This window comes from Arctopsyche grandis, chromosome 12 (assembly GCF_051622035.1).
Source record: "Arctopsyche grandis isolate Sample6627 chromosome 12, ASM5162203v2, whole genome shotgun sequence".
In the NCBI taxonomy this organism is placed as follows: domain Eukaryota; kingdom Metazoa; phylum Arthropoda; class Insecta; order Trichoptera; family Hydropsychidae; genus Arctopsyche; species Arctopsyche grandis.
The window spans coordinates 2677732-2921524 of record NC_135366.1 but is presented as its reverse complement, the minus strand read 5'-3'; the positions used below and the strand labels follow the sequence as shown (position 1 = coordinate 2921524).

The following is a 243793-nucleotide window of genomic DNA, read 5'->3' as shown; positions in this document are numbered from 1 at the left end:
TTACCGAGTGCACAATAATGTGCACACTGGCCACTAGTAATTGTCGCCACTTGCCCAATGTAAAGAGCAAGCATAATAATTTTATAGAAGAAAATTACTTTCATATTTTATCCAGGAAAATTTCCCGCAACAACTAATACATTTGTTAAAAAACATTGTGATTGTGAAAAAATATCTAACTATTGATTCCAATACTCACTCCTTGGCATAGCAATACTATGTATGTAGATTGGTAAGCGGATTATTGCGCAAATTGTGATCACGCGCACGACAATTGTTGCCACAAAAATCGTTGCCACGCGATTACGGAATATCTGGCACTCGAGTTCTCGCTAGTACAACATTTCGATTGATGGAGTTTTTGGGTACCAGATGTTCTGTGATCGAGATCGCTTTTTGGGAATAATCACCGAACCTGCTAGGTTTTGGATTTAAGACTGCAAAAGCCAAAAATCTGTAAAAATTGCCCATATTTTTAAACGATCATATATTTTAAACGAGAGCAAGCAAAAAAAAAAAAACCCCTGACATATTCGAATTCAGCGGGTCAAACTTAGTAAAGATTGATTAGTCTCTGCTCCGGTATTATTTTGTTGTTGCTCAGTGTTACATGCCATTATTATTGTAGAAGGTGAACACATTTTTATATTGCAAATGTACATAATATGTTAATTATGTATGCATTTTCTTTGTTTACTAAAAATTATATTTATAAAGATAATAAATTAATTAGATAAAAATGCAAAGGAAAATATAATAAAAATAAACTCATTAAAGAAAAGTTTAACAGATAAATAAAGAAATATCACAAACAGTATGCATATAGGTTTTTCATTCCAAATTGACCCTTTTTCATTTCAAATTGTCCCTTGTTCATCTCAAATTGACCCTTTTTCATTTCAAATTTCAATGGTCAATTCGAAATGAAAAGGGTCAATTTGTAATGAAAAATCTGTGTGTATCAGTTTTGTAAAGAAATTTAGTATATGTATGTATAATCAGGGTGACCATGAAAAAGTCGAAAATATTCGTTTATCATGCATACATATGAAAAACGGTTAGTATATATATCAGTGGCGTGCGGTAAAACTCTCTCCCCCCGTCGTACATCCTCTCTTAATTTGCGCGAGCAGGATACAACAGTAACAAGAGGAACAGACTTTTCCTCCCGTATCCTGCGCGCGCACATTAAACAAGGCTGTGTGACAAAAATAGAGATAATTTCACCGCATGCCACCGATATATATTATATATACATAGTACTGTTTACCATGCACCCTTTTTTTTTGATCTTTCGATTTTCAATCTTTGCCTTCCGATATTTGCCTTTTCAACCTTTTCACTTTCAGTCCCGTGGGGTAGACCTGTATAATCAAATTAATCATTAAAAAGAATTATTTTTGAGAAAAGCTTGATAATCATTGCAAATTAGAAAAGTTTCCCAACAACCTTGCAAGTAATAATAAATCATAAAGATATTGTATCAAGGGAATTGTAGTTCAAGTGGACGAGCCATTGGCAGTGAATCAGCGGCATAATATTCGATTTTTATCAACCTTCTTCACTAAGCTACGCAATTCTTAAAAAAAATCACATATAAAATGGATAACGAAAACGCTATACTTATTGTAAAGCACATCTGGTCTATAAATAAAATTTCTGAAAAAACTATATGTTATCTATGGCAGCGGCTCCCAATCTTTTTTCAAGCCTCGCGTTCATTTCCAAAACTTGCACCAATTAGAATTTTTTTCTAATGTAATGAGACTCATAGCGCTCCATCCCAAACTGTGCTTAACCCTTTGGCTGCTACGAGGTTTTTCAATGTCCAAGCGAAAAATGCTAACATTTGTAATTATTTTGAAAAAAAATAAATATAATATTTTTTTTTACATACTTACTTCGCCGAACACTCGTAATTTTTATAAAACTTTATATACATTTTTAAGAAGCAGTCGTGGACTCGTGCTCTCTCTTTCTGTCTTGCTTTTACATGCGTGCGTGCGAAAGAGATACCTACATATATACACTAAATAAGTTTTGACTATTTGAAATAATCTATTTTTAGATATCGATGTATCCTTACAACATGCGATATATTCGAAACAGGTAGCGGTCTTTCTCTCTTTCTTTCTTGGTTTTAATTGTGTACGTGTGAGCGAGACACACAAGGATGCGAAGTTTCTAATAATCAAATAATTTTTCAACATGTATCATAAACATTTTGTATGCATTTCAGTTGCATTTGATTGATTGCATGAATTCGTGACGTCTCGTGACCTATATAATTGAAAGCGGATTTCTATTGTTTTTTGCCATTTATTTTAACTCTGCAAAATGATATCGGACAGTGAAAGTGATGAAAGCGAAATAATAGCTCCTCGCCGAGGAACTCGACAAATCAGCAGCTCTACTGATTCTGAAAATGAATTTATCGACAATAATCAATTCCCAAGTAATAACTCCTTATATGACATTGACAACGAACCCGAAATTTACTTTGATGATGAACCCGAAATTGAAGAGCTTTTATTTAAAAAATTGATAAATATTTATAAAGCTTGATTGAAAAATAAATATAAATACGTATATAAAAAAAAAGTTTCGTGCCACTGATGCGCTGGTGGCTCAAAGAAAGTATTGAAATACGACAATTAATGACGTCAACAACGATCGTCGTAGCAATCTTCGCCGATTTCAAAACAACGATTTATCGTTGTTGTAGCAGTCAAAGGGTTAAGAGGGCTGGACACCAGCGCCATGTCCATACAAACGTATTAGACTTCTCCCTTCCTCAATTATGGCACTAGAGAAATTATTTTTTAATATGCTATGGATATCCACCATTGGGATGCATCTATCGTTTTATTTTTTTGATTTGTTATTTTTTATATGAGCTAGGAGCCGCCAAACATCAATAAAATAGCCTCTTTTTTACACCCACGAAAAGAGTCCAGCGTGCTTATTTAACGGTCGATTTAAAAAAAAATACGCGCATAGTTGCACAGAAAATATATTTCTCATACCGATGATGAATTTTTTTTAAAATTGGTCCAGTTTCGGAGGAGAAAATAGGAGAATACGAAACCTCGATTTTGTCAATTTAAAATACGTTTTATCTGGTCGAAGCGCAACTGCCGCATTCACTCAATATATATATTGATATATATATTGTCGCATTCACTCAATATATGTATATACCGAAGAAAGGAACGGCAACAAAATTAAGGTTTCGGATGTACAGCCCTCTTAAGAGCTTGAACATGTTTGGATCTTTGCTACACATACAGCCAGCAGTTTGGCTTAGTGGTAGCGTATATATTTAGCACCACTGAGGTCAAAGGTTCGAGTCCTCGCCATCTGCTGGTTAGATTTGGGTTATGTGACTCCAAATCGATCGTTTCTCTATCAGAGTTTGTCAATTTTATCTGATCATTGCTGAAACGGTTCCTGAAAATTGGTATTAAAAAATCTAATCCTGTTGTCACAAAAATCTGCCTGTGTATAATTTGTATTAATTATACACAGTAATCTGAAATCCATAGATGTCACTATGATTATTATTTCTGATTAATTGTTATATTCTATATATTCTGATTGTATATGTATGTATTACTGTATTTCTGATTTCTGATTGTTTATGTATTCTGTATTTCGTTAACGTACACCCGTCGCATTGGAGCAAATCTGTAATGGCGAGTGTATATTGATTTGTAACAATAAAATAAAATAAAATACCTAATAGACAAATCTGCAGTCGCTTTTTGTAAGTTATACACGGGTATTGCTGATGTGTGGAATTCCTCAGGAATGTGACTATTCACTTTCGATTATGCAAATGCTATTTACATGTCAGTTAGCAACGCACATATGTACATACATACACACGCTTGTGCATTTATCTTGCTAATTCAATATAAAACCCACATGAATGAATATCGGTACAACTGAAAATTATGTAATAATAAAAAAAAAAATACCAACGATAACGGGTTATTATTCAGTGTTTCACTAAGGCCACAATTATTGAGATGGATCACCGATAACCGATAACAATACCAGTCGATTTTAATGCGTTTTTAATATACGCAGTATATGGAAATGGTCCACTTCCCCCTGTAGATTTTTTTCATGGAGTATTAAGTGCCGTTGTGTTTCGCATAATTCTGTTTTATATTTATTTCACACAAATAAAATTTATCGCACTCGGTATATTATTATACTGAACTAGCATGCATGTTAAGTCACTTATCAAACTGTGGAGAAATATGAGTTACTGCCTTGTTCCGACTCAATTGCGATAATGCTCAACGAGATAACTCTGCTGTAATTTTAACATATTATTCAACGGTTCGTTCACAACTTCTCGAATTATCCGTTTATGCCTAAACGAAGACGGCGTGAAAACTTAACCGAATGCATTAAACATGAAGTGGCACCTGCTACATTTGGCATTGCGGTCACATACATATGCAAGAGCTAATAGAATTTGGAAGTGGTCCGAATAAAAGGTAGATTGAGGTAAACGGTTGACCAAATAAAACGTTGACTTAAAATTTCATATTCAATTCATTTTTTGATAGCTTTGCGTATGTATTCAGATAATTCTGAATTAAAGAATGATATTGTAACATGGGAACATGAGAGAGAGTATCCACTTACTAAGCGCATTCGTGGGTGAATAATAGAGACCCTGGATTTGGCTATCGGGACTCTAAGTGCCCGGACAAACGATACGCTGGAGATACATTGTTCTCACTGAAAATAATGACTCGCCAGGGTAAGCCGAGACAATAGACACATAAATGGATAGAGGAAGCTGCGCTGGGCAACTTGTCCTTTATAAGGAGGTACACACGGTAGATCAGATCATTCTGGAGTGAGTGGGGGTTACGTGTGGACCTCCTGAATCGTTGAATAAATGCTGTGAAGCGACTTTGGCCTTTCATTTGGATCCTGAACCCACCCTTAGTCTTTTTTTTTTTAAGTTATTTGGTTCTCAAAACTTAATTGACGATGAATATTGCTTCTTGAATGGACGACAGACTTAAATATAGCAGAGTTTCGAATGCAAAATATTTTTTTAACCAAGTTGAACCTTTCTTGGAGTACCATTCAACCAAGACCATTGTTTAACCCTTTGGGTGCTGACGTCTTTTCTGTTGAAAGTCCACCAGGCTGAAAATTTCACCAACTTTTCCAACTAGAATTATTTAGAAATCCAATAGTAAGCAGGTACAAATATTTTAGCTAATCCAAACAAACCCTACATAACTACCGCTGAGGATTTCCAGTTTTGTAAAGGTGTGTTTGGACTCTCTATATGTTGCAACAATATAAAACAAACAAAAGAAGTCTATTAATGAATGTATTTTTCCAAAACCAGTTCCATCTTCTTCATTGTTGTTAAAATGTAATGCTCACAATCTAAATGCCAAGCTACAATCTAAAATACTCATCGAGAAATTCTGCTATGGTTATAAATTCAGAGATTCCGGTGTAAACCAGTCTTTATAAACATTGACACGGATTACACGACCCATGTTCAATGCATTTTTTTTTCAATGCTACCTGGAAAGGCTTAGCGGGTAGTATTCTTGTTTACTTTGTACATGCTCAATATACAACGCTTATCGGCGTTTTGCAGGTCCATCGAGTTGGCAAAACGCCAAACAAAGGGTTAAACTAAAGAAAATTGAAAAATACAAGTTGAAATCAATGAAGAATGCTCGTAGAAAAAAGAGTAATTGTGCGATGACCATCCAGGATTCAAATTTACGTCGAACAGAAATTTCAATGTAAAAAAATGTAGCATTATCTTATCACACAGTACACGCAAACGAGCAAAGGTTGTTCAAAAACACTGAAAATGAGAAATTTCGATAGCGTTGAATATGTTATGTTCGATAAACAATAAAAATTCTGCATCGCATGTAGTTTCACTCGGCCATAATTTAGATCTACCGATTGAATATGTACATATTTAAAACTAGTACACGTCGCATCATAATTATAAATGACAATATAATATACATAACACATGCTGGCGCAATATTAGATATACAAATGTAGATTTTCCTTTTAATGGTATGTATGGTAATAGCATTCAGTGATGCAACGAGCTTCCTATGCATGCAAGTCAAATCAATATATCAATTTTAAATCATATCGGGCCGGATAAATGAAAATGCATTTGTGCTTAATTGATTAAATACATATTTATTTAGAATCTGCTACAAAAAACCACCGCTACACGCCATTAATTCCAATACGGCATATGATTATCGAAAAAGGATGTACGATACATGTGAATAAATATTTGACATTTAACCACCATGAACAGATATACATTTTTACATGTGTGCATATATGTATGTAAATATTAAATTAAAAATAAAAATCATCATTTATTTATATAATCCTGGATAAATAAAAAAAATTGATAGCGTTCCATTGCAATATACCGAGATATACCATATTAAGCGTTTGCCCGCGGCTTCTATGGAAGCTTTGCGCGACAAGTCTGTAGCGCGGCTGTCTTCCATAGAATTTCTGAACTTTGCACGGGATTTTGAGTCTTATATACGCCTATTTCAACTGTTTTAAGGTTCAAAATAGGTTGAATATATTACTGAGAGTTGAATGCCATATATTCAATTTCCTTAAAATTAATATATACCAGTCAAAATTAGTTTTTTGTGGAACCATACTGAAACCTCGTTTATGTGACGTCACGTCTGTTGAACAATGGCGACGATACGTCTCAATTGTATGAAGAATGTCATACAATTGAGACGTAATTTGTCAATTAATCCAAAACTACGAGATATATTATGTATTTTATTTTTTAAATTAATACTTTGTGTTAATTAACATATCTGGTTACTTGAGCAAATATTAAAATCTGTATTTAAGGTCGAAAACTCGATTGCCAAATTTGCGAAAAAGGGCTTGTGCGCTATATTTATTGCCGCGGGCAAAGGGTTAAAATATGAACCAGGAAGTCAGAGTAACATAACCTCTAAATACATAGACATTTATAATAAAAAAATGCATTACTCATAAGCACCCATCATATTATAAATTATTAGATTAAAAAAAATCATTAAACGATTCCGGCTGCCGTCAAATCGAAGATCATCATCAGAAATATAATAAAATACACTGTTAAACCGAAACACGGAGAAATTTAATGTACTTTTCATTTTACTTGACATATATAAATGAGATTGTTTAATATCTGAGAGTAATTTTCAAACATATTTAACAGATTCAATTGATTTTGTATTTCACCAAAACCACACAAATGAAACATTAGTAAATAGTCACTAGAAATTACAAACAAAATCATACATATAAATACATGTATGTATATATTTTCCTACAACATAAAAAAAAGAAGATTGGAAGAGTACCACAAAAATTTACACACTTAAAAATACGGCACACTCCATCAGGTTTATTTTCAAAAATAAATAATAGTATTAAGTGTACACAAACACACGTCGAGTTTGCCGTATTTTGCTTCACCGTAAATTTATTTGCTTTAGACGTACGTAAATATGGAGCGACGGTGCAAATAATTATCTATTTAATAACTACTTTGGACATTTGAAAAAATTGTAGAGTCGATTTATTATGATGTGTCGACGTCGCCCGCGTCTACGATTTCAAAGTCTTTTCCCGTCGAAGATCTCTGACTGCTTTCTGATTCACTCTCGGTGTTGTCTTGGAGCGCCGCCGATTGTAGATCGAGTTTCTCCCCCCTAACGAACAAACGTAATCGATGTAAAAATATTCAAAATGCAAAAACAAAAAATACTAATCGATGTTAACTCACTTGTCGCTTTCTCCTTGAGAATCTTTAGAGATTAATTTTGATTTCTCGTCGGCCGGTTCAGCTTCATCATCGGAACACTTTTCTTTCTTTTTTTTCTTTTTTCCCTTTTCTGATTTACTAGGCGGACAATAGTCTTTGCCTCTATATTCGTACTGTAAGAATTGTAATCATTTTTGTAAATATATTTGGGTACGATTGTACATTGAGAAAAATACTTTGTATCTAAAAAAAATTTTGTGCATTAAAAATTTGCATTATTTTCGGTGCATTAAACCATCTCGTATTGTGCATCGAATAAAATATTTTGGCATTAGAATAGATACAAAAAGTGGAAACGTTGCAGTCTTCCGCTATTGACAACTGTCAACTGTCAGGTCGTAGAGTCGAAGCCAAGGTGGTAGGTCGCAAGCCGAAAAATAAAAAAAAATGAATCCAGTAGAGAGAAGCGTTGGTCGTTGTTGGTTCGTATTTTGGTCATTGTAATACACATTTAAGTAGCAAACATCCGCTTTTTAGTAGTAGCAGATATTTTTATCAATGATCAAAGCAAAGTTTCTAATGCAATATGTATCCGTCATTTAGAAATGCATACAAATTTTTTTTTGTAATGTATAGAAACTTTTTTTTATGTACAATTTTTTTTTTAAATGCACATTTATTTTATAAAATGGGCGTTGAAATTGTTCCCAATATATTTTATATATTATATTAAAGTAATAATTTTTATTAGATATCTTCGAACAAGTTACGAAATAATCGGATGCTGCTTAATTGTTGATACAGATCCAATAAATCATGGTTTATCGCAAATTTGAATCATTATCATCTCGAGTTTGTTGGATCTTATAAAATGCTACCTACATAACGCATTTCTCGCAAATTTTATCAAATTTTTTTTTTGATTTTCCATAGATGTCTCTATTGAATTCTATTGTCTATGTTTGAAAATTGTTAGTAATTTTGTACAATAATAATCTAACTATATGTATCGCTTGGGATGACTCCTGCCATGGCACATGTATGTATAGGTTCCGCGACAAATCACTCACGGACTTTACACTCAACGGCGGTATGCGCACGAAATTGCTAGGATAGTGTGTTAATCCGTCACGATACGTTTAATTGAGTTTTAGAGTAATTATTGTGTAGAAAATAACGTTTTTGTACGCAATTTTAATAATTCCATAAGCGTAATGTCGTGTGAGTGATTTATCTGTGAGTGTAATGGCCGTGAGCCCGTTGTCGCGTGAGTGAAATTTCGTGCGCGTAACGCCGTTAAGTGTAAGGTCCGTGAGTGATTTGTCTTGGCACCGTATGTATGTAATAAAAATGAAATGTAAATACATGAATACTAACTTGATATAGTGGCCAGAATGATGCGAAGAATCCGACATCCTCAGTCAAATTGGGAAGCAGCCACAGATGATGTCTGGAAAGGGTGAGTATCCAAACTAGACAGAACACGATGACGCGTAATGTCGTCAGTGCGATTATCAAAATCAGGAAACAGGCTGCCGCTACGCTCAAATAATACACTCCCTTTCTGCCAAATGAAATAAAACACACATGAAAAGCCACATGAGAGGTACTCCGAAAGTCTAACCGGACTAGTTTTATTGTGTGATTACATTAATAGTCTTGCTCATTTGGCGCAAGGAGTTTCGGGATTTTACTTCATTAATAAGAGTCACTTATTGTCTAGAGTTTCAAATAGTATCAAATCCAGCTCCACAATATGAGCCATTGGCATCCAACGTGGCCAAAATTCGCAAGACTACGTATGTATTTGGGTGGAACACATCAGCCATGTGTGAAGCTGGCATGAGTCAGAGTTCATCGGCAATATCAGCTCTAGTCCTATATGGAAACATAGTAAACACATTCAAACTTATAGTTGATTGTAGTGTAATATTCAGAGTTGTTCATAGCATGTCTCTAATGCGCTTGCATTAAACATCGCTTGATTCAGACACGATATTGGCAACCACTTGGTGTAATTTAGCATGTTTTTAAAACAGCTCTAGAAGCAAGTCTATACTAGTATGAAATGTGATTGAGAGAGAGATTCTTTCTCTAGTCTTTTATGACAAACATTTTGTCATTTCATTCGAAAAGCGATGAAGCATTGCCATTTGTTTTTGGAACAGTTGAAATTCCTGGTTGAATTGAGTGAAGCAGCAGCAATATTGAGGCGCACTGCAGACAACTCTTTAGTTTTGCTCGATTAATTGGGAAGTAGAACATCTACATATGACAGAGCTGCTACAGCAGCTTCCGCAATGGAAGAGTTGAGTGGCAGGAGTTGTTGTACAGTGTTTTCAACGGATGTTGTATGTATAATCTTTATTTGTGTACAAAATTTTGATCATAGATGTCGCCTTGGGCAACCTGTAGTAGCATCTATGGTCGGAGTTAATATAAAATGGATATATAAATAAAGATAAAAATATATTGAAACTTAATGGGTATGAAAAAAATATTGAAATTCTGTATGCTTGTTTTGTTAAAACTTTTAATAAATAAGACTTTATATTTCGGGTATTGCTGAAATAGTATGTATTATTCATAAAAAATGTCTCCGAAATCCAACTCTTATTATTGAATGTTCTCATGTATTACATGTTCACAAAGAAATTTTTCTTTTCTTTAACCCTTTGAATGCTGACGTCTTTCCTGTTGAAAGCCCGTCATGCTGAAAATTTCGCCAACATTTCCAACTAGAATTATTTAGAAATCCAATAGAAAGCAGGTATAAAAATTGTAGCTAATCCAAACAAACCCTAGATAACTACCGCCGAGGATTTCGAGTTTTGTAAAGGTATGTTTAGACTTTAATATATCTTGCAACAATATAAAATAAACAAAAGATGTGTATTAATGAATGTATTTTTCCAAAACTAGTTCCATCGTCTTCATCGTTGTTAAAATGGGTTCCGCGACAACTGGCTCACGGACCTTTCACTCAACGGCGTTACACGCACGAAATTTCACTCACGCGACAACTGGCTCACAACAGTTATTTTAACAAATCTGCCTTTTTTCAAAAGTATTTATTTAGTTTGTAGTACCGGTGGTTCCAAAGGCTTGTTTTCGGTCAAATACTGATACCACCAGTATCGGTACTTTCGGTAATGCCCGTGTCGCGTGAGAGAAATTTCGTGTGCATAACGCCGTTGACTGAAAGGTCCGTGAGCCAGTTGTCGTGACACCCTTAAAATGCAATGCTCATAATCTAAATGCCAAAGCACAATCTAAAATACTCAGCAGTTAGGGATTTCCATCGAGAACATCTGCTATGGTTACAAATTCAGAAATTCCCGTGTAATCCAGTCTTTATAAACATTGACACGGATTATGTTCAATGCATTTTTTCTTCAATACTACCTGGAAAGGCTTAACAGTTATTATTTTTGTTTATTTTTTATTACATACTCAAAAAACAACACTTGTTGGCGTATTTGAGGCTCATGGCCTTGTTGGCAAAACGCCGATCGGCGTTGGTCAGCATTCAAAGGGTTAATTACTGCTGATTTTCGTTTCACATCATATTATGCAGTATTATACGCAAATTAGCATTGTTGTCGTCGACTCTAAGCAAATTAACACACACGTCAAGGTTGAAGTCGTTAATACGCAAGTTAAGGGGGGTATTCTAGTCTAGAAATTTGAAGAAATCGATTTTTTTTCTTTCATATTTTCAAAGCTTAAACCTTTGATAATATGTCCTTAAGAGGATTTTTCAAAATTCAAATTATTTTCGGAGATATAGCTGCTTTAGTGACGTGGCATCTGACCGGCACGTAAGTTAACCCGAAACCTTAAACGCGTTTTTCTCGAAACTACTTTTTTCGAGACGGTTGACATGATATCTCAAGTTCTACCGAACCAATTTACTTGAAATTTGGTGTGAGCCTTCTCTATATATTCCTTTATCGCACGAACTAGAACTATGACAAAATTCCAATTTTTACTATTTTTAAAAAATTCAGAAATGTCAAAAAAACTGGTAAAAAATAGACTTTTTATTTCAAACAGCCGCTATTCTGCGAAAAAAATTTTGTTTGACATTTCCGTAGTTCATGCCATGGCAGCATTTGTTTGGATTAAGAATTAATTTGCTCTTTTGATTTTGGAATACTAGGAGGGTTGGAACGCACCATTTTTTCGAGACCCCTCACTTCATCAGCCCGTAACTTTATGAATTTTGAATTTTTTTTCTATGTATTCTTCAAACATTAACAAACATTTGGTAAAATAATTTCTGCTAAAATTATTTTTTTTTATTGTACTAAAATTTTATTATACCTAAAATTCATTCCTCTAGACTAGAAAACAATAAAAAAAAACAAAAACAAAACAAAACGAAAAAAAAAACACAATAATGACCCTTAAAACAAACAAACATCAAAAACATCAAAACTGAAAACAAACTGAATCCAAATTGTGAAGAAGATTGAAAAATAAAATAGAAATACCTAACACCGGGAGGCCAAAGTGGAAACATGCATATGCCTATGGCTGCGAGAACTAGCAGTGCTCCGAATAGCCAATAATATAGGGGAATAGGGTCGTAAATCCACACATACGCTTCCGGTCCGTCTATAAATACTTGATCTAAATGCATGTCCAGTCGAATTTTACGTTTTCTTTTTTCAGGTTCTTTCGTTTCACTCTTTCCTTCCTGAAATAGAAACACTATAAAATATGTGCATATACAAAAGGCATTTCCATTTCATCTATATGTATACCTTTCCTTCCGCTTGACTATCGGCTACAGCATCATCCTTTTTTTTATCGTCTTGCTTTTCAGTATCTCTCTTTTTACTTCTTCCTTTCAGTTCTTGTTCACTAACTGTTACCTATCAGATAAAAAAAAAAAAAAAAAAATTAAATCAAAACATCAAACTCGATACACACCCAATCATATTTTAAACATCAGTACTTTAACGGCTCTGTGGAAGAACCGGTGGACAAGCATCTCGTGCAGAAAACTGGTGACGTCGGTGCGTTCTGTGAACAGAGGAACGTCTCCAGTGCCCCATTCTGATTTCAGTAAAGCGTCGATCGCCTTAGATCCTGCACCGTAAAATATCATAAGCGCATAGCAATATAAAGTGTACATATTACATATAAGGCGGAGGCATTTTAACAAACCGGTGAAATATTCAACGTGATGATTTAAAAATTTGGTTTTTTTTGTAGGCACATTAGCGCGTAGCCATTTGGCGACGGCATACTCTTCTTTTGAAGGTTTATCATTCTTTTCTTTAGCACCAGGAGCCGCAAATTCCTGCAAATTTATAAACAGTCACATGAAAAGTAATAGATTAATATTATTATAAATTTCCATTATCGTGAGATCTCTGTCTAGCTATGGAAGCTTTGGGCGACAAGTCTGTAGCGCGGCTGTCTTCCATAGAATTTCTGAACTTTGCACGGGATTTTGAGCCTTATATGCGCCTATTTCAACTGTTTTAAGGTTCAAAATTGATTGAATATATTACTGAGTTGAATGCCATCTATTCAATTTGCTTAAAATGAATATACATATACCAGTCAAAATTAGTTTTTTGTGGAACCATACTGAAACCTCGCTCATGTGACGTCACGTCTTCATACAATTATGAAGAATGATTATTTGACAATTAATCCAAAACTACGAGATATATTATGTATTTTATTGTTTAAAATAACACTTTATGTGCTAATTAACATATCTGGTTACTTGAGTAAATATTAAAATCTGTATTTAAGGTCGAAAACTTGATAACCAAATTCACGAAAAAGGTGCTTGTTCAGGGCTTGTTCGCTATAGTTATTGCCGCGGGCAAAGGGTTAATAGAGACAAAATTGAGCATTGATTATAAATATACTAGATAACATATGTATATATAAAAATAAAGATTTATAAATTTTTCAGTGCATTTTCTATCGTAACTTCTTTTCAAATTATATTATTCTTTCTGTAAATATACTAACAATAGAAGAACCTAGATTATCCGGATTAGTTGGGGATAAAGGTAGTCCGGATAAACGAAAAAATCACAATTGACAGGGAAAGATGTGTACATTCAGTATTTTTGATTTTTAAATGTTTTTTATTATTGGTTGTGGCTATTTGCAGGTACTATATATGCGAATTATTGGCTATTTGCAGGTACTATATCTGCGACAGGCGCAAAGCCTTCTGCGCATGCGCGTGGACTGTCACTGTCACCGTGTTTACTGTTAAAATTTTGTTTTAAACCTCTTAAAATTTAGTTCGAACCCGTAAAGTGACGTAGAGTAAAAAATATAATCCAAATTAGTTAATATTATTAATTGTTAGAAAATTATTATCATATACAACGTATAATACCTACATATGTACAAGTACAAGCCGCGAACTAGCTAAATGATATAAATCTATTATAATAACGTGCAAAATTTATTTGCCTCATGTGTAATGAACGAATGATTAAACAAGTCTAAAAAATTAAATGTAAGCAATTATAATCGGATTATAAGTATGCGTTCATGCGCAGAAGGCTTTGCACCTGTCGCAGATATAGTACCTGCAAATAGCCAATAATTCGCAGATATAGTACCTGCAAATAGCCAATAATTCGCAGATGAAGTACCTGCAAATAGCCACAACCTTTATTATTACGAAATTATGTTCACAATACATCTTACATCTATTTTAATAGCTACTGATCTACTGATCATTTTCAATTTTAATTTAATTTTGTTAGTAATCATAGAATTATATTATTCTAATGTTAATGTACAGCATAATAGGAAAAAGATCTCAAAAACCCATTTACATTCAGTATGAATAATATTTACTTGTCTACATTTACATGTATAATAACATGAAGATCAATATTAAATTGTTCTATATTAAGAAATTCAATTACGATGTTTTGCTTAAAGTTATCTGTTCTTTTTGAAGCTGCCAAATCGCGAATACTTTTCATACAATAATGGACCAGATATTGGCTGTCCAGACGATCGTCTTTGAATGAATCACATAATCATATCCTGATTTTTTCATAATCTTACGCTCCGAGCTTCTATCATCTGACATTAAACAATCGGTAAATTTCATATCCGGGATCTTTGACGTTCCAAAACCATATTTACATGACAAAAAACGTCCTAAAACACCACTTTTTAAAGCATTGATTATCTAATTTGTCTTTTAATGACAATACAACACGTTTTCTTTCCCATATTAGTAATATTAAAAATAAATATTTAAATCGCGATCAAATTTCCACGAAACAAACGTCCTTTGAGTATTGAATTTTGAAGACAACTGACTCATTTCTCCGTCTTATTTTCGAATTTTTATGTTATGTATTTCAAAGCAGCAAAAAAGATTGTTTTTAACAATCCGGATACTCGAGACTGTACTGTATTTAATTAAGTTCCTTTTGGGTGGAAACCAGTCGTTACAGTTATACAGTCGTATGACAACGAATTACTAACACTGGCGTATTTACCCTATTTTGTATACCTGCGCCGTTGTAAGTAACATTTTGGGTTAGTTTTTTTCGTAGACCATTCATTGTATCCTATTCTATGTACTTACAGAAGAATAAGATTAGTAGTGTTTATACAAATATTTTAAAAACCGTACAAGTGCAGATAGACAGTTTGGCTTTGAAATTCGTTTGGTGTAGATGTGTGCTTTCAGTGGGAGAAAAGTTCGTTTTGAAGAGATTTTTGCTTTCCTGTATATTATCGATATCATTGAAGTAAGTTAAAGTGTTTAAATTTTTTAAATGTGACTTAATTATTTGTTTAAATTGCTTGTGAAACAACCCCCTTTCCTTTTTAGATGGGAAGAAATAAAGATTTATCCGTGGAGAAAATCGCCAATATTTCCACATTATTAAATACTCGGAAGTATTCCATAAGATATATTGCTCAAGATCAGGGGGTTAGCGTTTTCAGTGTGCATAAAATTAGCGCCCAACTATAAAGAGGTGAAAATCCTACGGTCACCAATCGTAAGAATTGTCGTGGCACTCGTAAATACAGTCCTCTAGTCTATCGAAATATTGTAAATATTGTTGAGAAGGATCGGTTTGCCACAAAATGTCTGGCATATCCTTAAAATGAAATTAAATAAGCTCCAATGTACCAATAAAAATATCCTAAAACGAAACATAATTTCTGTGTGGCAGGGAGATCCTGACATAAAGTCAAACATTGCGTCTTGTATCGAGAGTATGCCCAAAAGAATAGCATTGTGTCTCCAAAATAAGGGTGGACATACAAAATATTAATAATATATATATTTGTTGTATTAATATTGTAAATAAACTATGTATAATCATTATAAACACATATTTGTTTTAATTTACGAACCTACTCTTCAATATATAGCTCTAAACATAGAATTTGCAAAATCTGCACGGTGTTAGTAATTCGCCGTCATGGGACTGTATATGTATGTATGTACCAAATTTTCTTCATAATCGTACAAAATAAAGAATTTCAAAGAAAATACATACGGTGACCTTAAAATATGTCAATTGTGACCTTTTCGATAAAATATGACCTGAGAAGTTTGTTGCCAAGGTTGTAAGAGGTTATTTTCCTATATGCAAAAAAATTAAATAAAATTTATAAAATTCTCATGCAATTCAATATGGTGCAAAATAAAAGTTGAGATATTGATAAAAAAAATAGCCAAAAGGAAAAAATAATAAAATAAGTGTTCAAGGAAAGCGCTTTTCATAATCGGGTTGTTTAACCCGTAAAACACAAAGGAAATTTATGAATGAACATAGACTGGGAGTAATGAATGAATAGCAGTGGAGTGATGAATGAATAGCGTGTGCCAAATTGACGGATGATTGAGGAGTAGCGCGTCGACGTGTGGTGACGTTGAACGCGCTGACGCGTCACAAGACGTGATCAGGGTTTCGGGGTCGAGGTGCGAACACGAGGAACTGCTGTCGGAGCAAATGAGGGTCGGGAAGTTCATTCAAATTCAAGACTCACCTCCTTCCGTTTCTTGGCTCTCTTCTTTTCAGCCATCGCGACAGATGAGGAGCCCCCCGCGAGCGCTGTCACTCACTTCTGCCACCGCCAGCGTACCACCAACAACGCACTTCTCGGTTCTTGGTTCTAGCAACTTTTATTTCGGCCATTTGTACTCGTGTATTTCAACATTTTATGATGCGATTTATAAATCAAATGCAGACTCAACAATATTTTTTATATTTTTTTCTATTTGATTTACACTTAAATCTCTCACTCTGTCAGTTTTTATGATATGAGCTTTGATTTTCTCTTTCCGCTTTTAGGTCTGTTCATACCTAGTCAGCACGTACCGACTTCAGCAGGTATCCGGCCGTACGAAAAGTATTCTTTGGTACATTTTGTATGGGTATATTCATATCAACCGTCACGTTTACGCCACGGCAGGCTTGCAGCAGTACCCGACATTTCCTTTTCATACTTTACAGCAACATCCGTCAACGTATCGTATCCGTTTTTTTGGCCATCGTGGAAATATACACGCGAATTACGTGCCATGAGTCTGCCGCTTTGCTGTTTTGGACCAATTATCGATGGTGATAGTTGACAGCTGTTCAATCTTTCGACATGGTTTTGGCGCAAATATTTAAAAAAAAATTGTCCATCATCCACAAGCTCCTTATACAGTGTCCAAAACTCTCCTTCGGTTTTTCTATTTTTTAACATGGGATGCACATCAAAATGCCTCCGTGCTTTTTTATTGCCTTCTTGAGCTTCTTCTTCCAACAACAACGCGATTATACATACATCATTTTTCGTTCGATAAACGCCGAAACATTTTTGCTGACTTGTATTCTGACGCGTAGCTACGAATGCACGTGTATGCATATTGCAAGTACTCGACAATACGACGTAAGCAATATTGCGCCGTATCGTCATGGCCTCTAATGTATAAGTAAGCCGATTTTGCCTTGCACTCGGCCAAATTGCTGTAAGCGTGACGTGACCGCGACGTGTAGGTAGATATGAATAGAAATGTAATAAAATGACATATTTGAAACGGAGTCGTGCAGTGCTGAAGCCGTGCAGTGCTGTTAAATATGAACAGACCTTTTGGCTTTGATATGAAAGTGACTCTTCTGATACGGTTACCTGACAACTCGTTCACAGATTTTCCGTAAACATAGGATGCTCTCCAGGCATTACGTATACGGCCATCTCTTTCTCAGCCCGTCTGTTCACCAAGATCTCGATTACTATGCCATTGCGTATGTAGCCATGAGCCATCTCTTTCACAGACCGTCTGTTATCGGTGAACAGAAGGTTTGTGAAAGAGATGATCTGTGAAAGTAATGGCATAGTAAACGAGATCTTGGTGAACAGAAGGGGTGAGAAAGAGATGGCCGTATACGTAATGCCTGGAGCGCATCCTCGGTTTACGGAAAATCTATGAACGAGTTGTCGTGTCACCTTCTGATACATTGCTACGACCATAGTAACTATTTTATTTGTATTTTTAAAGCTTGTAATTACATTTATTCACTCAGGCCCACGCCTACCTTATATATGTACAAATTTATGCAACGCACACACACAGATTACCTAAACACAATCTGCTTTAGGTCATCGACTTTAGGGAGTCTTATGATTACTAACCAAATTAAATTAAATTGTAAAATAGAAAATGATCAGTAGGTCAGTAGCTATTAAAATATATATAAGATGTATTGTGAACATAATTTCGTAATAATAAAAAGCATTTAAAAATCAAATGCAACGCACACAGGCGGCCGAAAGAAATGACAGTTGAAAAAATTGTATTCCTTAATTATGCGATTTATAAATCAATTGTAGACTTAACAATATTTTTAATATTTTTTTCTATTTGATTTACACTTAAATCTTTCACTCTGTCAATTTTTTATGATATGAGCTTTGATTTTCTCTTTCCGCTTTTGGCTTTGATATGAAAGTGACTCTTCTGATACATCGCTTCGACCATAGTAACAATTTTATTTTTATTTTTAAAGCTTGTAATTACATTTATACACTCTGGGCCGCGCCTACCATATGAACAAATGTATGCAACGCATACAGGCGGTCGAAAGAAATGAGAGTCGAAAAAATTGTATTCTTTAAAAAATACGAAACAAGTCATCGTACTTTTTAAAATGCATTTAAGTTGTCTTGTTGTATTCTTGTGGATTGCTGTGAAGTTACAAATTGTAACACACCCAAACTATAATTCGAGGAAATAAATACTATACAAAGCAGATATAGCTTCGGTCCGCATAGAGATAGGTCTTTTATGTTGTATTGTTTTTGCGACTGCTAGATGTATGTATTTCTTCAAGGATGTTTAGTATTGCTTGGTCATGGAAAAATCAATAGCATTTTTCAAAAATACCTTTTTGACAAATTGAATTGAGCAACAAAAAATCATATTTTTTACTTACCAGAGCGGAGACATGAGAAGGAGATCTTTATTAAGTTTGACCACTGAATTCGAATATACAGAAAAAATGTGTAAAAATTAGTATATCTTTGAGTTTTAAAATTCGCTAAATAATTAATAATATTAATATAAGCAATAAAAAAATCACAATCAATAGAAAAAAACATCTGGATATTTATTTATTTATTTATTTAAAGTTTGGACCGTTGTAGCATTACAGGAATTCCTAATGCGCCACAATGGTCAAAAATATAACAGAAAAGACAAGAAACAAAATAATAAATTAGACATAACAAAAACAAAACATATATATACACAAACAACTAAAAATAATAATTATTATTATTATATATCAAAGAGTTTCAAAATTTGTCATCCGGACTGACCGAAACCAATCACGACAAGATATTGATTCCTATCCTTACTTTTGCACAGCAATATTAGATTTTCAGTTAAATACTGCAAAAGCCTAAAATCTGTTAAAATTTCGAATTTTTTAAACGCTCAAATCTCAAAAAGAGAAGAAAGCAAGAAAATCATTGTCATATTAAAACACAATGGAGTAAATTTAGTAAAGATTGATTAGTCCCCGCTCCGATAATTTTTTTTTGTTGCTTAGTGTTATTATAGTTTTTCTATAGTATATCAATTCAATAATCACAAAAAATCGTTATTTTATTAAATGCATCACATTTTCGAGAAGCTCCATATATTATGAATACAATAAATCTCATTATACCATAAAATATTAGTTTATGAATATTGTTTACAATTGAATTATTTATCAAATATAAAATACAACCGTTGTATCGTTACGTACATATATGTACATACATAAGTGTAAAAATTCAACTAAGGTCAAAAATATAAAAAACTTTATCTCTAAAATTGTTATATAAAGTTGCGTGTACATTTGTAGATATTAATCTTATTTTTATAAAAGTATTAAGCATGTATAAATAAAATGTATTTACAACTGATATTTTTGACAACGAATACTAAGAGATCAATAAATTAATCTGACCTTATAAAATACTAACATGGCTTATGTCAGTTTCAGTTAGTTGAATGTGTTTTGGGTCAGGCGTAGAGTACTACGATTCTATGTCTTCGCAGTCTTAGTAGTAAATAATTTATTATTTATTACTGATTATTATTAGTCATATTAGTGATTATTATTAGTCAAAAGAGATAGAAACTACAATATCGTAATGTAAACAGTAAAAAACTAAAATTTGTGGACACATATATGTATCTACATATAATGGTTCGCTTTTATCAATCGAAAGAAGTAGATATGTAACTATGATAATTTATTGTAAAATTTCAAAAAAATGGTCAAAAATATTAAGCACAAACTAAATTGTTTATAAGAGAAAAACTATTGAACCGAATATTTTGACTTCAATACATTTATTTATTTACAAGAGGTTGTGCACCTCTGATTTTGATTATACAATTGGCCGTCTGATTTTGATTACACAATTGGCCAACAATCTGTCAGTATCAACAATAAATTTGGTGATTACACAAGTGTTTACTGGAAAACGCGCTGGACGAAGCAAAATGCTTACTTTGGTGATTTTTTTTATTTTGACGGTAACCATATATCTGTATATTACATGGAATAATAATTATTGGGCTAAAAAGAAAGTGCCTTTTGATGAACCGACCTTTTTCTTGGGGAGTATCAAGGAAACCTTAAATGGTTCGAAACACTTTGGCGTGCTATACATGGATTTATACAAGTATGATATGTATTTTAAAATATTTACACAACTAACAAGCAACGATTGAGACCAGTTTTTTTTGTTTAATTTTAGCAAATTCAAAAATGTCCCTTACTTTGGATATTTTAAACTTCGTGATCCAGCTCTGATAGTTCGAGATCCGGAATTGATTAAAGATATATTAATTAAGGACTACGCATCATTCTCCAGTAATGACTTTCAAGTATGTATATATGTACATAAATATATGCATTGTACAAACTATATATGTATATTGTTACGTACACCGCCGAGTAGTTGCAATCGGATTAGGCCGAGTAGTATCCCAGAGACTGTGTGACCGTTATAATTGGTTTCAAGGATTATCTCTAGACTCAAAGTGCATGTAGGCTAAACAATGGCCACCGAAGTGGCCGCGATTGGTCCCTTCGCAGAAGTGACCGATACCGTGGGACTGGGTGTCGTGGGAATATACATATATCCGGGTACATGCCTAAACAATAGGGAAGTAACCGGATGCCTTGAGCGACTGACCCGTTATAAGGCGGTACTTAGGCGATATTAAGACATTCTGGACGGAGCACTGCCAGTGTGTGTATCTCCTTAATCATCCATAAATGCTGTGACACGACTTTGGCCTTTTCTATCTATTTTGCAGTACTTGGATCCTCCACCCACCCCTATGCAACAATATGTATACATATATTATACATGTTTTTTCATAATTTAGTAATCTTTCATAGGTAGATCCAGAAATAGATCCAATTTGGGGAGCCAACATTTTCTCTCAGGTTGGTGATACTTGGAAGAAAAATCGCAGCGCTTGGTCAGCCGCTCTGACGGCCACTAAAATTAAAGCAATGTATGATGTCTTGAATACTAAATCTGATATAATGATCGATTATATCAGAAAGCAAACCAAAAATCATCCCGATGTCCCGATAGAAACGAGAGAGGTTGGTTCAATTGTTCAAAATACAAAATCAAAATATCGATGGCTTAGTGCACAGATATTGTATGTCAATTTTTTATATTTGTATCGAATTTTAAGTTTGTAGATGCTGAAATAATTCAGGTTTTTCCTTTCAAGGTAATTTATGTATATTTGAATGATTCCAGCTACAAACTTAAAATTCGATACAAATTCAGAAATGGACATACAATATCTGTGCACCAAGCCATCGATATGTATTATTATAGTATTATTGATACGGCTTTTATATATCATACTAAAAGTCATTGAAATAAAAATTTTATTTAATTTTCAACATTATAGCAATAGGGCGGATCGTTATTAGGGTAATCCCAAATAACAATACAATAGTGAAAGAGCAAAAAAAAAAATGATATGCCACGAGTTAACTATAGCTATAACGCCCCAAAAACATTTTGCCATAATGAGTATCCATTCCTTAATTATAACTAAATAATAAACATATTGTTACGTACACCGCCGAGTAAGTGCAATCGGTTTAGGCCGAGTAGCATCCCAGAGACAGTGTGACCGTTATAATTGGTTTCAAGGATTATCTCCAGGCTTAAGTGCAAGTCGGCTATTATTGATACGGCTTTTATATATCATACTAAAATTCATTGAAATAAAAATTTTATTTAACTTTCAACATTATAGCAATAGGGCGGAATTGTTATTAGGGTAATCACAAATAACAATACAATATTGAAAGAGCAAAAAAAAATGATATATAAAATTGTATAATAAAATTATTGTTTTTTTCAGTTGGTATCAAAGTTTTTCGTTGACTCTATATTATCATCTATAGTTGGTTTGGAATTTAATTCTTTCACGGCGACAAACAATCCTTACAGAAAAGTAACTCAAGAACTTTTTGTTTCTACGTATTGGGATTCAATGGTAACTTTCTCCTTCATGTTTTTTCCTGGACTGGCCAAAATTTTCGGGCTTAGGTAAAATTATGTTTATAAACTCACGTGCACAACAAGTACACTCTTGATATTAGCCATCAGCATAGCTCGTTGGTTGCTTAAATTCTAACCACCAAGATTTTCCCGGGTTCAAGCCCTGGGTTGACCTCATTGAAGAGAATTTATCCGGAGTGTTTCTGCAGTGCTGCTGGTCAGATTTGGATATTTGTGACTCCAAGTCGATCGTTTCCGATCAGAGTTTGCCAATTCATCTGATTTCATTGTTGAAACGGTTCCTCATCAAATTGGCAAAACTATCCAACCTAATATGGTTTTAAATTTATAATCTATAAATTTATAAATATACGTTTGATATCATAGGTGTCAAACCCATAATTACATCATGGTAAAATATAAATTTTATTAATAAAAAGACATATGCATTATGACTTATAGTTACATAAACATATTAACAAATATGCAAATTTTTCAGATTTGTGCCGAAGCGTATCCAAAATGACTTATTAGTGATGGCACAGGAAATCATTGCAAACCGGCAAAAGCATGGTTACCAAAAATTAAACCCTTTCGATGCAATTTTAACGCACAGTGAATACGTCAGTAGGGGAGGAGGTAAGTTTTAAAAATTTAATAACTACGTCAAATAATTATTACGGGAACTTGTGATGAGCGGGAAAACAGTTTTGTACCTAAGTGTATATCTACGAATGAATATGTATGTAAAGAGTTTTGGTAAAACAAGCAAAATGAGACATTTAAACTGAAAATTCTATCCACACTAAGCGTTTGTCGTGTCGTGTCATGATGTACGTAGAATACAATGTATTCGTAGCGTACATGAAAACTTAGAAAATAGATTTAGTCGATAAATGTTTTGAATCTGCATGATATAATAAATGCGTTTCTTTGCAGTATCTGAAATGGAAGTTGCCGGTATTCTGTTCAGTTTCTTATTGGATGGCACAGAGACATCTGCAGGAGTTTTAGCATATTTATTATACGAGGTAAATACATATGTATGATTGTAAAAGTATTAGATGTTACATTTTATAATGATTTTCAATACTAATGTCTAAATTTTCAGCTGGGAAAAAATTTAGACATACAAAAAAGATTGAGAAAAGAAATAGACGAAGCATTCGAATCTGATAACGGAAATATTACCTTTGAGAAACTGAACAATTTGCCGTACATAAATATGGTGCTTTCTGGTAATTTCATGATTATTTAATGTAGATATAGTATACAATTTACTAAAAATATGTGTTAACACTTTTGATTATTCGGTTGAGTAGCCTACTGGCAGATTACTTGAATTGTGTAAATTATTTTTTTTAATAGAAACAATGCGTTTGTATCCACCGGCCCTGTCAATGCAACGTCTTTGCACGAAACCCTACAGTCTTGCTCCAATTGAAAAAAATGATGATCCCATCAAGATTCCACTGGGTATGCCAGTTATAATTCCGATATATGCCCTCCATATGGACCCTAAGTATTATCCTGAGCCGAAAAACTTTAACCCAGAACGTTTCAGCGAGGAGAACAAAGGAAACATTCCCAAGTATTCCTATCTACCATTCGGCGAAGGTCCTAGGATTTGCATAGGTATTATGGGTTTGGTGCAAACGATCGACAAGCGCCAGACAGAGTGAACCACAGATTAACTGGATGGCTGCTTTAAACGCAATTCTCGACTTCACGAATGATAGATTGCACATCAGATGACGAGTAGACTTTCAATGTGCACAGATGCAATTTTTAAAATGGTAATTATTAAAATTGAGTTGGATCTTTCTGGCGAGTTTAATAAGGCAAAATTCGGAACTAAAGTATCAGAAGCACAGAACGTATACAGGGTAGGTATGTCGGGACTTCGGGTAGATTTCGCTCAGTGTAAGTGCGAGCAGTGCGCACGCATAAGGTACACGCGTCATTAATCTGTGGTTCAGTCTGTCTGACGTTTGTCGATCGTTTGCACCGCATCGAGGTATTATATGTATATTACATTTTATACACGCCGATCTCGGAAATCTTACTACACGTCTTAGCTACAATATCAAGATATGTATATAAAATATTCCATGTGAAGACTTCGTAAATGCTATTTTTTTAGGATTTCGTTTGGCGTTAAATCAGACAAAGATTGGATTATTTCACTTATTGAGAAACTTCGAAATCAGGCTGGCTCCACAAATGCAAGGCAAAGAGTTAAGCATCGATCCTAACATATTTGTGATGAAGGCTATCGGTGATCTGTGGGTCAACTTCTACGAGAGGACAGACAAAAAATGATGCCATTTCTGAAATTATTAAAACTGTTATATATGTATGTATATTTTGAATTACAAATAAACCACTATTAAATTTTATATTTTATTTTTTGTTTGATACATATGGGTACATTAAAAATGTACCCATATGGGTACATCTGAAAAATCGGACACAAACCAATAATTGATTGAAATTCATGTTTAATTTATACTAGTGGTTTTACCCGGCTTCGCCCGGTATTTGTTATGTAAACCGATTAAACATGACTAATCTAATATTACAAATTTATTTGTTTTTTTATTAAAATTATCTCAATTGTAAAATTAAAATATTTAACGACATTCAGAAATTGCATAAACACAATGAATAGTTGTTTTTATATATATAACGGAACCGGAACTGAAAAAATAGTCTTGATCCGGAACTGAAAAAAGAATCTGGATCCGGAACTGAAACAGGAATTCAGAACCGGAAATGAAAAAGGAATCGGGGTACGGAACTGAAACAGGAATTCGGAACAGAAACTGAAAAAGGAATCTAAATCGAAAACGAAATCGATATCGATATAGTCGTCATAGAAAATTAGATTTTTTGATAACGTCACGGATTCTAGCACCCATATCTTACATACATTAGATGCGATGAAATTTCACTTCATTAAGGGTAATGACATAATTTCAAAGTGGGATTGATCACATTGTGACTAAAAAGAGTTTTCAAGGACGTGTTTCTGTGATCAGTTTCGTGAAATCATTTCAGGGTTTAAATGATAATGAAAAAATAAGATATCTCAATTGAAACGGTAGTGATACAGATTCGCCATTTCAATTGATTGTAATCATACATACGGCTCGGTATCCTGGTCAACATAACAGTCAAGCACAAGACATCAAGTGGATATAAAGGTCACAGAGAACATGTGGATCTTTGTGTCGATTATTGTAATTTTATTGCTAACTCTATACGTCTTTATAACTCGGAACAATAACTACTGGAAAGAGAGAAAGGTGCCTTATGAGCAACCCAAATTTTTCTTTGGAAACTTCAAAGATGTTTTCAATGGATCTAAACACTTTGGTATGCTATACGTTGATTTGTATAAGTAAGTTCACTCTTTTTTTATGTTTTCATAAACAAAGTAATCAAATAGTTTGCCGATATTATCTAGATTTTGTTTATTAGACAATTCAAGAACGCTGCTTATGTGGGTTTGTACAAGCTATGGACGCCAGCTATCATGATTAGAGATCCAGATCTAATTAGAACGGTTCTTGTAAAAGATTTCCAAAATTTTGCCAGTAATGATTTTCAAGTTAGTTTAGTGTTTGAATTACTACGCGATTAAGTACTTTTATCTGATGGATCAAATATACATCAATTATTTTTTTTATCTTAAAATTGATATGATTATAATTTAGATGAATCCGGACGTTGACCCTATAATGTCAAAAAACATATTCAATCAAACTGGAGAAGAATGGAAAAAGAACAGAAGTGCTTGGACGGCCAGTATGACTTCGAACAAGATCAAGAATGCATTCGAAAAAACTGATGATAAATGCAAAATAATGATTGAGCATATTAAAAATCACATCAAAGAAAATCCAAATGAACCACTAGAGTCTAGAGAGGTATGAATGTATTATGTAGAATTCTAGTAGCAAACTATACATAGAGCAGGAGTTCTTAGCTTAAATTGTCGCGGTCCGAAATATGGTTGATTTGCATTTTTGTCGTATATTTTGGGTAGCATATTTTCAGATATTTTTTCTTAAGTAAACAACTTAAATACACACATTTATTTGCCAAGAGATGACCTAAATTGTTGTCTGTCTAAAATAGCGACAAAATTTGATGATCTTTTAATACTTATACAAATCCAAGATTCACATTTAATATAAACCCTGACAGTGGTGGCTCATGAGTAGTTTTCGGCGGTGGAGTTTCCATATTCCAAGAAGAAGTGTTAGCTATTGTCAATTACTATTGTCCTACAAAGCTAGAGAGCAAAAAAAAGGTTGCCAATTGAAATTGACAACAGTGAACCCTTTTTTTTTGGGCAAAAGCATCATGAAAGCCTTTCCTTACTCATGAGTAGACACCGGACCGTCAATTGTTCAATTGTTGTAAATGCTTTGTTAAAGGTTCGCCGAACTTTTTTTTTGCACTCTAGCTTTGTAAATAGAGATAAACCGCCCCGAATCCTGGAAAAAGCACGGTCTGTATCCGTAGTCTACTCATGAGAGTTCACAGTGGGGGGGGGGCTACAGAGATGAATCGGGCTATAGTAGCCCGTTGACCATATTGGTGACCAAATGCAAACAAAAATAGCATGCATATGTACTATACAGGGAGGCTGCAGCCCCCCAGCCTATATGGATGACAAAAATAGTACTATACTGGGAGGGCTGCAGCCCTGCAGCCCATATGGACGAGCCGCCATTCTAAGCCGCTAATTTCTTAATAATAAGATTCAATGTTGTCACCAATATGTGTAATGCATATTGTGTTATTATAATTCATTTAATTGTTGATATTTCTTTTTAAATCTTTTTTGGGTCGCGAAACCCAACTTAAGAATGATATTTTTAATAAACAGCCTACATGAAAACATGCACGTGCTCTATAGTATTCAAGTAATAATTATTGTTAAACTGATAGAATTGTCAATTTTATGTGATAGTTATCATCGAAATTCTTTACTGATGCTTTGGTATCGTCTGTATTTGGCTTGGAGATGAACTCTTTCGTAGAAAAAGACAATCGATATAGAAATATAATTACATCGTTCTTTCAACCAAATTTTTGGGAAAGTTTCCTGCTGTTGGTAATTACAATTGCGCCTGTCTTTGGAAAGATACTTAGACTCAGGTAAATATTTAATTTTACATAATAATAAAAAAAAAACAGTGGCTTCTGATCTTTTAAAATTTTATAACTATAGAATAGTGCCAAAACGCGTTGAAAATTCCCTGATTCGGATTGCTAAAGAAGTATTTGATAGTCGGAAATTATCTGGCTTTCAAAAGACCAACTCTTTTGATTCTATACTTCTGCATGGTGGTACTAAAGACAATGCATGTAAGTCCAAACAAACCATTATTAGGCTACTTTAGATGAAGAAAAAACGTTATCAATCTTAGTCGAATTATGATTACAATCTTTATTTTTCAGCTTTAACTGATCTAGATATTGGGGCTTTAGTATTTGGATTTTTATTGGATGGTACAGAAACATCAGCTGGAGTTTCCGGATTTATGTTGTATTCAGTTAATAACAAACAAATTTAGATTGTACATTGTGGTACTTGTTTAATCCTAAAGTATATATTGTTGCTTTCGCATTATATGTAGATAGCAGCAAATCCTCACATCCAAAAGAAATTGCGAAATGAAATAGATCAAGCTGCTGAAGCAAATGATGGAAGATTGGATTATGAAACAATTCATAAACTATCATATTTAGATTTGATAATGAGCGGTAAGCCGATACAATAATTATCTCAAGATTGTATTCTGTATATGTACATATATCTGCGATCTTTACCTGTCAAATTTTATTTCAGAGACGCTAAGAATGTATCCCCCCGGATTGTCAATACAAAGGCTTTGTACAAAATCATATGTACTACCTCCTGCTGTTTCGAATGGTGAGCCTTATGAAGTTCAGGTTGGAACATCTGTCGTAGTTCCAATATATGCTTTGCATATGGATCCAAAAAATTTTCCGGAACCGGAAAAGTTTGATCCGGAAAGATTCAACGATGAAAATAAAAATAATATAAAAAAATTCACTTACATACCGTTTGGAGAGGGCCCCAGAGTTTGTATAGGTATAGAAAAAATATTTTTACAATATATGTACATATGTATGTAATTGTATAAACAAGTAATGCAACAACTGACATTTTATATTTTTTGTAGGTGCACGTCTTGCTTACAATCAAACAAAAATTGGTATAGCAAATATCATAAAAAACTTTGAGATTCGATTATCTCCCCAAATGGAAGGAAAGCCTATACTAATTGATCCAAACGTATTCATTTTGAGGGCAGTTGGAGATTTGTGGTTAACATTCCACAATAGAGCTGATGCTTAATATACAATTTCAAAAATTTCAGAGTTCTTTGTATTTGTAGAGTATTATTTTATATACTACAAATTAATGTAAATTATATAATATATGTCATATAAATGTGTATACATATTCTTTATATTTTATCAAACATTATTAAAAGAAATGAAATAAATAAATGAGAAAAATCTGATAATTCACATTCATTTTAAAAGATCAAAATATAAGTGCTGCGGTAGGAATACAATACAGCTTGTACGAGTTTTCAGCAAAGCCAAAACAATCATCTTTTCTTGAGTTGATTGATTGGTTCAAAACTTGAGTTCAAGGGAACAACCGAAATAGCAAAAATCCTATTACCCCATAAAACACAAGGCATGCGACTACACAAAGGATACCCTTGCGCCTGGAAGAATATTCGAGAACGAGGTAATATCACCTCACCCATATCCAGACCACCGATAAAAGCGATTCGACTCGCTCCAGATAAACAATCATCAAGCAACCTTGAGGCACAGCCACACAAAGGATACCCTTGAGCCTAGAAGAATCTTTGAGAACGAGATGACATCTCCTCACCCATATCCAGACCACCGATAAAGGCGATTCGACTTGCTCCAGATGAATACCCATCAAGCAACCTTGTGGCACACCCACACAATGGAAACCCTTGAACCCGGAGGAATCCCCGAGAACAAGATGACATCACCGTGCCCATATATAAACCAGTACAGCAGCCACAGACGGCAGTTCAGTTAGGCTTTTCCCTGAAGCAGGCAACTAGCCCACTTCCCCGTGAATTTTCTGTACTGACAATAAACTTATATACTGAAGAAAATAAATTTCCTCTGTTATCTACAACGAGTTTCCATAGGCCGGGTTACGGTCACAATATAACCTCCTGTCCTATAATGCTTTAAATATAAATGTTATATTAAATGAGGTCGTGTCCATTCAATGGTCGACTTCTTAGTTGCTACGACAACTGCCAACGCGTGTTTGACAGTTGATGTTCAGCCTCGTGTTTTTGTGATGACTACGCCTGATGATAAGCCGGCTGTTATGGACGAGTTTTCTTATTTAGAAACTGGCGGATTCTCATCAGAACGTTTCAAAATAGAAGTGAATAACCTTCCAAAGTTCTACGGAATCAGCGTGAGTGATATAAACAAATAAACAACATAACCTAAAAAATAAGTTTCGATCATACAGACCTAGAAATTAGTGGCCTTTCATCCTCAGTACTTCTCCATTATTAGAATCGATGAGATTTAACATTATTTGTGTAAAATTTCAGGAATTTAGGAAACTTTTGACTTCAAAATTGAAGTTAAATCCAGTGAAAGTAAAACCTCCACATAAAAAAAGTAAATACCTATTCGTCTGCTTTCCGAACGAAGACGAAAAAACCAAAGCAATATCCCTCCTCGATGGTTATCAATGGAAAGGCAGTAAACTCGTCTGCAAGGTAAAAATAATCTTAATAGACTGGATTACGATGATGACCACATTTGTTTGATTAATATTTTTATTTTGAAGACTGCTCTTCCGACGCCAGATCCTCTGGTAAAGAAGAGAAAATCAGAAGCGGCAGATAGTGAAAATTCTGCTAAGAAAATTGACACCAGATCGCAAGAAGAAAAATTGAAAGATAGTTCAATTCCTTATTGGAATATAAAATACGACAAGCAGGTTAATATCAATTAATCTACCGAATCATAATAATAACTAGTACTAATTATATGTATGTAATTCAATTTTAGGTGGAAATGAAACAAAAATCGATGAGAGATGTTCTTCTTAAATTAGGCAACGAGCTTTGGATTATGAATAAAGATCTTAGAGATTTGATTTCAAAAAAAAGGAAAATACACGACGGCCTTATATGCGAGTTCGGACCAATTAAGACTGCTCCAAAAATAGAAGAGTATAGAAATAAGTGTGAATTTACAATCGGATTTGATATTGAAACCAATTTACCAACTGTCGGCTTTAGATTAGGAAGTTATGTGAGCGGATTCACCGGCGTTGCTCCCGTAGATAATTTGTGCCATATTCCCAAAGAGATGAAAAAAGCTGTTTTGGTAATTACGTGCGAGTTTATTTGTATTTTGTATATGAAATTCAATTCCTTGTTTTAATTTATGTAAAAGTTGTTTCAAGAATTCGTCCGTTCGAGTGAATTGAAAGCTTATTCACCAGAAGATCACAGTGGATTTTGGAAGCAGCTCACCGTCAGACAATCGGTGCATAATAACGATTTAATGTTGATCATATCGTTATGTTCCCAAGTTAGCATCTTTATGTAATGTTGAATGTATAGAATACAATATTGCGATACGGCTGTTCTAATGAAGTGTGTTTTAGGATCTTTCTGAAGAAGTTATAAGCGATTTGAATAAATCGTTAGTGGAATACCTAACCAATGATAATGTCAAAGAACACGGCATAAAATCCATATACTTTTTGAGACTACCAAAACGGTATAATACATAAACATATTTAATATAGAAATCAATACTTAACCGTTTGCCTGCGGCCGTCTTCTATGGAAGCTTTGGGCGACAAGTCTGTAGCGCGGCTGTCTTCCATAGAATTTCTGAACTTTGCACGGGATTTTGAGCCTTATATGCGCCTATTTCAACTGTTTTAAGGTTCAAAATTGGTTGAATATATTACTGAGAGTTGAATGCCATCTATTCAATTTGCTTAAAATGAATATATACCAGTCAAAAAATTAGTTTTTGTGGAACCATACTGAAACCTCGTTTATGTGACGTCACGTCTTCATACAATTATAAAGAATGATTATTTGACGATTAATCCAAAACTACGAGATATATTATGTATTTTATTGTTTAAAATAATACTTTATGTGTTAATTAACATAACTGGTTACTTGAGTAAATATTAAAATCTGTATTTAAGGTCGAAAACTCGATTGCCAAATTTGCGAAAAAGGTGCCGCGTACAGGGCTTGTTCGCTATATTTATTGCCGCGGGCAAAGGGTTAACTTATCTGTAATTGTATTTAAATTTTGTTCTCGATTTGTAGTAACCGAGATCACTGTTGTTATAAAAAATTAATAAATGATTAACTATCATCTTTCAGTACGGGATTTGGTGTGCCAACTCCCAACGTAGAACATCTTTTTGGTGAGACGCATATCTTCGACTATATACACGGACTTAAGTTTAGAATATCGCCACAGTCTTTCTTCCAGGTATTTGCATCGCATTGTATATTTTATTTATTTTACATAGACACAGTATCGTTCGTGTCGTGATCGTGTACAGACGTTGATTACGTGTGTGGCGATTTGGACAACGAAATTGTAACAATTAAAAAATTAAAAATAAATTTGTAATATATAATTATGTGTACGTTCTAAGTGTATAATAATGGCATCAGAACGCATAAGTGAAGTAATAACAATTGAAAAAAAAATTATGGACATTTTGACCACAAAAACTAACAGTATATCAAATGACAATAAGACATTTTTAATTACATCAGTAAAAAAATTAGTTGAATATATTTGTGAAAATGAAAATAATGATAAGGAACAATTTTTGGATGTAATATGTGAATTAAGAAGTGAATTTAAAAATTTGAAAAACAATATACAAAAAGACATAAATATAATAAAAACCAACAGTGAATTAAACATTTTAAAAAGTGTAAATAAGAGTGAAAATAGTTATGCAAATGCACTTAAGAAGAATAATAAAGACATAACAATAATTGTTCCGAAAAAAATCCAAGAAACGGACAAAACAAAGGAGGAATGCAAAAGTTTAATAAAACCAAAGGAACTAAAAATAGGAATACAAGGGGTTAAAAAAATCGGTAAAGGGGGCATTGCTGTAACGTGTAACAGTGCACAGGATAGTATTAAATTAATAAAAGAAGTAGAAAATAAATTAGGGGAGAATTATAATGTTAAAAGAGGGGAATTAAAAAATCCCAAAATTAAAATTGTAGATATGTCGGAGGAACTTACAAGTGAACAGTTGGCTGAGTGTTTGATGAATCAAAATCAAGAAGTTATAAATGATGGTGAACTGAAGGTGTTAAAAATATGGAAAAGTAGAAAAAATAATAAATATAATGCGATAGTGGAAGTAGATTGCAATACATTTAAAAGATTTATTGAAGATGGAAAAGTAAATATAAATTGGGATAGATGTAGGGTTTTTGAAGAAATTAATATTCTAAGATGTCTAAATTGTTACGGATTTAATCACAAAGCGGTGGATTGTAGAAACAAGGTGACATGTGCGAAATGTGGAGAAGAAGGGCACAAAAGCGAGGGATGTAACAATAAAATAATAAAATGTAATAATTGCTTTAAAAGTAATAATAAATTAAAATTAAATTTGAACACAAATCACGGACCGTTGGACACTAAGTGCAGTGTATATAAAAGAAATATAGAATTAATGAGAAATAGAATTAAGTATAATAATATATAGCAACCACCAAAAGGTATCAGTATAAATGTACAAAGTTTTTTTGCTCACAAGGATGAGGTTTGGAGTTTAACTGTAAGTCAAAAACCATTATTTATAGGTTTAAGTGAAACGCATGTAACTAGTGATTTTGAAGATTTTGAGCTGAATATAGATGGATATTGTGTTTTGAGATGTGACTCTAATTCTAGACATACGGGTGGGGTACTATTGTATTTAAGGGATGATTTAAGTTACGGTAATGTAATAGTTAATAAGGTTGATGGTGAGTTTTGGACAATTGGTGTGGATCTGCTTGTGAATGGAGTTACTGTGTTTTTGCTAGTAATTTACCGCTCTCCGAATGGTAGAAGTGGAAGATTTCTTAAATTTTTAGAAGAATTGAGTGAAAGAAGTATAGATGTGAGTAAAAATATAATTATGTTTGGGGACTGGAATTTTAATTGGTTACAGACAGAAGAATTTTATGTAAAAAAGTTGAGAAATTGGGTAAATGAATTGGGTTTTAAACAAAAAGTGACGGAAGCAACGAGAGTGAATAATTTATCAAGCTCTCTCATTGATTTGGTTATAACAAATATAATGGATCTGCGGTGTGAGGTGAAAGATGTACCGAGAATAGGAGACCATTCTATTGTCAACATGTTTTTGGGACAGCGGTTTAGTAACGGAGGACTTAAAAATATGCAGGTGACTGAAAGAGAAAACATTGATTATCAATTGATGAATGAATTGTTAAAGGAGTGTGTATGGAGAAAGGATGGTGATAGTGTGAATGAAATGTGGGAGATAATGTATCGTAATATAACATATTCTAAAAGTAAATGCGTAAAAACCACAAGAATCATGCATAAGCATAAGCTGAAACCTTGGTTTACCAAGGAAGTAAAGGAAAGCTTAGTTGATAAGAATGTTAGTTATAAAAGATATAAAATTATTAAGGCTATGGATGGAATCCAATTAGAAAAGGCTTGGTTAGAGTATAAAAGAAAGAGGAATAAATGTGTGAATGTTTTACGTAATGCGAAGAGGGATTGGCATGAAAGAAATATTGATGGTGCAAAAAAAGATCCCACAAAAATGTGGCGAATAATTAAAACTTTGATTTCCGGGGGAAAAAATGTTTCTTTGAATGAATTAGAAGTCGAGGGAGTAGTATATAATGATAAAGAGGATATGGTTGAAAGATTGAATGAGTTTTACATCAATAGTGTGAATGATATAGTTAATTCAATACAAACAAGGCATAATAGTGTGAATGATGATATTAATTTGGGTTTAAATAAGTTTGAAAGGTTTAAATTAGTGGAAATGGAGGGATTAAATGGTGTATTGAAGGGCATGAAATCAGTTTCTAGTATGGATGGATTGACTCTAGATATTTTAATCAACACTTGGGACATGGTTGGACCTCAGTTACTGAAATTAATAAATGAATCGTTAGAAGTGGGATCCGTCCCGGATGCATGGAAGGTGTCTACTATTGTACCGGTACCAAAGGTTACGGGCACACATAAAGCCAGTGAAATGAGGCCCATCAATATGTTACCAATTGTTGAGAAGATGCTGGAGGAAATCGTTATGATTCAATTGAAAGAGTTCATTAGTATAAATGATTGTTTGGTTGTGGAACAGTCTGGATTTAGAGTGAAACATTCAACAGAAACTGCTATCCAATTGGTGGTTTCTGATTGGATGGAGACGATGGATGAATCTAGCATGGTTGTTGGAGCAGTTTTTCTAGATTTTAAGCGAGCGTTCGAGACAGTAGATAGGAATATTTTATTACAAAAATTATATAAGTTAGGAATAAATGGTATAGTATTAAAGTGGCTTCAATCATACTTAAATAATAGAAGGCAAAGAGTAAAAATTGATAAGGTGTTATCCTCTGAATTTGTAACACCTCATGGAGTGCCGCAAGGGTCCAAATTGGGACCCTTATTATTTATATTATATATAAACGATATTGTTAAGGTAATTAAGATGTGTAAAATACATTTGTTTGCAGATGATACATTGATATATATAATTGGAAAGAATGTTGATGTAATGTCTGAGATTTTAAATATAGAATTAAATTATGTGAATGACTGGTTGTGTGAAAATAAATTAAAGTTGAATGTGAATAAAACAAAAATGATGTGGTTGAATGGTAAAAATAAAAATATATTGAATGAAATTAGAATTGATGATAAGTTAATTGAAAAAGTTGAAAATATAAAATACTTAGGTGTATACATAGATTCAGGACTAAATTTTAAAATGCACGCTGACTATATAATAAAAAAAATGGCTAGAAAAGTTGGTGTATTATGTAGATTAAGAAATATTTTAAGTAAAAAAAGTAAAATTTTAGTGTTTAATTCAATTGTCTTGCCACATGTGGTTTATTGTGCCACTGTGCTTAATTTGTTTAGTGGCCAAGATTTAGAAAAAATGCAAAAAATACAGAATAAAGCTATGAGAGCTATTTTGAATGTGAGTAGATTTAAGAGTATTGGAAGTATGTTAGATGAATTAGGATGGATGAGTATTAGAATTAGTCTAAATATTAGTACATTGTCTTTTGTTTATAAGTTAGATCATAAGTTATTACCTAAGTATTTTGATGATTATATAATAAGGAATAGAGATAAACATAGTTTTTATACTAGAAATAAGGACAAACTAGTTGTAAGTAGAGTAAGAAAGAATAAGACGGCTGGGGGTGTTTTTCACAGGGGTGTGCTCATGTATAATGCCCTCCCTGAGTGCGTCAGGTCTGCTAAAAACATGGATGCATTCCTGCGAGGTGCGAAGAGACACCTCTGTGAGGGACAGTACATATAAGTTAATTATAAATTTTAGAGTTAAGTATAATAATTAAGATGTATTTTTTTTTAAATTAGCTTGATAGCTAAAATATATATAAATAAATAAAATAAATATACTAGAAAGGCCTAACAGGTAGACTCCAATGCGCCTTCCTAGACAATTAATTACATACATTGCAGCATTTTTATTACATAAATCACTGTATTTCGATAGACTGAAGAACACGAAATTAACAGTTAATTAATTAATGAATCCATAGAGACTTTTACATAAATTTTTACCTATTATACATAAATCAAATTCAGATATTTGTGACAGCGCGTAGGATGATTTTTGCTAATTTTATGGAGGAACCGTTTCAACAATGAAATCAGATAAATTGACAAACTCTGATAAGAAACGATCGTCTTGGAGTCACAAATATCCAAGTCTGACTAGTAGTATTAAAGGTTAGTATGGAATCGAACCTGGTAACTGCTCGGTCCTAAACATAAACGCAACCACCGAGCCATACTGCTGGTTAATATAATATATATATATATATATATATATATATATATATATATATTATATTAACCAGCTGGTTAATATATATATATATATATATATATATATATATATATATATATATATATATATATATATATATTTATTAGTATATATTTACTTTATCTATGTACGTAGTAACAATAGATGAAGTTTTGTGATCATGTGAAAATTCGAACTCGAGATTTTGACTGATTCGAACTCAGAACCGATCACTGATCATGTTTTCATGATCTAGAAAAATGTGTGTCTGCGTATTTTGGGGATTTTTTGAACACCATTATTCCTATCGAACTGAAATATAGTATCGGTTACTGAAATTCTTATCGACACGCCGTAAATTTTTTTCAAATTTTTAAGTTGCCCGGAAATGGTACCTCCCCTTATAGGTGTCCTCTTTATTTTAAGTTTTTGAATTCAATTATCCCCCAAACCACTAACTGAATCGGACTGAAATTTTTTCACATGTAATAGAAATAATAATTTTTATAACTTTATATTTTTTAAATATTTTTATCTGAACCGGAAGTAGTACTTTTACTCTAGAGAATCGAGGTTTTTGATGTTTTTCTCAGAAACCTTTTGATTTATTGAACTGAAATTTCATATTTAGAAATTTAAGCGTAATACCAAGTTATGTAGAAAATTTGGTAAGCATCCGTCAACCGGAAGTGGCAGTTTAATCTTGTTCAATTTTTTATACCCCTTAAACACGTGTGATCTTCACGAAAAAGTATAATTCTTGTATCAATGTGATGAAAATAAAAAAAAAATCACTTAATTTAATAAACCGGAAGTGGGATTTTTTCCTCTTAGAAGAGTCAAAAATGTTGTGACCACGATTCTATCCACACCCCTGAACATATCAAGCCGAAAATTTATATTTGTATTCTTTATGTACTAACTTAGAGCTGATAAGGTTTTGGTCAAAATTCACAAACCGAAAGTAGCATTTTTTTTTAAACAATATTTAATTATTTTATTTTGAACTTTTAAATTATTTTGATTTTCTTTATATTTAATGTGTATAATAATTATAGTGATTTTAAGTATTAAAATAATTTCGAACAAAATCCTACAACCGGAAGTAGAACTTTTTTCCTGTGAAAGTTTCCCTACATTTGCGCTCAATTTGCATCGAAAATGCTCTCATAACCAGAATGTGTATGCTTAATTATCGAATTTTGTTTGTGACCTTATATTCCTCAAATACATAGATAAAGTCCACATTAGCATTTTTTATTTCGTTTCGATTTTCAAATAATACAAAATAAATTCTTTGTATCATTCAGGTAAATACAGGAGCAGCGGAAATTTTATACCAAAGTGCCATTGATTTATCAGATTCCCAAAACAATTCTACCGTCATTGATATATGTTGTGGAACCGGTACTATTGGACTGTGTTTTTCCAAGGTGACTATTTTTATTTAACGCTCAAACAATGTTCAGAATGTATTTTTAATTGATTTATATATATCGTTGCAGCATTGCGATCAAGTATTAGGATTGGAGATGGTTTCAGAAGCCGTAGACGACGCTAGATCGAATGCCACATTCAACGAGTGCAAGAATGCTGAGTTTTTCTGCGGCAAAGCTGAAGATATTCTGTCTTCGGTTGTTGCTAGAGCGAAAAACGAAGATGTTATCGCCATAGTAGATCCACCCAGATCAGGCTTGCGTCAGTATTATACAAATATTTTCATCAATCAATCAATTCCGTACACAAGGAAACATTTGAATCATTATGTATGTAATAAATATTCATTTTTTATTTAAAGATATGCGTGCCGTGGTGCAATTACGTCGCATACAAAATATCAAAAGGGTTGTGTATATATCGTGCAATCCAGCAGCAGCGATGAAGAACTTTGTCGACTTGGGTAGGGCCAGCTCTAAGACAATGCACGGTGATCCGTTCTTTCTCACGAAAGCGATAGCCGTCGACATGTTTCCCTTTACAAAGCATACCGAAATGGTTCTATTGTTTGAAAGACTCGAGGCAAATATATATTTCGCACTTGTACTATACTGTTTATTGTAAGATTTTGATTATAAATTTACATTACAGGAGGACGAGCCGACGGTCACACCCTCTGAGAGTTCGTCGATTACGACTGAAAATGTCGACGTCGAGCCTAAAAATGTACCTTCAAATTGTGAATAACAAAGAATATACGTGTATAACTATATGCTTCTTCTTTATTTTTTATTATTAAGCTATATAAAATGTAATATCGATATAAATCATATAAAATACAATATCTACAAAATTCTAAGAATAAATATTATACTCTAATACTGTTAATTACAAATTAATAGCAGCCATCTAAAGATTTACAGTTTTATGCATAAATTATTCTTTGACTTGTTATAGGAAAAGGATTATTCCCACTAATCAAAAGTGGCATCTTAGGGTATCGTTTCTACTATTGGACTTTTTATACCAGGGCTGTGGAGTCGGTTCAAAATTTACCGACTCCTTCGATCTTTTTTGCCAACGAATAAAATTATAAGTAATAGAAATAAAAGCGATATTCAAAATATAATAAATTAAAGGAATGTAAAAAATCACTAAAAATATCTTGAATTATTGGTAATGAAATAGATATCAATATAAAGTTAGTACATTCATAGTGTATGAGTATGAATTTATTAAAAAAACAAATAAATTTAATAATATAAAATAAAAGAACAAGGAAACAATCGGTTTTGGCCACAAGATATCAAAATACGTAAAATTCAACGATTTTATTTATAATGTAATTTAAATTCATGATTTTTATAAACGAATTTATTAGTGGATTTATTTCAATAAAATTGGAGACTGGTTGACTGGTTATCATAATAAAGAAATTAATAATAAAAGAGTCGGAGTCAGTTGATCTTTTACGACTAAGACTCCACAGCCCCGGTTAATACATAATACACACCCATTCTTCATTTATGTTTCTATCACATTTTGGTACATATATGTATATAAAGACCAAAACATTATAAAATATATAAACACAGCGACTTAAACATAAGCACATAAATAATATAATAAATTAAATTTGAATCAGATTATTTGGAAAATATCTGAAGAAGCATCACAAGCGACAGGAGAGTTATGCTGATTGTGGCGTATGATGCAGAACTTTTGCAGGTTGATTTGTACGAGGGATTGTTTTCGCAATTGAGAACTTCGGACGCCTCTCTCATCATTTGTATAACGCTGTTGTATAATGATTTTCCGTCTTTGGAACATTCGTTATTGCACAACGAGTCGATGCAGCTGTGAAACTCATCCTTAGCGCTGCAAAAGGAGTACATATCATAGTTAATATAAACGAATGTTTGTTCAATAAGCGCCATATATACTTTTAGTATCATATAATTCTACCAGCAAATTTCATTGATGGTTTTATTCACGGCGGGATCTTTTTGCGTGTCCGCAACTGTCATTGCATAAGTATTTTGGCATTTCTTCCATTGATCTGCTATCTTTTCAAATGTTTCCTTCTCGTTCAGATAATCTAAAATGTAATTAAATGCACATTTGAGAAATGTTCTCTATTCAACTATGGAATCATTCAGACATTGCTCAATACAGATCAAATTAGAAGCACGTGAAAAATTATGTGAACATTACTCGCAGGAAGAGGTACAGACAATTTTTTTGCAGTAGGCGTATGATTTGAGTGAACATAATACTCTTTATTAAAACAGATGTTTGTAATGTAAGTAATGGGCGTATATGAATTGATAAATTGTACCAAAAATTTATACAAATAGATATTTATATGACAAGTTAGAAATTATTTGATAAATGAATGCAAAGGTGTCAATTCCGGACCCTATAGGTCACTTTTATTTTAAATGGCTAGTATGTATCGTTCAGTATAAGGTTTCGCGACAAATCGCTCACGGACCTAACAATCAACTACATAATGCGCACGACATATAGCTCACGGACATTACACTCACAGATAATAGGTGTATTCCGGTTTTCATATTTTATCAGTGCGATTTAGTAACTTTTCACATTAACCCTTTGAATGCTGATAGCCGATCGGCTTTGTGCCAACAAGTTCATGAGTTTGAAATACGCCGATAGGCGTTGTTTTTGGAATATGTAAAAAATAAACAAGAATACTACCCGCTATGCCTTTTACAGGTAGCATTGAACATGTCATCCGTGTCAATGTTTATAAAGACTGGTTTATACCGAAATTTCTGAATTTATAACCATAGCAGAATTTGCCGATGTAAATCTCTAACTGCTGAGTATTTTAGATTGTGAGCATTACATTTTGTATGGAACTAGTTTTGGAAAAATGCATTCATTAATAGGCTTTTATTTATTTTATAATGTTGCAAGATGTATTAGAGAGTCTAAACACACCTTTAAAAAACTTCGGCGGTACTGATCTAGGGTTTTTTTGGATTAGCTACAATTTTTATACCGACTTTCTATTGTATTTTTAAATAAGTCTAGTTCTAAATTTTTCAGTGGCGGGCTTCAGCACTCAAAGGGTTAACATTGTTTAACTTCAATTGACATGTGAATGGATAAAACACCGATAATAAATGAAATTTAAAGGAACACAATGATTTAAAGATAATTAACTGGGATGAATTATGGGGTTCAGTGATTATTGGTCACAAAGCGCTCGCCCAAAAGTCACTAAAATCTCTATAACGGAACATCTGGCAGCCGAAAAGTCCATCATACTAACGATAACTATCATGCTAACCAGATCTTGAGTGCCAAATATTCCGTAGTCGCGATTTACATGACAAAAATTGTCTTTTGGGCGGTCGCAATGTGCGTGATAATTCAATTATCGAATTATGGAAATATTGAGTCTGTCCGGTTTATTACATTGAACAATTAGGTATTGTGGAGGTTGTGCTCAAGGATACGGAATGTAACTATTGGAGCCTTTGGTAGTGTGGATGTACATATGTTGTCACAAAGATTACTCATCTATTGAAACACCCAAATCACGGACTTCCGAAGCTGTATATTAAAATTACAGTCATTATGCATTCTACTAATGACTCCAAAGGTTGGAAAATCTCTAATCTATACATATTATACACATATATTTAGAACTTGTGTACTAACCATTTTTAAATGTATCGTTTGTGCACAACGTTTTCAAAAATTTCATTGACTTATCCGTCAGCACGTCAAACTGTATTCGTTCAATTCCAGAAATACACCGATCTGCCCACGAAACTACGCACTTATTATATTCGTGGTACTCTCTGAAAAGAAAAAAAAAGACAAACACAAAATTTAACAATTAACATTGCCCTTTATGATCAAAATATCAAAATACAGACCTGCAAAACTCTGAAATTTTATCTTCGGAGACGGGAAAAGTTTCCACTTGGGGTGGACGTGTGATGCAGTCATCATGCTGTGTGCATGTTAAAACTGATGCTAAACAAGATAAACCGATAAGAACATTAAAATCATACATAATATATATTACGGCATGGCAGTGTAATAAATTACGTAGATAAATTATACTAACTTGCTAATACAATCACTATGACAAATTGAAAAATCATCACTCTGTCGCCTTGAAAATAACAAAAAAATTAGATAAAAGATGTTGAAAAGACCACAATGACATGCACAACGGTGTAAATTGAAATTTGCCTTCATGCAAATACGTAGTTACACAAGTGTTCAATGGAATATATTGCTGATGTTTTTCAATTGCAAAATCTTATTTTAGAAATATATTTACATGTATATACCGATGTACATATGTAATATGAGGCATTGTAATGTGTGAGCAGAAGCATTTTGATTGCTTTAAATTTTGGGGCATAGCTAATTGTTTTCAAAATATACAGAAGATTACAGTAATGTAGTAATAGACTTACTACAGTAATTCTAATAAGATCTCAATTGGATTTTCAAGCTAAAAGTGAAATCGTATACGCCCTGCTGACTAATAGCATTCATTAGGAACATACTAGTATTTTGTCAACGTAATTTTTCAATTCTAAAATCCAAATACTTAAGAGGGCTGTACACCAGCGCTTTGTCCATACAAACGTATTACACTTCTCTCTTCCTCAATAATGGCACTAAAGAAATTATTTTTTAATATGCTATGGATATCCACAATTGGCATGTTTCTGTGGTTTTATTTTTTTGATTAGTTATTTTTTATAGGAGTTACGAGCCGCCAAACATCTATAAAATCACCTCTTTTTTACACCCACGAAAAGAGTCCGGCGTGCTTATTTAACGGTTGATTTAAAAAAAAATACGACCACACAAACATAGGAAATATCTTTCTCATACCGATGATGAAATTTTTTTTTAAATTGGTCCACTTTCCGAGGAGAAAACTGGAGAATACGAAACCTCGATTTTGTCGATTTAAAATACGTATTATCTGGTCGAGGCGCAACTGTCGCACTCACTCAATATATATTGATATATATTGTTGCATTCACTCAATATTTATACCGAAGAAAGGAACTGCAACAAAATTAAGGTTTCGGGTATCCAGCCAGAGAAATTTTATATTAATAGAAGTGGCTTTAGACGTTATATTGTTGTCAAGTGACGATTGTCCACAGACAATCCTAAATAATTTTAGCATCAGTCGTATTTGATGCTTGGTGCTCGACATATTTCCGATAAAACCTTATCTGTTTGTTTATATTACTCGTAAGATGGGCAAACATCGGTAAAAATTGCACAGTGCATTCAAAAACACATATTAAACTACATGGGATATATTTTTATAAGTATATTGATCCGATTGTGTTCTGTGCGTTGTAGCGTATTTATAGAGACGTACCGCGTAATATTGACAACAATTATTTATTCGTAAGGGCCCTTCTATTATTATTACATTTCTCTGTATCCAGCCCACTTAAGACTAGAACTATTAGTTTTGCTTATCTGTTTGTTTGGCTGATTTTCGGTATAAAACTTCATACATTATAGATAATGTATAATATACCTACATATGTGATTATATTGACTTAAATAGCACGAATTATGTATTCATTTAAAATTTCCATTTACACCTGTATGTATGTATGTAAGTATTGGAAGTACATACATATGTAGGAAATAAAAAAACTACTACACTACATATATTTACATTAAACTTTTACATTATTTAACTATATAATATAATTTATATGGTAATTAGATTATTACGCACATTGCGATCGCCCGAGACAATTTTTGCCACGAAAATCGCGAATACGGAATATTTGGCACTTGATTTACGGAATATTTGGCACGTTTGTATGACAGACTTTTCGGCTGCCAGATGTTCCTTTATATGTACATACATATATGTAGATTTTGGTGACTTTTGGGCGAGAGCTTTGTGGGCAATAATCACCGAACCAATCATACAGTTATTAACAACATTGAAACAGGCAGTGATATATCAATTATTTGAATTTAAAATATCTATAATCTAGACATAAATATGTACATATACCTATTTACAATTTGAAATACTCTTTATAATTGGAAATGAAAATTTATAGGAAATTTATATCGAGGTTAGAAAATGCGCGCGTTCATAATTCTAATCATCTTTGATTGGTCAATTGGATATTGCATTAACCAATCACAGCAAAGGTTCTTAGCAACGATGCAATATTATGAAAATAATTATCAACAACGCACTACTTACTTTAATGGTGATAATTTGACTAACTGCTTGGCGCAAGTGTGATCGTCATAGCAGACATAATATAAAAATAAAATCCACAGGGCTGTGGAATCGGAGTCGCAGAGTCGTGGCATTTCAAGCGGAGTCGGAGTCGTACAAATTATTATTTTGAATAAAAATACCAATAATTTTATTTTACTACCGCCATCTACATATGTATAAAACTAAAGACTACATAGACGACACCCAGATTTCAAATTTGCAAGCTTCAAACGCTTCTTAAACGATATTTTATCTCTATCGTAATGGCGGAGGATGTATTTACTTATATTGATGACCAAAATGAGCAATATGGCAAAGTATGAAAACGATCGGATGAGAGGCAAATTTTTTCCTGAATTGTAATCGTAAGTGAAGCGTAAAGGAGGTTTGTAAAAATCAATCAATCGAATTTTTTATTATTTAACTAGCTGAATCCCGGCATGCGTTGCAATGCCATAATAACGCATGCAATTCCCGTTCCCGTTCCCATTGCCGTTCTCGTTCCCGTTCCCATTTGTCGGAAAAACGCAGGTAGCGAACACATTTGAAATTATTGCGTTGCAATGACACTCATTCCCGTTCCCGTTTTTTTTTTCACAGTAATCTTCCCGGAAATGCACACAACAAATCCTGAAAGTTTCATCGTAATCGGTTCAGTGGTTTAGCAGCCTATTCGAGACACACACACACACACACACACACACACACACACACACACACACAGACATTCATTTTTATTTATATATATAGATTTAATTAATAGTATTAAGATCAAATATAGTCGATTCGATATAGCGTGAGACTTACGAGAACCAAGCATGCTGTCGCATTCGTGCAATGTGTTGTAAAATTGAAAGGACCTAAAATAATTATTTTTATTAAATTATTTCTTATTTAACTATATAATATTATTACAATATAATTCAATGCAAGGTCCTTAATAATATTACTGTAAGTTTTGCTGTCCATAGCATGACGTTGACAATTACTTTTATAGTCTAAAGAATATAAATATCCATTAATATAAAATATATAGGTACGTATTCCACAAATAAATTAATAATATCAACAACTTACGTATGTTATATTAAAATTTTATTTATTTACATATTTTAAAACACGAAATACGAACTCAAAATCTACAAAAAAAAAAGTCAAATTCTACCGACAGCTATACGCACGAACAATGTTGTATTTCTTGACCAAACTGCAATGCGAAACTGAAACGAAATCTAATTGGCCATCGTGGGCCGAGTGGGGGGTGAATGCGATAGCATGTACATTTTACGAAAGTTTTGTGCTAGATCCACTAGTAAATTGAAATCTAATAATTTCACTATAAAATCTTGAATTTAAATTACATTACAAATAAAAGGCTTGTATTTTACTAGTAATTATTTTTGTCAGTATTTATATTAAATGGCCAGTATCTATCGTTCAGTATACGATTCCGCGACAAATCGCTCACGGACCTTGCACTCAACGACATAACGCGCACGATATATCGCTCATGCGACAAATCGCTCACGGACATTACACTCACAGATAAATCCTTAATGGAATTATTCGTACGTATAAAAACGTTATTTTTTTACACAAGAATTATTCCAAAACTGAATTAAGCGTATCGTGACGAATTAGCACACTATCCTACCACAGATAAATAAATAAAATATATACAACCCAGTTTAATCTCAATTTATTCACAAAGTACAGTTTATTATAATTTTTATTAATTCTTCGTACCACTAGGGATTTTCGTTCAGTGACAATTATTTTTTTAAATGTATTAATTATAAATTCTTTTGCGAACATGAAAAATTTTAATGCTTGAATAAATGCTCCGCAATTGAATCAAATATCGAGACAGGTATTTTCAACTGACTTTGAAATATTTGTAGGCGTAATATCGCGTGAGCGATATGTCGTGCGCATTATGTAGTTGATTGTTAGGTCCGTGAGCGATGTGTCGCGGAACCGTATTCTGAACGATAGATACTGGTTATTTAATATAAAAAATGACCTATAGGGTCCGGAAGAGCGTGTGATGAAAGGAAATGTGACGTCCGGTGATCGTTCTATTCTCTATCGATTTTATTTACATTTTTGAAATATGTAAATAGAATACAATAAAATCTATGTTTTTTCAACATATGTTTATATAATTAACAACGGTTAATTAAGTATTATGCACTCGAAAAAAAAATGGTTGACATTAGAAATTGACAATAGTAAACCATTTTATTTTGGCCGTAGAGCAACCTGACCGCCGTCCCTTACACATAACACTATGAATGTACATACCTACGTTTTGTTTATACCTATTTCATTACCAATAATTTAATAAATTGGGTTACATGTTGATTTTTAGTGATTTTTTTTTTGTATTTTGAAAATTGATTTCATACGTTGGCAAGTTGAGTCGATTTTACTAAAATCGTGGAGTCGGTAATTTTGAAGCGACTGCACAGCCCTGAATTTTTGGTAATATGTATGTATGTATGTGCAATGGGAGGCCTTTCGCCCCTACTACTGTGTTTCGCGAACCGTGAAAATTATAATGCGAAGCCATTCAATTAAAGTTTTTTTTGTGTAAAAAAAAGTCCAAAATTTCAATGTCAGTTCCTTCACCTACATAAATAGGAAATGCTATATATTGCTGAGCATTTTCAATTCAATTTATTGGCGACAAAATAATATTGCTATCAGTTAAAGGAGCACTTGAACATACATTTAACCAGCAGCGTGATTAAATTTAGTGGTGAATGTTGAATTATTTCGTACTTGATGTTACGAGTTCGAATTCCCGCTAAGTCTCGCTGTTAGCCAGACCTTGATTTGTCTAGGTCGATCGTTTCTTATCAGAATTTGCCAATTTTTCTGATTTTCATTGAAACGATTCCTGTAAAATTGGCGTTTCCTTCCTAATTTTCTGTTGCGAACCTTTAGTTATTTCTATATCTTAGGTTTCGCCATATTGCTCACCATAGATGTCTCTGTGGTTGTTTATCGAATATAAAATTCGTATTGTTACATGAAAGTTATTCATCGTTATTTATCGTATTAATACGATGTTTGTAATATATGTATACTGACCATAGATGTCAGATATTTAGATTTACATGTATCTATGTAATAATTATGTGGAACAGGAAGGTGCATTTGGGGCCTACCTGTTAAGCCTTCCTGGTATATTTGTATATATGCATATGTGAAAATATGTATGTAAAATAAAAAAACTTCATGAATATCAACAAGCATAATTCTTATCTTTTAATTTTAAAAATCTAAGGTAGCCAACGAGTGAATTCAGGCCAAAAAATTTACATACATAATACAATATCAGTAGCAGTAGCGTCGCTAGGTCAGTGCGGGGAGTGCGGTCTGCACCGGGTGACACCAAATTATTCAAATTGAAAAACGCTTATTCGACATATTATTTGTATGACGGTCCTCGAGCGGCTACACGCCTCGTTGCAATTTATGTATATATACAGTTTTCTGTATTTATACAGCTACTGCGAAATCCGTCTGGTGCAGCTATATATAGCATCAAATATAGTAACGTCATTTTGGGGGGGGGTGTAGGCAGCCCCCCCCCCCCTAGATATGAACGAAACTATTCATGTTGTTTAATATATTATTATGAATTTTAATTAAAATACTAAACCAACAAAAATAGAATACTGAAATTATTTAGAACACTGTTAGGTATATGTACATAAAAACGACGATTTTTACCAGAAAAATAATGTTAACTTCCACATATATTTTGTAAAACTCGTTTATCCTTTAAAATTATTTTACTGTTAATTTTATTGATAAAAATATATAAATAAAAATAATGAAAGAAATAGTTAAAATTCATATATGGACACTCATTTTATAATATAATATATCCCCTAGAAAGTCATTCGTAACTGATCAAAAATTTTGCCCCCTCTGGGAAAAGCTGAAATGACGCCCCTGATCAAATATGAGCCATAATTGGCTTTTTTTTAGAATTCCTGAGAAATCAGTGTACGTACCTAAAGGTAAGAAGATTAAGGGCGAAAACACACAGTAAGGAACTTGGAACATGGTTTTTTTGTGGCATACCCAGCATATATAAATGGCACGCCCAGCACACACCGTCCCAAAATCATCCCCTGGAGTGTTTTCGGTAAAATTGTATCCTTGCTTGACAGTGGTGGATAACTGTGTATCCCATATTTGAAGAAATGTAGGCGAACCCCCACAGCGGGGAGCCAAGCACACGACGTGTCGTTCTTTCCTGTGTGATTTCGCCCTAACTGATTCAGTCAGACGGAGATGCAATCCAGAAACAACTTGTGAACTTAGCTTCTCTTTTGGCGCTTCTCTCTCGTTAATCATAAAAATTAACAAATATTAATAAATAATAAAAAATATTCTTTTTATGCGACACCACCCCTAGCGACGCCACTGATGTATGAACACACATATGATGATATGAGCTAAGTGCTTGTATAATCTAAGTGACTGTAAAATACTGGCAAATACCTAAAACAGAGTTTCCCAAAGCGATATTATTTTACATTTTAAAGAATAATTGTGACAAATGAGTTGGTTACATTAAAAGTATGTACGTATAAGAAATTGTTGTTACCTTTAATACCGACGCTAATATTTACGCTCAGAATATGATCACTCAGTAGGGTAAGCGCTACATTCATTGGCCATTTGTATTAAATAAATAGATGCTGCCAAGACAAATATCCAAAAAACCAGTACTGTACTGTACTGGTAAAACCAGTACGAATATTATACATCGCACGGCAGTGCCGATGTATAATATTTCTTTCCGGCCATGTTGCATTTTTTATTATGTGATAGTATCCTATATCAGTTTGACATCAGACGCCTTTTAAACAAGTCGATTTATACGTAAGAGAAAATTTTCAAAATGGATAATGTAAAGAAATATTTACGGCATATTATTTATTTTATTTATTGTTATAATAAACTATTTTTGTACCCGACGAAATATCAACGCATGGGTGTTATGGCAAATTAGGTTATTAAATAAATAAAAATTAAAAGAAAAGTGTCGGTCCTGTGTTCAATCCGCATGCGGTCGAAGTTTTTTCAAATACCTTTTAAATATATTTAATTTAATATTTACATTTAGTTATTCAATATGAAAAAAATGGTGAAAAATATTTACCTACCAACATATAAACAATATAAAAATAGATGGCGGTAAATGCTCAGAGACATAGCGCCGTCTATTAGAATAAAGCAGTGGTTCTTAACCTGGGTTCGATCGAACCCCAGGGTGAGTCAGTCTAAGGGGTTCGGCGGAGTTCAAGACCAATGGCAATTCAGGTGCCAATTAAGAAGGATTCCAATTAAAAATGGTTCGGTGAATGCGCATATGAAACTGGTGGGGGTCAGTACCTCCAAAAAGGCTAAGAACCACTGGAATAGAGGAAACATTGGTAGCAAGCAGTACATATAGAAGTTTTTTTCTATATGTACTGTTTATAAAAATTTATATTTAATAGTTTAATATGGAAAAAACCGGTAAAATATACCTACCTACTTACATATAAACAGTATAAAACACTAATATAAAAATAAATAAATTAATTAATTAAATACATTTTCAATAGATGGCCCTAAATGACTCAGAGACTAATTTGCCTAGAGGAAACATTGGTAGCAAACAGTATATGTATATAGGAGTTTTTTGTTGGTCTATTATTATATTCGTGCGTTTTGTTGGCAGTGTTTTAACTGTGACGTACATATGTCGAAGTGCCGCCTATTTGTCTAGAGGAAACATTGGTAGCAAACAGTATATATATAGAAGTTTTTTTTCTTTTTTTATTATCGACATTTTTTTGGCATTGTTTTAGCTGTGACGTACATATCGATGTCGAAAAATAACGAATAATATAGTACGGCGAGCGTTATCTGACACACACACACACAGAATAGCGGTAACAATAACAAACAAATAACAATAACAAATCAATGACCAATGTGATCTGACAGGTTGTCCCAATGCATCACACCAGTCTTACAAAAAAAAAGAAGAACAATAACAAATAAGCAATCATTCAAATAGACTCGTGTTGAATCTCATGAAGCTGACCAGTTCATCAACATGACAATCAAACAGTTCCAAATTATAATATGTTATACGAGTTTAGGAAAAGAACAAGTGTAGGAACTGCATAAAAAAGCATTAAGGACGTTTATTTGGAACGTGCTTTTGCTCTCCAGACAGTTGAGAAGTGGTTCGGAAAATTTCGAAACGGTAGATTGAACAGACCTCTGCCATTGATGATGACATTGTGAGTTTTTAAGTCGAAAATTCCAATAAAAAAGGATTACAACCGAGAAAATTCATTCGAGGACGAACTTTTATATTTCGTCAACGTCCATGGCCAACATCTTTTTTATCCTCCACTGCGTAGTAAGTGGTTATAAACAAGTAAAAAAAATATGTTAATGCGGGAAAAGTTAGATACAGTGCATATGTATTGATATATGATCTTATATGGGTTTGGTGCAAACGATCGAAAAGCGCCAGACAGATTGAACCACAGATTAACTGGATGGCTGCTTTAAACGCAATTCTCGACTTCACGAATGAAAAATTGCACATCAGATGACGAGTTACCTTTCGATGTGCACAGATGCAATTATTAAAATAGTAATTATTAAAATTGAGTTGGCGAGTTTTTAATAATTTAATAAGAAAAAATTCGGAACTAAAATATCAGAAGCACAGAACATATACAGGGTAGGTATGTCGGGACTTCGGGTAGATTTCGCTTAGTGTAAGTGCGAGCAGTGCGCACGCATAAGGTACACGTACAGTTAATCTGTGGTTCAGTCTGTCTGGCGCTTTTCGATCGTTTGCACCGCATCGGATCTTATATACCTAGGTATTATATATTGACTTATTGATATTTTATTTATTTATAGATATATACATGTAGGGATGATTTTTAAACGAGCCGAGATAGAGTGTGTGTGGTATGCATGGGAGAGACCGGATGCGTGTTGTTATGGTCACTTGTTGGAGAACGAGCCCGAAGACATGTTATAATAAATAGTTCTGACTTAATCTGTGCGTTTCGCTTGGAATCCTTCACATCCGGATCCTATATACATATATCAGGAAGGCCTAATACTCAATGCGCCTTCCTAGACAATGAATTACAAACATTGCAGCATTTTTTATTACATAAATCGCTGTATTTCGAGAGGCTGAAGAACACGAAATCAAAAATTAATTAATTAACTATGACTTAATTAATTATCTATGAAATTAATTAATTAAAGAGACAACTATGGATTTAGACTTGTACATAATTTTTTACATATTGTGACATAGCAGGTAGGATGATTTTTGCCAATTTGATGGAAAAACTGTTTAAACCAGAGAAATGTTATAATAATAGAAGTGGCTTTAGGCGTCATATTGTTGTCAAGTGAGGAATGTCCACAGACCTTTTCAAATAATCGTATTTGATGCTTGGTGCTCGACGTATGTCCGATAAAAACTTCTCTGTTTGTTTATATTACTCGCAAGATGGGCAAGTGCATCGTTAAAAATTGCACAATGCATTCAAAAACACACAGTAAACAACATGGGATACATTTTCATAAGTAAATTGATCATTTAAGTAACATATTATTCAATTAACATCGTAGTTTGACAGTTGTGTCATGGCGATCGTGCCCGCTTTCTACATAAAATTTCAGGGGTGGCACCAGAGAAATGTAAAAATATATTTTTAAATAAATGTAAAAACATTTCTCTTAGTGGCGCCGAATACTCAATTATATTAATAACCAATTATTTATGTTTAATTAATATAAACATCGTTCATTTTATATTATACATATTTTTGTTGAAACTATACATTACACGTTAATTTAAGAGTTCCCAAGGACAGACAAATACAAAAAAGTGACAAAAGAAACGGATTGGCCACCAACGCCCAACACCACCATATACTCAAATTGTAAATAAATCTATATCAAAATAATACTTTAATTTCTGTAGTGAATATGTGACGGCCCTGATTATATTCCGTGCGTTGTAGCCTAGTTATGGAGACGTACCGCGTATTATTGACACAATTTTTTTATTCGTAAAGGCACTTCTATTTATATAACATTTCTCTGGTTTCAACAATGAAATCAGATAAATTGGCAAACTCCGATAGGAAACGATCGACTTAGAGTCACAAATATCCAAGTCTAACCAGCAGCATTAAAGATTAGCACGGGATCGAATCCGGTAACCTCTCGCTGCTAAGCATAAACTCAACCAGCGAGTCACACTGCTGGCTAATGATCATTTTTTCCAATCAAATAAAAAGTTTGAAAAATAAATAAAAAATTTAGACGCATTTCGATTTGAACTTTGTAACATTATATCAAATGACACATTCGAATTGGTGAACAAGTGTTTAATGAATAATGAATTGAATATTGGAATATGACAGATTTGCGTTATTTTATTCATTGGAAAATGCAATTAAAAACATTTCAAAGCGGATTCATTCGGTTCCAATGAATCCATAAGTTATCAGCAGTTCGATCACTGATAATAAAATATTTAAAACACGAGTCATATCCAACGCTCGAACAAAAATAGTCGTTATGTTGTTTGGTTTGTTATCGAACTAATGGCATTACAGATATTATATAGGGCTACCAATATTTGCGTACATTGAATGAGTACGATAGAAAGTCATAAAATATTGCACACTTGTGGAAAAGGCCTTCGAAACAACATTCATGAATATGATCAAAACTGTATTTGTATTACTTTATTTCTATACTACCAGTGGCGTGCCGTGAAAATCTCCCTGTTTTTTTTTATCACAGCCTTATTTTACGTAAGCGCGATGAATGTCTGTCTGTCTGTCAGTTTGTCTCGAATAGGCTACTAAACCACTGAACTGATTACGGTGGAACTTTGGGAAGATAACTGTGAAAAAACCTCTTAAAAATAATATTCGTAATAACGATTTTACTGGCGCGAAAGTAAAGCTATCCTCCCGCCTTCAACGCATCACGCCGCGAGTGTGTCAATAATCGCGCCGCGCCTACCTCGCACTTGAAAGTGCTCGGGAATTGCCCACGTTATTGTAGCATTGCAATGCATGCCGGTTTCACCTAGTTTTACATAAAAAATAAATTTAATTCAAAAATTGAAAATGATAAAAATATTAAAAGCAAAAAACAATAAAAAAGCGGATAGATTATCTGGTGAAATATCAATATGATTGTTGAACAAATTCAAACAACGTAAGACTCGAGCAATTGGTGAAAAAGTAAGAACATTAGTCCTAGCTTTTACTTTTTTCACCTTATTTTTTTTTCAAAAATACGATACATATTTGATTTTTAATTTGCTCCATGGCATAGGAAATTCTGCTTTAAATTCCGTTTAAATTTTGTTTGAATATAGTTTTCTTTAATAAAAAGCTTGATGAGAAATGGTTTCGGCGATTAACAAAAATAATTGTATATAATATGTACCTATGCGTATAAAAAACAGTTATAGTCGACAAAACAAATTTAAAAGTCGAGAAAACGAATGTCAAGCTACTTCAAGTCGATAGAACGAAGTAGACTTTTTTGTATAGGATGTGTTAGAAGAGTTTTTTTCCTCGTGTCAGACAGAAAGACTGCTTCGGAAAATGCATAGCTGTTGAATGGTTCCCGGAAAGATGCACTAAACTGCACTGAATAGTAGCGCAGTGTCGAGGAGTCATAATTAGAGGTAGGACCGGAAGCGCGCCGTCTATTGTTCCATTATTGTAAATGATTTGTAAAAAAGGTTCGGAAAACCTTTAACAATGCATTTACAACATGTGAACACGCTCTGGGTCCGCTTTTTAGTCATAATTTTCATAGGCACTCAAAAAGAACTTACGCAATAGAATTTTATGGTGACACAGCACATTTAAAGCGGCTAATCTTTATATAAATAAAGTATGACATGTAGCAATCATCCCACAGTGAATAACAGGAAACTGGATCATAAGTTTATAAATCATTTGTACGTAGTTATTTTCATAGAATGTCAAAAATTTTACCAAAATTGTACATTTATTTAACTTTCTTTAAAGTATTTTCGTTCGACTTTCATTTTAGCAAAATCCTGCCGCAGGACATCAAACTATAGTTTGATGTCCTGCGGCAGGATTTATGAATTTATGCATGAAAAAGGCACGCCACTGCTTTTTAATACTCACTCAATGCAATCAATAATATTGATAACGGCGTAGAATTGATAACATTCCACTGCTTTTAAATGCAATGCAAAAACTCGATTTGGCAGAAGCTAGTGCAACTGTTAGTAATTTTGTATATAATAAAAAATAATAGCAAATAGTGTTTTGAAAATAATTATAAAAATGAAAATTTTTATGAAAAATTGAAAAATAAAACATTATTGATTACTGTGAGTCACAATGATTGAATACTAATATATACATACAATTGATGATTAATAATAAATTTATAGTAAAATGTGATATGTACTAAGTTGCTATACTAATACGAACAATTAACTTTCATTAACTATCTAATGACGTTTATAGTCAACTATTGTTTTGATTTGAATGTAGAACTAATTAGTAAAATTCTAACAAGTAAAATATAAAAAACACATTTGAAGTTTTTTACAATTATATAAAATACTATTCTGTGCTTTATTCTTCCACTAACTTTCCTTTCATTTCTCGTTTTTGAAACGACTTACATAAACCGCTGAAATTAAGTCAGGTTCTCTTAATTTCATAATTGATCGATAAAGAGAAATATATTTACTGACCCACTTCAGAAGATGCTCGATAATTTAATAGCAGCATACATATAAACAATGAATGAGAATTTAAACAAAATTTCCCCAAATTGGAGAACAATTCAAAAAATAAATCAATATTTTATCCTTGTATATTTAAACTGATTTCATCAAAGGGCATACAAACGCGCCTTTTAAAATGAATCACACTTCCTGGCAAACAAAAATCATTGTTGACTATCTCCAAAACAATTCAAGTGACAGACACATACAAGGGAAATGTCCTCGTGTGTAATTTGATATTTAAGAATATGATTACACTCATATTTTTCACTTGATCCTTTTATAAAGTTCAAACACAATTATTCAAAAAATTCTAGGGCACAAAAAATCCTTTAACACATGCACAAAATTATTTAAATTCAAAACCCTACAATAAAAAGGGGAATCATTATAACATTCAGGGTGAACGGACCGTCACCCTACCGAGCACAAGTGCCAATATCTAACATAATCATTCTGAAGATATAGCAATACACGATACACAGATCAATAATACAAACTTACATATGTATATACTAGCAGTATTACATATACACTAGCGGTCTTTAACAAAGGTAAACAGCGCGAAAGTAGGTGAATATGTACTGAACTATGAATGAGAACATAGTGGTCCCCTTAACGAGGCCAATTACTGCAACAAAAAAGCTAACAAAGGCCATTGTACACATTTACCAAATAAATATACTATCATACTTCATTAGGATGAAGAACTTCTTTATATGTACATATCTAGCACGTTTCGTATATCTACGTAGTATAAGTTGTATATGAATACAATAACGTGAAATAATGAAATATCAAAGTACGTACATATACTCGATCTCTGAACAGGTGTATAAATATATATTAGTGCTGATCGAAATGGGGCCAGACCATTCAAAACATTCTCGGTACCGGCAGCTCATATGCCAACACCGGCAATATATTCTACTGTTACAATATAATTATACTGTTACGTAGCACGACGTGAGCTGCATGCACGTCCGATACGGAGGATGTATCAAGCGTACTATATGCATATACATTTATGTTTAGTATTCGGCAAACAGAGGCCTTAAACCAGGCATGAAACTAATTTGTAAATAATGTCGATTTCATTGACGATCTCGTAGGATTGTGACTAGTATTATTGGCATTCTTATATCTGATGTAAGAGATTTTAATAGAAAAATGAGTCGAAAGCGATTTTTTTTCGGAGAGGAAAGCTTAAAAGAGAAACATCACAGTCGTCAACAAATCAATTGGTCAGAATTTAAATCACCTTTTGGTCAGAATAAAATTCGAATCTTGGTCCGAATTATATTATTCATGGTCAGAATTACATTATTTTTGGTTAGAATAATAAAAATGTTAAGTGGTTAGAATAAAAACGATCGACAAGCGCCAGACAGACTGAAGCACAGATTAACGACACGTGTACCTTATGGTGACACGACAACTCGTTCACAGATTTTCCGTAAACCGATGATGCGCTCCAGGCATTACGTATACGGCCATCTCTTTCTCATCCCGTCTGTTCACCATGATCTCGTTTACTCTGCCATTACGTATGCAGCCATCTCTTTCACAGACCGTCTGTTATCGCTGAAAAAATGGATGGCCGTATACGTAATGCCTGGAGCGCATCATCGGTTTACGGAAAATCTGTGAACGAGTTGTCAGGTAACCGTACCTTATGTGTGCGCACTGCTCTTACTCTACTTTGTATGCTCAAAATGTTGTGCTCGGCATATTCTATTCATTGAGTGAAGGCGCATTCACTTTGTATTATATTTCTATTATGCCTCTCCAAAAAATAGTTTCACATTTCCGAAGCGTGTTTGTGTCTTCCTTTTTTGTTTTTGAATTCAATTCAATTAACTAATATTTTTACCTCGACCGGAAATAGTACTTTTATTCTAGAGAATTGAGGCTTTTTTTATGTTTTTCTCAGAAACCTTTTATTTTAATGAACTAAACGTAATACCAAATTATGTGTAAAATTTGGTGAGCATCCGTTAACCGGAAGTGGCAGTTTACTCTTGTTCGATTTTTCTCCCACTATTTTTTTCGACTCCTTAAACATTTGTGCTCTTCACGAGAAAATTCAAGACTAATCCTTCTATCGATGTGATGAAAAAAAAAAATTAATAAAACCGGAAGTGGGTTTTTTTTCTCTTAGAAAAGTCAAAAATGTTGTGACACACCCTAAAACTGGTCACACCCTAAAACTGGTCTTGATCTTGAAACTTTAAAATGTTTATTTATCATAACTAAATAAAGTTTTAACCAGTCTTGTGTAGAATTTTATAAGAGCATTCGAGAAAATGATTTGTTTTTGAAATTGTGCTTCCATGATTATACAATGTTTCTTTTTTAATAATAAAAACATATATAAGTAGAAATATTTTTTTAATATCCTCGTTTTGGTTTTGAATTTGAAAATAGTGGTTTTGAATTTGAAAATAGTCAACTAGTTTTCTCGTTACCGATTTTAGGGAAAACCAGTTTTGGGGTGTGACCGTTCACAGTCCTGTGACTGGTTCACATATGACTAGTAGTCCGTTAACCCATTATTTTACAATATCTATGTTTATGTGTTGTTACAGCGGTTATGTAGAACTTGAGCAGAGGTCAAAGGAATACCAAAGGAGTTCATAATTAAAATTAATTTTGCTCTAGTAGGTATCTGTATACAAGTTAAACCCATATTGTAAAAAAAAAATTTGATAGTTTTGCTATGGTCGTAAATGTTGAACTTTGGGTATGTGAGAGACGTCATAGTGACGTTTACAATTGTCATCTGAATTTGCTACTGTAAAAATGAATCCAGATATAGACAATTGTTTGATTAAAAAGAAAATTTTACATCCTGGATCGTCTTTCAAACCATTAAAAGATGGTTGCAAGGTGAGTGAATTTTAATTATTGATTCATTGTAAAATATATAACAGTTCTAGAACAATCTAACCCAAGTCAAGCTAAATTTTTGATTTGAATTTCTTTTTATGAATTTTAAACTTTCTTGTGACAAATTTCAGGTCCACTTCCACTTCCAGACTAGGAAAACGGATGCAGATAACACTCTTATCGACGACAGCCGTCAAATAGGTAAAAAAGAACCGATGGTTTTAGTACTCGGAAAAAAGTTCAAACTCGAAACATGGGAACTTTTGGTCAAAAAGATGGCCATCAACGAAGTTGCAAAGTTTACCGTCGATAAAAGTGTACGCATTCCTCACCATTCTATTCATGCCACACATTACAATAAATATAATTTTGTCTTTAATATTACAATTTAGTTGGTCGTGGAATATCCTTTCATATCTAAAACTATGAGAGATCTCGATAAAGATGTTAGTGAACGTCGGACACATTTTTGCGCCGTTACATTACAAAACGAGGGAATTGGATATAAAGATCTGAACGCGCTAATAGCAAAGCCGTGCGATCTAGAATTTATCATTGGTATTACATTCCTTTTTTTTTAAATAAATTTATTAAATGATTATTTGAAATTATATAAAGAATTATGTTTATAGAGCTTTTAAAAGTTGAATTTCCTGAGGATTACTGCAAAGACTCTTGGCAATTGAGCGACGATGAGAAGCTAACGGCGATACCTGTACTTAAAGAAAAAGGAAATAATTTATTCAAAGATAAGCTTTATTCAGAAGCTGCTGATGCTTATTCCGAGGCGATTTGCTTTTGTGAACAATTAATGCTTAAGTGTGCTAATTTTTGATTAACCTTGTATAAATTCAATCGTACAAATAGTATTAGATATATTTGGTTTGGTGTTTCAGAGAAAAACCGCACGACGTAGATTGGAAAAATATAAACAATTTAAAACTACCATTATTATTGAATTACTCTCAATGTAAACTCGCTCAGGGCGATTTTTATGCAGTCATTGAACATTGTACTACAGTACTAGAAACTGAACCAGGTTTGTTAAAGCATATTCTCTTAATTTTTGATATATTTTTTTGATTTTTACTAAGATTTTTGTCTATAGATAATGTAAAAGCGTTGTATAAAAGAGCTAAAGCTCACATGGGTGCTTGGAGTCCAGCCGCAGCAATAAAAGACTTTCAAAGATTGAAAGAATTGGATTCCTCGTTGAACACGGCAATAAACAAATCGCTCAAAGAACTTGAAGCTATGCAAAAAGAACAAGATGACAAAGATCGGGTGAAATTAAAGAATATGTTTACATGAATTTAAGAAGAGCAATATATTTTAGTACAAATATACATTAAATAAGTATTCACAATCATTCAAGCTTTAAAATGTGTAATAATAATAATAAAAATACATCTAAGAACAAATAGTGAATTATTGTTTAGATTTTTATGTGTTCACTTTAATCTATTAATGCATAAAATTAGAGTGTATGTTTGTGTGTTTGGCTGAGGTTTAATCTGTATTACCTCATTTTTAGTTCAACATACTATGTATGTATATATTAATGGATGCGTCACAGTGTCAGTAAAGTTATTAAATATAATATAATATATATGCAAGAACTTTTCGATTTTTAAAATTTAATTATTATGAGGATTTCATCGCTCAAATATACTAATGAATTTATCTTGATCAGTGAAACGGCTTTAATGCATGAATTGGACTTGTCCAGACCAAATTAATTTTCCTGTATCGGACTATATATGTATGTATAGTACAATTGCTTATACATAAATGTACATATGCATAAGTATATTGTATATCTACTCGAAAAGTTCTTGTTAATTGCACCCATATTATACGAGTATTATGTAAAAGTATTGTAAATAAAATGGAGATTTAATTAACATATTTTGTATTTTTTTATATGTATATGTATATCATTCTTTATACTAGAAATATCATCTTTATTTAATTCAAATTTCATAAATGTAATATAATATAGTACATACACATAATGTAGGTACATTAATTTTTACACAATAATAATTATTGTTCACACAACAGCTCAAGAAAATATTTATACAGATCATTATAGTATTTTACATTCATCAATACAATAGGTATTGATGTTAAAAGAATTTCTTTCTTAATATTGTTTAAATCACAACACACAAATGAAACAATTTACATGATTTAATTTGATAAACAAGCAAGATAATATAGTGGCTTATTTAACTGATGGACATTGCCTTGTATTTATCGTCGGCAATCTAGTCAAAACAATATATTTCTCAGACGGATCCCACTTTCCAGGGAATCGTTCTCCGCTTGAAGTATTGCATTCCATAGCGATCGATTGGTTGTCGAATAAGAGCGTCAACGTGTCCACCATCAACGGACTCCAGCTCGGAATCGCTCCATACTTCTCTCTCATCGTCATATTGTCCGGAAAGTCAGCTCGGTGTGAAAATGTAGAGTCGAAGCTCGGCATCGCCATCGGAAATGTAAGTTTCAATGTACGAGTATGATTATTTAGCAATGATTGTCAATATTCATAATTACAATCACTTTTCTTTCAGGTCCATCACCGAGACACCAACGTCGTCAAACGAGTAAATTTATATATTGTTTCTGTATTATTATCGATTCTTGGATATCTATTAATAATCTCAATCGCTTATAAATTTCAGCTCAGATTGTGATTCCGAAACAAAAAGTGAAAGCTCGATCACATACGCAACGTAAGTTGTAACTGCTTATATCTATTATACGGGTCTATGTGACGAGACAGAATGTTAAACGACAAAAAACGCAAATATCGGAAGGCAAAGATCGAAAATCGAAAGATCTTAAGTCGAAAGATCAAAAAAAAAATGGTGCATGGTAAACGGTACATACTCACGTACATACTCACTTAATTTGCGCGAGCAGGATACAACAGGAACAAGAGGAACATGCTTTTCCTCCCGTATTCTGCGCGCGCACATTAATACGGGAGGAAAAGTCTGTTCCTCTTGTTCCTGTTGTATCCTGCTCGCGCAAATTAAGTGAGTATGTACCGTTTACCATGCACCATTTTTTTTTTGATCTTTCGACTTAAGATCTTTCGATTTTCGATATTTGCGTTTTCTGTCGTTTAACATTCTGTCTCATCACGGAGACCACTATTATACGTATGATTATTTATAGTAAATCACATATATTGTTATTAATCGAATTATTTTAAATTTCAGCTCTGATACGGTTCTGAAAACAAAAATCGGGGCTGGGCCATGCTATCTGAAATCTAAGTAGTAACTGCTAATATTATTTATCGATGGTAGACAATTACAATAACAATTACAACCACTTTACTTTCAGGTCCAATGGAGAGGCTGCGTCCTCAATAACTGAGTAAGTCACACCGATTAATATACACATATTAATCGGTGTGACTATATATATATGTGTATATATATATATATATATATATATATATATATATATATATATATATATATATATTATTCCCATAATATTAGCGATTCTCGGATATGCGAATAATCGCTGTAATTTGAGTTTCAGCTCGGATAGCTGGATAAATGGACAAATTGATTTCATCGTATGCTGATCTAACAAATTCAAATTGGATTGTTTCCAAGTCGATAAACGTTTTTGATCTTTGCAGGTTTCTTTCCTGTTCCTTTCATTTAAATATATAGATATACAATAACTACCAGATATGTTAGCGTCAGTTATACGTTTTTGAAAGGACTATCATTACTTTTATCTATCATAACTTTTACGATTCATCTCAATCCGTTGAGTGACTTATGAGACGATTGAATCCAAAAACTTAAGAAAAGACCTCAAATTTAATACACATTATTTAAAATTATTTCGTGTTTATAAACGAAAATAAAATGAATTAGCATCGGAGCAATGCATTTAGTATATAATATAATATTATAGATAAGAGTTAAAACCAGTGTCAACAATCCTTCTTCTATTTTCAGTAGTCGGTTGTTTTTTTGTGCGGTTTTTCCACTATCATTGAAATTACATATCTTGAAGAAAATACATTTTTCGGTTATTCATCAATTCTTATTAATTGATTACTTTAAATTTTATTCCTTTTAAGTCCAAAATATGCATGGCGGATTTGAGTAGTTTGTCGAGTTCTATAATAGATGATCTTATTTTTAATTTATAAATGTGTTTTATCTGTGAGAAGACGATTATTTTAATATTATTGTTATTGAGTGGTTATTTCCATGCGGTTTTTTATTATTATTGTAAAAACATGTTTGTCTGTAGTATAATGCCACATCCGCGTAAATAATCAAACGCTAACCTTTTACCTGTAAGTTCGTTTCAAAAAACTCGAAAAACTGTTTTTATTCCTGCAAAATATGTGAATATCGCTTTTAAAATTTAATCATTGAAATTTCATAAATCAAAATCCAAATACCAATCCAGACACAACATCTTTGTTCAAATTATTCATTTTAGCCATCACTATTAAAAAATTTTGTTTATTTAAAGATAACGTTTATTACAAAATTGAGAGGGAATAAAAATAAATTCATTCTTTTCAATGATTATGAATAAATAAATAAAATAACTTAACGTTACTTTGCTTATTTTAACCTTATTTAATTTACCTTATTAATAAAATAGTTGACTAGCACGTATTTGATGTACTTAAATATTTATTTACCAATAATTCGATAAATTGGGTAACATGGTAATTTTTAAAAAATCATCACATACGTACATATATTATCACATGCGGCCCAAACCTCTTAGTAATATATTTAATTACATTAGTTTAAGCCGGGATCATAATTTTCATTGAAAACTCTTTGATTGAAATATTAATCTTGAAATCTCACATATTTGTACATTTGTAGTTTCAATATTGTTTAAATTGCCTTTTTATTTTATTTATATTTTAGTACATTATTTTATTACTACAGTTTTAGTAAATACATTTATTTTTTTACTACAGTTTTTTTTTACTTGAGTTTTTTTTTATTTTATAATTTTTAGTGATTTTTTTGTAATTCCTTTAATTTTTTTTATATTTTAAATATCGCAATTATTTTCATTTTTAACAATTTTATAAGATGGCAAGAAAAGTCGATCATACTATAATATATTCGAGTCTGAGTCGAATCATAGCAAAACGTCGGATTCGGTAAATACTGATCCGACTCCACAGCCCTAATCTAAACTAAAGTTCAATTATATATTCCCTGTATGTTGGTCACCTGTCATGGCACTATGGCATTTATGAGAAATAATTAACTTCAGTAAATAATTAATATACGTTTCAATGCAACGAAAGGGTTGAGATATCCTTATCTATCGAGATAAAACCGCAGAACGACAGAGCTCCACATCATTCGCTGCTAATCTTTCCAATTGGTAAGTCGAACTTTATAATGCTCAGCACTTATAGTTATATTGTCTTTTTATATAAATTTCAACTTTGTTTTTCAGGAGAAATCTAAGAGAAAATCAGAAACAAGATGTTAATAGTGAAGGCGAGTTCCAATTTTGCTGCAAAACGGGTGGAGTATTTGTATGAGGCCATGCAACAAGATAAGAAATGCGATACCGCTTTTACTGTTCGAGGCCGAATGTATCCTAATTCGAATCCAAAAGTATTTGAAATCCAAATCGTTTCGTCAGTTTAATTATCCTATTAAATAATTGCAGGTTCCCCGCACACTTGATCATTCTAATGGCGTGTAGCGAATTCTTTGGGACACACGAAGGTCTAGTGGAGGGGATTATGTCACAATTTGACTACGAAGTTATCGATGCAATCCTAAAGTATTGTTACACTGGAGAAATAAGTACGAGTTCATAAATATCTAAAATAATCAATTTCAAATACGAGATTTCGTCATTAAATGCAATCATTTAAATATAATTTTAGACATAGGAGACAAACACCGCAAGAAATTAGTGGAGCTAGCCAATCTACTCGAAGTGAAAATTCCACCACAGTTTAAAACAGTAAATAAATCTAATTGTCTGAACGTTTTGAAATCAACGGGAGATTCCGAATTATTAAAAAAGGCAATGTATTTGACTCTGGAAAACTTCGAAACGGTGAGTGTGGATTATTTTGACCATTGTGGCGCTTTAGGAATTCCTGTTATGCCACAATGGTCTGTTTAGAATAAAATAAATAAATAAATATAAAAAAATATGTCACTTAAATATTTTTCAATTCCACTTCTGTTTCAGCTGCACAAAACTCAAGGTTTTCTCAAACTGCCGGTCTCCAACGTGATCGAAATCTTGAAATCGAATTATTTGAACGTACCTTCCGAAGAAAGCGTATTCAATGCTGTGAAATTGTGGGTAAATCATGATAATGCTAACCGTAAAAGTAACTTGGCACAGCTGATGAGATCCGTGAGGTTATCCTTGCTGTCGGTGGAGGTATTTGAAATTAAATGAATGTTACAGTTTAGTGATGAAAATCATTCGAATAATGTGTTATATTTTCAGTTTATCATCAACGTAGTAATGACGTTCTGTCATTCGTGTGCAGAGTGTATGACCACTATTAGACAAGAAATTATAAACAAGAATGATAAATCTTTCGTCCCAAGAGAGACCCCTCGTAGCAAAATACAAAAAATGGCACTGGTTGGGGGATGGGGTATTCATGTGAGTTTTGTATCACAAGTATAATATTTTGATTGTATTGTAAATTAATTATTTTATTGCATAACGTGTTTTCAGGTGGCAAACACCATCGACATATTTGACGGACTAAATAACAGTTGGACTCTATCCAAAAACATTGGAATAAATAAACATTCTTTTGCGTCTGTCCTCGTGGGAGATTGGATCGTTATCATCGGCGGATATAATTCTTCAAATGAATCAGTGACTTCAGTAACGTTTTCCGGTGTCACGAAGTACCTGCTTAGAGAAATCGGAATATAACCAATTTATTTGTTTTCAGGTGGAATACATCGATTTGAAAAGCGGTCAGAAACAGCCATTGAAGCCGTTAAATCAAGCTCGTTATGACTTATCAGCAGTGACACTTCGGCGCGATTCGTCCACGGATGTTTACGCCATTGGTGGTTATGATAATGGCTTTTTATCTTCAGTGGAAAGGTGATTAAATTGCAATCATTTCATCAGATCGATTGAAAGAGAAGTTGACGATTCGATTATTGATTTCGATTAGGTGGAATACCAACACTAGGGATTGGAAGATCATCGCTCCATTGTTGGTGGCAGTTCGTGATCAGAGTGCTTCTGTCATCGCCGATAAAATATACATAACAGGCGGGCGTACAAATGAAAACAGAAAAAGGATATCCACGAATAAAGTGCAGATGTATTCAGTGGCGACCAATTCTTGGACTTACCGCGCTCAGATGATTCAGAGAAGACATAATCATTCGGTGAACATCAATTAATTTTATTCACAACTATCGCAAATAATATACAACTCTCCAAAATAAAATTAACTAAATTTTGATTTCACCATTTTAGTGCATCGCATTCAAAGGGAAACTTTACGTCGCTGGTGGATATGATTTGCAAACTTCTTCTAATTTAGACAGTGTGGAGCATTACGATCCGAATGCAAATGTGTGGACTGCATTCACCAAACTACCGATATCTATATACGGAGTCACTCTCTGCTGGTTCCTAAATAAACTGTTTAGCATGGGTGAGTTTTTTTAGCAACTTAAGTTGAATTTATGGGTCTTGAATGTAGAATTAATTTATTGTTTTGATTTTCAGGTGGAAACAATAAAAGTGATGTTTGGGAATACGACGAGACGAACAAATCTTGGAAAACTTCAACAAGTCTGAGCAGAACGAGAGAATTTGCGGTTGCACATGTCATCCCATATGATTCGATTATTTGATCGACTGCAGTTTTTTTGTATTATTTAAATAAAGTGTAACATGAATTAATCATTAAATGTACTTTTTGAATGTATCCAAATGTTTGAATAAATACATAATATGCAACAACTTCTCAAAATATATTTTATTTTTCTGTGAATATTTAATGTTTATTTACATGAATAATTAATATTATCTAAATGAACTGAAAAATCAGAGAATTGCCAAAATCAAAAACATATACATACATACATATTTTAAACATAAAAATGAATTCAATTCAATTCAATCCAGAAATGTTATATTTCATTTCTTATAATTTTTCTTGTTTAAATAATAAAACTTTAAATTCCTAAAATTAAATTAAAAGTGACTTAAATTGAAAATAAATTTTGTATATTTCTTTAAATTTATTTCAAACAGTCAAACTGTCAAATATTCTCAACATTTCCGTTATTTTCCATTATTCATTGAGTGATTCTCAAACTTTTCATAATTATAACTTTTATTTAAAAATGAAGATGAATTTCATATATGTTTTTGCAATTTGCTACATTCCAACGGCTCTCAAATGATTATACGAAGGTACTTTTCCATTTTTATTCTGTTATATCGTGGTTTTTATCGAATTGTGAAATTTTCTAGTATTGTTAACTTTTATGAGAATTAATCAATATGTTAATGTCAGTGGCTCTGAAACTTTTTTTTTATTAATATGTTTTTATCCTAAAGTTAATTTCCAAATAATGTGACTTGAAAAAATTCAAATGATTTCACAGATTTCCGTCCACTTATTAAATTCCAGTTGTTCTTAAATGGTTTGTAGAATTGTTTTTCACGCTCTCTTCGGCGAAGAAAACCTTTTTTTTTTCTTGTCAATAAACAATTTTCAAATACTACCAGAGTCTCCGATAAAAATTTTTGATAAATACATATTTTTGTGTTTTCAATGATTTTCGACTGATTTTAAGGTGTTTTTTCACACTTTTAATAAGTTTAATAGTATTTTTATGGGATAATTTTATTCATCTATGTTTTCAGTAATTGTCAACAATTTCAAGAAACGTTTCTCAATTATTTAATTTATTTTTATTTTTTTATTTTCTTAATTATTTATTCAAAGTAGTCAAAATATTTCTTTAATATTATGAATTTCTGGAATTTTCTTTATACCAGCGCTTCTGAAATGTAATATTTCTTTATATATATTTTTTCACATACAAATTTGAATTATTTGGATTTACTTAAAGAATCGGTATTTCTTTTGATTAATCTTTTTTTTTCATTTTTGATAGTTCCACTCTTTTTACGCACGGTAGAGTGAATTGGTTTTATACGGCTAAACCTGTCATGACATTTTGAACGAAACTGGAGTGAGATGTCTACGGGTTTGTTTTTCGCAATTCCTGGCATTTCTGAGGCTGTTTTGTGTTCTCACAATCCTTTGGTGAGAAGTATCATGGAGTACGCATCTAAGATATTACTATTTTTTTTATCAAAACTAAGTTTGATAAAAAACTACGCGCGTGTGTGTGTGTGTGTGTGTGTGTGTGTGTGTGTGTGTGTGTGTGTGTGTGTGTGTGTGTCCTAACTCTCGCCGAACATAATGAATGAATCGATAAAAAACGATAAATTAATTTTTCGTCGAGTCGACTTTGCCGCGACTCGAACCAATCATCTAAATTAGCCTGAATATAGGTCTAAATTGAGCTAATGGTCACGAACATCACGCCAAATCCAATTCTTCATTTCGTCTTTTTTTTTTTAAACATTAATTGAAATTATAGGGGATGAACGAATGAGACGACTGGCATGTTAATGCACGTGTTTATTATATGACAGCTGAAGACGGAGTGGGTAGCAGCTCTCCGAACCCAGCCGGGTTGGTCCCCACTCGCAGGAAGGCAACCAAACTCGACCATGTCGTATAAGCGAGCCGCCACAAAATATTCCTTCTCACCATATAAAAATACGTAATTTTAATAATTTCATTTAGCGAGGTTTTGAACCATTTTTTTATATATTTATTTTTAATTAAATTTAAATTATTTATATTTTGACTGGTTCCGGATTTTTTTTTAGTTTTATACGAGTATATAATAATTTTATACCCATGCGATGATATATCATCGGGATATTCACTAGTACTCTAATATTACGTCATAATGTTGATTGTGTAAAGCATTTAAAATTGACAATTTGGAAAATCGTTATAACTGACAATTTATGACAATTTAGAAAATAGTAATTCCTTTAATTTTCATCTTTTGAGAATCACTATTATTTTTATTACTGTCATAGTCGTAGTCGATAAATTTTAAAACGACTGTCCTGGCTTTATCTTATAGTAAACTAGCTGTATTACCCGGCTTCGCTCAGTGTTTATAATATAAACCGCTTAAACATGACTAAGCTAATTTAATTAAAAAAAAAAAAAAAATTAAAAAATTTAAAAAAAAAATAAAAAAAAAAATAAAAAAAAAAATAAAAAAAAAATCAAAAAAAAAAAAAATCAAAAAAAAAAATTTAAAAAAATCAAAAAAAAAAAATCAAAATTTTTTTTTGCCTTCTAGGGCTTCGCCCTCGGCACCCCCCTGAGCCTTTGCCTTCTAGGGCTTCGCCCCTCCACGCCCCATGAGCAATTGCCGTTTAGGGCTTCGCCCCCATGATCAGTTGCCTTTTAGGGCTTCGCCCCTCCGCGCCCCCATGATTCAAAGCCGTCTAGGGCTTCGCCCCCCTTAGTAAATGCCTTTTAGGGCTTCGCCCCCCGCGCCCCCAAGATTAATTGCCGTTTCGGGCTTCGCCCCCCTTAGTTAATGCCTTTTAGGGCTTCGCCCCTCCGCACCCCCATGATTAAATGCCGTCTAGGGCTTCGCCCCCCCTAGTTAATGCCTTTTAGGGCTTCGCCCCCCGCGCCCCCAAGATTAATTGCCGTTTAGGGCTTCGCCCCCCTTAGTTAATGCCTTTTAGGGCTTCGCCCCTCCGCGCCCCCATGATTAAATGCCGTCTAAGGCTTCGCCCCCATGATCAGTTGCCTTTTAGGGCTTCGCCCCTCCGCGCCCCCATGATTAATTGCCGTCTAGGGCTTCGCCCCCCTTAGTTAATGCCTATTAGGGCTTGCGCCCCATGAGGCTGGGCCCCCCGGGCCCCCTTCGGGGCCCCACGGGGCTGCGCCCCTTGTGGCGCCCCCTTTTGAGCCCCATGGGGCTGCGCCCCATGAGGCTGGGCCCCTTGTGGCGCCCCCTTTTGAGCCCCATGGGGCTGCGCCCCATGAGGCTGGGCCCCCCGGGCCCCCTTCGGGGCCCCACGGGGCTGCGCCCCATGTGGCGCCCCCTTTTGAGCCCCATGGGGCTGCGCCCCATGAGGCTGGGCCCCCCCGGGGCCCCACGGGGCTGCGCCCCTTGTGGCGCCCCCTTTTGAGCCCCATGGGGCTGCGCCCCATGAGGCTGGGCCCCCCGGGCCCCCTTCGGGGCCCCACGGGGCTGCGTCCCTTGTGGCGCCCCCTTTTGAGCCCCATGGGGCTGCGCCCCATGAGGCTGGGCCCCCCGGGCCCCCTTCGGGGCCCCACGGGGCTGCGCCCCTTGTGGCGCCCCCTTTTGAGCCCCATGGGGCTGCGCCCCATGAGGCTGGGGCCCCACGGGGCTGCGCCCCTTGTGGCGCCCCTGGCGGGGCCCCATGAAGCTACTCGCCTTGCGCCCCCGCGGGGGTGAATCCATTGAAACGAAAAAAACAAATCGGCGCCCATGGATCGAAAAAAAAAAAATCGAATCACGTGTTCGATGACGTCACCGATCTACGGACGACGACGACGACGACGAAAACGACGAAAACGACGACCAAGGATACATACAAAGTCTCTTTCCAAATTATAGATTAGAAAGAAGAAAGAAGAAGAAGAAGATAGACTAGCTGTATTACCCGGCTTCGCTCAGTATAATATATATAAAAACGGACTGTCGCTAAATATATTTGTATATTTATTTGTATATTTGTATATTTGTATATTTGTATATTTGTATATATGTATATATGTGACGGACGATCAACCGTCAACCAGTATGGGGAACAAAAATTTTTTTTTTTCATTTTTTCAGTTTTTTCATTTTTTCATATTTTTCAGTTTTTTCATATTTTTCAGTTTTTTTCAGGTTTTTTCAGTTTTTTTCATTTTTTTCATAATTTTCATTTTTTTCATAATTTTCATTTTTTTCATAATTTTCATTTTTTTCATTTTTTCAGTTTTTTCATTTTTTTCATTTTTTCAGTTTTTTCATTTTTTTCATTTTTTCAGTTTTTTCATTTTTTTCATTTTTTCAGTTTTTTCATTTTTTTCAGTTTTTTCATTTTTTCAGTTTTTTCATTTTTTCAGTTTTTTCATTTTTTTCATTTTTTTCATTTTTTCAGTTTTTTCATTTTTTCAGTTTTTTCATTTTTTTCATTTTTTCAGTTTTTTCATTTCCGGGGGCGCTGGCGGCGCCGAAGGCGTCAGCGGCGCTGGGGGCGAAGCCCCCGGGGTGCCGAAGGCATCGGGGCGCTGGGGGCGCCGGAGGCGTCGCCGGCGCTGGGGGCGAAGCCCCCGGGATGCCGAAGGCATCGGGGACGCTGGGGGCGAAGCCCCCGGGGTGCCGAAGGCATCGGGGACGCTGGGGGCGAAGCTCCCGGGGTGCCGAAGGCATCGAGGGTGCTGGGGGCGAAGCCCCCGGGGTGCCGAAGGCATCGGGGGGGCTGGGGGCGCCGGAGGCGTCGGCGGCGCTGGGGGCGAAGCCCCCGGGGTGCCGAAGGCATCGGGGGTGCTGGGGGCGCCGGAGGCGTCGGCGGCGCTGGGGGCGAAGCCCCCGGGGTGCCGAAGGCGTCGGGGGCGCCGGAGGCGTCGGCGGCGCTGGGGGCGAAGCCCCCGGGGTGCCGAAGGCATCGGGGGTGCTGGGGGCGCCGGAGGCGTCGGCGGCGCTGGGGGCGAAGCCCCCGGGGTGCCGAAGGCGTCGGGGGCGCCGGAGGCGTCGGCGGCGCTGGGGGCGAAGCCCCCGGGGTGCCGAAGGCGTCGGGGGCGCCGGAGGCGTCGGCGGCGCTGGGGGCGAAGCCCCCGGGGTGCCGAAGGCATCGGGGGTGCTGGGGGCGCCGGAGGCGTCGGCGGCGCTGGGGGGCGAAGCCCCCGGGGTGCCGAAGGCGTCGGGGGCGCCGGCGGCGCTGGGGCCGAAGGCCCCGGAGCGACGGAGGCATCGGGGGCAAAGGCGTCAGGAGGTCGGCGATGCACAAAACGTAGTTCGTAATTCGTAATCACTTCGTAATTCGTGCATCAATTTCTTTCCGAAACCAGTCGATTCAATATCTTTAACTTTATTTTTATTCGAGTTTCAATTCCTTTTCGAAACCACCCGTTGAAATCAACGGGTCCAACACTAGTTTATAATATAAACAGCTTAAACATGACTAATCTAAAATTTTGAATTTTTTTGTTTTTTTATTTTATTTCCTTCTAGGGCTTCGCCCTCGGCGCCCCCCTGAGACTTTGCCTTCTAAGGCTTCGCCCTCGGCGCCCTTCTGAGCCCTTCTTGCCGTTTAGGGCTTCGCCCGAAAAATCGAATCGGCGTCTATGAATCGAAAAAAAAAAAATCGGATCATTTGTTCGATGACGTCACCGATCTACGGACGACGAACATACCAACGAACGAACAAACCAAGGATACATACATACATACAAAGTCTCTTTCCAAATTATATATTAGATTACTAGTATTACATTACTTTTTTTTTTAAATAAATTTATTTAATGATTATTTGAAATTATATAAAGTATTATGTTTATAGAACTTTTAAAAGTTGAATTTCCTGAGGATTACTGCAAAGACTCTTGGCAATTGAGCGACGATGAGAAGCTAACGGCGATACCTGTACTTAAAGAAAAAGGAAATAATTTATTCAAAGATAAGCTTTATTCAGAAGCTGCTGATGCTTATTCCGAGGCGATTTGCTTTTGTGAACAATTAATGCTTAAGTGTGCTAATTTTTGATTAACCTTGTATAAATTCAATCGTACAAATAGTATTAGATATATTTGGTTTGGTGTTTCAGAGAAAAACCGCACGACGTAGATTGGAAAAATATAAACAATTTAAAACTACCATTATTATTGAATTACTCTCAATGTAAACTCGCTCAGGGCGATTTTTATGCAGTCATTGAACATTGTACTACAGTACTAGAAACTGAACCAGGTTTGTTAAAGCATATTCTCTTAATTTTTGATATATTTTTTTGATTTTTCTTAAGATTTTTGTCCATAGATAATGTAAAAGCGTTGTATAAAAGAGCTAAAGCTCACATGGGTGCTTGGAGTCCAGCCGCAGCAATAAAAGACTTTCAAAGATTGAAAGAATTGGATTCCTCGTTGAACACGGCAATAAACAAATCGCTCAAAGAACTTGAAGCTATGCAAAAAGAACAAGATGACAAAGATCGGGTGAAATTAAAGAATATGTTTACATGAATTTAAGAAGAGCAATATATTTTAGTACAAATATACATTAAATAAGTATTCACAATCATTCAAGCTTTAAAATGTGTAATAATAATAATAAAAATACATCTAAGAACAAATAGTGAATTATTGTTTAGATTTTTATGTGTTCACTTTAATCTATTAATGCATAAAATTAGTGTGTATGTTTGTGTGTTTGGCTGAGGTTTAATCTGTATTACCTCATTTTAAGTTCAACATACTATGTATGTATATATTAATGGATGCGTCACAGTGTCAGTAAAGTTATTAAATATAATATAATATATATGCAAGAACTTTTCGATTTTTAAAATTTAATTATTATGAGGATTTCATTGCTCGATAGTTAATTTGTTTATTATTAACCAGTAGATATGTGCATATGTATTACAGATTTGAATTTAGAATTTTACTAGTTATATTCAAAAACCTTTTATCAAGCCACTACATTGTATGATAAAATATACTAATGAATTTATCTTGATCAGGGAAACGGCTTTAATGCATGAATTGGACTTGTCCAGACCAAATTAATTTTCCTGTATCGGACTATATATGTATGTATAGTACAATTGCTTATACATAAATGTACATATGCATAAGTATATTGTATATCTACTCGAAAAGTTCTTGTTAATTGCACCCATATTATACGAGTATTATGTAAAAGTATTGTAAATAAAATGGAGATTTAATTAACATATTTTGTATTTTTTTATCAACAAGAATACATATATGTATATATGTATATGTATATCATTCTTTATACTAGAAATATCATCTTTATTTAATTCAAATTTCATAAATGTAATATAATATAGTACATACACATAATGTAGGTACATTAATTTTTACACAATAATAATTATTGTTCACACAACAGCTCAAGAAAATATTTATACAGATCATTATAGTATTTTACATTCATCAATACAATAGGTATTGATGTTAAAAGAATTTCTTTCTTAATATTGTTTAAATCACAACACACAAATGAAACAATTTACATGATTTAATTTGATTAACAAGCAAGATAATATAGTGGCTTATTTAACTGATGGACATTGCCTTGTATTTATCGTCGGCAATCTAGTCAAAACAATATCTTTCTCAGACGGATCCCACTTTCCAGGGAATCGTTCTCCGCTTGAAGTATTGCATTGCATAGCGATCGATTGGTTGTCGAATAAGAGCGTCAACGTGTCCACCATCAACGGACTCCAGCTCGGAATCGCTCCATACTTCTCTCTCATCGTCATATTGTCGTTAATTGTCACACCATTTTCACTAAGAAACAAAAATAAAAATAAAAATAAAAAACACTCATACTGCATCATCATCAAAAAAATAAAAATCAACATACTTAGTCTCAAAATCGAAGAAATTCTTCAGAGCTTCAGTACTGACGGAACTCTTGCAAACTTCCAAAGTAGTAGCGGGATAATAGTGAATATAGTTGACGCACATTTCGTCTTGTATCGAATGTCCCCCAAACGTAATGTTCGGTCTGTCCATGGTCTTGTAATTGCACGAGGTGACGAGATGATCACCCTTCAATCACATACATACCCATGACTCAATACGTACCGATCGAAATATGCATACATTCATGTGTATAATAATGTATGTTATATTACCGGCTTTATGTGTACGAATCTTTTCAAGATGCGAATCTCTTGAAAGTGAGTGCTGTAGTGTTTGTCTTGATTTAACATCGGCAGCTCTTTCCCGTCTCTATAATGGCGAGTCTCGACTGCCGTTCCCGTCAAGTGAGTGTGCAATTGAGATCCAAATACTATGATTCCACCTTCTGGAAGACCCTTTAAATTTATATACCAAATATATTAAATTTATATACAAAATATATCAGGGGCGTCATTTCAGCTTTTCTCAGCGTGGGGGGCAAATTTTTTGACCACTAAGGAATGACTTTCTAGGGTGCGGGGGGGTATATTATATGAAAAAAATTCGGGTGTGACCAACCCATGACTTTATCTATGTATTTGATGAATATAAGAAGGTTACAAAACAAAATTCGATATTGAACTGATGACTATGATAGCGATACAAATTGAGCGCAAATGTATGGAAACTTGCACAAAACAAAATATCTACTTCCGGTTATCAGATTTTGTTCAAATTTTTTTTATTACTAAAAATCACTAACAATAAATATCAAGAAAATAAAAATAATTTTAAAGGTCAAAATAAAATAATGAAATATTGTTTTAAAAAAAAATACTACTTCCGGTTTACAAATTCTGACCAAAACCCTACCAGCTCTAAGTTAGTACACAAAGAATAGAAATATAAATTTTCAGCTTAATACGTTCAGGGGTGCGGACAGAGTAGTGGGCACAACATTTTTGACCTTTCCACGAGGAAAAAATCCCACTTCCGGTTGATTAAATTAAGTAATTTTTTTTTTATTTTAACTTAAAATCACTATTTTTATTATACACATTAAATATCAAGAAGCTTAAAACAATTTTAAAGGTCAAAATAAAATAATGAAATATTGTTTTAAAAAAAAATACTACTTCCGGCTTACGAATTCTGACCAAAACCCTACCAGCTCTAAGTTAGTACACAAAGGATAGAAATATAAATTTTCAGCTTAATACGTTCAGGGGTGCGAACAGAGTAGTGGGCACAACATTTTTGAACTTTCCACGAGGAAAAAAATCCCACTTCCGGTTCATTAAATTAAGTAATTTTTTTTTTATTTTTACTTAAAATCACTATTTTTATTATACACATTAAATATCAAGAAGCTTAAAACAATTAAAAAGGTCAAAATAAAATAATAAAAAAATAATGAAATATTGTTTTTAAAAAAAATACTACTTCCGGTTTACGAATTCTGACCAAAACCCTACCAGCTCTAAGTAAGTACACAAAGGATAGAAATATAAATTTTCAGCTTAATACGTTCAGGGGTGCGGACAGAGTAGTGGGCACAACATTTTCAACCATTCCACGAGGAAAAAAATCCCACTTCCGGTTTATAAATTTTAATAATTTTTTTTTATTTTCATCACACTGCTACAAGAATTATACGGTGTCCTCTTTTTTTTAAGTTTTTGAATTCAATTATCTCCCAAACCACTAACTGAATCAGACTGAATTTTTTTTAAATATGATAGAAATAATAATTTTTATAACCTTATATTTTTTAAATATTTCTACCTGAACCGGAAGTAGTACTTTTACTCTAGAGAATCGAGGTTTTTTATGTTTTTCTCAGAAACCTTTTGGTTTGTTGAACTGAAATTTCATATCTAAAAGTTTAAGCTTAATAGCAACTTATATATAAAATTTAGTAAGTATCTGTCAACCGGAAGTGGCATTTTACTCTTGTTCGATTTTTCTTCCACTATTTTGTTCGACCCCTTAAACATGTGTGATCGTCACAAAAAAATTCAAGTATAATTCTTGTATCAATGAGATGAAAATAAAAACAAATTATTAAATTTTATAAACCAGAAGTGAGATTTTTTTCTCTTAGAAAGGAAAGGTCGAAAATGTTGTGCCCACTACTCTGTCCACATCCCTGAACGTATTAAGCTGAAAATTTATATTTCTATCCTTTATGTACTAACTTAGACCTGGTAGGGTTTTGGTCAGAATTCGTAAACCGGAAGTTCGTAAACCAGAATTCGTAAACCGGAAAAAATATATATTTTTGACTTTTAAAATTCGCTAGAAAACTAATTATACGTATTTTAAAACAATAAAAAATTACAATCATTAGAAAAAACATCTGACTATTGATTACAATACTTACTTTGAGCACAGCAATACTAGATTTTGAATTAAAGACAGCAAAAGCCAAAAAACTGTAAAAATTGCGCATTTTTTTAAACCCTCATATCTTGTAAAGGAGGCCCAAACAACAAAAATCATTATCATATTCGAATTCAGTGTGTCAAACTCAGTAAAGATTGGTTAGTCTGCGCTCTGGTAATTTTTTTTGTTGTTCAGTGTTATAGTACGGCGAACGTCATCTTAATCAGACACCCAGAATATCGGATATATGTATGATATGATATTTGTTTGATACTTTACATCTGCAAATTCAGTCAATCTCTAACGTCAATCAGTATCAGTAACGAGCATTTGAAACAACCCCCCAATCGTGAAACAGTTCTAATATATGAAAAAAATATGATCACGGGAATACGAACTGTATTAGTACAAGCTGAAGTGCAATATCCTGAAAGTTGAAACGACTGCTGCATCGGAGGTATCATCATCTTGTCCGTATATTCAAGGCCCAATTCCATTATTGATGCTTCGTACTTTCTTAACTTTGACGTGACCAATAGACGAATTCCAGAACTGTCGACCCAATCTATACATTTAAGATCAGTATAATTATCCTTTTTTTTTAATATGTTTATGTACAAATATGTATTATATCACAAATCAAACCGTCTTTCATATCTGGATTGTTGTAATGGACTTCTATCATAACCGAAGGATTGGAATCAGGTCCGCCGATGGACAATCCAGCTTCTATCGGATAGTGGAACGGTGTGGCTCCCATAGCCCAAGCCGCTCGGACCTTTGAGCACACCATGGCACTCTGTGGCTTCTGATCGCAAGGTCCCTCATAACTTTCGACCACATGATCATTGGGTGCGTCACAGTAGAATATCTCCATGTGATGGACGAGACCCTCGTTTCCCGGCGTCACCAGCGACTCGTACTGAAAGTATCAAGTTTGTTTCGATTCGTTTTTGATATTTGATACGGCGAGTGTGGAAGATACCCACCATGATGATTTGATGTTGTTTTTCTAGCAACCAGTCGGGTAGCTTGAAGGTGGAGCAGTAGTAGGTCGTATCTGTGCCGGGTACCTTTACATCTTCAACGCCGAAGACCAGCGGACGACTGTCCATGCTTGATATCTGGTTTGTTTCAGCGGTGGCATTGTTCTTCAGCAGTTGTACTCTCACCATTCCTTTGTGGGTAGCTTGCGAATCTGGTTGCGGTCCACACAGTCCCTTTCCTTCAGCCCACAAGATGTGAGTGGTGCCTTCCTGAAATTACATCGAATACATTTATAAAGCAGTTGAAACCACTATTTCGATTGACTACTGCTATAAATTCTCACTTCAATGATATAATCTTCATCGTCGCAAGTATCGAAGTGTCTAGAGAACTGCATGTAGTTCTGATTTTGGTTCCAAATTGGGTTCAGACAATCTTGATGCTTGTCCAGTGTCACATGACCGTCACCATCGGCGATATAATCCTTGAAACATTTTTAATTCACTACATGCTATAGATCTGCCATCATGTCTTGAGAATGATAAAGAATTTATTTGTGTTGGTAAACACTTCTATACCTGTATAACGCCAACGTCATCAAGGTGTCTCATGATGCAATAATCGGCGTTCTTCGTATCTCCATAATCGGAAAATCCCACAGCGAACCAGTCGAAGTCCTCGTCAGGGCTCAAATCCACCCTTATGGTAACCAATTGTGTGGCATAGTCCAACCACCAGCTCAGTTGTACATCTCCCTTTGGAGAAAGTGCCGCTTTATATATGTCGTGCCGTGGCACAATCCCTAAAATCGAATGTTATATTTTAAGTTAATTTTGGTTTTAAAAACGCAAAAGTAATGGTACATATAAATTGATTATTGCAGCAACCATATGGAGGTAGAACTGTTTCCAAATGCATTCGGTGCTCCGGATCAATGATGATTGCCATAACAGCCGACATCAAACCCAACATGAAAATCATCTTGCCGAGTCGTTTCGAAATTGACTGTAAATTATAATTATAATATACTAGTGGTTTTACCCGGCTTCGCTCAGTATTTGTAATATAAACCGCTTAAGCATGGCTAATCTAATAGTAAACATTGATTTGTTTTTTTTTTATTAAATTTATTTAAATCGAAAAAAATATATATTTAACGACAGCTAATCAGAAATGAATTACACAAACACAGCGGATGATTTTTTTAATATTATATATAAGGGAACCGGAGCTGAAAAAATAATCCAGATCCCGAACTGAAAGAGGAATTGGGTTCCGGAACTGAAACAGGAATCTGGAATCGGAACTGAAACAGGAATCCGGAACCGGAATTGAAATCGGAATCTGGATCCGGAACTGAAAAAGGAATTCGGAACTGGAACTGAAAAATTAATCCAGATCCGACATGAAATCGGAATCCGGAACTGAAACAGGAATCGGGAATCACTATTTCGGATATTCACTATTTCGAACGATCAAAAAAAAAATAATTTAAGAATTAATGAAGAAATCAAGAAAAAAATATTTTTAATTAAATTATAATGTATGTAAATAAGTACATACATAAGTATATATGTAGATGAGGACATATAAAAAATAGTCGCTTAATAATAATCCACAGAGATCACAGTTATTAAAATATAATGGATACAATTACAGGAATTATATTTTGGTTTAAATGCAAAAAATTATGCAATCATAACAGTTTTATTAAAAAAAAAATCCTAGCTTTTAACTTGTTTGAGAATATGTTTAAATAAAAATTTGTTTAATAAACAGACATCTTTGTATAGAAGGTCAACATTGCAAATAATATTAAATAATTTTTTTTAATTCTGCAACTGAAGAAAATTCGATTTTCATGTTTGGTTTAAGGACAAGACTTAAATGGATTGAAATTTACCATTTCTATTTACGCACATTATTGTACATATACAAATTTTGTTAAGTAGGGATTTTCAGAGGCAATTTGGGACTCGGGATTTTTCTGTTGAACTCGGCTCAAATAGGGACGTCTGGCAATCCTGGTCACAGATTCTTCTAACCAAACCTTACATACGAAGTCTCTTTCGAAATTATATATTAGATATATAAATAAATTTGTATGTATTTTAACATATTCATTACAATTTCCTCCCATACTTAATCATGTAATGCAAAGTTCACTTTAATGTTCAATTATAAATGTATGGAGGTATTTAAAATTGAATTAATTGAATCAAAATACATATGTTAGAAGGTTTAAATTACTATCACAAGCTACTACCATAGTTGAATACCACTAGTTTTCCACCACCGATGCGTACAAACCTACTAAAGGCGGCTCGCCATTTTCATCCCTTATATACTTTCGATTCGTTCTAGTGGTGTGGGATTATACATATGTATAGACTATAGAGACTATAGACTTATATTATACACGTATACGTACATCTAATACAGAGGTAAAGAAGCTGTATATTAATGCTTTGAAGTCTGATATCATATATTAGTACGAATTCTACATAACGTTATTAAATAATGCATCTCTAGACATATTATGAAAGGGTTGATGTAGAATTTGAGGGCAGATCAACAGTAATAACACAAGTATATTTTTACACGTATTTTCGCTTGCTGCGTCAAAATGGAGACAAAACCAAGTTGAAAGTTTATTATTAAAAAAAATGAATACGTATTATTGGAATTTAAATGAGTATTATATAAAACAAATTTACATTTATCGTAAGCTTTTCACACAATTTTCGCGAATTAAAAAATATATATACATATGTATATCATGTATAAATGTACAATATATAAATATTTTCTCAAATGAAAACTGTAGCAATAGTATAAATAAATAATTACTTTAAACGTTTGAACTTTTAATAAATGCTATGTGAATATTAACTCAAACTTTATACAAAATATTGGAAACGTTGGAGATGTGGATTTATAGATGAATAATCTGCATCTTGCGGGTTGAAAGTATTGATAATATGGAAATACTGCCTCATTCGTCATCATCTACAGTCATTTACCATCTTTCATTTCAGCATGTGAAAGTGCAAGATTCAAGATGGTAGAATGATTATAAAATCGAGTTGCGTAAGAAGTTTCTTCATGTGAAACTGGACTTTTGGAAGTATGTACATATGTATGTACGTAACTGCACTAATTTTGATATCCAAAGGAAACGACAATCGACTAATGATTGTAAATATCCGCTAGTATTATAACGAGCTTTCACTATTCGTCATTGAAGAATTAGTACGCTTACGGTATTTAATTGTGATTTAAGATGAATGATATACAAAATATTAGATGATCTAAAGGTAGAAAAGATGAAAATGTTAAGGCATGCTTCCAAATTCCGCGAATAAGCGCATTAATCTTAACTGTGAATAAGCGAATTCATATTAGAATGATAAAAAAGCGGATTTAAATATACGAAAGAAAAGTACAGATAAATAAAGAAGAAGTTAATAATGGCTATAAAAATAAGTAATTTAAGTCGTCTTGAACATCTAAATGCACAATTAAAATTAAAGGTTTAAAATTTGAATGTAATGAATGAGAGGGAAAAAAGTAACTGTTTTAACGGTTTAGCTAGTGAGTTGTCAAGGGGCGGTAGAAAGCCAATATATCATCATCATCATCACCTAAAGCCATTCACCATCCACTGCTGGATGAAAGCCTCTCCAACACGCTTCCATTCGTCTCTTCGTTTCATCCATCTCACCCTACACATTTTCCTAATTTCGTTACCCATCTTCACTGCAGTCTTCCTTTTACCCTTTTGCATTCTCTCGGGTACCATTCAAGCACTTCTTTTGTCCACCTTTCGTCCATTCTTCTAGCCACGTGGCCTACCCATTGCCATTTCAATCTCTTTACTCTATCCACTATGTCCACTACCCTTGTTATACTTCTCACACCCATTATACGGGAAAAAATTGAGGGCAGATGGAGATGGAGATTGAAGGACGATCTTGTGGCTTAAAAATTTGCGTGAATAGTGTGAGAGGAACAAGTGGTGTTTAAAGGTAAAATTGCGATTAAGATTTCGAACCTTTGACAGAAAACGCACTAGATAATTCTTTGATACAAATAGATAGACTTAATATGACAGAAATACAATTTTTGTATCATATCAATGGAACTTTTAAATTAAGAGGGCTGTACACCCGAAACCTTAATTTTGTTGCCGTTCCTTTCTTCGATATATATATTGAGTGAATGCAACAATATATATCAATATACATATTGAGTGAATACGACGCTTCGACCAGATAATTCGTATTTTAAATCGACAAAATCGAGATTTCGTATTCTCCTATTTTCTCCTCCAAAACTGGACCAATTTTTAAAAAAAAATCATCATCGGTATGAGAAAGATATTTTCTGTGCAACTATGCGCGTATTTTTTTTAAATCGACCGTTAAATAAGCACGCTGGACTCTTTTCGTGGGTGTAAAAAAGAGGCGATTTTATAGATGTTTGGCGGCTCCTAGCTCCTATAAAAAATAACTAATCAAAAAAATAAAACAATAGATGCAACCCAATGGTAGATATCCATAGCATATTAAAAAATAATTTCTCTAGTGCCATAATTGAGGAAGGGAGAAGTGTAATACGTTTGTATGGACAAGGCGCTGGTGTCCAGCCCTCTTAAGACTGGCTGTAATAAAATATTTTATGTTATATGTACATATATTACATGTATGGAACCTTCTACTTTATGTACATATGTCATGTAATGTCTTTCGTTCGAAATACAGGGGTTGTTCATTCAGAAATAATTTTTAATTTTAATTCGCCTACACGGGATCTCTTCTTTGGTTAAAATAGTTCACATTCATATAGTGGTAGCATTAAACATTATTCCAATTATATGGTTACATTAGAATAAACAAAAAAGGATGAAATATAATATATATATATATATATATATATATATATATATATATATATATATATATATATATATATATATATATATATATGTAGTTTGGGAATAGTTGGAAGTACCTGTTGTGAATTATTCAAAATGCGGATTTGCGGAATGCAATAAGGGGACGCCACCATTGTGGAGTTCGCATTCCTATGCGAGTCCCTTTCCATGAGAATTTTCAACGAATTCCCATTTGATCGCTTTATTTCTTATATTATATCTACCATCATTATTTCCACAAATGGCCTGACGATTCGTAATATACATACATGTGTGTACGGAGATCAATATTTGCGTGAAAAATGTATTATTATAATGCAGTTTAACTGGAAATTGTATTATAATAGAATACTCAAATTAGTGTGTAATACATACATATATTGAATTTCAATATACAATGTACCTAAAAATAATTTATAATACACCCATATATACTAACTTGAAAAAACTGCATGCCATATATAATATTCCGTTTGTTACAAAAATTACTAACAAACTAACCAGTAGATTCTAAGACAGAATCACTAATAACCATACTAACACACTTGTGAAGAGTCTCGGTGATTACAACTAAATGTCTATACCCTTCAGGTTTAAACACAGATTACCTAAATACAATCTGCTTTAGGTCATCGACTTTAGAAAGTCTTTAATTAATATTATGTATTAGATGTATTATGAGCATTTATAAGGATAAATAGGTTTTTGAGCTCTTTTTCCTATTATGCTGTAGATTAACATTAGAATAATATAATACTATGATTACTAACCAAATTAAATTAAATTGTAAAATAGAAAATGATCAGTAAATTAGTAGCTATTAAAATAGATATAAGATGTATTGTGAACATAATTTCGTAATGATAAAAAGCATTTAAAAATCAAAAATAACACACCAAAGATTCATATAATAATATAATTTAGTCTTTATAATTTTCGTGTGAAGAAACACACCGGTAACGGAAACTCGTCCGCTCATTACATTAAATAGACTGTAGGCATAAATATTTCGAGGTGATAAATTATAATCAAATTGCAACCTGAAGCAAAGCTTCCAAGACTTTTATATACGTAGGTGAATGTATGTATGTATGTACATATGTACTTTATGGGCAGTGCAGATTGATAACTGCCCTCTTTACTAAATTCTTGAAGGGCTGGAAGAGATTCACCAACTGGCAAATTATGATTTGATGGAATACTAAACGAAAAAAACAATCGTTTACATGTCATTTACCCAGAATTTTCTTATTTCATCTTGCCTTTATGTACATAGTTTGTTTAAATATATAATATATAATAGTATTTGGACGTACTCTAAGCGCCATGTAACCAGTCATTTTCTGATTTTATTTTTATAGTAATTAATGAAAGCAGATTTGTTCCAGTATATTTCACGCTGTATTAACCCTTTTAATCCCAAGATATTTCCCAAGAAAAATCCCAAGGCATCTTTTCGAAAAAAGGGTAGTCTTTATTTTATTATTTATCTCGGCTAATATACAATTTTTTTATGATTTCATCTCCATGATGTCTAGTATTGGTTGTAAAGCAAATAAATAAAAATAAAAATTAATCAATACAAAAATTTCGCCATCATAAAAATAATTTTTGAGTTTGAATGTTGGACGACTTTTGAAGTAATTTATTTATCTATTGAAAAATCAACAGATGTATAAATGCATAAAATTAAAGAATAAGTCTTCGCATATACCATGAGATTAAAAGGGTAAAACAATGATCTTCATATTTCGGTATATAATAAATTAAAAGACATTTATTGTTTTATAACGTATTTTATAATCAAATAAATACCGTTACAGGTGTATGTAGTTTAACATTAAGTTATATCAAAATAAATTATTGCATCATAGTAAAATAAATATTAAATATTTATCTACATTGTTTTAAGTAGTTCCATAGCCGCAACCAAACCATCCAATTCTTTATGAGTCTCGTTGAGTTTCTCAACATTAGCCGACTGTACATCTGTTGGAACTTTTGTCGTATAATCCGACTGACCCATAGCTTGTGTCAATTTCGAAACGGTCTGATTCAACTGTTCTTGTTTCTTCAACAGCTTTGCCATCTCCTTTTCAGTATCAATGTAACCCTGTAAATACACACATATTATATAATATTCAAAAGCTAATAAACAAAACGTACAATATCGATTGATCTATATTAAACCACCTTCAGAAGTAAGTGCACTTGAATTTTTTCAGACATGTTGAGTATTACACATCCAGACTGTGGAGTCGCATCTTCAACCTGAGTGAACGCCAAAGACGACAAGCTGCGGAACAGCTCGGGAATACGGCCCGATGAGCCTGATGTTAAATAGGCAGTAGTCTTCTGCTTATTGATTAAGTTATAATCAGACCGGGTAGATCTAATGGAATGCACCGTCTTCATGACAATATCAACGTCGTTTTCTAAATCTACATCTCGCCATGCGCAATCAGATACCTACAAATAATAAAAGATCTCTAATATCATGCCAAAAACATCAAATTCAAGTCTGTATTATTGTTTTATTTGCTTCAAATTAAACTTACAACTGGATACGGCGCCACACAGATCGACGGAGCATCCATCTTTTTCCTCGGAAGCCTCTGATATAGTTCTTCAGTTATGAACGGCATAAACGGACTGAGCAAACGCAGACCAAAGTCCAAACATGTGAAGAGTACGCGTTGGGCTTTTGCAATTTCGTCTTTATCATTTCTGGCAAACACTGGTTTCAAATATTCCTAAAATATTATAATATATTATACGTCGATTCGTATAGAATATTAAATATTGATGATGTTATTATATATATACCAAGTATATATCGCATATTTCGTAGAGCCATAAGTTGTAGCAGGCTGTCGTGGCCGATGGGAAATCGTACGTTTCAAAACCGGTGTTTGCTTGCGATACAGCCGCTGACACTTTCGAGAGTATCCAGCGGTCCATTGGGGCATAGTCGGTTGAATTTTTGCCGTCGCATAGCTGAAAGTTTACGAAATAATAATTTAACAACACAGCATAGAAATTGCCTATTAAACCATAGCACATATATCAAATTGGTATACCTCGTATGTTTTATCACTATCAAAGTATGTGAGGGCGAATTTAGTAGCATTCCACAATTTATTACAGAAGAAACGGTAACCTTGCACACGAAGAATGTCCAAATTTAGATCTCTACCTTGCGTCATTGCACATAAAGCAAATCTGAAATTATTAAAATAAAATTTAAATAAACTGCATGGAAAGTCGGATTGACAAAATAATGATGCTGTCAGTTTGTTAAAATTATGATAAATTTGTCAGCATAAAGTCGCAATTTTAACCGTTTGCCCGCGGCCGTCTTCTATGGAAGCTTTGCGCGACAAGTCTGTAGCGCGGCTGTCTTCCATAGAACTTCTGAACTTTGCACGGGATTCTGAGCCTTATATGCGCCTATTTCAACTGTTTTAAGGTTCAAAATTGGTTGAATATATTACTGAGAGTTGAATGCCATCTATTCAATTTGCTTAAAATGAATATATATACCAGTCAAAATTAGTTTTTTGTGGAACCATACTGAAACCTCGTTTATGTGACGTCACGTCTGTTGAACAATGGCGACGATACGTCTCAAGTATGAAGAATGATTATTTGACAATTAATCCAAAACTACGAGATATATTACGTATTTTATTGTTTAAAATAATACTATATGTGTTAATTAACATATCTGGTTACTTGAGCAAATATTAAAATCTGTATTTAAGGTCGAATACTCGATTGCCAAAAATGTGCCGCGTACAGGGCTTGTTCGCTATATTTATTGCCGCATGCAAAGGGTTAACCCGGTATTAGGTCCAAGTTAAAACAGACTCGAAATACATACAAGCTACATTCCGATACAAGTGTTTGGTCCATGACCAGAAAGAGAAATGTCGATTTATTGTTTTGCATATCATCAAATATGATTTATTGATCTTTATCGAATGGCTCCTATTCCAAGAGCTATCCAACTTCTCAATTAATCGTTAATGCTTATCCTGAATGCGATATTTTCCACCTCAGTGAGCGTAGGTTATCGGAGATTATTTTAACTTATGTATCTGGTAGCCTGCACTCATCGTTATTTTCATAATTGAACGTGATGTATGAATGGAATTTTGATATTCTCTCTTTCATTTGGGCCTTGCAGGGATGTTTTGTATTTGCGGCTGCTTCTTATATATTGGTGTTAGCTGTATTTGATATTTGATATTTTTACTTTATCTGCTATTATTATAATGCTTTTGTTTTTTATGATAATGTATACATCTATTTTTTATGTGTGTATATTTTTATTTTTCGACCCTTGTTGCGCATTAAGGACTCTTGTAATGCCACAATGGTCCAAACTTAAACTTAAATAAATAAATGATATGCTCATCGATAGTAATAGCTGAAGGACTGCGTCCAGTTTAACATGTTCTTAAATTGAAAGCCTTAAAAGTAAGACTTCTTCGCCTGTTTAGCTCAGTTAGCATATTATGTTTTAGTATGAAGTTGAATAAATGATAGAACATAACCTCAAAGCGTCCGTTCCGCACTCGGGTATTCCATTAGGATAATCTTGCTTCTGTCCTAATTTTGCTTTTTCAATCTCTTTAGGATCAAGATTAGAATTCAATAATTGCTTATGTAGATTTTCCAAATCGATACCTTTGATAACATCGATCGGATCGATCACATTACCGAGAGATTTAGACATTTTTCTACCGTGTGCGTCTCTCACCATCGGATGCAGATAAACTTCCCTACAAAGTCAAATATGAATCATTATATTTTGCAAATAAACAACCGTGAAATAAGACAAAATTAAACAAACGAACTTGAATGGTAATTTTCCTAATAACTTCTGACCAAAGAAGACCATACGCGCGACCCAAAAGAACAGAATATCGTGTCCCGTTTCTAACAAAGAGCCGGGATAAAACGCCTGAAGGTCGTCCGTATTGTCTGGCCAACCGAAGATAGAAAATGGAAACAGTCCGGAGGAGAACCAAGTGTCCAACACGTCATGGTCCTGCTCGAGGGTGATTTTGGACGGGTCCACTTTGAATTTGAGCGCAGCTTTTTCTTTGGCTTCAGCTTCGGATCTAGCGCATATCCAACGATCGTTTTCATCCACAGTATCCTAGAATTTTAAGTCTCAATTTAATTTACTAATGACATATATTTTAAACACACGCACATGCTACATATTTTACAAATCTACACAAAATCAATAAACAAAAACGGTTCATAACTATTCCGGTTGAATGAAGAGTACTCATTGGTCAGTATAATCTTTTTTTATACGGTCAAATACACTCCATTCTTTGAATAAATAATGGATAGTGTGCAAAAGCAATGTGTTGAATTTGTCTTCGGAATTACACCGAAATGTAGCTATATTTATTATGTTATAAGCTTACATAAAAAAAATACCATGCTAAAAGAAATTATCTTTTGAAATAATTTAAATAAAAAATAATTTAAATAAAAAATAAACTAAATAAAAAAAGACATATTAACTAAATTTCAACTAATCTCAATGACTTATTAATAAGTCGGTATTATCATATTATATAAGATATAAGATAAGTGTTAGATCCATTACGCAAAACTACAACTATATGCAGCTTGAATCAACACAATTATGCAAAAACAAAAAACGACTATGTATTATCATTATTTTTATTAATATTGTTACATACACCGCCGAGTAAGCGCAATCGGATTAGGCATCCCAGAGACTGTGACCATTATAATTGGTTTCAAGGATTATCTCCAGACTAAGTGCAAGTAGGCTAAAAAACAATGGCCACCGAATTGGCCGCTATTGGTCCCTTCTCAGAAGTGATCGATATCGTGGGACTGAGTGTCGTGGGAATACATATCCGGGTACACGCCTAAACAATAGGGAGGTAACCGGACGTCGAAGATGCCCTTAGTGACCTATCTGTTATAAGGCGGTACTTAGGCGATATCAAGACATTCTGTGTATCTCCTTAATCACCAATAAATGCGGTGAAACAACTTTGGCCTTTTACTTGGATCCTCCACCCACCCCTACGCAACAATATGTTACATTCGAAGCTATAACATATAGTTATATTTTCAATTGTAATATATTCCAACTTGCATTTTAGGTCATTCATATTCGAATACAATTCAACTAGTAAATTATATTTCTACAAGAGCAAATACACTTTCAACAATGTGCACCAGTTGTAATATAACAGTTGAGTTGTGACAGCTCTGATGTTTATACGAATGCTTTAGAATTCAATAATTCTTTAATATTTGCTAGATATTGTGAATAAAGGTAATGAGTACTGTATTACAATAGTTCTAATAAAGTGTTCAAAACAAAAATATGACTTTCCAATTCAATTTACTAGTCGAATGACGTTTTCACGAAAACCTAACCTCTCCATCTAACCTGATACTAATTTATAATCGAACTGTATTTTCAGTTGTAATATATTTTGACCAGTTGGAATGTACATAATTCGCCATATGAATCAACTTACGTGGGTTAGACGGAATATATTCCAACTCATCAAAATATATTACAACTGAAAATACACTTCACCTCTGACAGTAGTTGGTACCAGGTTGGATGGAATATATCACAACTAGTAAAAATATTGTTACGTACGCCGCGGATTGAGCGAATTGCACTTAGACCAACGGATATCTGTTATCGGATTAACTAAGTGCTTGCACTTACTTCCAAGGATTATATCTGGACTCTAAGTGCATTTAGGCTAAACAATGACCATTATTAGTTATTTCTCAGAATCGGTACGGGGAGACCCAATGTCGTGGAAATACATATCGGAATACGTAACTATACAACAGGTAAACAGATTAGGCGTCCTGAGAGATCTACCCTTTATAAGGCGGTACGTAGGCGATATCATGTCATTCTGGACTGAGCAGTGACAGTGCGTGTATCTCCTTAATCATCAATAAATGCTGTGAGACGACTGTTGGCCTTTTACTTGGATCCTCCACCCACCCCTACGCAACAATATATATTACAACTGGAAGATATACTTCAACTGTAACATATATACATATTGTAAAATAAGGATTCCGGATCAATGTAAAGTGGAGAATTCAGAGTTCGTAGGGAATAACGTTCATGGGGAATGCCTAGGCCGTCCGGACTACTGCATGTCTGAACACTCGGCTACCTGCCTTTGAAAGAAGGTGCACACGGTGGACTGGCCACTCCGGAGTGAGTTGCCGTTCCGTGTGGACCTCTTCAGTTGTAGAATAAATACTGTGAACCGACTTTGGCCTATCATTTGAATCCCTGAACCTACCCCTACGCAACAATATGTACACAAGGAGCTTTTCATACTATTCTAATCAATTCATGTTTAAATGACATGTGCAAATGTATATTACAATACAAAAATGATTGCAAAAACAAATCAAAGCATCAAATCAAATCCATGCAATGCGATTTATAAAACCTCAACGTACAACAGTACTCGTTATATTTACTGACGTATTCAACGATTTCTTTAATGTCTTTCGTTGTCTACATCTTCGTTTATGACTACGTTTTACTTTCGTAGTCGAAGGTACTACATTAACCTGTAAAAAAGTCACAATACATTTTAATTTAATCTTTCAATGCATAATATATAACATATAACATATTCCGTTCAAACATAACCAGCGAGAGAAAATTCAGCAAAATTGCAAACAATGTACGTACAGTGAATCCACCATCTATGGTGACACGATAAGCAGGAATCCTATGTCCCCACCAGAGCTGACGAGACACGCACCAATCTCTGATACCACTCATCCAATGATACCAAGTCTTTTCGTGAGATTCCGGTATAATTTTTAATTCGCCACTCTGCACGGCTTTGACGGCATTTGCAGCCAGTTCATCACACTTTACATACCTGAATATACACACACAACAAAGTATAGAAGTTTCGAAAAAATCAAAATTAATCAGTCTCAAGTATTAAAAGCATACCATTGCGGTTTCAAAAGTGGTTCAACGATGTCTTTAGAGCGGCTGCAAAGCGGAACAACCATAGGATTATCCTTCTTTTCTTTGTACAGACCTAGAGTTTGTAAGACTTTCGATATTTCAACTCGGCAGTCGAATCTTTTCATGCCCTAAAATACAATATAAATTATACAACACGAAACAAACAATACAAAACAAATCATTGTTGATAAAACGTACGGTAAATTGGCCACAATCCCCGATGATTATTCCATCATCGCTGAGTATAGTAATGAATGGAAGGTTGTGTCGCTTTCCGACTTCGTAATCGTTTGGATCATGAGCTGGAGTTATCTTTACGGCACCTATGGTATGCGACGTGTGATTATTTGATACATTCAGCAGTTGAATTGATCGTAACGGTGGCTTTAATACCTGATCCGAAGCTCATGTCGACATATTCGTCGCATATGATGGGTAGTTTCCTTTTGCAGAACGGATGTGTAACGAATTTACCGTGGAGGTGTTTGTATTTGGGATCATTAGGATTGACGGCGACAGCTGTGTCTCCCAGCATGGTTTCTACACGGGTCGTAGCCACTATGATCTCCTCGTCACTATTCTCCACTTTGTAGGCGAAGAACACCAACACTCCAAACTCAACCTGAAAGTATATACGTACATATATATATATGACATCAAATTAGAATTGAGAATGTATAGAATGTATACTGAATGATACGAATTATAAAACTGGAATATAAAAAATAAAATAACCTTATTTTCATAACCCGGAATAGACATAAAAGTTCTTCCGGGGAGTTCAATTTTATCCACTTCAATATCCGATATAGCTGATTTGAGTGTACATGACCAGTTCACTAATCTATTAGCCCGGTATATATCACCACTCTCATACAGTCTGACGAAGGCTTCAGTAACGGCTCGACACATAATAGGATCCATTGTGAATCTCACCCTAGACCAATCGTATGACGAACCCAACGATCTCAACTGCTCGTATATAGAATTACCCTTCCTTTGTGGAACAAATAAGATTTGTAACAATTGTATATACAATAAATAAATAGGATATGATATGAAAATAGTACTCGTTCTTCCAGGTCCAAATGCGCTTGACGAATTCCTCTCTACCTAAGTCGTGCCTCGTCAGTTTTTCTTCTCTCCAAATCTTCTTCTCCACCACGACCTGTGTCGCAATGCCTGCGTGATCGCATCCCGGGTTCCACAGTGTGGTTCGGCCGTTCATACGGTGCCATCTCGTGATGCAATCCTCGACTGCGTTGGTTAGAGCGTGTCCTAAATGTAAGCTTCCAGTGACGTTGGGGGGAGGGATCACCATGGTGAATTTACCTTTTGGATTTTTTTCCAATACAGATTTTCGCTGGAATTAAATAATTAAAAAAATAATAAATATTACATATGTATATTGAAAGTATTTCAATTTGAAAAATTATGAAAATACACACTCCATATTCTGGTTTGAAAAATCCACTCTTTTCCCACCAGCTATACCAAGCAGCTTCGACGTATTGTGGACTATAACCATCGGGCATTTGGCATTTAACATCCTTCTTCTCACCGGGATTTGTATTAGTAGTATACAGGGCAGATTCTTTAACCTCTTTAACTTTTTTCTGAAATGATAATAAATTTTTAATTAATAATTTTGTTAACTGTTTGCCCGTGGCCGTCTTCTATGGAAGCTTTGGGCGACAAGTCTGTAGCGCGGCTGTCTTCGATAAAATTCTGAAGTTTGCACGGGATTTTGAGACTTATATGGGCCTATTTCAACTGTTTTAAGGTTCAAAATTGGTTGAATATATTACTGAGTTGAATGCCATCTATTCAATTTGCTTAAAATTAATATATACCAGTCAAAAAATTAGTTTTTGTGGAACCATACTGAAACCTCGTTTATGTGACGTCACGTCTTCATACAATTATGAAGAATGATTATTTGACAATTAATCCAAAACTACTAGATATATTATGTATTTTATTGTTTAAAATAATACTTTATGTGTTAATTAACATATCTGGTTACTTGAGTAAATATTAAAATCTGTATTTAAGGTCGAAAACTCGATTTCCAAATTCGCGAAAGGTGCCGCATACAGGGCTTGTTCGATTTATTTATTGCCGCGGGTAAATGGTTAATTATTAATTATCGACTTTATAAAATTGAAAGTATGTTCGTCCTAGATTTATATACTCATTCTACATAAGTCTTACATCATAAGAACTATTATATATAGTATTAAATTAACATTTCTTATGAATTTACAAACTTTTATCTTGAAAATGGGCTTTTAGGTGAGTGAATCTACCATTATCGGGTATAAGGAAGCGATTTGCCTTTTTTTGAGACTCATTTTAGAGGTTAAATAACAAATTTATATTTCATTAATAACTAGCTGAAGCCGGCATGCGTTATTAAATTCCATAATAACGCATACAATTCCCGTTCCCATTTGTCGGTAACACGCAGGCAGCGAACACGTTGATCGCGAAGCGAAAAAATTTTAAATTATAGCGTTGCAATGATTCATTCCCATTTTTCCCGTTTTTGGGCAATTTGTTTCGTAGTAATCTTCCCGGACATGCATACAACAAACTGAAAGTTTCATCATAATCTGTTCAGTCGTTTAGGAGCCTATTCGATACACACACACAAAGACATTAATTTTTATATATATAGATATAATGAATTTAAAAGCAATTTACGAAGTAGTAATATGAGTTGGCTTACATTTTGGACAAACATAAATATTGTACATATGTAGAAATATATACCAAGTGTATCCCAGATCAAAATTATTCGATTAAATTAATCTTAATAACTCGGACAATACGATTTTCTACATTTAAAGTTTAAAAAACTCATTTGTTGAAAACAATGTTAGTATATTATTGCATCTCATTGAATGTACTTGCAAAAACAATATTGATATATTTTTTATGACGTCATAAAGAACCGTACTACTAATTGTTACAGTACATTGCACAAGCATGTGTAATTATAGTTGTGTACTAATATAATATAGTTTCACAATTATAAAATAAGCATTCAAATAAAATAGTTTGTAAAGCGATTTTTCTGAATGAAAATGTGGATTTGTGAGGCTTGTGCATTGAAAAGAAGGTATGGCTGATGCAATAGTGAGTGGAATGGAAGGCAACCTGCGGTGGTGGCTTCGCTTCGGCGGAAGTGGGAGCAGGAGTCGACAGTTTGTCTTGCTTGAGCCGAAGTTTCTCCAACTTGGCGGCCTTCTTGGCTTCCTTCTCCAACTGCTTGGCGGACTTCACCGGCTGCTCCCCCTCCATTTCGCCTTCCATCTCAGTATAGCGACCGCACGAAGTCTCACTCCAAGACTAATCTGCCACCTGTCACTCGCACACGTTGTCTCACCTTTCAATTTTAGGTCGTAGTTATTTTTTGTAAACCGGCCATTGCTCGCTTTCTAAAAAATACATTATATTATATTTCAAATTTACTTATTACGCCATCTTGTTTAATAATTTTTAATGTAGAATTTTTGCAATACATATGTGCATATGTGCATTGAATAAATATTCCAAAAAATTATTTATTTCATCTCATGTATATTGGAGTGAGTGAGAAAAAAACAATAATAAATGGTTAAAATTGCCAAAATATGCTAATATATTTTATTTAATTTTATTTTATTTTTACATATATACCAGGAAGGCCTTACAGGTAAATCCCAATGCGCCTTCCTGGCCAATTACAAATACAAATACAGCATTTTTATTATAAGTCGTTGAATTGCGAGACACTGAAAAAACTCGCAAATTAACGAGACATCTATGAATTGTACATAAATTTTTATTGTACATCAATCAAATTTTTCAAATAGTGGTGACATAGTAGGTAGGAAGGATTTTTAGCCAATTTTTTTTCCGGGAACCGTTTCAACAATGAAATCAGAGAAAATTGGCAAACTCTGATAGGAAACGATCAACCTGGAGTCACAAATCCAGGTCTGACCAACAGCATACTCTGAAAAATTCATTTTCATTCAGGGATAGAACCCGGCACCTTCTTGACGGTAAGCAGAAGCTTAACGTCCGAGCTATGCTGCTGGCTATGAATAGGAAAACGCATTTCACAAATGTACAGTGGATATACTATTATTTTCTACGGTCTCCCTCACGGGCCTGAAAACGCAAATATCGGAAGGCAAAGATCGAAAATCGAAAGATCTTAAGTCGAAAGATAAAAAAGGGTGCATGGTAAACGGTACATACTCACATAATTTGCGCGAGCAGGATACAACAGGAACAAGAGGAACAGGCTTTTCCTCCCGTATTCTGCGCGCGCTCATTAAACAAGGCTGTATGACAAAAAGAGAGATAATTTCACCGCATTCCACTCATATATATTATATATACATAGTACTGTTTACCATACACTCTTTTTTTTTATTTTTCCACTTAAGATCTTTCGATTTTCGATCTTTGCCTTCCGATATTTACGTTTTCGGGCGTTTCACTTTCGGGCCCGTGAGGTAGACCCTATTTTCTAGTGTTGTACATACTCAACGGTACATACTCACATAATTTGCGCCAGCAGAATACAACAGGAACAAGAGGAACAGGCTTTTCTTCTCGTATTCTGCGCGCGCACATTAAACAAGGCTGTATGACAAAAAGAGAGATAATTTCACCGCATGCCACTTATATATTTTATAAATACATAGTACTGTTTACCATACACTCTTTTTTATCTTTCCACTTAAGATCTTTCGATTTTCGATCTTTGCCTTCCGATATTTACGTTTTCGGACGTTTCACTTTCGGGCCCGTGAGGTAGACCCTATTTTCTAGTGTTGTACAGTGGATATACTATTATTTTCTAGTGTTATAGACTAGTGTTGTATCCGTTGAAATCTCAATGGGTGGTTTCGGAAACAAATTGATACATGATTTAAAATAAAGTTACAATACGTACAGTAATAATCGGAATCGAAACTAAAACAAAAATCAGAAATCGGGAATCGGAACTGAAACAGGGATCGGGAATCGGAATTGAAGCAAGAATCGGGAATCGGAACTGAAACAGGAATCGGAAATTGCAACTGAAAAAGGTATCGGTAACCGCAACTGAAAAAGCAATCGGGATCCGGAACTGAACAAGGTATCGGAAACCGGAACTGAAAAATGAAAATCGAAATCAAAAGGACTATGTTGGAACGACATCATCGGCGCGGTCGTTCGGGTGGTGTCGTCAAAACCGCTCGGTCAATAAGCGCCCTGACATAAGCGCGCTGACATTACCGTGCCGCGACAAAACCGCGCCAGAATCCGCTGTCAGATGCAAGTTGCGCTCGCGCGTTATCTCGGTAGAGAGTAAAATCTGTTTCGATTTGGCGCTTATTGACCGAATGAATAGTCGGGGTACCCGCTCGGTACATTGAAAGAAAAAATGACTACCTATATTGCTCAAGTGTGCAATTTTTTTCATTCATTCAGATATTTTTAAAATTTCATTTGAAATAGTATAAATTAATATTTTACGAATTTTCGGTGGATTATTCGAATATTCGTATAGACAAAAATCGAGCGAATATTCAAATATTAGATTGATAATCTTACAGTCACAACAATCAAATTAAATAAATTAGCGACTTTAAACAGAAATAGCTGTTTTGGACAGTTTTTAAATCCAACAGCGAAAGACGTGCTCGTAATTATCGAAAAATCGAATATTTTTTCGATTTCAGCTGGGATTTGAACCCACGATCTCTATTCAATCAATTAATTAATAAGTTGTATGCTGTATCATGGTAGAGCTTAAAACCTGCATAATGTGCTTTCCTTATATAAAAGCAGCTACTTTTAACTCCATATTCCTACCATATGTACCAATGTGTGCAACACACACGGGCGGCCGATAGAAATGGGCGTCGAAAAAATTATATTCCTTAAAAAATATGAAACAAGAAATTGTACTATAGGGCGGGTTAAGGGTTCGGACCGTTTCCCGTCCTATGGAAATTCAGTTGAATTTTGAAGAGGATCTTTATTACTCGATTAATACATTTGTTCTTGTATTGACGACGAAGTATAAATGTAATGAGGTTGCTTCGCGGAGTGAGCCATGTTCGAGGTGCTGAAGCTCACTGGCATCTGGGGACGATGCAATGGTTTATAAAGGTGTTGCTTGGACAACGTGTAGCTGGGCTGGTGAGATCACGTTCTGGAAGATTCCGACGGGGTCGAGGTCTTCCTTTGTGTTCTATGTTTAATGCGTAGTTGCGTAACTCCTTCGGATTTCAAGTTCGATGAGGGAAATATCATCGACCTAGTTTCGTATGGTACAAGTCGTACTATATCCCTACAGTACTTTTTAAAATGCATTTAGGTTGTCTTGTTGTATACTTGTGGATTGCTGTTAACATACCTGATTTATAATTCGGGGAAATGGGATAGCAGGTATAACTTCAGTCCGCAGACAGCTAGGTCTTTTATGTTTTATTATCTTTGCGACTGCCAGATGTATTTCTTCAAGGATATTGAGTATTGGTTGGTCATCGAAAGAACAATGTTCTAGATGTGGGATTGAGGGTAAAAGATATTTTCATATTTTCATGAATGAACTTGAAAACATTCAGTTTCTCTTGTCGTCTGATCCTGTTCAGAACTAAACGTTTTGGTTTGCTGTCTGTTTTTCTGGTTAATATTTATTGTGATTAAAATTTTCAACACTATATTTCTCACAAGGTAAGATATTTGCACTACTCGCATGCACTTCATTTTTTTTTGTTAATATGATTTAGACAAATGCTGATAACATTAAAGAGCGGTCGATTTAATTTTGCACACAGGCGACTGAACTCTTAGGCGTGGCCCTGCATACATACCAGTGGCGTGCGGTGAAATTCTCTCTCTTTTTGTCGTACAGCCTTAGTTAATGTGCGCGAGCAGGATACAAGGGGAACGGCCTGTTCCTCTTGTATTACATTAAGTAAGGCTGTACGACAAAAAGAGAGAGAATTTCACGGCACGCCACTGATACATACGGTAATTAGATTATTCGTGACATTGCGATCGCCCAAAAGACAATTTTTGCCATGAAAATCGCGAATACGGAATACTTGGCACTCGAGTTCTTGTTAGTATGATAGTTATCGTTTGTATGATAGACTTTTCGGCTGCCAGATGTTCCGTAATTATAGATTTTGGTGACTTTTGGGCGAGAGCTTTGTGGGCAATAATCACCGAACCAATCATACATACATACAGTTATTAACGACATTGAAACAGGCAGTGATATCCAGTGGCGGCTCGTGATAATTTTTAGTGGCGGGGCTGCATTGAAAAGATGTCTAAAAAATGTCACCATAATTATTCTATCATGTCATAACAGGACAAAATAAGCACAATTTTTGGCGTACGACCACTTACATGTGGATTTAAGTATTATTGAAAAAAAAACTAGCAAAATTCACCACCCATTAAAGGGGTGCGTCCAAACGCGATGAAGATTTCGAAAAATACGCTGGTACTCCAGTAAGATTGCTAAAAAAAATTAGTTCTTGCTGGTTTCGCGACGCGGATTAAAAAAAAACCCCAAAACCTTTCAAAAACTTAACCCCCTAATTCGTAACGAAAAACATTAACCTGTTGACAATGCATCGATACATCGGTTGTTTCATCTGCCATAACAGCTAGATAAGTTGCTTTTTTTTATTTCAGCACTTATTTGTTCCCTACACACGTTCAAAATACAATCTAAAAGTTCATTTTGAATAGTTTTTGATGTCTCTTTAAAAACCGAAGAAGTTTGAAAATGTTTTTTTAAAGAATTGTCGAAATTTTGTGAATATTCTAGAAGCCCCCGAAAAACTTCTGGATTTTTTGAATTATCTGTTTCATCGTGTCCCCTCATTGGAATTTCAAATTTACCGCAAAATTGAACGTAATTAATAATTTTAAATAAAACATCCCGATTTTTTTGACGTTTTCGTTATGCTTATCTATTTCCCGCCGACAAGCTTCCCAAAATCGTGAGATTACACACATTTTTTAAGTGTTCGACACTTCCCTCGTGTTTTTAAATTTATCGTTTAAATGTTGTAAGTCAATAACTTTTGTTTTCGTCCAAGATGCTTCGCCTGGCGACTCGCCTCCAAACAAAAGACACGGATAACAAAATAGCGTGTTTTTTTCTGTACATCTCGTTAACCAATTGTATTTTTTATAAATGTCTGGATTAAATTTTCGCAAGTAACTAAAAGATCTACTAGTTGCAGGCTGTGAAATAAATTCTTTTGTTCTTCCATTTTTAAAAGAAAAAAAATCTTAATATATTTATATAAAAATTACGAGACAAAGTTAAACAGATTTGAAAAAAGTTTGCTGTTACCAAAATGAAAACGACTCACCGAAGATTTGATGAGGGCGCGTACACAACCAATTAAGAGTAACGAAAACGAATAAAGCTGTGATCGTGCGATTCAACTAATCAAATGTAAGATCAAGCGCGCGAAATCTTAAACAAACTGACAGATGAATGTAGTTTAACAGGCGAAGGCTGCCGACTGTCCAGCCCAAAACGGCAGAGTGAGTGAAAGAGAAAGAACTATCTGCAGTTGCAAATAGCTCTTTCTCTTTCTCGTTCCGAAACTCCGGGCTGCGCAGCGTTCAGCGCGGCGCTGTAACACTTTACAGCCAGTACAGCAACATTTTAATTCATCTGTCACCATACAAGTTAGTGGGGTCTTCGAAACGGTCAACATTACTTACAATATCACCCTTTTGGATGTGGGTGATATTGTAAGTAATATTTACTCTGTCGAAGGCCTCAATAGTTCGTCCATCCAACTAATAAAAAAAATATCATTAATAAATAAAATATTAAATGTATTATTAAACATATATCTTAGAATTTTATAGGAGGGGCTGCAGCCCGGCAGCCCATTAGGACGAGCCGCCACTGGTGATATCAGAGATCGGGATCCTATTGTTATTTCGAGAAACCCATTTATTTCGAGCTGGCGCATCCTAGCGCCGCTCACTAGTTAGTATGATGGACTTTTCAGCTGCCCGATATTCCATTATAGAGATTTTAGTGACTTTTGGGCTAGCGCTTCGAGATCAATAATCACCGATACATACATACATAACGTTTTCTTGGAAATATTTGTTAAATCAAAGAGTGTGATTATTCCGCCAATTTTGAGAGTGATCAACGTGTAGAAATTTTTTTAAGCAGCAGCGTAAAGTGTGAACTAAATTTCGCGTTAATGAGAGGCGAAATCGGTTAATTTGAATCGTCCTCTTTTCCAATTGATACGCGTGCAATATACGCAGAGGCACATTAGGGAATCATAATCGATCGATCCATTTTGCAGGAAAAAGTCAACGCGCAGGTGAATATAAATTTGTCCGGGATATTTTCAGATTTGTGGATGTTTGTGTGTGTGTGTGTGTGTGTGTGTGTGTGGGCATCATCAGATGTTCATGTTTGTTGAAAGGTAGACGGGGTGCATGCGTTGATTCACTGTAAGTTCGCCTAATGCAATTCACCTAATTCGAGTATACCTAAGCGAGTTGGTCGAATATCAACATACCGAACGACGACCATACCTAATGTCATACATACCTAACTGCAGTTTACCTAATACAAATTGATCGAATGAAGGTTGTTTTACGTTGACGGATAGATGGCACTTTTGCATTGATAATTTCAAGATTATTTAAAACAAAATAAAATATTAAGTTGTATTTTAAAATTTATATTTTATTAATAGATGAAGTCGATCACTGTTTTTAAAAAATGTGCGTGTTTGGCTGTGTATTTTAGTAATAATTCAAACACCATTAAATATCTTTGAAACTGAAACACTGAAACTTTTTACTGTGTAATAAAATTTTAATCGTTGCGCTATAATTTTTTTTTTCATTTTCAAATCTGCCGGAAGTAGCATTATTTTTCTTTGAATTATTATATATCCTAGACCGTGTATCGAACTGAAATTTTATATCTATAACTTGTATTAACTTGTACGCTCGAACTTACACTATTTTTTGGACTTATTAATTAAATGTCTACTCTTATCGAAAAAATATAGTCCTTCAATTAATATTACATAAATAATAAATAATCAATAAGTTTTATAAACCGGAAACGAGCCTTTTATTACATACAAATCTCAAAAATGATGCGACTGCTGCTGCCGATGCTGCTGATTTTTTCGAAACTATTGGATACTCACATTAAACTAATAGTTGATAGTGTCATGCCGACTCGAATTGCAAGTCAAGTGCCGTTTTATTAAGTGATAAGCAATACTGTGTTACATTCATTGAATGCCTAGGTTCTATAAATCATATTCATTAAGTAGATAGAAGAAACGGAATTCAGCGAAGAAATGTCATACGATGAACACTTACCATTTTACATATCGACTAATTCCGATAAGTCATATTTTAAATCCATTGTCATATGAAATAATTATTATATATGGGATAGATGAAACATATTGTGACTAATCAGAATATATTACAACAGGTAAATACACTTTTACTATACATATGTACTCTGTTAATATTTTTCTTATATAGATATATACTTTTTACCCGAACACTAGAAAAAGTCAAAGATTTGTGGAAACATTGTGTTTCATTTGATACTTACTCTAGAGAACAGCTGGCATTGTTATCATTAACAATCTTTGAGTTTTACTGAACAACATTTCAAATCTATTTTCAAACAAGAAATCGAACGGAAATAAACTAGAAAATATATATCACTCTTTATCTTCCGGCGACAATTCGTCTTAGATTGTAGAAGACAAGAGTCTCCACTTGCTGAAGTTAAAAATTATAAAGAAAAAGTAAATATATATTAATTATTTAAATAATGGGAATAAAAAGTACACAGTAAAATTTTTTAAATTGAAAGAAATAGAGTCTTTTGAAATTTTTTTAATACACAATAGTTATGACAAATATTAATAAACACGAAAACACAGTATTTAATGAATGGTCTGGTATACAAATATTTAAAATATAAAAAAACTCATGGTGTGGTGATTTATTGGCAGTCTTTTCACTACACAATAACCATGAGCGGTGACACATCACTTGCAAAACTTGATTTTAAGTGGCAGTCATTACATAACAATTCATTCCACAATAACAACAATTCAAAACAACATATCAATTCGGAAATCAACGAAAACACAGTATTTAATCATTGGTCTCGTATACAAATATTTAAAATATAAAAAAACTCATGGGGTGGCGATTTATGCAATAGTATTAAAGCTAATCAGTCTTTTCACTACACAATAACCATGAAAAGTTATAAACCCCTGATATGATATACATATGTAGTGTTTGTGTCCTTTTGATGTTGTCGATTTTATATGCTAAAAAATCAATTCACTATATTAAAAAAAAAAAATTATACTTTCTCGAGAATTTTCCACGATTTGTCCGATATATTTTTGTGCTGGCCACCCCAGACTGACTGACAGTCGCGCGCCAACGGCTTCGGCATAAACACGTAGTTTTTGTCGCCACCGAAATCACCAGCTCAGCCACTGGTGATGGGTTGTGATGATACTTGGAGACCAGCGACCAGCGACCAGCTCCAGTATCGCCAGTATAGCGGTGTGCGCCAGAGGAAGCATCAGAGGGTCTGTCTCAGTTGTCGTCCAGAAGGCAGCTACTCAACAACTCGTAGCCAGCTACGCGTGGCTAACCTCAAAAGGCACGCGTGCTTTCTTTGTTTACTCCCCCCCTTTCCTCTGCTTGATCTCTGTATAACTTATACAAAATACAGTCGCAATACATAAACAGATTTACGCCCTGTTTTCATTGGTTTACAATTTCCTCCCTTTTTTCCACATCACGCATCCCACGCACACTACGAAGGAGAAAGGGACAGCAGAGCAGCCGACATCTTAAATTAAAAAATAGCAACTAACATATAGGTACTTTTATAATATTTCTGATAGATTTTTAACTCATTAAAATATATTTTTAAGATCTTTTTTTTTAATTTGTCATAGGACCCAGAATTAATTTTCCCAGGGCCCAGGATATTGCGATACTGGCCAATCAAAATATGTACACGAATGTTGAATTAATTATACCTCCCACTTTAGATACGGTGGGACTGATTTTTCATTCTATTCATATTTTAATTCATACTCTATCATCATTAGCTATAAGTAATTATAATCACTGATGATGTTATATTATTATGAATGTGATATCACTCATGAGATAAATTATTCACATCAATAAAATCATAATGAAACTGTGTAAATAATACGTTCTTGAACTAGTACAATTATTTATAATGCTGTATTGTTTTAGATGCAGATACCATTAATAATACTGCAGATTGTTTATCCTACCAGAACAGTGAAAATGTTGTAAAAGTACTTAAAAGAAGACCAGGAAATCGAATACGGTGGACTAGAGAAATTCATATCTAAATATAAGGGACAACCCGTGTCTGCAAAAAACCCTAACATCTGGATTGCTCAAAATGTCGGATTTTGGTATTCAGATAACTTCTCCATTGAAAAATCAAAATATTTTTTGCAATGCATACTCAAGTCTTGTTGATTCTGCACGGCAAAAGTCGTACATTTGTTCTATAGTCAAAATGAAGCCTTTTTTACGAGGCTCTTTTTTATCATTTAAATGTACTTTTGTTATACTCATAATGAACATTTCAAGAAAATATATAATATGCAACTTTTATTTGTGCTGAAATGTAACATGTCAAAATTCAATACTTTCATATATACAGTTATATTGTATGCCAAATCACTCCATAAAACTTGAAATAATTCATACCAGTAATAATTCATTTAGAATATTGTACTTTAGAAAAATGCCAAATTCACTATTTTATTTAATGTAATAATTAAACGCTAGCAAAGCTTTCCCGCAGTTGTTCTCACCAACCACAACCATTAATATGAAGTACACGTATGATTTAAGTGAAGTTATATTTCGCAATTGCAATCACATTATCTTAGAATAGCACGAAACATTTCATTACTCAATATAATCAATTTCACCCTACTTATTTTATTTATTAAGTTTTGATAACATGGGATCAATTAAGGTAATGATTTTTTTTTTTAGACATTGGAAAACTATTTCTGAAGAGGAAAGGGTTGGAATAACTGTGGAAACTACTGAGGACCCGTTGGTCCTACTCATCGAGCCAAGAATATCCTAAATTTGTTGTTAGTAGATTTATGCGACAACTAATGGAACAGTATCACATTTGTGTTAGCAAAATTTGATATGGGAGCTGTTTCGTTCACAGTTATCGTCGCAGGGAGGCAATCTGCGTTAGAGAATATGTCAAGATTAAAAATGCTGAATTCCATAATTTATTGATAAATATTACTTATACTATGCTATTTTTAAATTTTTCGTTCTAGTATATTTAGAACTGAAATTTGGATTTAATGTACGTTTAGAATCCTAGCTCCACGCTTGAAACCCAATTATAAATGTGATATTAAATTCTGAACTAAAAAAGGATTTCGAAAAAATATGCGGCTTCAAATTTTTAAACTCTTTCCAATGTTAAATTTTATTTATCGCTGTGTGAATGAGCTGATAAGCATTAAATTTTGTGCGAAACAATTAGACATGTCACAAGCTACAGTTATTGATTGAAATCATTATTTACTTAGGGTCTGTGTGGTGTCACTAATAGAACAACCAAATACCATGATCGGTGGAGAAGAGATGGTCATTGAAATTAGCAAACGTCTTTTCGTTTATATACGTACCAAAATTTTTGTAAAAAACTTCTATAGCTTCACACAAGAGTATTTTTATTACATGACTTGATACAATAGTCAATTTTCTTTAACGTTAGTTGTTTTACATATTGATTATTCATATATTGAAAAGAATATATGTGTTCTGTGTTGTCTGTAATAAGTTGACCATCTGTAATACCACTCATGAGTTTTTATTATATGAAAATGTTTATTATAAATTGGTTTATTTCTGTAACTTGATTAATAAATTATTTATTATTTATTGTATTGCTTGTTTCTTGTCTTGCTATTATTGTTTATATTTCATTGTGTTTTGCAATCTACGTATAAATTACTAACTGATTTATATTTGTTATGTATTCATCATAATTTATATTTATTACGTATATTTAAAATTATTAATTATTTATTATGGAAATTGTATCAATCGTAGAAATTGTACTAGTCTGTCTATTATACATGCGTTTTCTTCTCACCTTCTTTTAATATTGATGATTGGAAAGCCAATTTTAATATATGTACAATAAAAAAAATCTGTATATCTTTTTTGATTCCTTTTTATTACTTTGTTTTATCATAAATTTTATTGTAAATATGTACAATGTTTGCTATATAATATAGTATAGTATATATAGCAAAAGATAATACAAAGCTACAAAAGCAATTAATTTTTTCAATGTCCTTAATTTAGTTCACTCGCCATTAGGTGGGAAATCCTTTTTAAATCTTCTGTCGGGCGCAATATGGTGTATATAGAGTTTAAGGGCTATTTGCAAAGAAATGTTATAACATTTATCTGTCTATGTTACTACGCCATCTATTGATATCGCGTCGAAAAATTACTAAATAATAAAATTTACTACTATTGGTTTGAAACTCGGCTACTGCTGGTTTGAAACTCGAAATTAGGTGAATGTGTCATTCGGTATAAAGATATTAGGTGAATTTACCATTAGGTCAATAGATTTTCGGTAAAAGCGTCATTAGTGGAATTGCATTAGGTGAATTGATTTAGGTGTATTGCATTCGACCAATTTACCTGCTCCCGCATGCGTTCATGGATGTCATTTGGGGTGCGCGGGCCTCCGGTTGCGGTCGCGCTCCGCAGATCGGTCTCGTTCGAGCCTGCGAGCGGTGGCCGGTGAGCAGTGAGCAGTGAGCGGTGAGCAGTCGTCGGCCAGAGCAGCGATCGCGATGTCCGGTGAGCCGACGTGGCGCGGAGCCCCCGGCGGCCTCCTGGCCAACCTGCGCACCTACCGGCTGCCCAAGAAGCCCCAACTGCCCCAGCAAGCCACCCCGCCCCCGCCCCAGCCCCAACCCCACACCTCGCGACCCTTCTCTTCTAACGGATGGACCAATCAAGGTAACCACCCACCCCTCACCTCACCCCACCCCACCCCACCCCCCTCCCCACCCCACCCCACCCCCCTCCGACACGTGCTTTTGACGTTTGTCGACCACCGCTTCTCAAACTGTTTCATTGTCGCACCTCGTCGAACCGATCGAACGATTTGGCGCGCCACTTTTGACAGTTGCTTCATCTCAGGGCTTGCACTCTTTTGTCTGTACAAATATATATACATATATATATATATTTATTTTTTTTTATTACTGAAAATGTACCTTTGTATAGAGCAAACTACATACATTTCATTTGCCCATTTTTTTATTTATTTTTTTATCTAATTGTCATTGTATCTTTGGCAGTCTAGTAGTTCCATATTATATTATAAATCGATGAAGGTGTGGCCCAATTAATATTTTAGTCGTTCAATATGTTTCAATTCCCCGTACATCAACATATGTTGTTTGTGTTGATGATTTTCATTGAGGTTGTGCTCGACTTCACACCGGCGAATCATTGTTATTCTGTCACATGTTGGATTTCATTCGCATATAGACTCCTCGATGGTTTTAATTTTTTTTTCTAATTGGTTTGGCGTATGGTGCAATCTCTATCGTTCATATAAAAATACATTTGTGAATGTAGCCGAGTAGCTGCCGCAGTCAAATGACAATGGTTCAAATTTAAATTTAATGATTTGACTTTTTATATTACTATATAAAGCATACTGACAAAGGATTTCGAAAAATATGTTCATATGTTGTACAGGTATTCCTCGACTTACGACGGAGATACGTTCCTGAACCTCGGTCGTAAGTCGAGGAATATATTAACATTTTTTTTTACTTACTTTTATTAATACAGTAATTTAAATGAATTCATATTTAAATTTAAAAAAAATTAAACATCTACATCATCCGTACGTATTAATTATAAATTATACATCCTCATCACTTATCACATAAGTACAATCCATTTCTTCGTCTTCAGTTTGAGATACAGTCGTATGAGTGTCTAATTTTGTTTGAACAGTAGATATCCTGTTTTTATTCTTTATATATTTCTTGGTAGCATACGATATTTTCTTGAATCCTGCGGTTCACATTTTCACTGTCTGGGTCCATAATTTCAAACTTTTGTATTCCTTGATTAATTAAATTAAAAGCAGCAGCCATTTCTTTCAATACAAATTTTTTCAGCGGTTCTGCAGATGTTATTGATTCATTTTCATCAATATCCTCTTCTGCAACCATTTGAGTTTTAAGATTTAATCATTCTGCATTGGTTAGATCTTCTGAATCATTTTCAAGAAGTTGGTTGATGTCTTCGTTATCTACGTCAAATTGTAGACTTTCACTAAATTATACGATTAGGTTAGTAATATCCTCGACATTTTTTTCTTTTTCGTATATGGAAAGAGAAACGGGTTCAAATCGATTGGTGAGTTATTTCCATATTCAGTACATACATGCTGAAGTAACTTCTTTCCATCCCTTATCTATATTTCTTATAGCATGTAGGATCTTATAATTTTTCCAAAATTCTTGAAAAGTTTTACCTTCTTCTATTGCTTCAATGCCTTGCGCAAATGTAATTTTTAAATAATGAGCTTTAAGAGACGCAATGGAATTCGCTTTTCAATCTTGTCATCGATCCAAATCACTAGTAATTTTTCCATTTGTTGAATGGGTCCGAGTCTTCTTTTATTTATTATTTTAGATTTGATTGACAAGGACCCTTTAACGGCTTTACGATTTTTTTCTTTATCTTTTAAAATAGTGATGACCATTGACTGAGACAATTTCAAATTATTTGCCAAGTCCATCACTTTTTTACCACTATCATATTGTTTTATCACTTCAAGTTTCATTTCTAAGTGTATCACCTTTCTCTTTTTTTTAACAAGAGTTTCTTTATCAGTCATTATCCCGTTTCTTGATCACATATTATAAATGTTCTTATAAATGAAAATTTGAGCACTAATTAACACGAAATTGAGAAAATAAACATCCTAAAACAATAACGAACAGTTATGTAACAAACGGTAACGACCGTATGAGTTTGCGACTGGTGACGAATCCCAAAGGAATGAGTCATAACCTCATAACTTAATTTTTAAAACTTTCATTTCTTCCGAAAGAGAATTCCCCATTTTCATAACTCACATCCACTTGAGATTTATCAATCAATTTTTGAAAAATAATTAATTAATAATTTTTTTTTTCGGTCGTAAGTGCGAACCGTCGTAAGTCGAGGACTACCTGTATATAACATTTTGACTTAAAATTGAATTAATAAAAAGATGATAATTTTTGGTACATTTCCATGGTGATTATTTGATATTGTTCTTAGTCCATAAGGCCGAAAACACTCATGATTTTTTTAGATAGTTTTAAACGTGTGAAAAAAATGTGGTGTTGCCTTGCACAGATTCATGGCAAGGACCATCCCAAAATCAACCCCTGGAGTGTTTTCGGTAAAATTAAATTCTTGTATATATCCTTGCTTGACGGTGATCGATAACAATGTACGCCATATTTGAAGAAATGTAGAAGACCACTCACATCAGGGAGCCAAGCACCCAACGTGCCATTCTTCCCATTGTGATTTCGCCCCAATGGTTCTTTACCAGACCCGGCCCGAGGGTATGTGGTGCCTCTAAGCAGATTGGTTTCAGCGCCCCCCTTAAATTTTATTTTGAAAAATATATCAAGATAAAAACATAACTTTTTTTTATTTAAAATAGGTACATTTTATGTATGTATGAATGATTCGGTAATGAAGATATTAATTTATATTCAACAATGAATTGAAGAATTTTATAGACTGACAAATCTTCTTTCGAATATGATATATGACATTTCGTGAAGCAAATAAGTTCCCGTTATATATTTATATATATACATACATATGTTTTAGCGGTATTTTGTATAAAATAAAATTCCAAATTACCACTTGTACTGCCAACAGTTAGTTGATTTACGAGTTTTATTCGCGATTCGTTGATATTTGACAGTCGTCTTCCTGCGTTCATCGTAAATTATAATATTTTACAATCAATATTGTTACTTCGAGTAGAAAAATTAATTTGAATATAAAATGTTCAAAAAAACCAAATTATTTTTTCAATAAAAATTAAATACTTTTCAATAATTAAAAAAAGAAAAATGGGGGCGCCTCGTAGCGCTCTATGTCTATGGCGCCCCTAGGCATGTGCCGAGTCTGCTGCACTTTTGAGCCGACCTTGGTTCTTACTATGAAATACAAACAATTATGTTTTTTTGAGTAAACATATGTTAGGGTTGCCAACTGGGAAGTAAAAAAATGAAAACATTTTTCAAAAATATTTATTTTTATTTACTTTATATATAGTGGTACATATATCAACAGTGTAGGCCCTGGCGCAAGCTTGAAAATTTCCCCCCCACCCCCATTTTTTGTTTTAAATATTATCATAAATTTAACCCTTATAAAATCATTCGTAGGTTTATTTTCATGAAAAATTTACATTTATAAAAATACGTTTAATAATCATCATGAGAGTTTTTCATTGAGAAGTTTAATCATTGAGAAGTTTTTGAAAGTTCTCTCATCATGAGAGAGAACTTTCAAATCATGAAAAATTCGAAACGGTTTAAAAATTAGAAAATTCAGGTTAGAATAAAAATTACTTCCAGTTTAATTTAATAAAAAGTAAAATTTACGTGAGGACTGGACATAATACTGGACGAAATTTTTTTTACTAATTCTTGAAATCTCATTGTCTATTTGCTAGTGCATTAATTAGAAAAATGTAATCTACGAAGAGGCGTTTTGTTTTACAAAATAGTGTAATGTGAATTATATACAAAGTTAAAACTCATAAACTTAAAATAGATTTTAAATAATTTAATAAATCAGATTTAAATTTTTCAAATTTTCTTATCCTTAATTGATATTTAAATAACGCGCTCGTTAATTTTTAATAATACTAAAAGTACGACGAGTGGTTTCGGAAAAAAAATTGATACATTCATTAAATAAAAGTTAGATGTATATAACAATAATAACAAACAACAACAGCTGTTATCGAAATCGTAATGAAAATCGATATAATGGCTCTTGATAATTCTAAAATTTTCGTTTTTATTGAAATCTCCATACTTGTTGATCCACTTGCACATACATACACACATATGTACATATATCCTGTCCGTTTTTATATATATTATGCTTATTTTGTCATACAAAAATCGTAAATGCTTGTTCAATCATTATAAAGTATTGAAAAGTCGCCTAACAAAAGAATTTTGTCAAAAAAAAGACCTGTTGGACCCTTTTTGCGAGTTATTTTATCTACCCTGTCTCGAGAATGATAAATAAGTAATTCTTATCCAGATCTGACTAGAGGGGGGAGGAGGGGGGGGGGTACCAGCTGATGCTATTAACCAAGGCCATATTTAAAAATTTAAATTATGGAGATTGGAGAGTTTTTATGCCAAATAACTAATACTTAATTAACACGGAATAATAACTTCCACTAATTGAAAACATAAATAATATGTGTAATAAAAAACAGGGGTCCATAGTTACGATACTACACCAAGGCCTGTATCTTCTCTTGGCAGCTCTGTTCTTATCTGAAATTATAAATTCAGAAATTCCAGTGTAAACGAGTCTTTATAAACGTTGACAAATGCATGACACGGATTACACGACCCATTTTCAATGCATTTTTTTTTTCAATGCTACCTTTAAAGGCTATAAGCAGGTAGTATTCTTGTATACTTTGTACATGCTCAATATATAACGCCTATCAGCGTTTTGCAGGCCCATGGACTTGTCAGCAAAAAATTGCGTCGCTACTCCCGATGTTTTTTTTTTATTACCTTTCGTTTACAATGTAATGGAAGATATGAATGTAATGTCAGACTATCCCCAGTATTTTATAAACATTTAATTATAAGTGCAAATTTATATAGATATCTTATTTTACATTTTCAGCATCAGCATCGTCATCGTCTTCTTCGCAATCAACACCAATGGGGTCGAGTGACGGGAAGACCGCTCCAACGGTCTACAAACGCATCCGCGTGGTGGAGTCAGAATCGGAGACTGAAACATCTCCCGTAAAGAAAGTCGCCATTGAATTAGACTCCGCCACTAAAGAGAGACGTTTCAGAAATATGACACAAATGTTCCCAGACATAAGCCTTTTGGTAATTAACGTCATATATATATATATAAAAGCGCTATTCTGTGTGTGTCTGTGTGAGATAACGCTCGCTGTACTATAATAGTCGTTTCGATTCGACTTATGTAAAAATATTGCCAACAAAACGTACGAATATAATACGAACATTATTTATTTTTTAAAGTTCGGATCATTGTGGCATTACAGGAATTACTAATGCGCCACAATGGTCAAAAAAAAAATATACGGAAATTATTATATGAATTAATACATATTATACTTTTTTATTTATGTTTATGACACCACATACCAGGAAGGCATTACAGGCAACCCCAATGCGCCTTCCTGGCCAATTACAAATATTGCACCATTTTTATTCATTATATAAGTAACTGAATTACGAGACACTGAAAAACTCGCAAATCAATGAGACATCTATCAAATCGTACACAAACTTATTTATTGCACATTAATCAAACACAAACTATTGGTGACATATTGTATATATAGGAAGGATTTTGGCCAATTTTTACCGGGAACCATTTCAACAATGAAAGCAGAGAAAATTGGCAAACTCTGATAGGAAACGATCAACCTGGAGTCACAAATCCAGGTCTAACCAGCAGCATACTCTGAGAAATTCTTTTTCACTCGAGCCCCGGCCCTGGGATCGAACCCGGCACCTCACGACGCTAAGCGGAAGCTTAACAACCGAGCTATGCTGCTGGCTGACATACATACAATTCATTAAAAAAAAAAAAACGATTCAAGCAATGAAAGTAGTCAGAATAACTAGAGGTAGAATAGGGAGTTTGGCTCTATTTACAAAGCTAGAGTGCAAAAATAAAAGGTTCGACGAACCTTTAACAAAGCACGGCGCGCTTTAGGTCCGCTCACTAATAATAACAGATAAAAAAAAAACTTATATATACTGTTTGCAATGTTTCCTCTAGGCTTATAAGTCTCTGGGCATTTTCCGCAGTGCCGGTTTTAGGGGGAGCTGGGTCGGGCGGTGCCCGAGGGCGCAAAATAAATTAGGGCGCCGCTCGATGCGCCAAATGCGCTTTAAAATTTAAAATTAGAGCGCCAAAAGCCATACAAAATTTTAGATTAGAGTGCCAAAGGCATTTTTTTTTCTAAGGATGTTTAGAAAAAATTGCCCGAGGGCGCCATTTGGTGTAAGGCCGGCGCTGATTTTCTGCCATCTATTGAAAATTTATTTAATTAATTTTTCTATTGGTGTTTTATATTGTTTATATGTAGCTAGGTAGTTTTTACCATTACTAGTAAAAATTTTTTTATATTAAAAAATTAAATATATTACAAAAGGTATTTGAAAAAAATACGACCGCGTGCCGATCGAACACAGGATTGACGCATTTATTTTAATTTTTTTAAATTAATATCGCATATTGATGTCATCCTCATATACTTTGATGATAATTATTTTCATTCCTCGACTCGATTTCAGATCGTGAAAAGTATTCTGCTGAAGCACAATTGGAATGAGGAGAGAGCGCGAGACGAATTGATTTCGTTCGATCCGGAACAGCAGGATACAAACAACAGTCTTAAAAATATGCAAAATCATTCACGTATTCTGAACGGCCAAGCGCACGCTGGAAACGTAGCCAAAGTTAACGGGTCGCAAAACAAACCTAAAGTCGCTCGCACCAAGCGAAGATGTAGCGACAGTGAAAGCAACGACAGTGAACATGACGAAAAGGATCATAAACCTAAACAGGATAAATTATTTGATAGGTGCATACATATATTTTGTGTATTGATCGGATTCTGTGCAAAAATAAATAATAAACGGATAGTTTATAATTTTCAGTGATGATGATTCCGACGTAGAGGTCAGCAACGATCTGTTCGGTTACAAGAAGAAAGTGTTTGAGTTTTTAAATATAGCCAAGAACGCAGAATTGCAGCAACTGCAGGGTTGCTCGTCGAAGAAAGCCGAAGTTATCATTTCTTGTCGACCATTCAAAGGATGGATTGATGTGGTTTGTATTTTTTTCCCTACTTTTTTGTTTCCATTGTTGATGTGTTACTGATATTTGTATTGAATTTTCATTTCACAGGTGGAAAAGTTCCAAGATAATAAGAATCTGAGCACTGACTTGTTGAATTCGGCTCAGGAATTGCTCGTGATGAGAAACAACGTGGCGAAGCTGATGAAAAAATGTACCAACCTTGCATCACAAATGGAGGCGGCTATCGCTATTGGAGCTGGAGTGCAGCAGCAGCCTTCCATCTTACAGCCGACGTAATTATTTTTAAATATATGCCAGATCCAAATGATTGTATATTTGTATATAGTATTAATATAATATTACTCGTGTGGGTTGGATCGTGATTGTATAGCCATGCTAATTTCTAATGGAAGTGAGATTTGCTTCCGTCACCAGATATCCTTCAGAGTTCAAATTATCAGTTCTGTATATGTAGATTTGGAAATGATTTTGGAATTGTGTCATTTGATCGAAGAGGTTTTCTGTATGTAATGTATTGATTTTTAATTACAGATTGAAGTTGGCCCCTTATCAAATGGTTGGTTTGAATTGGCTTGCCGCAATGCACAAGCAGAAAGTCAACGGAATACTCGCCGACGAGATGGGTTTGGGCAAAACTGTTCAGGTTATCGCATTCTTAGCTCACCTGAAAGAGACTAATCAAGTCACCGGCACGCATCTCGTCATCGTGCCTGCGTCCACTTTAGGTAATAACACTTTCATTCCGCTATTTGTATTCTAATTAGCATAATATTCGCCCGATTTTCGTCTATACGAGTATTCGAATAATCCACCGAAAATTCGTAAAATGTTCATGTATACTATTTCGAAATCAAAATCTTTGATTTCGATTTCCATTTTGATTTCGATTTTGATCTTTTAGTTCCGGTTCCCGATTCCTTCTTCATTTCCGGATCCCGATTTTTGTTTAAGTTCCGGTTTCCGACTTTTACTTCAATTCCGGTTCCTGCTTCTTGCTTCAGTTCCGGATCTGGATTCCTTTTCAGTTCCGGTTCCTGATTCCTTTTTTAGTTTCGGTTCCCAATTGCTTTTTCAGTTCCGAATTCCGATTCTTTTTTCAGTTCCGGTTCCAGATTCCTTTTTCTGTTCCGGTTTCCGATTCCTTTTTCGGTTCCAGTTTCGGATTCCGATTCTTTTTTCAGTTCCGACTCCGGATTCATTTTTCAGATCCGGATTTTTTTTTCATTTCTAGATCTGGATTCATGTTTTGGTTCCGGATCCCAATTCCTTTTTAGTTCAGGATCTGGATTCCTGATTCCTAATTTCTGTTTCAGTTCCGATTCCGATTAAATATTACTATTCGTATTGTAACTTTATTTTAAATCATGTATCAATTTATTTCTGAAACCACCCGTTGAAATTTCAATGGGCACAACACTAGTTTATATATATTATATTTATTTGTTTATTTATTTATACAGGTAAAAACCCATTTAAGAAAATTACATAGAAAAACATACATATAATGAAATCGTATAATATAAAAATAACAATAAAAGAAAAAAAAGAAATTCAGAAAAAATAGTAAAATACCCATTTAAGTAAATTACATAATAAAACATATAATGAAATCTTATAATATAAAATTAACAATGAAAGAAAATCAAGAAAGATTGTAAAAAATTAAGAAAACACAATATTCTGAATTAATGGTTATAAATATTTTTCAGAAAATTGGAACGTTGAATTCGCACGTTGGTGTCCTTCACTTAAAGTCACCATGTATTATGGCAACCAAGACGAACGTAGGACCATTAGGATGGGTTGGGCCAGAGGAGGATTGAAGAATGTTGATGTTGTGGTTACAACGTAAGATTTCATCTTTGAGAATCATGTTAGAAGCTTTATACACACAATACATACATATTTGAAACTTAAACGTTGATTTATTTCAGATATAATTTAGTGAATAGTTGTCCCGAAGAGCGTAAGATGTTCAGAGTGACGCCAATGCAGTATGTAATCTTCGATGAAGCGCATATGCTTAAAAATATGGCAACTCTGAGATATGAGAATCTTATTCGTATTAAAGTAAGCCTAATTTTTACTTTATTTTTTATATGTATAATACGATAATTTGGTTAAATATTGACGTTTTGAATTTTTTAGGCTGCACATCGAATTTTACTAACTGGAACACCTCTGCAGAATAATATTTTAGAATTAATGTCGTTGCTTTGCTTCGTCATGCCCCATCTGTTTGCGAGCAACACTGACGATTTGAAAAGTTTATTTAATAAGAGTAATGTAAGTGGAATTTAGAGCAGTGCTGAAATGATTGTTTGTTTTTTTACTATAATCCACTTGCTCTTTGCAGAAGACTGGTGCTAAAAAGACTATCAACAAGACGGAGGTTGAAGTTTCGCCGTTTGAACAGACGCAAATAGCTCAGGCGAAGAGGATTATGAAGCCGTTTGTTTTGCGCCGATTGAAGTGCGACGTGTTGAAGGAACTGCCAGCGAAAACCGATCATGTCCTCACTTGCTCGATGGCGGCCAGTCAACAGGAGCAGTACAAAAACTTGATCAGCTCGTTCACGGCGAAGGACGGCGTGGTGAGTAATTTTCGCTATAGACTGCATAGGTGTTGAATAGTGATAGCGAAGATTGTATTTGACCCAATTGTGTGTTGACAGATTCACGCCACGAATGAACAGAGTGGAATTTCCATGATGATGGACATGAGGAAGTTGGCCAATCATCCGTTACTGATGCGCAATTATTACGACGAGAAAAAGCTTCACAAGATAGCTTCCAGACTAGCAGCCGACACATTCTATAAAGAGAAGAATGAGCAATATATCTATGAGGATTTGCTTTTCATGTCTGATTTCCAAATACATCAGTTGACTTTCCAGTATAAGGTACTTTTTTTTTTTAAATACATTTATTTGTTTGGTTTCATTTTTTTTTATTTTTTATATATACATATATATATAATATTAAATTTGAACACATTTTAGAGTATTGTTGGAATGAAACTTCCGGACGAGTTAATAGTGAACTCTGGTAAATTTTCAAAACTAGACGAACTACTTCCCAAGTTTAAAGCTGAAGGTCACCGAGTTCTTATATTTAGTCAATTCACAATGGTGCTCGACATTATTGAACCATTCCTAACGATTCGCGGTTATCATTACCTAAGGTTGGATGGAAACACTGCCGTCACATTGAGGTTTTTATACATTTTCAATACGACGTGTGAATTGTTTTGTGAAATTTAATCAGCTATGCATATTTTCAATGTAATTTAATTTTCAGACAAGACCTGATAGATCAGTATAATGAAGAATCTGATATCTTTATATTTTTACTCTCGACGAGAGCTGGAGGACTCGGTATTAATTTAACTGCCGCAGATACTGTGATAATTCATGACATTGATTTTAACCCTTACAACGACAAACAAGCTGAAGATAGGTATGTATAATAAATTATGGGGTTTGGTGCAAACGATCGACAAGCGCCAGACGGACTGAACCACAGATTAACTGGATGGCTGCTTTAAACGCAATTCTCGACTTCACGAATGATAGATTGCACATCGGATGACGAGTAACCTTTCGATGTGCACAGATGCAATTATTAAAATGTGTAACGAACGGTTTTACTTACGCGCGCTTATCTGATCTCGCGGTGGAAGATCTAGAGGGCGTTTACGTCGTTCTTCCAAGGGTCGGGTTATATGGAAACGTGGACTAACCTAGGGATACAGTTATATATATAGTCGGGGAGGTTCCTGACTGCAAAGCTTCCTCGTGGTCGGGAAGCTGGCTCTGCGGTCCTCTGGTTTGTCCTCTCACGGCTGGATGTTTCTCCGGAAACGGCGTGAGGAATACAGGGGACGTTGTGCTGGAACTCAGGGGAGGGAGTGATGCTACACTCAACCTCACAGCGGTTCTTCAGCACTGGTGGTGGATCTCTGGGCCCCGTCTCCCCCTGGAGACGTGCACAGGAGAGATCTTCCTTCGACGACAACTGGCGGTAGAGAGAGGGCGCTCTACATGCGCGCGCGCCTATAAGGCTTTTTCCTGTGTGGCCACTCGAAATAAAGGGCGAGTGTTGCCCTATGGGACTATGGGGAGAACGTCGCATTACAAATGGTAATTATTAAAATTGAGTTGGATCTTTGTGGCGAGTTTAATAAGGCAAAATTCGGAACTAAAGTATCAGAAGCACAGAACGTATACAGGGTAGGTATGTCGGGACTTTGGGTAGATTTCGCTTAGTGTAAGTGCGAGCAGTGCGCACGCATAAGGTACACGTGTCGTTAATCTGTGGTTCAGTCTGTCTGGCGCTTTTCGATCGTTTGCACCGCATCGTAAATTATGATATAAACACATGTTAAATTGACCTTATAGTGATAATATATCACATTACATATGAATGGTAATCAGTAGAGTCCGATTTACCAATGTTTTTACTAAATAGAAAGTCTAAGAATAGACCTTACAATGTCAGTATGTCGCAATGACTTGGTTGAATTTACCTATTATTTTATTTTTTAGATGTCATCGAATGGGTCAAAAACGACCAGTTAGTATATACAGACTTGTTAGTTCTGGAACTATTGAAGAGGGTATTTATCAAGTAGCCCAAGAAAAGTTAAACCTCGAAAGGGATATTACAAATTGTGATGGTATGTTTATTGTGTTATTTTTTGTCAAGCTGTGTGGAAATGAACGATTGGTGTATTTATTTATTTGTTTTTTTCTTTGCAGAAAATGAGCCTCAAGAGATAAGGAGCGTTGTCCGATTGTTAAATCTAGCAATGGGTGTAACTTCACCAAAATAGTGATTTTTACCAAAAAGAAATGCTACATAAATATTTATTGCAGTTGTCAATTCATGTATTCCTTTTTATTGTAATAAGTATAGTGAATGTACAGTTTTTACAACAGTTAATTGTGTAAATAAGTTAACTGGTGTGTTGTATTATCATATTTTTTTATTGAACAAGTAAACATAAAAAATTGTCTCATTCTATGGATTAATGTAAAGCTGTAAGCGTGCAGGATTGATGGCGATGTTATTTTGAAATTACTTCACATTTTGAACACTTTTAATTTGTACGGGTAAATAGCTTTTTTTTTGTCTTTTGGTTCTTGATATTGTGACTTACATGTATTTTGTATGGGTCCATTTAAAATACGATAGTTGTTTGTAAGATATTCGAGATTGGCGGTTGTATTTTGTTTACAGTAGTAGGGAAGTTGAATAATTGATCTTAATTATGTTTTTAATTGATTTTTATTTGTTAAAAACTCTGAAAGTTGTGTTTTAAAACTCGTGATTTTATTTATTTTTTGTGAATAAACATCGGATTGTCAGTATTCCATAATTTTATGAGTGTATCAAATTGTTTCCAAAATATGTGTGGCTATTATTGCAATAGAATTGAATTATACGAATATAAAGGTATACTTGAAAAACCCATATGATGAAATTATTAATAGCTTTCTTAAATATTGTATGGTAAGAAAACAAATTTTTTTTAGTATAATTTGTAACAGTGTTAGCTAAGTATTTAAATATATCGATATAATTTATGTTAAAATGTGTTAGTATTAAATATAATGGCATTTTTTCAAATTAATTTTGGTGAAGTGTTTCTTTCTAAATATTCCAAAGCTTGCCTCGTCACTGTCAAGTATGCCGAGTATGTACACGTCGAAATTAAATAAATCTGAAGCTACAAATTTCTAATGGAATTAAACACTCGCTTGATTTGTGATTTTTTATTATTATTATTGGATATTATCTAATATGTAAGGAATACGATGAACAAACACGTCCAAAGAACTGCTAATGAATAGGCGATAATATTAAATTAACATGACATATTCCTTACTATATATATATTAATTTTTATTTTTATGCACGTGACTTTGGACAGGTAGATATTGATTTTCAATAAAGTTTCATAATTAGTTTTTTTTTTATTTTTTTATTGAGGACTAAATTTATTCCACTTGTGGAATTCATTCATTTGAATTCATCAAATTTGTGTCTGTTTTAAAAAATCATAAATGTATTTAATGTTTATGTACGGTTACGTAATAAAGACTTTAATTATTCCTACGTAGCTATTACATATGTATCGGGAATGGCTAAAATTATCTTAAGATATTAAGAATTCCATGAAATTTGTTGGTACTTAATAAAATTAATTATGTAAACTTTGGTTGCATATCTTTTCATCACCATTTTAATCACCCACCATTTTGTTTTTGTCCTGTGAAAAAATTGAATTTAAAAAACAAATGAAAAAAGATTTCCATCAAAGTTATTTAGTTCAATGTTGATATTTATGTATATTAAACATTTCGTTTATAAATTACATACATTGTGCACACAATTTTTAATAAAGTAAATACTCAAAAAAATTTAAAAATATATTTTTATAATTCTATACTATATATAATATACATATGTATATTTTATTTCATTTACTAAGACATAACATATAGAGGTAAATATTTATTTATTTATTTTTGGACCATTGTGGCGTTACAGAAAGAACCTAATGGCCTACATAAGAAAACAAGAGGGAAACAAAAAAATAATACATAGAATAAAAAGAAATAAAAAGCAAAAAATACGATAAAAAACAAAAGAAAAATAGGACATAAAAATGAACATAAGGAAAATAATAAAATAAAATTTATAATATAATATATGACAAAACATCCCTACAAGGCCTAAATAGAAGAGAGAAGATCAAAATTCCACTCATAGATCACATTCAATTATGAAAATGATGAGCGCAAGCTACCAGACAAATATACTAGAATTATCTCCAATAATAAATACATACGCTTTCACCAGTAAACGGACTATTGCGCAATTAAGAATGGTTGTTATTGATGGAGTTTTTGGGTGCCAGATGTTCCGTGATCGAGATTTTAGTAACGTAAATTTGTAACTGGTGATATTATGACCTTCACACACAGTATACTTTTTAATTCACCCAAAATAAAGAAAGTAATTCGAGAAAAGTGGCTTTGAAACTTAAATAAATTATTTATATTAATTTAATAAATTATTTATATTATATTATGTTTTCATGCGTGGCGTTTCCTTTCACAAGTCTTTTTAGTTCGTGAGATGTAGGGTCTTTAAATCTCATGACATGGAGAACTGATCGAGGTTGGCTGTGTGGAGGGAAGAAGAAGAAGAAGATTGACAAAATTTTCTAGAACTGCAGAATACTTTGGACAAGATAAATTTTCTTCGAGATAATTAATACAACTACAAATATTAAAACATCAAATATGAAACTCCATATTGCCTTCCTAAATTAATTGAGTGTGATAACATTTTTGAAATTTTAGAAGGAAAAAATTTCATAAAACAAATAAAAACATTTCATGTTTTCCACCTGATGTAATAATATTTACTTGCAAATAGTCATGCTGTTTCCTAATGTTTCTATGTCGTTACTCCTACGCACAAGTAAATCTGTCATTTTTCACGTTGGAACAATTCGAAAGTTGATACTCACCTACAATAATCGTTTTCTAAGGTCACTTAAAGTCGTAGGTGTGAATCTTGAGACTTGAAAATAACTGGGCTCGTAATTAACATTATAGGTTTCATACATACATAGTGCAGTATACCATGTATATGTATATCTAGTCTATAGGATTTATTTTATTTTTATTGGTATATTTCTCCTCCCGAATAAAATATGGTGGTATTGTAATTCAATCATGTGTAAATTTGAGAACAAGTTTGAATGATACGCAAAAAATCTGTTCTTCTTTCACTGAAATTTGCATACAGCTATCTATGCATGTAGTTGTTTTATTAATACTTTCACTTCTCATCAAGACTTTTTAATGGTTTAATTTTGATAACATCGTTCGTTCAAATTCTCAGAAAGCTGCTTCACTTTAATAAAAATTGAATGAGTATATGTACTTCTCTGAGCTCACTGAAAAAGCTGCACTGCTACAAAAATCATTCACCGCTTAAATGAAGTCGGCATTTCTGATGAAATGTAAGATGAATTCTTGGATATGCGCAACGGTTCCTCAGCACATATGTAATTTGTTGACAGATATTAAAATTTTTAATTAGTTTTACTTTTATTTGATTATATATTTCTGAGATACTTATAAAATATGTTTTATTCACACTATTGAAAATGATTTTCTTGCGAATTTGGTAATGGACTAAAAGGGTTTGGAATCTGTGTCATTACATGAACAGAGCTATAGTCAATAAATATACATAGTTGCGATAGAGAACCTTTTTTAAGTCAATTGGAAATTATTATTTCTACTTTATCTACATATGTACGTAGTAACAATGGATGAAGTTTTGTGATCATGCGAAAATTCGAGCTCAAGATTTTGACTGATTCGAACTCGGAATCGATCACTGATCATGTTTTCATGATTTAGAAAAAATGTATCTGTGTGTCAGTGAATTTTGGGAATTTTTGAACACCGTTCGTCCTATCGAACTGAAACTTAGTATCGATTATTGAAATTTTTATCGATACGACCTAAAATTTTTTCAAAATTTTTATATATAGGTATCCTCCTTTTTTTAAGTTTTTGAACTCAAATATCTCCCAAATCGCTGACCGAATCAGATGAAATTTTTTTACATATAATAGAAATTATAAATTTTATAACCCAAATTTTTTAAATATTTTTTCCTCAACCGGAAGTAGTACTTTTACTCTAGAACATCAAAGTTTTTTTTATGTTTTTCTCAGAAACCTTTTGGTTTATTGAATTAAAATTCCATATCTAGAAGTTTAAGCTTAATACCAAGTTATATATAAAATTTGGTGAGCACCCATCAACCGGAAGTGGCAGTTTACTCAAACAAAAGAACTATGTTTAAATGTTTTTGTTCTTCTTAAAAGCAAATTCAAAATAAATAGATATAAGATATAGTCGCACCAATACGGTATATCAGGGCTATTCAAACCGAGACCCACAAACTCAGGGGTGTGATTTTTGTGTGCGAAAAAAAATGCGTGGTAGAAATTTAAATTCTATCCAGTTCATAAATACCATTTAATCAATCGAAAAATCAAAAATATATCAAGTAAAAATAAAAGGAACCTTTAGGAAGGGAAATTGATACAAAAAAATGAAAAACTGTTCTTGTGGATTTTGTGCATAGAGTTTTAAAAAACATAAATTTTTGCATAGAGTTTTAAAAACATAAAATTAAAAAAACAAATTATACAAAACGGGTTACCTCCATCCTCCTTTTTCTGGGCTTGGAACCGGCAAAAAAGTTTTTGACAAGATTTCCCAACCCAAAGGTGAAGTTAAAAATAGACAAGTAAACAAATAAATAAAATGATATTTCAATCTGAAAAATCAAGATTTTCAGCGATATCATCTTCAATAGATAATAGTTCCAAAACTGGAAAGTCTATTTTATGACATGTTGACCGGAGATAACTTTTAATTAATTAAAGTTTCGAAAAACTACGTCCACCACTTGCTCCAGTTTCAGGCAGTGTCAGCAAAATCCGCATAGCAACCCAAATGTTCGGATACAATACTTCTGAATTATGCTGGTTTTAATTCACTTTCGATTTTATTAAAAAATCATTTAGCGCCCTAATTTTAAATTTTAAAGCGCCTTTGGCACATCGAACGGCGCCCTAACTTACTCAGCGCCTTTGGGCGCCGCCCGACCTAGCCCCCCCCCCCTAAAACCGGCACTGGCGGCCAGGATGCTTTTACCCACAAAAAATGGTTCACTATTGTCCAACAAAGCAAAAGAGAAAAAAAGGTTCGTGGTTGCCGAAGTCTGGTCATAATTATGGGTCTACCTCACGGCACCGAAAGTCAAAAGATCGAAAAAGCAAATATCGGAAGGCAAAGAACGAAAATCGAAAGATCTTAAGTCGAAAAATCAAAAAAAAGGGTGCATGGTAAACGGTACTATTTATATGTATATAATATATATCAGTGACATGCGGTGAAATTATCTCTCTTTTTGTCATACAGCCTTGTTTAATGTGCGCGTGAAGGATACGGGAGGAAAAGCCTGTTCCTCTTGTATCCTGCTCGCGCAAATTAACTGACGATGTACGACGGAGGGAGAGAGAGTTTTACCGCACGCGTTTAATGCACGCGTATATCTTGTTGGCACTGAAGAAAATTCAGAAATCGACATTAAGTTTAAAACTACAAACAATGAACTAAATATTAAAGTGTCAGCTTTAAAATTGATCCTTGTGGAAGTTACTAATGTTTAAATATTGTAATAGTTAATGATGGTTTTATTATATAGTATAGCTTAAGATTTTTTTCTTAATATGGCTTTATTAGTTTGGTTTACTGTCACGCGGGGTGTCCAATAAAATAAGGTTATAAATAAAATAAAACTTCAGTGCATGTACATATGTACATAAACTGGTTGCTGACCGCTGCGTCGACCATTTTTTTCACCACTTCCCCGCTAGTTAAACCCCCCACACCCCTCAGTTAGTGGTGACAAGATCTCCAACAAAATTTGTATGTAAAGGCATATCTAGGTTATTCTACATCTATGGCGCGCCCAAGATACGGGAGGAAAAGCCTATTCTTCTTGCATCCTGCTCGCGCAAATTAAGTGAGTATGTACCGTTTACCATGCACCCTTTTTTTATCTTTCAACTTAAGATCTTTCGATTTTCGATCTTTGCCTTCCGATATTTGCGTTTTCGGGCGTTTCACATTCGGGCCCGTCACGGAGACCGATTATATATACATAGTACCGTTTACCATGCACCCTTTTTTTTTTGTTGATATTTCGACTTAAGAGGGCTGTACACCGAAACCTTAATTTTGTTACCGTTCCTTTCTTCGATATATATATATTGAGTGTATGTATATATTGAGTGAATGCGACAATATATATATCAATATATATATTGAGTGAATGCGACAGTTGCGCTTCGACCAGATAAAACGTGTTTTAAATTGACAAAATCGAGGTTTCGTATTCTACTATTTTATTCTCCAAAACTGGACCAATTTTTAAAAAAATTTCATCATCGGTATGAGAAAAATATTTTCTGTGAATCTATCGGCATATTTTTTTTTTAAATCAACCTTTAAATAAGCACGCTAGACTCTTTTCGTGGGTGTAAAAAAGAGGCGATTTTATAGATGTTTGGCGGCTCCTAGCTCCTATAAAAAATAATTAATCAAAAAAATAAAACGATAGATGCAACCCAATGGTGGATATCCATAGTATATTAAAAAATTATTTCTCTAGTGCCTAAATTGAGGTAGGGAGAAGTATAGTACGTTTGTATGGACAAGGCGCTGCTGTCCAGCCCTTTTAAGATCTTTCGATTTTCGATCTTTGCCTTCCGATATTTGCTTTTTCGATCTTTTCACTTTCGATGCCGTGAGATAGACCCCCGTTTTTCATATGTATGCATGGTAAACGAACATTTTCGATTTTTTGACTGTCGGTGCGGTGACGGTCACCCCATAATAATACATCGGATCGTGAAATTGTCGCGTGCCATACGTTCCCCACCACTGAATCATATCACTGAATCATCAAGCCAGCAGCATAGCTCGGACGTTAAGCTTCTGCTTACCGTCAAGAAGGTGCCGGGTTCTATCCCTGAATGAAAATGAATTTTTCAGAGTATGCTGTTGGTCAGACCTGGATTTGTGACTCCAGGTTGATCGTTTCCTATCAGAGTTTGCCAATTTTCTCTGATTTCATTGTTGAAACGGTTCCCGGAAAAAAAAATTGGCTAAAAATCCTTCCTACCTACTATGTCACCACTATTTGAAAATTTGATGGATGTACAATAAGAATTTATGTACAATTCATAGATGTCTCGTTAATTTGCGAGTTTTTTCAGTGTCTTGCAATTCAACGAATTATAATAAAAAATGCTGCATTTGTATTTGTAATTGGCCAGGAAGGCGCATTGGGATTTTCCTGTAAGGCCTTCCTGGTATATATGTAAAATAAAAATAAAAATATATGTAGACGAAAAATACTGAACAAAACGAAAAGGAGACACTCCCGATCCTAACACAAAGAAGATGTACCTAGTAGTGTGTGAATAATTGGCATTGTATACCAAAGGCAAGTATGTACAGTGGCGGACTGGCCATACAAGCGAACATGCCCGATGGCATGTGGGCCCCACTATCTGTTAGAAAATATAGGCCCTCAGTAAAATTAAATAACTTTTTAATTATTTCACGTGTGTAAAAATTTATAGGATATTGCACTTTGTGACCTAAAGTTTGGGCATTTCAACAAAACAAATTTCTTACGATATACACAAAATAATAATACCTGCTTTAACAGCCCAAGGAGCGGTTAACTTTTTTTATTAGGCTCGAAATGTAAGTTTCAACATTTGCGTGGGCCCTTTTGCCGGGCCCATTTCCAACCTCAAGATTATGCATATACCAATACCTATGTAACAACTACCTACTGGAATAAAAATGGGAATAAACAAATTTCCGTGAATAATATAAACTGAATTGCTTAAAACAATTTTGATGACGATTCATCATCAACCAGCGATTTAAATTTACTTCATACTTTCAAAATAACATTTGATTGTGCTTCGACGATATAGTAAGATTTAAATACACAATTTTAAACAGTTTCCGAATATAAAATCTATTCTTTATCTAGACACATCCATGTATATAGAAATATAGGATAGGGGCCCCCTCCCCAAAATCCCGATTTTCGAATAGTGTGAATATTATGAATTCAATGATTAATGAGATATAATGGATCTACGTTTATTTCTTATGTATGCTACTTTTGGGTAACTAATAAAATAATCGCTGCTATGTGCTTTGAAAAAAAAAGATTTTATTATTTCGAAACAAGTATATTTTGGTTTTTAAGTGATATGCCTTGGGTAAAATTCTTAGAAATTGTTCATCCTATAGAGCGAATCGTGAGAAAGGTCCCCTTTCCTTTGTGTTGTCTCAAAAACGGATGTGTAACGTTTATTTTTCCGAAAGTTCGTATGTTAACGTGACCAGTGATCGATTCTGAGTTCAAATTTTCGCATGATCACAAAACTTTATCTATTGTTATTACTAGAGGTCGGAATCTGAAGGGGCCGGAAACGCGCCGCCTATTATTCCATTGTTGTAAATCCTTTGTAAGAAAGGTTCGGCAAACCTTTAACAATGCATTTACAATCTTTGAACAATAAACAGCCCCTTCAGATTCCGGTCTCTAGTTATTACGTACATATTTACATAGATAAAGTGAAAAGATATTCGGTAGAAATTAAGATAGTTTTTTAGTGACTCAGTTAGATGGTCGATTTTTGTTGATCATGTTAAGATTTTGGAAATAAATTTTCGCTTTCTTCGTTTTCTACATAATATTTTTTTATAATTATTTTTTTAAAAATAAGCTTATTTTTTTCATATTTTATAACTCAATAAGGTGTATGCAAAAAACATTTTCCATTTTTATTCCGATATAAAAAACATTTTTTGAAAAAAAATTCAATTGGACCAATCTTTGCCCCCCCCCCAAGAAAAAGCTGAAATGACGTCCTTGAGTGTTTTCTACCGAAATTAAAAGCCACATTTATGCCGCATTCTTTTATGATGCATTCTAATTTACCTAGGACAAGGGTTAAAACGAAATATACAATGTAATTTATGGATCTATTTTGCTTTTGCCATTTTTCTTGTACCTAAATTTGTTTATTCCCATTTTTGAAAAGAAAATTTTGTTATATGGGGGGGGGGGCAAATTTTTTTAACCCTGGGTGGGCCCCCTTTGACTCCTGGCATGCACTAATTTTAGTCCCAGTCCGCCACTGAGTATGTATGTAAGTTGCACTTGCACCCTGAGCAAACAGCCACGAGCAACGTGGGGACACAGCTTTAGAAGTGATTTGGGAGCTAGGAGTACGTCACATAGTAGAATTGGCTCCAGTCGAGGTGTGGCCAAGTTGCCAGTCGGCATCCGGCGTCAGCGCCGGACGCTGCCGACGTCGACGTCGACGCGGTGCATCTGCAATACGTTGCACTTTCAACACGGAACATTTCGCCCGGTACTCCCACTCAACTTACTCTCCCCTTCAATTACACCGATGCATTTTCATCCCTTACCTCGGAAAAATCCAACTTTCGACGTTTTCGACGAGAATCTGTGCGTTGTGCGGCGACGCTTGCGAATTTTCCTCCCCGCTGGAAAATGTTGCGGAAAACTTGTTGCGTATATTTTCGTCCGCGGAAATGACGCGCTGCGATATTCATCGTCGTCGCCAGGCGCGCTCGAATTCCTCTAATCAAAAACCAGCGCTTCTCCACACACATGGACGGTCTTCAATTGACGATTTTCAATCATCATACCCTGTTTAATTAGTTTGGACGACCATTTTTCGGGTCAACCTCACGGGCCCGAAAGTGAAACGCCTGAAAACGCAAATATCGGAAGGCAAAGATCGAACAAAAAGGGTGCATGGTAAACGGTACTATGTACATATATATGTTACACCGAATCCATGAAATTGTCTATTACAAGCATTCGGCAAGAGAATTGCCGAATGCGTGAAAAATGCAATCACGTTGCCCAGTTCACGGATTCCGTAAATTCTTTGCCGAATGCGTGAACTGGACAGCGTGTTATATTATAACCAAGTGTCAAAATGACAGCTGAATAAGGATGTTTAATTTACATATAATTATGTATAATATTTTATTTTATTTTAAAAAATCAATACCACAGAGACTTGACAGGTTGCCCCAAAGCGTCAATGTGATTTTAATACAAATAATAAAAATCATAAAAATTACAAAAAAAACATCATAAAAAAAATAATAATAATATGACTGCATACATATGTTTCACTGTTAAAATATTGATCAAAATGTATAAAAATGGCATTAATTTATGTTTAAGTCATGAGATGATCGAAACATATGTATGTAGTCATATTATACATAATAATATGTAAATTAAACTAAATTAAACATCCTCATTCAGCTGTCACTTTGACACTTGTCCACGCTGTCCAGTTCTAAAAAACAACACCGGAGCGCTGCTGTCTATTTGCCGACTCTATGCTTTGAGCAGACAAATTCTTGCCGAATACACGCATTCGCCAAAAAATTTGCCAAATCCGTGAATTGGGCAACATGCTTGCATTTTTCACGCATTCGGCAATTTTCTTGCCGAATGCGTGTAATAGACAATTTCACGGATTCGGTGTAACATATATTATATATATATGAGTGGCATGCGGTGAAATTATCTCTCTTTTTTTTTTTTTTTGTCATACAGCCTTGTTTAATGTGCGCGCGCAGAATACGGGAGGAAAAGCCTGTTCCTCTTGATCCTGTATGTACCGTTTACCATGCACCCTTTTTTATCTTTCGACTTAAGATCTTTCGATTTCCGATATTTGCGTTTTCGGGTGTTTCACTTTCGGACCCGTGAGGGAGACCGTCATTTTTCACATCGTGTTTAATATCAACGGTGAACGGATTATTCCTCAAAAAGCCATCTCGCGCAAGTCACTAAAATCTCGAACATGGAACATCTGGCATTGGAGTTCTCGTTAGTGCAATATTCCGCGTGGATTGATCGCGATTGATGGAGTTTTTGGGTGACAGATGATCCGTGATTGCTTTTTGCGGAATAATCACCGAACCAATATTACCACATAGGAAGAGTATGCTCGATTTTTAATATGTGTCTATTTTGAGCTGATGTAGCTCTGCACAAAGGATCCAACGCATGCGACTCTATGTAATATCATTTATTTGAAAGTGGCTCGTATACTGTTTGCATAATTTCGTTTGATTAAAGTAATGAAATTTTTAATTAATGGAAAATTATAAGAAAAGTTTTTACTAGAGCTTAATTTTAAATTAGGTTTTTTAAGTAGGGGAGAATTTATATAAGATCGTGTATTCAATACTGGATAGCCAATAGGATAATACTGGCAAAATGAACAACGCCCAAAAAAAAAAATCCAACGTGGCGACCACTAGTGCATTGCTATCAATTTCAAAGTAGTGTCAAGTGTAGATTTTACAGTCTAAGTGTATTTTTAGTTGTAATATATTCCAACTAGCGTTTTAATAAAATTCAAATAGTAAATTATTTCTCTACAAGCACAAATACACTTTCAGCAATGTGCGCCTGTTGTAATATAACAGTTGAGCTTTGACAGCTCTGATGTTTTTACGAATGCTTTAGAATTCAATAATGCGTTAATATTCGCTAGGTATTACGAATAAAGGTAATGAGTATCGTATTAATCGTACAGTAATGTATAAAAAATAAAAATGTAACTTTCCAACTCAATTTACCAGTCGAGTAACGTTTTCAAGCAAACCTAACCTCTCCATTTAACCTGGTACTAACTTATAATCGAACTGTATTTTCAGTCGTAATAGATTTTGACCAGTTGGATTGTAATTCGCCTTGCGTGGGTTAGACGGAATATATTCCAACTAGTCAAAATATATTACAACTGAAAGTACACTTCAACTATGACGGTAGTTGGCACCGGGTTAGATGGAATACATTCTAACTCGATGCGGTGCAAACGATCGACAAGCGCCAGACAGACTGAACACGTGTACCTTATGCGTGCGCACTGCTCGCACTTACACTAAGCGAAATCTACCCGAAGTCCCGACATACCTACCCTGTATACGTTCAGTGCTTCTGATACTTTAGTTCCGAATTTTGCCTTATTAAACTCGCCAGAAAGATCCAACTCAATTTTAATAATTACCATTTACTTACTCGTCATCTGATGTGCAATCTATCATTCGTGAAGTCGAGAATTGCGTCTAAAGCAGCCATCCAGTTAATCTGTGGTTCAGTCTATCTAGCGCTTGTCGATCGTTTACACCAAACCCATTCTAACTAATCAAAATATATTACAACTGGAAGATAAATTTCAACTGTTGGTACAAAAGCACCATCATAGCAATAGTGTTAAAATCCAACCAGGCTGTGACTTCTCCCCTATTTGAATGCTATTTAATTGTTTTATTCCTTTTTCTTTCAAATCATCACCAGCTTGAGGATTGAGACTATCTTTCTTGTATTTTTTGAACCGATTTGAAAGTTACATTTATCAAAACTTTACTCATGTGCAGAATGTTAATGCAGTGTGAGTGGTGCAATATAGCAACTGTCAAATGATTGCATTCGGATTACCCCGACTTACAGTTCGTTTCACAGCAGTGCAAACCATCATCGGCCAGACTTTATTAAACTTTCCCGCCGGATTGACGTCTTCTATACCAACTGAGCAGCGAATGATCCGTCGTTCATTTGGCCTGCTCAGACATTGACTGTGAGATGTGGTTATTTCCTACTGGCCTATTTTTAGTCCGACACCTTATATATGTATTTCTGGTGGTTCTCTCCTCTCGCACTCCACTTGATAACTGCTCAAACTCGGAACTGCATCGCCACACTTTTTATGTGTATATATACTTTGTTGTTTCACGTTTAGTTTCGTGTGTTTCAGCGAATCACGACCAAAGAAAAAAAAAACGAACCAATTCATGTATACCGTTCGCGTATACATGATATAGAAATTGTGCTACAGTTGCCGATTTCACAACAAAACGAAGAAACACTCCCTTCAATCGACCCATTGTCAAGGTAAAACATTTTTTTTTTAATATTTACTTGCTTATATCATTTTCAACTTATCATTAGTAGCATTTATGAATAGTATGCGTACTCTACCAAAGCTCAGGATGAGCACTTTTATGTCATAAATATAATATTTGATTAAAATGAAAAACGTTCCTCAATTAATGCGAGTATATTCTGTGACTGCGACATAAATAAAATCCATGGTTTTGATGATGTGTACATAATTAGGAGAAGAGACGTATTCCACTACATAGATGTTCACTGTGTGAAAAATAATAATCAAATTGGGTGTTTTATTGAAGTTTATATCACTTGTCTGCCTACTGTTCGTTAACTCGAGTCCTTGCGCAGATGCTGTTGGACATTTATAAAAATATTCCAAGGTTAAATTATTCATAGAAAATAATAAAAATACTGTTGACCCCTAAATACGTTCCTGTTAATGTTTTCAATCCCGGAATTCCAAGGCAATTATCTAATTCAGATCATTTTTAAACTTTTTGGATTGATGGTTTATTTTAATTTTCAAAATTTCAATGATAACAAATCAAATTTCCGTTGTTTTCAACTTCAACCCTTTTAATCCCAAACTATTTTGCGAGGTACTTGCGAAGAATCCCAAGGCATATTTTCTTAAAAAGGGGTAGCCTTTATTTTATTTTTTATCTCTGCTAATATTCAATTCTCGATATTATTTTTTTTGTGATATCATCTCCATGATGTATAGTGTAATTATATTATGTAAGTAATATTTATATAAAGGTTGTAAAGCAAATAAATGAATACAAAAATTTAGTTATCAAAATAGTAATTTTTGAGTTTGAATGTTGAATGAAGTTTGAAGTAATACTGAATATTATTTGTAAATACGAAGTACAAAGAAGGTCAATAATTCTAAAAATTAGCTTTGTTTATAAAAAAGCCGTTAAAAAGTTTATTACAGCCGCTGGGAAATGCTTTTTCGGACAAATTGAAAAGCATTTCGCAGCAAATTGAAATGCTTTTCAATTTTAAATGAAATTTGAAAAACATTATCTGGTTATCTCGAAATATGCAGTAAAGACATACCTTTAATTTGATTTTTGATTTTCAAATGCATTTTATTATTACGAAATTATGCTCACAATACATCTTATATCTATTTTAATCGGTCTCCGTGACGAGCCAGAATGTTAAATTACAAAAAACACAAATATCGGAAGGCAAATATCGAAAATCGGAAGATCTTAAGTCGAAATATCAACAAAAAAAAGGGTACATGGTAAACGGTACATACTCACCTAATTTGCGCGAGCAGGATACAACAGGAACAAGAGGAACAGGCTTTTCCTCCCGTATTAACGTGCGCGCGCAGAATACGGGAGGAGAAGCCTGTTCCTCTTGTTCATGTCGTACCCTGCTCGCGCAAATTAAGTGAGTATGTACCGTTTACCATGTACCCTTTTTTTTTATCTTTCGACTTAAGATCTTTCGATTTTCGATCTTTGCCTTCCGATATTTGTGTTTTCTGTAATTTAACATTCTGGCTCGTCACGTAGACCCAAATAAAATATATGTCCGTCAAATGTATTCGAAATCAAGATATCAGTGGGACCGATAAAACAGGCCCGTGGGATTAATAGGATTAACATAAAATATTAATACTAGAACGAAATTGGTAAAATTAGCATGTTCCTTGTTGACATTCAAATAATTATATGTAATATATGTGTGAGTGATCACTATTTAGTCTTGGTCGCACCTTTTACGAAGGTCCACCCCCACTCCAAAGAAAATATGCGCATGCCGGGATCGTGTATTAACTGTTGCTTTTGCGCACCTTTTCCGAGGAGTGGGGGTGGGCCTTCGTAAATTGAACGATCTCGCCATGCACTTTGAGACAATCGTGGCATCAAATTATCCATCTTAGGGGTATATACATAATCTGAAGCCCTCATCGAATGTAATCTGAACAACCATTTGGTCGCAGAACGAAGCGGTTGTCCAACTAGAAGTAAAGATTTTTTGATATTGAACTATCGCGTGCTAATCGACCGTTCGTACCAGTCGTAATCCAATAATAGAATCATGCGAAAAAAATTGATTACAATTCCTAATAAATTCAACTTTTCGTACTTTGCATTGTAATTACATACATACATACGATGTAGGTACTCGTTTTAGTCACGTTCAATTGATGCGAACACGTGGGACGCGGTTCCGTGTAAAAATTAGCCATTTATTAACCGTTTTAGTGCCGCACCATGTGAATAATAAAATTTTGATAAATTAACTGATTTTATTAATCTCACGTAATCACAGAGCTCGGTCCAATCAATAAAACAGTTCGGGGCGTTTCTTCTAAAATTATATTGGCCGTTGTTATGGCGTGTGTATTAACGTAAATACGTTGACGTTTGTTGGACGAGTGCCACGTTTGTGCATCGCTGACTTTTCCGAGTTCGTTTTCATCTTTTCGCTGCACTCACTCGCTCAGTGCAACTTTTCCCATTTCCCTGCAGGCTGTTTTTCACGCTGACGCTCACAGCCCATCTCAATGGTCATATAAAATGAACGATGTTGTAAGCATTCACATAAAGCAGATGAAAAATCAACATATAAGAATCTACATCATATACCTATATATAATACCGCTATTCTATCTGTGTGTCTGTCTGTCTGAAATAACGCTCGCCGTACTATAATAGTCGTTTCGATTCGACATACATATGTATGTGTCACAGCTAAAACGTATACAAAGATATAATTCAGCCAACAGCATAGCTCGGTTGTTAAGAGGGCTGGACAGCAGTGCCTTGTCCATAACAACGTACTATACTTCTCCCTTCCTCAATTATGGCACTAGAGAAATTATTTTTTAATATGCTATGGATATCCACCATTGGGGTGCATCTATCGTTTTATTTTTTTTGATTAATTATTTTTTATAGGAGCTAGAAGCCGCCAAACTTCTATAAAATCGCCTCTTTTTTACACCCACGAAACGAGTCCAGCGTGCTTATTTAACGGTCGATTTAAAAAAAAATACGCCGATAGATGCACAGAAAGTATCTTTCTCATACCGATGATGAAATTTTTTTAAAAATTGGTCCAGTTTTGGAGGAGAAAATAGGAGAATACGAAACCTCGATTTTGTCAATTTAAAATACGTTTTATCTGGTCGAAGTGCAACTGTCGCATTCACTCAATATATGTATTGATATATATTGTCGCATTCACTCAATATATATATATCGAAGAAAGGAACGGTAACAAAATTAAGGTTCAGGTGTACAGCCCTCTTAAGTTTCTGCTTAGCGTCGTGAGGTGCCGGGTTCGATCCTAGGGTCGGACAAAAAAAAATGGTAAAAACTACCTACCTACATATAAACAATATAAAACACCAATAGAAAAATTTATTAAATACATTTTCAATAGATGGCGGAAAACGCCCAGAGATTTATAAGCCTAGAGGAAACATTGGTAGCAAACAGTATATATATAGAAGTTTTTTGTTGATATGTTATTATTAGTGAGCGGACCCAAAGCGCGCCGTGCTTTGTTAACGGTTCACCGAACCTTTTTTTTGCACTCTAGCTTTGTAAATAGAGAAAAACCGCCCCGATTCCTGGAAAAAGGACGCTCCTTATCCTATCTCTAGTTATTATGACTATTTCCATCGCTTGAACTTTGTTTTTTTTATGAATTGTATGTATAGCCATGCATTACAGGCAACCCCAATGTGCCTTCCTGGACAATTACAAATATTGAAGCATTTTTTATTTATTACGAGACACTGAAAAACTCGCAAATCAATGAGACATCTATCAAATCGTACACAAACTTATTTATTGCACATTAATCAAACACAAATTATTGGTGACATATTGTATATATAGGAAGGATTTTGGCCAATTTTTACCGGGAACCGTTTCAACAATGAAATTAGAGAAAATTGGCAAACTCTGATAGGAAACGATCAACCAGGAGTCACAAATCCAGGTCTAACCAGCAGCATACTCTGAAAAATTCATTTTCACTCGAGGCCCAGCCCTGGGATCGAACTCGGCAACTCACAACGCTAAGCAGAAGCTTAACAACCAAGCTATGCTGCTGGCTGACATACATACAATTCATAAAAGTTTTTTTATGAATTGTATGGCTATACATACATTTCTTTTCATTTTCTTTATTTAATAACTCAATATACCAACACTAATGCGATGATATGTCATCGGGTACAACACCAGTAAAATAAGATAAAACTCCAGATTGTTTTAATCAGTGGCGGCTCGTCTTTAAGGGCAACCGAGTCACTGCCCCACACAAAGTTCTCCTAACCAAAAAAAGGAAATAAACTTCGTCTTTTGTTGGTGTCTCGTTAAGAGTTAACAAGTGTTTGCTTATACCGCTCACCGCGAGCAGAAGCGGTTCGTAATTCAGTTCAGGTCAGTCGCTTATCTGCCGTGATCCCGTGGTCGCCAACTTCAGTTTTCCTGCTACTTTGCCACTTACGTGTAACAGAATTACCGTGTAGAGTGTCAGAAAAAAGATCCGTATTACGGTATATAGAAGGTCGATTTTAGTTGGCTTCGTAAAAGTCTCTTTGGGGCAGAACTGTTTCAACAATCACGATCAAAAAATGACAATTTTATCATTAAATAATTTATATTAGTAATATTTTTGCTTTTTCAGAACACAAAGTCGATAATTTGTTAAAAAAAAATCATTTTCATTGCATAAAATGTTACTAAAAACATATTAAGTTTATTTTTATGGAAAAAAATACACATTTAATGAGGGGGGAACTTTATAGCCTCCTTGTGCTCCATCTGTTTTTAAAGACACCAGCCGCCCCTGGTTTAAAGAATAGATCAATTTTAAAGCTAAAATGTTCTGTAAATATTCGCATGTCTATTAGAATGTGTTTAGATGGATGATGTCACTGAATATTCGGTCAATATTTGCCACTTTTCATTGTCTGCTAGTTGAATTTGGTTCCGTGAATCGTTAAATATTGACCGTCTTCTTTTTGGTGCGATACTGTGTTGTGCAAGTATAAACATGTGTATGTTTCTGGTTTGGTTCTAAAAAGGTATATTGAGCCATATGTCAAATGTCTCTTCGTGTTTTCAAATGTCAATGTCTTGAAAAAAAGTATCTTTTAAATGGTAAATGTAGCTAAATCGCTCGAGACATTCAAGGCTGTCGCGATGACTATTGGGTAGGTCTGCACATATAGATGTCATATTGAAAAATAAATAGTAATTTGGATCTATCGGTGATAGTATTATGACTTTTGATGAACATACATATATAGATGGTACATTTTTTGATTGAAGTGACCATATGATCGCCAATCAGCTGATGGAATGAGTATTCGTTGTGAACATTCTAATAGTAGAATCTATTTTTTTTTAAAGATTCTTGAAGGGGTTGTCTCAATGAAGTTTGAGAAGCGTAATGTTTGTGCTTGCAATCCTATGCGCCAGTAGCATTCGGGTATAAAAAATGTTGGCTCGTTGGCGATGACAAATATTACATAAATATTGGCGGTTCGTCATCAAGTTGCACACCGCTCTCTGAGTGCTATTTTTTTTTAATACTGTTTTGCAGAAGTGTTATCTGAATCATTTTCAGCGTGACGTCACTGCCTTATCTCATGACTGAAACTTCAGCCGCAAAAAATGCACCGGAAAATTCCCATGTGTGAAACTGTTTTCACACAATATGCATCACATTATACGCGCTACTTCTTTGTTAATAAGAATATTATTTGGAAACATATGAATTTAGTTAAAAATCACCAATTTATTCAGTAGTTATTCAAATTAAAATATATCATATTCAAATACTTGCCAAATCACGACTCCTTCGCCGATTTACTGAACGTCCCGGAAGGTCTTATCCGGGATTTCTAATTGTCCCGGGATTTTTGAGAATCACCTACCATTATATTTAAAGAGTCACCAATGGCAGATCTTTGCCAGAATTGTAAGAGTTATTGTATGGAAATTACTAGAAAAAACTTTGATTTTTTTTCTGTTAAGTTCATTATCAAAAAATTCTCTACTATTGATAATATATGTACAATTTAAGCTAAGATTATAAACTAAACCATTTATTTAAAACAAATTAACCAGCTACGCATCATGTGAAATAAAATAATATAAATATAATATGTATATACATATATAACAAGTTTTATTGGTGACGTAATTTGTGATGTAAATTTATTCAGGGGGGGACTTTGGTGTATCATCACTAAAGGGCGGATAGAGAGCGTGCTTTTTCCAGGAAACACGGCGTTTTGGGTCTATTCACAAAGCTAGAGTGCAATAAAAAAAGGTTCGGCGAACCTTTAACAAAGGTTCATCATAAAAATGAACAATGCACAACGAACAATAAACAAAGAACGGCACGCTTCCGGTCCTACCTCTAATCATCACTAAAGAGCGGACCAACTTTGCGCCGTTCTTTGTTCATTGTTCGCCGTGCTTTGTTAATTTTTATGATGAACCTTTTTTTGTGCTCTCTAACTTTGTATGGACCCACAAACGCCTTGTTTCCTGGAAAAGGCACGCTTCCGGTCCGGTCCATGAACAGGCCCGAAAATACTCTACTATAATACTTTACTATGAATTTTTAAAAAAAAATTAAATTTGATCTGTGAATATTTAAAAAAATGGCACTATTTATAAGGGGGGGGGGGGTGCTCCCAAAATCGAATTGCACCTAGGGCACCTAATCAAGTTGAGCGGCCACTGGGGGGAGGGTTTATACTAATCCTCTTCATCAACACGGACATGTTTTTGTGTTGTCGGAAAACGTGCTATATATAGGGACTAAAATATTCGTAGTGACACGGTAATAATTAAAGGTATTTCTACCAAACGTTTTGAATGTGAAAGTGTGTTGTAGGAAAACTTGTCATATTTTATTTTTTACCATGGTCAGGTCGCCTAAATAAACCCTTACGACCAAACTTTTACAAATGTTTGTACTAAATGTGTTTATAAATTTGAATTTTTAAAACAGTTCCAACAATCAAATCTGGTTAGATTTTGAGTCACAAATATCCAAATCTAACCAGCAGCACTGAAGAAATACTTCAAATTATATTTTTTTTTCAATCGAAGTCTAACCAGGGCTAGGGGCGTTACTAGAAAAATTAAGCCCACATGCAAATGTTAGCAAAAGGCACCCCCTAAGGAGTTTTTTTTATTAAAATTAAATGGATAATTAAGTCACATAATTTAAATGTTCTTTTTCCTTGCCTTCAAAAGTCGCAAATTTTGCAATTACATATTTTTCCAAAGACATTTTAGAAGCTTCTTCGTGTTCAATTGATAATATTGCTAATTCGATAATATTGATGTAGAGTTTACTCTATACGCTTTTTGAAACTTTGCAGTCGTATTCTTTTAGAGATTTTTAAGCATTCTACTATACTACGTTTTCATCCATTTTATTTAATGTGCATCTAAACATTTTGATTAACTCGTTCCAATTTCAATAATATTTGACAAACTTATTTCTATCTCATTTCTCAAGTAGAAAAATCGAAACCCTTGAAAATGATCCTACTTAAGCTCTGACCGCACTATGCGTCAAACGAACGATCCGACACTTAACAACGGTGTGCAACAAAATTAGGTAAATCGCACTTGAACGAAAGCGATGCGACACTACACCGTAAATTATGTCAATCATTCGTTCGGTACCTAGAAGCAAAATGGATGAAACGGACGCTATTATAGTATCTTTGGTATGCGAGGAAAAAGAACAATTGAGAAATATCAAAAGATTATGGCTACATGCTATTTCAAAGTCACGATATGAAGAAGGAGAATAATTGTCGCAAGGCAACTCCCACTCAACGACACTTCCGTCACATCGCGAACGACACCTTGCGTCAAAGTAGGTTGAAAAGTCAACTTTGACGCAAGGTGTCGTTCTACGTCATGCGACTGTCGCGCAGTGCGTTATGTCTCATACGATTTCATACAAACAATATTTGGTTGCGTTGTTACGAGGACGAGACGTTTTGATTTTTGTGAGAAACACAATTTGTCACGCAGATAGCATTGAGTCGTGTGAAAAATGCAACTAAAACAATAAAGATTATGGAAGTCTCATAAATAACATTAAAGGAAAATATCAATTAAGCGTGCGTTCAAAGAATCAAGATAACAAGCGGGAATAAAGAGTAATATAAGTACATACATAGGTTGTAAGATATTCACAACATAACAGCGTACTGTTGTGAAGTGTCGAATCGTTCGGTTGTCGCATAGTGCGGTCAGACCTTTAACGTACTTCAGAACATGGTCAGGCGCGTAACTACTATGCCGCAAGGGCATGCGGTACATGCGGGGCTTTAAGGTTTTTTAAATAAAAGTTCTGAAAGTCAAATTACAACTTAGTTAAAAAGTGATATTAATGCAACAGTTTTCGGATTTGTTAATTTCAAAATATAATTATATGGAAAGTGAATTCGTTGAAGTGTACACGGCCTTTTTGCTATTTTATACATTGTCGATTACTGTCGCTAGTGTTGAACGAACTTTTAGTAAATAAAAATTAATAAAAGACTGTTAAAGAAATTCAATGAGCCAACTTAGACTCAGTGAATTAGCAATATTATCAATTGAACATGAAGAAGCTGTAATTGCAGAATTTGCGACTTTGAAGGCGAGGAAAAAGAACATTTAAATTATCGAGTGAGCCAATTATCAAATCAATAAAAAAAAAACTACTAAATGGGGGTCTTTTGTTAACATTGGCATGTGGGCCCAATTTTTATATTATATGTAGTTACGCCATTGAACATGGTAGATAGTAAATTATAAAATAAAAGCCAAACATTGGTACAATTGATAACTTTTCTATATGTAATAAAATATATGTACATATGTATGCATATTGAAGTGTAGTAATAGTAGTTAATACACGAGCCACATCCTGATTTTCCATGTCTGATTGCAGGTCTTTGTGGAGTGCACGCTGTGGTGTCTGAAGTGGGACACGCGACCATTAGCGCTCATCCACTCCTGAACAACGAGCGCTAATTGCTAACACCACAACGACACCAAGTTCACCATAAAATTAAAAAAGCGACCATAGTGTATACTATACAGTCAATTAACACAATACTAGTCAATTAAATTATCTAGTGCCTTGTATTTTTGCACACATTCCCGTGACGTTTCCCAAAAAAGTGCCAAAAAATATATACGATAGTTTTTTATATATATATTTATATATTGTTCGACGGATTTTCGATGACACGATGAAGTCACGGAATCCGATGCGGTGAAGAGATATGTGAAAAGTGTTTTGCTGTTTTTTTATTTATTTTATATTGTGCTGTATGCGTTGTTGATCTCACTTGTGAAGTGTTCGTGCGTGACGGACACCAGCGAAATCTGGTGAAGATGAACGTGGAACAGTCGCAGCAGCAGCAGCAGCAGCACACCGGCGAGCTGCAGAGAAGCTTCAGGGTGCAGGACTTCGCCACTCCTGGTATCATCACCAGGGAGAGGAGCTTCGTCAGGCCCCAATCGCATCACCACTTTCATGTGAGTTTCTTACATCATAAGTTTAATTTAATTTTCTGATTTCATACATTAGTGATTAGTTGTGACTTATTAGTAAATGACTTTCTTCGTTTGAAACCATGTAGATAATTGTCTTCAATTTTGTTGAGCTTTGAGTTATATTAGTACCGCTTGGTACCTCGATAAAAGAGTCAAAAAAAATAGCCCAAAAAACACTACCAACCAAAGTAATTTGCATATATAATAAACCCAAAATATGATTCTTCAGTCTGCAACTTTTTTTTTAGTGGATCCGTTGAAATCAAATAATACTTACATATGTATGTGTGTTACCAAAAAAAAGGACAGTCAGCGATAATAAATATATAATATTACTAGCTGAACCCGGCATGCGTAACGCATGCAATAACGCATGCAATTCCCGTTCCCGTTCCCATTTGTTGGAAAAACGCAGGTACCTTGGTCGCGACGCGAAAGCATTTGAAATTATAGTGTTGCAATGACACCAGTGGCGGCTCGTCTATATGGGGCTGGGGGCTGCAGCCCTCCCAGTATAGTACAAATGTATGCTATTTTTGCCGTCCATATGGACAGCAGACATCCTAGTATAGTAGATATTCATGCTATTTTTGTCTGCATTTGATCACCGAGCTACTTAACAAACCGATTAATCTCTACAGCACCTCCCCCCCCTTCTATGAATTCTCACGAGCCGCCACCCGTTTCCGTTTTTTTTTCACAGTAATCTTCCCGGACATGCATACAACAAATCCTGAAAGTTCCATCGTAATCGGTTCGGTGATTTAGGAGCCTATTCGAGGCACACACAGACATTCATTTTTATATATGTATATATGTATATATATATATATATATATATATATATATATATATATATATATATATATATATATATATATATATATATATATATATACTCGTAGATATACTCGTAGATATAGATTACGAAATGCAATATACAAAAGTTTTTATTTGTCACATACTATTCAGTGGCGTCACAAGGGGTGGTGTCATCTGGTGTGTGGTGGTCTCACCTAAAAAAATTTATTTTTTATTTTTATTAATCATATATATGTATAATATCGCTATTCTTTGTGTCTGTGTAATATAACGCTCGCCGTACTACATATATAATAGTCGTTTCAATTCGATATATGTACGTCACAGTTAAAACACTAGCAAAAACACGTGCGAATATGATACGAACATAATAACAGATCGGCAAAAAACTTCTATATATACTGTTTGCTATCAATGTTTCCTCTAGGAAAAATAGTCTGTGAGTATTTAGAGCCATCTATTTTAAATTTATTTAATTAATTCATTTTTCTGTTGGTGTTTTATATTGTTTATATGTAGGTAGGTAGATAGTTTTTACCATTTTTTTTTCATATTAAACAATTAAATATAAATATATTTAAAAGGTATTTGAAAAAAATTCGACCATGTGCGGATCGAACATAGGACTGACACTTTTTTTTTAATAACTTAATATGCCAACACTCATGCGATGATATTTCATCGGGTACAACACTAGCTATTTATATTCGTTAATTGTTATGACTAGTCACCGGAGCCTGAGGGGGCCGTGTATTGTTCAAAGGTTGTAAATGCATTGTTAAAAGTTTGCCGAACAATGGATAGCACTGTGACTATCCTACCTCTAGTTATGACTTACGAGAGAGAAGCGCCAAAAGAGAACCTAAATTCACACGTTGTTTCTGAATTGCGACTCCGTCTGACTGAATCTGTTAACCATCTTACATTTAAGTACATACAGTGCCGGCCTTACACCCGATGGCGCCCTCGGGCAATTTTTTCTAAACACCCTTAGAAAGAACTTTCGTCTTTGGCGCTCTAATCTAAAATTTTGAATGGCTTTTGGTGCTCTAATTTTAAAGCGCCTTTGGCGCATCGTTCGGCGCCCTAACTTATTTGGCGCCCTCGGGCGCCACCCGACCTAGCCCCCCCCCCCCTAAAACTGGCACTGGGTACATACATAGTATACACTGATTTCTCAGGAATTCGACCAAAAGCCAATTATGGCTCATATCTGATGCTATATATAGCTGCACCAGACGGTAGCTGTATAAATACAGAAAGCTTTATATATACAGAAATTGCAATGAGGCGTGTGACCTCTCGAGGACTGTCATACAACGAATACATATGTCGAATTGGCGTTTTTCAATTTGAACAATTTAGTGTCACTCCAAAAATGGTATGACCCGATGCAGATCGCTACTATATTATTTATTTATTTATTTACGTTATTAAATATAATGTTATATCTGTACAATGCATAATAAATATGTACATATTCACATGAAGTCTGAGTATTATTATTAAATTTTACTACCGTTTTGCTAATATAAAAGCTTCATACAATTTCAATATACATGTGTATTATATGAATTATATTGGTTTACTTGTAAGATTCAGACCAATATTTTGCAGACGAGACACATTTATTACAAAATACCTTTTGATGGGCTTTTCAACCCGCGGAATTCTGGTTTTTATGAATATCAAATTTATTCTTTTGCTTTAAATCTTTGATTTTGCCGATTTCAAATCTCAAACTTGTATTTTATCCTTAGCGAAGGTCAATATTGTGAAATGTTTCGTTCGTTGTTTCATTACTAATCCAATATTGTACTTCGGAAAGAGCCCATAATCCAAAGCGAACTATTCGCATTAATTAAACTCGTTTGAATCTTGACTGATCTCTGGAGTTCATGCTCAATTTGCACAATACACTTTTATGAAGGTCGAGAACACTTTAAATTCCAACTAGTTTCTTATTTAACCCACAATTCTTATGTTATTCTTCTATATGCAAATTCGAATCTTCAAATTTTGTGTGAAATAGAATAGAAAGCATTTCACACATATTCTTACAATAGAATTGATCGCACAGTGGGTACTATTTTCGTACAGGTTTTTTTTACACTTTCACTGATTGTAGGCGTTATTAATAATTTCCCAAACGGCATTCCATCGCTAAAATATTCAAGAAAAAACATGGAAGAACATCATTGAGCAATCTATCTTCTGACTCCTTGATCTGATGCACTTTCGTACGCAAAAAAAATCCATATACCTACACATTTAATGAAGATTTGTTTTTATTCAATCGAATTAGTCACCACGAACGTCACTGTGGAGCACGCCCAATAAGGACATAGCATTTGGTTTGAGTGTTTGCTATCCGCCCACTGATGTTTCAGACTCGTTCTCCTAAATACAATAAACGAATGCAACGACGTAAATTGGTCTTTAGATTCAATCATAATTGTGAAAGTAAAACGACATTTTCACGCAGGAAAAAAGTCCAGTTCAGAATAAAAACAAAAATATTAAAAAATACCGAGTGCCCCAAGATTTTTAACAAGCTCATATGTATGGGGGGAAAATCGTGGGTTTCGTGTATATTTTTTAATACGCAATTCTCGACTACGCATTCCATGGAATACGTAATCGAGCAGATCGTACTACTTCTCTATTAATATCCCTCCAATATTTACGTATATTACACGTGTTCGAGGCGTTATGAATGTGAATGTCAAAGAACAAACGCAATCCTGGACGTTAACTTCAAAGACATAGCTAAGACATAACTGGAATATTTAATAAAATCCTCGATGAGTCTAATACGTAATTTTTGTTGATGTTTCAGATGAAAGATCCATCGAAGAGAAGAAGCATGGTGGTGACGACGAATACTAGAGGGAAACCGACCATGGAAATCTACCGACCTCCAAGTATGATGTCATGTAAATCAGCCTTTTTAGTATATAAGCTTGTCGTCCTCCTCCTTTTACTGCCCTGTCCTTTCCGGTCGGGTCTGCAGACCGTTGACATCAGGTGCCATATCTGTATGTCGTACGTGTCTCATACCTTCTCCTAGTACACACTAATGGTAGATTTCTATGGGATGAGTTAGTAATGGTAAAAAATTATCTCATCTCATTTGTACATCCGCCATTACACATTTATGTAGACGTTTGATTTAAAAATTGAGCTATAAACTATTTAATTAGCTTATTGAAATAACTAATAATCTGTACACTGAAGTTTGGGATTTAAGATTGATAGAAATTTCCGTCGCAGATTTGTCTTTCTAATGCTGCGTACGCACCAAACCAACGAACGGCCCACAGGCCAACTTTTAAAACCAGTAGCGTATAAAATATCGAAATAAAAATTAAATTAAAAAATTGAAATTAAATATCAAAATTAAGCTAAAGAGCGAGATTGAGCTAAAATTAGATCATCGTTGATGTTTTGAATTACAAAAATGTTTTGAATTACGACGATACGCATTTATAACCAGAGAAATATTATAATTTCTCTGCTTACGAGCGACAAAAATCTTGTTATTATTTCTTAAAAGTCATCACGATATGCTATTGATTTTTTGTCATGTAAGCTTATTAATTTGTAAAGCAATATTTCAACTACATTATAAAAATACAAATACATAAAAACATATACTTTCAACTTTAATTACTTAAATAAAAACAAAAACATTAAATAAAATCTAAAAAAAATTAGAAAGAATATGATAATATAAAAGGAATATGACGCAAATAGGATTTGGATCATAGTAAAAAGTTTAATTTACGTTTATTTGACACTGCTAATCCGTCTAAAAATTTTTCTGGACTCAGATCCATATGCAAATGAATATGTAGCAATGCGAAACCATAACAAATCAATCAAACCAAAACAATCTTTTTTTCTCCCATCCGATTGCGTAAATAAGTTTTCACGCAATCGGAATTTTTTAGGCAAAAGATCATGGAGCAGTTGCATTGATTATGCACATGATAACATTTTGGGTGACCGTAAAAAAGTCGACAATGAAAAAGTCGAAAATATTCATTTACCATGCATACATATGAAAAACGGTTAGTATACATATATGTATATCAGTGGCGTGCGGTAAAAGTCTCTTTCCCCCCGTCGTACATCCTCACTTAATTTGCGCGAAAAGGATACAACAGGAACAAGAGGAACAGGCTTTTCCTCCCGTATCCTGCGCGCGCACATTAAACAAGGCTGTATGACAAAAATAAAGATAATTTCACCGCATCCCACTGATATATATTATATATATATATACATAGTACCGTTTACCATGCACCCTTTTTTTTTATCTTTCAACTTAAGATCTTTCGATTTTCGATCTTTGCCTTGCGATATTTGCTTTTTCGACTTTTTCACTTTCGGTGCCGTGAGGTAGACCCTAACATTTTATACCTGAAGAGCAGAGTGGTCTGCTCACACCCCCATTCAAATGCCCCAAAAAAGGGCATTTGAATTGTGTTTTCAAACGCCGAATGCGAATTTTAATTATTATGTATAATATTATGTAGTCCTCTAGGGTGGTGACCATTGAAGTATAATGTATAGAATAGTCATTCCTAACAAAAGTATCGCTTAAAAGCGAGCCATCGAAGAGAGAGACGGAAAGTCAGAAGAGAGACAAAAGAGTGAGGAAAAAAAACTCGTGGAAGTGATCGTCCCTTACAACAACTGGACAAAACAGCTGACATCTCCGGGCACACGGATTTTTTGTGGCAACATTTTTAGGGGCTGAGAGCAATTCTATGCATACTACTTCAATGTAGATAAAGTAATAATAACTGTTTTTCAATGAGTGAGGCTGGTCCGAACATCTAGCACGTGCACATACAGATGTTCGGACTTTGTCGAACTAATACTACCACACAATTTCACTAGTAGAGCCTATTTCAAAGAGATCCTACTGCTACAGAGATCCTACTGCAACTGAGAAAAACAGCCGAAATCTCCGTCTGCACGGAGTTTTTGTAGCAACATTTTTGGAAGCTGAGAGCGCTTCTACCCATTCTACTTGAATGGTGGTGACCATTAACCTCGTGTCATCACCGTGGATTCGCCAGTGCTATCCCTTCTATAGTCCACTGGTTGCTTAAAATCTTCTAAAATTTACTTCAAATCAGTGGAGTGGTATGGAATTGTATACAGAGAACAAACAAACAAACTTTCTACTTTAAACAAAAATTTTAACTCAACATCCGTCTGTATGCTTACAAGCCATATTTTAAAACCTTTTAAATCCAAACTAGACACATAGCGTATGTGTTCATATCGTTGGAAAGCGTCTACGAATGTGTACAATTAGCATTTCAGGTATATGACCCAGAAGCTAATTTTTCCAAAGTATTCGCGCATACAAAACCGGTCTTCAATATATATAATATGGCGTAAATTTTTTCGACTTTGCCGAATATTCTCAAATATTGCAAAAAGGAATGTAATTTGCCTACGTACACTCAAATGATATTTCAACTGCTAACGTCAGCTAAATTGAAACACGCATTGATTATTACCTACACGTTGCTCAAGATAAGAAGACCTCGCCAGCTCCTTTTTGAGATATTTCGATTTGTGACTCAAGGTAAAACGTCACATTGAGCACAGTGTAATCATTAAGCTAACTATCATAATTTAAATTATTTATTTCAATTTATATTAATTATCAGAAAATAACGGTATAAAATTTTTTGATTCGACACTACATACATACAGGATGCCGGAGAATCTATGAAAGATGCATTACAGAATGCTTTCTGAATTACATATAAAATCCATTACAGAATATACTGATACATTCGAAACGGTTAGTTTATAATTATATTATAATCATATACTCATGTCATAGTTATACAAATACAATTGTTAACAATGTAATTTTTTCATTAAATCATACTTTTCTTTCTTGATTCAATACTTTTGAGTCGGGTCTACCTCACGGGAGCGAAAGTGAAAAGCCCGAAAAAGCAAATATCGGAAGGCAAAGTCGAAAATCGAAAGATAAAAAAGGGTACGAGTGGCATGCGGTGAAATTATCTCTCTTTTTGTCACACAGCCTTGTTTAATGTGCGCGCGCAGGATACGGGAGGAAAAGCCTGTTCCTCTTGTTCCTGTTGTATCCTGCTCGCGCAAATTAAGTGAGGATGTATGACGGAGGGAGAGAGACTTTTACCTCACGCCACTGATATATATATATATATATATATATATATATATATATATATATATATATATATATATATATATATATATACTAACCATTTTTCATATGTATGCATGGTAAACGAACATTTTCGACTTTTTAACATTCGGTGCGGTGACGGTCACCCTTTTGAGTCATATTATGTATTTGCAAATCTATGAAATAGTTATTTGATGTATTAGACCATTTGGCTGCTGTTTTATGCTCAATTTTAAGCATAATCCAAATAATCCGATGAGCCTGTTTTGTCAGATTGAAGTCAACGGAAAAGATTGAGGGGACTTTCTCCATTTGAGCCCGCACACATGATATATTTCCATAATAATAATACCACTGTCTCTGTAAAGAGACAGCTCAAAATTCAATGTAGAGTCAATAATGGCTCTTATTAAGAACATTCAAAAGCTCAATAGATAAGAAAATATTTAACTCTATTTATATGTATTCGTATTTAAAGTATTTAAGATTAGAATTCGTCAGATTAAAAGTTTATTACTTTTATCCCCACTCATTTTTTTTTCTTTTTAACAAATGATGCTTTTTTCAATAAGATAATGGTTTTGGCTATTTGCAGGTACTATATCTGCAAATTATTGGCTATTTGCAGGTATTATATCTTCGAATTATTGGCTATTTGCAGGTACTATATCTGCGACAGGCGCAAAGCCTTCGGCGCATGCGCGTGAACTGTCACTGTCAGCGTGTTTACTGTAAAAATTTTGTTTTAAACCTCTTAAAATTTAGTTCGAACTCGTAAAGTGACGTAGAGTAAAAAATATAATCCAAATTAGTTAATATTATTAATTGTTAGAGAATTATTATCATATACAACGTATAATACCTACATACAAGTACAAGCCGCGAACTAGCTAAATGATATAAATCTATTATAATAACGTGCGAAATTTATTTGCCTCATGTATAATGAACGATTGATTAAACAAGTCTAGCATACATTAAATGTAAGAAATTATAATCGGATTATAAGTTCACGCGCATGCGCAGAAGGCTTTACGCCTGTCGCACATATAGTACCTGCAAATAGCCAATAATTCGCAGAGACAGTACCTGCAAATAGCCAATAATCCGCAAGTATAGTACCTGCAAATAGCCACAACCTAAGATAATAGTGTTTGAAGAAAATTTGCCTATAATATATAATGTAATATATTAGTATTTCAATGATAACATTACTTTCCATTTCAATTTCGATTGATAAATGTATAAAAATAGTAACAAATCGTTTTAGAAATGTAACTGTAGACGCAGCAACACCCTGTAAAAGTCGATTATAGATTCTGATCAAATCGCATATACCGTTGGTTGCTAAACGAACCTGAAAAAAGACAATACTTCATTAATATTCGCTCCGTTGTGCTCGAATACGCATCACTCATGATAAAATTGAATATCGAGAAATCGTTTATCGGTGCATGCTAAGAAAACTATCGTGTATATTAGTATTTTATAGTGTGTTCTTTTCTTTTCCTTATCTCGATCCATCTGTGTTAATTTTTTAAAAATATGTATGAACACATACCATGGATAAAGTCGGTTGTTGATCTCACCGGTTATTTTGTATAGTGCATAGAATTTTTTGTAGCATTTGTTGCACATATGTATGACTATGCAACGGTGTCGCTATAATTAGCATGAGAGTGGCTCTTTGACTACTTTGCATATTTGCTGTAAATCAATGGTGACGATTCGCCATGTCTGTTTATATTGTATATACATAAGTAGTGTTCAAATAGATTAAACGCTCACATGTGTGAGTACAAATGTATGCATTGTGTATATGTAATCGATTGAAAGAAAAAAACGAATTCAAGAAATTGAATTCGCATTGAATTGTTTGGATTATAGTACATATGTAATGTATCAATACATTGCTCCATGCGAGTAGTCGCGTAAAATGTTATTATTGTGGTCGATTTTTTCATATCGAGTAACATGGGAATTTCATAATGATTTTAATTTTAATTACATTATTTCTATGATACATTATATATATGTATATGTAGATGGTTACGCTCGTTAGTTAAAAATATTAAAGAAAACTTTAAAGGATTACTTGGTAGAATAGATTTAAAATATTGTAGCGTGGAAGTGTAGAAGGGTTTCCAAGATCGGAGTGAAATATACAGCAATGGTAGTAGAGGTAGATCTTTATATCCATCGGGAACTTTCAACACAGAGAGATGATTGGTCGATGGGTCGCGAGATCTTATTGGCTGTAGTATACAGCGTATTCATAGCGCGAGCGCAAGTAAACCAGTACCAATCAACTAGTAAACCAGTACCAATCACCTAATCTCTGCGTTAAAACATCATGAGCATAATGTATTTAAATGGAAATATTCACAAAATTTTTGGCCCTTTTAAAACTAGACATTTATTGATTTCATGATGGGTATATGCATATTTGATAAATACATAAAATAAAGGGTAATACTATAATCATAATACCACAAAAAAAATGGTCAGCATTCTATTTTCCAGAAAACTTGATTGTTTTTTTTTACTGTCAAAATAAGTATGCAAACATAATCTATTCGGTAAACGGATTATTGTGCAAATTGCGATTACGACAATTTGCCACAAAAATCGCGAATATGGAATATCTGGCACTTGAATTCTCGTTAGTACAATATTTGGCGTCGTAGCTTTCGATTGATGGAGTTTTTTGGGTGCCAGATGTTCCGTGATCGAGATTTTAGTGATGTGCGTGAGATCGCTTTTTGCGGAATAATCACCGAACCAATCCATTCAAGACAATGTAATTAATGATGTTTATTGTATGCTGATATTCAAAGAAGATGACTCTTCATATATAATATATTGACATGCAATATTCTTATAAATATAACTGTTAATAATATTAATAATATTAGATATTAATCTTAACTTGTAATATTACATTTTCTTATAATATTACATTACCATATATGTAAATAAAACATACATATACATATATATTATATGTATGTATGTATGGGTTCGGTGATTACTGGTCACAAATTACTCGTCACAAAGTCACTAAAATCTCTATAACGGAACATCTGGCAGCCGAAAAGTCCATCATACTAACGATAACTATCATAGTAACGAGAACTTGAGTGCCAAATATTGTGTATTCGCGATTTTCATGGCAAAAATTGTCTTTGAGATCACCCCAATGTGACGAATAGTCCAATTACCGTATGTATGTATGTATAGGGTCACCGAGAGGGGGGGGGGATCTGGGGTTAAAATTCCAGGGCCCGGACTACTTGAGGGGCCCCGTGTTGGGTCGTTCAACTGATCGATATCGATAATTTATATTATTCTACATAAAAATACATACATTTCTTTTTATTGTTTTTCTATACGCGCATTCTTTGTGTACATGTGAAATCGTATCTGTTATATCATACTTTTTTATTCGATTATTTCAAAAAATAGCATTTAACATATATGTAGGTATTTTTCTAATAGTTTTGATAGATTTTTCACATATTAAAAATATATGTATAAGCTTTTTTTTGGTTTGCCATAGGCCATAGGGTATGGAATTATTTTTCCAGGGCCCGGGTTTCCTATCGGCGGCCCTGGGTATGTACATATGTGCATACATATTATAGGGGATGAACGAATGAGACGACTGGCATGTTGATGCACGTGCTTTTATTATGGAAGCTAGAGACGGAGTGCGGTAGCGACTCTGAACACGGGCGAGTTGGTCCCAGCTCGCAGGAAGGTGACCGAACTCGACCATGTCATATAGCGAGCCGACACAATATAATTTGACACAGTTCTGTATAAAGAATATGTCATGTGGTGAATATTTTAGCTACTGTAACTTGCCATAGGCGCCGTCCACACACACGATATTTCCATATCCAGTTCCTAAATAGCAACCACAGGGTGCAATATGGGAACTGGATATGGAAAATATTGCAAATATCGTTAGTAGATATCGTGTGTGTGGACGGCGCCATACAATAAAAAGTACGTGCACTTAAAATACACAGTAATATCAGGCATCAATATGTTGTTGCTACATATGTATAAAAGTAAAATAAATATGTTATTTGTGTTTTTTATACAGAATTACTTATGAACGTGCTCGATGCGGTGCAAACGATCGACGAGCGCCAGACAGACTGAACCACAGATTAACGACACGTGTACCTTATGCGTGCGCACTGCTCGCACTTACACTAAGCGAAATCTACCCGAAGTCCCGACATACATACCCTGTATACGTTCTCTGCTTCTCATACTTTAGTTCCGAATTTTGCCTTATTAAACTCGCCAGAAAGATCCAACTCAATTTTAATAATTGCATCTGTCCACATCGAAAGGTTACTCGTCATCTGATGTGCAATCTATCATTCGTGAAGTCAAGAATTGCGTTTAAAGCAGCCATCCAATTAATCTGTGGTTCAGTCTGTCTGGCGTTTGTCGATCGTTTGCACCAAACCCGAACGTGCTATATTCAATTACTTAATAAATAAAAAATACTATGGGTCCAACGATATTAAATTACATTAAGTAATGAATTAAATTTCAAATCAATACAACAAAAGAAAATAATACTAAAACATAATAAAAAAGCTACATCCTCTTTCAAATGCATGCAGAAAGACTCGCGTCATATATTTGCTTTAAACATAATACAGCGACAGATGCGAGAGTATTAAAACGCTCGTTACACATTTTTCCTCTCCACCTATTTCCCAAATAAACACAGCATTGGAATTTGATTGAGGTGCATGATATTAATGATGTCAGGTGTTCGCGTAGACGGAGTGCAGCTGAACAAGCTGAATGTCCACGCGAAGGAGTTCACGATGGCCAAACAGAACGAGATCTTCAACTCCAGGTATACACACACACACAAACACATTATATCATTATACCATAAACGCCAGTCGACATTTATACTCATTCGTGCAAACTGTTGCAGATCCAGTGTCAACATCCCAAACATGCCGCAGGGCCGGTCACTCCACCACTCGAAGTCATCAGGAAACGTGCTTCATCACATGGGTCTTCAGCACATGACTCCTGGTGTTATACCGCCTAATCAAGGACCACCACTGCCTTCACTCTATAGAACTATGCAACAGCATCCTGTAATGCCTCCTCTCTTAACTTCGGCCTCCAGCGGCAATATATTACATGTTAGTATATTACATTTCGTATTTTGCTCACATTGAAGAGTGTGTGTTTGATCAATATATAAATATAATATATACAATAAAAATTAAGAGTTATTTATGATTGGAGGAAACATTTCAGATATTAGCCGATGTATAATACAAATTTTCAAATTAAAAAATAAGAACTTATAACATTATTGTTCTTGTTCAGTACTAATTAATGGCAATGGTTTTATTTCAAGTGTTAATAACTGTACTTTGTCTAGCAGTGGTAGCTTTTCTTTATTACTATAAGGTGACCATTTATTTACTATAAGACAGTACTAGCTTTTTGGGTATCTCTCTTGGTAAGTCGTGAGATAAAACTGGTACAATTTTTTATGTAATATTATTTTTTAATCTAATAGATGGATAAATATACAAATTCTTCGGCGAAAATTATGTCTCCTACAAAAATTTTGGCAAATTAGTAAAATGCTGTTTTCATTTTAAGGAACAAATGCACCAGCCGAAGGATTTTTTTAATTTAATGATCAATATATAGTCCAGTGATAAAATGGAACTGAATATTGAAACCTTAAAATGTTTGGTAATCACTTAGTTTAATTTTAACCAAGAGTCTTGTGTAGAATTTTATTCAAGAGTATTCAAGGAAATGAATTCATTTTTTCATAAATGATTCGTCGATGATTCTTTAATCTTCGTTTAAAATAATTGAAGTATGTATATATAAAAAATTGTCCTGATTTTGAGTTTGGAAAAAATAGTTGCCTTATATTATTAGAAAAAATGAGTATACCTTTTTCATTACTATTTGATTTTTTTTAAATTTTGTACCAGATGCTTTGTTTAACCCGGCAGATACCTAAGTATCATAATTCTGTTATCTTTCATATGAATTCGGTTAGTATATATTTCATTAAATGGTCAGTATACATAATATGCATATGTATCTACATACATATATATTCTTTTAATTTTTAGCATAAGAATTGTATGAATAATTTTTATAACAATAGTTTTTAATACCGCAAATGCTTCTATTTTTTGTGGTCTATATGTTTATTATAGCATAAATGTTTTATTGAATCCATATTTTTCTTATCTTGTGTTTTATAGAGTGCCCCGAGAGTTCATTTTAAGTTGTCGCCGCAGCAGACGAACAATGGGTCTGCAGTTTCCTTTGAAAAAAAAAAGTATCCTGCCGTTAACGGCCAGATTTTTAACGGCGAAAAGGCAAAGCAGGGTCCTCGTCTTCAGCAGCCCTTCGTTACTGGATTGAAGAGGTCGAAAAGTTTGACTACGACGGACACGTTGGCTAGTGGAATGGCCGCTCTCGGTCTCACCGCCGAATCGATGGACTTGGGAGCTTTCCCAGCTGAGATTCAGGAAAATCTTGACAAGGCTGTCAAAGGTGATGTATATTAATATATTTATATATGATTTATTTCATTTTTATACCTCTAAACATTGCAAGTCGTGGAAAGTATGTGTAATTTCAAAATCGGATAACTATTCATGGCTTGTTTAGTATTATAGTTTAGCAATTTGAATGGATGATATTTTATTTTTACAAATTTTTGCCACAGTGACATTACAAAATACTCTTATAAATATAATACAAATACAATATATTAGAATACAGACATTGTATAAGCATTATACAAATATAAGGATTAGCGAGACATCTATGTATGATATAGATAATAAATTTTTGAAATCATTCAATCATTCAAATAGTGGTGACATAGACTATAGAGGGTAGGATGGTTATTGCCAATTTGATGGAGGAATCGCTTCAACAATGAAATCAGATAAATTGGCAAACTCTGATAGGAAACGATCAACTTGGAATCACAAATATCCAAGTCTGACCAGCAGCATTAAGATTATACTCAGAATAAATTATTTTCAATCGAGGTCAGCTCACGGGATCGAACCCGGCGACCTTTCGGTGCTCTAGTACTAACGCATCCACCGAGCCATGCTGATATTCATTATAAAGTAGTATTTGCTAAAATGCTTCTGGAAGAAAGTGTGTAAAATAAAAAAAATAGTGGTTTTCACTAAATTTATATAGTCTAATTATTATTAGTTTTCCCATTATCATTTATATAATATGTGTATTCCAATTCAGATCCGAATCAACTGTGTGCGAGAACCCTCATGGAATTGGTGGGCCACGTTATGCGAAGGGCCATCGAAAGTCCTCGGTACGCTCTACCGGCTGCCCGTCACTGTGTCATGATCATAGAAAAGGAGAAGAATCAAACGTTTTTAGAATCGTTGCTGAATACTTGTCAGCAGTGGTATCAAGACAGAGACAAGGTAGTTGCCATAGTGTAAATAAGCAATGATATCAAAGTACCTTTATTCACATTTACTATATAAATATCTATGAAATGCTTCAGCTTCTGAATATCATGATGGGAGGCGGTCGGCCGAGATTGATGGCTTTCATCTCACTTCTTCTGGAACTATTTTGTCAGTTACGTCGTCGATGCCCGCAGTCTGCCACTCAGGCTACGGGATCCAGCGTAACTCCTCCAGCACGTGCTCTGCTTACGCTCATTTGCAAATGTTGTGAAGAGTGTATAAGAGCTCCGATACCATCTGCCTCTGATGTAAGACAATAATAACTACTGAATAATTTGCAGTATTGATAGATAATTCTTTTATTTATTTATTTTTTCTTTGGGATTTTAGACGGAAAACTTGTTCTTCGTTCTCACCTACATTGGTAGAGATCTAGAGACACAGTTACCGGGGGATTTGGAAAATTTGCTAGCGGCTGTCAGAGATGCTTTCCTAAATACTGCAGCTGCTCCTTCTATCACCAAGACGTTGCTTCAGCTCATCGAACTTCATGCTTCGCATTGGCAATTGCCAGGAGGCGCTGTCTTGTACTATTATCCAACGACTAAGTAATTTAAACCACGAGATATGTATGTTTACTTACTGTTTTGTATTGTGTTAACCCCTTGACATTGGAAGTGGTACTATACTGATCGTATCCCATGAACGGATTTTTCAATATCAGTACGTATTTATTATACTTTAATTATATATTGTTTATACTATTACTTTTTTCTAATTTTGTCAAAGAAATATAAAACGAATCCATCTTCAAAATGACTTAACAAAACATCTAGAATTCATTTGTATATATATAATATTCATGATATATATCTAGGCATTTAAATTAATTTATTTTATTAATATTAATTGACTAGTCCTCACTGAAGTTTAAAAAAACTGTTTCAACAGGTACTGATTTATTTTTCAATTAGACGTCCATTGGAAATGAGCAATAAATATGTTTAATTGCAATTAATCTAGTAATATTTTCATTTACATTTTTTTTTTTTATAAATATTGAGTGCTGTGAGAATTATTTCATATACCTAATTATTGAAATAAAAGTGTTATTATATTATTATATTACATGTATACCTTGTTACGAGAACGTATTGAGATTTTTCTAACCAGTTTGTGTTGTGATTGTTATTATTATCATCTTTTCTTTTTGATTTTTGAACTGCGCTACTTTTATAATATGCATATGTAGAATTGCATATCCAACTCTTTATCGAAATTATCTCTTACATATAATATAATACATATACTATAATAGATTAACCTTTTTTTTTGCTTTTATGTTTGATATGAGAGTATTCATACAATATTATAGAGAACAAAAAAAATGTCGTGCCAAAAATGAAAAAAAAACGTCGTACGAATGATGATATATGAAATTTTTAAAAATTAATATGATTTCATCGTACGATACATACAGTAATGTTATTAATTTTTATTGTATATAATGATGACTAAATTGCCATTATACTTTATTGTTTATTTATAAGATTTGTCCGCGGACAAGCGTACTGACTTAATACCTTTGATATTTTTGTATCATCTATGAAAAGAAAGAAAATATGTATCGTTAAACATACACGTACAGAAAAAGTGACTAATTTTATCTATGCATTCGAATAAATACTAATATTTCTCAATTATGATTTTATCATACATTAACCATAGATATGCTTTAATTTGTCACATTACAAACAATAAAACGAAATAAAAATGAATTTGTATTTTATTATTATATTTTAATGTAATCCCAGTTAAAGTACACCTTAAAAACGGCCTAAAATATGAAGAGGAAGGAGTATTTCAATTATTTATGCTCAATAAACTGTATGGATTATTTCGTGGTGACTGTACATTGTACACTGTACATTCAAAACAAAGTCTGTAAACCTCGTTCTGAAGCAGTTGCTGTGAAATTGAGTTAAATCAATCAAGTAAACAGGGATGACTGTATCATGCTGAAAATTCTTGGAAAAAACACTTGAAAATTTTGTAACATGATTCATTTTTATTACATTTGTAAATACCCATTCGTGCCAATGACTTATTTGATATCAACAAACTTGTATACATATACTTGTGTACTCATATAAAATATTTTTAATCGGTATAAATTTGTAACGTTACCTTTGACTATTTTATTATTTTAATCGATCGATCAATGAACTGTTATTAAAATTCATTTTCTTCAGTTGTTGGCCAGTGTGCACTTGTTCATTTTAAAATTTCAAAATAAGAACTTTCATACAAACGATAGTATTCCTGTTCAATACTCACCCATATTAATACAGTATTTTGCCTTCAATTGACGTTACATAACGTGGTAAATTATGCGAACTAAGCCTTGGGCGAATTTCATGTACGACGTCAGGCCAAGCGATGGATGACACACACACACAAACTCATTCATTCATCATTTCTAACGGGTTGGATTGATGAGCGTGTAATGCGCGCACTTTTTACTATGATTTATATTACGTGCGCGCGCGCCTATAAATCACCTTACATTATATTTATATGTAACATATAACTTTATTTTAATTTGTGTTGAAATCGACGGGCACAACACTAGTATAATATAATGTATATGTATATAAAAACTGACGGGATGTATGTATGTATCAGTGGCGTGCCGTGAAATTCTCTGTTTTTGTCACACAGCCTTACTTATATGTGCGCGAGCAGGATACAAGGGGAACAGCTTGTTTCACCGCACGCCACTGGTATGAATGTTGTATGTGGGAGTGCATCTACAAGTGTGGAGATTTAAAAAAAAAAACAAAACTTAAAATCATCAAGAATTATTACTTCGATTTCAATTCCGGTTCTGGTTTTAGTTTTGGTTCCGGTCCTGGATTCCTATTTCGGTTCTGATTCCCGATTTCTATTTCAGTTCCAATTCCCAATTCCTTTTTCAGTTATAGTTTTGGATTCCTATTTCAGCTCCGGTTCCGGATTTCTATTTCAAATCCGGTTCCAGATTCTTATTTCAATTCCAATTACGACTTTGGTTGTGACTTTGGTTGTGACTTTGGTTGTGACTTTGCTTGTGTCTTTGGTTGCGATTTTGATTGTGACTTCGTTTCCGATCTTAGTTTCGATTACGACTACGACGAAATTTTTTATTGTTTGCTATTATTATTACACATCTAACGTTGTATTAATGCACGTATCAATATTTTTCTAAAACCACCCGTTGAAATATCAACGGTCAAAACCCAAGTCGTCGAAGAACAATTGATACAAATGAATGGCGCCGTCCACACACACGATATCTACTACCGATATTTCCATATTCAGTTCCTAAATAGCAACCATAGGTTGCAATATGGGAACTGGACAGTAGCGGCTCGTGAGAATTCATAATGGGGGGGCTGCAGACATTGATCAGGCCGTAGTAGCTCGTTGACCATACCGGTGATCAGAAGAAAACAAAAATATGCATATTATGGGGGATGAACGAATGAGACGACTGGCATGTTAATGCACGTGTTTTATTTATGACAGCTGAAGGCAGAGTGAGTAGCCGCTCTCCGAACCCAGCCGAGTTGGTCCCCACTCGCAGGAAGGTGACCAAACTCGACCATGTCGTATAGCGAGCCGCCACAATATATACTATACTAGGAGGCTGCAGCCCCGCAGCCAATGCCGACGACAAAAATAGCATGAATTTGTACTGTACAGGAAGGCTGCAGCCCCGCAGCCCATATGGACGAGCCGCCACTGGAACTGGATATAGAAATATCGTTAGTAGATATCGTGTGTGTGGACGGCGCCAATGAATGAAAGGGTAATTGGATTATTACGCACATTGCACTCGCCCAAAAGACAATTTTTGCCACGAAAATCGCGAATACGGAATATTTGGCACTCGAGTTCTCGTTGGTATGATAGTTATTTATTTTTTTATTCAAATAGCAAACTGCTTATACATACAATACAAAATAACAACAAAAAATTATAAATCATCTTCCACAAAGGTATCCATTAACACTCTTCAAGAAAGCAGCAATGTTATTAGAACCTCTAATGCCTTTAGGAAGGGCATTATACATTTGAACACCTCTGTGAAAAACACCTTCTGCAGTTTTAGCTTTCTTAACTCTACCTATAATTAATTTATTCCTATTTCTCGTTTTATAATTATGTATATCTCTATTCCTAACTATATGATTATTAAAATATTTGGGTAATAGATTCTTATCTATAAGCCCGCTTTAAAGGTCACGGAATTTGACCCTTAAAGCCCTCAACATGAGGCCACCCCCCCCCCCCCCCCCCGACGAATACAGTCCAAGAGACCCTTTCGTCGGAGAACGAGACGGTTGTTCATGAATATCGCACAAGAACAACCGCACATCACTGTTCTAATAAAAAAACCACACTGTACATAACCAAGTACAAAATTAACAACAACGCATGAACACATAAAGCGCGCATGCGTTAGGAAACAAAACCTGAAATGTGCCGTGCCTCAAGTAAACATACATGTACGCATAATTATGCGTGCATAAGCACGCACGCACACACACATACACACACACACACACACACACACACACACACACACACACACACACACACACACACACATACACACACACATAAACCACAAATACATACACTCACCTAAACAGCAAACGCACACTCACACACACACACACATTCACAGAATATAATATTAAAAAAAAATCAATACATAAATGCTTTTGCAATTAAGTGGAGTAGTAGCATCCAGGGGAACACAGCTTCCCAAAGCATTCCGCGAACTTTTCGAAAGCTCTAAACGATGCTTTACTCATTATTAGATCCCCATGATGTAGGGGGCCAATGAGAGAACCCCTGACGCTGTCCAGCAGAACCCTCCTCTCAGCCTCCATCCCAGGACAGGACCACAGAATATGATCTGCATCCTGCTCCGGAAAAGAACACGGACAAAAAAAGATTCTTATCTAGCTTATATCTAGTTATCGTTAGTACGGTGGACTTTTCGGCTGCCAGACGTTCCGCTATAGAGATTTTAGTGGCTTGCTTTGTGAACCGAACGAAAGAGTGCAGTGAGCATGGGCGGGAAAGCGCGTGTTATCGTACGTCAGTGTGATGAGACCTGTTGTGTGATGTCAGTGGGCAGTGGGCAGTGGGCTGCGAGCAGTGCGCTGAGTGAGAGCGCGCTGTCAAGATGGGAGCGCGCGGCTCGCGCGGCCACCCGCCGCCTGCGCTCGACATCGTCCCTCTCGGCATGGCTCGGCCGCAGCATCATCAGCACCACCACAACCACAACCACAACCAACAACACTCGCACCAGCCGCTCCCTCTGCAGCGCCAGCAGCCCACCAGGCCCAAGCAACCCATGCCCGAGCCGGCCGAGCTCGACAAGCGATTCCTCAAAGTCCTGGTCAGTTTTCCCGCAACCCCACTTTTGACACGTGCCACGCCCCCCCTCCTGTCACTCGCATGTGTGATGTGATGTGATGATGAATCAGACTTCGCATTCAGTCGTACCAACTTGCATCGACTGCCATATCCTGTCTCATATCCTGTTCTCGTATCGCCCCATTGTATCTGAGATGCGAGGATGCAGCATCATACACTCTCGCTCTCTTTTCGTTTTGCGCAATTTCGCCGAAAAAAAAACGAATGTTTCCAACTCGCAGTGATGGTCCTTGAAAGTGGAAAGAACGATTGTGAAATTCTCCATAGACTCTTTAATTGTTTGGAGGAAAAAAAAACACATCGTTTGGTCTTCGCCTCAATTGTGCACACTTATTTTCGCGTTAACTTGTTTTTGTTTGTTTTGTTTCAGCGAACGGATTTTTTATTATGGTGATGCTATGTAATTTTATTTTGGCTGAAACTTTTATACCATTGCGCAATTAAACATGCTTTTGTCTGATGGAACTAAATCACAAATTTATGGATATATTTTTCAATAAATAAACTTTTGGGTTTAATAATATAATAGCATATATTTAAAACGTTTGATTAAAGTTTTAAATATGTCACAGTGAAAATATGTTTTCAGTGACGTTTCAGTTTCAGTTACTTATTTATTTAATAGGAAAATGTAGTTTCTTTTTTTCAAATTTACAAAATTGTTAACAAAAAATAATAATTATAATATAAAAAAAAACCAATATAGAATTTTCCCAAATAGGTGAAAGAAAAAAGAAAAATTTAAACATTAAGAAGCAAGAAATAAAAATAACAATAAAGTAAGATAATTACAAAAAGCAGAAAATAAAATTATAAAAAAAAAAAAATTACATTTTCAGAGTTGGTTTTATTCATTTAAGATTAGATTGTTAGGGTTGGGATAGGTTAGGCTAAGTAAGGGTTGGCCCTATTCATTTAAGATTGGGTTGTTAAGGTTAAATTGATAAACGTTGTAAATTCATTGTTTGATACAATTTCACTGCTGAAAATATATTTTCACTTGAAATATGCTTTCACTACATAACATATACATAAGCCAGATTTATTATGTAAAACTACGTCAAATGAAAAGCAAAATCGATCTAGCTGCAAATATGAGTCATGAAATATTAGCTAATTTCTTCATTTTAATACATATCGCTCACTCGCTACGATAATGTTCCTGGAAACACCAAATATGTTATTGATTAAACAATCATTTCATGAAGTTCATCTTAGTTTAATTTGATAGAATGGAAACTGTTTAAGAAGTACGATTGTGTACAATAACAACTACATATAAATACGTAGGTAAAATTTCCCCCAGATTCCTGTACAACAATACATATACAGTATAATCTCGATTATCCAGGTTATTTCGTCGAAAGAAAACGCTCATTTCGTCAAAATAAAAGTCCACTCCCAGACACAAATCTTCTAAAAAGCGTATTACATGTATTGTGGAAATTAATCGGGAACCTATGTAGATCAATTAAGGGGACTTCCTGTTGATTATTATAATCAAAAAGGAGCTAGAGGGATAGAGAGATCTTCGAAGATTGATTACAGACTGTGTTCTTGAAGTGAGAGATGTTTTAAAACGTAAACAGTTGCACAAAAAGCAATATTGTTAATAGATAATGCTTCTTCTCATCCGAATGAAAGTATAATATGTATATTTAAAACAAACGACGATCTTATGATAAGTGTCATATCGTCAATGAAACGGCTTTACCGTACTGGTCTTCTCAAAACTCTTGCCGAGGAAGATGATGACGATGACAATTGTTTGGAAAAAATGAATATATTAAATGCTGTTCACTTAATAGCAAAATCTATGTACATAGGTTGAAAGTAAAACCAATAACAATGGCCAGATCATTATGTGGAAGTAGATTCATCGGATTGTGAAGAGATCAAGGCAAGTGGTACATGTGTACGTATGTATATTTATCTTACATATACAGATTAATGTAAATTTTAAAATGCTTTGAAAATAAATGTTGAAAGGGAAAACATTGAAGAGTGGTTTGATAGCGATTCAAATGATCCGGGTTTTCAATGCATGAGTGATGCGGATATTGTATCACTCAAACAATAAAAACGATATCAAAAATTGATAGCTCGGATTATCCGCACTCCCCAGTATTAGTCTGGATAATTGAGAATACACTAACAATTATATTTTATCATAATTTGTGACAGAATGCGAACTTACATATCAGCTCAACTGAAGAAATTTTGTTTATATATTGTGCAAATTTATTAAATCTCATATATCTGTAGATATATCTTCAATTTAATATTAATTTATTGATTGTTGTCGTATTAGAACATCCATACTTCTTCGATTGCACAATGAATAGTTAATAATTGTGCAAGTAAGATAATTGTGCAATTTGCATGTAAAATTTTAGTAAGCTTAACCCTTTGAGTTCTGACGTCTTTTCTGTTGAAATCGCGCCGTGCTGAAAATTTCGCCAACATTTCCAACTATAATTATTTAGAAATCCAATATAAAGCAGGTATAAATATTGTAGCTAATCCAAACAAATCCTAGATAACTACCGCCGAGGATTTCGAGTTTTGTAAAGGTGTGTTTAGACACTCTAATATATCTTGCAACAAAATATTAATGAATGTATCTTTCCAAAATTAGTTCCATCTTCTTCATTGTTGTTAAAATGTAATGCTCACAATCTAAATGCAAGCCACAATCTAAAATACTCAGCAGTTAAGGATTTCCATCGAGTAATTCTGATATGGTTATAAATTCAGAAATTCCGATGTAAAGCAGTCTTTATAAACATTGAGACGAATTACACGACCCAAGTTCAATGGAATTTTTTTTTCAATGCTAGCTGGAAAGGCTTAGTGGGTATTTATTCTTGTTTATTTTTTACATACTCAAAAAAGAACGCCTATTGGCGTATTTCCGGCTCATGAACTTGTTGGCAAAATGCCGATCGGCGTTGGTCAGCATTCAAAGGGTTAAGTACCAATACGCTATTGCTTACTTTTATTAAATTTCATAACTTATTGTAGAACATTATATATACAATGTATGTAAGTCGATTTAAAAGAAGGTTGTGGCTATTTGCAGGTACTATATCTGCGAATTATTGGCTATTTGCAGGTACTGTCTCTGCGAATTATTGGCTATTTGCAGGTACTATATCTGCGACAGGCGCAAAGCCTTCTGCGCATGCGATTATAATTTCTTACATTTAATGTATGCTAGACTTGTTTAATCAATCGTTCATTATACATGAGGCAAATAAATTTCGCACGTTATTATAATAGATTTATATAATTTAGCTAGTTCGCGGCTTTCACTTGTATGTAGGTATTATACGTTGTATATGATAATAATTTTCTAACAATTAATAATATTAAATAATTTGGATTATATTTTTCACTCTACGTCACTTTACGAGTTCGAACTAAATTTTAAAAGGTTTAAAACAAAATTTTAACAGTAAACACGCTGACAGTGACAGTTCACGCGCATGCGCAGAAGGCTTTGCGCCTGTCGCAGATATAGTACCTGCAAATAGCCAATAATTCGCAGATATAGTACCTGCAAATAGCCACAACCTTATCCCTTTGCCCGCGTCACCAAATTTAGCGAACATGTCCTGTACGCGGCTGCTTTTTGGCGGATTTTGCTATCGCGTTTTCGACTATTAATATAGGTTGTAATATTTTTTTGAATTTTACAACCTATATTTATTTTTTTGACTACTGCCATCTATTGAATTTGGTAAAGTATACATTTAGTAATATTTTCAACCAAGTTATAAAATTTTAACACAATAGACGGCTGTTATACAGGTTGGAACTTCCAAGACATCTATGCGTGTCTCGCGCGCTGAGGGCATGTTCGCTAGGACATGTATAGTAGTCGTACGCGGTGGAAAGGTTAAAAGAATATATTGTTTCAGGTAAACTGTCTGAAAGGAAAAAAAAATACTGTAAGTCATAGAATACAATCTAACGTTTTCTCGAGAAGAACAAATCTCCATTTCCTGGTATTGAATTGTGCACGATTTCCGTATTGGTCGCGTATGACGAAATTTGACCCGTCAATCATAGACCAAGATTTCCGTCTATTTGACAATTTTATCTGTCATTTTTTTTTTATTCCTAGAAATAATGTTTGCTTTAACGCGAATCGGCGATGAAACGATTCGCCGCTAACGACGATAACAATAAGCAGCATTGATGTAATCACACGACACCGTTTACCTGCTGAATGTTGTTATTTGGCACGCATGGCTGATTAACCGATCAATTAATCTGCGAACGCTCACGTAACCTTCGGCGAATCTGCATTCGAGCGTGTGTTTGACGTTAACATTGAACGTGCAGATTTTTTTTGCGTGCACATTGTCTCCTCGAAGATATGATATAAACGCTCGGTAAGGTCAATGTGATAGTTGGCGGCGGACCCGATAGTGAATCTCTATGTTAAAAATTTAATTTATGATGAATACATTTGCATAATGTAATGGTTTTTTTGTGTGTGCTTAAGTTTTTTTATGTATAAAAATATTGATGACTTGATTTGAATATGTAATATTGTTTACGAATAACGGTCGTCCATTTGTGCGCGTGTATGTGGGCAATTTTGGTAATTCAATATGTATCAATTGAACGTGTTGCAAAACAGGCTGTCAATTACATATAAAGGTCAAAGCTCGACGGATTCTTTCCAGAGCTTCAATCTGTGATGTGGTTGTCGTCGGTGTCGTCGAAAATCTCCTCTGCAATTGATGACTTGTTCGATCGTAGAGGAAAATCCTTTTAGATATAGATATTTATCATACTCATAATGAACATGAGGCAAATTAAATGTAATGGCAACTTTATAATGGTTTCAAAATAGATGAAAACAATGTGGTTAGAACATGGTTCCGAGTTTCAATACATATATGAGTACTTAAGATTTCTTTTTACTGCCGAAAGAAGGTGATAAGTAAAGACACGTATTTTGGGCGTCAATTTTAGCATTTTCATTTTGTATTTTAGCGTTTTAGGGCATTAAAAAAGTATTAAGACGCTTTTTTGAGCAGCCTTTTGGATACACAGCTCCAACTGTTCTTTTGTTTACAGTTGTAGACAAAAGCAGTTGCTTGGTTTTGACGGGAAAAACACCGTCTATGGTAAACTGCAAGCTCTGTTTTATCCCCTCAATTTCTTCACATAATAAATGGGCAAAAGGAAGACCGTTTTAAATTGTCTATTAGAAGGGTCTTCTAAATTAAATAGGAAGACCCTTCTAAATTGTCTATTAACCCTTTGCCCGCGTCACCAAATTTAGCGAACATGCCCTGTACGCGGCTGTTTTTTTGCGGATTTTGCTATCGCGTTTTCGACTATAAATATAGGTTGTAATATTTTTTTGAATTTTACAACCTATATTATTTTTTTTTGACTACTGCCATCTATTGAATTTGGTAAAGTATACATTTAGTAATATCTTCAACCAAGTTATAAAATTTTAACACAATAGACGGCTCTTATACAGGTTGGAACTTCCAAGACATCTATGCGTGTCTCGCGCGCTGAGGGCATGTTCGCTAGGACATGTATAGTAGTCGTACGCGGTGGAAAGGTTAATTTTATAAATTGTATGCAAATTTCACTTTTGTTTGTTATTTTAGCATCTATTCGCATACTTTACGAATTTAGCATCTATTCCGAATTAATAGAAAAATGGCCAAAATACGTGTCTCTAGTGATGATAAACCAAACGAAGAAGAAATTGCCAATCGCATTAGGGCGAAAACACACTGAGTGGTACGGGTTTTTTTAGATACTTTTAAACGTGCGCAAAAAACGCAGCACGACTAGTTCATGTACGTGGTACACAGTCCCAAAAATCACCCCCTGGAGTGTTTTCGGTGGTATTTTATCCTTGTATTTATCCTTGCTTGACAGTGATCGATAACGGTGAATCCCATATTTAAAGAAATGTAGAAGAAATTTTCGGTTGCATATGGATATGCATACACGTGCAACCTCCCAAACATCATTCTGCACGTGTACAAGTCAAGGACACGTGACGTCCCATACCACTCTGTGTGTTTTCGCCCTTAATCATTTTTATTCCTATTGAATTTTCAAACAATAAACAAATGAATGCTTTTAAGAATAGCCATATTAACTAATATTAGAAAAAAGTTGGAAAATTCTCAAAAGCAAACAAAGATCATAGATGTCGTTATTATATAATAATAAATACTCTACATTATAGATTCAAATTTTATGAATCAGAAATAAATTTAAATATTTTAATTTGATAGCTCCTCAATTCATGATTACAAGTTCATACAAGAATATATTTATATATATAAATGAGTGTCGCAAGTTTCCTTATCTTTAAACATTGCGTACATATTTAAACAGGATATAATATTTACTAGTAGGCGTTTTTCTTAGAATCATTACCGCCGTTTCCGGTTTTTTTGAGGAAATGTACGTTGCATGTAGATTACGAATAGTTTTATATGTAATATACACATGTATATTTTGTGAAATGGAATTTTCATTTGTATATTTAGAAGCGATGTATTATATCTGGAAATTTATCTCTACGCTGGTGATATTAATATCGACCGTGGCTCAGTTCTATGTATATTATCTATTATATATATATATATATATATATATGTGTGTGTTTTTGCTGTTTGCAGGCTTCTATGGATTTGCCACCGGATAAAGCTAAATTACTCCGGAGCTACGATAACGAAAAGAAATGGGAGATCATATGCGATCAGGACATGGTGCAAGCCAAAGACTCCCCGGCGCATTATTTGAATAAACTGAAGACATACTTGGACCCGAAAGCTTCGAGGAGCTCGAGAGTAGTTAATTTTTTTATATTTTCATTTTTCTATATTTGATTAACGCTTTCATTTTATTTTTATTTTTTTTTATTATATTATAATGGGAACAATTTAAACGTCCATTTTCTAAAATAAATGTGCATTTAAAAAAAATTTATACATTGCAAAAAAATTGTGTGTATTTCTAAATGACGGATACAAATTGCATTACAAAGTTTGCTTTGATCATTGAAAAAAATATTTGCTACTTAAAAAGTGGATGAAATGTGCATTAAAATGACAGATGAACTTTATTGGCAACGTCGCGAATACCAAAATACGAACCGACGTTTGGTTAGATTTTATTTATTTATGGTTTGGTTAGGTTATGTCAACTTAAGGTTTGTTTTATTTATTTAAGATTACATTTCACTAGTGAGAAACAAAAGTAGGAGAAACAACTTCTGACAGTTGACAATAGCGGAAGACTGCAACGTTGCCACTTTTTGTATCCATTCTAATGCTAAAATCTATTTTATCTCATGAACGTTTCATATTTTTTAGTGGTCACTTTATAATGCCAAAATATTTTATTCGATGCACAATACAAGATTTTTAATGCACCGAAAATAATGCAAATTTTAATGCACAAACATTTTTTTTTAGATGCAAAGTATTTTTCTCAATGTACAGTTAAATCGTACCCTATTATAATTAGCATGAATTGAATTTTTATTTAAATTGAAAATTAATTTAATTTTGCACAATTGTATGAAAATCTTTATGTATGAAATTTTGTTCATCATTTTAGAAACCTATTATATGTTTTGATATTTGGTTAAATATAAATTTTGCTCATCGTGTTAAGATTATTTGTAGATTTGAATCCACTTTACGAATAGGATTATAAAATTTTATATAAAATATTAAGAAATCGACTTAAATTAAGTAGTGCTTTTCTTGATTAGTGTTTTATCAGTGTATAGATCTACCGTTATATCTAGAAAGATTAAACATTCTCATTTCTAACCATAGTCATCAAACATTTCATCGAAAAAGTTTGAGCTAGTCGAGTCTAGGGATGACGTTCAGGATAGGTAAGCGAGTTGGGGTTTTTTTTTAGATATGATGGTAGATCTATGTAACGTACATACATATAATAGTGCAGTTAAAGCTATTTATTTATTTTATTGTTGTTTTTGTCGTGTGCGTGTGCTTTTTGCTCACCATATCACACCCCTCCCTATATGTCTGTGATGTTCTAGAAAAGGAAAATGGTCGGGGAATCCACTTCTACGCAAGTGTTGAGAGATTTGGAAATATCGTTACGCACAAATCACATTGAGTAAGTACATGATCCCGTTGTCCGAACCATTCATTCGCTTGTATTTTATTTGTCTTTTTTTTCTTTGCTACATTAACTCTAATTTAATGCATATATTAATGTGTATCATATTGCTATATAAATGTTTACCGTATGGAAACTATACAATGTTATGATTTTTCCTTATATGATGGAAAAGTCTAATTTACATGACACATACCATATTTTATAAATAAAACTTTTACAAATGCCTAATTAGAGACACAATCATATAATGTGATTACATTGAGCAACAACAAAAAAAATCACCAGAGTGGAGACTAACCGTTCTTCGCTGAATTCGAATATGACATTGATTTATGTTAGTTTGTTCTAGTTTATGAGATATGAGTGTTTAAAAAAATGCGCAATTTTTTGACTTCTTTCTTTTTTGCAGTCTTTAACTCAAAATTTAGCATTGATGTGTCAAAAGTGAGCATTGGAATCAAAATTCAGATGTTTTTCCTATTGATTGTAATTTTTTATTGCTTTAAAATACTTATAATTAATTTTTTAGAGAATTTAAACGTCAAAAATATACTTTTTTTTCCTTACTAGATTTTGAGTTACTTACTTTTTTTCCTTACTAAAAAAAATGTACAAGTTGTGCATTTTTTTGAATGCTCATACCTCGTAAACGAGAGCAAGCCAGCAAAAATCACTGTCATATTTGAATTCAGTGAGACAAATTTAGTAAAGATTGATTAGTCTCCACTTTGGTCATTTTTTTGTTCCTCAGTGATAGTGATATCAGTACTTTGACTATAGTACTTTGACTATACTTGCTCACGGCCGTCCGTTCACCGACAGTTCCTTCATAGATACTTCGTTCACCGACAATTCGCTCATAGACGGGTTCGTTCACAGATGTTTGTTCACAAATATAAAATAAATAAAGAATTACCTTTGTGAATGTATAATAATTTAATTATATTAAAAGCTGGAAAAATTATTCGACAACGACACTTTGGATTTGTGAATTATCTGTGAGCAAACTATCTATCAACGAAATATCTGTGAACTAACAGTCGTGATCGATTTGTCGGTAAACGAATGTCTGCAAGCGAGTTTATTTATTTATTTTATTTTACATTTCCCCATGATGTCATTATGGTTTGCCCCAGAGGGACACCTACGATATAAAACTAATACACATATAAATTTTGAAATCATATTAAAATAGTGGTGACAGTGGGTAGGATTTATTTTGCCAAATTTGATGGAGGAACTGTTTCAACAATGCAATCAGATAAATTGGCAAACTCTGATAGAAAACGATCGACTTGGAGTTACAAATATCCAAGTCTGACCAGCAGCACTACAGATTATACTCGGAATAAATTCTTTTTAACTCACCGGATCGAACCTGACAACCTCTCGTTGGTTAACATTCCCGCAACCACCAAACTATCCTGTTGGCTGAGTTGTCGGTGAACAGAAAGTCTGTGAACGACTTATCATGTAATCAAACCAAACACCTGAAACTGTCTAGTTTCAGTATACATACAAATATACATATACAAATAACAAATTAGCTTTTAAAATTGGTCTGATTGTCAGACATGTAATTAAACTTCCACTATATGTGCTATTTAATAATAATATTGCACTAAAAACCGTCCCGTGTAATCTAAAAATGATTAAAATCTGTGATAATGAGTACAAGTAGTAGTAATCTTGCATGACAATTATAAACTTCGATAGGCATATTCGATAGGTCTTTTATTAAAGCATTGTTCTTTGATAGATGGGTGAGAGAATTCCTCGATGAAAACAACCGAGGCCTAGATGTGCTGATAGACTACTTGAGCTTCCGACTCAGCATGATGAGGCATGAGCACAAAATTCAAGAAGCCCGAGCCCTGGCCAACGACGCAAACTCTCCAGGTATTTCACATCGTGTGTCATTAATGTCTGTATATAAACGACCAATTAGTAATTTGGATATTTATATGCGCAGTGAACAGCACAATCGATTCGGGAAGCATCGCCGGAAAACACTACAACCGTCCCCCTCTATTATTAACGAACGGGGGAAATGCAGGAGCCGGAGACGGCAGTCCGACATTAGTCCGTCGACGCTCAAAACACGCCGCCAAATTAAAAATGGGAACGAGCACCGATGATATTCACGTTTGCATAATGTGTATGAGAGCTATCATGAACAATAAAGTGCGTCAGCTCTTCTTTCAACTTTGGATGTGTTTTAGATGTTGTTTTTTTAATGATTTTTCTATTTTTTCAGTATGGGTTTAATATGGTAATCATGCACCGAGAGGCTATTAACAGTATAGCGTTGAGTTTGGTTCATCATTCAATGCGAACGAAAGCTTTGGTCCTCGAATTGCTCGCCGCCATATGCTTAGTCAAAGGAGGCCATCAGATCATATTGTCGGCGTTCGATAATTTTAAGTTGGTCTGCGAAGAAGAGCATAGGTTTCATACGCTGATGGAGTATTTCATGAACTATGACAATTTTCACATTGAGTTTATGGTTAGTGTTTTTCACAATCGCTCTTGTTGATTCTTGATTGGTATATTTATGCCTTTTTTGTTTGGGTGCGATTTAACTGTACATTGAGAAAAATACTTTGTATCTTAAAAAAAATGTTTGTGCATTAAAAATTTGCATTATTTTCGGTGCATTAAACAATCTCGTACTGTGCATCGAATAAAATATTTTGGCATTATAAAGTGACCATTAAAAAATATGAAGCGATCATTCGAAAAAATAGATTTTAGCATTATAATGGATACAAATGTGTTAACTTTAGTTTCTCACTAGTGAAATGTTATCTTAAATAAATAAAACAAACCCTAACTTAACCTAACCTAACCAAACTATAAATGAATATAACCTAACCAAACGTTGGTTCGTATTTTGGTATTCGCGACGTTGTCTATACAATTCATCTGTCATTTGAATGCACATATCATCTGCTTTTTAAGTAGCAAATATTTTTTTCAATGATCAAAGTAAAGGTTCTAATGCAATCTGTATCCGTCATTTAGAAATAAATGCACACAATTTTTTTGTAATGTACAGAAATTTTTTTTAAATGCACATTTATTTTATAAAACGGACGTTTAAATTCTTCCCTTTTTGTTTTGTAGGTGGCTTGTATGCAGTTTGTGAATATTATAGTGCATTCCGTTGAAAATATGAACTTTAGAGTTCATCTGCAGTATGAGTTTACGCAGTTGAGACTCGACGAGTATTTGGAAAAGTTGCGTTTGTTTGAAAGCGAGGAACTTCAGGTGCAAATCTCGGCGTATTTAGATAACGTATTCGACGTGGCCGCTCTGATGGAGGATAGCGAAACGAAGACTGCAGCTCTTGAAAAAGTGTCCGAATTGGAAGATGAACTCGGTCATGTTAGTGAATGTTAAAATATATTTTGTTGCTTTAAGGATTGTTTAAAATTTCTTGAACCTCTCATACTTTTTCATCCACAATATATGAGAAAAACATTAGTCAAATTTCGATAACACATTCACACTCGGTGGATCTGACTAATATGTTTTCATTCCTAGTATTTCATTTGCTTAGACTTCACTAATTGATTATATAATTATTTTATTTATAGCCAGCGGTATAGCTCAGTGGTTGCATTTATGTTTAGCACTGAGAGGTTACCGGGTTCGATTCCGTGCTAATATTTAATACTGCTGGTCAGACTTGGATATTTGTGACTCCGAGTTGATCCTTTCTTATCAGAGTTTACCAATTTATCTGATTTCATTGTTGCAACTACCTACCTGGTCTACCTGTTAGGCCTTCCTGGTATATATCTATGTAAAATGAAATATTTTATTTATTATGTAGGCGAACGAACGAATGAGCGTCATAGAACACGAAGCTCTTCATAAGCTCGCCAGCTTAGAATCAGAATTGGGACAGTTGCGTGGAGAACGAGATCAGTTGGACGAAGCTCGTCGGCAAGTTGCTGAAGAGGTAAATCTTAGTTTTTTAACTGGTTCATGAATTTTGAAATAAAATACATTATCATACATTCGTTCAAAGGTTTCAACACTGAGACGAGCTCAACAAGATTCTCGAAACAGGCAATCCATGCTTGAAAACAAAATACACGAATTAGAAGCCGTTACCATGACGCTGCCTCGAGACGCTTCAAGTAAGTATCTGCAGAATACCGCAGAATTGTCTCGTCAAATTCTATGTAATCTAATTAATTTCTTTTTGTTTTCAGTCGATAAACTATCGTCACATGTACCTAACGGAAACAGTACTGCAATGATGAATCTCCCATGTGAACCCCTCTCCCCTCCCATGTCTCCGCCGATCATTCCACCTCCTCCTGCTGTTATTGCTCCACCACCTCCACCACCTCCAGCTCCACCAGCACCTCCAGCTCCTCCTCCAGCGCCAGGAAGCATGCCTCCACCTCATTGCACGGATGCGATGACTATCAAACGTAAAGTTCACACCAAATATAAGTTGCCCACTCTTAATTGGATCGCGTTAAAACCCAATCAGGTATTTGTCTTGCTATAAAGTAGAGCGTATGTTTGATTGAATTCGGGTTATATTTTATTTTTACTTTTCTTTAGGTTCGTGGTACGATCTTTAACGAACTGGATGACGATAAGCTAAACGACCGCATCGATTTCCTAGAATTCGAAGAAAAGTTCAAGATCGGCATAAACATAGGCGGAATGACTAATAATTCTAATTCAGAGATCGACGGTCTCAATTCATACCCTAGTAAGCGGTTTAAAAAGCCTGATAATATAACGTTGTTGGAGCATACAAGATTGAGAAATATTGGTGAGCAAATTAATATTCTTAATAATTACATACATATATGCATACAAATCTAAGTGGCTTCAGATTTTTTTTTATATTCAATGTTGAACAATATGGTCAAGCTTTGGAAGAGTTGAAAGATTTTTTGATAGCAGACATGTTTTTAATAAAAGGCTTCATTCTGAACTGATTGCAAAATGTTCTTTGCACTGGTTATCCTTGCTGGAGAGTTTAGATACAATTTTGACAACGTATCAATTACAATTTTTGCATATGAAATTTTGATCTCGCTCACGTCTGGTACCCAAAAACTCCATCAATCGAAAGGCACACCCGGAGAAATATTGTACTAACGAGAACTCTTCCGTATTCGCGATTTTTGTGGCAACGATTGTCGTGCGCGAGATCACAATTTGCGCAATAATCCGTTTGTCGAAATTTTGTAAGATCGTTATGTTTTATGTTGTGGTATTATCATTATTCGCTTTAATGGACAAGTACATATTTTATTCTGTATTGTACTGTTCCTAATCTTGTAAGACTTAACTCTTAGTTGTTAAATAAATGTACAATCTTTTTATTGATGGTAAATTTTTGCATGTTATATTTTAGCAATCTCACGTAGAAAATTGGATATACCCGTCGAGAAAGTCATACTCGCAATAAACGCACTAGATTTGAAACAATTACCGCTCGAAAGCGTTGAAATACTACAACGCATGATTCCCACCGAGCAGGAGTCGAAGGCATACCGCGAATACACAATCGAGAAAAAGAATGTCAACTTGCTGACGGAAGAAGACAAATTCCTCATGCAACTGACGAAAGTCGAACGAATATCAGCGAAACTGTCAATTATGAGCTACATGGGCAACTTCTTCGACAATCTACACCTGATAACGCCACAAATTCACGCAATCATTTCAGGCGCCTCGTCGGTCAAATCTTCGCAGAAGTTCCGAAGCATCCTCGAAATCATCTTGGCGTTCGGCAATTATTTAAACAGCAGCAAGAGAGGACCGGCATACGGTTTCAAACTGCAATCCCTGGACACGTTACTCGATACAAAGTCGACGGATAAACGCATCTCGCTATTGCATTATATAGTCGGTACGATACGGAGGACTTTTCCCGATTTGCTCAGCTTCGAATCTGAACTGATGCATATCGCCAAAGCTGCTCAGGTATCATTGGAGAATGTGGTGTCAGATGTGCACGAGTTCGAAAAGGGCATGGAGGCTGTGCGTAAGGAATCCGACGTGAGAGGCAACACCAAGAGTCCCCACAACATGGTCCTTCGCGACTTTTTAAACAACACCGAGGAGAAGTTGAAGCGTCTGCGCGCCGAGGTTAAGATAGCTCAGGATTCGTTCAGGGAGTGCGTCGAGTACTTTGGCGAAAGTCCTAGTTCGTGCGATGCCAATGGATTTTTCTCACTGCTGGTTCGGTTCACGAGAGCGTGCAAGGTTTGTCGACATTGCCGTACAAATCCTTTTACAATTTTATATGGAGTGTATGATATATATGTGTATTGTTATGTTTCAGGTGGCCGATCAAGAGAATGAGCAGAGGAGACGTTTGGAGCAGGCCGCTCTCAATTCGTCTAGGTCGAATAATAAGGAAGCTCCCGCCAATAAAGGGAATCCTAAAAAGCAACAGGTTGATAAATTTAGACACTTCAGTATCGCTTATGCTTAGAATCTGTATAAAGCAAACAGTTCAAACGTGTTTGACAAATATTTTTTATCGTATACTATGTAAGGTACCGTTAATACATTTGAATGTTTCGTTTTGAATTGTTTGTCAATCTTGCTTGCATACGTTTTGAAGTTGTGCTAATCAAAAATTCGGCTCGTTAAATACATATATTTGACTGTTTGCAAATCATTCATCTTTAATATTCTAACCTATGCTCGTTTTCATGCTAATGTTTTAACCTAAATTTGTTTGTAAGAAATGCCATTTTGTTTGTAAGTATACTAATATATATACTAATGTTCCGTACGCACTAAGCCAATGAGGGCAAACTTAGTTGGGACCAGTGGCGTACAAAATATCGTAATAAAAATTAAATGAATAAATTTAAATTAAATATCAAAATTAGCGATGCGGTGCAAACGATCGACAAGCGCCAGACAGACTGAACCACAGATTAATGACACGTGTAGCTTATGCGTGCGCACTGCTCGCACTTACACTAAGCGAAAACTACCCGAAGTCCCGACATACCTACCCTGTATACGTTCTGTGCTTAGGATACTTTAGTTCCGAATTTTGCCTTATTAAACTCGCCACAAAGATCCAACTCAATTTTAATAATTGCGTCTGTGCACATCGAAAGGTTACTCGTCATCTGATGTGCAATCTTTCATTCGTGAAGTCGAGAATTGCGTTTAAAGCAGCCATCCAGTTAATCTGCGGTTCAGTCTGTCTGGCGCTTGTCGATCGTTTGCACCAAACCCCAAAATTAGAACTGTGGCGTAGGGGTGGGTGGAGGATCCAAGTAAAAGGCCAAAGTCGTTTCACAGCATTTATTGGTGATTAAGGAGATACACGCACTGGCAGTGCTCCGTCCAGAGTGTCTTGATATGATCTTAGTACCTCATTATAAAGGGACAGGTCGCTCAGGGCATCTTCGACGTCCGGTTACTTCCCCATTGCTTAGGCATGTACCCGGATATGTATTCCCGCGACACTCAGTCCCACGCTATCAGTCACTTCTGAGAAGGGATTGGGTGCCGCTTACTACACCAATTCGGTGGCCATTGTTTAGCCTACTTGCACTTAGTTTCTGGAGATAATCCTTGAAACCAATTATAACGGTCACACAGTTTTGTACTTACTCGGCGGTGTACGTAACAGAACTATAATTATTATATTAAAATTAAAATTAAATATCCAAAGTTAAAACAGAACATACAGTTTAAATAAATTTTGGAAATTGAGCTAAAATTAGATCATCATTAATCATATACAGGTAGTCTACGATATTTTGTACGCCACTGGTCCCAACCAAGTTTGCCTTCGTTGGCTTAGTGCGTACGCACCATGAAACAATTTTTGGCATTAGTTTAATTTCAGATAGTCGGGTGCTAAATGTGAATGCCCAATAATATACAAGTGTGACGATAATTTAATGACTAATTAAACTCAACCTAACCCAACTAAACTTTAGTAATAATAAACTTAACATATGAATGTGTCGACTACATATTATGTTTGCATGGCACCTTGCATATGTTTGGATGCTTAACTTTCAACAAACACAAAATTAAAGTTTTAACCTGACTTAGGGCGAAAACACACAGCAAGGAAAGTGGTACGTTTTTTTTTTAGATAATTTTCAACATGCGAAAAAATAGTGGCATGCCCAGCACATATTCATGGCACGCCCAGCACACACCTTCCCAAAACCACCCCCTAGAATGTTTTCGGTAAAATTGTATCCTTGTATTTATCCTTGCTTGACAGTGATCGATAACGGTGTATCCCATCTTTGAAGAAATGTAGGAGAACCCCACAGCGGGGAGTAGGGATCCCAAATATTAGAATATCGAATAGAAGCTTTAAATTATTTATTTACATATAGTTCAAGATATTATTAAAATTTTAAGAGAATCATTATCCGGAACATCAAATAAAACTAAATGTGCTGTAGGTTAAAAATAAAAAAGTATTCGGATTTGGGATCCCTAGCGGGGAGCCAAGCACACGACATGCCGTTCTTCCCTGTGTGATTTCGCCCTTACAACACATTCAAATGAACGGCACGGCACGTCTTCATGGCTTCCAGTCAAGAAAGGGCGTTCCTAGTTCATTGTTAATTCGTACGATCTTATTATTTCGACAAGTTTCTCTTACATTTCTTCAAATATGGGATTAGCTGCTATCGATCACTGTCAAGCTTATATCAATACAAGAACAAAATATCACCGAACATACTCCAGGGGGTGATTTTATGGACCGCGTGCCTCAGGGATGGCTATGCATGCTTAGTGTATCGTGTGCCTCTCTGTGTGATTTCGCCCTTACCTATCTGAGCGTGTTAATTACATCTTGTCGATTTCAAATTACCTGACCTAACCTAAAAGTATGTATCAAATAACCTAACAACTCTTAATATTATCTTATTGCAGGATGCCGTTATCAATGAGCTTAAAACTAAAAATCTCGTTTCGGATAAGAAACTACTACAACAAGATGAAGTGTACAACGGAGCCTTGGAAGACATCCTATTGGGTCTCAGGAGTGAACCGTATAGGAGAGCTGATGCAGTGCGACGCTCGCACCGTCGACGCATCAACTCTCATCGCCTCTCAAAAGGATTGGAGGAATTGTGTGATACGAATATTTTATTTTGATCATTATCAAAATCTAATAATTTAAACGAGTGTCTTTGAAAAGCAGGGTGAAAATTAAAAATTAATTGTACGCAGCAATTATTTTTTGTATACGTATACGTATAATCTAAACATGACACATGATCTTATGTACGCGCAAATATTATTCAGAATTTATTATTATTATGTGTATTTAGATTTAGCTCGTAAGGATCTAACCCTGCCACTTTCATAAAGTGATATTTTTGTAATATTTTTTTGAAATTGACCAAATATTTTTAAGTACCATTTTATTGTTAATATATACTATATATATGTATGTATATTATATATAATGTGAATCGTTTCAATTTTACGTTGACGTATATAGCATTTATTGACTTGCACAAATATATTACCATATTTATGACAAAATGAATGAATACTCATGCCTGCAATATATGTCTAGATTTTGGTCTTGTTTTAAAATGTAATCAAATTTCTTTTGACGCAAACAAATGTTACACTGGTTAATTTAATGCATGCATTAATAATACCTTACTATGATTAAGTAAATTTATATTATATTATTGATATCCAATGTATATAATTTTAATTATAATGTGGGAATACTTGATGTATCCAATGTATATGTATGTTTAGAACACAAAGGTGACAAGTCTGTGCTTCCACTAAAAAACAGTTTCTTCCATTTTAATCACCTAATCAGGTTACCAAATGTCAATATACATATTAAAGTGACAACATTATACTAGTCGACAAATTTGAACTTTTTTCAATAGAAGACGAAATAAAGGCTTATGAATTCACATCCAATTGAATACAATTTCATTTTTTTAGAATGTACATTTCTCTTAACCCTTTGAGTGCCGACGTCTTTTCTGTCGAAGGCCCGCCACGCTGAAAATTTCCAACTAGAATTATTTAGAAGTCCAATAGAAAGCAGGTATAAAAATTGTAGCTAATCCAAACAAACCCTAGATGACCACCGCCGAGGATTTCGAGTTTTGTAAAGGTGTGTTTAGACTCTATAATATATCTTGCAACAATATAAAATATACAATAGAAGTCTATTAATGAATGTATCTTTCCAAAACTAGTTCCATCTTCTTCATTGTTGTTAAAATGTAATGCTCACAATCTAAAATACTCGGCAGTTAGGGATTTCCATCGAGAAATTCTGCTATGGTTATAAATTCAGAAATTCCGATGTAAACCAGTCTTTATAAACATTGACACGGATTATACACAACCCATGTTCAATGCATTTTTTTTTCAATGCTACCTGGAAAGGCTTAACGGTTAGTATTCTTGTTTAGTTTGTACATGCTCAAAATACAACGCCTTTCGGCGTGTTTCAGGCTCATGGACTTGTTGTCAAAACGCCGATCGGCGTTGGTCAGTATTCAAAGGGTTAAACCTCAATGTAAATAAAGTATTACCCTTAGAAATAGCATCTAAAACAATCATCTTTGTATAAAATTCTTGTGATTTTTGTTCATGACTCCTTACTATTTTGAACATATCACCTTTGTGTTCTGAAAATGCAATATTTCAATGAAAGGAATCGTTTTTATCTTCCATTAACCGACGAGTGTATATTGACAATATTATTCAAGGTGCATATATGATATGCCGATTTGATAACAATAAATAAATAAACGCGATTTCTTCACTACCGACGCACGAATATAAAAATTGATGCTTTTATTAGTCGTATTTAAATTTATAATGCAAAAATATATATGTATGTAAACCCATGACATTTTTGTATACGCACAATTGAATGATCGCATGTTATTATTACTATTATTATGATGAATCTCTTATTGATTATATTTGTATATGTACATATATATATATATATATATATATATATATATATATATATATATATATATGAAGTTATTATTGCAGTATCACAATTTTTAAAATGATAATATTTAGTAGTGTCAATGGTGCCATATGATAGATTTTTGCTTGGAACAATATGAGTGCAGTTATTTGAATACCGTAATTAATATAAGAATTTAACAGTTCCTTATGCATGCCGATCGTCGGCGTGAGGATGCATCAATTAATCCGTTCGTATATGTATGTATATGAATGATTCATCGGTGAATATTCTACACCTATGCTTCTGTAATGTTTTTGTTGTTGACATTCCAATGATTTCATTTGCACATGCCAGTTTAATTAGTTCAAAAGTTTGTGATGAAAATGCTGCACGTTTATTATATTCTATATATATGTATATGTGTTGTGTGTAGGACAGACCGAAAATTGAGGCAATATTTTTTTTATTATATATTAATAATATTTTACTTTATTTTTATACAAATTTTAGGTATTAGCTTTGCCAAAGGATTTTTTAATTATCTCGCAAGATTCGAATAATTCCAATTTTGTAACGTTCAGCTTTAAGCGCATACATGTATTTATTATTTGAAACTATGACTGAACATTTCTTTTTTGATGTATATTTTACCTATTTTTTATATTCTATTTATTTATTGAAATTTTTTTATTTTATTTTCAACATTTTCGATAATTTTTACAAACAAATAAATTTGTGTCGTTATAGAAGATTATTGTAAACTTTGATCGTGTGTCACTTTTGATATAAATACATCTTCAGTGCCTTTCAATGTCTCTTTACGACGATAGAAAGCCTTTCTCATGAGACTATTTGTAGGCGTAGATGTGACTAGTGATTAAGATATGAATTAGGGCGAAATCACACAGGGAAGAACGGCACGTCGTGTGCTTGGCTCCCCACTGTGGGGGTTCTTCTACATTTCTTCAAATATGGGATACACTGCTATCGATCACTGTCAAGCAAGGATAAAATTTTACCGAAAACTCTCCAGGGTGTGATTTTGGGACGGTGTGTGCTGGGCGTGCCATGAATACGTACAAGGCATATTTTAATCCTTTGCCCGCGGCAATAAATATAGCGAACAAGCCCTGTACGTGGCACCTTTTTCGCGAATTTGGCAACCGAGTTTTCGACCTTAAATACAGATTTTAATATTAACTCAAGTAACCAGATATGTTTATTAACACAAAGTATTATTTTAAACAATTAAATACATAATATATCTCGTAGTTTTGGATTAATTGTCAAATAATCATTCTTCATAATTGTATGAAGACGTGACGTCACATAAACGAGGTTTCAGTAAGGTTCCACAAAAAACTAATTTTGACTGGTATATATTCATTTTAAGCAAATTGAATAGATAGCATTCAACTCTCAGTAATATATTCAACCAATTTTGAACCTTAAAACAGTTGAAATAGGCGCAAATAAGGCTCAAAATCCCGTGCAAAGTTCAGAAATTCTATGGAAGACAGCCGCGCTAGACTTGTCGCGCAAAGCTTCCATAGAAGACGGCTGCGGACAAACGGTTAAAAGTATCTAAAAAAAACCATGTGCCGCGTTCCTTCCTGTGTGATTTCGCCCTTACAATGATTGACAAATTTTTGCATTTTTACTAACATCTTCTTTGTTCAGAATAGATTTTGTCGTGTGACGAAGTTTGGGTTCTTATCCGATCGTTTTCAAACTTTATTAAGTCTTAAATGAAACTCAAAAATCCTTACTAATTGGAACTACGTACATACTTGATTGAATTTTTCAATTTTTTTCTAAAAAGATGTATTTTTACAAACCTATCATACGAAAAGAAAAGATCTGTGTTGATTAAAATACTTACTTTGATGGTACAATAAGATAGAATGCAAAAATTTTCATGTCGAATCAGTGGGTCTGAATTATAATGAATAATATAAAAGCCTTGTAAAAAAAATAAGTTATATTTTATCGAGGCTAAATCACTGATGTATGATCAAAATTTACAATTGTTAATTTCCTTAGCCTTCACTTTACTTATTTTAAGATAAGCAATAATATTAAAAATGTAATTTTTGCCTTATGTGAAACATTATCATGATAAAATTATTAGAGTAATATAACGTAATTTAAAAATTATAAATTTACAATTATTAGAGTTATATTTTTATACTCAAATTTTGTTTTTACTTTTAAAAAATTTGCCATTAATAAACAATTACACCGTACATATCTATAATATAAAATTTTTAAATATTGCACTCGTAGAATATACATATAGATAATGTTCCTTTTTATTTGTACATACAGTTATTAATGAGGCTCGCTCGTACATATACATTTAAGAGGCTCGTTACTATCATTATTTTCAATCCATGTTTTATCCCGTTCAGAAGAAAAATCAAAAGACAAAATCTTTATATAAACATAAATTTGTATTACATATAAATACTACGTTATCGAATAAAACATGCTATTTACTATCTTGTCTAATTATTCCATACGTATATGCTCTTTGACACTTTGGACTATCGTGCTAACTTCGGCCATTGCCCCTAATCCAGTATCACCGCACATGAGCTGCTTGCTGATGCACGCTACTTCGATGTACCCCCAGCTTTTCAGTGTGGAGACTTGCTGGGCAGTGATCGGGTGATGCCACATCTTCGTATTCATGGCGGGACAGAATAACAGCGGCTTCTCCATTGGCCAAGCTCTGACGGTGCACGTTAATAGATTGTCGCACATGCCCTGAAATGTATTTGGTACCATTTTTTTGAATTTTGCTATGTATCATATGAAGGGCTCGGGGCAAGATAGTGTCAACCATCATTTTGGTCCAAATTTTCCTGAATATGCCATCCCATGTAAAATGATTAATTTACATAGATGGCATATTCAGGAAAATTTGGACCAAAATGATGGTTGACACTATTTTGCCCCGAGCCCTTCATATGTAGTGTTTGAGTTTTCACCTGTGATATTTTTGCTAGGGAGTTTGCACCTAATGGTGCAATAATCATTAGATCAGCCCATTTGGACAGGTCTATATGGATTACCGGGTCTCCTCTGTCTTTCCAACTTGTCCATTCGTCTTCGTCTGAATATAATTTAACCGTTGGTGGTATGTCGGCGGTTTTGAAAAAGTGTTTTGATTTGTCGGTTACTATAAGCGAAATCTGTAATATTTATTTCCATATAAAATGCATTCGGTATATAATAACATTTTTTTTTTGCAAATAGATTAAACCTAACATGGATTTTAAAATTTGAGTCTGAAAATTCCTTTTCCAGTGACTCGAGAAGTAATGGTATTTTTATTGTGGCAACACTACCAGTGCAACCAATCAAAATATTCTTATCCATTCTTGAAACTTCATTTGTTGTCATTTAAATATAAATGATGGTTAAATGTGTCTGAAATTTAAAAATAATAAGAATGAAACGATGTTCGTCGAAATGATTGTAACAAATAATGGATTTTTCAAACCGCATACGAATCAGCTGTTGAAATGTCAAGAGTTTATCTGTCATTATAAAGCTTGCACACATTTGGTCCTAGCAGCATGTATTTCCCGCATTAATAAATCTAATGAAGTTTAAAATTCGGAACTGAAGTAAAGGGTTCGGTGATTATTCCGCACAAAACGTTCTTGCAAACGTCACTAAAATATCGAAAATTTCATCCATCGAAAGTTACCCATGCGAACTCTTATACTAACGAAAACTCGAGTACCAGATATTCCGTATTCACAATTTTTGTGGCGACGAATTTCATTTGCGCGATTGCAATGTACGCAATAATTCGTTTACCGAAGTAAAAGACTCGAATGATCCGGTTCGGTGATTATACCGCAAAAAGTGATCTCGCGCAAGTCACTAAAATCTTGTTCACGGAACATCTGGCACCCAAAAACTCCATCAATCGAAATATTGTACTAACTAGAACTCGGAGTTGCAGATGTTCCTTGATCGCGATTTTAATGACTTCTGCGAGATCGCTTTTTGCGAAATAATCCGTTTACCGAATGATCCAATGGTTCGGTGATTATTGGTCACAAAGCGCTCGCCCAAAAGTCACTAAAATCTCTATAATGGAACATCTGGCAGCCGAAAAGTCCATCATACTAACGAGAACTCGAGTGCAAAATATTCCGTACTAGTGTGGTGTCCGTTGATTTCAACGGGTGGTTTCGAAAAGGAATTGAAACACGAATAAAAGTAAAGTTATATGTAGTATAATGTATAATGTAAGGTAATTTATGGTTCGGTGATTACTGGTCACAAAGTATTCGTCCAAGTCACTAAAATCTCTATGATGGAACATCTGGCAGCTGAAAAGTCCATCATACTAACGAGAACTTGAGTGCCAAATATTGCGTATTCGCAATTTTCATGGCAAAAATTGTCTTATGGACGATCGCAATGTGATAAATAATCCAATTACCTGATCCAATATACCAAATTTCAAAGTGAAAGATAAAATTTATGTGGCAACATATTATGACAAAACGTCATTTTTACTCAAAAAAATTTCCCTAAAAGAAAAGGAACTACAATTTCTTTGCTAACAGGCTGGACTAATGATTTTAATTTCTTATATATTAAGCCATTCTTGTTCATGAATCGAGATTTTAACTGAAATGCTCGCTTTTAACGTTGGGCCAACTGTATGACAAAATATTTGCGCACAAAAATACTGTAAACTATCAGTACGATGATTGAGAAAAGTAATAACTGTATATTGTCCAATGATCCTATCCATTATCAGAAAAATTTCTATTAGGTTTTCATATTTCTAAAACAAATGCTAAAAATAAATTCCAAACTACTTTATTGATAACAAATTTAATTTTCTTTAAATTCATACAAAAATTTAAGAAAACTATAAGATATTTAATATGAATTCAATAGAAAAAATTAAACAAATTTTACAAATATCATTCATAACAAAAAATAATCACAATCACTTATTAGAAATGGAATATCAACAATGGTATAGTCTCTGTGCAAAATGGCAGTTCTCAATAAACTTGAATAAGTCGATTATCAGATCCAAGGCGCACTCTCCCCGAAGCCAGCAGTCGCAGTGCACGAGGATATGCTCTATGTTCAGCTTGCAGGACACGCTCGGTTATTGTTTCCAGCGTATCATTTTCATTGATCGCTACCCGTTCTTGGATTAATATTGCACCCGTATCTACACCTTCCTGTAAAATCAGAAGCAATTTATCAGAACCTGTGATATAAATATAAATAGATTCCTCAACATCCGTGAACTTTTAACTTACATCAACAAAATGTACCGTACATCCTGTTTCAGAATCTTTAGAATCCAAAGCTTGTTGTTGAGCATGCATACCAGGATGCTTCGGCAATAGAGATGGATGGATATTAATCAAACGACCCCGCCATCTATTTACAAACTTTGAGGATAATATTCTCATGAATCCAGCGAGACAGATTATATCAACCTTTGCCGCTTCTAGTCTTTTAGTTATTGCATTTTCGAACTCTTGAATATTTTCATACTGTGATTTGAGCACCACCTACAATATTCATATCGTATATAAAATATTGCATGGCAAATATATTTATAATAAAAAAAATTTCAAACATACCTCAGTTGAAACACCCGCCTCTTTAGCTCTTTCTAATCCATAAGCTTTCGATTTATTACTCACAACCAGAACAACATCGGCACAGATACCTTGTGTAGAATCCCTAGTGCTATCAATGAGAGCTTGCAAATTACTTCCATTTCCAGATATTAAAACAGCAACCTAATAAAACATTGCTTTTAATAAACTACATGTCTAAAATATAAGGTAAGGCTATAAACATTATGGTTATATTACTCGTTTTCTAGGCAATATTGGCAATCTTCTAACATACTCCAGAGCTGATGAAAAATTATCTACGACGACTCTAGCTCCGTTAGACGGTCTAGCTTGTATACTTCCAACAACCATAGCACCAGCACTTCTCGTCAGATTCATAACTTCAGCTTGATCTTCATGAGAAACAATCAGAACCATTCCTAGGCCACAATTGAACGTCTGCAGCATTTCAGAATCTTCAACATTTCCAGTGTCGGCTATCCATGCAAACACCTATCACAAAATTAATATTTATAAACAAATTGTCTTGTATATACATATATATACTAAATATGAATGTACATAATGTGAACTAACCGGATGTACATTCCAATACTGAGCATTCAATCGGGCCCGCATATTCCCTGGAATGATTCTTGGAATGTTGAACAAGAGACCGCCACCCGTTATGTGTGCTATAGCTTTGATTTTATCACTGTGTATAGCTGGCAAAACATTCTTAACATATATCTTGGTTGGTTTGAGCAATTCTTCTCCTAATAAAATTAATTACATATATGTGTAAGAGATATCAGTAATTATCATAAACGCCCGCTTCACAAACTATTATATTCACCAAAGGTCAATCCTTCGTCACTGAAAGGTGCTATATCAGTCATTTTATAATTGTGCATTTCCATCAACTTATGAATAAGACTAAAGCCATTACTGTGCACTCCGTTAGATGGTAGTCCAATAATTGAATCACCTACCTGCATCATAAAAAGTTATATTACATATATATGAAATCATATTACACATATGTATATAAAAAATTCAGTATCCTCTTATTTACAAATCACTGCTTGGTTAGGTTAAAAACCACCGAAATATGTATAAACATTGACCGGGTAATACATTTCCAATATAGTTTCGGTTAAGTCTTCTAATTTAACTTTCGTATCGTCTAATTTATATCATAGTGTTACGTACACTCGGATTGGGCCGAGTAAATGCAATCGGATTAGGCCGAGTAGCATCCCAGAGACTGTGTGACCGTTATAACTGGTTTCAAGGATTATCTTTAGACTCTAAGTGCATGTAGGCTAAACAATGTCCACCGATACCGTGGGACTGAGTGTCGTGGGAATACATATCCGGGGACCTGCCCCTTATAAGGCGGTACTTAGGCGATATCAAGACATTCTGGACGGAGCACTGCCAGTGTGTGTATCTCCTTAATCATCAATAAATGCTGTGACACGACTTTGGCCTTTTACTTGGATACTCCACCCACCCCTACGTAACAATATGGAAGTACCCCAAAACAAGAAAAGTGATACAGTATTATATTTATTGAGGTTGTCATTCAAGCCAGTACCAAGCAGTAGCCTATAAACAGATATAAAAAAATGAAAAACTCACATTAATCTCACTGAGTTTGGGCAAAATTTGATTTTTTTCTACAACTCCTAAAGCAAATCCAGCTACGTCATACATTCCAGTTTTGTACATACCGGGCATTTCAGCTGTCTCTCCACCTACAATGAAACCAAAATTACATACAAACACCCAACTTTACAGTAGGTTATGATGTAAATATTACCTAGCAATGCGCAATTAGCTTGTTGACAACCATTCATGATTCCAAACAAAACATTATGAGCGACATGAACATCTAAAGATCCACATGCATAATAGTCTAGGAATGTCAATGGTTCAGCTCCATTACACAAAATATCGTTGACACACATGGCGACGAGATCGATTCCAACAGTTCCATGTCGAGAAATATCTTGAGCTATTTTTAATTTAGTGCCAACACCGTCGGCTGCCATGACTAATACGGGCTCATGATATTTCTTGGTTATGTTTTTGATTCGGAATAATCCACCAAATCCACCAAGTCCACCGATGACTCCATCTCGTGTAGTCGCCCTGTAATATAACAAAGAATTAATTTCAATTAATCTAATTACCATACTTGCAATCTGATTACATCTTGTAATTACTTTGCAAGTGGTTTTATTAAACGAACTAGATTGTCTCCAGCTTCGATGTCTACTCCACAATCCCGGTACGATAGGAAGTTCGACGGTGTGACGCATGGTATTTTATTTTGAATATAAGGACTTCTCAGCGGATTTATAGCCGATTCAAAATTTTCAATGATGACTTCGGAACGATCTGTAAAATTAATTATAATTAATAACTTCCATTTAAAGGTATTTAGCGAATATCTAATTGATATTTGGCGCTCTAACGTTTTTACAAATATTACCTTTAGAAGGTATAACGTTTCCAATAACATTAGCTTTCATATCGGTAATTAAGCTCAACACTTTATCCACATTTTCAGCACTCACAATGGCTATCATTCCGATTCCACAATTAAACGTACGCCACATTTCAGAATCAGAAACTGAACCTTGAAAAACACAAATAAATAATATAAAACCATTAAACCATTAAAAAATGTTAACAAAAAAGCAAATAAAGTAAAAATCAAACTTGAAACTTTACCTACAGCTGAAATCCAACCAAATATCGGATTTATATTAAATTTCCTAGCATCCAAACGCACTGAAACCCCCTCTGGTAAAACTCTAGGTATATTCTCAACAAGTCCACCCCCGGTTATATGAGCGAGACCTTTAACATACCCACTTTGTATAGCCGGTAGCAAAGATTTTACATAAAGTCCAGTCGGCGTTAGAAACTCTTCGCTAAAAGATTTCCCTTTCTCACTGAACGGAGCAGGATCGCTATACTTGAATCCAGTTCCTTTGAATATTTTCAAGACGAGACTGTATCCATTACTGTGTATACCAGTTGAAGACAAGCCGATTATAACATCACCGTTTTTTATCTCGGTGGACCTTGGTAGCTGCAATTCATTTTCAACAATGCCTACGGCAAATCCGGCCAAATCGTATTTTCCAATGTCGTACATTGCTGGCATTTCTGCGGTTTCTCCTCCTGATCAAGTTTTAGGATTATAAATATTGTAAATACAAGAATACAATGATATTTAGGTACATACCCAAGAGAGCACATCCTGAAAGTTTACAAGCTTTTGCAATTCCTTCGACGATGACAGCTGCAACTGCAACATCTAACTTCCCACAAGCAATATAGTCCAAAAAGGCAAAAGGCTCAGCTCCGGCGCACAAAATATCATTAACACACATAGCGACAAGATCGATACCTATCGTTCTATACTCATTGAGTTCCATAGCTATCTAAAAAACCGAATACAAATAAAACTTTATAATCAAACATATGTATGTATGTACATTTCATAATCCAATTGTTGTTTCACAAACCTTAAGCTTTGTTCCAACACCATCAGTCCCTTCAACCAAAACCGGATCTTTAAACGGTACTTTTTCTCCCTTTGAGTTAACGTACTTTTCTTTAGCCAAACTATATAGTCCACCGAAACATCCCAAACGACCAAGCACTCCCGCCCTATGAGACGAACGTGCTGCAGGCTCTATTGCTTTGACCAAAGCAGCACCAGCCTCAATATCCACTCCACTATCTAGATAAGAAAGACCACCACACCTTAAAATCAATAAAATACAAGTGTGATATTCGGTATTTTAATAATTTAGATAAATCAGGACTAATCAAACTGAACCCACTTTGAAAATGCCTTGTGCGCTATGTCTTTGCGGAACTGAGATCCGGGGAATGTGATCTGTTTGCAAGCACTCGTGGCGAGAGATGCAGCTGCTCGGATGCTCGGTGCACAGACACTTACTAGTAACACTCGTCCGCCGGCTGTTACTAATGCACCATTGGATGATTTTGCTGTTCCGCTATGAAATACGAAATGATCGGGCAATCCGGAGACCATGCTAACACCTTTTAAAATAATTGAAATTAATTATTTTAATTTATTTTACATGCATATAAAATAATAAAAAAATATATATATATACCACTGATAGAACATCCCTTTGTCGACGTTTCCGGATATCCTTTAGAAGCCATAACAACACCGACATTTGATATTCCAGTTTTCCAAGACACCTCTTGCGAAGCTAATGTTTGATTACAACAAGCCTGAATTCAAAATCAACACTATAGCTACAATACAAATATAAAGTTAATATGATTCATTCCTCGCATACCTCCATGATCTCATATAAATCGGAATTTAAAAGCGGAAGAGTGACTTGTGTCTCTGGATCACCAAAGCGACAGTTGAATTCTAATGTTTTTGGTCCATCTGACGTCAACATCATTCCCGCATATAATATACCTGAAATATTACAATTAGTAATAAAAATGTGTCATAATTTTCTGACGATGCTAATATGACAACCGTACCAACGTAATGGATGCCTTCAGATTTTAATCCATTGATTGCTCTATTGAGGACATTATCGATAACAAATTGCATTTGTTCAGCCGAAATAAGAGGACAAGGGCAGTAAGCTCCCATTCCCCCGGTATTTGGTCCAGTATCACCATCACCGATTCGTTTGTGGTCTTGAGACGGTAGCATGGCACTCACTGTCACACCATCAGTGAAAGCTAATACCTGAAAGCTAGCATATTTAGACTGGTAATCCACAAGTCAATAGAGAAAAAACGAATACTAACAGAAACTTCTTCGCCGTCGAGTAGTTCTTCTATGACGACTGTCGAACCTGCATTTCCGAACTTTTTGTCAACCAACATTTCATCGACGGCGTTGCATGCTTCTGTTTTATTCTGAGCGACGATTACACCCTTACCGAAAGCTAGTCCAGCTGCTTTAACCACTAAAGCAGGGTATGGTGCTCTATAAATAAAAAATCAGGATGCATCAGTGGCTAAACAATCAATAATGTTACATATTCAAAAATAATCAGGAGCTACGTAACCACTTCAATGAGGTTTTTGTAAAAACTGTGGAACAAGGAAGGATAGTATCTAACTGCCGAGGAGTGTTTTGGAATGGTCGCAAGTTAATAAGAAGGATCAGAGATATGAGGATGAGTAGTGTGCTCAATTGGAAAACAATGGTCTAAAACGAGGAATTATGGAAGCCAAGAAATTGTGAAGAAATGGTTATCTGACCTGGTAATGAATTCTTTCGCTGCAGTCGCATCAGTGAATGACTCATACCGTGCTGTCGGTATATTATGTCTCACCATGAAAGCCTTAGACCAATCTTTGTCTGCTTCAATTATAGCACCAGCTTTCACAGGTCCGAAGCAATGGATGTTGTTCGCTTTTAAAGTATCGGCCAAACCGTTAACTAGTGGATCCTCTGGTCCAACAACGACCAAATCAACCTCATTAATTTTGCACCACTCGGCAATGCTCTAAAAATTGGCACATTTAATAGCGAATTGGATAGAATTCATTACATATGTATATGGTTGGGTGCTTACATCATGATTATTTATTTGAAAATCTGTAACAAGGGTCACTTTTTGGGTTTGAGATATACCGAAGCTACCTGGTGCACAGTATACTCTTTTTACATGTAGAGATTGAGCTAGTTTCCAGCATAGTGCGTGTTCTCTGCCGCCGCTACCAATTACCAGAACATTTTTTCCTTGGTCCATTGTCTTATAAACTGCAAATGAATTTTATAATTATGAAACAAATAACATATTAATTTCAAATCTACATATACAATATGTAAAATAATGTTTTGATAATCACTAATTGACCTCGCATCATGTTTAATATGTAACAAATAACTAAATAACAAACAATTTCGCTCTAATAAATTTAAATAAACTACAGTTCAATTAAATTGTAAAAAGGATATAACTTTTTATTATACATATGTATAATATTTGTTATCGAAACGGGTGTTTTAAGTGCACTAGTATACAGATAACTCTCATACGTGTTTTAAGAAGTGTTTGTCTAAACATTATACGGAATGACAAATATTGTATAAATAAATCAAGACTGAAGAGAACTATCTAGGTTAGCATACATATGTTGCTCGATTTACATACATATATCGATCTAATAAAAGTCAAAATCTATTTATTTCACACGGCATATAACTTATAGTGAGATAATTAGTTAATTAGAGTAATCTGACTCGAAAAAAATAGCAATTCTACCTACTTGAAGCGACAAATAATTCAAATAGAACCACGTGTTCGATACGACCAAAACATACAAACTATGTTTGAACCGGTACTACATATAAATATTCATGAGCTACACCAACATCAAAAGTATATTCAACACAAAATGAACATGGGAGATAAGCGTCAATTAAGAAACTAATAATAGTACAGTATTATTTTAATAAAAAAAGAAATGTATATTTTCAACATTAAATTTACGATTACTGATAATAAAATTAAATCAATAATTTCAAAGAGTTATAGCAGCATTGTATTTTATCGAAAATGAAAGGCAAGTTGACAAGTTTTATTACTGAAAATTTATAGCTGTAGCCAAGGTTATTCGGAAGCTTAAGGACTACTTATTTAAATAAATTACATTCGTTAAACAGTGGCATTATTAGGATATCCCCCCCCCCCCCCTCCATTTTAAATTTAAATCGAACTGTAAAATGTTTGCCTTTGTAGGCATGTGTTGATAATATAATTTTCCTAAAAATAATTATTTTCTTACACAATTTTAAAATGATTGTAAATAAAAAAAAAAACATTTAATTTAATGTGCCTATTTAGGTTGCAGAAAAAATGGAAAGTGATCATGTACTAAATATTGCTCTTTATGGCCATAAATTTCGAACGAGTTTAAATACTCTAAACAAAAGAATTAAAAAATCGAATTGAATTTATTTCAGTGTGTGCGTGGACACGCATACGGAATGTGAATTGGTGTCGAATGTGAAGGCGGAAGATTGGAGGTCACGTGTTTGACAACAAATTAGCTTTAACTGTTGATAACCGAAGTGGAATAGGAATTTTCGAAAAGGGAAATGCAGAGGATACCCACTCGGATGCGGTGGATCGGCCTCGAAGAGCTGACGAAGATTGATGCTGCCCTAGAAGTGCGAGTAAAGCGGTGGAAGCGGTGGAAGTGGCAGGAGTAGGAGTAGCAAACAGCAGCAGCAGCTGAACTTCCACGAAGACAACCGCTTGTAAACAACCAACGCACGTGGAGCCGTCGACAACACGACCGACACTCGCACTCACAAACCCAGAGATCGTGCAACGTCGATCTACGAGTCGTATTCATTTTTTTTTTATCATCATCAATTCTCACTCTTATTTGGAATACATTCGAAAAGATTCTACTAGCCGAATATTGAAGATTTTCGGCATGACAAGAATAACGAAGATTATTTTGGTTAATAGATTTGAATTTTATTAACTATTTTTTTTAAGGTAGGTGGACCCATTTTATTATTGAAATAAGTAAAATTCATTCTATTTTGCAGGTCGTTAAATAAACACGACGATAAGCACGCATTTCCGATCTCTGTACGCGAAGCGATAAGGCAGGGGTCGTCAGTCGCTGCCCTATGCAAGGCTATCAAACTTGTGAAGTTGTTTTGCGATCTATATACGTCGAAGAATTTGTTAACAACTTGACGTAAACAATAAAGATCGAACGAATAACATATTTATAATAAATTGTACAAGCCGAAAACAAATTCATAGGTAGTACAAATATGACATTTATAAATGAAACGTTTAGTCTTACGACACACTTGTGCAATTCGATTTCTGTGAAATTGAAGCGTTGACTTCTATTGTAATCATTTTTTATCGATAAAACTTATTCCTTGATTTACTAACCATAAAATTCGTTTTTCATTTCCAATCATACGAAGATTTCTAAGTACGTAATATTTATGAATGTGTGTACTCTTATTAGACTGGAAATCGTTAACATCAAATTTTTCTTTATGATTTTTTCTACGATTTAAATTTAGTAACTACATACATATGCATATGCTTAGGTCTCCTAAAAAACAAGATAATTAGATCGAGATGTTTAGAATAACAACTCAAAACTTTATAGGTCGCAGTAATTCAATTTTTAAGTTAAAAAAAATAGCATTTGTGGGAGCCCCGTGTTTCTGTTATCTTTATCTTTCACTGATAATTGAAAATAGTATATGACTATTTTTAACTTTTAAATTTAGATAGTGAGTCTATGTATATATTTATTTTTTTATTTAAGTTTCGTATAATTCCTTTTGTAAAAAATATAAATGTAAAATAATAAAAATACATCGTCTTAAATGGAAGTACGTACATTAAATCCAAACGCATAATAGCAGTATATTATTGATATAATAAATTATTATTGCCCAAATTTTATAATTTTGTCCTACTATTTGGATAAAAGAAATCATGAAAATATTGAATACTGAAATACCGAAAAGAAAACGCGTGTGGATTAGTTTCATTGGGAGTCAAATAACATTAAAATAAATACGTCTCTATCGTCTAATACAAATATCTTCCGACTTTTATTTTTATTGCTCCCACTAGTTGGGCAAACAATAAAAATAAAAATTTTGAAAGATGTTTCTATATAGTTTCTAGATTAATAAGTTGGCGAAATGATCGTCATTACACGTATTCCCGTCTTTTAGGCTTTAAATGGTAAACGGATTATTGCGATCGCACGCACGACAATCGTTGCCACAAAAATCGCGAATACAGAATATCTGGCACTCGAATTCTCGTTAGTAAAATATTTCACGTGGTCAGCTTTCAAACCCTCCAAGTACGTACGTAGCCATACGGCAACAGTATATGCAATGGCGAAATTAAATCCCCAGCGCCCCCACTTATACCTGATTACGGTTTTTTTTGCGCGAGTTTTGTCCCTTTGGATACGCTTAACAGTTATTGGTGTGCTACAGTGGAGGGAACAGCTACCAGAAACAAAGAGAGGAGTTACAATTTGCGGTTGAAATTTTTAACCAAAAATGGACTGTTCGAAAACGTAAGTGCATTTATTTTTAAACTTTTAAATGCCTTTCATTACTTTTATGAATACATTTATTATGTCAATGTGTAGTGCTATAAATGTACATACTTAGGTGCTTTCAAATATGTATTGTATAGCTATAATTCAATCCCAAATGCTTGCGTATCCATATGGCTACGCCAGTCTTTTCCCGTGTCAAATTATTTTGATTACTGTTCGATGTTTTTGGTGTTTTTTTGTAATATATACACAAAATCTAACGCCAATTTTTGGGCCCATTTCAGATCTAATGAAGACTTAACTGTTGGAGACATATTAAATTTGTTAGAAGAACCTGGGACTGACGATGACGATTTGCTCGATATGGAGATGGAGATGGAAACGGATATATTTATTTGTCCTCCCGAATCGAACGTATTGACCGATGAAGACAGTGCCGAAGAAGATGATGGCGGTCTTGTAAATAATCTTAGTCGTCGTCAATTTGCTGCAAATGCAGAAATGCGAATTAGAGGGAGACAGGTCGGAGGAAACGACAACTTTACGAGCAACGAAGCGAGTACAACACGCATATGGATTGATGGAGAATTAGATCATATATATTAAATAAATGTTTTCTTTTATGTAAATGGTTGCTTTTTATTTCTCCTTGGTCCTTCAAAGTACCTACATATATAATGATTATTTTTAAGGGTTTGGTATTGGTCAAATTGGTCAAAATTCCGATGTTTTGGGGTGTGGTATGTTTGTAACAATTCACCGAATTATTGTTTTTACTCAAACCCTTAGCTTGCAGGTATATTTTGTATCTGACAAAATATACTGATTTTATAAAAAAAAAAATATTGATTTTATGAAAAAAAAAATATATGGGGTTATAAATAGACTAAGCACATAACTAAAGGCATCTTGGATTTTTTTCTTTTATCTAAAAATATTTTGGAGGGCAGGATATTCGTCTAGCGTATTGCGATCTGTTGTCGCGCGGAATTACTGACACGCCCCCTGTAACGACGAGCGTAGCCATATGGCTACATGGATTTTTACCTGAAAGCGCTTTAATTTTTTTTTTTATTATTTTTGCTTGATTAACCCTTTGACTGCTACAACAACGATAAATCGTTGTTTTGAAATCGGCGAAGATTGCTACGACGATCGTTGTTGACGTCATTAATTGTCGTATTTCAATACTTTCTTTGAGCCACCAGCGCATCAGTGGCACGAAACATTTTTTTTATATACGTATTTATATTTATTTTTCAATCAAGCTTTATAAATATTTATCAATTTTTTAAATAAAAGCTCTTCAATTTCGGGATCATCATCAAAGTAAATTTCGGGTTCGTTGTCAATGTCATATAAGGAGTTATTACTTGGGAATTGATTATTATCGATAAATTCATTTTCAGAATCAGTAGAGCTGCTGATTTGTCGAGTTCCTCGGCGAGGAGCTATTATTTCGCTTTCATCACTTTCACTGTCCGATATCATTTTGCAGAGTTAAAATAAATGGCAAAAAACAATAGAAATCCGCTTTCAATTATATAGGTCACGAGACATCACGAATTCATGCAATCAATCAAATGCAACTGAAATGCATACAAAATGTTTATGATACATGTTGAAAAATTATTTGATTATTAGAAACTTCGCATCCTTGTGTGTCTCGCTCATACGTACACAATTAAAACCAAGAAAGAAAGAGAGAGAGACCGCTACCTGTTTCGAATATATCGCATGTTGTAAGGATACATCGATATCTAAAAATAGATTATTGAAAAGAATAAAGCCTCGGAAAACAATCGTCAAAACTTATTTAGTGTATATATGTATGTAGGTATCTCTTTCGCACGCACGCATGTAAAAGCAAGACAGAAAGAGAGAGCACGAGTCCACGACTGCTTCTTAAAAATGTATATAAAGTATTATAAAAATTACGAGTGTTCGGCGAAGTAAGTATGTAAAAAAAAATATTATATTTATTTTTTTTCAAAATAATTACAAATGTTAGCATTTTTCGCTTGGACATTGAAAAACCTCGTAGCAGCCAAAGGGTTAAGATGAATATTTGTCAAAGAAATATGGTTGATATATTCTTTTATTAATGAAAAAAATCTCTCGTCTCTGGAGGGTTAATGGAGTTTTTGGGTGCCAGATGTTCCGTTATCGGAATTTAAGTGACATGCGCGAGATCGCTTTTTGCATAATAATCACCGAACCGTTTTATATATGGCTTCTTTTAAATACTGGCCTCTATCTTTTCTTAACTTATTTCTGTATATAAAACTATACATACCTCTTTCTATGTATTAAGCCTTGTACATTGTAATAAAGCATCTGTTTTTATTTTTATTTATTAAATTAAATTTTAGCTTAAAGCTTATAGGGGATGAACGGAGAGACGACTGGCATGTTAATGCACGTGTTTATTATATGACAGCTGAAGACGGAGTGAGTAGTAGCTCTCCGAACCCAGCCGGGTTGGTCCCCACTCGCAGGAAGGCAACCAAACTCGACCATGTCGTATAAGCGAGCCACCACATCACTCCCCCCCCCAGCATCAGCGATACCAAAATTACAAAGAAACAAATTTTACAAAAGAAAAAAAATTATTGTTACACAAAGAGAAAAAATTATTACGTGGGGAGAAAAAAAAATGTTGACGTGGGTCATCCGCTGTGTACATAGGTGTACCGCCCTGAATGGTCGGTAGATTCGAGGGCGGTGACGTCGCGAGCAGGACGGTGGGTGGTCCGATGGTCGCGCGATGCGATGCTGCGGCGGCGCCGCTCTTCCGAGGCTGATGTCGGTTGGTGGGGCGGCGGGGGCGGCAGGGGCATCGATGTGGTTGATGATACTCCGAGCTGGACTGTGAGTCGTTGTGGCTCGTGGAGGTGTTGTAGCGCTACCGCCCGTCTCGGCGTGACGACGCTCGTGGGGACGGACGGGGCCTTGATGATGATGATGATGATGATGGTGCTGAGGTGGTGTATGTCTTGTGGTGCTGGATGACCGTTCTATGTGTAGTGGATCGCGCATGACTCCACATCCAGCTGTCAAGATCGTCGTCTCATTCGCTCCCCCATTTTTTTAAGCACCTGTCATCGACGTTGTGGCTGGACGTCGGTAGGTAGGTAGGTAGGTAGGTAGCCGTGTCTGCTCGTTTATTGTCATGGGCGTGTTGATGACGATGGGGGCGCGGCGGGTAGCTTCCCCGCCTGGCTCGGCGAGGCAGGGATGAGCGGCATGTTGAAATTGATCGAGGCTGCGTGGCTCGATGTCGGGGGTCACCAGTATGGAGGATGAACGAATGAGACGACTGGCATGTTAATGCACGTGTTTATTATATGACAGCTGAAGACAGAGTGAGTAGTAGCTCTCCGAACCCAGCCGGGTTGGTCCCCACTCGCAGGAAGGCAACCAAACTCGACCATGTCGTATAAGCGAGCCACCACAAGCTAATCAATAATAATACGTACAATGCACATTTGACGCAATTTACCCTCTACAAAGGTGTTAAGTAAAATACAAAATACAATATACGACTTTGAAATCTCTGCGTTTATGTATGTACAAATTGAATAATTTCATCATTTGTAAAGGTTCTTATTTACGCTGCAACAACTCTGTGTAATGGCGGTTTTTTTCTCGGTCAATGTCAAGAGGGAACAGTAGAATGAAATACTTCGCGAGGTAGTCATAATTGTATGTGAAACGCTTTCCATCTGACGTCAAAAGTACTTACAGTTGTGTAAAAACCACAGAAGTAGAATGCATAGAATGGTCATTGTTAACAAAATTACCGTCTAAAAACGAGCCATCGAAGAGAAAAACGGAAAGTCAGAAGAGAGACAAGAGAGAGAGAGAGAGAGAGAAACGAAGTTTAGCAAACAATGAACAAACTCTGCCGCGCAGAGTTTTTGTAGCAACATTTTTGGAGGCTAAGAGCGATTCTATGCATTCTACTTCTATGGTAAAAACTTAATTGATGACCCCTCGGCTCGAAAAGGCAGCAGTGTAGGTAGCTCGACGGTAAGTATGGCCGCAAATATCACAATTGCACAACGAACTCCGAAGACGTCGAACCGATTCAGAATAAAAACACGAAATAAAAGAAACAAAATGAATGCGTTTTATCGTGATATGAATTCGTCGAGAGTGGAAAGTGTTCGCATATTGCACAATTTGGCAGCAGGTCGAGTTAGCGACGTCACGAATGTGAAGGTTGGCAGCCTGCGCGAATTCGGTGCGTTTGCGGCGCGGCTGTCGACTGTCGGCTGTCGACTATCGGTGGCCCGCGATCGCTGCGACTCGGTTCGGAGCTCGTTTTTCGCTGTTCGGAGATCAGCGGTCGGTGACTCCGCCGCGCCGAGAGTTACGTTCGTCGAGGAAAGAGCGAGACGTGGTCGTGGTCGTGGTCGTGGTTGACATTGACATTGCCATTGTCACCGACGCCATGGGGGACGCTGACGAGGCCCGCATGAACGTGGCGGCTCTTCGCCGGGTGGATCCTTACGCCAAGGACATCGTGGACTCTTCGGCGCACGTGGCTCTCTACGCCTTCGGGGACCAAGAGTGGGCCAAAACCGGCATCGAGGGCGCCCTCTTCGTCTACAGGTACCCCCACCTCCCACCTGCCGCCCCCTCATTGTGCAACATCTCATCACCCATCTGTCATTCGGTCTGGCATCCAATTCGGAAATGTATTATCGTTTGTGCGTTGGCACCTCTGACGCGCTGTCAAAATTCGCCGGTGCCGGCTTTCGCAATTTCCGAAACGCTTTGTGCAATATGTTACGTGTGCGTTCAATTTTTCTTTATTCATTTTGATGAGTTGATGCTTCGTTTCGTTGTGCTCTTCAATTTATTTGTGTGTGTGTGTGTGTGTTTTGTCTCCATCTGACGTGTCGGTTAGAGGGAGGGGGAGGGAAAGCGTTGTTATTGTGAAGGTGGGTCATAGACAATGAGTGCTCCTAATTATGAGCGAGACAATGTCATTTTAAATGTGGGGAAATTTGTGCATATTCAATTGTTTGGGTTTTTTTTTTTTTCAGGTGTATGTATGTATGATTCGCGTCGTATGAGATTTACAAATCTTCTTGTTATTTATTAGTGGAAACTACGGTAAATGAAAATCATGAAAAAATCTTCATTTGTTTTTTTTTCATATTATTTAACGATCGACCAATCACAAACGACTTTGACTAATCCAGCCAATCAGAAACGACTTTGAAGACAGCCAATCAGAATTGAATTACAGACACCATTTCGGCTTTATATATAAGATTCACGCACGTATTATATAAATCGATCTCGATTAGTCTCGTTAGTTGTGTTACTATGATACGAGTCCGAGTCGATAAAGGTAACAACTGATTAAAGAACGACTATATGTTGAAACGATCGAAAAAATCACTTAAAAAACGTTATAAAATTGAAAAGTAGAGTTATAATTTAGTAAGTTAGTTATGCTAGTTAGAAGGCAAAAAAAATAAGAATTGATGTTTTGGTTATTTTTATTTTTTTTTTTTTTTTTATGTTTGGCTTAAATTGTGTCATACAAGTTTTTAATTGAAAAGGGGTCAATTTGAAACGAAAAAGGTTTAATTTGAAATGAAAAAGGGTCAATTTGAAATGAAAAAGGTTCAATTTGGAATGAAAAATCTATATAACAAGTTTTAAACAAAAACTCATTGCCTTATGTCTTACATATTGAATATTAGACATTTGTTTTCTTTTAAGGACAAATAATTATTTTTACAAATAGTAATTTGCTGCCGCCTCCCCCAAGCATATTAAATAAATAATCAGAAATATCTATAAATTGATCATTAATAACGATTTTCATAATTTTATTCTTATAAGAATCCGTAGTTAGAATAATGGACGAAACAAGTGGTTAAATGACATCTGAAAGAACGTATAGGGAAATAAAGTCACAGGGAAGATGGATGAGATGGATGAGAGCTGTCCAAAATAGAGAAGAATGGAAGCGGGTTGGAGAAGTCTTCATCCATCAGTGAATTGCGAATGGCCGTAAATGATGATGCATATAATATATAATCTATTGATACAATTTTAAAAGGGGTAAAAAAAGAGTCAAATGATATCGCGTTCATTTGTTTTGATAGAACTGATTTCTGATTCATTTGTTTTGTTTTTTTTTTTTCATCCATTTTGAATGTACATTTGTGTTCTCCTACACAGTCCAAATACACTTCACAATAAAAGCTTTTTATTTTTTGAGATAAGTCTTTATTTGAAACGGTATACAATTGGTAGTTTACTTAGAACTACAAGAAAGTATTGTTTTTTTTTTATTGAATGGCAATGCTAAATAAGCTAGAGCGCAATTTCAAAGAACAATGAAGCTATTTTTAAAATAAACGATTATGTCATCAGAAAAATCAATTTATTATTTACACATTCGATCACACATTAACACTCGCACATTTGATTAACACTTTCCTTATCCTATTGTATGTGGTATTTAAAAATTTTGAATGTTATTTTGTAATATTATTATTATGATTGATAATCAATATTTTGATCGATACAACTTAAACCCTTTGCCCGCGGCAATAAATATAGCGAACAAGCCCCGTACGCGGCACCTTTTTCACGAATTTGGCAATCGAGTTTTCGACCTTAAATACAGATTTTAATATTTACTCAAGTAACCAGATATGTTAATTAACACATAAAGTATTATTTTAAACAATAAAATACATAATATATCTTGTAGTTTTGGCTTAATTGTCAAATAATCATTCTTCGTACAATTGAGACGTATCGTCGCCATTGTTCAACAGACGTGACGTCACATAAACGAGGTTTCAGTATGGTTCCACAAAAACCTAATTTTGACTGGTATATATTCATTTAAAGCAAATTGAATAGATGGCATTCAACTCTCAGTAATATATTCAACCAATTTTGAACCTTAAAACAGTTGAAATAGGCGCATATAAGCCTCAAAATCCCGTGCAAAGTTCAGACAGCCGCGCTACAGACTTGTCGCCCAAAGCTTCCATAGAAAACGGCCGCGGGCAAACGGTTAAGTTTTAACAATTAGAGAAATGAATACATGAATTTCATAAACTGTTCCAAAGATTTACACATTATATATATTGTACACAAGAGGTTATTCAAATTATGTAGATCTTGTGTCGAGAACTAAATCTATTTTGTATTGTAGTATAAGTGTATAGATATTGTTACAAATCAAACAGTTTCATAATATGACATTGTGTATTTATTTACAGGCGTTCCGGCCCCCCGAACCACTCGCTGCTGGTGATGAACCGGCTGAACACAGACAACCTAATAGAACCGGTGACGACGGGCTTGGAGCTGCAACTCCAAGAGCCGTTTCTTCTCTATCGCAACGCACACCGACGCATCTTTGGCCTGTGGTTTTACGACCGGGACGAGTGCGCCCGCATCGCAGCCAAGATCGAGAGCTTGGTGAGGGAGTCGGAGCCGGACAGCGACCCGAAACCACACCACCCCCCGCCACAAAAGACAGAAGCGGCCGTAGACATATTCACAATGCTCTCTAAAGCTCAAAACGACTATAATTCCAAAGCGAAACCGGCCCCTTTAAAAACTCCACGGGCACCCGACATTGCATCACAGAGCGTCATGGACTTCTTCGCCAAGGCGGGCGGCACCGCTCAACCGACCAACACTAACTTATTCGGAGTGTCGTGTCCTCCTATAGACGACGAAGGTCCCATGCTGTTGCAGAGGCTAATGAGCAATCCGGTGCACAGCGTAGAACACATAGAAAAACAACAGAGGTCCGTCACCCCTAAAGGCGATCCTCCGTCGCAAAAGAAACAAGAGTCGAAGCGCAAAAACAAACCAGACACGCCCAAGACTCAGAGTCAAAAGACGCTCCCCAAACCGAACACCAACGGCCAAACTTTAGAAAACGAATTGAATTTTATGAGCATATCAACTCCGAAGCCGTCGTCTCCCCCCACCATATTCCCAAAGCAGTTGCGTCAGAGACCGCAGGCGGTCGAACCCCCCGAAGAGTCCATATCCGACACCAGGCCGCTGTCTGCTCCGCTCGGCGCAGTGCAGGAGACTCCACAGAAGCCGGCTTTGATGCCCCCGACTATGTTCACCTCGTCGGCTGCCAAAACCAATGTGGATCGGCCCATCTTAGATACAGTCATCACTCCAATAAAGCCCTCGCCAGCGGCGGATGTCCGTCCGGAGCCGCTGACGAGGAATCAGCTGCTCCAAGCTTTAAATTATCTAATCAAAAACGACGCCGAGTTTATGACAAAGTTGCACGAAGCCTACGTGAAATCTTTCTCGGAGTTGGTTTCCTAGAAATGAATGAATCGCTTGCTCCGCTTGCACACATACACACTCACAACACAAAATTACACAAACACGTTATCCCATTGAGTCCCTTTTTATTATATTATATATATTATATTATCTCCTGCGGATTATTTGGATCGAATCGACTGGTAGTTTTATATATGTGATGATTTTTCTTTTTGAAGCAAGGTATTTCAGATGCAACGTACATATACTTTATATATATATATGTATATTTATAAAAAAAAATTGTCTATTCATACGTACGTGTATATTTGATGTATATCCGATTTTGTGTAATTCAGAAATAGCTTTACCGTATGTTTCGTTGTCTTTATCGGGACGGTTGAGATTCGTTTTGTGATTATATTATTGTATATGACAAGCCGCTGAACGTTCATGTGTCAGTGTTGATGTTGTGGTATTTTTACTATAAAGCTGTGTACGAGGTTTAAGTTATTCCGATCTGATGGACAGTTTATTGATTATGTTTTTTTTTAATTATTATTTCTGTGAATGCAAATTTGGTTGACAAATAAGTATTAAAAATAAAAAGATTATTGAATATTCAGCGTTTTATTGTGTGTTTATTGAATTTTGAACAGTCGTATTAAGGTGTTTTTAGAATCTTTAAGATATTTGTATGTAAAAATTACATCCTACTTATTTCATATTTGAATACACTTTTAGATTTTAAGGGACGGTGTATTTGTATCGGCAACTATGTTAAAAATATTCAGGTATGAAATAATACGTATATGATCTTTATTTTATGTTTTAATTTAATGGCCTGAAACAGTATGATTTAGAAATTTAGAAACTTTTGCAATACATTGCTAGGAACAGAAGTACTTTCGAAAAACCAGTTAGTTTCCAGTCCCAGTGAAGGTTTATCTTAAGTTACGTGTACCCATTGTGTTGAATAAACGGTGGAGCAGGAACTGCTCTCTCGTTTGTGAATAATTGAAAGGTTGCATTATAAATAAGGTGTAGGTTAAATATAGCATATATTGAATGGTCTGAATGTCGCCGTTCAGCTTTCCGATTGATGATCGAGTATCTTCATTGTACCTATTAGGTGTTATTTTATTTATAGAGAGACATTGAAATTTTCCATACAAAATTGTTTTTGTAAATATGAGGTGAAGCTGTCAAATTGTAGCAGTTTTATTGTGCAAATGAAGAAAGATATGTAATATCTGTTTTGTATAAGTGAGCTTTTGGATGCTGAATATGTTTGCGAGTGAGATGGAATGACATGCAATACTGCTTTTTATTTTTCTTTTCATGCTGGTTTTCATATGAAAAAAAATACCCTTTTCTCTTATGTACAATGAATGGCTAAATAAATTTATATTTATGAATTCATTTGGTTTTGTTTTATTTCTTTTTATTGCATAATTGGATCAAATTAAACTATATAATCACTGTCCTGGCTCTTGCATATAGAGTTTTTGAAAGCTATTATGATATTGCATTGCCATCTATTAACAAATCACATTATTAAAATTGGTTTGTATCTATGGTGTTTTTTTTCTCGGTAGAAATATAAATTTATTTTACAATATTGGGTGTAGTTACTATATACCATCTTTCGGTAAATTTTTAAGCAAAAAAATATAATTTAAAATCCACAGATGGCACTGCCACAATTATTTGTGATATTTTTAATAATTTATTCACGAGGTCAATGAAACTCTTTACTTTTTGTTTCTTATAAAATAATTTAACTCTGTTATCATCTATTAGTGAATTTTTAAGGCTTTAACATATATATTATTTAAAATTCATAGATGACTCATTTTTATATTCAATAATGTGTACTTTGAAACCTATTTTTATTTTTGAATATTCTGAAATGAATGATTGTTGATGTGTGTTTTTGATGTATTATAATTATAACAATAAAAAGTTCAAATTTTGTTTTCATCATTTATTTACCTTTATTTTTTCATTATATAAATAGTCTGAAGATCTCGCAACAATGAGAATAATCATATTAAAAATAGGCATATGTTTAATTTATAATGAATAAAATTGACATTATTTACATATACGTTATTTTATAGTATAATAATCATTAATTAACATTATAATCTAACAATTTCATATAAATTTCTAAACGGTAAATTCTTGTTCTGTCAGGGTATAGGCCACGGTTCAAATTTACAATTTTGTTCTTCATCAATATATTAAAATATACATATAATAATATGCAATTGCAATAAAATTGTATAGCAGCATCCATTAAATTCACAATTTAATCATAACCAGCGCAACTATTTTTTAAAATAAGCTCCAATTCAGACAATACGATCGACATCAAATTTACAAACGAAAATTTCCTCTCATAATATAATACAAAAACACACATACTCAAACACACACACACACACACACACTCATTGCAAATGAATATAATTACATACATAAATATCATATTTTATGCACCAATCTCGCTGTAAACATTGCTTTTTATTCGTACAGTCTTATACGACAATATTTGGACTACAGCACAATAGTATATTTACAATAAATAAAAAACAAAGAGGAAAAAGCATAAAATGACACTGTAGTTAAAATTAATCGTTTAAATAATATATTATTACATTTAAAATAGCACTAGTTTAATAATAATTTCACACGTCGCACAATTTATATAGGAGAATAAACACAGCCATCAATAAAATAAATATATATACATATACATACATATATATTCGAACGTATTCAACAAAGCAAGTAATTCTCAATAAAAACCATGCGGTTATTCCTCGGAGTATAAAAAAATTCAAAGGGGGTTAGCGTGCTTCGACTATAACAACCTTAAGTATGAGATCATTTTGGACCACAAATTACAAAAAAAAAAATGAGATTCTTATAAAAAAATTAATAGTCTTATAAATTTCACCAAACGATTGCATTTTAAAACTTCAGATTGTGATCTTGAGACATGCTTACGAGCGACTCAGACTTTTTTAGACTTAACAACTGTAACTTTCCTCCACATTAATAACTCAACCAATACTCTAATGGAAAAAACATAGTCTTAAGCAATTCAATGCATACAGTTTCATGCAGTAAATTTATAACATCGGCGATTGTACAAAATAACAATGTTAACAGTTAACAATGCAAAAATCGCTCAACATCTACATTTCGATACAGTCCCGTGATATATCCAATTGGAAATATAATACTATCGATATATTTATATTTTTAACCGTTCCATAATGCCAATGTGTGTCAACTAGTGTACATTTCAAAATGAAAAATTCTAATAAATCAATTCCTTCATATGATTATACATAGTTACTATTAAAAAACTAGTTGACTATCACATGTAATGAAGATCAAGACAACTTACACAGTTGAAAATGCGAAATTTCCAAATAGAACTCAATCTGGTATGGTTAAAAAAACATTGAGCGATACATTTATCCACAAATAGTAACAATTCATATAAACATTTCTATAAAACGGCTTAAACATTACAGTATATACGTACGTATCAACATTTATTGTCAAAAATTTGGCCAGTTAAGTCATTAATAAAAATGGAAAGCATCTCATATACATATATAAATCGGAAGAGTCTATCAACAGATTGTATCATAAATGGAGGGGTTTCATACATATACATGTATATATATATATTTAAGGCAATCTAATTCTTAACGGATCACAGAACTGTATACATAATATATATGTACGTACAAACAGGGGGGGGGCGATCGGTCTAAAGAGACACTCATCCACGAGGTCTTTCGTACTCGAGCAGACCGCCCGTGTAAAATGTAGGCACCGTAAATTCTTCACGACGATCCCGGCTCACTATCGGGGACAATGGTTGGCATGAGCTGCAGCCTGACCCCAGTAGAGTATAGCCTCTTTATTGTAAAGTTTGTCGTTGAGAGGTAGCAGTTGCTTTTCGTACAATTTACTATTGGCACACACTGCACTGTTTCCGTCGACTTCCGGAGGCGCCACGTTGACGTTGACGTCCCGATTCATCTGCTTCGTCTTGTGTGTAGGACTAGATTGTAGATGGTGAGGATAGTGCTGCATCACTATGCAGTTCTCCTCTTTGCAGTCGCACTTGGACGCCGAGGGTTTGGCGTGTGTCGTCTCGCAGATGTTGACGACGTTGGCGTGGCTCAGGAGGAGAGGAGCTGATGCAGCCATTGGTGCTCCGATGATGCTGTCTCGCTGCGGTGCTACTTTCTTCATGAGTGGTGTTTCTAAGTGGCCTTGGCCGGAGCCGTGAGGTGTGTATGCAGGGCTAGAATTAGAAAAATCAACAAATAAATAAGTAGGCTGTATTTTTTGTAATGATTTTCAAACTAAAAGATGTACTAAGCGTTGACCAAATACATGTAAACTACATAAAACGAAAAGATGATGATATAAATAGGGTTTCAAAAGTACATATTGATACCACAGATATGTTATATAGAGTAGAAGCTTGCGACCGAATAAATATATGTGTTACAATCATTGAAGTAGAATGGGTAGAAGCGCTCTTAGCTTCCAAAAATGTTGCTACAAAAACTCCGTGCAAACGGAGATTTCGGCTGTTTTGCTCAGTTGATTGTTGAACTCTGTAGCAGTAGGATTTCGCATGAAATAGGCTCTACTAGTGAAATTGTGTGGTAGCATTAGTTCGACAAAGTCCGAACATCTGTATGTGCCCGTGCGTCCCTGAACGTCAAGGGACGATCACTTCCACGAATTTTTTTTCCTCACTCTTTTGTCTCTCCTCTGACTTTCCGTCTCTCTCTTCGATGGCTCGCTTTTAAGCGATACTTTTGTTAGGAATGACTATTCTATACATTATACTTCAATGGTTACAATTCCTCAAAACTTTTATAGTATTGATTAATGAGAGAGATAGGAAACGGAATACGTTGAAATACGTGTGAAAAAGGTGGTTGATATAGTGGTTGGAGGAAAGAAATTGAAATGGAAATGGGTGGGTCACGTAGTTAGAAGAATGGACGGACGAAGTGCTTGAATGGTACCCGAGAGGTGGACTAAATCAGAGTTGCTAAAAACAGAGACGAATGGAAGCGTGTTGGAGAGGCCTTCATCCAGAAGTGGATGGCGAATGACTGTGAATGATCATCCTCTACCGATTTGCATTTATAGTTTGTCTCAAGTGTGAGTGAAGGGGATTCAAAATGCTTCGTGATTGCGCATCAATGTTGTGTGTCATGAGTAGTAGAGGTAGGACCGGAAGCGCGCCGTCTATTGTTCCATTATTGTAAATGCTTTGTAAAAAAGGTTCGGCAAACCTTTAACAATGCATTTAAAACTCTGGGTCCGCTCTTTAGTCATGAGTTTTTAATATTATTATAGATTGCAAATGGAATAAAGATATATGTGTTGCGTTACTGTTTTATCATTCATCACAGAGTGCTGTTAGTGCTTCCGTTATTTGTAAAATGTAACATATATCTTTATTCCGCTGTACGCTTCAGTTATTGAATTGCACATATGTTTAATATGAATGTGGCTGATTTGTATAAATATGTACCTCAATTTATTGGCAGCATCCAAAGCATCAGTCCTGAGCAGTTTCACAGCCAGAGCGATCAGAAGGAACAGAATCAACGCCCCGCAAATAGGAACGGCTATAGTAGCGGCCCGGAACCAAACTTCATTGGCATTATTATCCGCAGACCCCGGAGCACCTATAGCTTGACCGATAGTATTACTACCAGCGATATTAGGAAAACCACTCCAATTGCCGGCTAAAACAACAAAACAAACCATATAAATCAACAGCACAGCCAAAACAATTATACAATCGGAGAATTCTAGACTTGCAACATACCCGCTATGGTGTCGTTGAGCCTGAGCCGAGACTGCGGACTGTCTACATGATTACACAAATCCCTGAAACAGCAGAGGACGAAGGCTGTGGAGGCTTGACCTGCGCCGACGGCTCCGACTCCACTCCTCACCGCTGAGCTGGACGGCGAATTCATACACTTTGCTTTATGATCCCTGAAACAGTCGGAAAACAAGTTGTTATGCAAAATTCAAAGGTCAGATCGGGGGGTCTCGACCGGGCTGTTATCAAAGTGCCGTGACCCCGGTTTGTTAGATATCGTCTCCGGACAAAACATTGTACGGAGCAGAATTAAATATCAAAATAATGTATAATATAATATACACAAAAGTCTTACCCGGTGTCTAGTGTTTCGATGCAGCCGTGCCTTGCTAGGTTGACGTCCGATAGGAGTTCGGAGAAGCAGCCTCCGGCCGGAGATTTGCACATGTAGCCGGTGGTGACGCATTGCGGAAGGTTGCAGTAGCATCTGACGTGACGACCGGTGCTGTTGCCCTCCGTACCTGGAATTAATTATTGTCAAATATTAGAATCTGAATTTAATTTCATTTTTAATTGATTGATTTTTTAAATTTGCAGTATAGTTGTTAGTTGTTTTGATATTTATGCTAAAAAAAAAATAGGCGTTGATCTTGAGATCTTGAGTGCCACAATGGTGCTAACGTTCAATATTAATCGATAGTCTATGATAGACTTGCCAATTGTGTTCTCTCTACTATACATACATTTCTTTTTTAATTTTATTTTAATGGCACGCATACAGAATATATAAAAATATATAAAAAGAAAGCAGTAGAGTGAACAAGAGATATATAAAACAACTTAATTTATATATAATAATAATACATATATTATATGATAACTTAATTATATTTAATTGCCCTATTACTTTTATTAAAGTTTTCACTTCTCTACTTGATAATATTATTTTCGACTAATTATTTTAATAATTATAATATAGTTATAGGGAGATTTTTAGGGGGTTTTATATTTTCTATTAATAAAATTTATTTATAATAATATGATTTATATCTCTATATTTCTGTTAGAATATTTAGAATTTTAGGTTTAAATAATATCAAGCAATTTAATAGACAGAAAAAAATGTCGATAGCCTGCAGCCCCAACTATAAAGTATATATTAGCCAGCAGTTTGGCTTAGTGGTAGGGTATATATTTAGCACCACTGAGGTCAAAGGTTCGAGTCCTCGCCACTGCTGGTTAGATTTGGGGGTTTTGTGACTCCAAATCGATCGTTTCTCTATCAGAGTTTGCCAATTTTATCTGATCATTGCTGAAATGGTTCCTGAAAATTGGTATGATCTAATCCTGTTGTCACAAAATCTGCCTGTGTATAATTTGTAATAATTATCAACAGTAATCTGAAATCTATATATATATCTCTATAGACATCTCTATAATTTCGTATTTATTATATGTAATAATAATTGTAAACAAAAATCTAAAAATAATCCATAGATGTCTCTATGATTATTATTTCTGATTAATTGTTATATGCTATATATTCTGATTGTATATGTATGTATTACTGTATTTCTGATTTCTGATTGTTTATGTATTCTGTATTTCGTTAACGTACACTCGTCGCATTTTAGCAAATCTGTAATGGCGAGTGTATATTGATTTGTAACAATAAAATAAAATAAAATATCATGGCCATAGTCACGGGGAGAGCTATGAGGGCGCCAGCCCCCTCTAAATTTAAAAAATAATACACATTTAGAAAAAAAATCTTAATTATTTTAATTCAACCCCCAGGTGAATATTTTTCAATAAATAACACACTTTAAAAATTATGAAAACGTGAACTTGTTTTTGAAAATTCGCAATATTATTCATAAACTTTTTGTATATAACTGTATTAAAACGCTACAGGAGTAACATTTTTTCGAAAAAATAGCATTATTAATGAATTTGATAATTTGGTCTAAATAAGTCATATAAGTAACGAAAAGTCGATTATTCTATTCAATGCGATATTCTAATCGTATGAATTCAGTGGATAAATATTTATTTTAAATGTTCCGATGAATATATACCTAAAATATATACTAACTCTAATTTTCCGCAAATTCTAGGAACGTGAAAAAACTTATAAAATATTGTTTTTCTTTTTTAAAAATCGATTAGGGGGGGGGAGGGTGCGTCTATATACCTGGCTATATTACTGAATATTTGAAGAAGATTAAATTTTATTATACACATACATTACATTTTGTTTAAAATGTAAATGTGTAATGTTTAAAATTTTGTATCAATTGAAATAAGCCTTCAAGTAATATTTGTTGTGGAAATTTGTTAGTGAAATCTCGAAGGTTATATAAAATAGCATTAATAAACAAAATAAAACAAATGTCAACGGCTTGCAGTTCTAACTTGCAACTTGAACGAGCATGCAGATAAAAGAGCTTTTACAGAAATATAATATAACTGTTTTATCTTTAGAATAGGCGTGCGAGTTGTACGCTGCGTGTGAGTATACACTTTATCAATAAAAATAAAATGAAATGCACACAAGAAAATAAAATTTGGAAAGAGGCAAAGTCAACAATTCGACGTGAAAAATCCAGTATGAGAAGAATTTCGGAGCAAATCAAAAAGAGCTGCTCGACGATAATGGATTCGTCACGTCTGCCGAAAAAAGAGCTGCCGATTGTTTCGGCGATTTGGAGCTGATTCAGAAGCCGAGCAGAGCTCGAGCCGAAACGGGGGATAAAAAAGTATAAAAGGCAAAAAGTAGACGGCCGTCCATTCTTTATCGAAAATCAACAAGTCAAGTCCAGTCAAATAAAGGACGATTGTTTTGTTTGCCTTTCCTCTTTATAGCCGACAATGCAGCTGTTTGTTGAGAGATGTCTTCTTTTTTATCTTCACTGACATCGCATATTCATGTCAAAGGAAGACACCATAATATAAATAGGTAATGAACTCGAACATTACATACTACCTAAAATTGTGACCTACTTTCAAACTTATACAATCATGTACATTATTAATGATATAATATGAAATGGCTTTTGTTTAGTTTAGTTTAGAATTCTTCTAAAAAAATAATATGCAAGCTATGTACTTATATACCTATATATGTGTGTTTAGATTTTTTACTTGCATGTGAACAATGCGAGGTAAAATAAAACTATTATCCACAATCCAAAAAGATTTTATTTATGATGGGTCGTTATAAAAGAAAACAAAAGCTCTCTGACATGTGAAAGAGGAAATCTTTTAACCCGCTCGCGACCGCTCCATACTAAATATTTACGTATTATGAAATAAAAGATGCTCTTGCGAGTTACTGGCACGTGCAACTTATTATGCAAAACAAATAAATAATGATATGTAAGGGAAACGCTACAGTTGTTGATTGGTCAATACGAATTTAATCGTGTGATTATTACTGATGGGCTTTTGTGCCCTCAATGGTGCTGTTATACACTACTAATTGATAGAAATATATCATTTTGCCGTTGATTGTTTTAGTATAAATGGCAAAATAACTATACATTGACGAAAAACTATAGTGTTTCCTATGTTGATTCAGGACTTGAAATGCCTAAGAAAGATAAAGTTGGGGACTACACAGTTATAGAGTTCTTATATACATATATTATAATGAAATAATTATTTTAGATTAAATAAAAAAGAGGAGACATATTAGGGGGGGGGGGGAGTTATAAAAACGTGATCAGTGACCGATTCTTAGTTCCAATCAGACAAAATCTCAATGTTGAAATTTTACAAAAACACAAAACTTCATCTATTATTACCAAATATCAGCGTTGGGACGATGCTTTTCGCACAAAAAATTGTTCACAATTGTCAATTATTATTTTAATATTATCAATTATGCTTTTTTTGCTCTCTTGCTTTGTTAACCAATGGAGCGGTCTATTGATGTTTGAAAAGCTTCAAGTCAACGCCTAATTATAATTATTACTATGTAGATATATAAAGTAAAAATTAAGCTTCTCTAAGAGTAATAAATAAGACTTTCAACCTCAACATGAGGACATAATTCCTTTAAAGAATGTATAGTCTTAGAACGAGATGGTTGTCCAGTTGCTTATTTCTTAAAATATGAAATCATTATTTTTGATATATGTATATAGATACAATTTTAATATTAACAGCATTTAATGAAAAATATTGCTAACAGCCTGCAGCCCGACTAGAAACAATAATGGAATAAAATAGTCCCAATGATGAACTAAAAAAGCTGCAATATAACTAAACTAAAAAAGTGCAAGACGTTTTAATTTTATTTGAAGCTACTTTCTTCATCTTTTTATGTAATAAAAAAAGCAAAGTTATCAGATTTTCATCACATAGTGTCTAATATAATATATAAAAGAGAAGTTCTAAGTTTACAATTAAACATCCAAAATCTATTATTATAGATATATAGCCGGTAGTCCACGTCGATAAATTCCATTTATAAGCGATATAAATCTTTGTACACAAAAAAAGACTCCTACATACGTATCGAATCCATTAAATATTTCATCCCGTCCGAAGATGAGTCGTTAGCGTGTTGAGCGTATGAGAAGCCGACAGCGGTTAAGAGCTCCATTGACTCGGCCGACCGATAATCGCCTCTACTGACAACAGGAATAAAGGCCACAAAGGCTCGACGAGCGGTGTTTGTTCAAGAGAGCAAAAAAGAAAAGTCGAAGCAGTCACGACTGGAGATGTCGAACCGCACCCCCTGCGGAGAGAGCGAAAGGGAGATATAGGAGCTGTTGGGTCGGAGCGAGACGGAGCTCTACAGGTAGAGGAACAACAGGTGAGGCTTTGTGCGGCCGCACGAGTCTATTGAATACACGAACGGTTCGGGACAACACACAAATATTATTTTACGTGCGCTCGTTTATTTTTGTCTCCATTATAATCGAGTCGATCAAAAAAAGTCGCGATGGGGTCGCCGGCCTACCGCTCTACGGTAGTCGAGACGTTGAAAAGGATTCGGATACGGATGTGGCGACATTCGATCATTGTGTATCGAGTTGCATTTACGGTCCGTGTGTTTAAGTTAGTACATCTGATGTATGTACCTGTGTAGGTAAATGCGAGTTTGATCGACGGAAAATGGGAAAATAGATAAGGGAGCTATTCAAATATTGTTAATGTTCTGTTGATTTTACAGTTAAAACGTTCGATAAAATTAGTTAAACTAAATTCGCCGACCGTAAAAAAGATCGTTTGAACAATGATCTGTCGGACAATTCATCTATCGTAGCTTTTTTACAAACCTCCTTTATTTTATCCGCAAAACAAGTTTTGTTTTACGCGTAAAATATTTTATCGAATGCAATTTTAAGAGCAAATCAAAAGCCATAAACCTAAAATGTCTTGGTAATTATTAAATATTTTATTACAAATTGAGGCAGTCGATCTGCCAATTGAGTAATTGGCCGACAAAATACACTTTTAATAGAACTCGAAGAGAAGAAAAACGAGCTTTATCTAAAAATGCTAACTAGATTATGAAAAATTTACATTTTTTTCGCGTTAATGGATTTTCGCTGTATGCTAATAATATGTGTAAAGCATAATTAAAAATATATTGTTATATAATCAGTATCATCACAATTTAGAGCCATTTGCCCCACTGCTGGATGAAGGCCTTCTTTTTATTCAGCTTTTATTCATATCATGATATCTGTTTCGGACAACTCTCATATATCTCACCCTACAATCTTTTCTAATTTCATCCACCAATTTCTCCCGTGGTCTTTTTTGCACTCTTTTACATTCTCTCGGATACCATTTGAGAACTTATTTCATCCATCTATCGTTCGCTCTTATAGCCATTGCCATTTCAATGTCGTTATATATAAAAATAAAATAAGTGAAAATTTATATGATTAAACACGCCAAATAGGGAAAGGGAAATATGGTGAAATACACACCTAGCGAAATAACTAAATATCTCTTTCCTGGATATGTTTTAATTGGTTATTTTTTAAACTGAAATGGTTCACGCTTAAATTAATAATTGATTTTTATAGGTATCCAAAACAGAATGATATTCTAAATCCAAAAAGGGAAAAGGATATCGCATCGAAGAGAAAATAGCAGGATCTGCGTCTCATTTAATGAGTAGTTTACAGTAAGGTCAGCTATTTTTGATCAATTTAGCATACAATACAGCGAGGAAAAGTATTTTACATACATATATATACCGGACTAAATTCGTCGAGGAACAAATACCACGCTAACTACACATCCGGCTCAAACTCAAACTAAATTGATGTTTTTACTATTAAACTTCCCCTCCGCGATAGTTGCATTTAAACAGTCGTTAGCGCGTTTTGGGCGCACATTTTTTCAAAAAACACACAGATTCAACCCGAGATTAGTCACTTGATTATATCAGAAAACCCAACTGGAAAAAGGACACAAAAAACGGTAAAAAGGGTAAATTACACGCGGCCGATAAGAATCTAACTGCACACTTAAAAACAAATTTGAGAAGATTTTTCTCAAAAGGGATCATTTTCAAGACGATAACAATCTAAATCCGTTCAAAATTACTAAAATATAAATTAGTTTTAAATTGAACAAATAAATGTAAGGCGTTCATAGGGAGTGTTCACACATGCGACAGTTGAATATTTCGCATGGTCAAGTTTTCACACTTGCATTGAACAATTACACTAATCATAATATTACTTAGTTATAGCCGTCAAAATTTATATATTTATCATTATAATATCTGAAATTCATTCTGTATTAATAATATAAAATCATAATATGAATGGCCATATTTATAAACTTTTAAGAACAAATGAAACGAATAATAAACAAAACAAATGAAGAACCATTCATATTCAAACAGCTGTCAAAACGAGTAGTCGTCGATTTCTCCGATAGATGTCACGCACAACTTGCAACCGAACAAACTGGCACGCTTACTTCGAAACTTTATACATAAACACTATCGATACTAAAAATAGCGACTGAAAGAAATAAAAAAAAATGACACTCACCGGTGACTATTACCGGATACATTTCGCCGACAATTTTCGACCGCGTTTCACAACAACAACAATAATAATAGTTTCACAACACACAAAACTGCACTATTCTATGGTGGGCACGAATCGCACTGTAGAATATTCCATATCACACGGCACACGTAGAATGGTCGACGAAGTTTTGAAATTGGCACGCGCTCGTACGAAAACGACAGCGACAACAGTTGGGAACGCGAGTACACAAAACACGACCAGAACTCGCAAGCGCCTGGCGCCGACTGAATTGCTGAAGGGCCACAACTCGCAACTCGCGACCCGACAGCTGCCCCCCTCCCCGCTCTCCGCTCCCCCCCTCTCCCCCGCCGACGGTCCCCCTCCCGCTCGCCCCGCAACCCCTCCCCCGCCCCGCCGGCGCCATTTACCTGGCAGCCCCTATTGTGCGCGTTCTCGCTAATTGTAAACGGATCACCGGATTTTCTTTTCCCGTCTCTCTATTTATTTACGACTGTTTCCAAATCAATTGTCTGCTTTTTGCCGATCTCTTGTGGCTATTGTCGACCTGTGGCCACTCGTCCCATCGCCGTAGCGAGTCGTAAAAAGTGCGCGACTAGGAATGCAAAGGGGAAAAACATTTTAAAATATGACTCTTTTGTATGGGAAAGTGCGTGCGTCGGGGAAAAGTTTATGCGTTAATTCAATTAGTAGGAATTGCGCGTTCATATACAATTTTGTTATATATAAAATATACAGTCAAAGATCTTTAATCAATTTGTTTTATCAGTGGCTAGCTGAACCCGCCATGCGTTGCAATGCCAGAATAGTGCATGCAATTCCCGTTCCCGCTTCAAGTGATGTTTGGAACTCAACATCGTCTATTCAACGTCGAGTTGTCATAAACCAACTGGTAACGTGGTCCCCAAAGAACCCATTTCCTTGACTGCACAATGGCGCTATTAAGAGGTTTTTTTCACAGTGATCTTTCCGGACATGCATACAACAAATCCTGAAAGTTCGAGTGGCTTAGGAGCCTATACAAGACAGACAGACAAACAGACATTCAATTTTATAAATATATAGATGACCAGGGCCACCGAGAAGGGGGAGGGGGGAAGCTGGGGTTTTATTTTTATCTTTAATTTATACCAGGAAGGCCTAACAGGTAACCTCAATACGCCTTCTTAGCCAGAAACATTGTACATTTGGTGCAAATATTATTAGTATTATAGTACATAAATACATATCAATTAATATCCACAGAGACATTTATAGCCAAATTTATAAAGTTGCAGCATTTTATACAATTCAACGAAATTCAAGATTGCTGAAAACTCGAGATGGGTAAGGTTGCAAATTTGTTGGAACCGTTTCAATGAAAATCAGATAAATTGGCAAACTTTGATAGGAGACGATCGCCTGGAGTCACCCCCCCCCCCACTCCTAATCTTAATACTTTGGTACGAGTTCATTTTTCGAGTCTTCATCCACTAAGAGTTTGTGCCGTAAGGTGGACACTTTATGGGAGACCGTCCTTTTGATCGCCTTCTCTCCAGCATTCCGGTGACTACCAGTCTCTCTAGACTCTCCACAATCTTCCTGATAACATGGCCAAATTAGGAAAGAACCCTTTTTCTACATGTTGTGGGTAGTCTCTCTGAAACTGTCCGCATGGGAGACCGCCCTCTTGCTCGACTTCTCTCCAGCATTCCGGTGACTACCAGCCTCTCCAGACTCTCCACATTCTTCCTGATAATATGGCCAGAGTAGGAAATAACCCCTTTCCTACATGTTGTGGAGTCTCTCTGAAACTGCCCACTCTTCGAGATTGGAGATGTTTGTGGGTCTTAGCGGTCTATGGGAGGCACAGCATCTGTTTCCAACATACATTTTGAATGCATCTAGAAAGTCTTTTTCTCTCTTTTTCACTTTTTCAGTAGTCAAAAAGCCCAAAATGTGGAACGTTATATGCTCGTCATAGCGAGGAAACGTTGAGAAGTATACAGTAAGAGCAGTTGATATAGTGGAGAGTGAAGAGATTTAAATGGTAATGGACGTGTCATGTAGCTGGAAGAATCGATGAAAAAAATGCTCGAGTGCTACCCAAAAGAATGTAAAAGGGTGCAAAGAAGGCCACAAGGGAGATAGGAGGATACAGTTAGAGAGAATTGTATGTATGTGGGATGACATGGATGAGAGTTGCTCAAAACAGAGAATCTTTATTTAGTAGTGAATCCCTATAAATGATGATGAAACAGTCAAAACATTTGTAGTCTATTTATGGATTTAAATCGATTGATCCACTCACTTTTCAAGTCATGCGAAGAAATTTGTTGTACTTTAAATATTAAGAACGAAAAGAACACTTTTGAATCATGGTTTGATTTTGATTTTAAATATTAAATCATTTTTATTGTTCATATACATCTTAAGTCTTTTTTAATAGCCATTGATCCATTGATCATTATCTATTTTGCACATTGTTTTCAGTCTATTATCTGTTAGTGTTTAAGGCATAATATATAGAAAGAAAAATCAAAACCTATTTATATACCTAATGTAAATTTTAGCATTGAAAAGATTAGTTCAAGCAATTCAAACATCCACCGATTGTCAAAAAATCGATATTTCTAAGATCTTTGTCTCAAACAATAGCTTAACGAGACAAGAAAATAGTATTATTTTTCGATTGGACCATTCATAAAAACTTCTCATCTAATTGTATTCTCGCTTATCCAATCAATTGTCGTCTTAGATAGTATATGTACGTCATTATTAAAATATTTCAGAGATTTACCTCAATGAGTTCATAAAACTTTTTCCTCGTCACACGACAAATCCCAAAAGAGTCCTAATAATGACACTATTTCGTACAATAAAAAAAGAAATTTCCAAGTCATTCAAATGAAGATTAAATACAAAAAAAAGTGATCCAGTTGAGGAGCCAGATGAGTCACTTTCACCGGAATGGAATTGTCTCACCGGATTCGAAGGCGTCTTCGTGGCGCTTGGCAAGAATTTACAACGTGCTCTCGAAACCACATAACTCCCGAGTATTTAGTAACAGACTCTTCTTATTTTGGAGACACACACTATACACATGTGGGTACACGGCACAAGAGACAGGGCTACTTCATGCAGTACCGTAAAACCAGTGCACCGCAAATCACATACCCCAGTGTCCCAGAAGCAGGAAGTCTCACGTTCGTACACGAGCCAGAGACCGAATACTAATTTCTAATTTCTTCACAAACGGCATGCACAATCGATTCCATCATATTTTTTGTAACCTCTGCGAGAAGATGCTACGCTTTTTCGTACAAATCGGAATACACGTGTAGGAAATTAACCGCAAGTGCTAACCGAAGAACGGTTAGTGGCGGTTGCGCAACAGTATCCACGTCGTATGTGAGTTCGGAGTCAATATTATGTGGTCTAACTTGAGTGGCTGACCTCAGTTTGGAGTAATTTCAGGCAGTGGTGAATCATTGGAGTATCCATCCTCGATTCATTCTAATTTTAAGTATTTCTGTCTTATTTTTGTAAACATTTCGGCCATTTTTAATAGTACTTTCCATTGCTAATATCATAAGTAGACGTGGGACCGGAAGCGTGCTTTTTCCAGGAAACAGGGGATTTTGGGTCTATTTTCCTGGAAACAGGGCAAACTACATACAAAGCTAGAGAGCTTAAAAAAAAGTTTCTTAATAAAAATGATCTAAGCACGGCGAACAATGAACAATGAACGGCGTAAAGTAGGTCCGCTCTTTAATCATAAGCAGTACCGCATTTTTTAAAATCAATTTTCAAAATTATTCTTTACTAGTGTTGTACCCGATGAAATATCATCGTATGGGTGCTGGCAAATTAAGTTATTAAATAAAAAAAAAATTAAAAGAAATGTGTCGGTCCTGGATTCGATCAACACGCGGTTGAATTTTTTTCAAGTACCATTTAAATAAATTTAATTTAATATTTATATTTAATTGCTTATTATGAAAAAAATGGTAAAAACTGCCTACCTACCAACCAACCTACATACATATATGTAAACAATATAAAACACCGACAGAAAAATTAATTAATTAAATGTATTTTCAATAGATGGCGGTAAATTATCTGCCAAGCGGAAACATTAGTAGCGATCAGTATATATAGAAGTTTTTTTCTTTTGTTATTGTATTCGTATATGTACAATACGTTTTGGCAGTGATTTAGCTATTATAGTACGGCGAGCGTTATCTCAGACAGACGGACACACACACAGACGGAATAGCGATATTATATATGGTATAAAACAACATTAAACATACTTTCTACAAAGGTGTTCAAATAATTCGATTCCGTTTGGTGTGACGTCAGGTTTGTAGTCACACTAAATGGCAGCAAACCTTTGAAGTTTCTAAAATTTAGTAATATATGAATCGATTTCAAAATTTTTAGAGCTCAACTGGCGTCGATCAGTATTTGCCGACTTGTCAAACCATTAGTTATTAATAATCAAGGAAAATTGAGAGTACTAGTTGGCGCTAGTTTTTATATGAAGTCGTACTTCAAGCTGGTTGCATCAAATTTTGGATCCTTGGATCTTAGTACGACCAATATCTATACACTTGACTGTTCTAAATGTTGTATAATTTTCGTCATCGCCTTACTCTTATGCTAATAGAGTGGTGAAAAGTTCAGATGTATGAAACTTTTAGGTTAATCGTTGACTGGTTGGCGATCTGGGCTACGTGAAAGTTATAAATAAAGGCCCACACAAAGACTACTTAGTTATAATTTACTTCTATGTACAATCCGAATGTATCTGAGATGCATAATTTGGTGCTAAAATTTCGCCAAAAGACTAGCAATAAGCTCGTGAGTCACGCTTTGGGACCACCTACCAAGTAGCACACACACACACCGAGGAAGCAAAATGATAGATGTCATAAAATGAAGAATCGTGATTTGCAAGTAATTATTGCTGCTTGTCTATAATATACGAGTACCTACATATGTATAATCAGTGAAAATTAATACGAAATGAAAGATCGCACTGACATGTTGCGACACGTTTTGTTTACAATTATTACGTTTCATTATCTTTTACGCAAAGATTCTGTTCGTATCTTCAATGTATGTACGTATGTGCTTACGCGTATTGAATCCATGATTTCTCAATAGAATGTGATGCAGTATAATACAAAAATGTAATTATGACATAATAGACAATCATTTTCGATAAGATGACATTCCTTGATTATCATTAGGTATTTTTAATTTTTAAATGACATTTTTGTATACGTAGAAATGTTATATGTACGTAAGCATTTTACAAATGTACGTATTTTGAATATTGTAGGATCTGGTTGTCAGGAGACATAGGCGGTAGATTAAAGTATAGAGATTAAAAAAAAAACAAATTTTTTAGCAATATCAAGAGTTGTTATATCGATTTTGATTCGGATGACAACTTTGGTTCAGCTTTCGGTTCTGACTTCGGTTACGATTTCGATTACGACGGTATCGATTACAAACAAACATACATACAAAGTTTCTTTCAAAAATTATATATGTTGAGAGATGTATCAACAATTTTTTTTATATATCATACTAGCATCTTAATTGCATAAATAAACTTTCTAATGATTCTTTTTTTCTTTATTTTTCATTGAATTATTTAATATTTTCACATAATTCGACTTGGTTTTGAAAAAAAACAATTAAAACAACAATATTTTATAAACATAATCCGTTCTACATGTTTATATATTATAATATAAGGTTTTTCATTTAATATGACTTTATTTTGAAAATCAACTTGAACTAATTTGAATTTCAATACAGCTTTCCACTGAAATCGAATAGATTTTTTGTTTTAATAAATACACAATTGTAACGCAACGTTTTCTCATCGTCACATAGGGCAACACTCGCCCTCTATTTCGAGTGGCCACCCAGGGAAAAGTCTTATAGGCGCGCGCGCATGTGGAGCGCGCCCTCTCACCCGCGATCTCCCGTCGAAGAAAGATCTCTCCTGTGCACGTTTCCAGGAGGAGACGGGCCCAGAGATCCATCACCATCCGTGCTGAAGAACCGCCGCGAGGTCGAGTGTAGCATCTCAGCCGTGAGAGAACCGACCAGACGACCGCAGAGCCAGTTTCCCGAGCCAGGAAGCTGTTATCAACACAGACGACTTGCAGTCAGGAACCTCCCCGACTATATACCTATATATAACTATCCCAAGGTTAGTCCACGTTTCTACATACCTCGACTCTTGGAAGAATAACGATGTATAACGCCCTCTGCATCAGACGCGCGTAAATCCGTTCATTACACAATTAAATTTTATAAAAAAATAATATGAAACTATGTATTTTGAGCTATGTATATACATAAGTGCTCGAATGGTACCCGAGAGCATGTAGAAGGGTACAAGGTGGTGTCCCGACAAAACCGCGCGGGACAAAATCGCGGGGACAAAATCGCTTGGACGAAACCGCGCAAGCCAAAAGAGCGCGGCGACAAAATCGCTTGGACGAAACCGCGCAAGCCAAAAGAGCGCGGCGACAAAATCGCAAAAATGTGTGGGATGAGATGGATTTAAGTCGCCCAAAACACAGACGAATGGAAGCATGTTGGAGAGGTCTTCATCCAGCAGTGGATGAAGACCTCTCCAATGATGATAGAGTTCGCATTATATTTCACATGCAATTTACAAAATACGACAAAATCCTATCAATTTACTCACGAACGGATATCGAGCACGTTCATACCGACGCGAATTACGTACATACATACAGTATTACACCATAATTGCGATAGACGATGAAATGGCACATTTTCGCAAATGGCCGGCGATATCGATAATGAAATTTCGGTCATTCATAACGAATGACGGACAGGTGTCGAAGGTCTTCTTTTAATTGCATACCGATAAAGTCATCGCCGTTATGTAATCGAGATTAGGCAGCGGCGGCGCCATTCTTATCAACATCGACACCCAGATTAACGTCACGATTGGAAATTATGGTGAAATTTCATTTATCGCCGACGCTATCGAGCATCAGCCGGCTGATAACGGGCCGGCTACCATGCGTGACCTCCGTGCGGGGCCAATTTCCCCGAAACTTTACGATCGATCGATTTCGTGTAATTTTGAAAAAAATGCCCGTTGATTGATCGATTGAATGTTTGTTGCATTATCGGGAATTCCGTGCATGTGTTCGTTCTCGTATTTGCTATCGAAATGATACCAATCATTCGTCATTCATGACCGAAATGTTCGCTGAAGCTGAATCTAGCAGATATGCCCGGTGACTTTTGAGGAGCGATTGATATGTATTTATTATATTTAGTGTTTAAAATACTCGGTTATAAATATGTGAGTTACAAAATGATGCTGAGCGTGACCAATTTTAATGTGATCTATGTAAGTCATTATAGTCAAAACTAAATAAAGATTTTATGCAGTTTAGTTTTTATGTATTGAATTTACTATGATCACAGTCATTTTGATTTAAGTATATTTAATGTCTAAGGAGAGAAATTTGGCGAAACCTGAGATATAACAATAACTCAATAGAGGTTTGCAATAGAAAATTGGAGAGGAAAAGCCAACTCGTTTCTTATCAGGCAAATTCTGATAAGAAACGATCGACCTCGACAAACCAAGGTCTGGCCAACAACGAAACTCTAGTGGGAATCGAACCCGTGACACCTTGCACGAAGGAATGCGACACTCGCCACTAGACCACGTTGCTGGTTAAATAAAAATAAATGAAAATCGGCAGATTGAGGGATATTGCAATTGTACATGGATTGTGGCTATTTGCAGGTACTACATCTGCGAATTATTGGCTATTTGCAGGTACTATATATGCGACAGGCGCAAACCCTTCTGCGCATGCGCGTGAACTTATAATCCGATTATAATTTCTTACATTTGATGTATGCCAGACTTGTTTAATCAATCGTTCATTACACATGAGGCAAATAAATTTCGCACGTTATTATATAATATATTTATATCATTTAGCTAGTTCGCGGCTTGTACTTGTATGTAGGTATTATACGTTGTATATAATAATAATTTTGTAACAATTAATAATATTAACTAATTTGGATTATATTTTTTACTCTACGTCACTTTAAGAGTTCGAACTAAATTTTTTAGAGGTTTAAATCAAAATTTTAACAGTCAACATGCTGACAGTGACAGTTCACGCACATGCGCAGAAGGCTTTGCGCCTGTCGCAGATATAGTACCTGCAAATAGCCAATAATTCGCAGATATAGTACCTGCAAATAGCCATTAATTCGCAGATATAGTACCTGCAAATAGCCACAACCATTGTACATGCACTTAGCTCTCGATAGGAGATATTACATTTATCATATTGTCAAATTACGATTTTTTACTAAGCGATAAAAGTATGCGACGAAAGTACGGGGCGTTGGAAAGCACACGCAACCATAAAGATATGTAATGAAAACAAACAAAATCAAAAACTCATTCACACATCCGCTCCTCATCGGTAATTCATTCACAAAGGCGATTCCATTTGAGAATGAGAGGGGAATCAGATTCGAAAATATGCGCGATGAGTGCTCCATCAATACCGGCGATATCTCTAATGGCGTTCTCACTGGAAGATAAACCAAAAATAAACGTTTACGCGGTTAAAAATAAAAACGGACAGACAGACGGACGCCAGTTCAACCCATTGAATAAAACATTACGAACCCCGTTACGGCGAGAACATAACAAAAATCAAACCCGTATCAATTGAACATTAACACCGAAATCAATCCACACGAGATAAACGCCAGATGAATCTGCTTCATTAGCAATAGTAAAAATTCCACGAAATAAACTCCGGCAATTAGCTTTTTTCCAAAGTGAGGTCTCGTCTCGATAAAACCCCAGACTCGAGATAAGCGTCTATTTACGAGACCTGAAAATCCTTTTAGAGGGTCAACCGCAATCTAGAGAGGTCTTGTCGCTTACACGGACCTGTGGTCCTCTGGCGACTTATCTCGTAGAGGTCCTCTCGTTTTTATTCGAGTGTCCCATAGCACTCAACAGGTATTAGGAGTACCTTATCGTGGAGTATTTATGGCCGTTGTTGATTTACAAGATGAATGTATCATGTATTATAGTAGTAGTTATAGGTAGATATGCTATGAAATTATGTATATTATTGGACCGGTTGTTTTATATTTGGTTTGTGTGGGTGCTTTATTGTTGTTTTTTTTTTCTTTTTCGATTGGCGATTTGTTTATGTTCCATTTTAATATTTAAGATAAAAGTGTCGTAAAATATCAATTTTAATTTGAGCTGTACAGCAGTGCAATTAAAAAAATAGGCAACACATTTAATGGCCAGTATTTTAATCAATTTCCGTGGGTACGTATGTAAATTAGTTTTCGGCCCGGATTTTACTAACAAAATGGTCAGTTTTGCATTATTAGATTTCAGTATAAATAACAAATGGACAGTATAAAAATCTGACGTACATTCGCCAGAACAAATATGTAGCAATGTTGCCTGTTGGATGGAGTTGTCTATCAAGATCGTACGAATCTTGTTTTGATACAAATCAAAAAGTAATACTGGCTATTCTTCAAAATAAAAATTACCATTCAACATTAAGAGGGCTGGACAGCAGCGCCTTGTCCATACAAACGTACTATACTTCTCCCTACCTCAATTATGGCACTAGAGAAATTATTTTTTAATATGCTATGGATATCCACCATTGGGGTGCATCTATCGTTTTATTTTTTTGATTAATTATTTTTTATAGGAGCTAGAAGCCGCCAAACATCTATAAAATCGCCTCTTTTTTACACCCACGAAAAGAGTCTAGCGTGGTTATTTAACGGTCAATTTTTAAAAAATTACGCCGATAGATGCACAGAAAATATATTTCTCATACCGATGATGAATTTTTTTTAAAAATTGGTCCAGTTTTGGGGGAGAAAATAGTAGAATACGAAACCTCGATTTTGTCAATTTAAAACACGTTTTATCTGGTCGAAGCGCAACTATCGCATTCACTCAATATATATATTGATATTTATTGTCGCATTCACTCAATATATACATACACTCAATATATATATCGAAGAAAGGAACGGTAACAAAATTAAGGTTTCGGGTGTACAGCCCTCTTAATGCGTTGGAATATAAGTTGACATACTGACTATTTATGTTGAATTATAACCTAACCTAACGATTTATGTTGAAATACTGACCATTTATGATGAATTACTGATCATTTATGTTGAAATATAACCATACAATATAAATATTCACCTTTTTACTAACCTCTTATACGCTTCACATGGTTTTCGTGTAAGCCGTCATTTTTTATATGCCTTATCTCTTATCCGATCGTTTTCATACTTTGCCATATTGCTCATTTTGGTCATCAATATAAGTTAAGGTATCATCCGCAATCATTTATTATTTACTAGTGTTTTTACCCGGCTTCTTTCGGTATTTGTAATATAAACCGCTTAAACGTGGCCATTCTAATAGTAAACATTTTATTAAATTTATTTGAATAGTTTTATTTTATTAAATTTATTTGAATAGTTTTATTTTATTTAAAATTTATTTGATAGATTCATTTGTTTTTTTATTAAATTGAACGTGACGGATTTAACGACCCAAACAAACAAACATATGTACATACAAAGTCTCTTTCGAAATTATATATTAGATACTGACCACTTATACATATACTGGACGATGGATACTGGCTATTTAATATAAATACTGACCTTTCATATTTAAATACAGACAAAAATGAACTAAAATACTTAAGAGTAAAATACAAGTCTTATATACACATAATATTTTATTTAATAATGGTATTTAATTTAATAATATAATGTTTTAATTTAATTATTTGAAATATGAGTGTCTTTCAATCATTTTTATTATAATTTTAAATAATCAACGTACAATTGTAACATGATTTTAGCAGGTAATTATTTTGTAAAAAGCGATGCGTTTATCAAAAGAAAATCTTGCCACAAGCTAATTCTTATTTTAAAATTTGTTTACTATGAATATAACATACACAGGCGCCCACCCCTAGGGTAGTTTGGTCTTCAGCGTCCACATATTTTGAAATAATACTTGTAAATACCGGTAAAATTTAGAATTTACCGGTATTTACCGATGGCGAAATTTTGTCGATTTACCGGTAAATCGGTATGTCGGTATTGCAATCCATAGTCGGAATGGATACTGATTTGTCTGTTTATAAGTTTGCTAGTGATTTAAAGGGAAATTTAATTTATTTAAATAAAAAAAATAAAATAAATAAAAAATAAAATTAAATAGAAAATTGTTAATGAATTATTACAAAATTAACAATTTAAAACTAAAACTAACAACTATAATATAACATACATAGTTAACAAAATTAGCAAAACTGTAATTAGCAATAATATAATATAATTCCAAACATAGTAAACTTACATATATAATTACGTCATCTTCCACAGAGGTATCCATTAACACCCTTCAAGAAAGCACCAATGTTACTAGCACCTTTAATGCTCTCAGGAAGGGCGTTGTATATTTGAACACCTCTGTGGAAAACACCTCCTGCAGTTTTTGCCTTCTTAACTCTACCTATAATTAATTTGTTCCTATTTCTAGTTTTATAATTATGTATATCTCTATTGCTAACTGTATGATTATTAATAGAGGTAGGACCTGAAGCTTGCCGTTTATTGTTCGATTGTTGTAAATCCTTTGTAAAAAAGGTTAGGCAAACCTTTCACAATGCATTTACAACGTTTGAACAATAAACAGCCCCCTCAGGGTCCGGGCATTAATTATTAAAATATTTGGGCAATACATTCTTATCTAGCTTATATATAAGTTTTAAAGTGCTTAATTTAAGACTATTTCTAATATCCAACCAATTAACATAATATCCACCGCTAAGTATGTATGTGGGTAACAAGAATTTCGTTTCGTTCGTCAAACGTCAAATCGAACGTGATGCCAGCCAATATGTGGCAGGGGCTAGCGATAGGCCATTGTCGAGAATTTTAATTGAAAACTTGTAGTGTGTGTCTTGGGTAGTCGTCTTGAATATGCGTTTGTACACATATCGATACGCACAGTTCAGCAACCTCTTTGCTTTAGTACTAGTAATGTGTGTGATGGAGATGAGTCTATCAATCTTTCGGACTAGAAGAATTCCTTTTTCGTGTTTGCCACCATGTCGTCTGACAGCTGAAACTAATTTGGCGCGCTACCGTGACGGCGAGATCCCAACACGACTCTCGTCGACCATGTCTAACTAACTGTGCATAAATTATATAATATTATATTCCCCTCGCTTCCCTCTTCAAAGGCTCATACTTTGAATATTTATAAATATAATACTAGTGATTATATCCAGTATGACGGCTCAATCAGTACTGCAGTCGGAACGGACAGATATACATACATACATATGTATGTATGTAGAAAGGTTTTGGTATTTATCTCTGATAGAAGTAGAAAAGTTTAATCATTTTTTTCGAACATGACGTTTCGAATAACGTTTCTATGTATATAAAATTTAGGTACTTTAGCAGAAATAAAATATATGGAGAAAAGCATGAGATTAGGATCTCCAACAATCAAGGCTAACCGGCAAAAGTAGTGAAATTCGCACGGTTAACCGGTTAATAAATTGGTGAAAAATATGGGTGAAAGAAAAAAAATAAGACTTATAAAGGTATTGATAAAATTATATTTTTTTACTTTCAGAAATTCTATAACTATAATATATATAAAAACGGACTGTCGCTAAATATATATATTTGTATATATATTTGTATATTTGTATATATGTGACGGACGATCGACCGTCAACCAGAATGGGGAACAAATTTTTTTTTTCATTTTTTCAGTTTTTTTCATTTTTTTTCATTTTTTCAGTTTTTTCATTTTTTCAGTTTCCCAGTTTTTTCAGGCCCCGGGGTGCCGAAGGCATCGGGGGCGCTGGGGGCGCCGGAGGCGTCAACGGCGCTGAGGCCGAAGGCATCGGGGGCGCTGGGGGTGCCAAAGGCGTCGGCGGTGCTGGGGGCGAAGGCCCCGGGTGCCGAAGGCATCGGGGGCGCTGGGTGCGCTGCGGGCGCCGGGGCCGAAGGCCCCGGAGCGACGGAAGCGCCGGGGGCGTCGGCGATGCACAAAATGTAATTCGTAATTCGTAATCACTTCGTAATTTGTCATTCGTAATTCGTGCATCAATTTCTTTCCGAAACCAGTCGATTCAATATCTTTAACTTTATTTTTATTCGAGTTTCAATTCCTTTTCGAAACCACCCGTTGAAATCAACGGGTCCAACACTAGTTAACTATAATTGTCACCGATAATGCTATACATATTTTAATTTATTAAAATGCTACAACGCTTAGATTATCCAACTTCGGTTAACTGGTTACATTTACATACATATGTAAGAAAAGCATACAAAACCGGCTACCTTTATTTTTCGGTTAGTTGGAAATCCTACAAGAGACCGCCTTTACTATTTTATATATTTATTTAAACAAAGTATTACAATATTTTTTCAAAAAATTTACACCAAAAAAGTTTTTACATGTTTATTTATCTATAATATATTGGTGCCACTACAGGTTGCTAAAGGAGATACCAATGATCAAACTTTTCTAGTAATGATTTTATTTGTATCAAAAAACATCATAGTGGATATCGATATCATATAATATAACATACTAGAGATCGGCGCGCCGATTTTTCCGCGGCGTGGCAAAGCTAGAGATAAAAAAAGGTTGAAAATAGAAATTGACAATGGTGAACCCATTTTTTTGTCCAAATAGAAACCGACCGCCCTCCCTTAATCATTACACATAATAATTATACACAGAACATGAGTTGAAATCACTGTGTGACAACACCTGTCACTCAGCTCTTCCACTGCGGAACCCGCTATAGCAGTTCAGAAACGAAAGCTATGTGTGTAGTTGTATGAGGAAACCTACTCCATAGTCATATATGTATATTTTTAAAGGACTACCAAAACTGTTTCGTCTGTTATAATGTATTATTTTACAGCACTTTTTGATCTTATACAGTAATAGTTTTAAATATGATATTAATTTTTTCTTAGAAAATTCATAAGAAGCTCTTTGATCTTTATGTTCCGTTATTCGATAAACATCAAATATTGTTGTTATTATCAATATAATAGAAGATCGTTGTAATTTTCCTCCCCCTCCCCTTTTACATTTTTCATTGGAAATACATTATCTTTTGTCAGTTTGCAAAGATAGCCGATATAGGAACGACATTGTTGTGCCGCATATCCGAAATGATGGAGTGGTTCTCCTTTTTTTTCCACCTGAACAAAATTTACCTTCGAAATTCGTGGAAATGTGCACCTTGGCGCACCGTGGGCGAGTCCTTAGCATCGACAGGAGTAAAAGAAGACAAAAAAAATGGTAAAACAAACAAAGGAAAGAGCAATTAGGCATATCTACACAGTCGGGACTATCGGCGGGTCAGCGCAGATAAAACGAGATAACTTTTTGAAATAATACCACCGACTTAAAGAAAACAGGGATCGTCAACCTTCTTACACAAGATTCATCAATGATGAATCATCATACAACTACCCAGATACTCTCTAAATCTTAAATTTACGTGTGCTTTTAAGTTCTCATCTTGAAAGGAATTCTTTGGGGTAGCCTATATTGGAAGATTTTCAGCAGTGTTCTAATCAAATATCATGATTCATGACCAACCTTTGCCTCAAAGTTCTAACTGAACTATCTCTCGTTTGCAATAGGTTGACGATGCCTATCCACGACCTGCATCCTCAGGAACTCGTTCGGTTATCTGGCCGGCCAGCTTGGGAATATTTGGGGCCAGAACGCCTTCGGGGAACACGAGAATGCTTTTAGATTGACGAAAGACAACACACGCACATATCAAGGATGTCCAAACCTGAACAATTAAACACACACAACCAAAACATCCGAACGGAAAACAAACCATCTACCTGTAATCAGGCCGTCAAACGATTTGGCACACGCAAATGTTTAAAAGGACCATTGAGATAGTCAAAAGATGAACAAAGTTTTTTTCTACCGTGAATATCAAATATTTGGAAGTGATATTTTAGAGTTCTGGAATGGGGAAGTTGGGATATTGAGATGAAAAACAATTAGAAAAGCACTTGGGTAGGAAACGAAACTGACGATGCAAACGTTTTACTGGATAGTTTGAAATTACAGTGAGCGAGTGAGTCTTACCCAAGGATCAAGACATCGTACAAGCATACTATGGTAGTAAAAATATAGTGAAAAAGAAAAAGTTATGACGTTTAAACAATTAAAATCTGATATAGCGAGATGGTGGCGAAAAGGAAAAAAAAAACGATAGGAACAGTGTGTACAAATGCGACAATGTGGACGATAGACGTCACCGAGAAAAATGATGGAGTATTTTCAAACATGTCTATTACGATTATTTTTCACCATTGTAATGGCGGACGTCGTTTCCACATATATTGATGACCAAACCGAGTAAAATGGCAAAGTTTGAAAACGATCGGATAAGAACTCAAATTTCGTCACATGAAAAAATCGAAAGTGAAGTAAAAAGAGGCTATTAATAAAAATTAAAATAAATGGAAGGAGAAAGATTTAGATTGGCAGTAGACATGATTTGTAGTCAGGTGTAGAGGAATAAAGTATATATTATACTTGGTACCTATTGTAGAACGAAAATTGAACAATACAGGTAATGATAGAACGTATGTACATACGTAGCATGTTTTTACTAGTAAGAATAAATAGGTATACGATTTAACGGTGCATTTAAGAAAAAAATACTGTACTCCTTAGAACGAATCATTTGTGCAATAGAATAAAAGAAATTGCGCATTTAATAAATATATTTCTGTCAAATAAAAAACGTAACATTGAGCAATATTTTATTTGTAGTATGAAATAAAAAAAATGTTTCAATCATTTAACAATAAAAAAGTGCACAGTTAAATATATAATTGAATAACTCCCATGAATTCAACTACAACAAATTTGCAGTTTAATTCACAAATTCTTGATTCGCGATCTATGAGATTAAACACCTATTTATTATACTTGAGCCTATAACATCTATAATACCTATGAGTGGGCCAACTTGGACGGTTGCCGATCTTATAATATATGCGAGATATTTAATGTTCAGTGTTAATGCGCATTTTATTCATTTTAGGTTGATTTATATTTTTATTTTATTTCTGTTGCGAATGTTAATTATTTATTTATCAATTTCCGTATTTGAAATTAAAGTGCTGACCCAATTGAAATAGTGGATTTGTAATTTTACAAATAACCAAGTATTTTTTATTTATTTATTAGAGGTTTTTAGTCTTATTGCTTATTTTTTTTTAAGTGTACAAATATTACAAGGAACATAAGATTTGTATGTGTTCTTTTGTTTTATAATCTAATTATAATTATTTTCTATTGCTGTTTTTTTAATATATGTATAATAAACTAGTTGTTTTACCCTGCTTCGCTCAGTATTTGTAATATAAACAGCTTAAACATGGCGAATCTAATAGTAAATATTCATTTGTTTTTTTATTAAATTTATTTGTATCGAAACAAATGTAACATTCAACCAATTGAATTGTCGTCATAGAAAATTTTTACGAAGTTCCCAACCAAAGATACCAACTTACAAAATCTCTTACTATATTATATATTAGATCATTTTTAATTTGTACATTTATGTATTTAAATGATATAATTTTTTTTTAATTTACACAAGTTTTATGAAATGCTTACGATAAATGTGCATTTAAATTGTCCCCAATAAATAGGAAGATATTTGGTGATAAGTATAAGAGGTTGAAATGGTTTTTTAAGCTACAAATGTTGGCGATTGCATAAAAGTTGAATAATGAATACTTACTCAAAGGATCTAACAAAGAAATAGAACATAATAGAAGGGGTTGGCGGAATTTTCAGTTAAAGGACCAGAAGAAAAGTGAACGAGATGGTGATTTACAGGAATATCTTGTACATGGAAACAGAAAAGATGTTTAGATGGTACCCAAAAGAATCTACAAGGAAGCAAAGGAACCTGTGTGTGTGTGTGTGTGTGTGTGTTGGGCTGAATTGATTAGGAAAGTATTCGATGAACCCAGAAGGTTTCAGCTAAGTATAAGTAGATTTTCGATTTAAGTATAAGTAGATATAAGGGGATTTTCAGCTAAAGGACCAGAAGGAAAGTAAACGAGATGGTGCTTTACAGAAATAGTTTGTAGGAAACAAAAAAATGTTTAGATGGTACCCAAAAGAATCTACAAGTAAGCAAGGGAACCTGTGTGTGTTGGGCTGACTTGATTAGGAAAGTATTCGATGAACCCAGAAGGTTTCAGCTATGTATAAGTAGCATAGGGGGACAGCCCTGAGCTTTGTGAGGCACCTGCCCCGCCTCGTATGATTTACAACAGTGCTCGTCAATATATAGTAAGACAATGAGTATGGGTTCGACCGCTCAGAGGTGGTCCAGGGTCGGTTCAGTTGCCAAGTCGCCACTCGCCAGTCGGTAATTGCTTTGACGACGTACGCTCCATATAGCGAATCATCTCGCTTTTAGATTTATTATTACTTTTTTATGTATAATATTTAACGATGTGAAAAACATGCACTACACATTCGCGTTATTGGCCGTTATGTCTGTCGGCTCCTTTTAGAAAAGAGCGGGGGGTAAACCTCGAGACTAGGACCAGATCTCGTGTGGGTAGAATCGTATTTCATAACGAGAGCGTATCAGATTTACCCGTTGTAGAATCGGAATTTTGAGAATTATTGTAGACTACTGGAGAGCACCGCAAACAATTTTGTCCCGTGTTTGTTTTGTTATCAAATGTCTGTTTGAACAGGACCCATTATTATCACGCGGGAGGGAGCTGGTTGTATGGAACAGGTTTGAGCAACACGTAAATATTTGGAAGCAGCTTCGTAAAACAGCAATAAACGCACTTCAGATGATAATTGAATCCTTTTTTTAGAAGCCACGTCGTGGGAGAGGACCCTTTTATTTTTTTTTAGTGGCGCTAGGCAGTTAAAATACACAACGTTGGAGTAGATATGCGTTTATTGAGGAATGTATTTACGACTCGAGAATTGAAAGGTTCAGATTCCAGCAAAGTATTCAAATTATTTATTCAATCTTTTTGAATACGTTGTATAAAGTAGTGGTTCTTGGGAAGATGCGAAAAAAAAGTTCCAATGAACATTTGTAAATATGTATATTTAAATTTTATTTAAAGTTCATAATAGTATGCAGATCCCAAACTAAAATCCAATGTCTTATGACTCCAGAAACCAACGGGAAACTAATCTAGGAAGATTATTCCATTTGTAAAAAAGTCCATTCCATTTATTTTCGACATACATATGTACGTCACAGTTAAACCACTGCCAACAAAATGTACGAATATAATTACGTAAGAAAAAAACTTCTATATATACTATTTGCTACCAATGTCTTCTCTAGGCGCTAAGTATCTGAGCATTTAGCGCCATCTATTGAAAATTTATTTAATTAATTAATTTTTCTATTGGTGTTTTACATTGTTTATATGTAGATAGTTTTTACCATTTTTTTCATATTAAACAATTAAATATAAATATTTAATTAAATATATTTAAAAGGTATTTGAAAAAAATTCGACCGCGTGCCGGTCCGAATGCAGGACCGACACATTTATTTTATTTATTTTTTATTTAATAACTAATATGCCAACACCCATGCGATAATATTTCATTGAGTACAACACTAGTACATGTGTATAATATAAAAGTGCAACAGTTGTTTCAAAACTATAAAACGTTTGCACTCCTTTCACAAGTAGTTTTGAAACATATGTATGCATTGAAGCGTTCTAATGACTCAATTTTAAAATGCCATTTACGAATAATCAAGCATTATATCTTGACAGTGTCTACACACAAAAACAGTGTGAAGTGTATCTCTAATATTGACCCAGCTAAGTAAGGGAATGTATGTAGACGACGGAAGAGAGCACTTGAGTGGCACGTCTGAGGTAAATGTAACTGTATCCCTTTTAGCCATTAACTATATGTGTTTTTTTTTGTCTTCATATGCCAACGCAGTTGTATCCTGTTTGACTACCGTGTAAAAGCTACTAGGATCCTTTTTATTTTGGAAATTGTAAATGCAAACATAAACACAAGTAAGTTGGCTCAACAACGTGTTTCACATACTGTCAAATTTTCTAAACTACCTGGCGATCAAACCCTTGCTATAATTTTAGAGTCTGTTCCCGGGAATGTTGCGGTTTGCAAAATTACAGGTCGGAAGGATCACCGGGCCAATTAGGTGCGTCCTATTATTGGGTTTTGGTGTATTTATAATGCCGAAAACAACGTGATTGCTCTGAGGTCAGAACGAACTAGGGGAACGTTCCATTTTCAGACCCAAATTGGTCTCCGAAATTGACTTCGTTATTAAATGCAACAATAGAATCCGTGGCATTAGTAATGGATTGAATTAAGTATAATTTTGAGGTATCAAATTGCGAATCCTTAATTTAATGTCGTTTATTCTTTGAACCTTTTCGTAATGCAATGTTATTTAAAATAAGAAGAGGCTAGTAAAAAAAAATAAGGCAAAGACCATAAAAATATTTATATGTGGGATTGAAAGGACAACAATATTCTTAATAACGTTTTTACAGATAAAAGTCATATACAGGGTCAAATCAGAGGTGCAGAAGATGAGGCGTGTGTCTAGGGGCGCCTTAGCCAAGGGGCGGCCTCTAAAAATTGGCTTTCTTTGAAAATGTAAAATATTTTATATTCAACTTAATTTTTCTACTCAAAGTAAGAATACTGTCAATAAATATTATAATTTACGACGAACGAAAGAAGTCGACTGTCAAATATCAACGACTCACGAATAAAACTCGTCAAATAATAAGCTGCCGTCGTTACAAATGGTTACCAGAATTTTAGTCTAATAAAATACTGCTGAAATGTGACGTTAAATGAAATTTTATGTGTATATCTGGGTTGGTTTTGCTTCACGAAAATAAATATCTATACCAATCAAATGGAATGAAAGTTACTTTCTAAATTTAATTTAATTTATTTTTTAAAATATGTTCCACAATAACATGTTCATATTGCAAATTTTATTTGATTCATTTTTATTAGCATTATATATTGAACATAACAACGCGCCTCTTTAGAAAAAAATTTGTAAATGTAATTTTATGTTTTTTTTCTTAATATATTTTTGTTGCACCTTTTATAAAATTTACTGGGGGGAGAGGGGCGCTTGGGAGCACAATTAAAAAGATAATAATTAATCTGAATAAATATATACATATATACATATATTTTTTTTTAATTTAAAAGGTTGAATAAATATTATAAATTGTAATCATACCTATTCAAAATTATACACAAACTGAAAACAAATCTGATGAAATCAAATATAATATAAAAAGGTCGTATGAATGCTGAATAAAATACGGATTTCACTTCTAAATAATGTTATATTATATAATTTATATTATATAATATAAACGCGAATTTTTAAGATTTATATATAAATCTTAAAAATTGGCGTGCATAGTCAAGGGACGCAACGCAATAAGCAATAATCTTGAGCAACATTTGTCATTGAAGTTGTACTAACAACTCAAGACGGCTCCTTACATTATGTATTTTAGTGTCGTGTTGTATCCGTAGCGTTAAACTGAACGTAGACCGTGTCGCGTTGTATCGCATCGCGTCGCGCCACATATAACAATACATAAGCACATAACATCAACGATTATATCAGTTTTTTTGCAAACATTACATACGGCAATTAATTCTTAGAAATGTAATAATGTACATAACATTTCATAAGAAAAAATTGGCCGGTTTGATAAGTCCAAGAAAAAAAAAATGAACACTTTAACGACGCGATGCGCTTTTCGAAAAGCGATAACAATAAAGGCGAAAGATACGAACTGGACCGGTTTCGATTAAATTAAAACGTATTTTCGGAACGCATCAAAGACCGAAATGAATAAAAATAATAATGATAAGTAAAATTAAAAGCAAAAAAGCGGTCTTTGGAATGCCGCTTTATTATTTGTACATACATATATTATATACGTGTACGGATGGTAATAATTCGCCCGCGGCGTATGCGAGCGGTTAACGGTGCTTGCGTATTGATGCCGATGGTGATGATGATAGTGATGCTGATGATGATGATGATACCGATGCCGAGACTCTCACTTTCCTGTTGACACGGACCAGCCTTGCCGCGACCTCATCTCCAATATATTACCGACTCGTAAAAAAATACACCTGTATTTCGCCGATGGCAGGTGGGTGTATCTTGGCAGCGCAGAGGTCAAACTGAGGCTTTTCAGATGTCACCGATACGAACAAATTATATTTGAATAAAAGCGAGAGTCGTTTCTTTTGATGGCGCTTACGTCATTTGTGCTATGCCGTGTGTGCTTTTTATGGACGATGATTGATACCTAAAGGTATGGATTTGTTGATTTGAAGTTTGAAGTCAAATTCAAGAGACAACCATTTGAATTGTTTCCATAAGAGGGCTGGACACCAGAGCCTTGTCCATACAAACGTATTATCACACTAGATTTATTATGGCACTAGAGAAATTATGTTTTAATATGCTATGGATGTCCACCATTGGCATGCATCTGTGCTTTTATTTTTAGTTATTTTTTATAGGAGCTAGGAGCCGCCAAACATCTATAAAATCGCCTCTTTTGTCACCCACGAAAAGAGTTCAGCGTGCTTATTTAACGGTCGATTTTTAAAAAAATACGCGCACAGTTGCATAGAAAATATCTTCTTCATACCGATGATAATTTTTTTTTTTTAAATTGGTGCAGTTTCGGAGGAGAAAACTGGAGAATACGAAACCTCGATTTTGTCGATTTAAAATACGTATTATCTGGTCGAAGCGCAACTCTCGCATTCACTCAATATATATATATTGATATATATTGTCGCATTCACTCAATATATACATTCACTCAATATATATATCGAAGAAAGAACGGCAACAAAATGAAGGTTTCAGGTGTACAGTCCTCTTAAGATCACTTCGAATGTTATAAATGGGGATGGATATTTAAAAAATTGGAATATTTATAAATGGTCAATTTTTTATTTTGAATTCGGTTTTGATTTTCTATGATATTGACACATTTATGGTTCTTGACTCAAATGGTTTAAATCTATATATGTATATATAAAATTGAACGTCTGTCTGTGTGTCTCGTATAGGCTCCTAAACCACTGAACCAATTACGATCGAACTTTCAGGATTTGTTGTATGCATGTCCGGGAAGATTACTGTGAAAAAAAATCGCCTAAAAACGGGAACGGAAAAGGTGAAAACGGGAATGAGTGTCATTGCAACACAATCATTTCAAATGTGTTCACTGCCTGCGTTTTTCCGACAAATGGGAACGGGAACGAGAACGGGAACGGGAATTGCAAATATCTGAATTTGATTTATGTAGAATATGTAAAAATTTATACACAAGTCTAAATCCATAGATGTCTCTATGGATTAATTAATTGTTAATTACGTGTTCTTTAGCCTATCGAAATACAGCGACTAATGTAATAAAGATGCTGCAATGTTTGTAATTAATTGTCTAGGAAGTCGCAATGATGTTATTTTACAATGACCCGGCTGGGTGCTTGTCGAATAACAATAGACCGCTCCATTAGTTTACAAAGCAAGAGAGAAAAAACCATAGTTGACAATAGTGAACCATTTTTTGTGCAAAAAGCATCGTCCCAACGTCATTTTTGGTCATATTGGAGTAAGCCGTGAAGACACTTTGATATATGTTTGTAAAAAAAAAAAAAAAAAATACGAATTATAAAGCAGATCATCAAAATTCACAATTTTGTAAGCTTTGGTTTTGCCAAGTGTACCTATAAAATTGAATTCGATTCAAAATACTTTGTATGTATGTATGTATATACGTAGATTATAGAAAATTAAGGTAGAATAGCTTTTCCCAAGATAATTGGAAAATCTTATTAAAAAAAAAACAAATTAAAAATAAACGTCTACTAAGTAAATAAAATCGCTTTTAATTAAAATATAAACACAAATAATAATTTATTAATCTAAATATGTAAGCATTCATCATTTTATTTGTATTATTAAAAAATAAATGAATTACATATATGGGAAACTCTCCCAAAAAGCTACAATTCTGATTTTAAATTTCCAATATTGATTTTAAATTAACTTTTTATTTATTACTTGAATGCAAATCTTAGCTGTATGTTTATATTAATACTTGAGGTATCTTTCCCAAAACATCTTAACACATTAAAAAAGATACACACCTCAATGAAACAACTTATTTTTAATATAACTTGATGGAATACGTTTACCGAGAAAAGTCGCCGAATAGACGAATCATGATTAACAATTAGCCCAACAAATCACGCTACCGAGAGATGATTGCGTACATCATAATAGAAATCTTTCGAATCAGAAGACAATGCGAAACAACTGGACCGTTCCCAAGAGGATCAAATTACAAGAAATAAACATAACAACAACACATCAGAGAAAAAGTCAACGGGAGGAGACATGTATTGCAGACGATCAACGATCACCCGTCACTTTTGACGGACGATGACAATACACAATTGAATTCGCACATCAAATGAAATGCACCGCGAGTAAACAAACATTTGGGTCACCATCGCACTCACTTAAATATAATTCAATGCGAATAAATGAATGTGAATAATCGTTGAGAGACATTTTGTAAACAATTCGATTGATATTGCACACGCTCGTAGCTAATTTGCGAATTTATCAACAGTAACTATCAGTGCGTACACTAATTGAAGCTTCTCTTGGGAAATTCGATTTTGTTTATTGTGCAATTAGCTCGCGTAATGACATTATTGATTAAGTTTGTGTATTCTGAACGAATAGTTATCGCATTGCGAATCTTTGAGGCGACTATTGGTGCGCGAACTACCTTATTGAATATTAATTATTATAACATAAAAGAATGCTGCCAAACCAGTCTTATGTCAAAACTTTTTGCTAAGAGTTTCTTTTTGTTTTGCATAAAAGTCACTTATCGGGATGAATATGAAGAATGTACCATATAAATACATATGTATAATACATTTGCACATGCATACATAAGTAAGCATTGCACATTATAATTTAATATGTCAATAAATAAATAATTTTATCAAAGTCACCCATGTGCATACATGGAAAATAATTACAGCGGTCCCTACTTAACAAAAGTAATAAACATAAATTGAAAATGAATATGTAGAAGATGATATTTTATATATGGTTGATGATGCATTCGTGATATGAGGGCCAAAACATACACGACTCTACTACGTTATTGTTTGTTTATTTTGTTTTTATTGTTTCTTCGGACCGCTTTTCACGTGTCGGTGGTTCTCAAAATATGATAGGACATGTGTATAGAATTAGTTTTTAAATTAACATTGAAAAAAATTGTTTATTTTAGCTCTGGACCTGTCTATCATGTAATATGAGGAAGGAGGGAGGGAGTAATATTTTCATAAGTTCGGGTGATGATCAGAGATCGACGTTCGAGTTGCCGCCATAAAATAACAATAGACCTCTCCATTGTCCGAGAAAGCAGGAGAGCAAAAAAAAAATGGTTGACATTAGAAATTGACAATAGTGAACCAATTTTTTAGCCGTCGAGCATCTTGTCTACTGGTAATAATTACAGATCGGCGCTCGGTGTACTAAATGGGATATTTTCCGGGAAAGAGGGTTCATTACTATTGTCCCTACAAAGCCAGAGATAAAAAAAAGGTTAACAATAAAAATTGATAATAGCGAACACATTTAGCACGCTGAGCGCCGATCTGTAGTGATGATTAGAGATCGGCGCGGCTCAGTGCTATTGGGACAAAAAATGGGTTTACCATTGTCTATTACAATGAAATACAAAGCTAGAGAGCAAAAAAAAGGCTGGCCATTGTAATAGACAATGATGAACCCATTTTTTGTCCAAATAGCACTGGGTCGCGCCGAACCTTAGTGATGATACACAGGTAGGGCCGGCTCTAGCGTGGAACCTAGTGGGCCTTGGCTTTGGTAAAAGATGCGTCATGGTAAAAGATCCGTCATGACTCATGACGCACCTAATTTATAAGCAAGTATATGTTTTTAAAATATATTGTTGCGTAGGGGTAGATCCAGAGATTCAAATTTTAGGTCAAAGTTGTTTCACAGAATTTATTATACGACTCAGGAGGTCCACACGAAACCAGCGCTTGTTCCAGAGTGTCCAGTTCACAGTGTGTACCTCATTTTAAAGGCAAGTAGCCGAGTGTTTAGACATGCAGTTGTCCAAACAGCCCTGGTATTCCCCATAAACGTTATTTCCCATCAACTAAGAGTTTATTACAAACTCAGAACTCTCCACTATACATTGGTTCGGAATTCTTACGTTACAATAGATATATTTCTTCTTTTAATATACTTTTAATTGTTCTACTGTATTATTGTTATTAATAGTATCATATCATTTAATTATAAGTCATTATAAACATTTTGGTATTGATGTATATGTATGTACATACAGTAAAAATGCCATATATTGCATACATTTATCATCATCATCATCATCACTATCTATAGTCATTCACCATCCTCTGCTGGATGAAGGCCTCACTTTTGCGGAACCCTCCTTCATCTCACCCCGATACATTTAACTAATTTCGTCTACCCGCCTTCCCTGTGATCTTTCTTTTACCCTTTTACATTCTCTCGGTTACCATTCTAGAACTTCTTTTGTCCACCTATTGACATTTAAAATCTCTTCTCTCTATCCACTACTTTCCTTGTCATACTTCTCACCCACGTATTCCACTTCCTGTTTTTCCTCGTTATGCCAAGCATACAGTGTTTCATACTTATTGGCGTTCAATGTCCAATTCATATTCATACGTCATCACTGGTTGATCTCAGGTCTTCGTCTTCAGGCAAAGTGACATCTTTGATTTTAAAACGGCATTGACGGTATAAATATATACATATGTACATTTGAATAAAAAATAAAAACAAATGGAATTATTTGTTATATGGTGCAATGAAAACCAAAATTGTTGTATTAATGAATAAATAAACAAATAAGAAAAATAATGATCACAGTGCAAAAAAAAAAATCGGGTCGCAGAACACGAAAACGCATCTTTAGGTTGGAGTCCGATTTAACATATCTACGATTGGGCCTGATATTTGATATGAGTTATTAATTTTCAATAACATTTTATTTTTGAGGGAAAGTTTAAATATACTACTGACAAAACATTTTAAGAACCCATTCTTGGGCTCATTGCGAGTGCGGTGCATAAGAAAGAGGATAGGGGTCTCTCTAAATATGCGCTTAGTCATTCGCTCGCAATTAAGTTCGAAGGTTTTTAATTTATTTCACGATAATAAGCTCTCATAACGACGGCCCTCGCATACAAAAAATACATATAAATATAAAATGAAATAATAAATCCTCCCGACGGTGCAGTGTTAATATCGAAACTCGCAACAACAATAGAGAGCAATCATCGCAATACGACATAGCAAATATTGCGAATGAATTCTTTCAAGACAAATTATGTAATAATTTATTTGAAAGTTAGATGCGGAACGGGTTAATGAGACGAATCGCCAGCTCGAGTTTCTTCGGCCTGTAAATGTTTGTTTGCAATCCGTTAAAAATGACGGGAAGCCTATGGATTGTTGGCAAGTTTAGCGCGAATTTTCAAAGGAGGGGTCTTAGCTTTTGACATGCGATTACTACTATAATGGTCGCCGTTAAATCGCCATTATTATGATAGCTTTTCCGAGAGTGAAATTCATAGACGTGTGGGTGGATCGAAATACAATTTTATGACGCCATAAATGCGTGCCCATATCGCTTTCAATTAACGAATTATAATTATAATATAATCGATCAATGAATGCACGATGAATGTTGAAAGGTGTATTTATTGTAGTTATATTATGTGTATTACAATATTTGGAACAAGTCATGTTTGAAGTTTGCACATGAACGATACTTGCACTGTATGTATGTATTTTTGTTCAATAGTAATATTCATATAATATTATTTATTATAAGTTTATATATGTGATAATATGCATGCTGTGTAAATTGTAATTTAATTTAAAGAAATATATGTGATGTTGATTTGAGCTATAATTTTTATGTCGAATTTTATTACGAAAGCCTTCCATTTTAGGCGATAAAATATTGAAAACAAATTCCAAGTAATGGGTTGGAATGTATCATTATGTTTGTATGTAAAAAATGATGATGATTGTTAATTTAATATTCTTTAGTAGCTATACGCCTTTTCAAAGAAAATCGAATATTTTTTAATTATTCAAATATCATGTCGAAATGATGGGAAGCAAATAAATTTCAGTCAGACTAAAAAGGTAACTTATAAAATGTGATATATTTTAAATGATTAATAAATTCTATTAGGGCTTGTCACGGCTGTAGCCAGTTTTGTTTTAGGCGGGGGGGGGGGGGGAAACACAGGTCTTTTTTTGTGTTTTTTCAAAAGAAAAAACGAAACTTTTTACTAGTTTTTTTAACGTTTCTAGAATTTGCTGAAAATTAGGGTAAATAAATATTATGTACATTCTTCGGTAGATTTAAAATAAATTTTTATCCAGTGCATTTATACGATTAGAATATCATAGAATAATTGACATTTTATTATTTTTATGACTTATTTGGACCAAATAATCAAATTAATTAACCATACTATTTTTTCGAAAAAATACTACATATGTTTTATGGAAAAAGTTTATGAATCATATTCCGAATTATCAAAAACATATTCGCGTTTTCATAAGAGTCTAATTATTGAAAACAATTTCACCCGAAGCCTTGAATTAAAATAAAATAAAATTTGATTTGGGGGGGGGGGGGGGGGGCTAGCGACCACATAGCCCTCCTGGAAACGGCCGTGGCGCTAGTGATTCTTTGGATTTATAATCGAACCGATCTATCATGATTCATGAGACTTAGGTAAAATGAACGGTTCCTGGAAAAATGCTCTAAATTGCACTGAATGGTGGCGCAGTTTCGAGAAGTCCTAGTTTCCAAAGGCGCACAAAAAGAACTTACAATATACAATTACACAAAAAAAGGATAACACCCTCGGATACAAATACCTCTTGATGCTTTTTTGTGGAATTATATTGCGTTAGTTCTTCTTGAGTATATTTAAAAGTTTGGATGTCTCGAGAGTGCAACTACATATCTCGAGTGCATTTTTCCGGCAAAATGAACATGCTATCGCATTCACCCCCACTTGACCCGCGATGGACAATTGCATTTCGTTTCAGTTTCGCATTGTATTTTGGTCTAGAAATACAGCATTGTTTGAGCGTATAGCGGTCGGTAGGATTTGACTTTTATTTTTTGTTAGTTTTGAGTTCGTGTTTCGTGTTTTGAAA

The 243793-nt window shown here is 34.5% G+C and overlaps 15 protein-coding genes across 24 annotated transcripts; 8 read left to right on the top strand and 7 right to left on the bottom strand.

The window, feature by feature from the left end:
- Positions 1 to 5354: 5354 nt before the first annotated feature.
- Positions 5355 to 17094, bottom strand: Trp1 (translocation protein 1). Its single transcript, XM_077442552.1, has 8 exons — positions 16838 to 17094; positions 12995 to 13130; positions 12783 to 12916; positions 12589 to 12699; positions 12316 to 12521; positions 9197 to 9383; positions 7841 to 7992; positions 5355 to 7766 (listed from the first exon to the last, which is right to left on the bottom strand). Exons 1-8 carry the CDS (start codon positions 16871 to 16873, stop codon positions 7637 to 7639), a joined length of 1092 nt encoding a protein of 363 aa, XP_077298678.1. The 5' UTR covers positions 16874 to 17094; the 3' UTR covers positions 5355 to 7636.
- Positions 17095 to 20149: 3055 nt separating this feature from the next.
- On the top strand, positions 20150 to 29279 carry LOC143920158 (uncharacterized). The gene is made up of 18 exons (XM_077442875.1): positions 20150 to 21019; positions 21095 to 21224; positions 21745 to 21957; positions 22740 to 22927; positions 23379 to 23518; positions 23819 to 23910; positions 23991 to 24117; positions 24248 to 24514; positions 25023 to 25168; positions 26056 to 26282; positions 26363 to 26492; positions 26599 to 26811; positions 27864 to 28051; positions 28125 to 28261; positions 28355 to 28449; positions 28534 to 28660; positions 28746 to 29012; positions 29104 to 29279. Exons 1-18 carry the CDS (start codon positions 20838 to 20840, stop codon positions 29277 to 29279), a joined length of 3045 nt encoding a protein of 1014 aa, XP_077299001.1. The 5' UTR covers positions 20150 to 20837.
- A 928-nt stretch (positions 29280 to 30207) lies between these two features.
- On the top strand, positions 30208 to 39420 carry LOC143919942 (tRNA (uracil-5-)-methyltransferase homolog A). The gene is made up of 11 exons (XM_077442542.1): positions 30208 to 30410; positions 30553 to 30723; positions 30795 to 30947; positions 31019 to 31339; positions 31409 to 31546; positions 31623 to 31738; positions 32368 to 32479; positions 38384 to 38506; positions 38579 to 38771; positions 38872 to 39092; positions 39162 to 39420. The coding sequence occupies exons 1-11, from the start codon at positions 30213 to 30215 to the stop codon at positions 39255 to 39257; spliced, it is 1842 nt and encodes a 613-aa protein (XP_077298668.1). The 5' UTR covers positions 30208 to 30212; the 3' UTR covers positions 39258 to 39420.
- LOC143919954 (uncharacterized) lies at positions 39268 to 56658 on the bottom strand. Its single transcript, XM_077442577.1, has 6 exons — positions 56608 to 56658; positions 42619 to 42666; positions 42425 to 42524; positions 42204 to 42346; positions 40476 to 40608; positions 39268 to 40388 (listed from the first exon to the last, which is right to left on the bottom strand). The coding sequence occupies exons 2-6, from the start codon at positions 42653 to 42655 to the stop codon at positions 40157 to 40159; spliced, it is 645 nt and encodes a 214-aa protein (XP_077298703.1). The 5' UTR covers positions 42656 to 42666; positions 56608 to 56658; the 3' UTR covers positions 39268 to 40156.
- Positions 56659 to 58378: 1720 nt separating this feature from the next.
- On the top strand, positions 58379 to 73607 carry LOC143919951 (AH receptor-interacting protein-like). 2 transcript variants are annotated; one of them, XM_077442570.1, is made up of 6 exons: positions 58379 to 58540; positions 58672 to 58857; positions 58933 to 59098; positions 59173 to 59359; positions 59437 to 59579; positions 59649 to 60448. In XM_077442570.1, the coding sequence occupies exons 1-6, from the start codon at positions 58454 to 58456 to the stop codon at positions 59849 to 59851; spliced, it is 972 nt and encodes a 323-aa protein (XP_077298696.1). In that variant the 5' UTR covers positions 58379 to 58453; the 3' UTR covers positions 59852 to 60448. The 2 variants fall into 2 exon arrangements, with proteins under 2 accessions (XP_077298696.1, XP_077298697.1); XM_077442571.1 differs by lacking the exons at positions 59173 to 59359; positions 59437 to 59579; positions 59649 to 60448 and adding exons at positions 72221 to 72407; positions 72485 to 72627; positions 72697 to 73607 and having other exon boundaries at positions 58397 to 58540.
- On the top strand, positions 63923 to 66550 carry LOC143919756 (kelch-like protein 41b). 3 transcript variants are annotated; one of them, XM_077442262.1, is made up of 11 exons: positions 63923 to 63949; positions 64025 to 64166; positions 64244 to 64383; positions 64467 to 64642; positions 64781 to 64978; positions 65048 to 65209; positions 65285 to 65431; positions 65511 to 65668; positions 65742 to 65961; positions 66053 to 66233; positions 66308 to 66550. In XM_077442262.1, the coding sequence occupies exons 2-11, from the start codon at positions 64054 to 64056 to the stop codon at positions 66433 to 66435; spliced, it is 1623 nt and encodes a 540-aa protein (XP_077298388.1). In that variant the 5' UTR covers positions 63923 to 63949; positions 64025 to 64053; the 3' UTR covers positions 66436 to 66550. The 3 variants fall into 3 exon arrangements, with proteins under 3 accessions (XP_077298388.1, XP_077298387.1, XP_077298386.1); XM_077442261.1 differs by having other exon boundaries at positions 65285 to 65440; XM_077442260.1 differs by having other exon boundaries at positions 63945 to 64166; positions 65285 to 65440.
- A 350-nt stretch (positions 73608 to 73957) lies between the features above and the next one.
- Positions 73958 to 80686, bottom strand: Tbh (Tyramine beta hydroxylase). Its single transcript, XM_077442874.1, has 10 exons — positions 80594 to 80686; positions 78575 to 78692; positions 78266 to 78489; positions 78031 to 78171; positions 77690 to 77956; positions 77346 to 77622; positions 77099 to 77265; positions 74549 to 74731; positions 74275 to 74462; positions 73958 to 74198 (listed from the first exon to the last, which is right to left on the bottom strand). Exons 1-10 carry the CDS (start codon positions 80684 to 80686, stop codon positions 73958 to 73960), a joined length of 1899 nt encoding a protein of 632 aa, XP_077299000.1.
- A 3689-nt stretch (positions 80687 to 84375) lies between these two features.
- ValRS (Valyl-tRNA synthetase) lies at positions 84376 to 94107 on the bottom strand. Its single transcript, XM_077442537.1, has 15 exons — positions 93827 to 94107; positions 92113 to 92280; positions 91735 to 92027; positions 91400 to 91661; positions 91058 to 91286; positions 90863 to 90987; positions 90647 to 90792; positions 90374 to 90569; positions 87486 to 87790; positions 87183 to 87410; positions 85704 to 85845; positions 85450 to 85620; positions 85182 to 85376; positions 84817 to 85092; positions 84376 to 84736 (listed from the first exon to the last, which is right to left on the bottom strand). Exons 1-15 carry the CDS (start codon positions 93980 to 93982, stop codon positions 84521 to 84523), a joined length of 3108 nt encoding a protein of 1035 aa, XP_077298663.1. The 5' UTR covers positions 93983 to 94107; the 3' UTR covers positions 84376 to 84520.
- Positions 94108 to 105486: 11379 nt separating this feature from the next.
- On the top strand, positions 105487 to 119384 carry Etl1 (SWI/SNF-related, matrix-associated actin-dependent regulator of chromatin, subfamily a, containing DEAD/H box 1). 2 transcript variants are annotated; one of them, XM_077441888.1, is made up of 15 exons: positions 105487 to 105802; positions 110768 to 110982; positions 112429 to 112718; positions 112795 to 112966; positions 113045 to 113229; positions 113489 to 113682; positions 114667 to 114805; positions 114892 to 115027; positions 115106 to 115243; positions 115314 to 115550; positions 115632 to 115859; positions 115959 to 116170; positions 116257 to 116415; positions 117504 to 117634; positions 117717 to 119384. In XM_077441888.1, exons 1-15 carry the CDS (start codon positions 105634 to 105636, stop codon positions 117788 to 117790), a joined length of 2679 nt encoding a protein of 892 aa, XP_077298014.1. In that variant the 5' UTR covers positions 105487 to 105633; the 3' UTR covers positions 117791 to 119384. The 2 variants fall into 2 exon arrangements, with proteins under 2 accessions (XP_077298014.1, XP_077298015.1); XM_077441889.1 differs by having other exon boundaries at positions 105506 to 105640; positions 117717 to 119374.
- Positions 119385 to 126888: 7504 nt separating this feature from the next.
- Positions 126889 to 156459, top strand: LOC143919944 (uncharacterized). 5 transcript variants are annotated; one of them, XR_013261286.1, is made up of 11 exons: positions 126889 to 127033; positions 130478 to 130614; positions 139579 to 140171; positions 143851 to 143947; positions 152026 to 152104; positions 152189 to 152405; positions 153504 to 153798; positions 154522 to 154712; positions 154796 to 155008; positions 155091 to 155423; positions 155652 to 156452. XR_013261286.1 is itself a non-coding variant. In XM_077442547.1 (10 exons), exons 3-10 carry the CDS (start codon positions 140028 to 140030, stop codon positions 155310 to 155312), a joined length of 1458 nt encoding a protein of 485 aa, XP_077298673.1. In that variant the 5' UTR covers positions 126889 to 127033; positions 130478 to 130614; positions 139579 to 140027; the 3' UTR covers positions 155313 to 156459. The 5 variants fall into 5 exon arrangements, 4 of the variants coding, with proteins under 4 accessions (XP_077298673.1, XP_077298672.1, XP_077298675.1 ...); XM_077442547.1 differs by having other exon boundaries at positions 155091 to 156459; XM_077442546.1 differs by having other exon boundaries at positions 126908 to 127033; positions 152014 to 152104; positions 155091 to 156452.
- A 3395-nt stretch (positions 156460 to 159854) lies between these two features.
- On the top strand, positions 159855 to 177739 carry Frl (formin-like protein). Its single transcript, XM_077442528.1, has 14 exons — positions 159855 to 160155; positions 166871 to 167041; positions 168268 to 168347; positions 170113 to 170252; positions 170326 to 170537; positions 170611 to 170859; positions 171480 to 171740; positions 172192 to 172320; positions 172390 to 172501; positions 172577 to 172863; positions 172938 to 173154; positions 173746 to 174599; positions 174679 to 174792; positions 177270 to 177739. Exons 1-14 carry the CDS (start codon positions 159940 to 159942, stop codon positions 177492 to 177494), a joined length of 3267 nt encoding a protein of 1088 aa, XP_077298654.1. The 5' UTR covers positions 159855 to 159939; the 3' UTR covers positions 177495 to 177739.
- Positions 177740 to 181270: 3531 nt separating this feature from the next.
- Positions 181271 to 182878, bottom strand: Ppcdc (phosphopantothenoylcysteine decarboxylase). Of its 2 annotated transcripts, none has more exons than XM_077442526.1 (4): positions 182819 to 182878; positions 182584 to 182745; positions 182304 to 182507; positions 181271 to 182079 (listed from the first exon to the last, which is right to left on the bottom strand). In XM_077442526.1, the coding sequence occupies exons 2-4, from the start codon at positions 182716 to 182718 to the stop codon at positions 181822 to 181824; spliced, it is 597 nt and encodes a 198-aa protein (XP_077298652.1). In that variant the 5' UTR covers positions 182719 to 182745; positions 182819 to 182878; the 3' UTR covers positions 181271 to 181821. The 2 variants fall into 2 exon arrangements, with proteins under 2 accessions (XP_077298652.1, XP_077298653.1); XM_077442527.1 differs by having other exon boundaries at positions 182826 to 182863.
- A 682-nt stretch (positions 182879 to 183560) lies between these two features.
- Positions 183561 to 192296, bottom strand: Gart (trifunctional purine biosynthetic protein adenosine-3 Gart). Its single transcript, XM_077442525.1, has 21 exons — positions 192084 to 192296; positions 190538 to 190725; positions 190221 to 190468; positions 189762 to 189942; positions 189486 to 189699; positions 189287 to 189417; positions 189095 to 189218; positions 188795 to 189017; positions 188474 to 188714; positions 188191 to 188389; positions 187671 to 188126; positions 187429 to 187575; positions 187160 to 187334; positions 186754 to 187085; positions 186573 to 186688; positions 185785 to 185920; positions 185526 to 185704; positions 185187 to 185441; positions 184950 to 185111; positions 184620 to 184877; positions 183561 to 184538 (listed from the first exon to the last, which is right to left on the bottom strand). The coding sequence occupies exons 2-21, from the start codon at positions 190712 to 190714 to the stop codon at positions 184353 to 184355; spliced, it is 4140 nt and encodes a 1379-aa protein (XP_077298651.1). The 5' UTR covers positions 190715 to 190725; positions 192084 to 192296; the 3' UTR covers positions 183561 to 184352.
- Positions 192297 to 198287: 5991 nt separating this feature from the next.
- On the top strand, positions 198288 to 203743 carry DCP1 (decapping mRNA 1). Its single transcript, XM_077442524.1, has 2 exons — positions 198288 to 198653; positions 201302 to 203743. The coding sequence occupies exons 1-2, from the start codon at positions 198493 to 198495 to the stop codon at positions 202380 to 202382; spliced, it is 1242 nt and encodes a 413-aa protein (XP_077298650.1). The 5' UTR covers positions 198288 to 198492; the 3' UTR covers positions 202383 to 203743.
- Positions 203744 to 204309: 566 nt separating this feature from the next.
- On the bottom strand, positions 204310 to 215508 carry LOC143919927 (uncharacterized). Its single transcript, XM_077442523.1, has 5 exons — positions 215241 to 215508; positions 208568 to 208733; positions 208213 to 208385; positions 207913 to 208129; positions 204310 to 206658 (listed from the first exon to the last, which is right to left on the bottom strand). Exons 1-5 carry the CDS (start codon positions 215260 to 215262, stop codon positions 206211 to 206213), a joined length of 1026 nt encoding a protein of 341 aa, XP_077298649.1. The 5' UTR covers positions 215263 to 215508; the 3' UTR covers positions 204310 to 206210.
- Between the last annotated feature and the right edge of the window lie 28285 nt (positions 215509 to 243793).

Excerpts from the sequence above, each read along its gene's own strand:
- Trp1 (XM_077442552.1), bottom strand. The coding sequence starts at position 16,873 with ATGGCTGAAAAGAAGAGAGCCAAGAAACGGAAGGAG. Across the intron at positions 12,700-12,782 it reads TCTTCCACAGAGCCGTTAAA|GTAACAGTTAGTGAACAAGA; the intron begins GTACTGATGTTT and ends TTTATCTGATAG. Across the intron at positions 9,384-12,315 it reads CTTTGGCCTCCCGGTGTTAG|AAAGGGAGTGTATTATTTGA; the intron begins GTATTTCTATTT and ends TTCATTTGGCAG.
- LOC143920158 (XM_077442875.1), top strand. The coding sequence starts at position 20,838 with ATGCTTACTTTGGTGATTTTTTTTATTTTGACGGTAACCATATATCTG. Across the intron at positions 21,225-21,744 it reads TCTCCAGTAATGACTTTCAA|GTAGATCCAGAAATAGATCC; the intron begins GTATGTATATAT and ends AATCTTTCATAG. Across the intron at positions 22,928-23,378 it reads GCCAAAATTTTCGGGCTTAG|ATTTGTGCCGAAGCGTATCC; the intron begins GTAAAATTATGT and ends CAAATTTTTCAG.
- LOC143919942 (XM_077442542.1), top strand. The coding sequence starts at position 30,213 with ATGGTCGACTTCTTAGTTGCTACGACAACTGCCAACGCGTGTTTGACA. Across the intron at positions 38,507-38,578 it reads TTGGACTGTGTTTTTCCAAG|CATTGCGATCAAGTATTAGG; the intron begins GTGACTATTTTT and ends ATATCGTTGCAG. Across the intron at positions 38,772-38,871 it reads TCCACCCAGATCAGGCTTGC|ATATGCGTGCCGTGGTGCAA; the intron begins GTCAGTATTATA and ends TTTTATTTAAAG.
- LOC143919954 (XM_077442577.1), bottom strand. The coding sequence starts at position 42,655 with ATGATTTTTCAATTTGTCATAGTGATTGTATTAGCAA. Across the intron at positions 42,347-42,424 it reads AAAATTTCAGAGTTTTGCAG|AGAGTACCACGAATATAATA; the intron begins GTCTGTATTTTG and ends TTTTCTTTTCAG. Across the intron at positions 40,389-40,475 it reads ACCATCAATGAAATTTGCTG|CGCTAAGGATGAGTTTCACA; the intron begins GTAGAATTATAT and ends CTCCTTTTGCAG.
- LOC143919951 (XM_077442571.1), top strand. The coding sequence starts at position 58,454 with ATGAATCCAGATATAGACAATTGTTTGATTAAAAAGAAAATTTTACAT. Across the intron at positions 58,858-58,932 it reads AGTTTACCGTCGATAAAAGT|TTGGTCGTGGAATATCCTTT; the intron begins GTACGCATTCCT and ends ATTACAATTTAG. Across the intron at positions 72,628-72,696 it reads AGTACTAGAAACTGAACCAG|ATAATGTAAAAGCGTTGTAT; the intron begins GTTTGTTAAAGC and ends TTTTGTCCATAG.
- LOC143919756 (XM_077442261.1), top strand. The coding sequence starts at position 64,054 with ATGTTAATAGTGAAGGCGAGTTCCAATTTTGCTGCAAAACGGGTGGAG. Across the intron at positions 65,441-65,510 it reads CAAATGAATCAGTGACTTCA|GTGGAATACATCGATTTGAA; the intron begins GTAACGTTTTCC and ends ATTTGTTTTCAG. Across the intron at positions 65,669-65,741 it reads TTTTTATCTTCAGTGGAAAG|GTGGAATACCAACACTAGGG; the intron begins GTGATTAAATTG and ends GATTTCGATTAG.
- Tbh (XM_077442874.1), bottom strand. The coding sequence starts at position 80,686 with ATGAGGCAGTATTTCCATATTATCAATACTTTCAACCCGCAAGATGCA. Across the intron at positions 77,266-77,345 it reads CAATCCAGATATGAAAGACG|ATTGGGTCGACAGTTCTGGA; the intron begins GTTTGATTTGTG and ends TTAAATGTATAG. Across the intron at positions 74,732-77,098 it reads CTTCAGCTTGTACTAATACA|GGTCTTCCAGAAGGTGGAAT; the intron begins GTTCGTATTCCC and ends ATAAATTTAAAG.
- ValRS (XM_077442537.1), bottom strand. The coding sequence starts at position 93,982 with ATGGAAGGCGAAATGGAGGGGGAGCAGCCGGTGAAGTCCGCCAAGCAG. Across the intron at positions 90,570-90,646 it reads CCACTTTTGAAACCGCAATG|GTATGTAAAGTGTGATGAAC; the intron begins GTATGCTTTTAA and ends GTGTATATTCAG. Across the intron at positions 85,377-85,449 it reads AAATATGCGATATATACTTG|GAATATTTGAAACCAGTGTT; the intron begins GTATATATATAA and ends ATAATATTTTAG.
- Etl1 (XM_077441888.1), top strand. The coding sequence starts at position 105,634 with ATGTCCGGTGAGCCGACGTGGCGCGGAGCCCCCGGCGGCCTCCTGGCC. Across the intron at positions 115,028-115,105 it reads AGAATCTTATTCGTATTAAA|GCTGCACATCGAATTTTACT; the intron begins GTAAGCCTAATT and ends TGAATTTTTTAG. Across the intron at positions 116,171-116,256 it reads AACACTGCCGTCACATTGAG|ACAAGACCTGATAGATCAGT; the intron begins GTTTTTATACAT and ends TTTAATTTTCAG.
- LOC143919944 (XM_077442546.1), top strand. The coding sequence starts at position 140,028 with ATGAACGTGGAACAGTCGCAGCAGCAGCAGCAGCAGCACACCGGCGAG. Across the intron at positions 143,948-152,013 it reads ACCTCCAAGTATGATGTCAT|GTGTTCGCGTAGACGGAGTG; the intron begins GTAAATCAGCCT and ends TAATGATGTCAG. Across the intron at positions 155,009-155,090 it reads CGATACCATCTGCCTCTGAT|ACGGAAAACTTGTTCTTCGT; the intron begins GTAAGACAATAA and ends TTGGGATTTTAG.
- Frl (XM_077442528.1), top strand. The coding sequence starts at position 159,940 with ATGGGAGCGCGCGGCTCGCGCGGCCACCCGCCGCCTGCGCTCGACATC. Across the intron at positions 170,538-170,610 it reads GAGCTATCATGAACAATAAA|TATGGGTTTAATATGGTAAT; the intron begins GTGCGTCAGCTC and ends CTATTTTTTCAG. Across the intron at positions 173,155-173,745 it reads TACAAGATTGAGAAATATTG|CAATCTCACGTAGAAAATTG; the intron begins GTGAGCAAATTA and ends GTTATATTTTAG.
- Ppcdc (XM_077442526.1), bottom strand. The coding sequence starts at position 182,718 with ATGACAACAAATGAAGTTTCAAGAATGGATAAGAATATTTTGATTGGT. Across the intron at positions 182,508-182,583 it reads ACTCAAATTTTAAAATCCAT|ATTTCGCTTATAGTAACCGA; the intron begins GTTAGGTTTAAT and ends TAAATATTACAG. Across the intron at positions 182,080-182,303 it reads CCCTAGCAAAAATATCACAG|GGCATGTGCGACAATCTATT; the intron begins GTGAAAACTCAA and ends AATACATTTCAG.
- Gart (XM_077442525.1), bottom strand. The coding sequence starts at position 190,714 with ATGGACCAAGGAAAAAATGTTCTGGTAATTGGTAGCGGCGGCAGAGAA. Across the intron at positions 189,418-189,485 it reads TGAAGGCATCCATTACGTTG|GTATATTATATGCGGGAATG; the intron begins GTACGGTTGTCA and ends GTAATATTTCAG. Across the intron at positions 185,442-185,525 it reads AGTATTGGAATGTACATCCG|GTGTTTGCATGGATAGCCGA; the intron begins GTTAGTTCACAT and ends ATTTTGTGATAG.
- DCP1 (XM_077442524.1), top strand. The coding sequence starts at position 198,493 with ATGGGGGACGCTGACGAGGCCCGCATGAACGTGGCGGCTCTTCGCCGG. Across the intron at positions 198,654-201,301 it reads GGCGCCCTCTTCGTCTACAG|GCGTTCCGGCCCCCCGAACC; the intron begins GTACCCCCACCT and ends ATTTATTTACAG.
- LOC143919927 (XM_077442523.1), bottom strand. The coding sequence starts at position 215,262 with ATGTATCCGGTAATAGTCACCG. Across the intron at positions 208,386-208,567 it reads ATCGAAACACTAGACACCGG|GGATCATAAAGCAAAGTGTA; the intron begins GTAAGACTTTTG and ends CGACTGTTTCAG. Across the intron at positions 206,659-207,912 it reads GATGCTGCCAATAAATTGAG|CCCTGCATACACACCTCACG; the intron begins GTACATATTTAT and ends TTCTAATTCTAG.